Source organism: Ammospiza nelsoni, chromosome 4 (assembly GCF_027579445.1).
Source record: "Ammospiza nelsoni isolate bAmmNel1 chromosome 4, bAmmNel1.pri, whole genome shotgun sequence".
NCBI lineage: Eukaryota > Metazoa > Chordata > Aves > Passeriformes > Passerellidae > Ammospiza > Ammospiza nelsoni.
This window is the reverse complement of record NC_080636.1, coordinates 30,074,997-30,300,251: the sequence shown is the minus strand read 5'-3', so window position 1 is coordinate 30,300,251 and position 225,255 is coordinate 30,074,997. Positions and strand designations below refer to the sequence as shown.

Sequence of the window (225,255 nt, the reverse complement as noted above, 5' to 3'; positions counted from 1 at the left end):
TAATAAAAAATAAGGGAAAAATATTTAGGTTAACTTTGTCCTTAACTATTTTTTTAAATAATACATGAGTACCTGAGGTTACCTCAATGGTAGAAATTCAAGGCATCTAAAATTCACTTGAGGTACAGCTCATTTACGTAGGTAAATTGTGGTTTTGGTTTTTTTTCCTAAGTCTCCCATTACAACAGTAGTTTGTGTCTTCTGAAGAAGCAGAAACAAAACTATGCAATTTCCAAACACTACTTGAACTAACTTATCTGTACTACTGCATTCCTGCTGTGATTCTTCTACTGCTCTTCCCTGTTGGGATATCTTCCATTTTTCACATCTCAACTACTAGGAAATTCAAGGCAACTTCCCTGTAGTGAGGCCCATCTTTATATCATAACACAAATAATACAGCATTTGAATGTTTCTTGTGATCAAGAAACTGAGATTATGTGAATGCTTGTGGCACAAGCAGGATGAAGTGCTTGGGCCATACTGAATTCACTGCAGGGAGAACAGGAATCCATCTCCTGCCAAAATGCCATAGACCCATCTGGGAAAAATACTTCCTTACAGAAATCAGTGGGTTATTCATGTACTCAGAAAAAATAAAATTCATGTTGCATGTCACTGCTAGATGTCTTGCAAGTCCTATTCTGTAGGGTAGTATTTAAGTTAGAATTGTTAATGCTTGCAAGACATGCAGTCACATTGCCTTGTGATAAAAGGGTTTTTAATGATTGCAATGTATCTCTTTTCAAAAAAATTTTCTAATAACTTTGAGTATTTGATTTTAAATATATCATTGAAATTTTTGAAATAAGGCTATTTCAAATTGTTCCAGTTCTCTGTCACTGAATCCTACCTCTGTTACACATCAAGCTTAATGAAAGATCAAGAAGAGGTCTCATCTATTTCTCTAACTTTTCCTAACAAGGGGTTAAGTATCTTATGAATTGATTTCACTAACCCTCTGACTCAATAGAGGAGAAAAAGAAAACAGAAAAATCATACCCATCTGGAAGAACAAAAGCCTCTCAAGCTAAAATTTCTAAGCAAAAAGCTCTTGGATACTGAAGGAAGGGAAGGGCCTCCTTCTTATGTTTACACAACCTGAATAAAACAAGTCATTAATAATACAACTTGGAAAAAATAGTCATTAAATATTTGCAATCCATGATAATAACTTAAAGTCTTTCTATTTCCCTTTAATATTCCCAACTTCCCAAAGCATTTGAGCTACTAAATCTGACATTAAAGTTTCATACATAAGAAAATAACTGGACACCTTTCCTGCTGTGCTTTTTTCTCTCCCCAAAAGAATTAAGAAAATTAATCTCATGCAAATCAATAGTGTCCAGTAAAGTTACTGTGGGGATTAATTATGTATGTCATCTGTTTCTCAAGCAGCTCATTTCTATTGTATCTCAAAGAAAACACAGCTTTAAAAACAGACCTTTTCTGTTATTCTACTTTCTCATTAAAAAGACATCAACCACATTCATTATTTAGTATTCTAGAGTGAGTGTAGCCCTGTTAGTCTGGATGTGCTCTGTAATTCATCATATACTAATGACCAACCATCTTCTCTCATGTTACTGGAAAAATAAAAATATTTATGTATGTCCAGCAAGAGCTGGGAAAAGCTCCAACCAAGAAGACAAGAAAGAAATGGCCCAAAACATCTCAGGTGTACATGTTGATGCATGTGAGAAGAGGCTATATATTCTCTAGAGAGGTCACATGGTGTCTTTGTAATTTGTACACTAATTAACCCTCAACCCCAAAATTCAAGTGAAATTAAGACATCCTGCAGCTTTTCAAAGAACACCATCAGGAAAGACGAGCGATGAGGCTCATCCAACATAGGAAAAATTTCTGACACAAATAAGAAAGAGTGTTATGAAATTCACCGTTGAGATATTCTGGTACATCAAACAGTGACTGTACAGACTTCCTTAGAAAATAGCACCACCATAATGATTTCAGCAGATGAAATTTAATTTAAATGAGTATTTACTTTTGGTTCTTACTTAATGGGCATCTTCTTCATATAAGACAGCTTTAAAGAAAATACTCAACTCTGTATCCTAGACGTCTCTCATGAAAAGCTCTTATGAGAAAATACAAAAGACTACCTGTTTCACAAGGACAGATGCCACATTATGGTTCTGTACAATATCAGTGAGGACACTGATATTTTTTAAGTACATAGTGGAAGCTGATGTCTGGCAGCTGCCTTGTCTCTCTTGTCTCTGTTATTCACCTCCATTTTTTTAACAGGATCTCCTTTCAGTTGAATAGCATTGGAACCCAAAGTGTAAAATGAGACTTGGGAGAAGTCAGCTGCTAATAAAAGGTTCCACTGTCCTTTCTTGCTGACCCAATAATTTAAATGCAAGCAAGTCTGATGTGATATCAGAGAAAGCCTTAATTGAGGGGTACTTATGCTTACTCATTATAAACAAGTAAGTTTCAGCAGACTGCTTTCTTGGAAATGCTGTAATATAACATCCTCAGATACAAATGTGTTTCTTACATTATTTTAAGCAAAGCCTGGATTCTTCTCTGAAAGAAAAAAGTACTGCAGTAGTGTTTATTTCACTGCCTATTTTACCATCCAATCATTGTGTTAAGAAAACAAGTGACCAAAATGAAAATCCCTTCTTTGGGACACAGAGATTTTGAGATCAAGAAAAATCTGGAACCTTCTGACTCATGGATCTCATTTTATAAATATAAAGAATAAGCACCAAATATATATTTTTTCAGTTTAAGAAGTGAAACCTAGAATTTGAAGATGTGAAAGTAACAGTAACATTTTTCCCCATGACTTATATTCTCTGAATCATGTAGCAAGTAACTGAATTTTTTCATACTACCCTCATGTATGGGAAATATAATTTAAACCTTTTACAGAGCATACTGAAACCTCTTTAGAAAACATGCAATTCAATAATGATATTTTATTCTATTACTAGCCTAGCCTGATAGTTCTGACTGATCCTCGTCTATAAGCAAAAATCTTCAGGTTATTCACTAGAATAAAACCTTATTAACAGCAGTTCCTAAAATAAACCCCAGATAAGAAGAGAGGTTAAGGCTTTTGTGTACCCTTTGCATACAGGTTTATGTTAGGAGAACAGTTCCTTTTCAGAAGCATTCTACACAATGATTAATTCAGTCCCTGGGAGGGAGGTACTTTGAAAGTGTTCCAGAGTACATTTAAAATGCCCACCATTCTCCCTGAAAGATTATCTGTGCTAGCTTGCATCTAAGCTGTGTATGTAAAAGAAAGAAGTGCTGACTATACCAAAAAGCTCCACTATACTTAGCCTTTATTGTCTTCAGTTTCTGGGCTGGCAGGATTAATTAAGGAATTCTGAAGTTTTGACTTCCACAGAGAGAGAGTGCTGAGGAGGAAGAAGTAATCAGCTCTATTATACCAATCATCCATTATACCAATACTCACAGAGACAGGATCAGTAACTCTTAATGAAAGCACTGCCTGTTACACCCTTTTTAAACACTGCAAGCTGCTCATAGTAAATGGCAAATAAAACCCAGAAGTACAAGTTAGTGTGCACAGTATGATATTGCAGTCAATTTTCTATGATACATACAAAGTAGGGGAAATACAGGGATTCCTTGGGGAATTCTAGCCATTCTAGGTTTAGAAAATTCTATCTGTTACCACAGTTTCCATATCAGACCATGGAAAATTATAAAAACTGAAAAATGCCCATGGATAGGAGGTTCAGGAAGAAATTGTGGTTAAGGAGGGCGCCATGTGGGACAGCACAGATGAGTTATTCTTCCGCTGCACATTCCAGCTCTGACTCAGAAGCTCATCACAACAGAAAACATGTTTTTTTATAATTCCTTGTGCAAACTAACTGACATCTGCCTTCAAAACACTCCAACACTGCACCTTGGTGGCATATCTGTGTGCTAGTCTTAATTTCAGCTATAAGAAAGCAAGGAGCTAGTCACAAAAAACCAAGTATGTTTGTCTGTCTACCAATTTAACTTTTCTTTGCATTGTCCAGGACTACTGACCTATCAGAAAAAGGAACTGAGGTTAAATCAACAAAAGAAATACATTGCACAGACACTGCTAATGCTAATAATTTTTTAACTTTGTATGCCTGGCTTTTCCTTTTTTCTTACAATTCATTATACTTCAAATTAACACTTAAGACTGCACAATAACCAAAATAAGACATCTAAAATAGTAATTCAACATTTATCTATTTTATTAATAACTATATTTACATTGCCATTACAGTATGAAATATCAACAACACATAATTTCACAGATAAATCATATTGAATCCCAGGTTAAGAGTGCTGTAGACACATAATACATATCTGATCTGTCTCATTCACCTGTAATTCTCCAATAAAATAATGCTGTTCTTATTTCAGATATACCAGGTTCAACAGTAATCTTGTCCAGTTTGTAAAGGTGAGTAGCCTGAACCCTTGACAGGGATAAATTTTCCTCTGTAAGGTCTGTCCAACCATTAATACTATGCCAAGAACAACAGACTTAGGATTTTTTCCCTAGCAAAGCTTCCTTGATAAGTTACAAGTATAGGGGGAAAGAAAATTAATACATCAGGCCTGTTTTAAGGAAGATAAGGACTGGCTCAGAAATGAGTTCATGTTAAGATCTCTAAATTATCTAGGCTGCTATAGTTTCTTATTTGCACCTGATGTGTTTTAGCCCATGTTTTGGCAAAAACACATCAGGTGCAAATAAGAAACTTTTTTCCCTCCCATGGGATTATTTTCACTCTGAATTCCATCTGTATTTCCTAATCTTCTTCCTTGTGGTATGGTTTACCACCCAGAAGGGAAAAAAAATATGACATTAATTTTCTCGCTCCCAGTGGATTAATAACATTTCTTGAAAATGGCAGCCAGAAAAGACTTGTGCTTCCTTGCTTTTCCCTGACATCTTACTGTCCATTCAGTAACCTTTCATGCACAGAGAACATAATTCAATTTGAACCACCAAATCAAAAGCACATGCTATCCTCGCATTAATGTTTGAATTCATTTTTCTGTGTTAGAGGGGATGGGAAAGAGAAGGGGAAGGGGTTTAATTTCCCAGTTACCTGACTTAGAGCAATGAGGGGTAACTTCTCTCATAGGCTGCTGCAGTACAGCTTCCCCCACAGTATTTTGTTCTGTCCTTTCTCAGGAAGGCTCAGGAGGGGACATCTTGTTGCCACAGAGAACTGGTTCAAGCTTTTCTTCTCTGTTTTGTTGATGCAAGCTTCTGTTTAATACACCTGTATAACAATTACTCCCATTTTTCTGTTGTTTCTGTCCCCTTACATTTACCACAGTTAGTTCTGATTACTCCAGCCAGTGTGAACAATGGCATAATTTGCAATATTAAGGTTACTGAGTGTCCAATGAAAGACACATTCACATACACTGAGATTTGATAGCTATAGCAGTCATTACTGATAGAACAGGATCTAAGCAAAAGTAGTGTGGTACACAACATTACATCATCTTGTGAGCTCAGGAGCACCATCAAGTTAGCACCTATTAACAACTTACTGTGCATCAGCTGGTCTGCAGAAATTGTCAGTATATATTACTTTGCATTTGCTGTTGGAAAACCTTGTGCAAGTGTGCTCAGTCTCCTCTCCTGTCAGAAGGAGTCACATCACCACGTATTTGCTGCTGGCTAAGAGCCTATTCATCCCCACATCCACATTTACCACGTGCAAATGATACTTGCTAAATCCTGCTGACTTAATCTCACATCCAAGCTTCGCACTGGGAAGATGCTGCAATAGCAATATTATTTATGTGTTCTGTAATCATAGAAAAGTGACAAAAGCAAGTAATATTCAGCACCATTTAAGCAGCTGACCTGCTACAGATAAGAATGAAATTGCTTTGACTTCAGCAATTTATTTTTTTTAAGACATTAGGTCTATAGGGAGCTAGTGATGAAAGCACTGAAAAACAGGAAAAGAAACTGGCTGTATGATCTTCTCCTTCTATTAATTTCCCTTAAATAAATCTTAGTGCTAATCATTCTTCAGCAGCCCCCAGTTAACCACTCAGCTGAAGGCTTGGAGCTGTTGCAGACACAGCTCCTAAAGGCTCAGAACCATTTGTTTTCTGGCAAGACACTTTCAGATAGGTCTATGCAAATAGTCACTTGGAATTATATCTTCACCTTCATTTCTCTGCCACAGATGGTTCCTTTAACAGAAAGATCTTAAGGAGGACTTTTAGGAAAAAAGGTTATTTTTAATTAAAACAAAAAACACCCAACCCAAACAAAACCAAACCAAACTAACAAAAACCAAACCAAAAAAATCCACCCAAACCTGAAAACAAAACAAGGCAAGAATGTGTTGTGCTGTGTCTAACAGCTAGATTATCTCCCAGATCTCCAGCTTTCTGATTCAGATGCCAGCATCTTGCTTGAAGAAACCCTCTACTGTCGCCTCTTATTTGTTATCAGGTGCCAGAGAAATTTATTGTCAACCATTGTCTCTTTATCACATCAAATAACCCCATCAGCTAGCATCTCTTGGCACTTTTTTACAGGTCTCTTCCTCTCTCTCCTTGGACCAAATCTCTCATCACATTAGTGTTCTTTTGGTTATTTAAGTATCAGCTCCAGTTCAGCATGACTGAAAACCGGGATTCTAAATGTTCTTTCTGGTCAGTCATTTCTTGACATCTACAAAGAACACCACTACTCTGTTAGGAAGTGGGCAGGTTTGACTGGAAATATTGACACTGTGGCAATACATGACTCTCTCAAACATCTTCCCATGATCTGTGATTAAACCTTTCCTAGCAGCCATCCTCCCTGCCAGTACACTTCTGCAAGGTTTACCCATGTTCCTTGCTGTAATATCCCTTCCCCATGGACTTGACAAAGGCAATTAAATTCTTGACTGAAGCTATTGCATTACTGATAACTCTGCTGGTTCATCATGTTCACTATGCAACCTTCCCCCCTTTCTGCTCAGAATAACAAATAAGCATATTTGGGATTTTTTTAAAATAAATCTGCTTCTGTGAAAGTGTGTTTGCTTAGGAAACAGCATATGTGGAAAATTCCAAGGTGTAACAATTGGCACAGAACAGTACAGTTGTCATTCTGCATATGGCTATGTAAACTCATTGAAATGACACTAAAGAAAGGCGGAAGAAATTAGCCCATTTTTTATCTAACCACAAAAAAAGTAATTAAAGTCCTCTAGAAGAATATTTTCATATTTTCAATCCCTTATATCAGAAAAAAACCTTATATTGATTACTTGACATATTAATTAGGAATAAAGCAGTAAAGAGGTATTTTAACTCCACAGAAGATGAAAATTATGTTATTTGCCATAAGAAAATGCTTCCTAAAATTACTGAATAGATTTGTTCTTATGAACTGTGCTACAAACCATGAGCCATTTCTTAAATGTCCCTTTAAGAATAATGGAAGGAATAAATAATGAATAACACATGCAATGTAGAGGTTATCCCACAAATAATGGCCTGTGAAGGAAAGAGTTTATTGCATTAGGGAATCAAGTAAACTACAATTAGTCTAATTGTTAAAGCATTCAGAGTATTTTCTAGTTCTTCACCAGAGCTGCCTGTAAGTGGGTCTGAACCTTGCTTTACTGGAAAGCATATGGAAGAAAAATGACATATGTAACTAATTTAGCCGAGAGATGTGTGATCTGTACACCAGTACTTTTTGTGAGGATATACACAGTCTGATTGTTTTTTGAACTGTGGAGGAAAAATACAAGAATCCTTAGAATTATGTTACTTTTAGCTATTACAGGGAAAATCAGCAGCAGAATTTTAAGATCAAACCTAAATTACTATCCAAAGACATTTTCAACATTTTCAGCAGCCCCATTCAATGATTTTCTCTGGCATACCTCACCAATATGTTGTCAAGGCAGTAAGTACACAATTTAATTCAAATAAGTCATATGAATGTGAAGTTTGTGGTAAAAAAAATTTAAAGAATAGTCATTAGTAATTGAGCATCAGAAGATAATGAAGACTTTGAACTGTGGTGATATACTTTTCTGAAACCAAAATTGGCACTGGCCAGCAGAAAGGTTTGTTTTGTATTAATGCAGTACTTAAATAGTACTATTTAGGTAGTCTGCATAAGCAAAGGGGAACAGTACTCATCACTTGCTAAAGAATTTGAATGCAGTTATCAACAGTCATTACTGGCCCTCTCTCCGCCTCAAAAAACAAAAACAAACCCAAAAATCCAATGGAAAAAAAAGGCCCTAAAAAATCCCAACAAAAAAACCAAACCAACCATCACAACAGAGTGCTTTAACCTCCAGCCTGCAGGAATTTCATCTGACAGCAGTCAGCCTCCTGATGCCAGAGAATCACTCATAAACACTCTGCTGTGTAACATAAACAAATCCACAACATGGTGTTTTCCCAAATACAGCCAGAGTAAGACTTATCACAGACAATGAATCCACCACAGCCAAGCTGTTTTGAGTGTTGAGAGCTGCAGCCCCCAAGTTCTGGCACCATTTGGCTACCCAGGAGCCACAGCCCTGGGCCATGTGCCCCATTCCCCACCACAGCAGAAGCAGCAGTATCTTGGACCACAGTCTCCAATAAGGAGCGTCAGCAGCATTCGAGTTGACAATTTCTGACATTCCAACTACAGCTTTCTTGTCATCTAAAGCATATAATTCTTGAGTTAGGCTTCAGTGGGGTCTGCACCTAGATTTTGGCATTTTTCAAAAACATGACAGGAGGAAGGAGAGGTCTCTCAGCAGCTAAACAGGCAGATGTAAGACGTGGGGGGTCATAAGGACAACAGTCCAATCTGACAAAGTCAGAAGTCCTATCTGATAATTCCCAGGAAATTCCCTTCATCACCAGGCCAGAGGCTAGCTGGGAGGAATGTCTTTCATTGTGCCTGCTGAAAGTCTGTTATTCTGAACAAACTAATCCACATGCATTGGACAAGGGAAGCAAGGCATCACTTTGCAATGTAACAATTAAGGTCCCTAGCTGGGAGTAGGGAAATTTAAATTACAATCCCTATTACAACACTGCTTCTCTAGGCAATTACCATATAATATTAAAGCACACAAGCAACCATTAAGAGTCAGGAACAGAAACTGAGTTCCCTAATAACCTATTCAAAACCATCCATTACCCTGGATACCAGCAGGACACAGACTGGGCTGTCCTGTGCTGCTGCATTTTTACTGTTATTGATACTCAAGTTACCTGGTACTATTTCAAATTATTTATACCTGCTGCAATCATATCTATTATTAAAGACAGACATACATTCATCTTGGAGTATGAATGCATCTAAAAGTATCTTTCAGAGCCATTTGTGGAGCCTGCTCCTGACTACTCCCACTGACAAAAACAGGGAAATAATATAAAAAAGACGTGTTAGTTCATTTATTCCCTTTCCCATCTATTGTGATATTCACCTCTTGCTTTGGTGTCTCCAATTCTTTCCCATGCTTTATTCTTCTTGGGGCTCCAGGCTACTTGCAACCTCATCACCCTTTGTCATTCATTTATCTTCCTTGTTTAAGTGATTTTGTCTTCTCTCTTTTTCCTCATTTCCTTCCCTTCAATTTCAATGTTCAGTGACAGGATCCTGCAGTATTCCTCTTACATTTATGTAAACTCAAAAATGCATGGACCAGAAAGAAGTAAGAAAGAAAAAAAAGGCAGAGAAGCAAAAGTCATTATCTCATTATCTCTTTTTAAAAAAATCTAAGTATCTGGTTTTCAATTTGATTTTTCTCCTTGATTACTGCTGTATGAAAGGCCTAGACAAACAACAAAACCAGGAAAAATTAAAGAGCCATCAGAGTGGAATGGCTGCAGCAAATGCTGAATGAACTGTGATCTTAGGCAGGATAAAGATCAACACCACAAGCTTTCAGCTGCAGCAATCAGTCGATACTTTCCAGACCATCCCCACGGTGACAAAGACAGAGGCATTTTTAAGTTGTAATTGAGATTAGCCTTGATACATACAGTTGGAGACATGCCTGTGAACTTTGCTAAAAGGCTGGCTATGTAAACTATCTATCACTCAGTTTCACATGAGCAGTAACCTAATGACACCACAAAAATCTCACTATGTCCCTTGCCCCACACGTTCAGCCACAGCAGCAGACTCATGCCAGGGTGCTTCAGCTGTGCTACTGAAGTGTTTGCCTCCCAAGGTCTGGAGCACTATATAGACTATCCTGGGGTGCTCAAGTTTTGTACAATGCTCAGCATTGTAGCCCAAAAGCACTCTTGCTCTGATCCAGCTTACTAGATTTGCAGTCACGTGCTAACTGAAAACCCATACATAATAGTACTGACTCCAGCACACTATGGATGAAGCCCATAAAGACACACAAGATTGCTTTTCATGGATGGGAATAAAATATTTTGTTTGTTAGTACTAAGCCAACCACAATAAATAGTTTCCTTTCATGTGGTGATGAAACAAAGCAATCATGCTGTATTCCTCTTCTAATTATTAGGTTGAAAGAAGCAGTGTCTTCCTGGCATGTTTAATTCTGAATCATATTCATCACATATATAAATAGCCAGCAACTGTATCTAGTAGAGGAGGGCAGAGAGGAAGGTCAGGGAACTAGCTTGATGTCATGAAAGCATTTCCTGTGGAGTCACCAAATCTGTCCTGGATACAGACTCCTATGTTGGCACACAGGGAGCCTAAAGGCAGCTGTGCTCTCACGCACCAGACATGCCAGGTAAGCGTCTCCAACCTTGCTGGCATTTGGAAGCTTCTCTTCCCCAGAAATCACATAGGCATAATTTACTTCTTAGGGCTTTGCAAGGATGAGTAAAAGATTTTTCCTCTCTGCTTCACGTTACAGTAGTGCCACCACTGTGAAGACACAACTTCAGTGCCAAATCCCCAGCAGCTACTCCACTGGGTCAGGGAGACTACTACAATATGAACTTTCTCCACTGAAATCCAAGTGGACAAAGCCTGGAGGGAAGTGCTGGCTCTTCTACCACAGAAATCCAGGATGTCGAGCCCTAAGAAGTGGCAGCAAATAATACCATGGACAGAATGCTAAAAAGAATTATGGCAGAGTTTAAAGTTGTGGCCAGTCAGTAAACTCACACACTTTCTGTCTGGTTTGTGTTTATAAACCACTCTGCATAAACACACACTTAGCCTAAGACTATCATTGCACAGTTTAGGCCATCAAGAAAATTACGCCTGAACCTCCTGAGACATCTTGTTGTAACCTAGACATTGCCCTAGTGTTGCTACACACTGTTTCACTAAGGTAGCTCTCAGCTGATTTCAGAGAATCCTCGAAGTTGGAAGAGACCTTTAAGATCATCAAGTCCAACTGTCAACCCAGCACTGCCATTGCAACCAGTAAACTCGATCACCAGGCACCGGATCCAGATGCCTCTTAAGCATCTCCAGGAGCGACGACTCCACCACTTGCCTGGGCATCGCAATATGTCGCAGGAACTTCTCAGGAACAGGCTTGTTATCCAGGCTGCCTCATTCGGGCCGGCAGCAGCGGGCACGGGAGCGATCCGGCCGGCTCCCGCCGCAGCCCGGGCAGGGATGGCAGCGCGGCGCGGCGGGGGCAGGGCCCTGCCGGGGGAATGCGGCCCGGCCGGCCCCGGCGCTGCCCCGGGCGGGTGATTTAGCCCGGCTCTCCCGCACCGGGGCATCCCACGGCCTCTCGCTCCGCGCGCCGGCCGCGAAGCCACACGCGGTTTAGGAACTGAAACGAGACCAGGCAGGTTTTGTCGCCGTCGGTTGTGAGTTTGAAGCAGCGCACTTTGCCCGGCTGGAGCAAGGTCACTGCCTGCCCCGGCTCGGCCAGGGCCCACCATCCACCGAGACCCGCGCCAGCCCGGTCCCGCCGGCTGCCCTCAGGAGGAGCGGCCGCCCCCCCGGTTGCCGTAGCCGGATCCTCCTCCATCCCGTGCGGTATTTTTAGCCGCTGACCCAGTTCCCCCGCTCGGCTACCTGCGCCTCTCTCACCGCCCGGCCGGGCGCCCCCGCCGACAAACGCACCGCCCAGGGCCGGGCCGGGCCGGCCAGGTGAGGGGGGCTGCTGCGGGGCAGGTGCGCCCGGAGCACGGCGGCGCCGTCTCGCACGGGACGGCCGGAGGGGGCGCGGGGCTGCTGAAGGGGCGCAGCCCGGGGCGGGACAGCCACGAACGCCGAGCCGGCGGCGCTGGCGAGGAGCGGGCGGGCTGGTGCGGGCGCGGCGCTGCCGGGGCCTCCGCGGGGGCGGAGGGGAGGCGGTGCCGGCGGCGAGAGCGGCCGCGGCGCAGTTTTCTGCAGCGGCGCCGATCTACAAGTGAGGGGTACTGTGTGCGTGCCGCCGTAAGTGCTGACTTGCTGTCTTTTACAGAAGTGTGAGTACTCCCCTTTCTTCCCTTCCTTTTCTTTCTCTCCTCGCTCTCTCAGCGAGCGCTCCCCAGGGTGGCCGGATAACGGGGCACGGGAGCGGAGCGCGGCTGCGGCTGCCCGGGGGAAGCGGTCACTGCCGCCGCTCCGTCCTGCTCCAGCCTTCTCTCCTCCTGTGCTCTTGGGCGACTGCCGCCCGCCGCGTTCCCGCGGCCCCGGCGAGGTGAGGCTGAGCCGCGGCCTCGGGGCGCAGCGCAGGTGCGGCGGCAGCGGGGCCCGCCCCGAGGGGCCTTTCCCCTGCGCTGAGGGGTCACAGCCTCGGCGGGCCCGAGTTGGGTGTTCGGAGTTTTCCATATTGAGAGATACGGAAATTGTATATTGCAGTATGTCGCAGTTGTTTGGTTTTTCTTTTTTTTTTTCCTTTTCTATCTGGATGAACAGTGACACTGTGTTTGATATGTGTAAAATGTGCTACAGCTCGCTCTCGTGCACCCGGAGTGCTTTCGTCCTGCACTATGAGACCGAACTCTCCTGAGATTTTTAAAGGAGTATTTTTAATGCTCGCTCCTCTGCTTGCTGCTATTTATACCACGCAAGGTTGGCAAGGAGAGGAGAGCTAGAGTTCGGAAAGGACATTGAGCTTTAACTTGATACCATTGTTCCAAGGCGAGAAAGTGCAGGTATTTAAAATAAAGCAAAACAAAGAAATGCCCTGAAAACAACCCCGTGAAAACACCCTACCTCTCTGTTTTTCTACTGCATTATTCAAGCAGAGAACTGAGCATCCCTTTCTGGTTAGGGTATGTAGGTGATGTTCTGCCACGGGGTCTAAGCCTGGACTTCGGTTTTATTATTTGTTTGCATTTTGCTTGTCATGTGATGGACAGTCCAGCTGGTTAAACCCCACACCGGGGGATTATCTGAAAGATGAAGTCTCACACTGGCAGATGTATGACTTTCACTTAGGTAAGAGAAATCATTACTGGTCACTGTCTATGCATTGTAAGATAGAGTAGCTATAATGTAAAATATTGTTAACACTAAGTCTGAAAAATTGGATGATACATATGCTGTTGAATATATATTAATGGGTAAACAATTTCTTTCTTCTTTTTCTGAATTAATTCTGTACACAGCAACACCTCTCTCTAAAGTCAGGAGAGATAGAAGTTTTTCATACAGTGAAACTTTAATTTCGGGAATAGAAAAGCTTTAACCATCATCGTTTATATCACTAAGATTTTCTGAGTGGATAGTGATAACTAATATGGATTGCTAAATGAGATTGGTATTAAGAATTGTGTATTCCTCGTGACATGCACCGTGCTCTGGTGGAACTGCAGAGCAGCATTGCAGCGGCTGGCTCGCGTGACTGCACACCAGCCACTGGGGCTGGCTTAGTTCTCCTAGTGCTAATTATCCTGGGTGAGCAATGGATTGCATTTGACTGTGTTTTTATGGAGTAATTGCATGTGTGGTAACAAGGCTCTGCTAAAAATTCATATAGTCCCTTTTAAAATATTGCAAAGCTTTGACTTCTGGCTGAGATCAGTCTGCTTCGGAACTGTGGCTGAAACAGTGATCATGATCTGGTAAATCTGATACTAAAACTTCACTTTATCTGATTTCCTGTTCAGAGTTAGCATGATTCTGTCAAGATGCCATAAGTTGAAAATATTTGAACAAATGTTTAATTTTTAGTAGCTAACCCCTTAATTTGGTTTCATGATATTTTTGAGCAGTTGTGATCCATAAATAGGAAACCTTCCTGCCAGATGCATAATTGTTCCTTATTCTCATGTGTTTTACTTACACCTGAAATCAGTATCTGAGTACTGACTAACTGCAACAGTGCAGTGTCAAGGCCTTCAAAAGTCAAGATTTGACAGAGTAATGACACTCTAAATGCATTTGGTGCTTCTAACTCTTGCATTTTGTGGTTTCAAACTTTTGTCTGTAGGCATGTATGTTAGAAGTGGTCTTTTTTTTTTAGGCAGAGCCAAGGTTCTTGTACAAAAATGTCAACTCTAAGGAGGCTTTTTTTTAATCTTTTAGGATTTACTATTGAGTTGAGATTTAACATGTCGGGTAGCTAATGGTCTCAACAATCTAGCAAAATAATTGCTAAGATTTGTAATAGGAACTGTGGAATGCAGATTAACTAGCTGATAGTGCAGGACTGATTTTTTTTTTTTTATCTGCGGAAATAAAGATGCACTTACATTTTTATACATATATATGTGCACTGTACATGTTTAAATGTATATGTTTTGTGTAGAAATACAGCATATTACATATTCATATAAGATGTGACAGTGCACCACTGCTGTAATTTGATTGTTTGATGATGAGAGATCAGATTATGTGGTCAGAAGTGCCACATGTGGTATGTATGATTCAACAGAAGCTGCTGAAGTGATTGCCTGTCCTAAGTCCCTATTTCTCTTCAAGTCATTGTGTTCTATTCGTTCAGTTTCATGAAGTATCCTGATTTACTCTTTTATTGGGAAAATCAAGCATTTTTAGTTGCCTTTATCCCTTTAATATGGAAGATTACCTGGTGAGTTTGTGAAATGCTCATTCTATGGAGTAGTTTGGAGTTAAAGCTGGGAAAGTTAATGCTCTTTATTCTGCTTGTTGGCAAGGATCAGTGCTTCTTCAGTGTTTGTGCTGTGGAACTGGCTGTTGTACAGTTTGCTCTATGCAAACACTGAAGTGAGAATGATAACAGCCTACTTCTTTTTAAGGGAGTGCTTGCACTGTGGAGTTTTTTGCTTTTCCTGATGTACGTATGAAGATGATTTTAGACTCAATAGTTGCTCTCATGGAGGCACGGGAAGAATTGTTTTCTACTTTCCTATTTTCTCTGTTGTTGCAGTTGATTCCACAGAGTATGCTATGCATAGGTATGCTTTATTATCTGACAAGAAAGTTAGTTCTAGTTGATAATTTTGTGTCTTTCAAGTAAAAAAATAATATTAAGAGTCGTAATTTTCTACATGAGTGGACTTTTTCAGTGCCAAAAAGTTATGTCAGTGGGAAATTTCCTTTTTCCCATCTCTAGCACCTAAATTAATTTCAGTTTTATTTCATGGACTTCTCCTTCCCTTGCATGAATTGCATTAATCCTTTTACACTAAGTTACTGCTACACTCAAACTGCTTTAGTTACTACTCCGTTTAGTTTTTTCATCAGGAAAACCTGCAGCTGCTCTTAATGGATGACTTTGATGTGACCTGTGAATTGCCCACTTGTATTGACTCCCCATTGTCTGTTGTCATTCTCTTTAGATGGTTCTCTTAATGTCTGTCATTTTGTTTGGCTTTGCCATAGAATTTATTTGAGCCCCTCGAACTTGGCTAAGTTGCCAGTGTGCTCTCAGCAATGTTCAAATACTTAAAAATGTCACAATTTTTTTTCTTTTGCAGTCTTAGATAACTATGTTAAAAAATTAAAACTAGCTTATTTTTGCATTTAATATAAATGTGGATTTAAAGATTGTAATATGGTAATTATGCAGGAAAACGAAACTAGTGCACTTAAGGCACTGGGAGTTGAGATATTGTAAGCCACACTGGGGTTTGATGAACTAGTTCTAGTGCAGACCCCTGTGAGTGTGCACACAGAGGCTGTCTGTGTGCTCAGAGTGACATTGGGCATCAGCTGTACAGCAGAATCCCTGAGGTGGGGTACAACAGTTGGCATGTGTGTGTACCAGCACTTCATTCTAGTGGCTGGTGTTCCTAGTATCACTAATATCTTTTACTCCGTACTCTCTGTACTGTGTCTAGCAGGACGAAATAGGACAAGCTTTCTTCCCGAGTCAGTTTCCTCTGTGTTTGCTCCATTCATGTCAGTGAAGAAATGGACAAGCCTTCTTCAAGCAAAACCAGAGTATTGAAGCAGGAATTGCTATTACTATAAAAAATATGGTTGTAGATATATTATATGTTTTTATTTCCCCTGATCTCCTGTCAATGTATAAGATCCATGTAGTGTATTCTGGGCTTGTTAGTTTAGTGTGATAGCATTAGCTGACACCAGTGAGGTCTGGGTGGAGTGATTTGTGAAACGGTGTTCCTTTTCTCTTTCTGAGATCACTGTAAACCTATGGGACTGGCCAAAAAAGAAATTATTAACATCTCTGGGCTCCTGAAAGAGTGTGATTGTACTCTTGGATGAGTGTGAGTAGTTGGTGCTGCAAGTGTTAGAGGCTGCTTTTTTCCTCCATTCATCCCCTGTTGGAGTTGTAGCTGAGGCTGCTGTCTTGTCATGACTCTGGTGTTGAATTGCAGCAGACTGAATAATCTTGATTGAAGAATTTAAAAAGTAGGAGAATTTTGCTGCACCATCATTTCAGGAGGGTTTGGGAACTAAGGATCTGTATGCCATTGGGCAGTCTGAGTGCATTGTGGTAAAGATTATGGGCTGATGAATAAACTACTGTTAAACAAGAAAGACCATGACTTGTCCATTAAATATGGTTTGTGTGCCCATTCTCCTAATTAACGTGGATCTGCCTTTCCTGTTTTACTTGGTGCTTTACCTGTATGCTTCTAGTGAGTCAAATATGATTACTCTTACCTGAGGATGCTAAAGGTAAGATCCTTGGACTGATTCAAGACCATGGTGTGAGACCATTTTTTAATTGGAGATATAAATGGAAGATGCTGCTGGCTTATGCACAGCACACATCCTGTTAATGCACAGTCTACAAGAATCATCAGTTCTTGGACAGTCTGAGTTACTTGCTCTTAGTGTCTGATTCAAATGTTCTCGTGACAGCAAATTTTTTTTTTTTTTTGCTATGATTATTAGAGGTATTTGAAATACCAGTGATGTGACTTTAAAAAGGAAGTCGGGAAGTACTTTCATAATATTTTCCTCAGGTTTGTATTTTTCTTTAAAAAATGCTTTAATTTACAGAATTACAGTTTGCCTGAGAAGTGCCTTTTTCTAACCTTCGCACTGAAGTAGGACTACAGCTTGAGCTAGATCAGGTCAGACATGGCAGGGTGCAGCTGAGTCTTGCAAATCTGTAGCTGGAGGTTCTGTGACCTGTTTTGGGTAATCTAGCAAATAACATCATTTAAGCAAAGAAATAACTTGAACTAGGATGGTTGGTGAGCCATTTACAGGATTATAGGCAAGTGTTGTTATAGAAGTTAGTTGGCAATTGTACCTGCTTTTGGTACTGAACTCTTTCAGATGAAACACTGAGACCTTCAAGGAAATTGATGTAAGGTGAGCTGTTGGTGGCCCTTTCCTCTGAAATTACATTGATCAGGTGATTAATCCTGTCCCTGAGCAGGACCATAGCTCTTTATTGCAGCTCTGAGTTGCAAGAAGATTATAGTGCTGCAGTTTTCTGAATGCTGCCTCTTGCTGTAAGAAATTCTCATATGCTCCTCTGTGAGCCTGTCATTTCACCCAGTTCTATGAAGTTTTGATGTGTCAGATGTCCTTAGCATTTCTTTTAGTTTGAAGGCGGAAAAAGTCTCCAAGTTTTCTGGGTGAAATTAGCATGAAATTTGACTATTTTTAGTGGTTTATTGGTAAATGCTGCATAATTGGAAGACTGCTTAATGGATAGAAATAATAGCTTGATAAAAATTATTCTATAGAAAAGTGACTATATGCAGTGTGGAAAACTGGAAGTCTGTCTTTGCAAGCTTTATTTAAAAGTTTTGGAGTTCTGGTAACGTGTGCTCTGCAATGGTCAGTACAACTTCCACTCTGTGCAACAAAAGCAACAATACACAGCTGTTACTTTCAAACTGGATGTCCAGTTTTAAAGATGTATCAAGGATTGTTTGATTGGAAATTGTCAAAATTGAATCTGCTTTTCAGTCTGAGTTGCTTTTGTTATTTTCTTCTCCTGCTTATCTTACTGCTTTTGATGTCTTGAATTCTGTGTTATTTAATGTCACTTCTCTGTAGTGGCTGTGTTTCATGTGGGTAGTTTTCTATCTTGGCCTTTAAGTTGCTCAGTTAAAAAGACAGTTTGTGGCAAAGTCATTCACCATGAACATTTGGAAGTAACCTGAGTAGGTGTTTATTTTGGGAGATACTGATTGATACAGAAAACAAATATGCAACATGCATCCCAATATTAGGATTATTTTTATCAATCTTAATTCACCATTTAACTTACAAAGAAACATAAAGCTTTAATAGTGTCAGAATGCTGTCCTCTTGAATCTTTGTGATGTTCTTTTGGGAAAGAAACTGAAGAATAGCTTGAAATTTCGTTTGAAAGGCTTTTAACACTCCTCTCTGACACAGGTAGTGCTTTTTGGACTGTCATGTCATCTGCAATGATGTCACCTGGAGATTAAACTCTTCTGGTATTCCGTTGATGGAGTTTTACCACTTGCAAAGCATGAACTCCCCTAACATCTTGATTACTAGGCTTTATTTAAACATTTGTTAAACCTTCTGCAGATTTGCATTGGTTTGGTCCATACTTAAATTGTGCTCTTTGAGGTTAGGAAACTTAAATGTCATAGTTTTCAGAGAATTCATTAAATCAGTGTATGACTTTCCCAGAAACTGGTGAACTCAATGTAATAAAAAATGAACTGTTGCACCTTGATTTGCTGCCCACATTTGTCTGAAAGCTGATGTGTGTTGTTGAAGGAGCTGACAACTAAACATGTTAAAGCTTAAACCCAAAACCCAGCAGAGTGAAAGGATGGGTTATTTGAAGAACTAATTCTTTTAGCAAGGTGCATGCAGTATTAGAGTTGTCACTTTGTGGAATGTAAAAATTAACTTCTGTTAGTGATCATCTGTCTTAATTCCTGGGAGGATACATTTTGCTCAACATTTTGGACTGAAGGAGTAGCTTGTTTAGCTCCTCTCTGAGATTAGCATTGAAACTGTCTTCTCATACTGGTTTTTAGCACAGACATATACCCTGGCTCATTAGAAAATTTTCTGTGGAGACTGGACAACTCTGCTTAGTGTACTTGAGAAAGCCTCCTCTGTTGTCTTTGATGCCATGTTCAGGTTCTCCATGTAAGGCTCAGTGCAGGTTGCTACAGGTGATCCTGTCCTGCTTTTTTGTTGTTTTGGTTTGAGTTTTTTCTGTAAAAGTGGTGGTTGAAACTAGACGGTGCTTTGTCCATCATTGCATGTGGACTTTGTGATTTCCTCTAAGAGGATTGACATCTTTTGGTTTTGCAAATGTGCTCTTGTTCAAACCATTACTGAATTATTGTATGTCTCTTTTTGACTCCCCACTTCTTTCTGGTTATTCATTTGAGGAGGAAAAAAAAGAAGAAAAGGAATGCTTATATTGAACTGTTCCTTTCCACTTTTTGGACATTAATCTTTCAGTTCTGTTGTGTACAGGATTATTTCTGACTCCTGGCTGAAGCTCTTAATGGTCATGTGGCTTCTTTGTTGATGCTGTCTAAGCGTGTGAAGCACTGGTGCTGCCTCCCCTGTGCCTGTGTTGAGTTGCAGGACAGCTCACCTTCGATGCTGCTGGTTGCTGGCTGTGTGATGCAGACCATTTCTGATGTACTGGCCTAGCAGTTCCTGGCACTGTAAGCAGGCTCTGTCTCTTGCAGTGTGCTCTCATCTGATGTGTGATGGTTATTGCTTTGCTCCCATCAGTCATCAAGGATCTTAAAACCATTACTCTGTGGCTGGCTGCTATCTAATCTTGGGAAGCCTATTGATTGCTGTTCCACTGTTGCAATCTTACCTAATTGCATGGCTTGTCTGCCAGTTTCACCTCTGCCAGACACCCTCAGTGCTGACTTGACCATTTCATTACATTGTAGATACCTAGAAGGTGCCTACAAAAATTTGCAGAAGCTTGGTGTTTCTTTATGTTAGTTCTATTTCAACAACTCCCTGTTTCAGGTGTGCTCTCTACCAGATGCTTTTAAGTGGGCAGCCTGTGTGGTGATGTATCATCTCAGTAATACTTCAGGTGTAAGTTTGCAGGAGCTGAAGTCTGCTGCAGACTTCCACCAAGGAGAATGTTATTTTGTATGCTTTATTTGCTCCTCATTTAGTGTTCCCAGCCAAACTTATGGAACTTTATTCTTACTCTTACTTATTCTTACTCTTACTTATTCTTATTCTTACTTCTTTCAAGAAGTGTGGAAGGAACATGAACTGTTTTTATTGTCTGTGAAATTTCAGCCTTTTCAGGTCTCTGTTAGCAGCAGCTGCTATCAGCACCCTGAAGGTGCTGGGATAAAATCTGTTGGTATGATTTGTAGTTCATATGTATTATAGCATATGACTTGATTTAATGAATTTGTTGCCAGAATTGTCTGAGAATTATTTTTGTATCACATAGTAGATTACTTACTTACTGTGTATTTTATTTGATGCTTCTTTTGAATTTGAGTGAGTAATTTTATTTGTTCCTGAGTTTCAGGTAATTAAATTTTTGTATCTACAGGTAGATTGCTGGAGTTGTTCCTTTGCAAGCTTTCCTGAAATGAAAGGAATTCCTTGGATATTTTGCTGTTTGAATCCTTACTTGTGTCTCAGTATAGAAGCATCTCAGAGCTACGGATGTTCCCTACAGTGCATCTGTGTTTCCTCTGCTTTGTTCCAATGTCATAAACAATTCATAGGACCTGTTGAGGAATTGTTATAGTTGAGTGTTATGAAACTGAACTGTCTGGGTGTTGTCTCTTGACACATTATTATATTCAGCCAGAACCTTGATGCCAGGAGATAATGAAGGCTGGTTCTGCAGTCAGCATAGGTTGGTGGCCTTGGGCAGTTGGATGCCTTTAGGTGTTTGCACTCTCAGTATCTGCCTGCAAGGACAGCAGAGGCTTGCCAAGCAGCTGGGAAGGTCACCTACTTTAGTGTGTAGTAACAGAATGAATATTCTTGCTCTGCTCTCGTGTAATGGATAGCTTCTGGTTTGGAGTTGTGCAGACCACTGCTTCACCTAAGGATTCTTTGTGCTCTGTAGATCCTTGATATTCTAATAGCAGATAATACAAACCTTGTGAGCTTGGCAGTTTTCTCAGGAGATTGGACATGCTTTTGGACATCCACTTGATTATGTATACTGCTTGTGGTAAAAGCTTGCTTCTACTTTATTGCACAAGCGCACAGATCAAGATATCTGAGCAGTTTCTGTATGTGGTTAGGATTCATCTTTACCTTTCTTTTCTTGCCCTGAGCTTGTTTTTGTGTTTGGGTTTGTGTGCCAAATATTTTGTGTAATAAAGTGTCCCACTGCTCAGCAAGTGGGCTCCCAAGTCAAATACCATAAAGTCAATCTTCTGTGTTATACATTTCTTATAGGTTTCATAATAGCTCTGTTTGGTGTAACTAGTATTTATTCATGCTTCTCTGTTTTAATCAAGCTGCATCTCAATGCTGAAGAAGTTAGTAAGTCTGGCTCCAAATTTCAGCCAGCTTGAGCTGGTAGTTCATTTAGTACCCTAATTGCAAGGTGATAATTGAATAGGAGTTGTCTTCAGTTCCCTACATGCAGAGGCTGTATCATTAGACCTTCTGAAGTCTTGCTAAAAGCTGCCTCTACTGAAAGATGTATTGCAGCTTCAGCTATTACTTGAACAAGAAAAGCATTGAGCATGTTTTTTGTTGTTGTTGTATTGGACCAGTGGCTTCCCTGCTTGCCCAGATGACTATTGGCCAAGTGCTTCAAGCAGAGCTGGTGGTGCATGCCCTGTTAATTGGGGTCTCTGGGTGTTTTTCAGCATTCAGCTTTTTCCACTTGTCCCAGCCTAGTGGCAATCAGGACTGTAATTCTTCCCCTTGGTTCCCAGCTATCTTTATTGCAGTAAGCTGAATTGCTATGCTCACACAGGTCCCAGCACTGTTGTGCTGGTGTGTAAGCCTTACTCTACAACAACATTTAGTCACAAGCACACACATGTGTTAAAAATGCACTTTTTAAGACAAAATAAGATCTGTGGAGCCTTGAAAGAAGCGACTGTAATGTACTCAGAACTGAGAAGAGTGAAGGTGAGAAACCGCAGTGGGAGAGCAGCTCTCCCAGCAGAACATTTGACACTTCAGTGGTGTAGCTTGGCATGTGGGCATGCATCCAGCCTTTACTCTCCTAGGGGTTACCCTCTTGGTAAGGTGGCACCTAAATATAGTAAGCCTGTGTGCTGGGGGTGGTTTTTTGCCCCTGCAATGGGCTATTTTCAGTGTAAAATAAGCAGGAGAGCTTTGTGTTCTACAAGGTTACTCCATCACAAGCTTTCAGATGTTTCTAGTTGTTTAGTTTTCTTATTGAAGGCCATGTAGAAAACGTGTGGAAAACTTTGAGATCAATATTTCTGTTCTCTAATCTGTAATGGGTGCATATCATTGATAAAAGATGTCTGGTTCTGTAGAGGTCATTCCATAGTATTTACGTAAGTTATATTTAGTGCATGTTTTTATCTGATTGGTGTCAGAATAAAGCTGCTGTTACAAACTGCTTACTTATTTATAAACACAGAGAATGCAAGCTTCCCTAGAGGGGCAGCTTAGAATGTTGTTCTTAAAAAAAATGTGAGGGAAGTGGTTTCTAGGAAAAAAAAAATCAGTTGCAGTGTGTTCTTGATGGCTGGTTGGTGGTGGTTTTGTTTTGCCAACCAGTGGCTTCATGTAAAAGTATGTTTGTGGTTGTCAAATGTGAATACAGTTAGATGCTGTAAAGAATTAAGTTTCTCAATCTCCAGGACTAATCATAATCAGCAGGTAGCAGAAGGTGGCTTACAACACAGTTGGAAAGTGGTGGACTGGCTCCTTCCCTGAACTTCCTGCAATGACAGTCTTCCCCTCTGTCCCCCCAACCCCCCCCCCCCCCCAAAAAAAACCCCAGCAAAAACCCACAAAAAACCCCTAAACCCAAAAACATGTAGAAATGCACTATTCATGTACATCCCATCTCTACTTATGAGTGAACACTTGGAACAGTGTACAGCCGGGCAGGTCCTTGAATCTCTAAACTTAATAGCCTTTCAGTGTATGTCTTTTGGTTTCTGTTTTTGTTATAGAGAAGTCTTGGATGGCAAATTCATCTTACTTTGTGCCTCAAAGTAACATTGAATAACTGGATAACCCTACTATATAAAACTATTAAGTGTAACTGTAGCAACCCTGTATTTTTCCATTGGGCAAAAAAGTAGCATTTTTAAACACAGAAGATGAATCTGTAGTATTGAAAAGGGAAAATGTCAAATAACGGGCCCCTGTCCACTCTTCGGAAGAAGTCTGTCATTGAAGTGATTATGAATGCTGTAGTATCTTTTCCATTCTCTTCAGCTCTTCCAGAAATTGCTTTCAGAAAGAGGCAAATGGCCTTTGTACTCAGTGATAATGCCTAGAGAAAAATTTAATCCCTCTGGACTAACGTCTGCCTTTCTACAAACCAGTGACTTTGAGGTTAATGTTTAAATATTTAAATGGATTTGGCATGTTGCCATTTAAGTGGAACAGAATGTGCTTAACCTGAAACTCAAACAGTTCCCTGGGTAGCCAAAAAAATAAATAAATTGCTCAATAGTGCAGCGATCTGATAAATTGAAAGATTATAGTTTAACCCTAACCCTGAACAGGGTTATCCCAAAGGAGGAATATCTGTCTTATTTTTTCTATTTAGTTGAGGGCAATTTTTACGGATGTTATTGGAACTTTTTACAGAAGTTCTTACGCTAAGTGGTAGCACTTATCTGTGGATCAAAGTCCAGTATAAACCAGTTCTAGTGTAAGTTACTGATCTGCATGAAATAATTTTAAACTTGTTGAAATACTGAGTAACTTGCTTAATTTAGATAATTTTATTTTTAGTTCTGTCTTTGGGGTGGAACATAGGGGTTAAACCAAGGTTTGATGAGTATAAAGCTTAGTTTGAGAGTCTTGATACTTACAGATTGAAATGGAAGAAGTTAAAGAAGAAAGGCAAGAGCAAGTGCACCTGGCATTCTTCACATCTCTAGGTCTACCTTAATCCGAAGGGTTACCAGTGCCTGGAAGAGAGGTGGGAGCTTTGGCCTTGAGACTGCATCTCTAATCCAGTCAGATTCTGACCTTAAGTTTACCAAGAACTTTGCTAAAACCATCCCACTCAGGGGAACTTTTCCTGCCTCTTGTGCCAGATGATGCAAACCCAGGTTTTCTGCCAAGTATCCCAAAGATTTTCTCATTTTCTTCACATTCTGCACTGGTGACTGCATGCTGTCTGTAGTTGAGAGAATGAAGCAGTGTTCAAGGCCTGCTAAGGTAAACTGGGCTGGGTGGGGGAGACAATTTTCTTTCCTCATTGTGCTTTCTTGTACAAATCTCATATTCAAGTTAAACAAGTATGTGAATTTTTCATGTATAGATGTGAAACCTCACACTTTGGAACTCTTAATGAAAATAATTATAAATCCCATAACTCCAAGCCTATTAAAGAAGTATTTGAGTTTGAGTTGCAGCAACTTCCCAGACAAACTGGTGTTTTGTTTATCTCTTGATTGTGTGGTATTTGTACTACAGCAGAGAAGTGAAATTGTCTGGGCCAGTGTTAGGTGTTTGCTTGAGCTCATTTTTGCATCCTAGAGAAAGGAATGTTACTGCAAATGTCCAGCACAGAATTTCTACATCGCATACTGTGATGTGATTGATGTGAACCAAAGGGAGGTCCCCTCATAAATGGTTAGGAAATCTGCACAGTACCAAAAAGCATCCTCCACATGAGTGTTACAACTCTAAAACTGGTATGAACTATTTATTCTTCTACATCAGCTATGTCAGTAGTTGGAGACAATTCTATCACAGTTTAATGTATTTGGTCATTTCCTTATAAAGGAAAAAGAAATTTCTACTTAAACGACTGTTTCATCAGCCATTTCAGGAAGGGAGGACAGACAGACTGCTTTTCATAGACCAGCCTCTTCCTGCTGGTGGTTCAGAGGTAAAGGGAAGATCAAGACAAAGAAAAGTTTACTTTTGAGTGTTTTATAGATGGATGTAAAAAAGACAATCTGTGTTTCATTCAAGAAATAACACATTAAATACCTCAGCTAGAAAACTTGCAGTAGGAGCTTTTAATATGAAATTTTCAAATCTTACTTCTGAAGAAAGTGCTCTTTTTTACTCCTTGCGTGTTAAATGAGATGGAGGAGAACAATATGTTCAAATTTTCAGCTTAACTCTTAAAAGACTACAGTGATCTGTGCCTGGTGCTGCCATGTGTAGTCAGCTTGCTCCTGCAGCACTCTTTAGCATCCTTAGTCTAGGAAAATTTTTCATTTAGGAAAAGAATCTAGCAGTCAAAAGTGGTAGGCAAGAAATCGGAAAAGCCTGTTCAGGAAAGCACTCAGATTTCAGATTTCATCAGCTGCAAAATATGAATGTATGGGCCAAAGAGAAGATAATTTGGATCTGTTCTGAAGGGGAGAGAAGAAGGGCAGATGGTTGGTGATCACTTTTTTTACAGGGAGATATTTGCGCTGTATTTAAATAGATTGAAAGTATGTTAATCTCCACGAGAGAGACTATTATGGGCAAAATGGGGAGTAATGAAGTAGAAACTTAAGTCCAGAGCTCAGTATTGACTAACCTTAAAGAGCAGCTTTTAAGAAGTCCTTAAAGGCATAATCAAGCCATAACAAGTTCAACTAGGGACCGAGGAAAGCCAGGTAATGATGAGATGAGGCAGGCCTGGCACAGCAGGGGAGGAAGAGCCTGTGTGTGCAAGCTTCCGCTGGTGTTTCTTTTATTTTGGGGCTGGTGTTTGCACGTGGCTGTTAGATGGCTGTGGTTAACATACCCTGCCTTGTCCTTTGTGCCAGCTGAGCAGCAGCAGGATTCACCACCCAGTGATTCTGAATGCAGAATGCTTGTGGTGCTGAGGGTGAGGTTCTTCAGCCTGAGTATCCTCCCAGCCAATAGCTATATACTTACTGCTTTAGTTCCTTCTGATTTCTGCATCTTTGTGTGTTGTTTTGGTTTTTCTCTCAGAGGTCACAGAATCATGGAATGGCCTGGGTTGTAAGGGGCCTAAAGATCATCCACTTCTAACCTCCTTGGCATGAGCAGGGATGTGTTTGATTAGATCAGGTTGCTCAAAGCCTCACCTCAACCTGGCCTTAAACACTTCCAGGGATGAGGCATCCACAACGTCTATGTTCAACCTTTCCAGTGCATCACCACCCTCACAGTAAATAATTTCTTGCTAATGTCTAATCTGAACCTACTGTCTTTCAGTTTGTAACCATTCCCCCTTAGCCTGTCACTACATGCTCTTGTAAATAGTTTCCATATTTCTGGTAGGCTCCATTCAGGTAATGGCAAGCTGCAATTAGGTCACCCTGAAGTGTCTTTTTCAGGCTGAATAATCCCAGTTCTCTCAGCCTTGATGATTATAGCCTGGAGACAACTATTCCTATTCTGCAGGTGGTCAACTCTCTACTTTTCTATTAAATTTCTGACATGGTGTTTTTCTGATGGTTGGTGCAATGAACTGGTAGTCAGTATTTGAGGCTGGGAGGTGGGATCTCAATGACAAGCTGTGTAGTGCTGAAATCTTGGCTCTTCCAGTATCATATTCTTCCATTGGTAATGCTATGGGGCTGTAGTGTGCTGTGTGTTGTTAGATGGGAGAACGAAGCTTGTTGCCCTCCACTTCAGTTTTGCAAAGCAGAAAAAAACTTGGATTTGTCAAATTAGTTTGACTCCTTGAAGAACTTAAATGCTAAAAAGCTCATTTTTATAGAGAGGTTGTCATCCAAGAACATGGGATAGCTGAAAGAGTTTTCTTCTTCAAAGAGCAATCATTTTATTCATTTAGCATTTATTGCTTAAAGGATGTCTTAGTAATGTAACAGTTGTCACCTATTTCTCTAAAGGCAAAAGAGTGAGTTGATGCTCTGTGCCTTCTTCCATAATGATGCATTATCAATTCTCACTTATAATTAAAGATAACTGCATGATTTCTTGTAATACTTCTGTATCATCAACTAGATGCACATTATCCACTAGATACCTAAGATTCATAACTTTGTTTCTGAAATATTGGGGGTTGTTGCTTTAAAAAGTGTTTAATTCTGTGATCTTCTAAGAGATTTCAATTGACTCTATTCCTTATATCTTGAAAACTCAGACACTGAACTGAATAAATTAAATGAATGCAGAGAAGGTTCTCATTGGAAAACAAAAATTCCTCTGAAATGTTTAACTCTTCAACTCTAAATCTGTGTACCCAAAAGTAGTGGTTTGTCTGTGTTTAGAAGTGTCAATGAGCACATACCACTCAAATGGCGCAATTTAAATTTGGGATGTGTTGGAGTGAAGTTTAATATAACTATGATAATTCCACATTTAAATTGACTTTCTTAAAATGAAGTTATTTGTTTTTATTACAACTCCTTTGTACCCTGAGGAAAGAAATTTTTTCAGAGAGTGAAAGTAAGTTTAACACTGTTTCACATAACTAATGTATTCTAGTTTTCTTTTTTTTCTCTTTCCACATTTCCTGCAATGGTGAATTAATTTAGAAACCTCGAGTAAATAGGTTTAGGAGCAAGTTATACACTTCCAGATTAATTCTATGATGTGGTTACATTAATTTAGTAAAGGAAACTCTTCAGTTTTTTGGAAGCACCATTTTCACCTTTACTTGCCTGTAGCAGACAGGAGTTAAGAGACTGCAGTTTATGTCACTTATAAAAGGTGAGGGAGAACTGTTAGTTCCATAATGCAAAAGTGAATAATTGTTTATGTGTTGCAATATGACTTTTCCAAACAACTGTTCTTTTCTCAGGCTTTCTGAAGGTAGGCTAAGATTACATTTATCCAAGCTTCTCTGCAGGCTTTGCAGTTTAAAATTCTCTTCCAGGGAACTGTATGTGGTAATTTGTCATGCACAGGAGAAGGACAGTGACAGTGGGGGAAACACCTGCTTGTGTGTGTTTCTCTGTGACCTGGAGCACAGGGTCAATGTTTTGCCATGGCCCCACATGTGTGCTCTCAGCACCCAGCGCCTTGCGGAGCCTTGTGCTGACAGCACTAATGGCACTGGGCTGCAGGAACTCCTGGGTGCAGCAATTGCTCTGAAGTGACTTTGTAGCCTGACTGTATTTGAGTTGTGGTAGCCCACAGCTTTACAAAAACAGTAGTTTGTGGTTTTAAAGGCTTCTAAGTTCCTCAGCTGCAAAAAAAAGTGAGCTGAGTAAGTCCGTCCTCCTCCTACTTCAGACCTGGCCAGGCAAAGGTGTGCTTATTTTGTTAGCTACAGGTTTTGTCCCTCAGTGGGAACAGGATCCAAAGTGTTACAGAAAAGACCTCTCTACAAATAGCATTTGTCAAATTTGTGAAGCCCTTGTCAGACCTGCTGAATGTGTTAGTAGCATGCAGGAAGTTTTTGGTGCAGTGCTGGCAGAGCGTCTAAGGAAAATTCCTTAGCCTGAGTCTTTTATTGCTGCCTGGCTGAACTGAACTTTGAAAGTTGAAATCTTATGAGAGGACTCTCTAATCTGGATTAAATGGTTTTGTTTCAGTTCTTCTTCCCTTACTCTCACTGATTTCTTGTACTCTGCTGTGTGCCACTGGGGAGAGCTTTTGATGAGTAATCAAACTCAGCCTCGACTTGTCTCTTTTGAAAGGCTTGTGCTTTGACTGACTAAGTACTTTGTGGGGTATGTTTCTTTCTACTGTGCCCTAGTGTAAGTTGCTGTTATACACCAAATAACTTTCCAGATTTATTACTTGAAGTTGTCTGTTCCATAAACATAGAAACATGCTTTTATATGTGACACTTCCAGTTTATTCTTTACTGCTTAGAGGTTGAAAAGATTATTAGCATTTTCTCAAGCTGTTTGCTTAAAAGTGGTTCAAAGTAAATATTTTTGTTGTAAAAATTACATAGAATGTAGTAGTACTTGTGATTGAGGTTTGGTGGCTTGTACTGAATGATAAACATGTACTTGCATTGATATCATGTTCCCTGTTTTAAATTTTACAGCTAAGACAGAACTGTTAGTGGCTTCCACAGTTAAGGCTAAAGACATACCAGGCTGAGACAAATGCCAAAAACTCCCTTCACGTAGTTTCCATATGTTGCTGACACACTATTTCCTGGAAGGCTGGTTGATGTGTTGGCAAAACTACTGTAATATGCTATTTTCTATTAGAAATTTAGAAAGGACTGTCAAGTTCCAGCTCTTAAAATGGAGAGTTGGGGATGATAAAGGGCCTCTACTTAGTGGGTGTTTTTCCTATTCTCATTATTTGAAGTGGTCTTTAATTATTGATCTTTGCATGCTGAGGTACTGCTTTTCTGTGTCTAATCTTTTCTGATCCTCATATCTTTAGCTAAGCTAAAATACTGAAACAGGATCTGCCAGTATTTGATTACAAAATTAAAAGGAAATATCAACCGGACCTTTAAAGGTGATAAAGGAAGTGTAATTTGTTTTTCTTTATAGAAGAGGGGAAGACCTAAAACTAGAATGGGAAAAAAAAAAGAGGAAATTACTATTGCAAAATATATTCAAGCAAATTTGAATGTATTATTGAGTTGTGATAAATACTCTGTAGGCAGGACTAATTTGACCTTCAAAAAAGCACAATCCCATGCTCAAGCACAGAGTTCAACACCAGGGGCAAGCAAATCAGTGACTTTGTAAAAATTCATAATTTGAGTGATAGTGGCCCAGCTGCCTCTTGCTGCCTCAATCTTTTTGTGATTCAGGGTTTTTTCTAAACAAGAAAGTAGCCACAGCTTCACCTTAACTTTTACCTTCACTGTGGTTGTTTCAGGAAGAAAGGTAAAATACACCAAACTCTGTAGGAGGAAATGCTGGATGCAGCAGTCTGCATATGGGTCTCTGTTAGCTGAAAGTAGTAATTATTTCTAAAGAAATCCTGGAAGTAGCTTTTGAAGGATTGTACCACAGTGACAATAGCTTAAATTTAAGATTCTCTTTTTTAGGTTATTTGCGAATCTTTTGCGAATAGTATCCGTTTTCAGCATTCTCCCATTCTAACATTCTAATCCTGAAATGGTAGAGAAGGAATAAGTTGTGTGCCTACATTTCTATACCTCACATCTTCACCTGTGGCTTTCTGTTTTCATCGAGTACAACTGGTAGCAATGTTTTTTCCAAAAAGCTCAAGATTTTTCTTAATAAAATGTCTTTATCTTATTGATGCTGATAGGTGAAGAGTGCTTGCAAAATAATGTATGCATGTGAGGAACAGTGTCTTAAACACTTAAGCATTCAAATTGGAAGCTGGTGCTTGGTATCAAGGTGTCCTTCACAGCCAGGCAGATTTCACCTGTAGCACAGTGGGTTAACGTCTCCTGCCAAAAGATCTGGAAAAGTGCATTAAGTTGAATCTGCTTAAATGTTTAACAAAACCACTGTGGACTCTGACCTGTATCCCATTCTGTCTGTAAGCACAGATATGTTTTTCAAACTGAGAAAGGGAAACCATTGTCACAGTTCACTAACATGCAGCTTTTAATTTCTCTCCAAAACTGATCATTTCCTCAGCAGATGGAGTGAAGGGGAGGGCAGGCTGTGGAGACAGTGGTGGGGTCCATGAACTTTGTTGCCCTTACTGTGATCTGAGGGTATTGCACAGTACCAATTCTTGGCCAGAACTGTATGATTCTTGTACGTCCTGTCCTGTTCCTGGTCACTCCGCTGTAGATGAGGCTGTGACAACTCATTCATGTGCTTATAAAGCAGATGTGCCCACCTGCCTTGTAAGTGAAGCCTCTTGACTTCCAGCTTTCACCTTGACTCTTGATTTACCCATGAGGCTTTAGTTAGTGAAAGCAGGTGATTTGTATTTGTGTAAGTATAGTGGCTGAATTTGTTCTGTGTAAGAAATACACTATTGCTATTAGAACACTTAACCAATACCTGAAAGTCTGCAAGTACCTTCTGTCAGAAGCAGCTAGTGCCTGGTATTTCTCTGTATATATTCTAAGTAAGCATGGCAGTACTGGCATCTTTCTTCTTTCTGAATATGGTAGATTATTAAGCAAAATGTGTTCTTGTGACTCTGACTCACCTCTAACTCTTCCCCCCCTCCACCCAAGGCGGTAGTCTGAAAGCCAAGCTTTGCCATTCTGGTCTGAGTGGAGACTTATTCAGACAACCTTTTCCAAAGGGGGTCTTTACTTTCCTTCCTACTTTGACTAGCACTTTTCTTTTTTTTTACCCAGGCATCTGGAGTGTGTGAACTTGTTGGAGTTTATTCTGACTGTGGGGAAGATGCAGCAGCTTACAGTCGGGAGAGTCTGGTATTGGGGTGTCCCGCTGTCCTGATGATACCCTTTGTAGTTGTTACTCTTCAAGTGGGAGTGCAGTTGTGATTGCTGCAGCTGCATCTGCTTGGTTGTTAAATGTGCCTTGGTGGTTCTGCTTGTGTTGGAGAAGCTTTCAGCTTTCCTGGACCTCAGCTGGCTCTGTGCATCTTGGCAAAGAGGTGGGATGTCATGCCAGGGCTGTCAGACTCGTGTAGTTCGTGTAATACGAGAGACATGAAATTTGGCAGCCTCAATTTGAAAGAAGTCTGGTGGTGAGACCACAGGAATGTTCTCTAAGTTGATACTTGGTTTCTCCTTCCATAGTTAGTGCTTTGAATGTGGTGACCTTCTAGGTACAGGCAAGATGGATCTGCCTAGGCCATGGGGGGAGCCTATGTAAATGCCAACTTCTGCTCGTGGTTCTGGTGCTGTAATTTCAGTTAGCAGAGCCTGAATTTGGCTTTATTACATAGTTTGGGTTCAGAATAGAATCAATTCATCTGTGGTTGGTTTGGAATCCAAATTATTTGCTGATCTAACCGTTGGTTTAAATATGTATTTGATGTTGAAAATTTAACAGGGATCTTAGTAAATATATTTTGTATTGTGAGTGAGCATTTTATAGTTAAATCCTAGAATTGTATTTTGTCCTTTTACACTATAAAGAAGTTACTCTTTATATCAAAGTATAAGGTAGAGATAGGCATTTGATTCGTCAAGTTAACCTAGCTGCAAGTTCCAGTGTATTATTGCGCTGAATCAGTGTTTGTGATGACTTGTGATTGCGTTGTCAAATAGGTTTTAAAATGTATTTTTACATTGGCCATATAAAGAAACATACAGGTACTGACATACAAAAAATGAGACTACTGAGGTTTATTTCATTTTATTTCTGCATGTGGAATCTAATGCTGAGCAAGCTTATTGAAGTAAGCACAGTGTAATAGTGGTGTTTCTTGTGTTCTGTCCATTCTGTGCAAAATAACTGAACCATGTGAGAGGATGAAGATGTAAAAATTGGCTGCTAGGCTGGAGCACAGAACGGAACAAGAGAAGGCACTGATGGCAGCAGTGTTCTTGTGTTTGTAAAGATTACTCTGCTTAAACCACAATATTCTCTCTGGCTTGTTGGTGTATGAATGCCAGTTTATTCTCTCTGTGTAAGGCTCTTTGAGTGAAGTCTGTGGGAATCCCTCAAGTATATTGGATATAAAAAGCATTCTCATAGAGTTTCCAGCATCTCTGCTATAGCATGTGATTGGCTTGGATTTAGTTTGTATTACCACCTGCTACATGAAATTACAGTTTCTTTATAGTTCATGGAATTGCAGATTTGAATACCTAAATATTTTTTAGGAATGAACATAGCTTGTCTGCAGCATTTAAATTTGTTAGTAGCTAACTCTTAATTTGAAATGTACATGAGAATAATTTGAAACCCAAATTTGTCAATCTTGTTATGCAAACTTGGAATTCAAGGATGTGATGGGGAGAAACACACACCAGTTTTGGTGTGACTTAGAGGCAGGTGGTAAATTGGTAGGACTTAAAACTTGTAGAAACTGGAAGTTTAAGCTGAAAGTTGCTCTCGTTTCTGCCTTGGATGGGGAGAGGAAGATTTTGTGAAACAGTTCAGAAGAGTTTAGTGTAGTTTGCTATTATGAAAACAGTTGCTTTTGCTACCTTTCACGCTTGCCATTCTCTGTATTGCAATGATTTGTGAAGAAAACAGTCAAAGGACTCAGTCTATCAACTACTGCCATGGAAGACTTGACTGACAGAACTTGATTTTGAGACCAGTATGTATGCCTTAGTAGAAGTTGTTTACCTGTCATAGGATCATTTAAGAATACACATTTTTCTCCTTTTTAATTAAAAAAAAATCTTATTTTTCTTAAACTCTTATCAGTGGTCAGAAATTAAGTACTCAGTGCATGAGTCAAGCTGTCATGAAGAGCAGGACTAACTTGAGCACTTAGTACTTGCTCACAGATTGAACCTTGGCCTCTCCTGCATGATAATCATTCCAGTTCCTGCGTGCTGTCCTTCCTTCTCACTTCTGGCATACCTCATTTTGATTAGGAACTTCCTTGTAGATGGGAAAAATTCAGTCCAAGGAACTTTATTGTCACCATCCTCTTCGTAGAACTATTTTGCAGACTACTGTTTCTTGTTACTTCTTTCAGCAAACTTATGAACAGTTTGAAATCTAACCACCAAATATTGCTTTGCAATCCTGAAGGCTTTTCTGTAGCTCGACTTTTCAGAGGATGGAATCAAGTGGTTTCCAGGTGCCGATCCTTTCCACCCCTGGTTCTTGTGAGGCAATTTCTTCTGAAGAAAGTTCCTAATGCAGGATTAATGACTTGTAGTTGAGGTTTGTGAGCAGTATACTACCCAAATGGCTTGTGAAAACACCTCTGGTATGTTTAATTTGGCACAGAGAGAGCAAAACCCCAGTGGTGGATTTGAAGGAAAAGCATCAAGGTAGAAACAGCTTCCTCTTCCAGGAATATCCTACAATACCTGATGAAGGAGGGAGAAAGTACTCTTAAATAGTATCTAAAATTAGAGAAACAGAAATGAGAGATCCAGTGGATCTCTGTTCAGCTCAACCTTTTCTTCCTCAGCTTTTGGCAGTTAGGGTTATGTATTTTCCTAGCAGGAAAAGCTTAATGACTTTTCCCCCTATTTATTTTCTAAGATTACTCAGCACTGGGTGTGTGTTGTGGTTTGGGTTTTTTTATTTTGTTGGGTTTTTTTTCTTTCCCCCTGCGCAACCCTTCTATATTCAGCCTGCTCCAGCATTCTGGGATTTCATTTACCAGAGTTGTATCAACAAGCTGTGCATGCAGAGTCCTGGTTGAGCAGGACATGAGGGTCCTTGTTTGTACCCTGTGAATTGGTGAATTTCTGGATGAAAATTTAGAAACTGCAGCATTGTTGACAAACTTTGTTGAACTTGTTGCTGGTAGAGGAAGTAATTCTGTCATGCAAACTTAAATGAACTGAGATTGCTTTCAAAAGGAAGTTGGTTACCCTTCACAGGACAGCATTTGGTGGTGTGCAAGGTTAACTTTTACTAGGTACCTGAGTTTTTTTGTTTATTTTTTCCTAAGTTTTTCTTCCTCGTTCCCTAATGCCCCCCCCCCCCCCCCCCCCCGTGCAATGTGCAGCCCAAATACATGGCTATGTGTGAGAATTGTTTTCTTCCTTCTTTAAGCTGAAATGCAGGAGTTCCTTATCTGAGTTCCAAACTAATGTCAGCTGTATGAAGTGACTCAAGTATGCTCTGTGTTTAGCCCTTTATAGGAGCTTTCCACCTGCATTGCAGGGTGGTGAAATACTTGCCTTATCAGTGTTTCTGACTTGCCTTTGATATGGATGGTATGGATGGTAGTTCCATAGATTTCTGTACTGTTAAGTGACTGTTTGACCCAGAAGCTGCCTTTTGGTGCTGGTACTTAGCAGAACTAAATAATGAAGACCTGTTACCCACGTAAATCCAAGAAGTAACATTCTGTCTCAGTTAATGATGGATATGTATTATGTCCTTGGATGAACAGCCTGCACGGCACAGCTTATGCACAGTGATGCTTTAAACTCTGGTGCTCTCTACAGTTTTGAGGTGGAGAAGCTTTGAATTTTGAGTGTACGAATATAAAGATATCATTTAAATAGGATCTCTGCCTGTCCCTGTGCAGAGTCTATAGAAGCTGCAGTAATTTTTTTCCTCCTAAGAAATTTTTTGGATAGTGCTGGTGAGAAGTTCCTTTATCTGTGTTCTTCCAGTTATTTACTGCTGCAGATTTGCGTGTCTTAAATGTGTTTTACCCCAATAAATGGTATTGTGTAGGTTGCTGCTAAGAAGACTGAATGTCTGGTTGTAGAATGACTGTTTGGAAGTGTACTGGATCAGAGTGATGACTTCTAAATCATCATGCTGCTGTCACTGCCTGTATGCAATTTCACTCCATCAAGCTTATAAAGTGAAAGCCAAAAGGGTTAAATGTGGGGTGAGCAAGTCCTAAAGACTGCAGAGAACCATGTCAATTGCCTGACTGAGGGTACTTTATGGCATAAGTTAATGTGTGATTAGTCCTTCCAAAAAAGACAAAGCTGACTTTGAAAAAACCAGCCAGAGCAAGAGAAAGGCAGTTCTTGCATGTTAATCATGAGACTCAATTAGTTTGTCATTTATTCAAGGGTTATGATCTAATTTATTGTAAAATCAGAGGGTTGCCTTTTCACTTGTTAGCACAGAGACAGTGCCAGAGCATGCAATGTTCTCTAGCTGTGCATATCTCTTATCTAATGGAAGTTTGTACAGAAGCTGAAACTCACTGGGGAATATCAAGGATATGGCACTGGGTGCGTAACACTTCTGTCAGTGCCTGTGGCATTTATTTTAGTCAGTTTTGAGTTGAAATCAAAGCTAATGTTCCCATATAACTGTAGTTCCAGGGTATCTGCAATGATGTATATACACTTCATTCTTGTAGGACGTTGTCAAGTCAGCTATTAGTTGAATGGGGAGGACTTTTTCAGGAGTTTACATTTGAAGTTATTCAGCTCTCTGAAGAAAGTTTTGGAAGAGGCTTGGCTATAGGATAAAACAATATGTAGTCTATAACAAGCACCATTTGGATTTTATGCTTGACTTCAAGCAAATTGATTAAAGGAAAAATATTTAAAAACTAATTTGTATCACTTGAGTTTCAAGGAAGAAATTTATAATTATTTGCTAATCTACAGCATTCTTGTGGGATCTCAGATGGGGTGACAGGATGATTTCTGTACAGAAGCTGAGTCTTGCTGTTGCCCTGCAGATGCACTCCCTGTCTGCGAGTACTTGCTCAGGGCTCAAATGGAGCCCTATCCCAAGAGCCAAGGAGAAACTGCAGGGCACAGCCAGTGAGCCTGCATGTCTGCATCCTTCTCAGGGGGTCCCTTGGGTAACCTTGCCCTGGCAGCCTTTCAAGCAACATGTGCCCAGCTTGCCCTTCTCTCCAATCCTTCACCCTCCAGGTCCTGGTGGAATTTCAGCCCTGGTGAAGCTGAGAGCAGCCTGTCATCAGCTGTGTGAAGCAGCACAGTGAGCTCATGCTTTCCAGAGAGCATTGACTGCAGCCTGCTACCCAATAGCACTGCATAAATCAAGCTGTTGCCTTTTTTTTAAACCAGCTCTGCAAAACTGCCACAGCATATTTTTTGCCATTTGTCTGTTTCAGAGGTGCAGTGCTGTGTGTAGCTTTTGCAGAGCTGATCCCTCTTGGATTTGGGGACTTTTATCTCCTGGGTCCAAAGGAAAACAACCAAAAAATGTAGAAGGTATACAACTCTTGTATCAGGACCGATCTCACAGTGAGAAACAGTTTCCTTTGAAGGAAAAATAACAAGATTTTCTTTTGAATGTAAACCAAGTGTGTTTTATTTGGGTTATTTTTCCCTGAGACTACAACATTTGAAACAATGGTTGTGAATTGCCCCCTTGCTCCAGATCCCAGTTGTGCAACACTGAAGGTGAAATATTGGGGAAACTGTTGGTATTTAAACAACTCTCCAGCAATACTTACTGAAAATCCTCAAATGCCTTTAGGACTTCTAATCATCGGGTTGATGCTGCTTCCTATTTGGATACCAAAATATTATTTCCTGTAACTAGTTTATTGCAGTTTGTTAAGTTTTTTTCCACTATGTAGAATCAATAGCCTATATAGTTTTTTAAGTCTAAAAACAGTTTTTTAATTGGCAAATGCAGCATCTTCAGAATTAAATTCTGCTGTGATGATGTTGCTGTGCAAAAGTGCAGTCCTAACTCAGTGGTAGAACTTCTTGATGTGTCAGTGGAAACTGTTCTTGGCTGGCTGTAGTCTTTACTGAGTAAATGACCACTTCTGCACAGCAAATAACTTTTGAGTCTGCAAAAACAGCAAGCTGGTGAAATTTCTGACTTGGTTAATGTGAGAAATCCTAAGTACATTGATTAATTCTTCAATTTCATGGCAAAGGTGCTACTCTTTCAGTCATTAGTTATCGTTTTGGTCTGCTTTTTCATAGAAATTTATCAAGTTATAGATGCATTGCACAGAATACTCCACTAGAAGTAAATAATCCTGCTGTACTTACTGTCTTCACTACAGGTTGAGAGTACTCCAAATGCTCTGTAAACTAGTTCATATCATATGTCTCTGTTAAATATAGCCAAATGCTGAAAGGCTTCTCAGTTGTAGGTGAAGATCTGAAGGACATGCAATGCATGGGAGCAGCTGAATCTTTCTATGTCTTTAACAGTCTGATTCCATTGATAAGAGTCCATGCAGAGAGTGCTGCTAATGTCAGCTCCAAGTTGGAGCACTCACACGAGGGCTGTGGGCACTGATGCTTTGTAAAAAGTTTGGGGCATGAAAAGCTTCAAGTTAGCACATAACCTTAAGAACTCTGTGTATGCTGCCTGGCACATTGTAGTAATGGTTAAAGCCATTTCTACTCTCACCTGCCAAGTTGTGGCTCATTTTTAGAAAACAACAACCTTTTTTTTTTTTCTTCCTCCAAAGTTTACAGCTGGCATTTTAGCCACTACTCTTGCAATGTTGTGCTGCTTCTGCAGAGTATTTCTGCTTTTTTGAAAGCTTTGTATTTGTCAGACAAGAGATTAACAGCAGACAGTCTTCACTTAAATATCATTAAATAATCAGGATATTTAAAACCTAAATGTTAAAAATCACATGCAAACAAAGAAAAAAACCAGCCAAAACCAAACCACCATAAAGCCAGCAGCAAAAACACTTTGCCATTTGTCTTAAGAATCCAAGGTGTTATGCCTATTACTACTTCCCTGTGTACCTGCTTCTCTACTAGGTTTGACTTAGCTAGGATGAGAACAGAAGAACATGGGGCAGCTTAAGAGGATTGACAGGTCTGCAAAAGAAGAGAAACAATGCAGGATAGAAAGGCTGGTGGAAGGAATGACCTGTTAGTTTGGAACAGCTTCTGTTTGAAGTTGATTTAAAGGAAAATGGGCAGCAAGGGTGCTGATGGATGGAATTTTGTCAGAGAATGAGAAATTATGATCAAGAATGTATGATGAGAGGTGTCAGGAAAATTGCTGGATGTCTGAAGACTAGCTTGAAACTTGAGAGCACTCTTGAAGAGCACAAACCTTATTTGGTCTGTGAGCAGATAGCGGACCTAGCAGGAGTTGACAAAGTATTTTTGTTCTGCATAATACATTACTGCCTTTCTTCCCATACTGATAGTATTTCCATCAGTAGGGATTAATATTTCAATCTGAGGGGAAATTTCTGTGAATAATCCTGGCTCACTGTTTCATAGCTCCGAAAGACCAAAATGTATGAATGTACCCTTTAAATGGTAGCAGTGGACAAAACCAGTTTAGCAGAATTCCAGGAAACAGAGAAGGTGATCTGATTTGTAATCCCTATCTAGTCAAATAGCTTGAAGACTGATGAGGATTGTTGAACACTGAGCTCTGACAGTCTCAGGCTTGTTTGTGTTTACCTATTCAATCAAATCTTTCAAAAAGAAGTACCTGAACCTTGACCTTGCAAGGAAGTGCCATAATAAATGTACTGTTTGTTTTTTTCAAGTTCCAGCTCCTTATTTTCATTTTGACCTGAAAGCTTATCTCTCCTTGTATAATAACATATGCTCTTGCTAAATATTTTAGTTGTGATAAAATAGCAAAAAAAAAAAAAATCGCCAAAGTCTCTTTCTGAAATGGTAATGTCTAATTTACCATTAAGAAAGAACCTAATGGCATTCTTGCAAGTTCCTAAAGAGGAACAGACATTGATCTCATGGAAAACCATGCACAGGCTTTGTTCATAGTGGCAATGGATAGATAAACAATTTATAACTAAGTGTATAACTGACCATGTTGAAAACCTTGTGAGTAGTCTGACACTTTTAGCAAAGAATGCTGTCTTAATGAAGCTGCAAACGAGTCTGATTTACTTATGAGAGTGTGCTGGACTATTCAGGTGAGGGACTTATTGCTCTTCCACATGGAGATAGATACCTTTGGTTTTGTTTGATCATGCACCTAATCTCAGATAATAAAGTACACTTCCTTTCTTGCAGTGTGTTAGTAGCTGCTGTTTGCTTAGCTCTAACTTATGTGAGTTTCATCCTGGCAGTTGCTGTAAAACAGAGTGGGGGAAAAGACATTTGCATTTGCAGAGCACTCTGGTCTAGGAGGTTGCATGTGCTCCGAATCACTAGAATACTGGATGACATTTCTAGACAATGTTACTAAGTATCTTGGTTATCTAAGTAAAAGATGGGCTTTATTCTTTTAAAAAAATTACTGGACTAGTGTTCCACTACTGAATACAGAGATCTCCTAAAACTTACCTAACAATAAAATTCAAAAATTGTCAATTATTAAAGGAAGAACGGTGTTATCAAGACACTGTATAAATCTGTTGAAGTATCTCTGTGTTATGTGCTTACAAATAGTCTGAAATTGAAGGTGGAGAGAACAGTACAATATTCTAAAAACCAGGACAACAAGGATGGCCAGAGTTTATAAGTAATTAAGTAGATAAGGACTTTTCATCTTAGCAAAGTGGAACTGCTTTTCTACTTTACTTCTTCCATATCTTAGAGCCAAGATGGAACTGATTAAAATTGATGCTCCTTGATTACTGTAACTTTTATATTATGCTGCTGCTTCACTCTTGAAACAGACTAGCAAATAGCCCAGTAGAAGGCCAGACTTGATGGTTTATGCCTTTGGAAGTGATAGAACTTCTTCAATCAAAAGTGCCTGCATGATTGCTTGCAAACATAGCTTGTGCATTATTTCTACTTACTGTATCAAGTGTCTAACATGGTTTCTAAAATGTTGTTTACTGAAGTGTACAGATATTGCTTAGCTACCCTGTGGGGTGGGTTTGTCTTTGGTTTGATAGTTTGTTGGGGTTTTTTGTTCTTTTATAAACATCTTCTCAGTAAACTCACTGACAATATTGTGTATTCTGAAGCAAGCAATGCCATGAGTATATGAGAACTTAATGTAATCCACTTTTAGGAGTAGATTGTACTTGTAATGTTATAAATGTTTGTGTGAAGTTGTTATAGGAGCTTAACTTAATCCTCTCTAGAATAGTTTGAATTAGCTTGGCAATAGGCTAGTTTACATTAGAATGTGACATTACTGAGGCAGCAGAGAGAGCTCTGAAATTTGCAATTCTGTGTAAATGCAACATTGCCTGAACCATTTTGTGTTTTCCTAGTGCTTTCTTATGGGGCATATTCAAGCAACACTGAATAGCACGTTGGGAGGGATGCCTGGTTGCTGTGGGTGATGCCATCTCTGCCTTCAGGGGTATGTGCTGAAAAAGTCATACTTGTGTTTTTGTGTTGTGTTCCAGGACATGGGCAAGTAAGCTGTGTAATGCATAGTGTAATGCATATTAAATGCTCTGTATGCTTTTTAATTTCAGGTAGTCATGACCACATAATATGGTTTTGTGAGGTAATGCTGATGCTGCATTTTGCCTGGTATCAAAGCATGTTCAGTTAATTAGAGCACTCTGGGCAGCCTCCCTGCATGTCTGGGCATGCCCTCTCCTTTCAGATTTATTCCCCACCCCATTTCCCCCCTTCATGCAGGCTTCACAAACAGCTGATGGGTTTGAGTAAATGCTCTGTGATGATTTGCTTGAAAGAATCAAGTTCCAGATGGAGTACCAGGAAAAGTGAAAAATTATTAACGTCTGCATTGTGACACTAACACAAACTAACTTGAGTTCTTGTAGTAATTTGTCAACCTGTGAGTTGAATTATGTATTGTAATTATCTGGTTTTGATTCCTGTTTACCTCACCCTGAACAAGTGACTATCCCCCTGCCCTTTAACAGCACACCCCTGGATGCCTTTTGTTGGTTAGTAGAAGTGACAAGATCTTGCTCTGAGCCCAGTTCTGTATGTTGTGGTGTATTTAGTGTATTTCTCCTGGATCTGGGGCAGTTGGCAGCCAATCCCTCCTCTTTTTAGGAGAGCCTACGTGCCAAGCTTTTTTTGTTGTGGTTTTGTTTTTGTTGTTTTTGTTTGGTTTTGTTTTGTTTTGTTTTGGGTTTTTTGGTTTTGTTTTCCAAGTGGTCCTGCTGTTACCCCAAGCTCTTATTTCAGTAGAGGAATGGGAAAACTTAGAGCTCAGGTACTGAAGACTTTTTTCTGCTGTGTGTAAGCATGGGAGGTACACAACTGAAGTTTGGTAAGCTGAGCTTTACTGAAGGCAAAACCAGACTGAGCTGTTTTGCACTGCACTGGAGCGTGTTGTGGAGGCCAGGCATTCATGATGCTTGATGTAAGACCAAGTCAAAGCAAATTTATTAGTATTTAGTTTAGAGAATTCCTCCAGTGACTAGTTGCCAGGAACAGTGTGTTCTCAGCAAGGGCAACTTGTTATGTCTGTGTTTCTGCTACTGACTCCCCCCACCATGGAGGAGATGCTGGGCTGAGGGTAATTTTTCATTCAGCCTTATATGGCATATCTAAAACTAATGAATTTCTTTGTTATATGAAAGTTACAGAATGTCAATTCTTTAAGGAGTAATGTTCATCAGATTTTTAAATACCATAGCTGATCCTTAGGAATGCCTCTCTTTTTACGCAGGATGCTTTCAGGACTCTAAATGTGAATGTGAAGCCGGTCTACTTGTTCATGAAAGTATTGATTAATATAGTGAAGGCTTGCTTTAAAAATAGTTTAATTAGTAATTGATTTCTACTGGTGCTCTGGCTATGTGAAAGTCGAGAGCACTGAGTAACAGACCTACGTGTGTATATGTCCACCTTGGTATGTGCAACTTTTTTGTGCTTCCTCATTTCTCTACTCAGTATCAAATCTGCTTTTATTTTTTTGGAGTTTCTTCAGCATCAGTTGAATCAAGCTTTACTCAGCTACCTGTGTTGTTTCAAATTTTGGCATTATTAGCTACATATACTGTGAAGTAATGCAACGTTCTTTAAATTCTTGGGATTTTATTCTTGCTAAGTCTTGAAATTGCCTGTTTTCTTCAGAATGAAAACTCTTGAAAGAGGTGAGACTTCTGGTTTGATCTGAGCTACTGCTGAAACAAAATGGAATCTTAACTTTTGTTGCATGACTAGGTGAGCAAGCTGAGTTAAGGGCTAGTATCCAGACGAGCAGAAACAAGTTTCAATGTGTCAAAACAACAGTGAAAGCAAAGTTTGCAAATATTTTTTCAGCAGTTGATTCTGTGATTGACTTAAACTAATGGAAAATTATTCAGAACAGATTCTTGCCCTGCCTTCAGGGAAGACTTTTTTAAGAACTCTTCAATCTGCCTTAAGTTTCCTAATTAAAGGTGAAAGTGAGGGTACTGCAGTTGTTTATGTTTCTTTAGGGATTGTATAATAGTCAGTAAGCAAAAGATCTAGATCAGCCTAGAAGCAGGAGATGTTTTAACTAGACAAGTCTTTTCATCTTGGGGATGGGAGGGGGGGCAGAGGAAGGTGTGCTGCCTGATCTCAGTAACTTTTTATTTTTTCTTGTTTCATGGTCTTTTTTTCTTCAATCTGAGTCAGATGTTCAAAGTACCATGTAAAGAAGATGGGTTATTGACCAGAATTCACTCTGTGTTTGGTTCATAGTGAGCTGACAAATTCTTGAAGTTCTGTAGTAGTCTCACTTTGGATGTTGCTGTTTTGTTCTCAAAACTATTTATGGGCCCTGCAGCTTTATACTTCTCATTAGTGTGATGAAGGCTTTATTTTGAATGTAGTCACTCAAGCTGTGTTTCCAGCTGAACAAAGAAAGTTTTAAAGAAAAATTTTTTGCAAGAATTTAAAAAAAAAATTCTTGCATTTTGAATAATGCAAGAAATCACTTACCTTTCCCTACTTAGTGTGCTGGCTTCATTTTACACTTTCCAAAGTATTTGTGCATGAGAGTTTGTTTTCTTTCCCTTGCTGTGGTTTCCAGGATGGCTTATATGGTTTCTCTGAGGATTCAAACTTACTTGTTAGAGAACAAATCAAGAGTTGCTTCTCAGAACAAACTTGTTTCCCAAAGAAGTCTTTGATTCCTCTACAAAAATATGATTACAGAATTATTCTTCAATGTTCCTAATCAACATTGCTATACCAGAAGTCTAATATTAGTATTATCAGTATTATTACAATATTTTCTGACTTTTTTGCAACCATCTTGTATTGCATCCAGTATTGTCACCATAGTTGAAACAGTGAAATAATTTTGGACTTTAATATAATTCTTATGTGAATTATGAGTTATTCTGCCCACCGTCCATACTTAATCCTGATGTACATGTAGTGCTGCACCAAATTTCAACTATGTCATTAGATCAGTGTCCTTGTTTGAGGACACCACACTCTGATAATCAGTCTGCATTTTTGTTTAAACACCAGAGACCTGTTTGCTCATTGTTTTTGATGACGAGTGTCCTCCTTCCTGCTCTTTGGTTGGAGAGTATAGTCTGTCAATGCAGATAGGTGAAGGTGTTCAAGGTGTTCATTTTCTTCAGTTGGGAAGCTGACCTTTGTCCATGAATGCATCTTCAGCCAGATTGCCTTCTCAGATCCATTGAACGTCTTCCCGCCCATTCAGGTTTTAATTGCTCCAAAAGCCTCCTTCTGGCAGAGTCCCCATCCCCTGCAACCATATGTTGTTATAAATCTGAGGTTCTTCCTGCCTCTGGTCTCATTTCTGGTACTAGGAGCCTTTCATATGGAGTGCTACAGAGGTCATCCAGCTGCTTTGGACAGTTTGATCTTCTCTCTCATTCATATCTTTGTCGTTTTGGTACTTAGGTGCAGTCTTAGTGCTTGTTAGGAGCTTGTCACTGTATGTTGCAAGGGCTCTGTGCTGTTTTTTGTTTGTGAATCTCCACTCCCTGTGTGGTCAGTTGTTCCCCATCATCTGTCCATGTCAGTCCCACCCCTTTACCTTTCCATTGGGTTTTGGGTGAGGTTATATGGCTCTGCTCTGCTGGAGAGGACATTGGAATTGTTTTGTCATTTGGCTAATCTCGGCTCATCTTTATAGAAGATGGAGGCAGGTAACTGATATGGAATTGCTTTCCAGTGACTCTGAAGGGGTCCCACGTGGGTCTGCAGTTGGCTGCCCCACCAGCATGGGGCAGTGTACTGCTGGAGCCCCAGAGCTGATCACAAACCTCCCTCTCCTCTCTGTTTCAACTCAAATGTCTTAAGTAACTCTTCCAAAATCTTCAGCTGCCTCTGCTATGCATTCCTGCCTTGAAGGGTGGGAAAAAGGCCTTCAGTGCAGAGCACAGTCTCTAGGTGCTCTGCATCAAGGGGTGAAGACTGAAGTTTTTCTTTGCTGGGGTTCTGAATGTTGCTTCTATGTTGCTGCTCTGATGTTTGAAGACTAGGAACTTGGAATGCTTACTGTCTTAAAATCCTGGTTTGGCTAACTTTTAAAAATTTCTTTTTAATTCCAGAACATTTGAATCTTCTTGGGAAACATGAAAACAAAGAACTGCTTTTTAGATATCTTTCAGGACAATTGACACATTCCAGGGAAAAGAAGTTGTTTTTTTTCCTGCAAAGTTCAGAAGAATCTGCATTCTCTGAGATTTTAAAGAATTCTAAAATGAAAACGGTTTAAAATTTATCTTTCAAAATGAATGTTGGGAAGTCTGATGACAAAGCAAAGAATGGGTTGAAGTCTTCCTTACTTATAAGGGATGAAAATGGAAATAGCTATGCATGTGACAGAGGTACACCTTCGTTAGAGAATTGTGCCACCAAGATACATGGTAATTCAGCTGCCCAAAATATAGGGGCTGAGCATGAGTGTGATACCATTTTTGAAAATAAGGGCGACTTCAGAAGTCTTTTAGAACAGCAGTGTATTGAAGTACTTGATCTGCAGAACACACCTGCTAAATACAGCTGCACAGGAGCTCCATCGGGAGATACAGATGCTGCACACAAGTCTTCTGGGACTGAGCAGACTTGTATGTGTTCTTTGAAATGTGGCTTGGAAGCAACAACAAGCTTAGTGAAAGGTGATTTTGCTATGGCAAAAATGCAAAATCAGAGTATCAAACACTCAGTGCCTTACAGTCAGACTGACTCTAAGTCTGTACTAACTCTTCCTGCTTCAGAGGAGAACATGCAGTCCCTGGAAAATGACAGGGCATGCTGCCAGCTGAACACATGGGATGTTACTAATGTTACAGGTGAAAATCCGAGAACTGATCAAAAAGATGACATGCATCTGGGGGAAACATTGGTCTCTTCTGAAGTATCTATCTCAGAGAAATTTGGTACAACCACCTCAGAAAGAACACCTAATTTCACCTCTGCAGGTCTTGAGCACTATCAAAAAAACCCTATCAAGAATGATAATGAATCACAGGAAACAGAAGCACAGGCTGTAGAACTACCTGCTGGACGTATAGATCCTTATAAGCTAGATGCATTATCACCATGCATTAATATCAATGAGGACGACCAAGTGAAATCCTTGCAGATTTCTCCTTTCCATGAAAAAAATGGGAATTCCAGTGCTGAAACATGCATGGATATTGTTGTAAATAGTGTGCACCTTCTCCCGGTAGATCAAATAGATGGAGAACAAGTATCAAACAAAACTAGTGAACCTTTAACCAAAGAACAAAGTATCTCTGGAAATGCTGCTCTTCAGAATATGCACAGCATTCCTTCTGTATCTTGCAGTGTTCCAAAATTAAAGAAGACGGTTATGCCTGAGCTGAAATGCGAAGCAACTTTTTTAGTCTTCAGTCCAACAGCTGATAAAAGCAATTCATCTCTATGTACTTCAACTCCTAAAGAACAATCAAAAAATAGGACTTTTTCTGTTTCAGCTTTGGAAGAACTTGGACACAAGTCTTCTAGACTAAGACAAAGTGAAGCATTTGTAGGAGGGCGTAGCAGGCCTGGGCTTAAAGCTAGTTCAGATCAAACTGCAAGAAAATCAATGGGCAGGTCTCCTATTGCATCAGCAATAACCAAAGCAAGGAAATCAGAGATAGTTAGTTTTCCCAAACCTAATTTTAAAAATGTTAAGCCAAAGGTTGTGTCTAGACCTGTGCCACAGCCAAGAGACAGTGCAGCATTAAAACAGTCTCCCCAGTCCCGTCAACTATCATCTGTCTCCTCACCCTCAAGGGTTGGTTCCCCAAGGCAATTGTCCTCCTCTATAAAAGTGCTGAAAAAAACAGTAGATCCAGCTAAAGATACTAAGGTGGAATTGCCTGTAAATAAGCCCCATAAGCTACATGTTAACAAACACCTTTTCACTAGCCAAGTCGATCATGCCACAGCACATCCCAGAAACGCTTCCCATAAGGTTTCAAAAACACCTGCATTAAAGTTAAGTCTGCAAGACATTGACAAAGCAAGTGCTACCCATCCGGTGTGCTCCTTGGCTTCTCCTGCGCTTCCAGCATCTAGAGAGAGCTCAAAAGAGATGTTAATTGATAAAATGGAAAGTTTAAGCTCCTTAATGACAACTTGTTCTCAAAACATTGACCTGACCAAAGGGGAAGAAGAACAAAGCAGCAACATGGGGGTGCTTCTGGAAGACCCATTGGTAAAAGATACAGCAAACAAAACATTTGAAGTGCACTCTGTTCCTTTGGTAAGTTTTTTTGCTTTCATGCTTACTTGTATGTTTTGTACATTTGCAGAAAAGGAAATTGATTATTGCACAGTGTGAAAATGATGGAATAGGTCTGGTGTGTGCAAATGTAGCTGTAGTGTTGATTTCTACATGAAGTCTCTCCCTAGTAAAGGCACTGAAGAAGTATTGTTTTACAGATTAGTTGCAGTTGGCTTCAACTGCAATTTAGTGTCTCCACCTTCATCTTGTTCCGTAACACAATTTTTTTAGTAGAGTCCTTTTTTAAGGTTTGTAAGAAATCTAATAAAAGCAAACAAGTCTTAGGTTAGTCAATCTTGTAAAATTGCCTAGCATAACTTGGTGATGTTTTCTAAATACAGCTTTTAATGTACATTTCTTCAAGATTATTCTAGTGATGCTGTAACTTCAAATAGACGTTAGAGATAAAGTGCTGGTTTGGGAATTTTCTTTCAAAACGTGCTTTAGAACTAAAGTAGACTTTTAAAAATTAGTTGTGTAAATGTTGTGCTTATATGAACAGTAACATTAAGTCACACAAAACCCAGAGACCAAAAAGTTGGTGAAACATTTTATTTTTAACAACTTAATTTCACTGTCTCCTTTTTATAATTTAGGAGTTTATTTGTTTTAAGTAGAGCTGGGACTCATTGGAGTAGTTGGGAGTAGTCAGGAAATATTTCTCATGCAGAGGGCATATACCTGGTTTTAGGCAGTCAGCCAGCTGGAAGGTGCAAACTTCCTGGCCGGGAGGTATGCATGTGCTGGTTGGTTGGGAAATACTTTGGGATGAGTCAGCTACCTGTCAGGAGAAACATGCTGCTTTCAAATGCACTGGAAGAAGGTTAAAAGACAAGGAGAAGGGGAAAGAAGGGAAGAGCGTCAGAATTGGGTTGATGAGGATTTCAGGAGGTGTAGTAGGAACACAGTCTTGGTGCTTTTTGGAGTCTCTCTTGTTACTGGCTTGTGGATTCAATAACTTATGTTAAATTGGTGAAATGGAGGCAGCAATTATTACTGGTAAAACTGTTGTCTGAATTTTTGACAGGCCTTACTAATTTGCCAGAAAAATTTCAGTGAAGCTCAGTATATGGCAAAGCTGCTTAGAACATTTTTGAAACATTGCACAAGAAAGTAGAAAAGTACTATTATTTGGCTAATAATTTAACTTGAAAACCTAAGTAAGCATGAAAGCAAGAATGGTCTATTTTAATTCTACAGTCTTTAAGAGTTTGCATTCTTTGTCAGTCCTTACTTTTGGTATGAAGAGTTGAGAGAGTGCTTTTAATTCATTCCCTTGCCAAAAAGGAAAACTTTGTGATTTTAATTGTTCTGCTTGTACATGGAGAAGCAATAGAGAAATTTCTGTAAAATGCACAGTAGACATATCAGCTGGATTGAATTTAAGAATGGTCTTCTTAAGTGGAAAAGTACAAATTAACATCTGAAAATGAACATGAGGATTGTCATTGAAAATTAAAAATTTGGTACTCTGACCGAACTGCTGCAGTCAGCTTGAGTCACAGAAAAGCACAGGAAGAGCTGAACTGTCAAGTGTGTCTTTATAGGCTTGACAGGAGTGGCTGTGAACTAAAGGTTGCATAAACTGGAGCAAGAATTCTGTGTGAAACATATATAAACCAGTTTCACAAATATAAACCAGTTATTTTATACTGTCCTGGATCTACTCCTGCACTTACGTTTTGTCTATGGCACCTCAATGTGAAGGATTTTAAGCTGTTGTGACATAAGACCTAGATCAGGAAGCTAATTACAAGGACTGTGACATTTCCGGTAGTACAGAACAACTAAATTTTCAGGGCCGTGAACATGTGTAGTTCATTGGTTAAGGTCTTGGGAGTGGGTGTAGTCATGTAATTGAGTGGCTTAATTAGAGTTTGGGGAGGAAGAAATTCTGATGACCTCTGTAACCTCTTTTTAGTGTGTTGGTCATTACTAGTGATTAGCTTCAAACTAATAGGTTTGCATTGCTGGAGGCCATTCAGGAGATTGTTCTTGAGGTTCTGAGCTGCAGATGTTGACAGTGGCATAAAGACTAAGCATGTTTCCTACTTGGGTGGTCAGTATTTCATTGCAGATGCAGCAGAGGGAGATCTTTAGTTTCTCACAGTGGTGGTGTGTGGGTTGAATTGTCGTTGGCTTTTTGCTTTCTGTTTTTTTCTTAAAACAGATGCCTTCTGTGAAAGATGGAACAGCACAAGGGAAAAACATACCAAAGAAAGATCAAATCACACTACGAAGTGTATTAACTCCCAAGGTTAAAATGGTGCCATCTGTGTCGACCTTGAAGAAAGGATGTGAAAATAAAACTATCAGCACTATTAAAACACCTTCTCACAAAGAAGCTCTTATGTCATCAAACTCTGGTAAGAGAATTTTTCACTGGAATATTACCACTTAACTAGTTTCTTAAAATTAAGGTATCATACTTAAGGTACTTTCTGACACAACTTTTAGGGTAGTACAGAGCTATATGTCAGTGTTAAATACAATGCTGTCTGAATTGTCAGTTGCTAATACAGGATGTGGTGCTATTATGAAAATCAATATTAAATATTATTTATTTTTGGTTCTATTATAGGATTTTGTGAAATTACAACTAAAATTACTTGAAAGAGGGAAAAATAGAGTGCTCAGGTACAATGCTCTTGTGATAAGCAGCTGCATGCTACCCCAATGGGAATGAGTCCTTATTTCAGGACATAACATATTTTGTTCAACCTAATTTTAGCACAACTCTGTAGTTTCTAGAAAGGAGAGAACATAATTGAAGGTGAGACTACTGCTTGAGCTGCTAATTAAACTCAGACTGATTAGTAGCAAGGGCAGGGATGAATCTCTCATCTAGTCTGTAGGCTGCTGCTCAAATCTCATGACTAGAAACTACATTCTGTAACTGTATTATAGGGATTCAGAAGTGCTCTGGTAGATTATGTGCTGGGTTTTTTTAACCAAGTGTGGCAATCTAACTAGCTGCAAAGGTAGCCTGTCTATGAATGACTACACTACAATGCACTGTAATTTGGAGAGTACACACCCAGCTATACCCAGTAAAACCTGTTCTTTTTTTTATTTTTTAACCCACTCAATCTAAGATTATAAAACAGTAAAAAAAAAGTCCTCTTAATTATATACAGGTGGTGAAGTGTGATAAAATCTGTGTATGTATGTATGTATGTATGCCTTTATGGGATGAGTCCCTCAAAGAAAGTGAATATAGACTATTCTCCCACTTGAGGCTTGCTCATGTGAGGCATTTGCCCAGTGAAGCAGGCACCAGCCTGTAGGCTGCCAGTTTCTTGGAGAACTCACCACCCCTCTAAATACCAGCCCAAACCTTTCCTGTCTGTAATTATGGCCTTAGAAGAGGAGAGATGGATATAGATAGAGTTTTCCTTTAGGTTATTAATCCAGATAGGATTTATGATACTGTCACTAGAAACAAATATAAGCACAGGTGAGTTATAGGACTAAGTTCTTCCCTTCAGAAAAAAAAAAATTGCTTTCAGAAGAAACACAAATAATTTGCTGTTGAAATAAAAACATTTACTCCCCAGACTGGTTTTTTAAAATAAACCTGTCACTCCTTAGCCAATTGATGTGCATTGAAATGATGGTAGTCAGTAGAATATTTTCCAAATTTTTCCTACTGGAAAAAGGCTGCTTAAACTAAAAGCAAAAAGTAGCACTTCAACATTTCAAACTTGTGGTATGATCTGGTAAGACTGGAACTTTAATGCTGCACATGAGAAGAAATTTTTTTTCTCCATGCCCTTTCTCCAGTTCCGTGTTCCTGGTTTAATGGTCCTAGCACATATTACCCTTCATCTTCCTTGTGCAGTGTTTTTGTGCTACAAAGTAGGGTTTGATGCATTCAGCTGTATCAGATTAACTTCCCCATCCCTTACAAAGGGAGTTTATAAAAATGTGTCCTTGCTCCTTGCAAACCTTGTACTGATGCAAATCATAGGATAGGATAGGATTATGGGGTGGGATTTGGGGCAAAGTAGGAGTTATTTGGAATTGCTGCCAAACCCCCACAGTATTATGTGACCACACCTTTCAGGTAAAACCATACTTACTGCTGCTTACCCCTTCTGTTTTTAACATTTTTGAAGTAAAACTGTACATACACTTTCTGTGACAAAGTGGCAGTTTGTAAACCAAACCCAGTTACTTCTTTAGGCTAAAGCATTCCTGAAGTGGGATAGCTGTTTTTTCCAGTGGAGTCATTTGAACACTTACGTATTAAACTTCAGCCCCCAGATAAATCATTCAGTAGCTGTACAGTTGTTTGCTGTCAGGATTTTGTCAGACTACAGACAGACCAGCTAAATCCAGAAAGGAAAGGACTTCTGAAGGTCGCCTAGTCCAGCCCCTGCTGCCTGTAACTGGGTCATTGCTGAATTCAGACTAGGTTGTTCAGTTGTTTGTCAAGTTGAGTTTTAAAAATGTCCAAATCCTAATGAACTTGTTTCTTTCTGAGGTACTAACATATGTGCAGCTATTTCTTACCCAGTTACTGATAGTATTTGGATCGTTGGGCAGAAAGAGAAGTTTATGTAGTTGAATTAATTAAATACTCTGAACAAGACAAGTAATAGTATAGCTTTATGTCAACTCTCACATGTGTGTGGTGAGGGACAGAAGTGGTGCATCTGTCCAAAATGTATTAGTGTGTGTATTATTCCTAGAATAATCAAGAGCTTGTGAGGGCTGTCTTCATATAATGGCTGTTCAAGAAATGAAAGAAAAAAATGCCATATATAAAACACCAGTTGCAAGATCCTTGGAACTTGTCAGGACTTAAGATTTTGGTAATTTTTTTACCACTTGGAAAACTTAAGTACTCAGAGGTAACATACCAACCCAATAGAAAGAATTTCTTCTCAGGAAATTTCCTAATTCTCACCTGAACAGCAGGAGAGAACTCATATCCCAAACACTGTATTTTTGTGAGGTTATTTGCAGAGCATATTAGGCTAGAAATAACTGGGTTTATTTATTTCAAAATGGTTGCTGAGCATTGTTCACCAGTATTGGTGTATTTTAGCTGGAACTTGAAGTTTTTGCTGAATTAGAAATAGGTTCTCAAAAAGACAAGCCCACCTTGATCCAGTGTACCAAAGTGATTTGGGAAATGATGAAGCCCCATTTCTGCAACTGTGATCAGATTTGCTGCAAGCTAGATGCTTCAAAAATATTTCTGTAACCGTTTATTTCTTTTCTTCATAAGAGGGGATGACACACGCACTCGAAGACAAAAATCTGAATTCTCTACACATAACTTTTCCATGGGGTGGTGTGTAGGTTTCTGTAGTACTGGATGGCAGGCTATATGTCATTTACTATGTTTGTTTTCTGTCAATGAAAACAGTTATTAGAATTTAAAACACAGAATAACATTTTTGACTTACCCATTTTTACTGGAAGGGATATATAATTTTGGAGCCCTGGTAGACGACTTTGAACTAGTTTCAAAATCAAAGCAACTGTTGTTTCTGTTCCCATGAAATACACAGAGCCTTCTGATTTGGATGTGTCATAGCCAGTGTGGAGGAGTAATAGTCTGATAATAGTTGAGGTGTTATGGTATGGGAAGAGTCGTGTCTTTGCCTCACCTAAAGGGAGGAGTTGAAGGGGATTGGAGAAGCCAAGGAGCTTTGGTTTTCCCATGGAACATCACTCCATGATTTTCTGCTATCATACCTGCCCCAGCAACTGTATATTACCTGTGCAGTTGAACAAAAGCACTGTGACAGTTTGAGCCACAGGAAATTATTTAAACAGCATCAAATAGGAAACTAAATGATTTACAGTAAATCTAAAAATGTATATGCCCACCAATGCCTTTTTTACCATCTTTTGTGGACTAGCAAGGACTAGGACAAACTACCTGAAATTATGTAAAGGAGAGGAGCTTTACCTGCAAGACTTCCGATATGCTATAACTTCAGTTCTGCCTTAAAATTACACTATTAGTTTAAATTATTTCTCATTGTAAGAAACTTCACATTCTTTTGGATGTCAGCTCTTTAAAGATGCTTTCTCTGTAATTGAAACTCTTTGGGAATCTGAAAGTATCAGTAATATTATTCCTCTGCTTACTGTTAAAAGACTCACAGAAATAAATGGAAACCACATAAATCATCTGTGTAACAAAAAGATCTCTTACTGTCTGGTGGGGTTTTTTTTGACATTTCAGCTACCCTTTTGTCTCTGATTTAAGTCACTGATATTCCTTCAACAGTAATAGCAGCTCTGTGCTTTACTTCTAATTTCCATTAATCTAGTCTAGTGGTCACTCCCTTTTTCTCTTGAGGGTATTTTTATAGCATTTAACAAGACCACTGAAAGCTTGGATACAGAGAAGCTTTAAAGTGTGAATTCTGTGTTTCCTTAAAGATATTTTTTGAACAAGTGAGTCCTTTTCCTGATGACAAGTTGATCATACTGAAGGACTTTTCCTGTGTTCTGTGACTACCAGAAGCATGGGAAAAATAATTCCCCAAATGGTATAGAAAATGAGTATGCAGGATTAGCGATACTTTGAAATACTGATTTTCTTTGTAGTCCATAATTGCTAAATTCCTGCAGCTGAATTTTGGCTTGATCATACATTTAATGTCTGATTGAGAGAAGCTTCCATGGTTAAACAGGCAGTGACAGATTAAGACTCAGTTTGTTACTGAGTGTTATTGCTTTTTATTGCACAAAGAAAGGCTTCTCAGATGGAAAATTCAAACCAGATGGATTCAGTCAGTTTTCATACAGCTGGAGACATATAAACTTGATAATTCAGGACTTCTTGGTACAGCCTTTCACAATACTAGTGAAGCAGGACCAAAACAGTTTAGTTCCACTAAGCATTCTCACAGTCCTTGAGTCTTTGTTCTGACACTGATCTAGGAGCCAACCCAAATGTAGTTACTGAAAACAGTTTTTCAGCTTGTATCATTCCTTTTATCTACCATGTGCCTCTTTAAAGCTGGATTGTCATGCTGCCAAGAGGAAACAAATATTTAAAAAGACAAATATAACTTCCAGGTTCTCTGGATTGAAACAGTCATGACTTTACTCAAAATCCTAGAATAGGCAGTCACTTGTAAAGGTGTTCATATATTTTCTCACAAATAAGTCTGGAATGCACCAGGGTCTAAAAATAAGGCTTAAAATTTCATTGTTATGCTTTTCTTTTACAGAGCAGCCGGTTTCTTTATGGATCCTAAAAGCAGGTTCTTCATAAACTAGCTCACCCAGCATGATTATTTGTCTTTCTTAGTCCAGATTAGTGAGTCTCTGTCTCATTTTCTTTAATATATCTGTACTAATTAAAGCCTGTGTTAAAAGTGAACTTAAAACTTGCATGTTTACCTTCAGAGCTATAGGAAGGAGGAAGCTAAAACATGACACAAAGCTTGTGTCATACTCCTTCTTTGGTTGTCATAATCCAGACATCTCCTCTGCATAGTGATTCTGTATCTCGTAACCAGTTCTCTAAACTGGGGAAGAATTACACTGTGTATCCAGAAGGACTTTTGTCCAGTTGATGAGTTTGTGAGAGTTCAGAAAACAGTGTTAATTGTGAGGGCCTGAGTGCCTTGCTGTTCACTGTTTCTCCAGTCAGTTGAGTTGGACTTGCCTGGTAATGTTTCCAGTCTACTTCGCCCTTACTTCCTGGACACCCTCAACAGGAATGGTTGACTGGAAGCTGCCTGGAGCAATATAATTACTTGTGCCATGTACTGACTGTTAAATACCTGCCCCAGGTGTTGATCATTCAGCTACAAAATGGTCAATTCACAATTTGAAGGCAGAAAGGAGCTATAAAATGATGTAATCTGAACTGAAGCTTTGTCAATTTGCTTTTGGCCTTGACTACATACACTATCAGAAAAGCTTACCCTAATTTTGACACCTATTTTCTTTTGTTACTTTTCATTAACAAGGAACTCTTCCTGTGGGATATGTTCAGCTTGTGTTTTTGCAAGCCTTTCATAGGGTTCTTCAAAAAACGTATTTTGGAATAAAATACTTCCTATTTAGCTTTGGAAGTCAAGTTGACAATGAAAAACAAGTAAAAGTGAAAGGGTTTTGTTTGTGAGGTAGTATGGGATCTGTTGCTGTGAATGACTTCAAAGTAAACTGGGTTATTTATCTCTGTATAATTTGGTTGGGGTTATCTGAGTTTTGAGGGGATGGGAGAGAAGAGGCGGAGGGAGTTGGAAATATTTGAGTTTACGGATAATTCAGATAATGTGGCTTTCAAAAGGGGGCATTTCATTCTATCAGTGTTGCTTAAGGTGCCATCAGTGACCATAGTTCAGGAAATAAATTTTTCCCATATGTTCCCAGACTTTTTACAGGCAATTTTGTGACTAGCCCCATTGAAGTTTTAGTATGTTGTACCTGTACCAGGAAGCGTGATCGTACTTGCAGAGACTGATTCTAACAGTCAGCATATTGACGCTGTCAGAAGTGTGAATGTATCTATAAGAATATTCTCCTTTAGGAGAGAGGTGTGCACTACTTCCCTGCAGGGGAATTTCTTGGTGCCTAGTCATTTACTTGCTAGGGCATGCTGGTGTGTCTTCAATAACTCTTTACCTGTACTGCTTAGTTCTGAATTCTCTCAGGGTAGGTGTAAAGGAGGAGGGAAGTACGCATAATTGTCTTCCAGGAGAAATTTGTATTTGTTTGGCTGCAGAGAGCTTCCTCTTTGATTCAAGAAACACATGAAGTCCCGCAACAGAGAACTTAAGATTTGTAGATAATGTGAGTTTTAAAGCTGCAATCTAAGTCAAACAAAATTCAGTACCAGACATAAAGGCTGTGTGGTATGGAGAGTTGTACAATAATGAAAAGCATGATTGGATGAACTCCATCCACCAACCTGGTGGTTTGCTTCTGCCTCAGCTTACCTTGCAGTACATTGATTTGACTTCTTGTGCCCAGTACTCCTAAACAGACTGAGCTTTACCACAGCTGTGTTAAAGCTAGTGGTTGGGATTGGATTGTTCAAGTCAGCATGCAGCCTACGAGACTCTCCTGGCAAAACCGGAGGGGGCAAGCTTTGTGAGCACTACTGTGCCTGGGAAGCTGGTGTAAAACTGTCTGCTGTCCAGAGATGGGCTTTGCTTGGGCTCATAGGAGGTTGGTAGCATGACTGTGCAGACTGCATGGTCCCTCATGGGGCTGCTCTAGTTCAGTCTTCAAAAGGAAAAACTTAAGATGGACTAAATCCAGCAGGCATCATTGTGGGCAGACAGGAGGTGAGAGAGCAGGTGTGAGCTCAAACTTGAGGCCAGGGTAGAAAAGCGCTGTTTCTAGGTGCTGGAGAGGTTATAATGCAAGGGGTTGAAAGGAAGATGAGGAAGGGAGAAGTCTCTGATTGTGGAAGGGTTTAACCGGGAGGATGTCTGCCATATTTCAAAACTGGACCCAGGAAGGGGCAAAAGTGAAATTGAACAGTAGGCATACGTGAGACACTACTCTTCCTCTCTCTTCCTCTAACTGGAAGGAGGAAGTCACCCCAGTCACTCTTCTGATGGTAGGATCATTTGAGGGAAGAAAAAGGGTTGTTTTGGTTGTTGGTAACTGCTTATAAATGCTCTGTAGTAGTGATGATCCATTCTCCAGTTTTAGTCCAAGAATGTTTAGCTGAGAGGGGAAGAACATGTGAACACCTACCTGCATGGCTGCTGACACCCTAGTTAGACTTTTGGCACTAGCTTACTGCTGGTTCCTTGCTACCTGTCTGAGGGTTGTAGGGGAAAGGGAAGAATGCTGTCCAAGTCTGTAGCAATGGAGAATTGCATCTTGCCATAGTATATAAACTGTTCTCTGACCAGCTGTTACCTGCTGAACTAGTAAATGTCTTCTATAAATATTTCAAGAGCCAGGGATAACTTGAAATTCCCTGGTTTTGTCCATGTTAATGTTGAACATTTGAGCATTCACAGCAACATAATGTAACTGTGTCCTGCCTTTTTGATAATTTTGGTAGTAATTTGAGGCTTTAAAAGGGAGACATAATTAGAAAGACATTACCTCAGAGTTACAAAACATACTGTAACCAGTCTTCCTTCCTTGAAGGATCACTGATATATGTATAGCATAATGGATAGTATAGTTAATAATGCTGAGTGGCTAATCAGGCAAACTGGGGAGCTTGCAGCCATCAGAAAACTGTTGGTATTGCTGCTGCTTCACACTGTTTAAAATGGCAACCATAGGCACTCTTACATGTATGTCAAGATCGATCTGCTGGAAATAATACCAAAGTCCAGTTTGTTTTTCCATTATTTACTTGCACTTTTCAGTAGATGCCAAAAAAGAGCTTGTTTTCTTGGAGGTTTACTCCATCGTGCTTTATCAAGACCTTGTACTGTAGGCTTAGACAGGACTTTTTGCCAGCTAAGAAGTTGAACATTTTTAAAACAGAGCCCTTTGAATTTTTAAACTCACAGAGAAAATCAGAAATGCATTAAGCAAAAATCCAAAATTCAACATTTTCAAGAGGTTAGGCATTGAAGGGCCGAAACAACTGTTAGTGTTAGCTTTAGGTTTAAACAAAAGCAGCAACAACAAACAGTATCCTTCAAAAAACTCCTTTTGCACTTAGTGTGCTCAAAATTTGTGTTTGGAAAAGGCTTCCAACCACTCATTTCCAGATGCCATGTAGCTCAGTGAATTCCAGTTGCTCAGTGTTCAGCTCTAGATGTAAAATGTGTTGATGTGTTTTAAAATAGTGGACATGAAATTTCAGAATTTGTGAATATGTATTTGGCTTTACAGTCTGCCTCATGTCAACATTCTGTCATTATGTGGTTTTTTAGGCTCCAGCGCTGTTTAAAGGAAGCCTTAACTTTTTCTTGACAATGACCAACTATGATGGATTGATATGAAAGGATGATTATTTGAGTAAGGATATGAAAGCTGACTTCAGAGCTTCTTGAAGAATGAGCTTTGTTCTTTGATTATTTCCATTCCAATACAAGACAGACTTTAACATAGTTCAAGTAACATGGTGTTGCATGGAGAGTTTTTTCTAAAGAATTGCCAACTCATTAGTTCACTGTAGAGGAATGCAGTATTGCTGGTATCCCACTTCAGTGACTAGATTAAATAACTGATGAAAGCCTGTTACTTTGATGCTACTGCTTGTTTTGTTTATAATAATGGTTGTCTAAATATCCTGCTTTTATGCTCATTTCCAATACTTTTGTTTGTGTTCCATATCTTCCTGCTTCTGTCTTCAAAACCTTTGCATTTCATTCTGTGTAGCTCCTTTCTTAGGGAATGGTATTTATTTAAAAACTTCTAAAACCATTAGTTGAAGTAATACCTAGAGTAGTTTCTTAATCATCTTTTGTCATTACTTAAATTCTCCCTCGAGCTGGGCTTTTGAAAAATGCATTTGAGTGCTTGAGTAATTACTTTAATAGAAGCATTATAGGAAAGTACCAAGCAGCAGAAAAACTAAGAGAAAAGGTGATCTGCTTAGGAAAGGTTTGACATGCTTTTGAAACTGGACATGCTAGATTGCTGTGCTCACTGGATGGGTTTGAGTTCAGAGCACTGCCACACTGCAGCCTCTGCAGAGAGGTTGGGCTTGCTGCAGATCATGTATAGAGAACATGCTGTACTAGAAAAGACTCAGATTTTCACATGCTTACTTTGATCCTTCTTGAGTGAAAATCACTGAAGGAAACAGGATTTTGTTCCGGTATGTTTTGGAACAGATGAATGAGTCCAGCACAATAGAAATCAAACATATTACCTTCACCTTTAAGTACCAAATACAGCTGATCAAATGCATTTGTTCCTCTAGCTCCCTTTTGTAATGTAGAACATTAACTCACTAAGTCATACAAACTTTAAACACAGTGTTTGCACAGTGACACTTCTTTCTGTTTGTTTTTTGGGGGAGTTGTTTGGGTTTGTACCTTGTTTTGCTGGGAGGGTATTTACAAAAGGAATTCTGACTGGTTTGGATTAGTTATTTTCCTGGTATGTTGACTCATTAATGAAAAATAATTTTAAAAAGCATTGTGGGAAGCTTTATAAAGCTGTCAGGTTTGTTCTATGACATGCAAATGGGACGAACTTTTTTGGTCAAACACATAAATTTGTTTCTGTTATGTTGTCTGGAGTGCTGTTTCAGAGGTGTTTTTAAAAAGTGTGAATTTATGGTGTTCTCGTAGCACAACAAAACTTGTGTGCTCTTTAGCATGTTCCATATATTCAATTGTCCCTTTCAATAACTTTCAAAAAATTCTAAAATATGGCTGATAATTTTGTCTCAGAGGTTTAATACCAGGCTACAGTAAAGCTATGTACAGAATCAGAGTTCTGCATGATTAGTGACAGGCAGTAAGTGTTCCTGTGAAGAGACATCTGATGCAGAGCTTGTTTAATTGCTCATTGAAGTTTGTGTGTTATATTCTGTGACCAGTAGTATGTAATAGGCTAATGCAGGTTTAGTATCTATTATGAGGCTTCTCTTTTGTTTCTGAATTGATCTGAACTGAGGGAAGTAGCTTGGACATACCTTAATTTACCAATCCTGTTCCTGGTTTTGTCTACTTGATACAGGATGTTTTGAGGCAAGTTACCTAATCCTGTCACACCACCTACTGTTGAAAGACAGACATGGGCATGTTTTTATTTTCTAAAATTTAATGCAATCCCCTTAATGTCATGATTTCCTGGGTTTGGTGCAAATTGCAGGTTTCTTGGTCATTAGTATTTAGGAGTAGAAATCGTGTAGTAGAACTAGTGTTGCTTAAAGTGAAATTACTAGCTAATTTTGTCATATGACAGAAGACTGTCAGCAGTCTTCTAGCTTAAGCAAAGTTGAAATGTTGTTTATTGGCAAGAATTAATGAAGGGTATTCCCTTTAAATAGAAATTTGATTGTTCTATGTAAATTCTTAGACACTGTAGTTGCTTCTTTTCCTTTAAGATAAACTATCAGCTTTGAAAATGGCAGTGGCATAAGAAATCAAGGTATTTTAGATATATTTTTTAGAAAATATTTTGTTATAAGAAAAACTAAGTCTGTCTTCTCTGTTTTTGCACAAAAATGGAAACCTCTTATCCATATTCAGAAAGCTGATACTAAGATCTTGGTATTGGGGGCTGAGAGGAATAAACTCAGAGCTGGCAAGAGAAGTCTGTGTGTGTATATCTTCCCTGGGCCATTGAAATTTTATTCTGGGTGCCCACTTCTCAAGAAATAAACTAAAAGCTTAATTTGTCTAAATTCAGATTTTCTTGTGGAAAGTGTATTTGCTTTGTTAGTAATGCAAGAATGAGCTCCTACACCTATCTCTTGTGTAGGTGCTTTTCCTGTTTGATTAACTTAGCTGTTGGGTGCTGGTGTTCAACAAACTCAAATGAAAGCTGGACTTAATGCAAAAATGTTTCTGCACCAACTGGCATTAAGAACTTGTTTTTGGAAGTGCTGTTAAACTAGTTCTGTAGAACTACTCAGTTTTCAGGATATGTATTATATGAGTACAAAGCAATTTGATACTCTCATGCTGTCTAATTCCTTGAAAGGATACTATCTTTTAGAGTGTTCTGGCCAAGGGGAATGGGGTTGTGGATCTATTTTGGGGAGGAACAAACAGAAGAATCCTTTCTTAGATTGTCTTTGAAATGGAAGTTATATTTTTGTGGGATTGCCAGTACAGCGAACCATAATGTGAGGTGGGAAAATACAAAGAAGTCTTTTTTAATATGTGCACGTGTCTGCACTGAAGGCAAATCTATTAAGCTCTTGACTTGTTTCTAAGGCTTTAAGTCCTTGGAACTGTTTTTATGCATTTACAGCACTTTTTACCGTGTCAATAGGAAGTAGATTAAGCCATTTTATATGGATTTTTACTGTGTAAATATTTTTATTTGTAGGCATACACTTAAAAGAAGCAATCATTTAAGTTTCTTTCTTACTTCTTTTGTTCTTATTTCTCCCTCCTCTTTCCCCCCTAATTGACAGGTGTAGGATCTTTGCCAGGAGAGAGGCATGCCTCAGTGAAAAATTCCCTTGCCAAATCCAAAGTGCCTGTCAAAAGATCAATGCTTGAGAGAACACCTAGCCTCTCATCAGTCAGCAGCGCTCAGAGTGAGCAAAGTCTTTTCAGCACTAATTGTAAGTATATGTGAGGGTTATGGGTTTTAACTGATTGATAACCAACATCAACTGTTTGTTGGAAAAAATCCTCTTGGAAGGGAGTCCTGTCTGACAAGTACCTGAGTTAATTCTGATTGTACTACTTATTAGTTCTAGGTCTTACTCTTTTTGCCTCTTTACTTAAAACTTTCCTTTTTGAGACATACTGTCGGAAAGAGCTTTGAGCCCTGGATTTTGGGTTGATGAGTAGAGATTGTAGTACAACTTCTCTTCCATCCTGAAACACTACTTAATCAGCATGTCTTTTTAAGCTCCTAGTGTTTACATGTAGTATAATATGTCTGAACAGAATGGTTTACTTGTCAAAATACTTGGAACAGTGTGTTACAGGTTTTCTTGAACCAGTTTATATCTGCTTTCAGCATTTTAGGACAAAATATGTAGATCAAATTTCAGGCACAGAAGTGAAACTTTTTGGAAGATGAATCTTTGTATGGCTAGACTTCTGTAATTTCTAAGATAGCTGTAAACATTGGTGTATGACCTAACCAAATCAATCTTGATTAAAATTAGTGAGAATAATACCAGGATTTGCTTTGATTTGAAGTTCTGCAGCACTTCTTAGGAGTTCTGAGGGGGAAAAATATTAAGAAACTAACATACAACTGACTATCAGACATATTAGTATTCCCAGCTATGCATATTTAAATAAATACATTCAAATATTCTGCTACTATTGTATCACCTGTTATATCTTGAAGACTAGACAAAGACCTTTTATTTGTGCCAGATGTCATTTAAATCTGTCTTCAATTGACTGAAAAAGAGAGCTGTGGTTTAACACACGTCTGTGGTTTATATATGCGCATATGCATGCACACATAACAACATTTTCTCCTATTCTTCTCCCCCCTCCCCCCCCACCTCATACTGCCTTCATTAAACTAAACCTCACATATTCCTCTAATGAATAAGAATATGTGTAATAAAATATGCATGTGCATCTTGCTCTGTAATGGGATCAGTTCTGATACTGTGACAGCCATGTTGACTTTTGCTGTTCAGGTTTAGAACTGTATCTGGAGTTGCGAAGCAGCTTTGTCCTCTCTTAGTTTTGTTCCCTCATGTAACAAAGGAAGGGGTCAGCGCTTCATAACAAAGGAGTGTATTCAGATTAAGTATCCAAACAGATGACTCCTTATTTAGCCTGATTTGCTGGCTGCTGTAATCTGTTTTGTCCACTGCCTTCAAGCTTACAATTTTTTCCACTCCGATTCACGAAGACCAAGCAAGAGCAATGTGAGAGGCTGAACATGGCTGCAGTCTTGTAGACTTTAAGCTCGCTTAGATCTTTTTTAAATGACTATACCAGGAGGACTCCGCAGTTGCACAGAAACTAATTTTTCTCCTGTTATTTTCTTCAATTCTACACTAACACCACCGACTGACTCAGGAAGCCACTATGATATTACCTTACTGACACTGCTGGTAGTGGGGTCTTACAGCTTTTGTATTGTTCCTTTGTTAGCCACGTTTACTGGGAAGAGAAGTAGGTTGTATTCCTTTTATTTCTATTCTAAAGCATGTATTTTGTTTGGGTAAATATATGCAATGTTTTGATATGCTGATTTCTGTGATATTATTTTTCTTTAGGGAATCTTTTACACTTGATGAGAATTATTTGTATCTAATAGTAAGGTTTTGTGAGTATAATAACTTAAGATTACGTGTAATTCATATGTTAATGAAATTTGAATCAAATTGGAAAGAGCTAAGGAATTTTCGTTGTATTCTAATGCTAAGTACAGGGCTGTTTTTGTTTTTTATTCCTGCATTTAGTCTACTATGTAACAATTTCAGAAAAAAATTTTGAAGCTTAAGTGTTTTTATTAGATTGGTGGGACACACAAAGATCAGAATGGGAGGTTTATGCTGTGTGTTTCATGAAATGTATGACAATCTACTGCGGTCCTGTCAACAATATTAAATCAAAAACATGCTTGGCTTGTTTGGAGTTTGTCTTCTGTTAGCAGAGAAAAAAATGGCAAGCTGCTGCTTTGTCAGCTCAGCCCTTTGTTATGGGATGTCCTTGGATTGGTAATTCTGTGTGGCAGCATTAGCCTTGTTTTTTTTTTGTGTAATGAGCACTTGAACTTTATGCTTCTTTTCTCTTAAATGACTTCTTATTTGAGAAGCTCAAAAATCACATGGTTTGAAATCCTGTTGTTAATAAAAGCATAATTTGTATTCAGTCAGTTTGAGCATTAAAAACCAGACTTTTTTTAACAGTAATTTTAGTTTAGTGCTGAGCTGAAAATGCTATCCTTTGAACAGACAAAATATTTAACTCTGAGGTTAAGAAAAAAGATTGCAGATTTTAATTGCATTAGAATAATTGTATATATAGTAAATAGTGTTTCAAAAGTTAAAAAGCTGATCCTAGCAGTTGACCTGCATCTGCATTTTTGTGCAGCCAATACATCATTAAAGTTCTTTTAATGAGTTGAGTTTTCAGATCTTTACTGGGCTGAGATAATTTCATACCTGTCCATCTTTATTCAGGATTGCAATAGCTGCTCCAAATTTGAATCCAAAAGTGATCAAATTCTGTAAACCTGGGAGGTTTTCGTGGGGTCGTTTTGGTTTTTTTTTAAATTTCTGCACACAGCCTGGTTGGCTGACTCTGGAGCTTTAATAGGACAGAACAGTCCCCTAACAGTACTGCACCAGAAGGCTGCTCACACACCCAAAGCATTACTACCATGGTGTGCTGCTGATTTAGGAGAGGAAGTAGCTCACTAGTTTGCAGGCAGTTGCTAACTGTTTGCAGTGAACTCTGAGCAAACATCCTTAATTTAGTGATTCACAAAAAATATTAAGGACTGCTTCACGCCTGGTGCTTTACTAAAACAGATTTGGTTTAATTATATAATGTTGATCAGGGTCAGATTCCCACACAATAACTGTGTTGCTGATGTGTTATGCAAATTGCTCCTCATGTATAGATTTTTTGGCAAATATTTAGCTTTTGTGTTTTTAGAGAGGCTCCAACTTCCTTTTTTTAAAAAAAGATGATGGCTTCAGTTGCATGTGTTTGTTAAAAGGAAATCCTCTTTCTGTGGTAGAAAATATTTAGTGGCCAAAAGCATCTTTTTGAAGTAGTTAACTTACATGGTTAATACTAGTCTGTTTAAAGCCAATAAAATAATCTCAAGATTGTATGCTCCATCTTTTGATGAACAATATTAGACATGTAGTTCACATTGCCTTTAAAAAAACCCAGTCTCCTTAAAACACTTCTCCGAGGCAAACCTGGTAATATATGATAAAAGCTTTCCCCCTCCCCCACCCTTTTGTTTTTCAGTGGCTAGAGAGAAAAGCATTGCTGTGACAAACAATTCCACAGTGACTTAATTTTTTCTTGTCTCTAGTAAATGCCATGTGAATTCTTACTCTTTAACATGTTAATATACATAATTTTTTAGTGTCCAAACCAAAGTCTACTCAATCTGTACTTACTTTATAAATATTTTCTTTATTTTTTCTGACAACAGAAACAATGTTTCCCAAAATTTCAGTTTTTTGTTTTTCAAGGAAAAATTTTTCTTGTGACCATTAACTCAAACCTCTTTCAAGGTTGTTTAGTCTCTGGTAAAACTGACTTGTCTTATGATTTAATTTTCTATAAACTATAAATGCCTAGAGCAAATTCCTTTGTGATTCTGTTTTGCAGCTGCAAGTGCCACAGTCATCAGGAATGGAGAATGGCCTTCAAAACCAGCCTGCCAGAATGGCACTTCAGGGTCTGTCCCTTTGAAAGCACTACCAAGACCTAGATTGCACTCGTTGAGGTCAACTCCAAAAGGTATATGAGTCTGTTTGTACACAGAGGAGGTAAAATCACATCAGGGGTGCTTCAAGTGTTGTATCACTTCACGGGAAGGCCGAAACATTCTTTGTATTGCCATAATTGATGGAAGTATTTCAGGGAAATGAAGAGGTCTACGCTGTGGTGCAGCTCAGGTTTGCACGGTGCAGGGACTAAATGCACCTTGCTATATGGCAAGTGTCATTGCGTGGGGTTTGTGTTGTTTTAGAGTTTACTCTTTACCACTGCTGGTAATCTGCAGAACAGACATACCTGAATTTATACTGAGTGTGTGGTTGTTCTTATCTTTATGCAGACTTTGTATTATCTTCACCCTTTTCAGGACCGGCAGGGTCTTGGAGAATGGGGATATATTTTTGAATAAGATATTGTTAAAATGTATCTTCTTCTGTAGATCAGTGACACTGTCCCATCTTTCCAAGGGAAGAGTCACAGACTTAGATGTTAATGTTGCTTTTTCTTGATATTCTTGGGCTGAATTAGAAGATTTAATGGAGACGAGACAATTAATTGTGCATTATCACCTTGTGCTAAAAGAAACATTCAATGTACTTCCTGACTTTGTATTAGGCATTGTCCAGGTTCCTATTTTGGTTTGAGCTAGGAACTCTTGATTGGCCAACAGTGCAACTTCCACTCAAGCCACAAACAGCAGCTGACAAGTCATTCTCTGACCAAAATTAAAGACATAATGGGAGCGGATAAATAAGCTTGCTGTGTGTCTTTCCTAAGTCCTAACTGTAATCAGCTTGTTTCTGACCATCTTTATGGTGAACTCGTTATTGTAATTGGATAAAACCTAATTAAATGCTGCACTTCTGCATTAGACTTAAATTTTAAGCTGGTATCTGACATTAATGGAGAATAAATAAGAGATGCCTGCCAAATGTCTCGCTGTAATGACATGCTTTAAAAGAGTAAACAGGCCACAAATTCTAAGTCACTTTGAAGCAAACCCAAATCATATGGCTTTCTGACAGGCTGATGCTTTCTGTTGGGGTCCAGCACATGCAGCCCAGCTATGCATAGCTCATCTCTTCAGTGACCTGGCAGTGTGCCTTGAGCACCTGCAGGAGCAGTGTGGCCAAAGGAAGCTGGCTTTCCCCTTCAGATCTGGATCTGGTGTTGTGTTTTGGGATCTTTCCAGACCCAGTGGAGGCTTAAGAAGATGGGTGGGGTTTCTGTCCAGTGAGAAGAGGTTGAGGGAGTTGAGCCTGTGCAGTCAGTAACTTGAAAAGGACAGATATAAAAGTCATGCTACCAAACTCTTCTCAGTAGCACCAGGTCATGCAGCAATCAGAAATGCTTGCAAATTGTGGAGTGGGAGATGCATCCTTGCCCAGTGCTGCCATAGAACCACCCTTCCTGGAGGTTTGCAGGGCCCATCTAGACAAAAGCATGATCAGCTGCTCTCGTCCTAATCGTGACCCTGCTCTGCATGGGAGTGCTGCTATCTGCCCTCTGGGGGTCTCTTGCAGCCAATGTTTCCTTAGCTGCATTGTATTTGCTGCTGTTTTGAGACTTCAGTAACTTGATCTTAGTGCTAAAAGGAAATCCTTACTAATATTTTCTCCTGCTTAGAAGGCTTTTTAAATTATCTTTTTATTTCTTCCAAGGTGAGTTCTGGCAAAGCAGAGCTAAGTTTTAATACAGCTTAAACATTCTAGGTTTCTCTTTTTGTGTTTGAATAGATTTGTGGATCTTGTACTTAAATGTGAAAATGTAAGATATGTCTTTAATTACTTTAAAACTTTAAATAGTTCTACTTTAAAGTTAATCTAAGCTTTTACTTTTAGGAGCCAAGACCAGGTCTGCTTCGCTGAACCAGTGCACACCAAAATCATCTGGGCCTCTACACTTAGCAAGGAAAGTTGGTGAGACTAGAGGTAATCAGCTGTTGGGTAGTCAATTTTTCACTTTTTCTTGGATCTCTCTGGCTTGAGAAGGAGCAGCTGTGTTTTATGATTTCAGAATAATTGGGATAGTTGACTCATTTTCTTTGCAGTTCACCAGACTGGACACTGGCTCTGCAAGGTTCTGTTCCTTACCTATTTGCTTTAGGGATATTTATTGTCTACTACTGTCTGCTTGAAATTTGCATCCCATAAGGACTAAAAATTCAGCATAATTAATCTCTCTGTTTAATGATGTTCTGTCACCTGATTATGAGGTTGCATGCTAACAAGACACAGTGTAGGCTGGATTTTGCCAAGTTTGTGTTTAATTTAAACAAGATTCTTGTGAGAGCATGCTGATCAGCCCTGTCTGCTGAGGATGTTTACTCCACTTAATGTTTCTGTATCAGATTTTTTTTTACCTTTAACTTTGAATTAAAATTAGTTATTTCTCCTAGAGTGAATCAAAAGAACAGACACAAACCTTAGGACAAGGTTTGTAAGACCAAATTTTCAGTTTGGGAGCAAAGCTCTATTTGAAAGGCTGAGGTGGGGGGAAACAAGTACAGTGGTGGTACAAAGCAGCTTGTCGGTCAATTTTCACGTAACTTTTAAGGAATACAATAAGGGTGGGGTAACTTTCTCAGTGCTGTCATTTATATCTAACTTGATTGTTAGCACATTTGAGAATGTTGGTAATTTATTGCTACTCTATTCAAATAACATAACTGTAGCATACAGAAAGAGAAAAAAATGCTATAATACCAGTATAGATGATAGTTTTTCGTTTTCTGTGGTCCTCTTTGAATGAGTAAAGTGAAACAGTGCTACCTGACTTAAATGAAATATAGTAATTGTAATGATACAATTGTAATTGGGAATGCATCCTGCATTTCCCAAAGAGTTTCATATAATGCCAGATCTTGCTGTAGATCATGCCATCAGAAGAAAGAAGCTGAAATTGGAAAGCTGGAGGAGCTTATGTGGAAAGAATCTTGAATCTTAAAAAAAGGCAGCCCTCCTGCCCCTTACTGGCTTGAAATATAATTTTTTGTTTGTTTGTTTCCTTTCTGAAGGTACTCCTGGAAGAAATGTACACCAAAGCCTATCTTGTTTGGGTCCTGGTGAGTTTTCTGAGTGCATTTTATATTTTCTGTGGTGCAACCCAAATTAAGTTTATATATTATATTAGTGTGTTGGTTCTTTTCTGGAAAGAACATATGCATAATAGATAATTCTGTAAACTATCACCGACTCTAATGTCAAGGAATATGGAAAAAGCCTATTTTCCTAGGTTTTGTCTACTTCCTGGTTTCTGGCTACCCAGCTTAGGCTACACAGTCTGTTCTCTTCTTCTGCTTCCAGTGAAACCTAAGGAGGTTTAAACGGTATGCAAAAAAAAAAAAAAAGGAAATTGAATTTGGATGTATTTTTCACTTTTTAGCCAAAGTAAGTAATGAATGAACTTGTGTGTTGCAGCATTAAAAAATACCCCAAAACCAAACAAATAGAAGAATCCCACATAACCTTCCTTTTCTCGTACGTTCATGTAGATCACCTGTCAGTGTGAGCTGCCTTTGTGTATCACTGTAGACTATGTTTGTGTAAGAAGTTGAAGTTATCAGAGCATGTTGATGTGAGTGTCTGCTCATGTGGCAGAGGGAGAAATCGCAGCTGATTAAGTGGCAGATGGCGTTTCAGAATCTGGCAGAGTTTTGAGGACTTCACACTGGGTTTGTTTTTGGTGTTTGCGCCAGTCAGGACACCTGGTGCCAATTTCTGTCTGCCAAGAGACTGAAAAGTCTTCAGATGATGCTTCTACTTGCAACAGTTTCCAGGTCTTTTCAAGAGAGTTGGCAGTCTAAGTTAGTTTCCCGAGAATCAGTGTGTGTTTGTTGAATTAAAAGCTACTTGTAATTAATTACTCATTTGAAAGCCCTTTTTGAAAGATACTGAAGATCACCGGAAAGCCCTGTGTCCCCTGAGTGAATAGCAGATGTCTTTCTGAAAGAGGGGCTGTAGCCAAGCAGATGTTGTAAGTTTGAGTCTTGAAATTACTGGGCAAATTAGTTCTGACCTGTAACTCTGGAACTGTGGCAGTATTTTTTACATTTCCTGTAGTCATAACATGCATTTAATTCTTTTGTCTTTTCCTCTCTTGGGTGTCAAATATATTTGTATTAATTGTGGCTGAGTACTTCGATATCTTCTGTTAAGAGTCAGGGCTTCTGTCAGACTTTGCCCAAAGTTGGCTCTGTTTGTTGCTTTTAATGATACTGGACTGAACTAATGTTAGTTTAGGTAAAGCCTGACACTGAGTTTCAAGAGCTCAAATGCTCAAACCTAGTCTATTGTATAAGCATGTAGGGCATGATTCAGCTAGCAACATTGATCAGTTCAATTGAGGAAACTCCTAATAAGCAATAAAATCCATGTCTGGACTAGAAACTAGAAAAGTAAATTTCTCTTGCTTACCGTAGTCTCAAAATATAACTTTATTCCCTCAAAATTCAGTTTGTACTTTCTCTCTACTTTCCAGAAAGTGTTATCTCCCCTTTTTACTGCTTTAATAGACTTTTGCTTATGATTCATCTTTTCTGACCTAAAGAAAAGTGTAGCTACATAACTTTGAAGTGTTGGATTTGAAAAACACAGCCAAACTCGAAATTGACTGTAATATTTAGCAATATTTTTATAAATGCTCTTTACTCATACTTATGACTGTAAAATGGCTATATTTCAGTTTGTTTTAACAAACCTGAACTGCTTACTATACTGAGTCAGTTTCCAAAACTGGAGATGTTAGACATTCAACTTAATACATTTCTAAGAGAGAATTAGTATAATATCCCATTTATGAATGCAGAGCTGTCTGGTGGAGTATTTTGCACTTTTAAGAAGCTTTTTTCCATCCTTACAGTTGCAGATAGTTCTTACAGAATAAAAATACTGTGTGACTGCTTGGATATTCTGCAGTACAATGTCTTACATTTTAAGAAAAGACAAATGGTCTTTTTTGAAATTAACTGAAATAATGCCAGCCAGTACCATGTAGAATGAGGCCCAGTATCTTCTTTTTTTTTTTTTCTTTTGGCTTTGATATTACAGTGAAGCTTTGTTCTAATGACTACAGCTAGTATAAAGCTTTTGTTCTTTTATTTCAGTGCTGTAGTTAAGTCTACAGTTTTTAGCCTTATCCAGTCAGAAGTTCCAACCTCACTTCTCTTTCCCATCCATGTGCCCAGGACTAATTTGTTACAGCAGAACTCTGGTAATTTATTAACTCTTAACTAGGAGTTAATATTTTAACTCTTAATATCAGAATTCTGATATTAAGGTATAACTAAGTGTCTAGCTCAGTTGTTCATGCTGCCTTTCAATTTCTTCAAGGATGAGAAAATGGCAGGTTTTTCTGGGTACACTTCTGTTCCCTTAATGTTAGTGCTGTTTCTCCATTTTCCATTCATTTACAGCAATGATGCACAGCCAGAATCTGCTTGATGAAGCAAGCCACAACATACTTTTAGTGTGCCTGTAAAACTGGACAGACTTGCCTGTTTGCAGCAGTTTGTTTCTTGTTTTCATTAAAACATTCACAAGGCTTCTTTTTCTGAATTCTGTATTTTTCATGGGTGGTGTTCAGTGCATTAGATCAATTCTACAAGTTCTATAGTGTATTTCTTCATCACTGGCTTTAAAGCTTAGGCAAAATTAAGTTCTTGGGAATGTTTTAGTACACTTCTTAACTTTCTAACTTCAAGTAATGATGTTTATGTGCACTTGCTGTAATGTCTTAATGTAAGTATGGATAAAAATGTTGCCTCTTATGAGATGGAATTTTCAACTATATGCAAGACTGCCTCTAAAAATGCATAAAGTAAGTGCTGTTTCCTTTTTACTTCAGCTTCCCTGTAGAAAAAGCTGGCTGTGTCTAATGCCTCTGTAGTATATTGCAGTGCAGTGTGTGTGGAGGCAGTGGGTATTCACATCTCAGGTCTCTGTTACTGGCCAAACATTAAGTTACAGCACAGTAATCTCTGAACCCATGTAAGTCAAGCAAAAGCAAATATCCTATTTGGCAGTTCCAAAGGTAAAGCAATCACTTTGGGAATAAAGCATCTGAATATTTGGCTTATCCTGGTTTTCCATGACCCTGAATGGGATCTGTGGTGTATTATGGATAATAAGTTAGAGTTACATGTACAGCATAAGACCATTGTCAGGATAACAGCAAGGACAACTGATGGATACACCTGTAAAGTGTTATTCAATATGAACAGTGTGATTTATGTTGTATGTTTTAGCACTGGGATAGAGTATGCAGCATAGAATTGGTTACTAAAGGCTGTAGAAGCCATGACAATCAAAGAAGCTTTATCAAAAAAGGGTACATGCTCCACCATGGTGTTCTGTTTTCTTACTATCTTAAAGAAAGGATGTTTGTTTTAGTTCAGCTGTTTGTGAGAAAATATAACACTGAGAGAGGGAAGAAATTATGTCAGGGGGCTTATTGCAGCAGTGAGTAATAGTGCTGATCAAGCTCAAATGGAAGAATAATGTATAAATGTAACAGTCTAAGAAGTTGTCCCTTGGAACAGGTTGTTAAAGGTGGGGTCTGACTCTTCACTCAAACCCTTTTACTGGGATAAGATGGTTTTGCTAACAAAATACTCTTCTTCAGACAAAAGTTGGAGGCATACTTTAAGGTTCAGTTTACACCCCTTTCTTTCATGCTCTTAGTCATCCCTGTTGAAACTTGAGAGAAAGCAGTTCTTATGTTGTGGATTCTTTGATAGAATAGGTTGCTCTCAAAATACTTGCACTTTCCAGGTCTGAAAAACAAGGATTGATGTTTATCACACTCTGATTGTGCTTTGTCAACAACAAACAAGACTTAATATTTTAAAATTACATGTTATACTGTGTCAAAATGTGTATTTTTCTTAAAAATTGGGAAGAATATTCTGAGATGTGATGCACATTTTTTTGAGTGCCAAATACTTAGGTCTCCATTTGACTGGCATTCAGCAATGTATGGCAAATTACCCCACATGATGAGGAATATCTGCTCAAGTAACTCATTAGGGCTCTGTTTCTCCTTTTCTATCTGATTAGAAAATAGGGGCTTGTTATTGATTGTAGAGTGGTGTGTATTTGCTTGTTAGAGTTTTTGCAAGTGTAGAAGAATCTGTGCAGGCAGTGGTGTTGCTTGGAGACTTGAAAAGGCCTTGATAAGTATGTGAACATGCATGCCCTGACAGCCAAGAGGTGCAGGTCTTACACATTGCAGAAATGGGACTTCTGACTAGCTCTAACTGGGAATTTCAATATAGATGCATTGGATAGACTGGATTCTCAGTCTCTGGTGTTAAGAGCTTTAGCATTTGTAAATAAGTTGGGTTCATCAGTTTTTCTGTCTCTGTCCCTATCTCCACAAGAAAAGCCAGGAAATCCTGAAGAAGAACTTGGAACAGTTTTGTATGTTTTGGGGTGATTCTGTATTCATTTAAAACAGGTAATGTTTTATACACTGGAAATTCTGGGAGTTGAACAATGCAAATTAATATTTTCCCTTTATCCCTTGAAAAGCAATGGACATCAGGCTTAAACCTCTTTTTGCAGATTTTTTACGGTGGCTGGACAATTTTGTTGCCTTTCTAGCTGCAATATAAAGCTGGCTATAGTCTTTTTTTAGATTTTTTTTCATTCATGTGAACTATGAGGACTATCTGAATGACTCAATTGTCTCGTGATCTAACCTTAGAATACCTTCAGGCTAATGCTCTTATAAACAGACAGCAAAGCTAAGTAGAGTAGCTACTGCATGTGAACTAGCTATGAAGGCTGGCATTTGTTTTGCCATTTCTATATAAATAAATACATATAATCTACGTGTATGAATTGGAGTTTCTTAATGATTGTATTCATTGGGGACATATAATTATATTTATTTTGAAGAGTTAAAGGAATGTCTGTAAACCTGAAATAATATTTGAAACACAATAGCTGTTGCCTTCTTGGCCAGATTTTTTCACTGTTACTAAATATAGTACAACAACTGGGTCTAAGGATTTAATTTCTTGGGTGAGAACCAGAATGCTCCAGAAGTTTTCAAAGTGGAATGGCTGGTTTTGATAATCAGAGAATGCCACTCTAAACTCTGAAGTAATCTGTTTTGAGTGGGGTTTTTGGTTTGATTGTTTATATTTAAACAAATGGTGTTTTTGTGATATAGTGTGTTTGTTACAATAGGCAATAGGATGCAAAAAAGACAGAGGTACATGACAACAGTATATTAACATGTACTAGATTTGGTCCCTTCAGCTAAGTCTATCAGTGTATTTGCATTTATGTTCCTTGTGTTCTTCTCAAACTTGATCTTCTGAAAGTTAGCCATTTGGGAAGTTTGTCTGTTGTTGGGCGCTAATAGCACTGTTCCCTGTGCCTTCAACAGATATTTTTACAAAAAACCAAGGAATTCCAAAACCTCAAGGTTTGCTATGGAGTAACATATGAGCCATCTAATTTAAGTGGTAGTAGTATTGTGTGGGCAGTTTGTCAGATTGATGGACTGAAAATGTTTATGAATGATTATATTTAAAATTCCAGCAATGAGGACTTGGTAGGGATTTTACCAGTTTTGCTATCATGACAGATGATCATTCATTAAGGCCTTTTGTAGCCCAGCCAAAATGGTTTTCACACTACCAGGTCTTTTTCTTCTGTTAATGCTTTTAAGTAAGGACCTGTTTTGTGGATTACAGGTTAGATATTTCAGAGTTCTTTGTTATTATTTAGTTCCAGACTTCTGTGAGAACCTTGCTCTCCAGCTCCACACATCCATAGTCCAAACAAGTGGTGGTGCAGAGGTATGCAGGCTTTCTACAGCAGGAATGTTTGTAGTTTATTTCTGTGGTATTTATTCTCTTGTGGGGAGGAATGTCTGTGGTTCTATTCCCTGGTATTTATTTTGATGTTTCACAATAGCAAGCCACACAGGAGAGCAGCACAGAGCTTTGGTTTTCTCACACTTGTCTAAATATTGGGTAGGCCAGCTTCTGTGAGTGGAGAGGGCAGCTGAAAGGGATATCTACAGACTGCATCAGCTCAGTCCAAGTGATAGATAGAGAAAATTCCAATGTTGGGAACTGGAATTCGTTGGACCCTGTTAGGGGCTTAAGTGAACATAATACTTGAGAGATTATTGAACTGTCACAGAAGTGTGAAACTCATGGCCTTGTGTCAAAGATGATTGAACAACTTGTACATCTGCCTTTTTTTCTGCATGTCTGCAGTGAGGGAGGGTGTGCAAAGCCCACACAGGTAGGCAAAAGTCAGTGAGTTATCTTGAATGTCTTTTGTGCTGTCCAGATAAACCACTGTCATGTCATAGGGCATAAACTTGCCAAATTGACTTTGTTTACAATACTGCTCTTTCTTAGAGGCTCTCTGGGTATTGTTGTGAGGCCATGGATGAAATACATGTGCATGGGGAATGTAAATCAGTATTTTGTAAATAAATAATTAATTTAGGCTGTGGGTCTAGTTAAAGCATTTTTTTTTTCCTTTGTTGCATGAGGTTTGAGCTCACAAGAACTTAAGCATACACCTACCCTGTTTCTGAATGGCAGCAAAGAGGTGGTTGTGAGTCTTTTTCACATCTGGCCAGATCATTGAAGGGCATTTTATTTCAAATTTTAGTGCATTTTACTCTAGCATTATTGATATTGTACAGTGTTGTAGAGTAGTAGCTCTGTAGGATTTTGACTGAGGAAGTCTTACCAAAATGCCGTTTTGAAAGGGACATCCTGCAAATGCACTTCCCTTATATCAGAAGTTAAAAATGAAATTATTCTTGTAGTGTTTTGTGGCTATTCTCACTTATAAAAGAGTGAAGATAATGTAAATACCACTGTTGCATGTGGGAGACACAGATCAGCCTGATTCCTGTTTCAGTTTGCCCGGGAATCCACTGCAGCATCACCTTCAGTTTGACAGGCTGCTGAATTTATAATGATTAAAAGCTTCTGTGTACAGAAAGAAGAAACATAAATTATTTAGGATATTAGTTCCTGCTCTGAGGAAGGGAGATGTTTCCTTTTTTTTTCAGGAGAGGATTTGAGCTTAAAATTAGTCTTGAAGCTGCAGTTTGCATTCATTGTGGCAGCAAGTACGGTTGCCTACAGGACGATTAACTTTTCAAAGTGGAGCACTGGCTAGAGCAAGCAGATCACAGGAGAGTGGAGTGGGAGCAGTCATTTCCCAGAAATAAAAATGAGGACACAGATGACCCTTTGGCTCTTAGCAGGTTCCTGCTTTTTGCATCTCTCTTTGCATAAGCAATTACCCTTCAGTTCTTCCTGAAGTAAAGCATGCCAGTAAAATCCATCTGCTCTGCACTGCTCTTGCTGTCTTGTGACATGGAGCCAAGTGTCCTTTACATGCACTTCTTGGATCTAAATATCTAGCTCCTGATTTAGACCTTTATACAGTGAGACGCTTAACTGTGTTCCAATGGCATTTTTAGAGATTGTTGGGTGAGGAGAGAGGGAAAGGGACAGCAGAAACGCAGACACTGTGGATTAGGCCTTGTGAGGCTGAATTGAGAGCCTATACATGCCAGTGTGCTTTGCTTCTTTTTTTTTCATATTGCTAATGTTCCCAGGAATGGCAGATTTAGTATATCTACTGAGGTTAAAATAGGTGTGGCCCCTCCATCAATCTGATGGTGTCATCGGGTACTGATGCATTTAGCAACTCAGACTGAATTACGTGGTCATAACAGGACAGAGCCCCTTTTTCCATGTTAATCACAAGTTCTGGCTTTGGAGTCAGAGAGAAGCCAGCAGTAAGATGCTAGTAAATAAAATCTGTCTTGTCCTTTTGTCCTTTGTATATTGCTTCCTATTTTATTCTGCTCTTTTCTGGTGCTCTTTTCTGTCATCCTTCTCTAATGTCAAGAAAGAGAAAGACCTGTCTGTGATCCTCATGTTGTGCATGAAATGCAGACAGTGCATGCTCCTGGCGTGCTCTGTTAAGATCCCGTGGATTACGCCCTGGCTTTGTAGTCTGGCAGCACGAGGCCCTAGATGACTATCGTGGGAGTGCAGACAGGAGTGGAAGGTGCTGTTTTCCTGAGCCAAGGAAACCATGCTGGCACGTGCATGGCCACCACAGTGAAGCTGTGCTGTGGTGTGACACTGAGCTCTAGAAGGATTATTGGAGGAGCCTCTCTGCAAGTGGAATCTTGCCTGGGAGCTGTTCAGACTGGTGTGGGCAGTGCTCTTGCTGGCTGCTGTCAGAGCACTGGGTACTAGATGGCACTACATGAGACATGCATCCATTGCTCTTTATTTGTGCTGTCAGGTCTGCTTCTGAATAACACAGACTTGTTTCAAGTTTCTGGGGTTTAATAGAATTAAAACTCTAGAGGCTGGAAAGGCATTTTTGTCAGACTAGAATGTATTTTACAAATAATATGATGTATCTGTTTCTTCATGGCCTATTTTCACCCAAACAAAGAGCAGGAAAGAAGAGGCAGTAAAAGTATTATTTGTGTATCTTGGTAGAAGCAGTTTTGGTCTTTCCTAAAAGGATTTTGATGTTCATATAGAGCTTTGGTCTGCTCATATTTTGTATGGTGATTCATTCCTTCTGCAGTTTCCAAACTGGTTCATTACATCATGTTTTTCCTGTAGAGATTCTTTGTTCTAGCTCCGATTCCTAGGAGGTTTCAACGGGGTGTTCCATCTTCTCTGGTTTTACAGCCAATGAGGAGTTCTTTACCTTCCTCCTAAGCACTGATGCAAGGATGGGGAGAAGTGGTGGGTTGTTTTTTTTGGATGTGTTTTGTTGGTTTGCAGTGGTTTGGGTGGTTTTTTTTAGCCTGATTGGATTGTTTCCACCTTTGAGAGCATCAGATTGGGAAGGTGAGAAAATATTTACTACATAGGGCAGCTTCTCCCTTGGAGGAATGTGGGAATAGGAGGGAAATAAAAGGGAGTTCTTCTGGGGATGCCCTGGCAAAAGGGTAAAACTTGATGCAGCTGGGTGCTAAATGATGTCTGAAGACTGGCTGTATGCCCAGCAAAAATCTCAAAATGCCTTAATTAAGAAAGGATTTAACAATAACAATCTAATATTTGATGAGATGTGCTAATGAAACTGTGCATGTGTGAATGCACAAGTCTGCTGAACTGTGCTGTAACAAGCCTTCTGGTTTACTGCTCAGTGTGGTTTTCAAGCATCACAGTAATGCAGCCCAGAAAGGGGCAATGTCTTTGATAATAGTATTGGATTGGGAAAGAGTCTGGAACTGCAGGCTGTTGGAAAGATAGATGAACACACATTGCTGTGCCAAAGCTCTTCAGACTAGAAGGAATAGATGAGGTTTTATAGCAGTAATGACATGCATGCCCTGCTGTGTGCAGAGGCTGCCCTGGGAACCTAACAAAAAAACCTAATTTACTGTCTTTGTACTTATTTTGAATGGTTTTGTGTGGACTGAAGATGTATTATAGTACTTCAGAGTTGGTGTTTCATCAGTGTGCCAGGAAATAAATATTTTGGTACCTGCTTTGAAAACATGCTGGTGCATTCTCACACAGTCTGCTGTGGAGGTTGCCTTGGTGGGTCTGTCTGGGTGCTGTGCTGCAGCTCTTCTGCTCTACATACAGTGAGCATCTGCTTCACTGTCACTGCACCGGGCTCTGCGTGATCTCAGAGATATCCAGATACAGCAGCAACATGCTATTTTTAGTTCTAGCTCATGTGGAAAATAAGCCGTATAAATTTAAAGTGCATCTTGAGCAAGTAAGACATGCTATTAAAATATGAAAGTTAGATTTGTAAGGTAAGGAGGTAAAGAGAGGGCAGGTAAGGCACTGCTGAAATGAGAGCTGTCACTGTGATATTTAATTTGGCTTATACCTGCTTCAGACTAAGCTGAGCTAATTGTTTCTGAATTTGGAAAAACTGTTCAAAGGTATAGATGTTAGAGAAAATTGGCTGGGGTTTGCTGAAAGGGTAGAAGTGCAGAATCAATGGAAAAGTACCTAATTTTGTTGTCTCTAAAGAGTGACAAAGTCTGTGGAGGCCAGCTCTTCAAACAACGCCAAAGAAGTGTGAGGTGCCACTGTCTTGTCTCCAGCACTGGCTGAGAGTACTTGGGTGGTCTCTGCTGCAGTGGCTGCCTGGTAAGGCAGCTGCTGACCTCAGAAAAAGTAGTGAAATGTTTCTTTTTGCACAGGAACATGGCCAGTGCATATATGTCTAGTCATGGTCACGGGTAAAAAATATGACATTTTCTAATATGTAAAACAGTTACTCCTTTATTTTATAATTTTTTTTTAATTTAATTTTTGCTAATGGCAGTGGACTTCAACAAAGTATATGCAAAACTTTTCAGCTTGTTAAATAGTAAGAGGAAACTCTTTATATGAGGGCTACTCAAATATGGGGAGTACATCTATGCTGTAAGAATTCCTCCAACACTGCTTATTTGCCTAAGTGTTTGGGTGCCTTCAAAACCCAGCTGGCAGAGAACTGTTTTAATGTGAATTAATGCCCGAGTCCTTCTCCTCTGATGCTAAATAGAAGCATCTGCAGTGTTGAGCTGCCAAGCTAAGCAGAATTTCCCTTAAGCAGCTCTCAAATAGTGAATTGTTCTTAGAGAATAGATGTGTCTTTGGATTTGTTAGTACTTTAAATGTGGACGTAATATTTGATTGAAAGAAACAGTTTTAAAAAGTGCACCCTGAGAAGATTTTTGGAGAGCAAAGCTGAACTATGCCTCCAGGAATATTCAAATAATGTTCCTTACAGTTTCCAAAGAAAAATTACATGGACTGTGACATTGCCAGATGATATATTCAGCTGGTGAGACCACCCACTTCCTCCTCCTCCCTCCTCATCCTCCTCCTCCCATTTCTCCTTTTCCAGTTCCCAGCTCACGGAGTCCCGTAGCAGATTGAGCATCGGTACTGTGATGCAATTCAGAGGCTGCTGGTTTGCGAAACCACTAAGTCGGTTTTATTCTGAGGACAAGCTTTGTTTCCAGAACATCTGGTGAGGAGAAGCTGCCAGCAGCATTTACATTGTGGATATCTGCTTTTACTGATTTTTTTGTTTGTCTGTGCATAAGGAGTGGAGCAGCAAAGGAATGGAGACCTGATTACTTCTTCAAGCCTGTTTTCTTTAGCAAGAATTGCTCATTTCTGCCAGTAGTGATTTAAAAACATAGTATGTGACAGTACATGGAGGCTGTTTCTTGCTTGTTTGTCTTCCAACTGCACTGAAGACATGTTATGGTCCCCGAAATTTTCCTTATCCAACATGCGCATAAGGCTGACAGCAAAGGGATTGCTCCGAAACATCCGTCTGCCTTCTGGCTACAAGAAAAGCACTGTTATATTTCATACAGGTTTGTGTATTTTTAATATGATGATTAGATCATGCACTGAGTATCTTGTTTACTTTAACAGCATCTTATTTTTAGCAAGTAAGAATTGTACTGGGCATGAAAGTTTTTGAATTTCAGACAGAAGTCTGACTTTCAAGCAGTTTCATATTCTAAGCCTCTACATGTGTGCTGAGCTGCTTGTTTGGAAGATAGTTATTCTGTTTGTGAAATGCAAATTGGGATTTGTTCTTTCCTTGCACAAATCCAAAAATAGTATCAGGAAGTCTGTGCTATTAAATATTTATCTAATCATTTAAATGGTTATCTGCTGGGAGCACTGTCTTTTCTGTATCTTATTTGGGTGCAAGAGGGGAAGAAGGGAGGGAAGTGGAATGAATACAGGCTGTCATGGTGTGGCTTTCTGTCTGTGGGAAATATTTGAATACTTACCTGTAGGTAGCTGTTATCACAGTTGTGCTAAATACATCTTACTTGCAAGTGGAACAAAGAAACTTTTGTGCCTGTTCTTTCAAGAGAAACGTAAAAGGTACAACGTTTTAGACACTGGAGACAAGTGTGTGTGTTTAATTCAACACACACAGAGAACACAACAAACAAAAAAAAAATTACAAAATTCTCAGCTGCATCTGACCTGATTTTTATTTTCAGTGTCAGGTGAAGCAAATAAAGCACGTTTATGGAAGGTGGGCTTTATTCCAGGATATACATGTGTCATTTTGGGGGTGAGGGGTGGAAGTTGTTTTTTTGTTTGAGCTGAGCTATGTGACATCTAGAGATACCCGAGAGCATCTTATATAAGTATTGTTCTCCACTGTACTATTTAAAATTTTTTTCCTTTTACTTAGAGGGAGGAAGCAGCTACATAAGCTACTTTTGCAGAAGTTCTTCAAGAATTTCCTCTCTCACTGGAATACCACCCTTTCTGCTTTTATTTTCTTGGAGTTGAGTGCTACCAGTCAGCTTTCCTTACTGTGCTGTCTTTTCACATAGCAGCTTAAACCATTTGCCTTGTCATTTCTTATCCTTGCCAAAGTAAATCCAGCTTCAAAATTCTTCTGTGATGATAAATGCATTTATGAACATAATACAGGCCAACTGTACAATATAGGCTTCTGTTTGCAGGCTGCTTGTGTTGGCTTTAAACTAGGATTTAAATACCTTGATGCCAAAAACTCTTATGTAAAGGGTGCCTTTGTGCATATAACTGTATAAATAATGTGAAATTTCTACATAACACATACTCCAGGATCAAAAATCCTAAAGAAGATGATAAGGGGAGATAATGTTCAGTCTTCCAAATGTTCATTAAGTGCTACTGAAATTTGTGTAATTTTGGAAAGATAAATGTCAGTGCATGTATTAAGAGAATTTTGCAATTATAAGAATCAGCTTTTGGTTTCATTTATTTTGAGTGGATGTGAAAGCAAAGCCTGCCTGAAGGTGTCTGTGAAATACAACATGTAAAATAGATTGCAAGCCCTGTGTTCTAGTTGAGCAGCGCTACATTAAATAAGAAGTGCTGAACAGACCTTTTGTGTGTTTTCTCTATGTACAGTATGTACAGACTAATAGCACAGTACTGAAGCCTCAGAGGTTTTTTGCCTGCTTTCCCCCTTCTGCTTTGCTGTCCTTGTGTCTTGTTAGTTAGGAAGTTAGTATGTTAGCAGAAAGATGACCAGTGGTTAGCTAGAGCTGAGTATACCAAAAAAGTAGGGCATGTGAAAACCAGGTCATAGTCTGTAGTGGAGAATGCAAGTATGTATAGATAATACTGCGGGTTAGGAAACAGCAGAATGCATCGAAGCTTGTTAGTGATTATTTCAGGCTCATAAAACTCAGCAACAGTACATGGGGCAATGATTGTGTATATTACAAGCCTAAAAATTTTCTGTTGTTGTTAAATGCCAGGAGGAGCCATATTTAGTTTTGCAGCACCAATATGACTGTCTTTTCTTGTAGTGGTTTAATTTGTTTAAAATGACGTGTGGCTTCTTTCCAAGGTCACATGAGCGGTAGGCACAATAAACAGTATAGAGTGTGTCAATAAATAAGGGAAGGGGTAAATGCCAGATGGAATTTCAGGGTCCATCTAGGAACATGAATATGTATGAGTATTATGTAAACAACACTGAGTTCCAGTTTTGATGTAGATTGCACTTGTAAGAAGCTTTATCATGAATTTCATTCTTTGCTCTCTTTGACCATAGCATAGATCTTGACTGCCTTTATTACTATAGACCACCCTTAAGATACTTGGAGAAATTGTTGAAGTGTAGAATTTTGAAGTTGTCTAGAGCACAGGTCAGGTTGGATTGTTCTGTTGTCATATTGTGCTTGACAATTGCAGTGCAGTGACTTGGTGAGGTTAGGATGTAAGCACTTTCGGGAGGAAGAGGATGGAACTTGTTCTTGGGTTTTCGGTATGAGCTGAGGGTAGTTTGCAGCAGCCTGATGAAGTTTCTTCACATAGAGCATGGGGGGACACAGAGTTGTTTACACAGGTTTAGGTTATTCTACGTTAGTCATTGCACTTTAGCATTAAATGGATCCTTGGGCTGGATATCTTTGCACTACTTGTATTGTCATTCAAGTGGAGGTGTCCGAGTACCTAGAGTAATTCAGATATGTTGCAGCATAACCATGCAGTCTGTTCAGGGGAAGCCAAATAAAATCAGATGTTTTTCCCATAGGAAGGGAATAAATCCAGGTGAAATTTAATGTAATATTTAACATGTTTTTAAAGTATTTCAGCTTCTTGCCTTGTGTCTAACTTCCATGACTGTGCTTTGCACTGCTTCAAGGTCAAGATATCCAGAATTTTCTTCTCTCTCCTTAAATGCAGGCAGACATCAAAGTATCATTTTTCTCAGCAACTGGAAGTATACTGCACCTGCATTGTTAGCTGTATATAATGAGTGCCCTCTTCAGCAAAATAGAATCCTGATATCTTAAGGAAATAATTTATTTTCACATCCTGTGACTTATAAAACTTACTTGTAGCAACTGCAAAAATCTAAACACTTCAGAACTGCATAAACATGGCAGAGGAGAGTGGGAACCACTGTCTTTCAGTGATGAAATATTGTATTTGCTTCCTTTATTGAGCCATTTAGGATTTTTACCAGAGTGACTAAAGTGCTCTTATGTTCTTCAGGCTTCAGTGGTGTGACAGAGTAAATCATCATCTCTGTGTAGATCATGAGTTCTGAATAAACTGTGAGAGAAAGACATTCTCTTATGAATGATTCAGAATACTAGTTTGGAATTGCTTATGTTTTCTCTTATATAAAGATGAAAGTCCAGACAAGAAACTAGCTTTGCAAATGGAGCTCAAAGCTCTTGTGCTTTTTGTTGAGAATTTGTCAATGTTTCTATATTGTTTTGTCGTAAATGTTTTCATCCAGCCCCTCTTGCTGCTTTTCCCCTTTCTTTCCCTCCCTTAAGCAAACTGTACTTGTGCTCTTGTCTTGCTGGTGATTTCCATTGCTTATTAAACATGTCTTTTCAGTAATACCAGTTTTAGAAGCTCTCTGGCTAATAACAAGCAAACATCATAAATGTGTTTACTTGGGCAGCTGACATCCTTTTTCAATGACTTCTTCCCAAAGTTTTTCTTTGATCACATTGGGAGCTATAAAATTACTTCTGTGTGTTGCAAAGCAGGGCTCTTAAAAAAGGATTCTAAAAGCCTGAGATGTTATGGGTTGCTTATCTGTTCATATCACTTTTTTCCCATCCCCCTGAAGGATAAGTGAAGTACTGATTAAATGTCTGACACTGCAGTTTAATACAGCACCACAGAAAGATACCCAACACACTGAATCCTACTAAATATTCTAAATCCAGAAGTCTGCTGGAGAAATTTTATACAGGACAAGTATGTTAAGTGTTTGTGTCACCCACCAAGGAGAAAAATAGTTCAGAAGTAAAGCCTGCTTATCTGTTCTGAGCAAGAGAAGTTGAATAGCTGGAAACCATTCGTCATGGGGGATTTTAAATTTAATCATGTTCCTGTTTAAGTCAATAACATTCTGCTCCTGACTTAATCTATTCAAGACTGGGTACTAAATGACCTGCCTGATGTGCCTGATTTCAGTCTTAGTAGGTCATAGCTTCAGTAGGCATGTACATGAAAACTGAATGGAGATTCTTATTTCCAGGTGTTTCTGGGTTTGAAAGTACAATTTGTACTCTATGCAACTCTCATCCAATGGATGTGTTTACAATAGCTATAAAATAAAGGTAGCACTAGGAATTTCAAAGGTAGTCTCAGTAGCAGAAAGGATCTTCCAAGCTCATCCAAAACCCTGCCCCCCAAACAACAAAAGAAACTCCCAACCCAACAAAAAACATGCCAGAGTCAAAACAGGGTAACTTATATGTGATGTTAACATTTAACCTGTGCATATATTTAATAAAGTATGAAAAAGAATTGAAATGGGGAGCTTTGCCCCCAGAAATTGGAAAAAGAATAACTGGGGTGCTACTGAAAAACAGGTGCATAGCAACTTGTGTTCTACTCCACTGTAGCAAGTGATGCTGGATTTTGTTATTCCTTCACTTAAATAGATAATTATATGTGAAGGATGCCCCAAGTATTTGCCAGTAGGAAGTAAATAGAATTGTTGCTTCAAGCTCAACCTCATAAAAGAAAATTGGAGAGTAAATTGGTGGAGTAAGTTGGAGAGTAAATATAAAAGTCATAACAAATAATCTCTACTAGTACCACTGCATATTCTTAAGTGTGCATTTTTCCCACTTGGCATATCTAATAGGTGAAAAGGGTCTGGCTGCAAGTTCTATTGCTGTGAAGTAGGTTAGTGTTTGAAAATGACAGGCAGCTACACTTACACTTAAAAACTTGAATAGCTTTTAAATTACTTCAGGGTGTTTCCAGTGTGGTAAAGCAAGGCTTATACTTCTAAATCTGCCTCTCCCAGTTTTGCAGTTTGTGCAGATGAATCTGTTACCATAGTAGAAATGGCTTGCAGCATTCAGACAAATGAAGTATTACTTCTTATTCAGCCCTTCTAATCTGAACTTCCTGAAACACACAGCAATAGCCTTCTTTTGTGGAACATACCATGACATTTCAGTGGGAGAATGCAATGTTTTGAGTGTCAGCCAACTGTCTCACTGTCTTGTGCTACCCTTCTTTCTTTGCTGGCACTGAAAACTGGTTTGTGAAGGAGAATAGAGTTTCTTCCATTTCTGGTTAATTTCATTTTATGTTTAGTAATATGTAGATTGGGACCACAGTTACCACTCTTACTGCCACAAATGTCAAGAAATGATGATTTCTGTTTATAGATATTTGCTATTAATTTAGTATCATGTAGTGAAGCAGCATTGCTAAGGTTTTTCTTATTTAAAAAAATTGTAATCTCTCAGTATTGCAATGCATAGAAATAACCTGGATCCAAAGGTGATGGATTTGATGTGTTCAGGGAAGTTATGTTGTTCCAAACAGCTCTTGACTGTTTTGCCCAATATCATGCCAAAACATAACTTATTTGAAAAACTATTTGCAAGCAGACCCTATCTCTCCTGGCTTGTCTTTTAGAAAAAAAATCTGTGAAGGCTGCACTGGTCAAGCAGTCTAGCTGGAATAGTGTTGTTACAGTTAAACAGTAACAAGTTAAAAGCTGTTGCTGTAACAACTAAAAACGTTAGCACTATCACCAGCACCTTTCTAACCATGTCCACCAACAGGTCAGGGAGTATTGTTTCTGTTCTTTTTCCTACAGGGACAACAAAATAGCATTTGATCTGGTGAAAAATGAATGTATTGGCAGTGTTACTTATGTCTTAAAATAGTGTAAAAAAGCCCCCCAAAAACAACATCCCATTTAATTTTTCTGTCCATATACTCAAACGTGAAAATAACTCACCTTAAATAACCTGAGTTGTATCTGCACATGATGTTGCTTTACAGTTGCTATTTACAAACCTTTCATTGGTATCATCTTTACTGATGTGTAGTAATTGTAGCTAGGGCATTAAATAACCTGGAGTCCTGTGTTGAACTCCTGGTTAAATTTATATTTGCTACTTCTTGTCATGATAGTGTGCTGCTTGTACACTTATAGTAAGTAAAAGATCTTCCTCAGGATCCTTGTGTAAACAGTTTGTATGTGATGTTATGGAAATACTTCTAGTTAGGGGCAGGAAATAGAACGGCTGGGAACATCTGGGGTGAAATTCTTTTAATGAAAGCTCATCCTTTTCTCGAAGAGAACTAGCAGTCCTTCAGTAGAAAAGTCACAGTATTACAAATGATACTCATTTATTGCATAACTTCTGTAAGAATAATTTTACACTTTCAGATATTCCTTATATGAGAAGCATCTAAGTTATTTAAAATATTCTGTTTGTATTTATTACATGAATAGACTTTATGCTTAAGCCTTGTCAGCTACTTTAAGTCATAAAACAGGATTATTGGAAATGTTTTCTTCAAAAGAATAAGTGAACTTTCTTAGAAAGCCAGTTGCAATTATTCTACTCCAAATAAAACAGAAGACTAGAAAAAAAAATTGCTTTTCTTAGCCTTAAACATGGCTATGTTGTGTAACAAATATAATAAGGCTTGCTTTATTTCCACAAATATTACTGTACAATCTGCCACCTGCTTAACTCACTTATCAAGTTAAGACATTTTGCCAGTTAAAAAGATTAAAGGTCCTGATATGAAATGAGTAGCATAACCCTATTAAACCTGTATTTCACCACGGACCTCAATTAGGATTTAATGTAAAGGAAAGCAAGATGTGTATGTAATGTGCAGTGAATATTTATCTTGCTGCCTTTGTTAGTGGCACAAGTAAAGGTGCTCATATTTGGAGATTTTTCTTGAGGATTGACCTCACACATGGATTTGGGTCCTTGTGATATGTTATGGGTATGCCCCAGTGAACACCACACTTACCTCATGTGTCAGCTCGTCAAGAAGATTTCTGTTGTCTTCTTTCTCTTCCTCCCTCCCAGCCCACCACCCAGTTAAGCCAAAAATCTGTCTGCCATCTTTGTAGTTTGTTAGCTTGAACAGAAGAGACTCAGGGGCGCATAAAGTGCAAGGAATGATATGTTGAATGTTTTAAACCTTGTCCATGGGAAGTGCTTGGTCTCCACAGTAAGCATGGCAAGCAGTCCCTCCTTGATGGAAGCACTGGTAGCTGTCAGGCAACATTTGCCAAAATGGTCTTCAGTTGTGCAGCTTGGTTAGGAGTGGCTGGAAAGAGAAGTCCCTTAACTGCTCAGCAAGCAGCAGAAGGACTTTGTGCCTCTCAAAGGGTGGAGACATATTTTTAGCTGATGAAAATGGTGGATGCTGCCCTGTTCTCTGTTTTGTTTTCAGCTTGGCAAGATGTTTTCAAATAGACTCCGAAATGTTACACTAAGGGCGTTCCTGAAACAGTGGTGTGCAATGTCCCAGGCACGTCCCTGGGGGGATATCTTTGCTGTTTAATTGAAGGAAACCTGCTTACCATGACAGGAAAGACACAAATAGGTCCTTGATGTGTGACTGCCAAGATCTATATAAGCACATTTTGTGTGTCTTTTGAAAATGTGGATTTCCAGCAGTGCTTAGAGCTGGTATGAGGCACTTGAGATGTGATATTTTCTGTATTGAACTTGCAGTGAAGCATGGAAGATTGAGTTCACATGAATGATTTTAACCAGCAGCAACTGAAGTGCTTCTATTAAGATGCTGTTCTATTCTGTTGACCAGCAAATGGTTTTTCAGTGCTAGGGTAGCTTTAAAGTTTCAAGTTTAGCATTTCAAGTTTAGTTTTAGACACATGTTCATCTACCTTGGTATTCCTTAAAACATGCTATGCTCCTGTCTCCTTAAATACATTTTCCTAAAGTTGTGAGTTTAATTTTGATAGTTTAAATTTTCTTTTATTCTTCAGGGACTTAATGTTAATTGTTCTGAGATATGTAATCAAAAGTATGAAAAGCACAAGTGCTTAAATTTCAGATTAGAAAAACAACTTTCACTTGTGTGAACCAGCCCAGTGGAGGTGATCATGTGCAAGAAATATTTTTAGTGCTTTAGAAAATCAGTACTGATCTAGAGTAACTCAGAGGCTTAACTGAGCTGTGAAACAATGTAGAAGTAGGTAATCCTTTACTTAGACACAGAAAAGTTTATTGCAACTTCCCTTATGTGATCTTGCCATGGTAGTCATCTGCCAAGAGGGTAATGGTATGTCTCTGCCCTGTTGTGTGGAAATGACAGTACAAATCAACACTTCTTGTAGAGTAATTTTTTGGTTATTTTTTGGTCATGGGAAAACACTAAATCTGGGACTGATCCTGAACTTGTCAAACAAAGTCAGTGCAGCTGGGGAAGAGCAGCCTGCTGGGTTACCATTTTGGGCTGTGATTAAATCCAATCGATAATGATTGGGGCCAAGTCACTGATTGATGCCATAGTCAACAATGTTGAAACCACTGCATCAGTGTTTTATGCATAGCCCCTAAGAGTGCTAGGACTGATTCTTGAAGGGATTTGGGAATTTGATCAGTTATTGTCAACTTTACTTTTCTTAATTTCCAGCCTATAAGCTTAGTCATGCCTATATCATCACTGAATTATTATTTTTTTTAATCCTTGGAAAAAATTCACGTACTAGCTTTGTCTCTGAATTGGGTTGTACTCTATTTTATACTCAGAAATTTGTGACTTCTCTTACAAAGTGAATCTTTATGTACCAAAAAAGAGAATTTGGATGCTAACTGTTAGTTTTGTAATTTGGTATCGCAATCTGTGACGAGCAATTTTTTGAGGAAAGTGTTACAATTTAACTTCTTAGTGATCTTTTGGTAGATAAAATATGATTATATTGGATAACTTAGCCCTGATTATAGTGCTTCCTACATGCTTAGAAATGCTGTCGCCTTCCTTTTTAAAGAACATTTTTAAAAGCAAATTCAGATTAAAAATCAAATTTGCATTATCAGCAGATTTGATTTTTAATCTGAATTTGCTTTTAAATGGTTATAGAATTTCATGAAGACAATAAGATGTGTTTCAGCTTCAGAAACACTTTTTGTACAAAGGCAATAATGCAGGCAAGGCTTTGGAGTCTCTCTAAATTCCCACTGTCTGCCCTACTTTTTCTTCCATAATATCCTTTAGGCAGGATTTCAGTGCCATAGTTAAGTCAGTGACATTTGTTAGAGTCATATAACATCAGCTCACACTAGTATGATTAGATAAATAGCTTCTGAGTTCAAACTAAAAGCCATTCTGTCCTCACTATTCAAGATAGCTGCAGATACTGCACAAGGAAAACTGCTACATATTAATGTACTAGTCTTGTGGTCAAAAATGTATTTTTCAAGTATCTTCTTTGTACAGTTGTTTTCAAGGGAAGATTATGATTCTTTGCAAATTACTAAGCCTTACATATGCTCTTCTCTGAAGGACTTCGAATTGCTGAGGAAAAAAAAATCAAGTTCTTGAATCTAACATTAGTCTGAGCTAATATATGTTCTGACTGTCAGCTAATGTGTTAGTTGTGAAGAAAGAGTTACCATATTGAATTAGAAGCAGGCACAATTGACAAAATGAAGTTTAGTGATTCAGTCAAAATTCCAAATTCGTTCCGATTTGATTGGTTTGTTGGTTTTCTTTGCTTTTACTGCAACAAAGTAGACCTCTATAGCACATCAGCAGAAAGCAGTTTGCAAATTTAAAATATTAGTTGTATATGCTATCAGAGCCCTGTTTGGAGTTCTTCCGAGTCCTTTCTTGGCTTCTTGAAGCCAAGTTTTGTATGTAGATATAGATGTAATTTATGATGCAAAAAATTAAGTCTGTTTTCTTCTCTTACTTGGATTTGTAAGTAACAGTGTCTCTCCCAGTCACTTTATGTTTATCCCTAGCATAAATTATAATGTTTGCCAGCTCTTTCAGAAGGAAGCATGTTAAATAGTTGAAAAACAATTAAGCTGTTTTCACATCTGACTTTCCAGAACATAGGAGACTGCTCTGCATGGTGAGAGCAGAAGAGAAAACTCAGCTAGCCTTTTAGTATCTGTGTGAAATGTGGCATGAAGAAAAAACTCACGTCAGTGATTTCATCTGTGTGAAATCAGGTTGGGTTTCATATGGAAGAAAACATACAATGAACAAAATGCAGCAAGTCTTACCTTTTTATGATAACATTTGAGGTAAAACTTCTGAGCAGTAAAAAACTTTTTGAGGTAAAACAATAGAGCAGTCTCGTGAAATACCTTTTGTGTCTAGGTAGTTTTTACCTTGCTTCAGCAAGGAGTGATGTAAATGGTTTCAGGAGGCTTTTTCCAGCCCTGTATTCTTGATATTGAGCAAGGTGGTGTGGACTGTAGTATTAAAGAAGGAATACATTCAAATGTTGCAGTTTAAATGGCTTCCTCCTTTCTGGCTGTGTTTCAGCCATTTCACCCATGGTAACATGTGAGGGCTGGGATTTCACAAAGGCTTGAACAGGAAGAGCCTGTATTGGCATCATTCTGCTCTCGGGTCTTGTGTGAGGGTTTTCTACACATGCCTGTAACACACATACTCTGAGTGTATCCAGGGAGGATATGGAGAAACAAAGGGATCAGGATTTGTACTGGGGGGGACAGTTCATTTGATCTGGGAAGGTTTGCCAACATTATGAACTAATCATGGTGAGACCCCTGTCCCCAATGACTCTGGGTTCTAGTTTTGTGGACAGAGGCTGCAGAATGAAGGGCAAAAATGTGCCATATCCTGTACTTGCAATGAAGCAGTAGAGGGCACCAGACAGTAAGGAGCAACTTTTTGTACAGGAGTTAGGGAAAGAACAGACTGAGGAAATAGGAGCAGAAAGGAGAGACACCAGTCTTCAACATGTCTCCATGCTTGGGCTTGGTTTTTTGGGAAGTTGTGTACTTTATGGATGACAAGGCAGAGCTGCAACTATAAGAAAAAGGAGAACTGGTTCACATATTTCTTTGCTTAATCAGAGAAATACCTGAACTAGAAACTTACTGAAACACAAACCCCTTATGTAAAATAAGTATAGCTTCCAGTATATTGTATATCTTAAAGCTACGAGATTCAAAGATTTAAGGTTGCCTGTAATGTATATGATGAACTGCTGTAGCAGAGTTCAGATAGCTAAACTGAGGATACTACATTGAGATGTAGTTTAGTCTTTAATTCAGTCCTCACTGGCCAAAGAATCAACACACTGTAATAACCTCATGCAATTACTTTCCATCTTGTTGTCATGTTTTTCATTAAAAATGGAAGACAGTGGGGTTTTTTTAAGGTGGATGAAGTAGTTTTATTAATGTAGATGTGGTCAATCCCTCTCATATCAAAATACCCATGCTCTAAGCTTTCTAGTACAATAAACTAATTCTGCCATCTTCCTTCCCCCCCCCCCCCCCCCCCGCCCCCCCAAGACAGTGGTATGTAGCACTAACATGTGTTAGGCTTTGTCCTAGTTCAGAACAAGCTAAAAAATATAAAAAAAAAATCAAGCATCAATATCACCCTTGGTTGTTTGGAAAATAACCAGGATAACCCTGATGCACTGGTAGCCTATCTGGTGAATGTTGGAGTTGTTTTCTGTGAATTGCTTTGCATTCCAAATTTGTTTGTTTGTGGTCATCTCTGCATGTATGATGAGCTTATTAATGTTTTTTTCTTTGTAGTAGACATGTGCCTCATATTCATGCTTGCTATTTACTAGCTAGATCACACACAATCATGCAAAATATTCTCAGGTGGAAAGGACCCACAAGAGTCAGTGAGTGCAGCTCCTAAGTGAATGGCCTTAGAGGGATTGAACCCACAACCCTATCATGCTCTAACCAGCTGGGCTATGAAGACTTAATTCAGTTCTACATATTACAGTTCCTGTTAACTTGACAAAATACACTGTGAATGCAGAGGCAAAATCACTTTGTATAGTAGATGTTCAAAGCCCAACTGGTGTTTCTGTAAAACACACCTATGGTACATAAAGTAAAAGATGTGATGGGAACCATAGTGAGATTTTAGAATAACGTAAATACTTCTGAGATTTCCCTTTTCATTATTGTGTGTATAAAGATAATATTGAGTTCTGGCTGAAAATGAGGAATGAAAAGGGATGGATTTAAAATGTTGCACTGAGGCTACAAGTCAGTGCTGTAATAAAGTCAGTAGGTGAGGATAGACAGAGACTTCAGGAAAAGTACTTCAAACTGAATGCCTGGAATAATATGTGATGACTCTGCACTCCCCCTCCAGGCTGTACCGCATTTAAAAAATACATGCTGAAAGAACCTTTGTACCCCTGAAAAAAAACAATGCAGAGAGATTTCTGCTGTGTGTATTAGTCCTGCTGAGTCAGTTGAAGCATCTAGGTCAAGTTTCCCTACCTGCCGTTAAATTTTGTTCAGTTCTTGCATCTTTCTTAAAAGCCTCTGTGGTGGTTGATTGGTTTCTTCAGAACAGCTTGGAACAGATTTGATGACAGCTGAAATAAGCTGGTGTTCCTGGACATGGGCTAGTACTAGACATTAAAGAAGGGAAACTCAAGAGGTTACAGTAAGAGTAGAGGAAAGGGAGAGCTGCCGTACTGCTTTAGGAGGCATTTAGTTGTCTTCTTGGGCTTCACACCATGTTGATGCAGGGCAGATGCAAGATGAGAAGTGCTGTTTCTTGTCACCCATTTGCTTTGAGCTAAGACCACAGATAAAGAAGCTTCTGAGGTACATACAGCATCTAAAGTGTTTCAGTTGAGCAGATGATCCAGGTACAACTCTGAAGAATGAAGTTTCTTGCTGCAAACTAGAACTGGCTCCTGACTGGCATGCTTGAAGTGTGAACAGAGCAAGTTGGGACTGTCTGCACCAGCTTACACAGACAGGCCTGAGGCAGAGCTTAGAAACAAAACATCACTTCTTCAAGAGTCTGTGTTTGTACAATCACCAGCCAGGACTGTGAGAGGCACAGGAGGAAGGTGTATTCACCACTTGCCAAGATGGATGCGGGCAAAAATTACAGTTGACGAAGCTGTGGAAGGCCTGGGGGGATTTGAAGACTTCCATCCAAGTCCAGCCTTGCCAGGCTGTCTGCAGACACCATTAATTTAGTTTTGTGACTGCTATCCCTGTGTGTTTCTCCAACCTGGCTTATATTATAGCCCAGAGCAGGAGTTTTGGAAGAATTTAAGGTGGTAATTTACAGCTAGCTGAATTTCCAGGTCCTCTCAAAGAGTGTATGTACTGCTGCAGACTAAACCCAGCAGCTTCCTTATTTGCATGGGTGTTCTTAAGGTGTCCTCTCCTAATGGGCATAGCTTGTCACAAGGCAAGCTTTAAAATTACAGCCATGAGATTAAGTGGCAAATCAGTCTTCCTGTTGCATTGCTCAAATAACTTCTACACCTTGTAATGGGGGGAAGGCATAATTAGAGCTGTAGAAGTAGGGGTGCTTTGTGTTTGCTGGTTGGCAATTGTCTAGAAGATTTTTGTGTCTCTGTAATGCAAAAGAAATACCTTAAAAACAAAACAAAAGACACCCACAAAAAAACCTCAAACATATCTCACACAAAATAGACCAGATTTTATTTAAGTAAAATAAGTCCTTTTTTGTTCTGCCCTAATTCTTAATGTATAATTGAGAGGAAGTCTTCAACAGTGGTTGATCCATATTACTCTATAAAATCAGGAGTTGTTTTCCTAAACAGGAAAAACTGTTAACACACTTGAGATGCATCAAGGATAGAGACATCTCAGCTGGAGCAGAAGCTGATGTGCTACAGGTGAAATGAGTAATTCTGAGACAATGAATTCTAGGTTCTGAAACTTGTGCATTGATGGAATGTTCTCCACCTGTTGTTGGCTGTCAAGTATTCCAGTTGAGAGACATGTTGTAAAATTCAGAGTAGCAGCAGCTTCTGTGGACATAAAATTTGTTTTGTAATATTAACCTATAAATTTAATTTTAGGTAAGGTTTTAAAGAGTGTCTTTCAGAGTGGGGAAAAGTAAAGGAAACCTGTCTGAAATCTATGTCAAGAAGGTGGTCTTTACAATTTGACAAGATTCCTTATGGTCAATCAGCCCATCTTAGTTTGAGTGAGGAGGGTACCAAACACATTGACTGCATTCTGGATGGAATTAATGTACTCATATAGAGCAAGAGTCCAGCTTCCAAGGACAGGTTTTCTTCAGTGTATAACATTATAGCAGAGAACTCTTGGCAATTAGGGTGGGTGCTCACATTTGTAGAAAGGAGGCTGCAGCTTTTGGATTTGGTGATGCTGGACAGGAAGGACAACTCCAGTACCTAATTTAGTCACCTGAGCTTTGTCAGCCAGGCTTTCAATGTAGCTTATGTAGAGAAAGGCTTCCTTCAAGCACTTATTGATGTTATAGTTAGAATTCTGCTCTAAGTCAGTATCTGCACGAACCTGTTCCACTGCAGAGGGACTAAGGGGTATCAAATGGAGACTTTTTTTTGTCCCCAAACATTTTTAATGGTGCAGGTATTTTGATTTGGTTTTGATCTTTTGGTTTTGTTTTTTTGTTAACTCAGCTGAAATCAGTGCTTCATGGAATCACTCTTTGTGTAACCATACCTTTAAAATCATCAGAAAGTGAAATTATGGAGGATGGCACTTGAGCTATTTATCTTACTATAAACACAGGATTCATGTTAGTTGCCTAAAGTTTCTAGGAAGATTTAAATCTTGGAGGTTACATTCATGAGTCTGGAAATACCCTCCCTTTCACCTGTTTTCCAGCTTTATCACAACAGAAACAGTGGAATGAATTTCAGATGGATTTTGCTTCTGACAAGGTCTTCGCATATGGTTCACCAAGTGAGATTTTTAGTAACCACTAAGGTATGGTCAAGAGTGGAATGAAAATTTACACTGATCAGCTGAATTACTGCAACTGATGGTCAAGGGATGCAGAAGTAGTGCTGCTGCTCTTACCTGGCTCTCTTCACCTACCTAAATCTTCTGTCAAACATGTTACCTGCATTCAGACTTCAGTTTGGCCTTCTGCAACCCATGTGCTAGTCTTTAGTGGTGACTGTGTGAATAATAATGCTTAGGAGCTCTTGGGGTAGCTAGGAATGGTGCAAGGAGCCAAAAGGGGAGGAATCTATGTCTGTGGCCTCTGCTGGGAAATCGCATCAGAAAATCCATGTCTGGCCTTCTGACAGGTGATGTAGTGACTTGGAAAAAACCTCCAGCATTGACTTTGTGTTTATCAGGGGCTGTGATAGCAAAAGAGTTGGGGAATACCTGCAAGCCATGAGGTGCTCTCTGTGGAGGGCACATCTCTGAAACCTTCCTGGTCCCATTAGTCTGGACTAGTGTAGGAGGAGCACTGGCAAACCAGCAGTAAACTTTCACTGAAGACAAGAGTCCCCAGATTGGACTTTTGGCCAGCAGCACTGTGGTGATGTGGAAATCCTGAAATCTTGCATGCATGGGCTATTGGCATTCCTAGTGATGCTTCCCAGCCCAAAACAATGCTGAGGGGAGTTACTGCAGTTATTGATGGATAGCATGGGGTTTTGCTCTGGGATCATCACTGCCTCTTAAAGCATCCTGGAGTCAGGACAGGGCCAAAGGTGTGGTGTGTAAGTTCTCCTGAGTTCCAGGTTGTGTGGTCTGAGTCCTTGTTCTGCTGGGTGTCATGCTGAGTATGTGCTCAGCTCTTTGAAAGGAGAGACTGACACCTTCTGTAGACCAAGATCAACATGGTATTGGTAATTTTTTTTCAAATTGAATCCAGTGACTGTGTAATTAAACTGCTGTATAACACAACAGCCAACAGCCCGGTGCCGTTAATCCATCTGTTTTCATATGGAGCCTAGACCTTTTAAGAGTTTTGTGCTTAAAAATAAGAAGCCTTAGCTTTTCCAGAGAAAAGTTAACACTCAGACCTTGTAGCTAAAAGGCTTGGCCTCCTTAACATGGCAAAAATATCTCATTAGTAATTTTCCCCATATTGCTGTGATAAGCCTGTATTGTTTGTGGATTAGAGGGTTTCCTCAGGAACTGTGTTCTTCCAGAGATTGCCAGAAGGGTGTTGCTTGCTGTGTGAATAAGGAGAGCACTCAGTGAGAGTGGGGCATTATCAAACGTGTCCACAGATGTACACCTGAACCTCACATTAGCAGGACAGGTGAATAATCACCTTGTTGAATATACAATTGAAATAACTACATGCTGTTGAACTGTTTGGCTTTCAGCTCCTGCAGGCAATTCAGGCTTCCTTTGAGCCTTTGTGTCGTACAGGAAGGGGCAGTGTGTTCTCGCAGAGTGTTTGGCTGCGTTGCAACAAACCTGGTTACTGATGCCCAGGCATATTTTGATTGATGCACAGATCAAGTGACTGTTGGGAGTGGCTTTTGGGGTGACGTCCCATGTACAGTGATGTCAGCAAAAGATTTTAAAAAATTCAGGTGTGGCATAATCAGCCAATTAAAATGATTAGTGCTCTGGCTGAGTCCTGAGAAGGAGCTCTGACTACAGCCCTGCCTGTTGAAGTCTTTCATGTAGTGCCTTTGGCTCGCCTTGTACGAGACTTTTACTGAGTGCCTTCACTGCTGGGTGCTGCAGATTGTGGCAGGATACCATCCCAAGGCTGTGTGCTAGCTGGCTTGCCATCAGGGGAAATCTGATACCGGCTCACAGATGTTCCTGCCTGTGTGGAAGCTGTGACACTGGAAGAGGTCCTGAAACTCCTGTGGGATTGGGATGGAGTGCATCGCTGCTCTGTTGGCAGAAGTGAAAGCTAGCCAGGAGGCAATGCAGGCTGGGCAGAAGGCACTAAAGCATGATGTGGAAACATCACAGAAGGAAATCAGAACGGTGTTAGCACTGCAGAGGAGCCAGCAACAGGTGAAAGAAGATCTCAAAGCAGAGGTGAAGTCCAGTCACTTGGATATAAGAACTGTGCTTGAGGAAATCCAGAGAGTAAGAGAAGAAATGGAAGCTCGATTAAATACTCAGGCTGATCTGGTGCTACTGATCAAAGAAGTGAGCACCAATTTAACATGTGTAGACAAGGCTTTCCAGAAAATGGAGGAGAGGCAGAAAGTTTTTACCAGCCTGCATCTTCCCATGAGAGAAAATGTTGAGCAAGAATTTTTCTTTGAAAAATGCTTACACCCGACGCACGTGGGTTTTGAAAGACCTGTGGAAGCTAACAGTTTCGATGAGGAATGTGAAAAGACTGTGCTTGGGGGTAAGACAGTTGTGACTGTAGGTGTGGGGAGAGAAGTGAAGTTGTTTCTATTTGTGCTTGTTGAGAAACTTGTTTAGTCTATTTTGAATGCTTTTTAAAAATTTAATTGTTTGTAGAAATTGAATCTCTCGCCTAAAATAATTTGTAGTTAGTGTAGATACTACTACACATACCTTCCTAGTACATGATATGCAAAGGAAGGCTTTGATTTGGCTCTTCAATCCAAAAAACGTGTGTTAGAGATATTTCTGGTAATCCAACAACAATGCACAAGATAGGGAGGCTTAGGAAACCAGTAGGACAATGGAAGCTCTGAGGTAGCCCGCCAGACAAATACTGTGTCAAGCGCTGGGCAGAGCCCCAGCACCTAAATGTGACTTTGTGGAACACACCCTGTGTACTGACAGTTGTGTATTTCTTGCCTCTGAACAGCTGTGCATGAGAAACAGTTTGCTTCACAGAGAAGCTTGGAGTGGGTCTAATGCTCTCCCCAGTGAACTGGAGACTGCTATGCCATCCGTATAATGGCTGTGGGGGGAGTGAGAGGATTTGTGAACCTTTTCCAAGATTCAAATCAAATCTTCTGTGAATGATTCAATCATCAAAAGGCTTAGTCTTTGCAAAATCACTGCTATTTTTCTTCTTTACTGGTGTGAAGGATAGGATGGTGGATCTGTCCAGTTACTGTACTACATGCAGTACTAGAAAATCTGATTTTCTGTCTTCCAACTTACCCAGCTTTCCACCTTACCAAGTTTTCTATTGGGTAAAGGGGTTTTGAGCCTGCTGGAGAGGAATCTAGAACTTGATTTAAATGTGGAAATTGTTCTGTGTTACAAGTCTGACTGTATAGAGGTGTCAGGTGAACCGGCCCAAGTGAGAAGGGCTTGGGCTGTTAACCAATACCATCTTTGAATTAGTCTCTGTCATTGATGTGGTGGTATCATTAATCAGACTCATGATGCTTTTGTCTTAATGAAAGCATGGCTTTTGTTTTGACACCACAGCATGCCTTCTATACAAATCTGGAAACGATCTGTCATTGCCCAGAGGTACGTAGGCCATAAATAAACATCCTAGTGTCAGTGGTGTTAATCTGTAGAGGCAGTTCATGCTACAGAGGGCTCATGCTTTTCAGCATTTGAAGTGGCTGTGTATAGTATGTCTATGATAAAATTGCCAACAGGAATGTCACCGAGTTTCACTTCATGCATGTTTTTTGTTCAGTTTTTTTTAGTATAGTATCAAGGGCTGGCTTGGTTGGATGCTTGAATGAGCTTCTTGGAAAATACTTGGTGGTCTGGCCAGCAGGATAAAAGCAGTGGCATGAAACTAAAAAATGATAAGGACTGGCTGAACTACAGAAACAATGAGTATTTGGAGCCTTTTGTCATTTGTCGTTTTCTATTGTATCACTGTATTTAAATGAAACTTTTTCATTAGGTAATTAACTATGTGATGTAATTTTTCCCCAGCGTAAAAATTGTCTGCAATTGTTCAGGTTTAACACAGCTCTGTCAGCATGGTGGTTGTAAAACTAATTTCAAATATTTAATTAAATTATGAAACTAGCATCTGTATCAGTGAATTTACCCAATACTCCTACATCAAGAATAAAGCTCTTGTTCTCTATTTGTCATAAGTGGAGCATTCAGGAAGGGAGGTGGAATATATGAGAGAGTAGGAGTATGTAAGGCAGTAGGGAAAGGAAGAACTGACTCTACATGTTTATTCTCTAATCCTTTTTCTTCCCCCACCCCCTCCTTCTCGATTATTATTTGTTGTGATTTTTGAAGGAGCTTCAGAAGGTAACCAGTAGTTTCCTTCATACAGTATTGTCCATAAGATTGCTGGAAATTTGGCACGGTTGCTCTCAGATGTGAACTGGCATTTGTGTAAAAGTGTCTACTTGAAAGATGTTGTTACACAGTGAGAGAAGAAGTGGTCATGTTAGTTAAATAGTGGTAAAAATAGCTAGAAGTGGCAGCCAACCTTGATGCTTTTGTCCTACACATTTGTATTTTGATTTGGGTTGATACACCTTTTAATAGGTCTAATATTAAGCTGCACAATGCAGCCTTTAACAGTCTGCATCTCTGAGCAGAAGTCTAGGGAGATCTCCAAGAATACAGGGGCATTTGAACATTATAAAGCACGATATGATGACAATTCTCCAACTAGCAGAAATTCTTGCCCAGAGCAGATTTATCTAGAAAATTAATAGGCTCAGGAGGCATTTTATGCCAGGCTCAGTAAGGAAGGCGTAGAGGACGTTAGTATTTTGAACAGGAAAACTATTTTCAAAGACTAAAAAAAATGCAGGCTGTGGTAGACTGATGTATTAACACAATGCTGATGTGTTAGTCAGACTAACATTAACTGAAAATTAAAGCTTTTGTTCTTAATACTTTCTCCAGTTGTGAGATTGAACCTTACACTGCTGGGATGATTGTAGGGTCATTTGACAACCTTCAAACCAGGTGCTTGGGATTCAGAAAAGATTGACTCTTGTTGCTTAGTTTGTCCCCTGGTTTTTTTTTTTTGATTGTTCCTATCTTTCTTTTATCCAGATCTCACCTCTCAGGTTTTTTCACTCTATCATGAAGAAATCTTGTTAAGTTGAAACTGTACAAAGTAATCTGCTTAGATGTCTTCATTAAATTGCCAAGGGATATTTGTCTATTGCATCAGCCTTTTATTGCAAAATTGTTTGCTCATTCCCTTTGTGATCAAGGGGGGAAGACTGGCCCTATCTGCACAGCAGTTCTGTACTCCCTTTCCAGTCTGAAGGCAGCAGAGAAACCTGAAAATACAGTGTTTGAGTCAAGTGCTGATTTATGTCATCTGGTTTCCTCTGACATGAGATGATTGTGTACTGTGAAAGCATTGAGGTTGCCACAAAACTAAGAGTATTAAATCAATAATCTAATTTCAGGACTGTGAAAATATATTGAAATATATTACATTTTAGAGCTTTCCTAAAGTCTTGTCCTTGTGACTGAAAACTGCTACCTTTAAGAAATGCTGCAAGACCTCTAGTTAATAAAGCTCAGGCCTCAGCTACAGAGAGGGGAGTTTTTACAATTAAAATTTTGAAAGGAAGAAAAATAACAAAGGAAATGTAGAGAAAATGGTTTTGTATTCAGCAGTACTTTAGAGTGCAGGAAATATGAATTCTGTGTTGCACACAAAAGAGGACAACTCTTATTTTAGAAATAAGTTACTGAACAGATAGGAGGAAAGATATCTTGCATTTTATGAAAGTATTTTTGCAAAGCCCACTGTGAAGAGTATGCTGAAAAGTATGCCACAGAAGACATGATGGTGAGGATGAAGTACAGAACATAGTATCCAAGGTTATGGTGTTAGGAATTAACAAATTTGTAGTACCTGCTCTGCAATGCTACTGAAATAACCCTTTCTCCTAGTTAGTGTTTCAGCAAGTGTTTGTAGGAATTTATAACTGCTTTCTTTTGCACCTGTCTTTACATTGTGGTGAGATTTCAGCATGAAATGCATGTTGATTCGTTGTTGTTGTTGTTTCTTAGTTGACAAGGGCAAGCAGCGGAGTGCCAAGAGCTCATGCATACGGACTCAGGCTTCCACAGATGCACGTTCACCTGGCACTAAAGCAGCCGAGTTGACACAGTACAAAACAAAATGTGAGACCCAAAGTGGAATCATCCTGCAGCTGAAAAAATTCCTGACGTCCAGTAACCAAAAGTTTGAAGCATTAACAGTTGTCATCCAGCACCTGCAGTCTGAGGTAAAAACTCACAGCTCATCAATTTTGGCTTTAATTATTTGAACAATTAAACAATTGTTCTCTTCTCAGCAAGGGCTTCAGAAAATATTAATATACCGATAATAAATTTTGTGTTTCTATTCCAGTGGTTTCTGTTTTCCTGTGGAGGTTATACTTCTAGCATTAGTTAGCTAGAAAAAGAATCAAACCCACGACACTGGGCTTTGTGGCCTCTGCATGCTTCATGTGCTCTTTAAAAGAGTTTTTAAATGTTTGTAGTCAGAGAGTCCTTCAGGGCTGAGTAGCTTTCCAAGCATGTCCTTCAAGTTCTGCCCTTGTAGGAAAGACTAGTTTCAACAGATAATCTACATGCCCTTGCTTTGTTATCTGACATTGTATGGAAGAGTATTTAAGGGGTGGATATGTTTTTGAGCGACTCAGAATAAAGTCTGAGTTGTTACAGTTTTATTTATTGAATCCTGCATTGTTGATGGCGGTCTTAAAATTAGTAATAAAAATACAGAACTGCATCTGGAATTATAGAGTGGAACGAATCAGATGTGGCTTAATTTTTCTGATCTGTTTGAAATATGTAATGACTTAATAGTTTGATACTACACTAGGAACTGTTGGTCTGCTTTGAAAACTTTTGAGAAAAGGAAAATGTGAAGTCAAGGAAATTATAACAGTTATGTATTTATACTGCACAGCTGATGCAGTCTTGAATAGCCATTACTCTTGCATTTATAACTAATGTTCTAAGATTGGTATCAATTTCATTTCAACTCTTCTGCTACATGGTGATTTTAGAGTCTGTTTACAAAAAAGCACTGAATTGTCTTTGTTACATTTTTGCCAGAATACTTTCTCATGGGATAATATCTGCTTGCTTTCATTTAATCTAAAAATACTGCATTTATCTGCAGTATTTAGTCTGCTTCAACTCTAAGAGCAGTGGCTCTTAGCCAGTTTTCTGGGATTGATTTGGTTGGGTTTTTTTAAACTCTTGGTTGAAACACCTTTCTCTGCCTAAGGAACTAGTTTGAGATCTTCAAAGCAATTTGATACAGGATTTTTGGATGCCTGTCATTAACATGATATTGTGAAACTTTAAGTTAAATTCTCCCTGCTAAACTTCTCCGCAGTCTTCTAATTACAGTAGAAGAAGTACAATGATTTTTTCAGTAACTCTTTACAATTAAATGTCTTGGCCTAGTTTCTTCTCTCCATTATTTTTATTGCAACATTTTAAAACTCACAAATACTTTATAAATGTCCTGTTTAGTAAGAAGAAGGCCATCATACTAATTTGCTTTTTCTAGGCTATTTTACAGGTTGCTCTAGCCTAAATGTGTGTTTTTTTTTAAAGAATATTCAGGGGTATAAGGAAAAAGTGATTTTGAAGGAGGGAAGAGAGAACTGCATAGAAGAAGCTAGTGATTTTTCTCCTTATTCCTCTTTGTTAGTCTTTTGCAGGTGGAAAGAAAAAATATCTCCATCAAATTATATAAAATTAGTAATCTTGGACAGTTTAGTTTGAGCACATGAAATTGAGCTAGATATTATAATAATACACTGATGTATTTTCATACCAGTTATTGATTTTGAGATTGCTCTCTCCTTTCCTGGGGTAGGACAAATACTCATTGCCCTACTCTTGTGGAAGTACCACAGGGATGAGAAGGACCCTTCTGCCATGGTGCTGTAAGGAATACTTAAGCACCATTTTTTAGTTAGCTGGGGCAAACATCCTGAAGGATTTCACTGTTCAAGGGAACACTGTGAAGAGTAGTGTTAATTTTGTTTGCTTGTTTGAGTTTTTTCCTTTATGGTGAGGGGTGGAGTCTGGTATAGCTAAGAGTCTTAGCTGCCCATATGATTATTTGTCTGAAGTATCACGTGGGGAACTCTTTGATGTAGTTTTCGAACTCTGGATAAACTGAGGGAAAAACTTAAGTTAGGCTTTAACTCATGAGGTAGGTTTTCATAGGTTAACTACTGCATAGCCAACTGAAAGTAGCCTCAGCTTCTCTGTCTTAAAAAAAACAAAACAAGACAAACACACTTAGCTGATTACACTAGGAACAAAGCTATGCTTCCATTCTTCCCACTGGAGCAAGTGTGGAGTGACATGGTGCACCCCAAGAAACAGCTTGCTGGAAGCAGAGAGAGACATGCTCTGGACTCCTCTGGTGCTGCTGTGTCCCTGCAGAAAGCCAGTTCAGCCTACCACTACCAGAAAGCTAAACCAGCCAAGGAGCATTTCTCTGCCAGGTGCTGACGTGGATTGTCAGAGCCAGTGTGAGTGAGGGTGAGATGGGGTGAAGGACAGGCTGCCTGGCCAATGGAGTAAAGCACTGCCCTGAGCACTTGGGTCACTTCAAGGCTGAGCAGCCCAGCCTGAGCCTCTTGGCAAAATCTGCTGCAGCCTCCACTGCTTGATCTCCAAAGCTGAGGCAACTGGGATACGATTTGCTGTTAGATTTGTTTGGTTTTACTGTCGTGTGTTTTTTTTCTTTTTGTCCCCAAGAGTTCCCAATATATTTCTGCACAAAAGATTAAAGTTATTTCTTATGAGTTCATTTGAAGTGGAATATAGCTGAGAACAAAATCAGGACTTGCTGGCAATGGTTTCTGCCAAAACTGCAACTAGCCCATTGGAGTGAGATTGAGAGGCTGCTGTCAAAGGGTTAAATGGGATTGAGCAATGCTGCTCTGATGTTTCTAGCTGAGCAGGAATCTCTCAAAAAAACCTGAGCTCAAACCTGTTTGTTGCAAGAGTTACCTTGGAGCTGTCAATAGTAACAGCTGCTTCTGATAAAACCTTCCCACTTGATCTGTTGGTGTTTCTTTAGGGAGGGTGGGGAGGGTGTCTATGCTCAGCTACCTTTACCAAGACTCTTCCAAGTTAAAAAATCCTAAAAGTCTGATTTCTACCTCACAGGAACTATTGTTGCACTGAGTTAATGCTGGATGGAAAACCTCTTGGCATCCAGAATATTTGATGGCAATGAGCAGTGGGGCTGATGAGAACACGGAGTTTTTCCATTGTTGGACAGCTGTGTGTGTGCTGGCAGTGATAGGAGCACATGTTAAACTGCACACTGATCACAAAAGCAAGCTGAGACTTTCTAGAGTACTGTGCTTCCCCTGATCCCCTGGTAATTCCTGTTACTTCATGACTACTTTCCTGTTTTTTAAGTGACAGAAAAGTGGCAGTACAGAGGAAATGGCAAAATTGGCCATTTACAATGAGTGCATGAAGTGCCAAGGAAAGCAGTTTTCCATTAACTTTCAACTGCACTGAGTTCTGAAATTTGCACTACTGCATTTGAGTTGATCTTTTAACTTCCACTAGTATTAATTTTGAATTTATTGTCCCTTCAGTAAGAGATATGTTCGCAGATGCTTTAAATACGTGGTTAGCATGTCTGTAATAAGTCAGGTTGGGGATGCCACTCTTGCAGCTCTCTCCTCTCTTCCCTAGCCCTTGTGTATGCTTGGGCTTCTTTGGAAAGCCAGTAAAAAAATTACTATGGGTCTAGTTTTACAGGTCTGTCCGTGTTGAAAGTGTTTTGGGTATGTCCCCATGCAGTGGTTCACAGTGGGAAGGAGAGGAAGTGAAGAACTGCCAGTGCTGGGGTGGGGTGGGAATGTGTTCCTGAGAGGTCTGCAGCTGTGGCTGGGAGCCAGCTGCTCCCTTGGGAAGCAAAAAACCCCCAGTACATCGCCAGCTGCTGAGGCTGGGGCTGTGGCAGCTCCTGCCTGAGCCTCTGCTTCCTGCCTCCTGAGAGGGTTCAGCCCCCTCCCCTGCCTCAGGGCTGTCCCCGAGGCTGTGTGAGCCCTGCAGCTGGGCTGTTCTAACCTCCAGCTCACTGCTGGGTATAACCTCTTACATCTTTGGGAGTGCAGGGTGATTGTTTTAGCAGTTTGGTATAGCTTGGTTTTAAATCTAGTTTCAAATTTGTCTGTCTAAGACAGATTTAGCTGTCTTAGAGGAAAGATAATGTGTAATTACAATGGCTTTGTAACTGTTCAAAGTGTGAATTGATAGATATTTCATCTTCTCATTTTAGTGCATAAGCTGCTCCATTCAGAACTACTACATAAGCTGTTTAAAAAAAATTAGATGGTAAAATGTTTAGTTATGAATATCCATTTTTATTTTTCTAGTTTAATAAATTAATCCAAATTAAGCATCTCAGTAATTCTGTACAGATTCTGATATGGAAATGGGCTTCAAATTTGTATCTGTGAAACAGGGTACTATAGAGATGAAAAGAAGCTCAGTTATACTGTTGTGCTTTTCTTGGTGTGGTCATGGGAGTGCTGCTATTTACTGGTCACTTTACGTGGGAATGTTGTGGTGCCATCTTTAATAAGTTTCCTTAGTAGAGGAAAAGGCCATTTGAGAGGGTATAGAGCCTTGGCAGTGGGTAACACTAATTGTGGATGTGACACAGGAAGCAACATGAGGAATATGCTAGAAATGGTGTGACTGAGCAGGCTTCAGCATTTCTAGGTGGAAATAGAAATTAACCATTAGTGTATGATCTGTTGTAACTGGCATTTCCTGACATGTGCATGAGTATAAGAGTCAAGATGCTAGTTTCCTTGGGAGCTTAGCAGTTTAAAATGGGGTTTTTTCCATTTCAGAATACATGAGCACATCTCTTAGAAATGTTTGTCCTGGCCTTTGTGGAAGTTGAGCAGAAAATGTTTATATTTATCAAATGAGAAGTGCATATCTAGGTTAAGGGGCAGAAGTACACATTGCATCTCTAGACCCCAAGAGTTTTGGAACAGTCACATCTTTTGACCTACATGTCCTGTTGTTTAGAGCAGCTGTCTCTGAGGAAAACGTTTAGTTTTGATTTTCTAGAACTTTACATCAAACTTGGCCAGTTTTCTTTAGAATTTTCATACCAGGTGTATCTGGCTTCCCAAAACATGGACATAACTTTTTACGAGAGAGAATAAGGATATGTAATTGAGATAAATTTTGTGCTTACTTAAAAAAAAAAAAGAAAAGTCAGTTAGAAGTCAAAATATAATATCCTGATTTTGAGGCATGCAAATATTTTCTGTTTTGTAACAGAGAGTATTTGAGTAATACAGTAGTTTCCCCCTGCAGAGAAGACCTAGGCTCTGGAAGCCTGTGTCTGATGAGTAGCAGTTGGAAAGCAAGGAAGTTTCAGGTAATTCTCAATGTCTCTATAAAACTAGTATGAATGAACAAGAATGTTTTGGCAACAGATTGAAAATTTGTGAGCTCTAACATCCAGAAAAACATTTTAATCCATTAATTACTCTGAAACTAGGCTCTGTTGGAAATAACCTTTTAGAAGATGCATCAGTTAAGCAAATTAAATGGTACACCTGAGTGTTCAGAATGGATTACAGCTGAAAGGAATTGGGACTCCTGTCCTATAGCTACTCCTTGACTGAGACAAACTTGATGTTTCAGGCAACCAGTGCTGCTTTCCACAAAGATCCTGATTTTCATTACTACCTTGTTATTTCTTGTAATTATTTTTTTTTCAAGAAGCTGAAAAATTAATGACAGCAGCAAAATAGAGGTATCTATTGCAAAATTTAAGGGAGCAGTTAGTAGAAGAAAGCAAGCAACTTGTTTCAATCTTGTTTCCTTCTTGATTTGTACTACCTTTTCACATGAAATTCTAAACAGTCTTAAAAATGAAATTAATAGTGCATATTATGCTCCAGCATAGGCTCTTATTACAACATTTTTATAACTTTATAATGGTAATAGTAGTTTTATAGATGTGAGAAAAATAGTGACAGTATAACTCTCAGAGTTATAAAGTATCTGATGGCTACTGTGTCATTCAGATGAGTTGGACTGAGACAAAAAGCTTTAACAAAATAGTGAGAAATAAGTGATCACGTAGATGAGGTAAACTTAGTTTTTATGAGATTGGAGTTTCTACAGGGAAGGAAGGAGTCGTTCTGTGTGAGAAGTAAGAACTAATGTTAGCATTGAGAGACTGTAAAGTAGCTGTAAAGTAGCAAACAGGCTGTTATAGAGAAGTAAAATTAAATAGCCCATATTATTACATCTGGACCTATCTTTGCAAGGCTATTGCTATTGCAGGTGGGCACCACATCTAAATTGGAAAACAAAGATCCCTGCAAGCCTAAGAGCCTGTGTAAAGCTTGCAAAAGCATAAAGAGCCTGCAAGTAAATGTGTTAAATACATGGTGACTCATAGGAATCCTGCTTGGCTGGTTCTCTGCTTTAGTGTTTCATACTCTAAACATCAGGGAAAAAAACCATCTGATTCTCCATAGATGCACCTAGTAGATAAAAGAAGTAAAATATTAGAAATTGCAGTAAATCTCTCTCTATCAGCTAATCATGTAAATGCTGTATTCTGAGTCGTAATTCTGCTTGAAGTACGTCAAGGTGAAAACTGATGGCATATTTCATGGGGTAAGAAGGCAGTGCCTAACACAAATGAAGCCAAGAGTAAATGAGAAGTATTCATTTCACTGTATATTTATTGATTTGAGAGGGTTAATGACATTTATATTTTATCACAGTAATAGTCTGCTCCTTTCAAAAATGTGCATGGAGCAGAGAGTGTAAATCCTGTTTGTTGTGCTGCTTCCTGGGCTCATGTCTTTAGCTTGCTTTTGCATTGGGTGATGCAGAGGAACTGACACTGCAAGGGGGTGTTAAATGAGGTATGGAGTAGGGGAGTTTTTAAGAAATCAATTTCTAAAACAGATAATATCTAATGAGAAGTCTTAGAGGACTGGATTTTGCTAGGAAAGAAGGAACAGGGACAGATAGAAATACTGTGGTGTAAGGACCAAAATCCTCAAGTCAAATATCATACTGCAAAGCAGATATGAATGGCCCTTTTGTTGTCCCTTCCTAATTACCTCTAGGCTGTAGCTGATGACACATGAGTGACTGGAGTTTATGCAAAGATGTGACTCAATTTCTACACTACAGCCAATGATGGTGATCATGTTTTTATTACTGGAGCAGCACAAGAATGGAGTAGACATAAATTTCTAATGCTTCATACCCAAGAGGAATATCTCCTTAGATGAGAAAGACATCCTGTTGACAACTTAGACTGTACCAGTATTAAAAAATATTTAAATTATGATGGTTTTTTCCATACAACCTCAGCACATCTCCAGTAGGGTGTAACCATACACGTTACAGAAGTGCTTGCAAATTTACTAATTTATTAAGTTTTTTAAATGCTCAGCATTTCTCTCTAAGTTTAATTTTAGGAGTAAGTGCTTGTGGTTTGGTTTGACAGTAAATTGCTTACAAAAGCCAGACTCTTCTTTCCAAGAATAGAATTAATTTGGCCCTGTGTATGATAGTAAAACATATTTAAGTGCTTCCGTTCTTTGCATTGATGAATTTGCTTTATGCACTCTGAACAAATTTTATTTAGTCTGTTATAATAAAATGCTTTTTGAAAAGAGCATTGTGATGCTTTTATATTTAACACTTAATTTTCTACTCCTTTAAGTTCTGATTCTTGAAATTAGTTGTTTGTGAAGTGTATTGCTGATGGAAACCAGAAGGCTGATTACAGCCTGGGCAGTCAGAGGTGTTCCCACCTGCCAGTTACACCAGTGAGAGGTTGAGTTGCTGCAGTTTTCCTGAGACCTGGATCTGCCTGTCCTGTCTGCTCACTGCAGGAGGCTTGGTACTGGCATTGTCAGAGCCCTTCTCCACCTTCCCTGGGCAGGGACCACCTTGCATCCCAGCACTGAGATGAACATTCCAGGGTGGCTGCTCCATTTGTGCCATGGGAAAATTGTCACAACACAGCCTGATTCCCTGGGGTATTTCATGGCCTCAAAGTGAGTTGTGTCTCTTTCTTCACAATGTACCAGTGCTTTGCAGTTTTTGGTTGCAGTGATCTATAATGCTTCTTCTGAATCTGTTACTGGGGTAGACTAGGCAACTGTGGCAGGTGCCTTATCACAAGATATCAGTGTGATATAGCTGCTTGAAGTTGAAAAAGCAACAATTACTGTGTTTTGGTATGCAAATGGAAGCTTTTCATTATTGGTTCTTGTGAATTTTTCTTTCTTTAATACAGCTCCAAAAGAGCTCCAAACATATTTTGTTTCCCAAAGGATTGTGCTAGTTTAAAATGTGAACTGTGATGTTTGGATAATTACTACCAGATTGGGCAATGTTAGCTTATTTGGACACACATACTCGAAACCTGGTTTCTGTTGTGATTTGCTTTTTTATATTGAGTAACTGTTGATGGATTTGCAGCTCTTAACATGGAGGAAAAACTTAGAAAAGGTGATTAGGACTTTTTGACTAGGCGCAGCCTATCTGTGGCTCTCAAAGCCTTGATTTGCAGGCAGATCATGGGGCCCCCACGCCAGCATCACCCCACCTGGCCAGGAACAGGAGTGTGCTGGGAAACCTGGAATGGTTACTCTGGCTAGTTGCACATTCTCTCAAGGAAATAGAAAGTTTCCAGTTTGCTGTAAAACTTCATGGTCTTATATTTGTGGTCTGCAAAGTTGCTGTGGCATACTTGAGGAATGCCCGCCTATTCTAGCTTGAGAACTGCTCAGAACCTGATGTCTTGGAGATAACTTGGGTGAAGATTTGGTATGGGTATGTAGGCAGGAAGGCTGTTTGTGTGCTTGGTACAAATATCCCTCTTGCTCATTCTGGAATGTGGACTTTTGTAGAGCTTCCTGCTTTCAAAGCAGAGCAATGGAAACTGTTCAGACAGCGATATGTCCTCACCCTTGTTTGTATCTAAAATGACCCTAGGCTGGTCTGTTTGAATCTCAAGCTGTAGCAAAACCAGCTAGTTGCCAGGAAAAATACTCCTAAGCCTGTAATTGGGCTGCATAACTGCCAACAAAACAAACATGAATGACAAACTTCATAATTTATTCCATTCCTGACTTGGTAGTTTTTGCCATCTTGAAGCTGTGGTGTTCTTTAACCTTCTATCTTGGGCCTCACCTTCTCAAGTGTCTTTGCTGTGGGGCATATGTCTACCTGAACTTGTCAAATTTTTAAAATGTGAAGGATTTTTTAACTGGCTAGTTTTCCTCACAGCAAGAAGTGTCCAGGTCTCCCTCGTTATGCTGGGAACTTTTTTGTAGCATTCAGTGGCAGAGGTGCACTGCTCTAGTATTGCCTGTGGCAAATCTTTTATCCCTAAACTCTGTTCTTGTTCTTTTCTGAAGCTTCCATGTTTATGGCTGGAGAATATTTTGTTTTAAGTGTAACCTACAATAGGTTATTTGTAAAAAAGAAAAAAATAGGTCCCAAATAATCTACCTGATCTTTATATAAATTCATAAATTGTACCAGAAGAAATTGTAAAGGGGTATGAAGATCCTTCATGAGTCTCTGACAGCCAAATGAGGATGATCCTTATTGCTGGATTTATCTGGATAACAATGCCAAAAGTGCTCGATCCTGTATGCTCCAGCTTGGTTCTGCTCTCCCAATTTCTGGTACTGATTTTACAACTAGAATCTTGTTAAGCATAAACAAGAAGGTTGCTGGATATTCCAGCCCAAAGCATATGCATACCTGTCTTTGAATACTGAAGAGAAGCTCTTTCTAGATTATACAAGTGCTTTTGGTATTTTGCTGCATATAGATTTCAGATTCATTTTCTTGGGGAAGCCCCCATACCTGCAGCTTCAGTTCTCTCAGAACTTAGATAAAAGTGTACTAAGTTCTGCTAGTCAGTCTGACTACTTTAGGTGGCTGCTTATCCATATGAGCAACTTGGTCTTCTTGTTTTATGCTGGCAGGTTTTTTCTGAAGGTGTTCGTGAGCAGGAGGTGATGATACAAATCCATCTGGATTACTTGGATCTGTTAAACTATGAATGGGCAAGCTGGACTGAGGCAACAGGTTAAACAACACCAGTAAAAAGCAACAGGGCTTAGGAGCAGCAAGAACCATGAAGATTACACAGGCAGTGTTATTTGATTTTTTTTTTTGATTTTTAGGCTTAGCCTCTCATTAGTCCTTAGCATATGCTGATTGTAAATGCCCTTGTTGCATCAAATTTCTTTAACTGAAAACAAATACAAAATGCGTAGACCACAAAGAAGCTCATTTGGAAACACTAAACAAAAAGGTTAGCATGTCCAAAGGGTCTGGAGCATGGTAGAGCCACCAGGGAGAATTTGAGATCTTTTACTGACAAAGTGGGCTGGAAAAAAGCAGGTTGTGTCCCAGTGTGCAAGGATGCAGCTCAAATAACTCACTGTAGCATTCCCATTTTCATCATCAGATGCTGTGTCCATAGTGGGAGCACTCGTGCTGAACTGGAGTGAGATGACTCATCTCCCTTCTGAGCAGAGGAAGCAGGGAAGAGCAGGGCAAGTCCTTTCAATAACTGAGCTCTCTGCTCTCCTGAGAATTTATTGTGGAGGTGAGGCGTGGTTGTCAATCTTAGCCCACTGACACTGTAAAAAGCCTCTAAGTGCTTAATATAAAACTGCAACACAGCTGCTTAATAGCCCTACCAAAGTCTAAAGTGTCCAAAGAATTGTTAAGACTGCTTAAATTGAGTCATTAAAGGGGAATATTTCTCATACAATGTCAAAAATACAAATATTTCTAGTAAAGGGCTGGCAGTTTCTTCTAACCAGCCTTTACAGCTGCATAATAATTTCCTAAAACTTGCAAATGAGTGCATAGCATAAAAATTACTCATTTTAATTAGTCTTGTGTCAGACCTTAATACATGACTGGGTTTTGGGTGCTTATTCTTTCTAGTTTTTCTTAAGAACGGAGTATTTTACTGCTTTATTTGTTCTGCAGGCATGCAGTGAGTATTCCCTCCTCCAGGACGGGGTGTGAGAGTGACCGAGGGCAAAGGGGAGTTTGCTGTAAAGATGAGGTTTTCCCTGGGGAGAACCAGCTGTAGGTGTGGCTCGACCAGTCTGCAAATTCATCTACTGTGCTCTGTTGTGGACAAGTGTGAGGATTTTTGGGCCAGTGCTTTTTTTTCCCTTTTCTCTCATGTATCCTCGCTAAAGGAAAAGCATGCGAAATTTAAAGCTATTTGCATGCATCGGGACTATTGAACATAAGCCTGGGCATTGACAGCAGCAAAGCTGCTGTGTCTGTGGCTCTCCCATTCAGTTTAGGCCTCCTATGGTTTATTTTTGCATCAACAAATTAGGTGTGAAAGCAGCGTACAACAAGCCCGAAACAGCTAAAAATAAGCTCGGTTATGTGCAGAGAAGGGCAGCGTTCCCTCGGTGATCCCGGCTGCCGTCGGAGCAAGTGGAGATCGATCGATCTAATGTCTGGGCTCGCCTTGCATAAAAGAAGGGCTGTGGCTTTAAGTAATCGCTGGCTGCTTGTGCCAATTGCAGGAGCTGCAGTATCTGCCGCTGTCGGAGCGCTGGGCGCGGACGCAGGATAACCTGCGGAGGCAAGGTCCAGCCTTGCCGCCCGGCCCCGGCCGGACCTGCCCGCCTCGCTGGTGCCGCCGCCGCCCGCGCGTCGCCGATGAGGGCCGGAGGGCCGAGCGGGGGGCTGCCGGCGCTGGAAGATGGGCTGCTCTAGCAGCAAGCTGTGCCTCTATTCTCAGTGCGCTGCAGCAAGGGTAATGAGTGCTTGTTTCGCAGGGAGCCGCCGGTGGAGCGCCCTGCCAGGCGGGCGTGCGGACCTTGGCCCCCCGCGCGTGGCGTGGGGCGGTGACCGCGGGCCGCGGAGCGGCTGTGCCCGGCCGTGCCTGCGCCGCCCCCGGGCTGCGGGTCCGCGGCACAGGGCCTGGCCTCCTGGCCGGGGCACAGCTCCGGGGAAAGCAGGGAGGTGATGGGGGCTTCTGCTGTGCTATGGTCTGGTCACACGTGCTGCGTGATTGTCTCCCTATGAGAAACACCATCTATCTTAGCGTTAGGAGCTGTGAGCGGCAGGGTGGGTTGTATTCAACTTTGAACAGGGCTGTGCCTTTTCTTCATGGAAGACTAAGCATTTAGCAAAGTTGATGGTTTTCTGTTTGAGTAAGCTTAAGATAAATATTTAATGCATGCCTCTTTCACACATACACTATACTTCTGTGCCCTTGACATCTACCAGTTGATTTGTTCTGGAGGCTTATGTTGCTACACCCACCATGAAATATATAATTAATTGCTGCAAAGTAGGATTTTAATTGCAGAGATGTCCTGGAAAAAGCTGTTCTTTGTTTTAAAGTATAACTTCCTTAACAACAGAAGAACATCTGTGTATATTGTAACAGCTGAACTGTTATCCTAAATGAGTCATACCTTGGCTTCTTGCTCTTGTTTTTCCTACAGAACACATGGAAGTTAATTACTGGAAGGTACCCTGCTCAGACCACTAGTAACCAAACATTTGGGGTTTTTTGTTCTTTTCTCTGCAGAGGGAAGAAGCACTGAAGCAGCGGAAAGCGTTATCTCAAGAGCTACTTAACCTTCGAGGAGAACTAAGTAAGAATTTATTTTTGCATTCATCATGAAGCAGAAATGCAGCAGATCTGCAGAAGGCAGATGCCCTGGTACTGTAATGGCAGTCATTTAATTCCCTGACTGGATTCCCTTTAGATGCTTTCAGTGCTGCGCAGCCCTGACAGCGTGACCCCAGGTTCACCGAATTCCTGGCACTGATCTCACTGTGCCTTGCAGGGCCTCCTTGCAAAACATGTGTCTGATGACCACAGCACTCACTTCTAAAAAATGGGAGGATGGCTGACAGCATATATACTTCTGTTTGATCCCTAACTCATTTGTATGCTGTCTTCTAGAGATTTGCTAGCAAAAAATTCATAAACCTGTGAAACATACTGTGCAAAATCTGCATTTTTGCCTTAGTGACCTGTAGGTGAATGAGCATGAAATTAACAGAAGGAAATGCATTTAGGCTGATGAGATTAAATCTTTGAACTCATCCTAGTGGATGGCTATAACATGAAATTGAGCTCTGATGTGCAGGGGCTGGTTTTGCCAACTTTGAAGCTTGATTTAAATGCATTAAGAGGTAGCTCCATGTAACGTATTTGAACTTAGCAGATGTTACAGGCCAGTCTTAGTAGGGGCTGGCTTTGAAAGAGCCTGGCCTTCCCCTGCCTTTGCATCCCTCTGTTCTCCTTGTGGCAGCATTGCTGCAGGGACAGCCATGTCCCCACCAATGCAGTGAGCTGCCTGGGGACCTAAGGCAGCTGAGACTATTGCCTGGTAGTGCTGTTTTGCCAAAGCTGCCTGCCCTGACTTCAGTATGTGACTGAAGGAATGCTGGGACTGGAGCAGAGGAAAGGGAAGGAGTACCAGGGTGCAGGGTTGTGTTCCCCGTCAGCTGCAACTGATGTTTCTATTAGCCTAAAGTGACAACAGGACTAGGGTTTTAATGTGGAAAAGGTCTTCTTGGATCACTAAAAAGTTGTGTTATAAACTTTATAAACCAGATTTCTTTCTATTTATGTACTTGATGTGATTCTCTGAGCAACCCTATTTGTTTACCTCAAGGAAATGACTTCAGAAGGATTGCTATCAGAGTAAAAAAGTCTCTTTTGTTCTCTAGGCTTGCATCTTCAACATTATTTTTCCTTTATCAACCTAGGTACTATGTTTATCACTTACCTAGAAAGGGAAAATTCTGCTTAGATGGGTAGACCAAAAAGCTGGCCAACACTTTTGCCATTACCACATTTGAGGGTTTTGGTGGAGTTCAGGTTTTTTTTGAATGCTTAGCTCTTTGTAAGGATGCCTCGTGCTTAAATGAGCTTCCCATAAACTTGTTATCTTCCTGCTTTGATCAGCAGTTTGATGAGCTCATAAATGAGACTCCCATTGCAAGCATGTGCCATTCAGTAGGTTGATAACTGGAAAAAACTTCAAATGCAGCTGTGCCTGATGGATCTGTGACACCCGAGTGCCCAGAGCTCTCAGACAGGGATGCTGGCTGATGTGCTGCTGGATGCCATTGTCAGCTGTTCCCCTCACAGAGCTGACCTTCCTGGGTCAGTTCTGCAGGAGCATCTGAATGGCAGCCTGGGGCTCGCTTCCTTTGTAATGTTTCCAGACCATGGTTTCATGAAGCATTTATTTATCTTCATGCAGTTCCTTTGTCTTAACCACGTCACATGTCTAGCCTGTCTGTACTGCTCTCCTCAGCATGTAAAGGGAGTGGATTTCATTATAGAAATGAAAAACTATCCAGGTCTTCAATTCTGTCTACCTTTACAAATAACTTGGTTTGGGGTTTTTTTTGAAGTTAAATTAATAATTTGTTGACAAGGTGTGAGAAAGGCATTCTTAAAACAGTAGCTTTAGCTGAAAATAATCTGCTTAAATACATACCTGCTAATCAGCTTTCTATTGACACTGTTAAATGGATTCAGCTGAATTTAAGATTTCCATAGACTGTTTTGACGTAAGTACTGTGGATTTTCATTCACAGAACAATCTAAGCATACATTTTCTGGGAAAGATAAGTGCTGTTTGAGTCTTAGTTTGGCCATGTAGATGTTTTGTGGAGTTCCAGTTGCCATGTTTCTAATGACTGTTGGTTTGCAGTCTGGGGACAGACATTCTTGAGAAGAGGAACCGGGTGTGCACAGCCCAGTGGAACCTGTTCTCTGCATGCTGCTGAGTTTGAGGGTATCCTGAAGCTTGTGGAGTTTAGACTTCTCAGTTTCTTACTTTGAAGTTTAACTGTGCATGTTCCCAAGCTCCTTGATTTACCTTGCAAGACCAAATTTACTTGCTGTCAAATGGTCTGTTTTGCTGGGTTATTGTGTATGACCATTTCTACCAAAATACCTTTTTGTTAAATGGTTTAAATAGGCATTCCTGTCCCAGAATGTGACTGTGCCAGCCAGGTGATGGTTACCAGACAATGTTTTCTGCTCTCAGTAGCTGGAAACATGTGCAAGGATTAGCAGTGATAGGTGTTTGGGGATGGGCTTTTCCAAAGGGAGTTCAAAATCAGTAACAGTTGGGTTCTGAACTTGGACTTCATTAAAATCTCCAGCTACTGGTTTACTGATATTGGCTTCAATGAAAGCAGAGTAGTTCTGGGAGCCTGGAGCAGCTAAGGATGTGCTGCTTGTTAACTGTTTCTCTTAAGATGCAAGCTAGTGTGTAAACTTCTAGTTACTCGTTTAATTATGTAGGTAGAAATTGCAAGGGCTGCATATTTCTTGAGAGGTATGAAACTGTTCCTCTAAATCAATTGCACTCCACGTTGTTTCAGAGCCTCCTTGCAGCCATGCTGGATGTGATCCAGCTGAGTCCTGCTACAAGATAGCAGGTGCAAAGTTGACTCAGCTGGCGGCAACCTTGGCCCTCTGAACATTTCCATTGGTGAGCCTTTCTGCGTGGCCTGGAGAGGCCTGTGTGTACCCTGCACACACAGCCAAATGCCAAACCCCTCTCTCTCGCCTCCAGCTGCTGCATGGCAATTGCTAAATGTATTTCCTTCAGAATACCTTCGTGTTCTTTTTTATTACTAAATTATCTTCAAGATGCTTTGGAAGTTCAAATAGAAGAGACCGTTGTGTTTTACAGTGAATGTGATTCGGTTTTCAGGTTACGGTGATCATTAAAAATATTAAATAATAGGCAGATGCTTCTTTCACTTACTTGAGACAGGGCCTGACTTGCCACACTTCACAGACTTGCCTGTTTGCCTGCTTGAACATTCTGTCACTTGTAGTGTTTGCAGCACATGGGATGTGAATTTACTTCCCAGCAGAGAATTGAGTGCTTCATGTTATTTATTCAATCATATCTGCTTAAATGTTGCTTAAAGCAGGCTTCTTTGGCTACCTGCCTTGTCTAACTTGCCCAAGAACAAAAATATGCAATGTGGTTTAATGTCCTCTATAATTAGTCTCATTATGGAAGTAACACCAGAAAGAGAACGAAGAGAAATCTGGTCATAAACTTGAAAGCATTTTTGGGAAGAAGAATTTTCAATATTGAGAATCTGCCAATACCATAAATTAATTACTATGTAGATATAAATATATATATTGTAAAGAGAAGGAAATGAGCCTGTCTATAGCAGATTTACTGGTCAAGAGAACATACAGCTTGCAGTGTGAAATAAAAGGTCTGAGCAATTAAATGTTAGTGCAGTGTACTATCACATAGTACTAAATACTTGGGCTTTTTTTGTGGTAATTATCCCCATTTCACATCCCCCACATCTATTAAAATGCTGACAGTTTACTGTCCTGGTGAACTGTGGTTTAGAATTTCAGACAGTCTAATGCCTTTTCATAAATCATAACTAGGCCAGTAAGTGACTTGGACAATTTTATGAAGATAACTATTGTTTACAAACCATTTAATTCAGGGTTAAAAAAATCCATTGTATTTTATCTTAGATCTATGGTTATGGTAGCTTTAGGGGAATGTAAATTGAAACATGTTTAAGCTAAGCAGTTTAGCCATAAGGGCTGTATTGGATGATGGTTTTATAATTAGAGCAAGGAAAAAAAGTGAAAGGAGATGTACACTTGTAAGGTCTTATCTCTTGGCTACTTTTAGTGAAAATACAAAATAGCTCTCTTGGAGATACAAAGACAATTTTTGTAGTTCTCTCCTTCAGCTGCAGCCACTGTTGCTGTGGTTTGGATGTGCTTGCACTATGCAGGGAGTTGCCATGTGCCTGATTCTCCATGCTGCTCTTGCAAGCATTTGTTTTATGATTTTGGCATTTAAAAAGCTTTGTAGTGAAATACCCAAGATACAAGTGGCTGATGTTAACTACTACAAATAAAGGGTTGTTTTATATGTCAAAACCAGCATTTCTGAAGATTTGCTGTTAGCAAATCTCAGAAACTTTTCATGATTTCTAAAGGTCACAGTTGAATGGAAAAGAATGAGGCTCTTCATTTATAATTAGAGGTGTTAAGAAGCCTAAAACCACAGATTAATCTTGCTCCCTGCTGTACTGATACAGGGAGAGAAAGTTGTATGATTGGGAAGAGAGGGTGGGACAACCAAGTAGAGGAAAAATATTAATATTTGGAGGGGGAAAATGAATTAATGGCTGTGCTATATGAATAAAGAAGTGAAAAGATTGCTTCTGGCTGCCAAGTATAGCATTCCATATACACTGTCCTTAAAACTGTTTAGTGTTGCAGGTAAAATGGAGCAAACCTCACAGACAAACAAATAGTGCATGTGTTCATCTCTCTGGCATGATTTTTCCCTGAAATGCTGTTGGACCATTTGTTTCCTGTTGTTTTTTTTTCTTTTTTTGCTCAAGTTTTGTGTTCTAAAGATGTGGAATTGTGGAGAAAAGCACTTCAAGAAGGGAAAGGAAACACAGTAGTACTGTACAAAAACTATGAAGTATGCACTTCAGGTATCTCTGAAGTGGACGAGAAGTTGAAATAGATTTGTGTGTTTGCTACTGGAAAAACACATGTTCCAGTTACCAATTTTTCTTCCAAGTTTAGCATGAGTTCAGTGAGATTACTCTTCAGTTGAGCAGCAATCAGCTTTGGTTAGCCAGTGGCTAAATGGCCAAATTAAGGAATTTGGGACAAATCATGAAAAAGGCAACTTTCTTTAAAAAAAGTAGAGCAGTTGTAAAATACATGATTCAGTCTGCAGAGGGACAGGACTGTGCAAAATACTTGCTGCACCCATTTCAATCTCAAGTATTTAGATAAGCTTTGGTTTATGGGACATCTCATAATTTCAAATTAACAATTCTTTAGTTGGTGTTTTTCCTGAAGTCAGGAAAAACCACGGTCAGTTTCTTGCGCCACCATGATACTGGGAGCTCCCTGGTTGTGTAGGAGTTCTGCTTCTTGTTTGGATGGCAGGGATATAAGTCAGGCTTGTGATGTGCAAGGAAGCGTTGCAGCCTCCAGCTTTGTGGAGGCCAAGTTACCTTTATGGTAACAACTTTGAACTGCTAGTGCAAGTTTCAAAAGTCTTTTGTTTGCCTTTGTAACATTAGTCCTCTCATAAATCTGAATTGCAAACTGCCTGAAGGGGAACTGATGTGTCTGTTTTCTTTGACAAAGGCGTGGTTTGCTATTTGCTTTTTTTCTGAAGTGCTTTGCATCATCTGAAGCTCTGCGTGCTGACATTTAAAGATAAGGCAATGATAGGCAGCAAATTCCTCTGGCTAACTGGAGGCAAATGAATAGCTCTGGCCTTGCAAATAAGGAATTTGATGCTTCTTCCTCTGTTGGTTATAAATGAAGTGGGTCATTTGAAGCATTTTGCTGCAGTTACCCCAACTGAGCCATGCAAGTTGCCTGCCTCTCAGCTATGCCCTTACTCTGCTGTAGAAGGTCAGCTCCATCTGCACGTGGTTGGCTGTGTAACACCTCCGTTTGGCTCGCTGCCTGGTTCTTGGCATTGTCATACAGTGTCCCCTAACAATGGTGTTACCTCTTCAAAAATGTGACAATGCAGAGTGTATATATATATTCAATAACTTTGTGCCACTGCAATATAGTAGTGTGAAAGCTATTTTATTTTTTTTCCCTTTCCCTAAGGGAGCACTTGTAAGAGAAGTTTCTGAAACAAATAAAGATAGGGGAGCAAAAATTTATTTTGGTGCTGCTGCAGAAAGTAGCAAAAACTGTGAAATCTGCTTGGGTTGCAGAGAATGTTGTGGTAGGTTTCAGTTGAGCCTCTGCTGCATCGTTGCCAGTCAGAGAATGAAGAGCTTGGCCTAAATCTGTCCAGATCAGCACATCCTTTGCACAGATCCAGCATAGCTAAGCTTGCTGCTAAGCCTAATTCAGGTAGGCACACATGTAGATTGATTTCCATGCAGTACAGCTCACTCTCTTAACACTTTCTAGTTCCACTGCAGGTTCCAAGTGATGGTGGCAGGGCCAAGATTATTTTCAGTTCCCTTAAAAGAATATAATCCATCAAGTTACTCACATGCTTTTAATGAGCTGTAGCAAAAAAGAGTAAGACACGTGTAACTTGAGGCACTCTGCTGGGGCAGGGTGCTTTCCCTTCAGCTGACCCATTACTACTTTGGGAATCAGTCCCTGAGGATACTGTAATTTATTTATCTTAAGGTTCAAACACTCTTGTGATGAGAATTTCCTGTATGCCTGTACAGAAATCCTTGCCTCTTCCCATGCTTTTACATAGAGTTTATATTTACACTCTTTGGGCAGCGTGCCAGTCTGCTGTGAAGTGCATGCATGCACGATTTCTGCCTTTGAGGATCAAGTTAACATTTTAGTTGATTTTTCTCCTAAACAGCCACTCATCTGACTAATTTATTTTAAACCATAGCACTATAGAGTCTGTATAGAACCAGTTTTGCACAAGGTCAGTGACCACACACTTGGGTTAGAGATGCTGTTTCACCTTGCTTCCAGGCTTTGGGTGCAGCTGGAACTGCATCAGGCATTTGCTGCAGTCATATTAACAGCAGGAGGATGACTCCTCCCATTCAGGCCTGGCTGGCTGGACTTGGGCATCTATATTTCAAACTCAAAAATGCAAGTTGCTAACTTCTGTTTTGCCTTTCAAGCAGCTGCAAATATGGGGAGACAAACTTAGGCAGCCTTCTTAGCAGACCTGTGTTAATGCAGACGTAAAGAGAGTTGCAGAGCATTTATCTTTTCTTAATACTCTGCACTTTTTGCCTAAAACCATTTTCTGTCTTGCATATTTAAATATCTCATGCATAAACACATGAGGGTACCTTTCAGATTGGCAGATCTGTATCAGGTCCATGTCAAGCTAGAATTGCTTCTTTGCTGTATGTCTGAGTATGGGTGTCATTAAACATACAGTTTTCAGGAAATTAGGACTTTCAAATTTAGCTAAGTGGTTTCTATGTCAAAAAGTGAAGTACTCTGACAGATATTCTACTGAATGGGATCAAATAAGGTAAAGTAGCAAATACAATTAATTTTTTTATTGGAGCTCTTCAGTGTCCCTCATGAGACATTCCTCCTTCCATGTCGTGTCAATCTGTCCCCCTTGTGCTTTTTATGTGGGCTCCTGGCTTAGCTGGGTTCAATTCATTCTCAGCCTAAGAAAGATGGAATTTGATAGTTTTGTGAAGATCTGTTCATGTGTCCTTGGAGGCACACATTTAATGGATAAATCATATTTGTCTTTGTATATAACCATGTTGCTGTGTAATGTGTTCACTGTTTTTAATACCTGTAAATGAAGATGTGACTTTTGTATTGAACTTGATCCAATTCTTTTCTTTTTCTTTTCTTTTTTTTCTTTTGACATCTTCAGTAACCACTTCTGCAGCTTGTGAGAAATTGGAAAGAGACAGGAATGAACTGCAAATTGCTTATGAAGGGTATTTGCAGAAGTTAAACCAGAAACATAATGATGACTTAGCTGAGGTGGAGGAGAAGCTTAAACAGTTTTACACTGCAGAATGTGAGAAACTCCGAAGTATCTGCATTGAGGAAGCTGAAAAGTATAAAGCCCAACTCCAGGAGCAGGTTTGTAACACTCAAAGTAGAAAAGTTCTCTAGCAACTGCTTTCTGCTACAAATGAGCCTTCAGAGAATCCTGGGTTTTGCTAATAACAGTTATTTAATGTGAAATTCCACTTCATTGCAGCAATAAAAAATACTACCACACTAAGCTATACAGATCTTGGGCTTATGTTTAAATGTGGTGGAGATTGGTTGTGTTCTGCCAGCTTAAGTTATTTCTAGAGATCCATGGGCTATTTGGGTCAGTTTGAGTTTTAAGATTTCTAGAAAAAGACCTGCCCTCTGACCTTGCTTTGCAACTCTGTGCTTGTGAGAGATGCACGTGTTTTACTCTGGTAGTGGTAAACTGTAAGGCATCATTCTCATTTATTAAGCCTTGTACATGGCTTAGCTTCTTTTGACCATTTTAAATATACTTGACATAGTACATGAAGCCATTGAAACAATGCTTTAAACAAGGGTTAAGTTGATACATGTAAGGGGAGAAAAATCATGTTGTCATATTGCAGGTGGACAATTTAAATACCACACATGAAAGCTTTAAGCTGGAACTGGAAAACAGGCACTCAGAAAAAGTAGAGGAGCTGAAAAAGGAGTATGAATTCTCTTTTTCAGGCAAGTATTTTGTATTTAAGTACATATGCTACAGTACTGCTAGTCACAAACAAAAGTATTCAGGTGTTTTGATCATTGTGTCCCCTTTGCTGTTCTCTGTGTAATGTTTAAAAACATTGGCTGAACTCCTTCCGTCGGAACTGACAAGTCTTATTTTACATACAGCAAAAACCATGATCCAAGTGTAGCTGAATGAAACTTTGTAAATAGTTTGAGTGAAAGTGACTTTTTCTTGCAGTAAAAGACACCTGAACTGCCCTCAAAATCTCAAGTGATGGAATAATTCCTCCCACCCCCTGATTCTGTAAGGAGCACCTCAGAACTGAAAATGAGGATGAGTAGGGTTGTGTGCTTTCCATAATGACATGGATATATTAAGAAATATCCTACACTGTGTACTGTACACTGTGGCAGAGGTGTTTTTCAGGGAGGAGATGGTGACATGCTCAGGTTTAAATGATATTGTGTCTCATTGATTTAAGGGATGATGATTTCCATACTCCTTCCACTCCACTTGAGAGCTAAGTTTTCAGTGATACGTTTTTGTCTTGAAGACTGGTCATGTTTTTATTGCTTTCAAAGAGCAAACTCCTCTGCATAGCATCCAAAGTAGGAAAATAAATGTTTTTTTAGAAGTTTCAATTTCAACAATTTCAATTTTTGCTTTGTTTCCTTCCATAAACTCAACTTGTGTCAGATGTGACCTGTGCTTAGTAAACCCATTTGTTGCATGCAGATGAATGTTCCCAAAACTGACAGGCTGTTTGCTAATGAAATGGATATGTGAGGGGACAATCAGCAAATCTGAAGTGGGAATAAATCTGATCCTTCATAAATGCTTTCCATCAGTTAATGATAAATGTTCTGTGTTGCCATCAGCTGTATGTATGCATATATTTGTAGGCTGGCTCTTCAAGCTGTTTACTTTCAAAAAGAATTTTCATGTCTTATGTGGTATTAAAAATCTGCAAAAATAATTTGTTTTAGAGCTCAAGAGTACCCATGAATCTGAAAGGAAGTCGCTTGAAGATTCCTTTAAAAAGAAGCAGGAGTTGCTGGAGGTTTGTTAAGGGCTGGGTTCATTGCAACAGTTTAAAACTTGAAAAGCAGTTTGGATATATGCACTGAATTCTTGGCCTAATGATACAATATATTTACATTTCAGAAAAAAATCGATGAACTAAAAAGTGAAAACAACTCTCTGAGTGAGAAGCTGAAATTAGAAGAACAAAAACAAATAGCCAAAGAAAAAGCCAATCTCGTAAGTCTTGATCTTCCACAGTAATGTGGATGAACAGATCTTGCCTGGGTTTATTTTATTGCATATTTGCAATGAAGCCTGACAGGGGTCCCATACTTAGCCATTTACAAAAAAATATTACTCATCAGCCAGACGTTTTTCACAAGCACTGTGATGCTGTGTATTAACTTTACCATTATAATTCTATAAAGCTGTTGAGTATCTAAGTCAGAGGTGTAACTAATAGCCTACCTAAGCTGAACTGAAGACCCATGTGTGTACAGGAGTTGTACCCACAGCATTTTTGTGCACAGTCAGTAACTGTTGTACCAGTGCTATGATCAATGTGGGCTTGAATCACTACTGCAAAGGTCATTTCTAATGCATTTATTCAAATATTGATTCTTACTTTTTGCTGATTTATCCTTCAAAGAAACTTTTATTTTGTCCTGCCTTTCCTCCCAAGGCTGTTGCCTCTGATGCTTCTGGGAGAGAAATGTGTTCTGAGAGTTTTTTTATGCACTGGGTGGTGGGGCTTAGACACAAACATGCTTATCTTTCTGGTTACTCAGAAGTAAATGGAATACCAGTGGTATTGTTTATTCCACAAAGAAATTCCATGTGAATTCCAGGCCTCACTTAGGATGCCTCTAGTGGAAGTTGCCCTAGTTTTCCTGGAATTTGTTCTGTATTGTTTTCTCTTATTGCTTATTCTAGTGGCAGGACAGAGCTGCCACAAGAAGAATCTGCAACCACAATGTGTTGCTGTGGCAGCAGGAGTTTGAGCTGTAATTCTACAGGCACACTCAGATGTTGCTTAAATTAAAGGAGCAATAGTCAAGTGCCTTTACATAGCTGCAAATGTGCTTTGTGCTTTCCTGGCAGCATAAGATGCATGATAAGCTTGAGACTTGTCTTTGGAAAAGCACCAGTTTGACTCAGCATACTCTTCTGTACTAAGCACAAATTCTGCAGTATTGGAACTCCCAATAGCCCTTTGAAGAGAGAGATGAATTTCCACCTCTCTGGTATCATGTAGGTAGTGTCACTTGGTATTCCCAGGTTTTTGCTAAAAGAGGTAGGCCTTTCAGTCTTTTTATTTGCCTGTGTGTTCTCCTCTGAGTAGCTGATGTGGGGGCTCAGAATTGACTTTAAAAACACATTTTAAGACCCCTGGACTTGAGAGAAAGAAAATAAAGTGAATATTGAACATACTGTAACATTTCAACTTTTCAGGATTGCTTTCCTTGTTAGCTGCTAGATTTCATGTTAAAGTCACAAAACAGGAACAGATTGTCTGCTGCCTTCACTGAGGCAGCACAGCATGCTTCACCCTCACACTGACTTATCAAAAGCTAAACAAGAACCACTACTGCAGCAGGCCTTAAAAACAAGCAGGAGAATGACCTAGGTGTTGGAGCCCCTATTACTTGTGACATGTGCTGGCCCTGTGCTTGTGGGCCCACACCCCACAAGGCTGCAGGCATTGCCCTCCTGTCCGAGGTTTGTGGTGTGGCAGTGAAGCTGTTACTCAGTGCAGTGCACCTGTGTTCTTACCCAAATGCACTGAAACAAGTTTTGTTTGATTTTGAAGATAAACTTAGTTACACAACATGCTTAATCATTGATTGAGTTCAGCTCATGTTCCATTCTCACTATCTGGAAGTGGACTCAGACTTGCTCTATTTTCCCTTTTTTTGGCTGTAACTGCCTTGAAATGCAATCTGTTTAACTCTGCAGTGTTTGAATGGTTTCTTACTCTGGAAAACAGGTCCTTGAGGCAGCCACATCTTACCCTGCTGCGGCCTCCTCCTGATCTCCCTTCCACCTCCCAGAACACAACACAAAAAGGAAAAATAAAAAAGTCCTAACTTGCTATATTGTAGATAAGTTATGGATGTGTACCAGGGCAAAATTTTTACGTATAGTTGCATTTTCAGGCTTCAGAAGAAGATAAAGCTGAAAACTTTCAATTTCTGCTTATGGGCCAGCTACTTTCAGACTCAAACCAGGGAACATAAGCTACAGTCAAGTTCAGAACTTAAACTTCTGGTGCTTTTTTTAAGTATTCCAGTGCCTGAAAACTCTTCAAATGTTTACTCTAATTATCTCTTGGGATGGGTTATGAGTAATATGAAATAAATTTTGGAACTCCTAGCCTTAAGGCCTTTGGGCACTCCTGTGAAACAAGTTTTGCTGTGACAGCATTCATGCCTTCCTTTGATTCACAAGGGTTTTTCATGTCTGTGCATTAAGTGTTTTCTGAACAACTTCTGATGAAGCAACTGCAACTGTCCACCTACCCTGAAGGACAAACAAAAAACAAGAGGAAAGTGATATCAGATCTTGTTATTTATTCTAGTGTTTGACTTGATTTCACTTAGAACAAATAACTCGTTACTGTAATTATTTCCTTGTTTTTTCAGAATAGCAGAGAAACATCTAAATTATTCCTGAAATTCAGGGTACTAAGCAAACTCTCTGGCAATCTTTCAGAAAAACCCACAGATTATGTACCTGGAACAGGAGCTGGAAAGTTTGAAAGCAGTGTTGGAAATCAAGAATGAGAAACTCCATCAGCAGGACATAAAGCTAATGAAGATGGAAAAGCTGGTGAGCATTCCTTGGGTCTGGCATGCTGGGGCTGTGTCTCTGACTTGTGTTCCTATAATGAACTTGGCTGGACAGACTTACATGCAAGAATTAATAGTTTTTGTTTAAAAGGAAACAGAAATTCCTGATGGGACATGCTCACATTGCAGGTACAGTGTTGGGATATATATCAAGAGGCAAAAAAAAAAAGACCCGATGCTCTAAATGACCTTTTAACGTCTTAAGACAACTGCTGGTTTGCATAACTATTGCTGTTAGTACAGTTATCTGGGAGCCTCTTCCCCTAAAGAACAGAATCCTTACCTGCTACATTGCTCAAGTGGTATGGAAGATAGATTGCATTGTCAGGAATACATTAGGAAGGAAATGATCCTAATTTAACAAGAAGGGATCAGATATGAAGTGGAGTAAGTCTTGATTAGCTTAGGCCAGTCATTTTACCTGTTAAGCTGTTTGTTTAGCTGTGTGACTGTCTCTTTGACCTGTGTGTAATTCCACATGAAAATTCAATTTCAGAGGCAGGACTTGTAATCCCTTAGCATGCTGTTATTTGTGACAGGACAGGGTCCTCCTCCTGGGTGGGGCCTTTGAACACTGTTGTAATATTTGCTTAAGCAAGACTTTAATGAGGAAGTATAGAAAGAGGTTTGGACACAAAGGAACACATTGATGTCAGTTGTTCAGTATTGTGCAGCAGTGTATGTTACTCTAGTCTGCAATTACTGGCAAATTGCTAGCAAACCTTCATCTTTTCCAACAGACATTGGCCTCAGTGTAAAAGGCCTTGGACCATGCAACCACTTAATCAGTTTTTCCTTTTATTTTTATAATGTCCTCCAGCAGTGATGTGGAATCAGAAGAGCAATAGGAAAGCTGTTTATCAGGGGAACTCTTGAATTTGTCATGTTATTTCTAGACAGTCTTCTGTCTAGTAAGGTACTACAGTGTCTAAAACTGCCCATCACTGGCAGAAATTACTGGAATGTGCTGGTTAACAGCAATCCTCCTTGTTGGCATCTCATCAGCACAAGTGGCCAAGTGCCAGTGTTATGCAGGGATAAGCTAAGTAGGATGTTTTTGTGTGTACTGTAACAAGCTCTGCAAACTCCAGATTGCCAACATCTCTGATAGCTCAGTCAGAAGCTTGAAGAGTGCACGTATGGGTTTTATTTCAAATTGTGACCTTCTTTCCAAGGTGGAGAACAACACCATCTTAATGGATAAATTAAAGAAGGTTCAGCAAGAAAATGAAGAATTAAAAGCTCGGATGGACAAACACATGGAGCTTTCAAGGTGAAAATATCTGCGAACATTTAGATGCCTTTAATCAGGGGGAAGGGGTTCCTGTGACAAGAAAGAAAATTCTCTTGAAGTATTGGTGAATGCAATTTTTTAGTACTCTGTGAAAGAACACATCCATTTTTTCCCCACTTGTATCTCTACAAATGTGCATTCCTTTGTACAGTTAACAAGCAGGAACATTTTGAAAGGGAATAAATGTTTAGTATGTTCTTAGTACTCCAGTATTTTAGGGAAGAAAAAGCAACTCAGAAATACCATCATACAAAGATTGACCTTTTTAAGTACTACTGGCTTGTAAGCTAGACTTAGGTCATACTTATAACCACTTCAGTGAGTGATTTGTCCCCAGTTTCGATCAGTGTGGTTTATTTAGCAGTAACAGTAATATTTAACATGAATAAAACAGGTCTGAGCTCCTCCTAGCGGTTGCTTAAATGGATGGCCAGACTCTTCTGGTGTAAAGAAACCTGTAGCTTCCATGTTGAGCTGAGCCTGCAACAAGACCCAAAGGCTCCAGCACAGGTGTTTAAAAGCACATGTTGTTTTAAGCCTTACTTTTCTGATGCTTTTTCTGGTCCTTGGGGATGTTTCTTACTGGGACTTTCTCCTGCTTTCTGTAAGCTACCAGTTTAAATATAGCTAGAATGAGAACATGGTCAGTCCTCCAATTAAAGCTGGAATTCAGTTGTGAGCCAAGCAAAGGCTTATGCACTTTCAAACCTTTCTTTAAGTTTTAATACTGCAGCCTCCAAGTTGGGTTATGTGTTCTGATGTAAATCTTCCATTTGCAGGCAACTTTCTACAGAGCAAGCTGTTTTACAGGAGTCACTAGAGAAAGAATCAAAAGTAAACAAACGTCTGTCAATGGAAAATGAAGAACTTTTGTGGAAGTTGCACAATGGTGATCTATGCAGCCCAAGAAAACTGTCTCCCAGTTCTTCATCTGTGCCTCTTCAATCCCCACGAAATTCTGGTAACTTCTCTAGTCCTGCAGTGTCACCAAGATGACATCTCTTGAGAGAAAGAGGGGCCTGCATTTCATTTCTGATCTGCAGAACCTTTCCTAACTTTAATCACAGGAGCAAGAGCTATATTAGCCGCCTATGACAACTGAACATAACTGGAAACTATGTGTTGCAAAAACAGCGATAGGAGACTGTGAATATGGGAGTAAGACATTCACTCCTCCCAAAAATTGACTTGTGACCTCTATGGACATCGTTGCACAAAGCACTTATAGAGCAAGGAAAGACTTGTTTGTTGCCTTTTCACCTAACCATAAGAAGAAGCTCAGGGGCTTAGAGATAAAGATCACAACCTTTATAATATGTTCCTTATCACCGACACTTTTTTAAGGCTGTCTGTGTGCGTGTGCGTGTGCTGTGGATGGAGTGGGTGTAACACACTGTGCGTGTGTCTAATGCTGCCTTCTTTGCTGTGTACGTAATAAAGGATAAAAGCTGAAGCCTATACATTGACATGTACTTCCTTGGTACTGCTCTCAGTATGCATGCTTAACAGAGTACACTTGCCTGGGAATGAGGAAAAACTGCCACTAGTACTGCAAGGTAATTTCCTTCATCATTCTGGCTGGTAAAAAAATGCCATGAAGACCTCTGTCAACTGACTTTATTAGAGTCTTGGCCAACCGAGTATGCAACTTTGAATTCATTTTAAAACCAAATTGAATTGCAGCCATATTTTGCATGGGTTCTTGGTTTCATGTCCGTGCACAACTCTGCCATTTATGAGGACTTTTTTTGCGGAGTGCAATGGATTTTGGATTTCAAGTCAACAGGGTTGTAGTCAGAACCACAGTAGCCCCTAAAGGTCAGAAGTTCTTAGCTGAGTGGCAAGTTTAGAAGTCTAGACCTGGCATCTTACCTGCTGAAAAGGAGGCACTGATTTCCCCAAAATAGCATGTCTGTTCCTGAGGATAAACAAGATGTAGATTTGAAAGCCAGAGAAATGTAGTAATTGTAACTAGGTGCACTCTTAATTCAGTTCTCAAGAAGATTAAGTAATTTGTGAATTCCAATGTAGCTGGTGACACACCTTGCCTTTTTAAGCATTAGCATTTGTATTAACTTTCCTCAGGGTTGGCTAAATTCACCTGAGGATGAGGTGGGATCTGTGTAGTTTACCTTGCTAATTCTGCCATACTTTCCCTCTTAGACTGCAGGATATTGGTGTTTTGACAGTTCATCAGGTGAAAAATCCTGTTCAAGACATTCTGTAGAGTAGGGGAAAAAGTTGTCCTGGCTGCTGGAACTGGAGGATGAGAGTGCCAGCATTTCTGGAAATACCACATGCTGAGTTTCGGCTTCAGCAGGGTAATTGGATAGCCTTGCTCCACCCTTGATCAGACCTGTTTAAGATGACTGCTCTGTACCTACTAAAACAGGTTCAGCTTCAGATTAGTCTTAGAAAATACTACTGATTCTTAGAGTAGCTTGGGCTTCACAGCAGGGCCACGACATTGTTACACGGCTGGTTAGCTAATGCTGGTAGCTGGCTGAGTTTCCCTGACTTTTTCAGTAGCTTGGGGACAAGAATCCAAGGGCATGGGAAAGCATTTAGGGAACTCAACTGGAGAACCACTTCAAAGTATTTTACCTAAGACTTGCAAAATCTTGGCTAATAATGAGGAACACAGACATAGAAACAACACTGTTAACAGTGCTCATACAGGAAGTAAATTTGTAATATATTTAAACTTGTGATTGACTCTTTCACCATTAAATTTACTTAAACCTCTCATAATGTACAAGTTAAGTGTGCCATTTCTAGGGAACATTATGCTTTCTGTTAAGCCTTTCTAGGGCACTGTACATACCACTCATTAGTGGTGTCAGTACTTAAAATGTTTACTAGGAGGTTCAAATTTGACTATGAAAATCCTATGTTAGCTACAACTTGGCTTTAAGTATGTCTCAGAACATTCTTACTTTCTACGGTCAAAGAGATTTGATTGCATGTATTTGAGCTGAATGCTTTACAATAAATATTTTCTACCAACTGAAGGATTTTTCTTCTGCTTATGTTAGTCAAAGGATCTTTAATCTAAGGAGGAGCATTTTTCCATTTACTAAGAACTCTTGGTATCTGCTCTGCACAGCAAAACCACAATGGTGAAGCTTCATGGCACAAATTATTCAGCTATCCTTAAAGAATTTCCCCTTGTTCCTCCACTTAGATGTATGGGTAGAAGATACATGGGTAGGGTAGGTACCTGCCTAGCTGTGGGTAGGTAGGAGATCTATGGAGGCTGCTTGTGATTCTTCAGAACATTCTGTGGGTGAGAAAAGCCCCAGTTAGAGGTCAGCAGTGTAACAGGTCCTGTCACAAGGACACTTACCTAGCCACCAGTAAGAACTTTATTACTTCAGTTGCAGTGTAATGCCTCAAATAAAACATGCAAGCAGAGTGCACACAGATGTTTGAAGGTTAAATATGGCATAGCCTTTTCTGTACCAAGAGCAGGGAAAGCTTTTCCAGGCTGCCCTACAAGAAAAGTAAGTATGGTATAGTGGATAATACAAAGACTGTTAATTTGTTGATAATTTACCTCCACAGGTGACTCTTCATGTCTAAACTGATTGCAAGTAGACTCTTTAATGCTTTTATGAAGAAATGAAGGCTGCTTATGTGTAGAAATCAGATTACAGAAATACCTGTTTAGCATTTGTCCTGTTGGTGTCAAAGAATTAAATAATTCTGCTAATCTGTAAATACCGTTTCAATGTTTTTCTCTGTTTGAGTATTAGTATTTCAAGCTTTAACTTAAGTACCATGTGTTAGTAATGACTTTGTTCAATCCGGTAACTTTTACATATTTGGGGTTTTTTTTCTTTAGCATAAGGTTTCTTCAGGAAAAGTTAGAAACCTGCTCATCATCATAAGCCAAAGGTCAAGCAATTGAACAAGTGATTTTCTTCAGATATCCAACTTTACTCTCCAACTTCACAGTTCCAACTCTAATGATGGGTTTCAGAGGAAGCTATGGTGACATTTAACAGCTGTACCACATAATTTGTTACCATTCATAGTATTCATAGTATGGTTCACCTTCAATGCTTTTCTCTAAAGGTAATTGTATGAGTTGTACTGTATTTTTTATAAAAGTTGATGTGAATCATTTCCTTGAGCTAAGTAAAGTCTTGATGTTTCTCATTGCTAACACCAAAGACACTTCCATGTAAACTGGTGTCATGCAATTCATGCATGAAATTCCTTCTGACAGTAACCAACCACTGATCTTGTCTGACAGCCAGGAAATCATTTAGGGCTGAGCTGCAGCTAAAAAGGTCATTATAAAGTTGGGATAACCACTGAACCCTGAAGAAAAAAATACCTTCTGACCACTGCTGCTGCCTTGCCTTAGAAGAGCAGTGACACAGGTATGGAAATGGAAATAACAGCACTAGCAGCTTTAGGCATGTAACTTTGACAAGTCACATTTTATTTTCCAGGCCTCATTCCTTTCCCCTGTCACTGTTCATTTAGGTGGAAATGTGCAATAAACTGATCAATGTAACATCAGCTCTGCCCAAGAGGCTTTTGGTAAAATAAAAACTGTGTAAAATACATAGTAAAAGAATTCTCATAGTTTTCAATTACAAGAATTATTCTCATTCTTGGTGGGAGGACAAGGACAGAAATGATGTAACACCCACCAAAACTCTTCCTTAGAGGCTCTACTTCTGTATCAGTCTTGAGACCTGCACATGATGGTTAGGCATAACCATTACACCCCAGGGCACCACTCAAGCAATGGAATTCCACCATCTTCTCCTGCCCAAACTGTCACCAAGGAAGTGATGCCTCCACTGTGCTGTTGAACAAGGGTGGGCAGGTGACATGATCTCCCACTTCCCAGATACTTTGAGAAGGAAATAAATTGTTGAATTACAGGCTCAAATGCACTTTGAAATTCAAAAAGCTGGCACAACTCCTTTAGTTCAAAGGGACAGATATTGTTCTGAGGAGTGAAAATGCTAAAAAGGAATTAACACATTGCACAGCCTCATCTAGAAGGTCAAAGATTGTTAATTTGGTCAGAATAAAAAAAAAACACATGATACAAGGACACTTTTCCCTAAAAAAAATAGTACAAGACCCTTTATAGGTATTACTATGAAATTGTATAACCTACTTAGTCCTTTGGATTACAGTGTAATGTTGTTGACACATTTTAACAGATTAACCTCACCTCTTACACCTTCAAAGTCAGTTCTATTGCATGCTGTTTTAATTTTTTTTTTAGCTATTTTCAGAGGCCAGAGATAAAAAAAAGTTCCTGGGGAATGTTCCCCATGTAGGCTATTACACGAGACCTGCATGGAACCATTTCAGCCTTTACCATGGGGGTATTTCTCTTATCAGTTAAACTGGTTTAGGTTCCTGCATGCTGAAGAAAAGGCATTCAGCAAACTTGCCTAATGTTTTCATTAGCTACTCTACTAATCAGATCATTGATTTTATTGGGAAGCTGCCATTTCTACATTAGCACTTAGAGCTGCCACTATTCCAAACAGTGCTGCACACATCTGCTCAAAGGTCTGAATTAGCTGGAGCACAGGGCTACCTCAGGCCTTCAGCAGAAGAAAGTTTCAGGAATTCCAAACCCAGGCTGAAACAGAGGGAAGTGTGTGACCAAGGGACCAGCTCCTGCTTTGCTTCCTTGTCTGTTCAGAATAAGCTGGTTTTCACTTGCCTTGTAAGTAACATGGCTTGCATTAAATGTTTTTTGTCATTTCACTACTAAGGAGTGGATTTGTATTTAAAGTTCTAGCCCACATAAAGATGGTGCTTGAGACTAAGAAAAAAACCAAACGTTGCCAAAATGTCCAACAATGTTGTTATCAAGTTCTTCTCCTCTGGCAAGCTCTTTCTTTGTACTGGTAACTGAACCCAGGGTGAGAAAAACAGTGGCTTATTTATCCAGGTATAGTTCTGTGTAAATGAAAATATCTTTCCTTTTCTCCTAAGTAAATTAATACAATGAAGTTGAACTTGTTATTAACCTAAGAGGAAATTCTCCTGTAAAACTGAACATTATTCTAATGTTTGCTTTTTTTGCCTTTTTTTTTTTTGTTCGGTAAATGCTAATATATAAATAAATGCAAGTTTTACCTTTAGCAACCATAATTTGCTACCTAATTTGCTAAACATAACACCAGACATCTAAAGAGGAGTGAACTATTAAGTAAGCTACATGTTGTAGGGGTGTAAGAATGCAGCAACATAAGGAAAATCGAGCATACCCAACTACTTACAAGTCTCTGGAGATACTAAATATATATTAAGGTCCTAGAGGGTATTCATCTTCACCTGGAGAGAAAATTTTGTGTTGTCTTTACACACCTATGAAAATGAGCACACACACATTTATGTTTTCATAATGTTCAGAAATTTAATTATTCTTGCAAAATAAACAACTGCTATTGGCTAACTTTGTTACAAGGCTTTTTTAGTTTGCTTTTTTGTTGTTGTTGTTTTAAACGTGTACAGTACTCTTAATGTTAAAATTGCACATTCCACACAGTGGGCTGACCTCCTGCAAGAGTCTGAGGGAAAGGCCATATGCAAAGGAAAGCCCAAAGAGCACCTGTTTGCAAACATGCACACACCCTAGGCATGTTCAGACTTACACTTTACTGCTTCACTGTAGTTTCATTAGCTCACTACTCACTACTGCTGGACAGAGTCAACTCTGTCGTGGCCTGTCAAGCTAGTCAACATGAAATGCACTGACATATAAAACAAACAGTGAGAGAGAGGTTACATTTAAACATTAATAAAGAAAATTAATGGCTATAATGTCAAATAACATACAGGTCAGTCCACAATCAGAAGTCTTTTCTATCACTTCAGTTCAACTTTGGTAGCTACTGTTGTTTCTCCTTGTAGGTTCTGAGCTATACAAACATAGTTTCCCACATCTGTGTCTTCAAAATCCTCCACAAGAAGAACACTCTTTGAGATTCTTGTAGTATGGCCAATTCCTCTGTTTATCAATCTCCAGAAGTTTTGAATAATCACAGGCCTCCCGGACTGTTAACAAAACAAAACAAAAACAACCCACCCACATAAAACAGGTGATTTCACAAAGTGTATTTAGTGACACCACCCCAGCACCTCAAAGCAGGAGGCTGGAGAGTACGAGCCTATATTCAAAAGTCAGCCCTAAGTGAGGGAATTGAAGGTGTCTGCCAGTGGCAGCAACATTGCTGCATTAAATATTGATTAAATAAGCTATGCCAAATGAGAATAATGCAATGGCTCTCCCACTCCAAGCACAGGAACTGGGCCTGCCAAAGCTCTGCCTGCAGCCTGTGCATGAGCTCAGTTTTAGGCCACTTAACTAAAGTTGCATTTAGGTACCTGATCAAATAGGTGGGGTGTCCTGGGGAGGTGTCAAGATAGATGTGTGAGCTCATTTTCAGACTTCAGGCATGTCTCAAAAAGAAGGCAGCAGTGGCATGAGGTAGGAATGAGCTTTCATTCTCTTTTAGCACAGTGAATAGCTGTAGGTCACATGTTGAAAACTAATTCCTCCTCTAGTTTTAGAAAACACTACATCAGATAACATAGAAACAAACAGTAATAAGTCTCAAATACTTCTGAGTTAATCTTCACATTCTGCTTTCCAAAATGTATATGTAACTTCAAAGCCAAAAGTACAACCCCTGCCCCCCCCAGCCCCTTTATATAAAATAACGCCTTTTCATGGTTGGTGTTGTTTTGGTTTTTTGGGTTTTTTTGGTTTTGTTTTGGTTTGGATTTTTTTTGTTATTAAATAAGAGGTGCTTTTTTTTCAAATTCTATAAGGGAGTTCTCTAATGGACTGGTTATGAGGTCACACTGCCTGGCACCTCAGGAGGTCACAAAATGCTGGATAAGAGAAATTGGCCCAATGATAGACTGAGGCAGTCTCTTTTCTTCCAAAATCCAGCAGCTGCTAGTCAGCAGCTTTAAGCACACTGGCTTCTGCTATACCAACAGCTGGGATAAAAATGCAAGAGAGATTTCTGTGTGGAAACCATCCTCCCTTGCTTCATGACATAGATGGATTAACCACTTACCAACATGAATGCTACAAGGCTTAAGCTAGATGTAGCAATAGGTTAAGTTAGACACTTAAGCAGAGTCAAAGCTACAATCTCACACTTGCAAAATGACCAGTACAAAGGCAGCTCTCAGTCTTCCTGAAACTTAGGGATGAGTCACTTTGCAGTCAGTGAATGCCTAGGAAGTGGCAGGCATTACCAGCTTCAGAAAAAAAATCCCATAAAAACTCTTGGCAGTTGTAAATATAATAAAAATTCTTAAACCTTTAAAGTAATTAAGCTACTTAGCAAAGGTCTGCCTCCTGCTCCAAGCCTGAAAACTAAGTGTTATCTACTATCAAGTAATACTGCACACTTAATTCAAGTCTAAGTTACTTCTTAAATATAGCAAGTGGAACTTCCTTGACCCTGCTGAAAGTGAAGGTAAAGACTATACAAAGTGGACCCTGTTTGCCTGGTTAGGCTCTTGCTAGTCCATTTTTCCTCAAACTAACTGCCTGCTTTGAAGCCTGTTGCATGGAATCAGATTAAGGGTGGATCTGTATGCATTCACAGCAATTGTCAGGGAGTGGCAAAGTGGGGACAAGAGAAAAAAAAACCACTGAGTGGAGAAAAACCAGGAGAGGTTACTGACTACAGAGGTAAAAGGAGGGTCTCCACAATGCACCATACCTAGGGACAAGCAGGGATTGATGTGCTGGTTCTGCTCAGGAATCAGGCAGTAGGTGAGAGCCCAGCTGCTGGATGGTGTGGGCTGGGACAAAACCACTCCTGAGCTCCCAGCACTGAAAGCAGCAGCATCAATGGACACATCCAGTGAATCTTAGAACAATGTCAGTCCTTTTTCTTGTATAAAAGGTCTACATGACCAGCATCACTGATGGTCCTGTCTCTTCTCCTTCCACCTCACCTTTTTTCTTTGCAGTATGTGAACACTCTCAATAAATGTTAAGTCTTCAACAAGTATGCAGTGCTTCTACTCTGACATTTACTTGATCCTTTTGTTGGGGCAGAAACCCCAACACAACTCTCCCCTCCCTATCCCCAGGCATAGCTGGAGCTGGGATACGTTACCCTAGTGGATAAGCACTGAGGCAGGCCAGAGGCCAAAGCCTCTCTCACCCCGTAGGTGGGAGCAGTGGGAGGGTGTAGTCCTCTGTTGACAGCCCATGTGCCCTGCACTGCAGCTCTGGTATCCACAGCAAACAAGGGAGATAACCTGCATGCTTTAGCTGTTTATGTTCTATCAGTGCTAGAGAGGTGTAAACATGCACATGCCAGCATGCATCAGGTGCAGTAAAACCACTGGGAACAGCTGGGCCAGTAACAGTCAGCAAACCAGCCTGGGAAAGATGCAAAACTAGGGTGGACACTAATGAGATACAGAGTTTTGGAAGGCCAAGCTGGGTCTAGAGTGATTAAGAAATGAGCTCCTGCTATAACAGGTGAGGGTGGTTAGAGGGAAAAGTGAAGGGACTTTCAGTAATACTAGTCAGATACATCTTACTTTGTGCAAGAAAACAGACCACAGATTCACATTGTGTTTCCTGTGGATTCTTTCAGGTGAGGCTGGGCAGAAGCAGATTCAGCTTCAGGATATTGGCAAGCTTAAAAATTCTGTGCTGGGATAATTCATGCACCCAAGCCATGGAGAAAGAAGGGATATCAAACACAGAGGCAGCGGTGGACGTTGTGCCTTGCCTCCTGATGCTGCTTGGCTTTGACCCTGTCTGAGGAAATCCTGCCAGAGGAAAAGTATCTTTGGAATGGAAATCTGACAGAGGAGTGAGCTGTGCTGAATTTGATTTTTACTAAGAGGGCTCTCCAGCTTCATCCCTGTGTGACTTCTCAGGGAGACTCTCAGGGAAAGATAGGCTGAAGTTGAAAGGGGATATGCTGCCTCCTCCTGCCAGCATGCCTGAACTGGCAAAAGCATTCAAAATGCTGCCTTTGTGAAGAACAAACCCTTTCAGGCAGGGCATACACCTCTCACCTCTTGCCCTGGATACTGCCACCTGAAGCTCACATCCACATCTGGCTCCCCAAGGACGGTGCAGACAACACGAACTCCGGCTCTACCCGATGACACCGCGATGGTGGTTGAGGGTGGGCCCTTGGGAACTGAGACAGTGTTCAGAAACAAAAAATTAGCTGCTAAAGTTAAATACACTGATAAAATTGAGAGTCAGTTTTGAACTCAGTCTGCTTAATGCAACAGGTGTTTTATACCTGCAACTTTTCCCTTTAAACTGGGAAACTTGCTGGAATTTAAACTTGATAAATGTTTTATCACATATGCTTTTGATCAAGATTTTAAAACTCTCATTATATTACTTATTTTACTTTCTAAAAATTATTTTATTAGTATCGGCAGAAGAGTCAATTTAAGCACAGAGAAAACTGCACTTTACCTTCCACATATAGTAGGTGATATTTGATGGAAATCTGAGGTGCTCCCTGTGACTCTGCTTTGCAGTAGACAATACCTTTATGATCAGAAGTAGGGTGCTGGAAGACAAAACCCTTCTTTGCATCATAAAAAATATCAGTTCCATCTGTTTCAATTTCTTCTGCTGGAAATTCCCTGTGAAGAGTCACTTTTGCTGAAGGAGTAGTAACACGGCACGGGATGACTGCAGGTTTGTCTGGGTTCAGGTAGACAACCTCAAAATAACTGGGAGTAGGTACAAAAAGCTCCTCTTTGTCTGTGCAGAAGAGATAAGATAATTACAGAAATAATTACATCTTGGTTAAACAGAAAGAAAAGTACATTTGACAAGAGAAAATAGCTGTGAGCAACATTTAAAACAAAAAGCTTTGGCCTAATTTTAATATGCACCCACAAAAGAAAAAAGAGCATTGCTTGCATTAAAGAAACATTAAATTGAAAATAAAAATGAAGTATTTTTCTAATCTTAAGAAAATCTTTGGAATGTCTTCTAGTAAGCTTCCAAGTACTTATCTGGATCCCATCACCACTGGTAAGATAAGGACTATTAGAAAAACATACTTTTTGAAGCTACAACTTTTTATACCTATGCTTTTAGTCAAAATGTTTGATTTACTGTACTAAGTAGAAGAAATATTTAGTGCCCTCAGAATCACAGCTAAGGAGTATTTCTGTAATTGGCATGCTTCTTGGAAACCTAAATCTGAAATTCCTCTTTCTAGCACAAGCATTTATATAATAATTTGACTGAAAAGTTTATTCCAGCCTTTCTAAGGAATGTATCCTAAAAACATTAAGCTCTTCTTTCTCATGGTCCAATTTAACTCCAAAATGTATTGCAAACAATCCTATCTTAACATTTTGTATTAGAACATTTTCTAGCCATGAATACTTTAGCTCTAATGAGCCATCAAATGTTGTTTTACTATTCGGAACGCTTTCCAGAAGAAAAAATGAACCATTTGATTTCAGCTCTGTTGTACCAAGCAGCTGCAAACTGTGCACAGGCTCTGGGGGACATCACGAGCACTTGAAGAGTGTTTTGCCTCTCAACATGCTATAAGGACTCCTCAGAGAAATTGTGGCCTTACTGAGTTTTTTAAGGCACTGCAAGTAACTGGAATGAAGTGACAGTGGGAGAGAGTCCATGGGGTCATCTGAATGCCATGACAAAATTAATCTTCTGCACAGATTTATTTTCTTTATCAAGACACATTTTCAAGAATTATAACATTTTTTACTAGTTTTGTAGAAAATCCTCAGAAAGTCTGTTATAAAGTATGTGCTTTTCATTGCATTATCCTTTACTTTGGATATTTTGCATAATCTGAGGGAAAATGGACTCAAAAAAAAAAAATCACACTAAGCAAGTAATTTTCTGCCCACCAACAGAATCTTCCTTAACATCCACTAAAAATAGATGAAAACTGTGGCAGTAAAATCTTGACAATGAAATCACTGATATAGCATTATTCCTGCCTTACCAGTAAATATATTTCCACTAATAATCCCCCAGTGAGTTAATTACCTGTGAAAAAGATGTATGTTGACCCTGTTTTAGTCTCATCCTTCCTGCATTTGTTACCATTGCACAGCTGAAGCCAGCAGCTGTATTCACCTGTGTCTGCTGCAGTGGAGTTTGCAAGGATCAGCTGACTGTGCCTGTCAAGCTGCTTTATGCTGTGGAAAAATAAAAACAAAAGGCAAAGACAAGCACAAATGTATTTCCTTGTATATTTCTGTCAGCTCATTTCCACTTTTGATTTTTTTATTCCTTCTCTGCAAGTGACCACTTTTTACTTTCAGAGCTCTGTTGCCACTTCCCCTTTTGCTCCAGCAGAGATTGTTTACATGAGCACTTTTATTGATTTTAACTACATACAAGAACTTGTAAAAGTCTTGTACAGTTCATTTTTGGATTCCTTCAAGTCTCCACTTTGAAAATGGGCTGTGACTGTTCTAGGCCATATGTCCATCTATGTTTTGGCCTAGTTTGTCCATGTATAGCCTGTTCCTTCATTCTACACATCAACCCACATGCACCTCAGTCCTTTTTCAATACTGTAACACTGCTTCAAGAAAATCTAACAAAGATAATTGACAAGTAGTTAGTAGCAGGTATTCTACTGAGAGTTTAATAATTTCTGCCTGCTTTCAGTGTGAATGTTTTTCCATATTTTAACATACCAGTCCAAGTTTCCACTTGCAAAGAGCTGCTACCTCAGCCTGGATTTGTCCTGCAAATATAGTCATTTTGCAAGACGTACACCTGTGGTCTAAGCCACCTCACTGGAGTTTCCTCCACATCCCTTGGCTGTTTTAGAGCATGACCCTGAGAACTGCTGGAAGTGAACTGGCAGTGCCATCACGTAACTACACAAAATTCAGCCTGTGTGATTATTTCAGACTTGATTTGCCTTTTTTTTTCCTTCTCCTGAATTTCCCAGGCACATCTCTCAGTGGACTGACATTTGTAAATGTGCAAATATTTATAAATATGTAGACATTTACATAGATACTCACAATTATTCTAAAAGGCAAAGGTCCTGTATTATGAAATACAGCAGCTACAGTCTCACCTTGTTAGTTTTTAATATATTTTAAAGTTTACCTTCCTGGCTCTTTCTGGCAGACAGATGGTGGTGTGCTTGGCAGTCTACTGGGTTGACTTTTGATGGATTGCAAAAGCAATGGCCCAAAAGTACCAGTTCTCAGGGAATGCTGTCAGCACAGCCACGTGGCAGTACTAATGCACTCTGCTGCTGCTCCAACCCTTAAAAATATTATTTTCAACCAGCTGCCTCTCATGGTAGTGGATCTAGGTAATGAAGGGTTCCCTCTTTACTTTGCAAGACATTGAGTTACAAGGTAATTTCTTTCTAATCAAGTCAGGAATGATTTTTTCTAATCTAGGTATTTGATAATGAACTTCTTTTTACTGTTTTAAAAGGGATTTGGACAAATATACACCTTGCATTAAGTCTGAAAAGCTCTCATACTCATTCAACTGTGGGTTTTTTTGAATATTTATTGCCCTCCTAATCCTTACTATTGTGGTAGTTTTTCTGTAAGGCAGATACCTGACTGAATAATTTCTTTCCAGGATTAGCATCTTTGAAGAAAATGTTATTCTTTTTTAAGAGTTTTGTTTAACTGTCCCCTGCAGGCAGAATAACTGTTTAAACAGGCCACCACTTCAGCTGCATGTGCTTCCCAGGAGTTCTGGCTCCCCAGGTGCTCTGCCAGCAGTTTGCACAATTAGCAGCAATCACAAGCAGCAGTTCACATAACCCAAATCTCAGCCTTCAGCCAGGCCAGCAGCTCAGAGATTAAAATACACACCTCAAACACAGATAACTGAGAGCTGCCTTTTCCAGTAAGCCCTCAGACACCATTAGACCCACACCAACATAGACACACATGGATCCACCACAGGGCAGTTTTGAGGCCTGCCTCAATAAACAGGCAAATCACAATTCCTATCCACTAAAGCACTTGCTCTACCCAACCATGTCTGATTCCATTTTTTAGAATCATTTTACTATGGTGCATTAGCCTTTCCATTTTTAATATATGCACTACCTCACATTACAAACTATCTTCTGTTTTTGGATAACTTTTGAAAGATTCCTATCTGCAAGAGAACATGCTGTGTATCATACCCAAATGGAAGAAAAGATAAACCCAAAACATGTCCTAGTCTGTATTATTACTGTTTAGTTTCACAGTTCACATTTCACAGGCTATATGACAACCTTAGAATAAAATGTTCTCCAAAGATCAAGTAATAAATGTCTACAATACAGAGCAACCATTATGCCAGAACTCTTCTGCCTCCAATCATTAATGCAGACACTGAGCTATAGCTTGAAATCCCAACAGATAGCAAAATAAGGTCAGAGTTAATTAATTATTGTACAGTGTGTTCTTCTTAACTGTGAACAAGCTATTCAGTAACAACCTAGCAAGGCAGTCATCCACAAACATGCAATAACAAAACCTGGCATCTGAGAGTGCAGGTGTTGAAACTTGAGACATGACCATATTAAGCAGACAAAACAAGCCATATAAAATAAAGTATAAATGGTAAATCCTGCAGCTAACCAATATTTCCAGGGAAATGTATAATTTCATTAGTATTTTATTAGTATTTTAGATACTGGGAAATCTGACCCAGAAGCCAAAACCTTGCTGCATTGTAGATGTCACAAAGCAAAAATGTTGTATATACAAACATGCATGTATATACAAACATTACCAGACTGTTTAAAGAAACTAGAAACATAGCCCAAAATCTTATTCCATACATTCATCGTATTAAACTTTAAATAAAATTCAGAAGACTTTTTGTGAGAAAACTATGCCACATTTAGAAGCTAAAAAATATATTTATATAAAAAATCCCTACAAAGACAGTACATAGCATCACTCAAAGAGCATCTACCCAGCTACTCTCAAGTAGTTGCATTCATACTGACAAAAGAGAGCTTATGTCAAATACACACTCATTAGGACAGGAACATAACATCTTGCTGTTTTACACAAGAAAAAATCCTTAGCTTTAAAACTTCAAAGCACAAGCAGCAAAATCAAATTCAGTTATACACATGAGCACAAGTGACATCCCACTAAGCCTGTGAGATGCATTCAGTGAAAGCAGTCTAATTTCAGTCTAATTCTGGGCCCCACCACACCCAGTTTCCTCAATATTTGTGGGAGTGCTCCTGTGCAGACATCTCCTCTCACAGGAATGTACATGTGATGCACGTCCAGCTGTTTGCTCCAGCTTCTTCCATCAGAGCAGCTCCATTTTGTGTCAGTTTACTTATCAGACAAAGTCAAAAGCAGCTTGCCTTCAGCAGAGGAGACCCAGGCTCCAGCCAGGCAGCACAGAGACTGTGTGAAGTCAGAGCAGCTTTCTGCTATAAAGCTTTAGTAAAGGGAAAATCCTCCTGCCCTTATTTTTATCCCTCTCTTATGTTGTAGATCCAGTTTCTGGGTGAGCCTCCAGTTATTGTTATTCACAGTCTTACAAAACAGCATTCCAGCCTTTCCATACTAGGGGTGCAAGAGCAGCCTCTGACTGTTAACACCACCAATGTTTTTGGCCCGTTCTGCTAGCACCCAAAGTTTTCAGACAAAAAGTATTTAAGTGCTGCACAAAGCAAGAGAGCATTACAGATAATGCTGAAGTTCTGCAGCAAGCTTATGTGTGTCCTTAAGCGGGGAACCATATCTGCATGATTCAAGCTTTCTCTCAAGAGTTGTATGGCACACTACAGTCTCTAAAGCTGAGTAAATTGTCTCAGTGTGTACTGTGGTGTACTTCAGTTAGAGCAGTGGAAAGGCTGAATTTCTGCTCAATCTCAGCAAGAAGCAGCCAAAGAGTCCTCCTCCTCCTTTTCACTCAGCATCTCTCACTCCCTCAGATATGGTAATTATAGCGCATGTAACAGCTCCAGACCCATTAAAAACCGAGACTCTGTAGTACAGCAAGTAAAATATTTCATTTACCACGTTGCAGAGTACGCCTACAAGGACAAGTTCAATGAAAGCATAGCCACTAATACTACAGAAATGGCTTTTCTAACAAAAATCTTCCTCTTTAGAAAAGGCATATCGCTCCCCAGATTGCTGTACTCTCCTTACCATATGGGTGACTTTAAAATGTGGTAACCATAGAATGGAGGCAAAACATCTGGGTTTTATCCCTACTTCTTTTTGCAACCACCCATAGAAAACACATTACATTTATGCTAAATTTAACTAGTTGCAAGCTAAAATGCCAGAGTAGTTGACTTTGTACATACCTTCTATTATTTAAGGGGAAAGTAGTGACTGGATGCCTAAGCATCTGTTGCTATGAACAGAAGAACTGTAGTCATTAGTCCCCAGCAACTGCAGGGATCTCATCAGCAGTGTTTCTCCTCCTTTTCACTTTTCCTCTGGCACACCAACCCACTCCTTCTTCATTTTCCATTACCTCCTTTTGGCCCCACCACATCCCCCTGCTGCTGCCATCAATTCTGGTTTGCACCAGTGCCCCAAGTCCAGCAAGACCTACATGGAAATCTGAGGTAAAAAAGGCCAAGCCCAGTTAATTAGCTTGGGTTTTGCCCCACACCTCACTATCTGGTAATGAAGGGATTATCTTATACTTGATCTTTAAGTACTCAAAAATGTTAGAAGATACTGGACATACATCTACCTAGAAGATTAAACAATTTCTGCTGCAGGTTATTACTTGCTAATAAGTTTTCTGAATCTCCCCCCTCTGCCCTATATTCATCAGTTTGTTTTAAAATAATGAAAGTAACATATTAATAAAACTTTTTAAATTGCCTGTTGCATTTGATGCTTGGTGCATGGTGTGCATATTCCATGAGGAAGATCTGAGCTCCTCTGGAAAGGTCATAGCTATGCTGACCTTTTCTATTGCCAGCTCACTCACAAACACTGCCAGCTGAGCTGAGTAACATGGTACCTTTATGGTACTTCCAGTTAAAATCCATCAAACCTTTCTGAAACCACAGGACACAAATTTCTAATTTCACATTCTGTAGAGCAGACTTTGTTTCACAGGCACCTATTACTGCAAAGACCTTGAGATAATTAGCAAAGCCATGCTAAAAACGTGATCAAAATGTAACAATGGAGACATTGCACAGGATTCTGTTGTCAATGTCTCCATAAATTATTACTATTCTGTGACTCTGAAATCTGCTTCTAATCTATGTTTTCAGTTTTTCTAGTTAATTTTAGGATCTTCTGCTTGTATTCAAAAGTGATTATTTAGTCAAACACAGCCTTACTGCTTTAACAGCTTATTTCAAAAGCAATGACCATTATATTTCAATACAGATCCTTAAGTATATGCCTTACATAGTTCTAAAAGAAAAGAAATGTTTAGGCAAGTTACATCTCCCCAGTCAAAATGTTTTACAGCACTTATTTTATGTGGCGCAACCACCTTTTGTTGTATGGTTAAACTACCACTGTTAACTTGACTGAGTACAAAAATGTAAATTGCTGAAGGATCCCAAACTACTTCAAACTGGAAACCAGAAAATTACATAGTCATGAAATAAATATATTTTTTCTGTTTTCCCAAACTATCTCAATTTATTGGAACTTAATTTTGCATGAGAAGAATACACAATCAAATAACTAATTAGGAAGCATTCAGATTCCTCTCCAAAAACCCTGAATACTCACCCTGCCTTCTTCAATGCCAGATTCTGACACACAGATGGCATGGCCTGGAGGTCTACAGGACCAAACCACACCAGCAACCTATTTGCAAATGCACAAAACATTATGAACAACACCACCACCACTACACGCACACTCCCTGCTGGCGTGCTCATCCAGCCCTGCTTGCTGGAGGGCAGGCCGGTGCTGCAGCTAATAAACGCCACCTGCTGAAAGAAACCGGGATAGAACAGCATTCCTTGCAAAAGAACAACCAGCAGCAGGTTAAAGAGGCCTTTGGACAGATACTGCTGTGATAAGCCCACAGCAGGAACCAGCCTGCTGCTGTAACTTACTGTGGCAGAAACCTTGCACTCAGCCAGGGCAGTCCTTGAGCACCTCAGCCAGCAAGGGACATGCAAACAATGGCACAGAGAACTGGCTCATGAATTACAGGAGGATGTGCTAGGTAATTGCCATTCATCAACACTCCCCTTGGGAAACAGAAGTGGAAAGAAGAAGTATATATCTGAAAAACTAATTAACTGGGAGTGATTTTAAGGTAACATCACACCTGTAAATAATGTACTAGTAATGAACACTGAGATTCAGATAACCTGAGTGACTTAGTGAAAGCACACTCACTTGGACTTCATTTAGGAACAACAGGACAAGAGCTGACATCTTGACTCGTACCTCTGTGTCCCTCTCACCTCATAATCCAAGAAAAGCTCCTAACTGTTCTTTCTTTGGGTATCACTCACAGTGCTTCACAGTCTCCATAAAGCAGCCACTGAAAACAAATACTTCTCAGAGCAATAAAATGCCTGTGCAAGACATCCTTAAGCTCCTTATATGCCCCTCCTCTTTCTAATACAGAACTAAATTACTACATTTAATCTACATTTATCTATGTGTACTACCCTGAAAAAAACAGGAAGGTAATGTATGGAGAGTCTCAGAAAAGATATTCAGAGCAACAGGACACTCAGATGGTGGGGCAGTCAGTTCCTCTTCCTGCTCTAACAAATCTTTCTGCGGTTTTCATTAAGATGTCACAAGATGAAAGAAAAAGCTTTCCTCACTTTAAAGTAATAACCCTCAGCATTAAACCCGGATGCAACACAAGCCCTGCAATTTCATTGCAAAGGCAACTCTGACTGAACCACTACTCTCACGTGCTCCTTAGCATGAAGGCTGGTGTATTTTTTGCTAGTTAAGAGATGTGGGTTTGAGTCTCTTCAGGAAATTAACCTTACAACCTTACCTGGTAGCCACATTAGCAACCAGTACAGCCCAACACAGAGCAGGTCTCTGCAGAGCAACAGAGTTGGTAGTGAGCACCTGACATCCACACACACATTTTGAGAGTTTTACTTTGGACCAGCCCTAACATGGTTCCCTGTTTGTGGCTGGAGCAAATGGTGAACAACATCTTAATTTTAGATTCATCTGAAGGAAACAGAGTTCACATGCTGTAAGACTATCTCACAGTGCAAATGGTGATGACTAAAAATTGCTCATCCTTTTTGCGGACACTAAAAATGATTAAATAGAACATCGCGACTGTAAAAATGTAGATGAACACACAAACAAACTACCACACCAGTGGTGCTGAACACAGTAAGAGAAAAAATGTTCTGCATTTTTCCTGCAAAAAATGAAAAATAGCTTACCTGAGTCTGGAGTCTTTAAAGGTGTCTAAGTAAGAAGGATAGCTCCACGTAACATTACTCCCCTTACATCGCAGCTCTATGCTTTGTCCTGCAGCCAGGCTTATGGTGGCAGCTAGTTTCTGGAAATGACCTTTATCCATCACCTGTGTCAGTATGGACTGAGACTTCAAAGAGGAGTCCACAGACTCTCTCTCCTTCATTTTGGCATTCTTGGGTTTTACTTTCTTGTTAACAGGCCTAATTTTGTTTTCTCCGGGTTCTTTGGGACGCTTACTCTTCGCAGGCTGTCCAATGACTGGTAAAATAAAGAAAAGTAGGCAATGTTACTGATTAGAAAAAAGTGTATATAGTCCTTTGGGGAAAAAAAAAAAATCGTCTTTATTATCCCAGAGAACAACTGAACTTTTGTTCTTCCTAGAAAAGATGCATAGAACTTAGTAAGAGTTAATTTCCTTAAGTTTTTAAAGTCTGCCATGACCCATTTTCCTGGGGAGAAAGGAAAAAAAAGAAGAGAGCTTTCAAGAACATGTGAAAAATATACACTTACATAAACAGAGAAATATGAAAGGTATGAAAACTTTACAAATGGTAAGGGAAAGAAATACAGCACTTCTATCTGCAGCCACTTTTGTCATTTCCACCTCCTGGCGTTGCCATGCAGTGCTCAATGCTACACCAGCTCTCCACATTTGTGTCACGTGCCCATCACTTCTGCATGGCCTCTTCACACACCACACTTCCACAAGGGACACATGAAGAACTCACAAGTATAAAACTTCATGGCAATTTATAAAATACTAATACTGATGCAGGTTTCTTAGTTTACAGTAATTACTGAAATGCAAGTGATACTTCAGTCACTTGAAGGTGACTTACTTAAGTTGTCACTTCTCCGTAAGAGCCATTTATTTTGACAGTCCAGATGAAGACAGAATCTTATTTAGAGACAAATAATAAGATATTTTATTACCTCCTAGAGACAAGGATGCCCAGTTGTCTTAACAAACAAAGGAAACAGAAAGAAAAAGTGAGGTGTCTCAAATATTTAAAAATAAAAACAAACAAAAAATTCCAACTTTAACTGACATCAGGAAGCACAGTCCTTCTGTGAGACAAGCCTAAAACTGCTTTTGCCAGACACCAGAAACACCACTAACTGCACCTGACAGCTATTTCTTGTTTTCCACATGGAAACACTGAGGTATTTCATTGTACAAATCAATCAACAGGCTCCCTCTGGAATGAAAAACTCAGCACACTCCTATAGTCAGCATAATTACAACTGGTACAGGCTGCCAGTATGAACAGCGGGACTTCCAGACTGCGGCCACTGATGGCTCCTGTGACACTCCTCAAACCCCAGCTGGACACCTTGCAGTGAGTGAGCTTTGACTTCTCCAAGTCCAGGCTGATGCACAACACATTTCTTTTAAACAACACAGGGCCTTGTGAGCACAAATGTAAAAACCAGGAGTTTGTAGCATTTTTTCTTTGTATTACATTAGAAAGGCTACAGTGGGTCAGGCCAAAATGATTTGCACTGATACCACCTAGTGTCAGATGCCAATCAGGGAACAGGGCAACCACTCTGCTCCTTTGATACTGCTCTCCTGAGCTTCCAACAACCTTTAGCTCAAGGGGTCTGTGAACCACAGCTGTCATCATTTTATTGTGCTTGGCTGGTTTGGGGGGTTTTCTTGTATTTTTTTTTATATTGTCCTTGGATGTTTTCCTTCATTGATTTGTCTGGTCAATTTTGAAAATTACACAAATTACACATAAATACCAGATGCCTTCTAGTTTTTGTATTAAATAAATAAATATTCATGTTTCTCCAATAACATTCTCTCCAACACAAATACTTTTACAGAACTTCAAGGTTTTTGACTGATTTTCTTTCCAGACTGACAAGTCCTACTCCAGTTGTTCCTGTAAAGAAAATGCATCTTACAACAGTTCAGTTTCACCACATTTGGCTGATGGCAAGAACACAAAAGCAGACTGTACACCGGGTTCAAGGTATGCTCAGATCTAGTTGTACATATCAATGATGTCTTCTTTCCTGTCTAAACAGCTCATTACTTTTCAAGATAGCAATATTAGGAACTGACTTTTTTAAAAATAATCAAGTGTAATTCCAAGACCACTTTCCTACGTAGGAAGTATTGGTTAAAAATTCATAAGTAGAAACCCATCAAGGCATACATGAAGTTAGAACAGTTTGTGTTATTTAGCATCCACCAACATGAAATGTGAAGTCCTATTTTCCCTGCCCAGTTCTTCAAAACTGAGAGATCATTCTACAACTCTTTACTGACAGTTTTCTTTTCTTTTAACAGGTACTTAAACATGCTGAAAAGCATGTGCCTTACAAGATCCCTGTTAAATTCAGCTGGATAAAAGCAATTCTATCTATATGGCAAAAAGACTAATTCCTAATCTTTATTTCCTATTAGTTATTATTCCATGAGAAGTCTTCCCTTGTCTCACAGCCCATTGGTTCCCAAGGAATCTTTTACAACAGGCTTAAAATAAAAGCTTTTGGGAATCCAACTACATCAACCAACTCATCCATGGCCACACTCTTACAAAAAGTCCTTACAGAACCTCAGCAGATCCAAAGAACAAAACTTCTAAATGAAAAAACCCCAAAAAAACAAACAAAAAGACCCCAAAAACAAACAAACCAAAAAAAAAAAAAAAGAAAGAAAAAGGCAGTCATGCCAAAGCCATACTGACTTTACAGTAATTCATTAGTTCAATTTACAGAATACAGACATCTGGCTTTGTGCCTCTACCTCCTCCAAATATTGTAAAATACTGGGATATTCCACTTCACTGGAAAGCTATAGTTCTTTGATGTGATATAGTGATATGCAGTGATGACACAATCACTTCATTTGGAAAAGACCTCCGAGATCATCGAGCCCAACCTCTGATCAAAACTCACAATGTCAATTAGGCCATGGCACTCAGTGCCATCCAGTCTTTCCTTAAACACCTTCAGGGACAGTGATTCTACCACCTCCACTGGCAGCTCATCCCAATGTCTAATCACGCCTACTGTGAAGAAATTCCTCCTAATGTCCAACCCAAACCTCCCTTGGCCCAGCCTGAGGCTCTGTACTCTCATCCTGTCATTTGCTGCCTGGGAGAGCAGGCCAAACCCCACCTTGCCACCACCTTCTTTCAGGTAGCTGTACAGAGTTATAAAGTCATCACTGAGCCTCCTTTTTTCCAGGCTAAGCAACTCCAGCTCCCTCAGCCTCTCCTCACAGAACTTACCCTCTAGACCCTCCAGCTTCACTGCCCTTCTCTGGAAAAAGACAAGTAATGACAAGTATCTGGGCTAAGGCTTCACCAATTTCAGATTCAAATTTCTTTTGCAACTCAGGTGTATATCATAATATCTTGGCACTTAAACAGTTTATGTTTCTAATTTTCTCTATCACTGATTCTTCTGCCATGTTAATGAGATATGCTCTAATGATTCTCCCCATAGAGAAAAATTATATTTCAGAACCTGCTCTTACAGTGCTTCATAGGATACTGCACTCTAAGTTTCTTCTATGTTTACCATGTCACCATTTGCCATTAAAACCTCTCCAAGCACCTCCATAGGGAACATGGGTGTACACAGATAAATTTTTAAATTTCACTTTCTATAGATGCTCTTTCTTATCCCCCATTCCTACCAGTCATAAAAATTCTGCAGCCATGTCTCCCTGCCCCATCATGGTACATCAGAAGAAGAAAAAGTATTTATGGCTGATTTTATCCTTTTGTAAGCTATTTCTCAAGCTCTTTTGGTCTGCTTTATTCTGGTTTTTATATTTAACCCACATGTGAGTTAAGGAGCCTCCTCCTCTTATGTAATTCCCCCTTCCAAAATTAAACACATCAGTGGTTTCTTTGTCTTTTATTATTCCTGAAAGAATACTAGAACTACAGTCAGGCCTTTCCACAACAACATCTGAATCCAATTACTTGAGTACTGCTCCAGAGCAAGTCAAGAATTGCTGCTCTTCTGAGGGGCTCTCTGAATAGCTGCTCTAAGTCATTATTTGTGGCCATCTAAACAATTGCATTCTGCACCACACCTCGACGTGTGTGACCCAGCCCACGTGAGGGGAAGTTATGCATCCTTTTGCTTTTCTATCCTGCTGCCCATCTGGTTTTCCTTAGCAGAGCAGTCACTACACATTGGGTGGTCAGTTACCAGGATGGTTCCTCTCCACAGGGCTGGCATTTCAGCCCCGGTGACTTTTACCACCAGGAAACAGATTTAACACAAAAGTTTTCTTCAACACATACTGCCACTTCTTCCTGGGGTAAGCTATTCCATCTTAGTGGAATTCCATCCCACTACTGTGCATTAGTACTGGGAGGTTCCACTGACAGGCCCCACAAGCCTTTTGAATAAGCATTCCCATTTCAAACTGGCCATTCCACTTCCTTGTTGAACTCTCCAGATGACTCTGTAGCAGCACACAAGCTTTGGTTCAGCCATCCCTTTTCTTTTCCCCCCCTATCAAACCCTACTGAAATTTGTTCCAACTACTCTTTGACATTTCCACTGCTTTTTGCCAACCTTGATCCTGACATTATTTCTAAGGCACATGGACCCTGCAACCTCATCCCTAGGAAATGCTTCATCCCATACTGTGTGCTCTGCCACACCTGAGACTCTGCCTTTAAGAAACTGTTAAAGACTCCCCTATGAAAGCTTTCCAATTTTAAGTGCCAGAAACCTGGTTTTGATTTTCTCAAGATTAAGTTTTCCTCTCCACACAAGCTCCCTCTGTTTCATGTTTCTGCAGTTCAGCGAGTTCACAGTTTCCTCCTACACCACACTCCCAGCCGCTCAGTGAGAGCCTTGTCTGCCTGACCTTGTCCTTCCCTGCAGGTGACAGCAGGGGCATTTCAGGAAACACATCCGATGAGCTCTTACCTTCCTACACAGAAAACCTGGTTCTGCCTCTGTTGCACCTCCCAAAGGGGTGAGCTCCAAGCAAGCTGTGGCCATGCTCCTCCCCGACACTCCCTTGGCTTTCCAGATATCTACTGACCACTTCTAGCACCACTACTAGCACCTCTTTTGCACCTCACAATCCGGTCTTCTGTCTTACCTGAATTAAGTCTTTTTATGCCAGGTAACAAAATTAACTGCTACAGTATCACCCAAGGTAAAGAGGATACACAATAAAATCCCTCCAGGAACACAGAAACCATCACCAAGAATCCTCCAATTCCTTATGCAATCTGCAAGATTTTCCCAAGAAAGGGAACAAAGTCAACCAGCCCATTTATGCAAGCACATGAATATGTCACGTTTGGGATATTTCACTCTTTCACCAGAGGTATGCACTGAGCCCTCACTGTTTCAATAACATTGCACTGCCTAATGTTGCACTGCTTTAGTGCAACAGCATTCCTTATTATATAATAAAATATAATAAAATTAAGAATTAGAAAAAATATTAATTGAGAAAATGCCTCATCTCTACCACTGATCAGCTCCTGCAGTTGGTTCTAAAGAGGCACTGTACTAATTTTCAGCTACAACAGTACATTCCCTAATAACTCATCATGCCAAAGTAGGAGACTATGCATCCATATGCCACAGAAATGTATCACGCAGCACCTTTGCTCCTGGTTGACAGTATTTGTCTTACCCTATTCTTTAATGTCTGCCCCTCGTTCTCACAAATGTTACCCACACAACAATATCAAAATAGGTGTTAGTTATATAAGTGAGCCTGGTCTCCTACAAGTACAAGGGAGTCACCTTCACTGTCCACCAGACATACCCACCCCACAAGGCAGGTCCCATGCCACATCTTGGCACCATCAGAGACTGAGAACTCTCTCAACTTATACTGATTAATTCTTCCTTGAGGGGAAAATAAATTAATTGTGAGTTTACCATACATTTTAAAAATAAATTTTAAAATATAAATAAAAAATAAATTGTGAGATTACCATGAAGTATAATTAACCAGCAGGATTACTATACGAGGAAAGAGTCTTTGTGATTACAAGTAATGTAACAGAACAAGCTGGACACATCTCATCATTTGTGATACTTCAAACAAGAAGTTAATCATCCAAACACAGTGCCAATCTGGAGGGGCATGTTTCATTAGTTCATAAATCAATATAATATAAATTAGGAAGACTATTCTGAAATTGCAATTCCTACATTAGGACTTCTACATTTAGCTTTAGACGAGAAATTCTTATTAAATATACTTGGTTACTTTCTTCCATTGCTAAGCTTCTGGATAGCAGAGCGGGGAGCACCCAGTCACACTACAGCATAAACATAAGAAATTGACAAGAACAGCGTCTTGGGAAATCTTTCTGAAACCCAAGTTACAATTTATTCTGTTTTTATTGTCTATTTCTCAAATAGAAACCACTTTTCTTGATGTGGTATACACAGACCAGATCTTTCAGCAGAAATCCTCTCCTGCATCAATCTGATCCACAGTGCAATTCCTCTGCATGTAGTCATGAGAAAAACTAGGCTGGAAAAGGCTTCTGGAATTCCCTTCCCATCTCTGCTCAGCTGCTCTGAGCAATGCCCAGTTGAGCTCTGACTTTCCCAGAGGCTGGAGACTCTACAGCCTCCTCTGACAAATTCTCTCTATGTTTATCTTAGGGTGGAGGATTTTTTATGTTCTTATAAGAATGTTTTCCTTATGACCTACTAAAGTATTTGTGGTAATTGCCTTTCACCACGCACCCAAGAGCCTGCCTCCTATTTCTCTGCAAACCCTTCCATGCGTTATGCAGGCCTTGATCCCCAAGCCCTTCCACAGTGAAAAACCATGGAATAACTTTTTTGTTGTTTCTTCCCAATAAGTATTGATAAGTTCATTTACATTTTGCAAGGGGGAAAGAGTCTTCCTTATGTTAATTAAAGTCTACCTAAATCAAAAATTAGTTACGGATGTCCCTTCCCCACCAAGACTTTTCACAGCCTGAAGCGGCTGTGAGAATAAAGTTATGAGAACTTTTCTCAAAATACTCAAGTTATGAGTGAAGTTCGATGCTCTCAATCGAACAACGATGCAGAAAGCCAAAATTTTTTGGTTGTTTTTTAAATCCAAGCATCACACCCAACACTGTCCCACGTCCAGCCGTGTCCCCTCCTCAGGCGCCACAGGGACTGGACGCGGACTGAAACGTTCTACCCCAAAGACAGCGGGCGGCAGGAGCAGCCGGGGCTGCTGCCAACGCCTCTCCCCATTCCCAAACCCACATTTTCGCCTGAAGGCTTCGGCGACCTGCTGGCCTCACACGACGCGAGCAACCCGCCTTCCCTCCGCCTCTGCCCAGCGGGACGGGAGCCCCGCCGCCCCCCCTCCCGTGATGGCTCCCGCTCCCGGTCCCCGGGACGGTCGGGCCAGCGGGTACGGCTGGAGAAAGGGAAGCCGGTGGCGCCTCGCAAAGCGGGGGGACCCGTCGGGCGGCGGCTCACCGTGTGGCAGCGCTCCCTGCAGCAGCAGCAGCACGCCGAGGAGCACCCAGAGCCGCATGGCGGGAGCGGCCCGGGCGCGGCGGCGGCGGGGCGGGCGCGGCGCAGGGCGGCCCCGGGGCGCCTCGGCGGGGAGGGGCCGGGGCCGGGCCGCTCCCACCGCCACACTCCATTCCTCGCTGGAAACCCGGTGTGCGGAGCGGGGCTGCAGCCGCAGGACGTTCGGGGACACCGGGGGAGGGCTGTTCTGGAGGCAGCTCCTCGGTGCCAGCTGCCCCTCGCCATACGAAGCTCTGCACAGGTCCGGCTGTTTGCGGCTGCCCTGGGGCCCATAGCCGGGCGGGCAGAGCGGAGCACGGGCGGTACCGCAGGTGACCCCGGGGCTGCACTGGGGCACTGAACGGTGCTGGCCTGAGACAGCAAAAACATATTTTTACGTCAGACTGTTGCACTTGTACCAGCCTGCCACACCGAAAGTTACCTCGCTGTGGAAAAGAGAGGCGGTCTCTCTCTAGTCTCAGGTGAAGCACATTGGGAAGGCGCAGGTCTCTCTATGCTGTTAGCAAAGGGATGAAAATGGTAAACTTGATGTCTGCCGTGTGTGTGGTTCTGCTCACAATGAGCTGTAAAAAGCCATTCCTTGGAATTTGAGGGTTTCCTTGGAGGAGAAGGGAGAGGAAAATATGACTGGAGGGGCCACAAAGGCAGATGCAAGGCAAGGTTGGACTTGAATGGGGTGGGGGGAAATAATGACTGTCAGAGATCAAAGGCAAACCCCGTAGTAGACACAACCACAGTCCAAGATGAATAAAAATAAATACAAATTCAAATTGTGTCCCTGACCACAGCTCCAGGGTCACAGCAGATGTTAGAGCAGAGTATTTACAGATTACTTAAAGGTTTACTTCATCTGTATCCACACAAAAAAAAGTTAGAAGGTCCATGCATAATGTTCCCCCACCCTCATAAACAGAAACACATGCAGAGTTTGGAGACTTGCTTGCCGAACCCTGCTCTGATACTTCACCCTGGGGCACCTGGTTAGTATAAGGAAACCAGTAGGGCCCAAGAGTGGAGTAGGTTGATGAAATTTCATGATCACCTTTTCATTCTGCTATCATAAACATGTCATCCATTAGCTGTAACAAATTAAGAAAAAAAAATTGTTGCTACAGTATTTCCCCCTTGAAACAATTAGAATAACAAGTGGGGTTTTTTTTTCCCTGTCATCTGCAAAACTGGTTACAATCCTTATTTGCCTTCCTAAGTGAAATTTCCCTTTTGCTTTCACACACAGGGTAGGTCAATGATCTTATGCTGTCTGAGCAGCAAGTATTAGTGTACTGTGGAAAACATGGTAATAGCACATGGAAATTACACTCAGACTGCATTAAAACATATTTAAACTGGCATATTCTTTTTTCCTATGAAAATGTGTATAATGAAGAAGGTTATTTCATGGATTTTACATGTCCTACTTTACAAAGGGTATGCATGAATTTTCATTTATAGCCATCAGAAAAACGAATGTAAACCATTATGTGAGGACCCTAGTCCTCCACATGAGTAAGCTGATAGATTAAATACATTTTCCAAGTAATACTTTAAATGTGATGAGATGCTTGCAGATGACTTGCCCTCCTTTAAATCAGTGGCCCTATTCCACTGCTTCATGGGACCAAGATTTTCAAGACCAGTCTTAGTACATCCGTATGTACAGTAAGGTGATTATTAATAATTTGAATACTATTATATAATTCTTTATAAAGAATATACCTCAGAAAAAAATACTCTCATAGCCACTTTTAAGTCTGTGAACAAAGATCAGTACTCAAATGTCTTTGAAAACAGTGCCAGATGATAATCTTGCTCTGTCAGTAGGGTTCTGTATCCAGACTATTGTCATCCATTGCTTAGATACATGCTTTTATTCTCTTGCTATACTCACAGTACTATTAAAATTGAGGAAGGTTTTGGGGTTGGTTTGTTTGGGGTCTTTTTGGGTTTTGGAGGGGTTTTTTTAGGATTGGGATTTGGGTGGGGTTGTTGTTAGTGTTGTGTTTAGTTGATTTGGTTTGGGTTTTTTTGACAAATAGGGAACAAGGAAACAACAAGTTATTCATCCAACTTTGTAGTTGGGTGAATACCAGGACAAGGCTTGGTGCTTCAGAAAGTTGAGCATGAAGCTGAGGGCCACTCACCCCCTCTGGAAATCAAACCTAACATCATCTCTGGTTTGGCAGGGTAACACAAAATGCCCAAATCAAAGGCTGTTATTCTCTGTTCCCTCTATGCAGTCCATACAATGTTATCATGTTATTTCTTTTAAATGTACTATGATTTGTGCAATGTCATGACATTAGATATCTGGCATGCTCATGATGTTAAGTTACTATATTATTTTAGTGTTCACTAAAACTATAGTAGTAGTTAAAGATACAGCTGCTGTATGAAGGACATACAAGTGATATTCAACTTTATTTAAAAATATGGAACATATGCAGTATTGTTATCCCACAAAGCATGTTTTACAGTAAATGAGAAGCAGTGTAATTTCCATTAAAATCTGGAACTAAGGTATCTAAAAATGTCACTGGTAACAATTCTGTTGTAAAGTGGGGGGAAAAGCACCATATTCTTAAATACAAGCAAATTTACATTCAGAAAAATTCAAGACTTTTCATTCTGGTAGAGCACTGCAAAGAAATACAAATCTGTGGTTTAAATTGCTTCATAATCATATTATCTACACTTTGAATGCTCAGCAGCATACAATACAGAAATAATGACTGAAATGTACAAACAAACAAAAAGATGGATATGAATGCTAATTTTTTTTAAATGATTCACACATAATTGATTTTAAAGATATGTAACACATATTTCATGCTTTGCTTTCTGGTACCATGAAAGAAAAAAGCTCTCCTAAATATTCAAATCCTCATATTCTGACTCCAACTAAACTTGGTGAAGCTGGAGTTGACCTCATACAAGGCTCATGAAAACATAGAAAAACAACAGAATTTGTCCAACTGACAATAAAAAATATATATATATACACATACAGTTCTTTTTAATGCATGTCTATGCACAGAAATCCTTCAACTCATGTAAGGAGTTTGATTTCTAAGATCAAACAGAAAATAGATCAGCACCGGGTAAAGGCATCATATTTAGTTTTGAAAAGGTTCAACTATTAAAAATGCAGAGGTCCTCAAAACATGCCAGAAAGAAATACTAAAGGTACAGGAAATTAAAAACAAACACAAAGATCCTATACTATATGAAATACCACCTGTTCTTTCTGTAAAATTTGTATTTGCTTAACACTGAGTAACCTCAGTGCCTTCAGTGAACACCCAGCGATTCGTACCGACTTCCCAGCGTTGTCCAGGAAGAATTAGGGCCTAAGAGCATTAAAAAGGTGGTTTCATTTTCTCTTTATGCACTCAAGTAAGGCACACCAGACTTCTTATGAATTAAATTCCTACTGTAAAAAATGTGTCTCAGTGTCAAAGGCCTCATACCCAACTGCACAGTCCCACACAGGTTTCCTGCACTGTCACCCCCTCAGGATGCTAATGGCACATTGATATTGGCACTTATTAAAAATTCTGTACCTTATACACTGTACCTTATATTTCTTAAATATATCTCTTTTTCCATAAATTTTAGGGGAAAGGTGACTAGACTTGTAAATTTATCATGTAATAAAATACAGAATATATATTTAAGCTTTACCAAGCTTTGCCTCTAAATTTATTCTATCATTCTAAGTTTCTGGATGACACAATTCCTGCTTAAGTAGCTCTGTATCACTACAACTGACATTTATTGCTGCTAATTCTCCAACAGCAGGAAATAAAAATGGCTTTAACACTTGGCAACACAAGCACAATATGATAGATTTCAGGAATCTGACCAGCATTTGTTGTGCAGGAAAAAGCGTACCATTAACAGAATATTTTATCCATGATAACAGACAATGAAATCTAGGTTACCTCATAAAAATCCCATTGCAGAATGAGGACTGGAATACCACAGGAAGACCACTTCAGTTAACATGAAATATTCAGAAATGCTTTATAACTTCTTAACATCAGAACAAAAAGATTTATTTCTTCTCTGTTAAATATGCTTTGGATTACTTTTTTAAAGCCAACTAGGGAAGAATAATTTATCTAATGGCATATCCTGAATGTACCAAAAAAAAAGCTTAGATGAACTTTTTTTCTACAAAGGAAATAAAAACCCAATAAGCTACCTTCAAAAGTAGATATTTTGTATAATATGTACTGTTATTACTTGCACAGAACAATTTACAATACCAACAACTGTGTTAAAAATAACAATTACTTAATTGCAATGGACTTGTGCTTTCAGCTGATCTTTCAGCAAGTGCAGAGATACAGCAAATGTGAGAAAGGATCAGGATCTCTTGCATCCATCACTTCTGTGTAGGACTAGCATGGCACGTCCTTTGCTTCTGCAGAGTCCTGCTAAAGCATCTGGAATTTTAAGACTGCATATACAAATGTACATCAAATTGACCATAAATATCTTACCTCTGGCTTGCCTATTTTCACTCAGCCACTGACTCAAAATTACTATACACATATAAATAAGCTTTGTGCAGTTGAAGCAACTAAGAGTACCCAGTGCCTTTCCTTTAATTTCATTTTGTATCTCATTAGTTATGTGGATAGCTCTGGTGCTGCAGCTCCTCCCATCTGTCTTAGCAACACTTGTACAGGCACATCCTATTATTTTAAAATAATTAATTTTGCTAACAAGTGGAGAGAAATATTCATACAAGTGAAAGAGGAATTTGTCAATACACAAAGTGCTAACACATCCATCAGGTAAATAAGCTAGAAAATTTACTTCCCTTAGTTCTCTCCAGAGGCCTTAGCTAGCACTTGCTTTAGTCAGAAGCTAATTGTATGGGCAGCATCCTTGAAAAGAAAAGTCAAGTGCAATACAGAAATTATTTTAACCAGTACATCAAATTTGCTATGGGCTAATTTCAGACATGCAAATGCATGGACAGGTGTGCACATATACATTCTGTAGGATGTCCTTGGGAGGGAATGGAGTCTTCCTTGCACAGCACAGAACAGCAGCAGTTTGTGCCTTGGGAGCCTGGCTGGCCTGCTCTGTGGCATCAACAACCACAGCAAAAAGTAAGTCTGTGCTTCCCACATGCTGAGATGTGGAAGGAATTTTAAGAGTTCTGTTTCACTGTAGGCTTGTAAAGAGATCACGCAAAATCTTCACATGGGCATGGCTGACTTGCTCCCACGGCAATGGTTTTCTTTGAAGCTGAGGATTTAAGACTACTGGGAAAGAAGTCATTTTCAGATTAAAAAGAGCAACTTATTGCTCTGAAAAAGGAGAGCGACAGAAGCAGCCTAACTAGTTTGGTTTTTTTTTCCTTTCTTTCTTTCTTTCCTTTTTTCATAAAATTCCAGCTCTTATAAAAAGTAAGGTGCTCTTCACTGTCAACCAACATAGCTCTCATGGCATCAAAAGTTCTTATACCTAACAATGGAGATTAATACCAATGGTTGGTACCAGCAACAGATTGCAACTCTCCATGACAAAGTCCCAGACAGTTCTTACTTTAGGGAAGGACTTTTTGTCAATATATTCTTGCAAAATTACTTCATATTGTGGAATCCTTCATGGGACTTGAACCGACTCCTTGCTGAGAAAAAGTGTTAAAATATCTGTGTGCCTTTGACAGATAACATGACTTATGTTGAAAGAAGAACATTTTCTGGTTTTAGCAGCATTAAAATAATTGTTTACCCAGCGCTGCCACACCAGTTTGGTTCTTTACATAAATTAGCATTTAGACATCGTACCCACATGAATGGATTTGTGGATGTAGGCTTGGCTCACAAGAAGTCCTATGCTAACATAAATTTTAGGACTTAATGAAGCAATTAAATACTGTTTTGATAAGGTTTTTTTTCCAAAATCCAGACCTCTGGTTTTTTTAGCCTTCCCTACCATCTGAAAAGAAAACTGGGATTTTGTGCATTGATTTTGTTTTAGGAGAAGCGATGTGTAACACTAATCTAGCAATATCAATTCTGGGACATGTATTAAAGAGAAAATATAGGGGGAGAAGTGAGTAGTAAGGAGGAAAACTGCTGAAGGTAAGTACCAGATTATGTAAATACCAGATTAAGTACCAGTCGGATGAAATTCTGGCCCTTCTGAAGTCAAAAGCATAAAATTTGCTAAATCACATCTGACTGTCACTGTCAATACTGTAACCAACAGATTACTTCCCTGATGATTTTGCAGAAAACAAAAGAGCTTCTGTTGTGAGAAGCATCCTTCAAAGAAAAGGCATGCACTTAAGTAGAAATCTTGAATGCTACTTAGAGGGACTAAAAACCTCTTAAGTATCTTCACTGCTTAAGTTCTCCATGACCACAGATTAATAGTCATGATTAGCAAAGATAAGCAATTACTTTTTTAAACATAAATAAACGCTCCTCTAATTTTTACCAAGTATCTAATCCATACAACTACCATTCATTTTGCAAATACTTTCCAGGCCTGTAAGAATGAAATTTATCTCCCATGAGTTACTTCAACAGAAAGAAGACAATTTAGATTGTTACCAAAACACATAACAAAGATAAGGAAAAGGTATGAAAGGCACTTATGTTCACAGTAGATTGTCAAATACTCAGAACTTCTTGCAGACAGTTCTAAAAGTCTTCATATCTGATGACTGCCAGTGATTTTGGATGACACTTCAAACAATGTCTCCAAATTTTTGCTTGCTAAAGGGTACTTTTAAAAAAAATTTAAATAATTATCTCCATGCTGTCAGTTCTGAAATGATGAAGATGGATTAGCAGCTTGTCCAAAATATCAGTTAGGCCTTGTAGTAAACACTTTCAAGAGGCACATGTTGGCAGAAAGCTTCTGAAATTTCAGTCTGCAAGTAAAATACCAATTGAAGGTTTAAAAGATTTGTGTGTTTGCAGAGTTTAACATTCACTTGTCCTTTCAGGTGGAAGAAATTGATCCCTTTCATTTGCATTTTCAGGGTCATCCACTGGGTTCTTTTCTTGCATCCCGCTATTTTCTGAACAAGAATCATCATCTCCATTGCCATGATGACCTTCAACACTGTGTCTGATGCCATAAGCAAAGTAAATGAGGAAGCCTTCCAAAAGGAAAAAAAAAAAAATTCATGGGGTTTTCAGGCAAGTACTGCATTAAAAAGTACATATTTTTCTCTGGCTGAACAGATTTTTGCTAAAGACTGTTCTTCAGATATCTGAATCAGAGCTCATGTTTCAAGTCTTCCCTGTTTCTACAGGAAACTCCAGTGCATCGTTTTTGCATAATTAAATGCTCTAATAAGTTATGGAAAGTATTATCTGTAATTCATGTCTAGATGGAATTAATACCATTTTCTAGATCTAAAAGAGGACAGACTGATATACTGGGAAGAAACCTGTTATAAGCAGGTTTCTACATAATTTTGGCTATACTTACTAGGCTTATTGGAAATCTTCCTATTACCTAAAGACTATATTTGTAATTTTGACTGCATATAGATACTTCTGAAGCATGCTCTTCCTTTTTATCAGAAATATTAGCTGATTTTTATTAAATCACAGAGATTTTTTTCAAATATTTGAAGGAAAAGAATGTTTTAGGATGGGAATCATGAGCTATAGTGTATGAAGTGACTGAAATGAACAGAAGTACATACCAAGTAACATCCAGAAGCTAAATCTCATCCAAGTCTCTCCACTTAATTGTACCATCAAGTAAATATTTACCAGTATACTGAATGATGGCAAAAATGGCAATAGTGGAACCTAAAAGGAAATATTTAATATGTTTCTATTAAACATAATTTTTTTGCATGTCACATTTCAGGTATGTAACTCAAACTAGAGGTACAGTGTAATCAGTAATAAAGAATTGAAACTTTTTTTGGTGTTGTAAGGTAGTGAAATTTTTACTGTGTTTAACCAACAGTCTCTATAGATCTTAAACTTTTAAAATACATTATGTTTAATATATATTCTCTAAGGCTATAAAAAACTTTCCAGTTTGTGTGGAACATATACTAGTGAATTTCTGTACTTACAGCTGAAAAATAGTATATCTATCTCTCTTATTCTGAAATGCTCCCCCACCTCCACCAGATTCCTTGACCTTCATCACTACACTTCATGATTTCCATTAAATAACTGATCTTAGAACATAAGTGAAAGTGCAAAATGAAAGGATTTATACTGTGTATGGAGTCCAAAGGATTGTAGATTACACAGACAAGTGATTGTACACTCATCAACTTCTGATGAAGTTGTTTTCCAGCTTTAAGTTCTCTCTCCCACTCCTTAGAATCCATCCAAAGCTGTCATCAGAGAATAACATAGAGAATAAGTTATTCACCATAAAGGCTACTTTCTGCTGGTTCTGAGGCTGCCTTTGGATGAGGAGAATGGTAACTATGAAGGATATCACCAATAAAGCAAGAAGGCCAATACTCCAGGGCTCCAAGTTAGCAATGAAATGAATCCCGTATGTAATGAGGACACTGAAGCCACAAATCAAGCAAGCTGTATGAAAAACAAAATTACAGAAATAGGTCACTTAATCTCAGTGTTGAAGAGGAAGTGACTTTTAAGTAGAGTGATAGCAGAGCTTCAACATGAACTGTTGTTATGAATATGTTTAATTAAATGAAAATGACCACAGATTAGATTGATTCATGAATGATAAAAGCATAGAATGACACATGTATGACTGAAAGAGGGAATGTTATCAGTGGACTTTTAATTCTGACTTTAATAAAATCCCACTGCAAATGTTAATGCATACATGAGTTTGGACAGCCAAATACTTACCTAAGAGGCTCACTAAGTAGTTAACTATAGTTGCAGTCCGCTCAGTTGGTAAACTGGATGGATTAATCAAAGCCTGAAGACGGAAGTGATTTTCCTCTATCATGTTTATCTGTGACTCACTTACTGCAGATGCTCTTTCAGCTGCAGCCAAAGCTGCCTTTTCTGGAGAGTATTTTGGTTCCTCATAGGTGGGTTGGTACCTATGCATAAAACAGAGTAATAACCATAAAGCACACTTCTAAATTTGAAGCAATATGAATCTAGGAAAGTTCTGAAGCACTAAATTATTTTCAGCAGACCTTTGGAATTTCCCAAGTTATAACTGCATTGCAACAGCATTACTAGTCAGTGTCATATATAAAAATACTATGGCAATTCACTTTTTGGATTGGTTTGTTTGGAGATTGGGGGTTTTTTTTTTGCAGTTTTTTAAGCTACCTGAATGTACCAATAGCTCAGATAAATGAACAGTCCCATACAGAAAGAAACGACAGGGTCTGGTAGTCAACAGCAAGGAAAGAGTAAGGGATCTTGTTTCTGACTTGCTTTCCATACTCTAAGAGGCTTCTAACTGGCACTAACTGAAAACTGGCATCTGCTTTGTTAGCTTTTAAATGTATTTTAAAAAAATACTTACCATGAGCTCTTTTTAAATAGAATAGGCTTCTCTTTTAAAGTGTAAATTATTGCACAATGAATTTGAGCTGAATTTAAGCTGTTATACTTTTCAAAGTTAATTATTTAGACTTAAGTAATAAAGGCTGACTTCTTAAAATCAGAAGAGCAATACATAATAAAGTGATCTGTAGTTAGGAATATATAATTCTGTAGCTTTACAAATATGACAAATACCAGAGTTTTTCTGAGAAAAAATTATCATCTCACATATAATTGCACTCTCTTCTAGGGCCACCACATCTTAAAACACTTGTCTGGTCATATATTTCTGATTAGGATAATACAAAGCAACTATTAGAGCTTGTACATCCTGCGAACCACCTGGAACGTCAACCCCTTTCACATATGGTCTCCAAAATGCAATATGCCTGATGTACAGTGTAGATTGCATTCATATACAAGTATCAGTCACTGTACTCAGGCTTATATTTAGTACCTTTGGGGCTAATGTTTGGACCAGTACTATTTCTGGAAAATAAAAGGTGTCTTGATTTCACCAGAAGCTTTAACCCGACTCACTGCTATACTTATGTAATATACCATTGTTTACTTAGAGGAGTCACTGCTTATTAGAAACCATTTATATGCTTACAGCTACTGGCTATCTAACAAAAAACATGTCTTGTAAATACGACTTCTATTTTTTTATTGACAAACCCAAAAAACCCCCACAGTAGAATACAAAGGATATTTTTAGCTCACCTAAGAATGAGGACACAGGTTGCCACAAGTGAATAAGCAAGAAGTGTGCCAATAGACATCATGTCCACTAAAGCCTTTAGGTCAAATAGAAATGCCATTACAGCTAAAAAGAAAAGAAATGGAAAAAAATTCCAGGAGACTGACATAGAATTGTAGCATCATCTACACTGGGAAAGAAATTTAAGATCATCAAGTCTAAGCATAAGTGCCAAGATTAATATTAAAAATATATTAAGCTAAGATTTTAAAATCTGTCTGCAACCTAACTTATTGTTTTACTGACAGCAATATGAGTGAAATCATGATAATCCTTAAAACCACATCTTTTAAGCTACTGGTATCATTTCAAACCTGATTCCCTACAGCTGGGAATCTCATTCATATAGACAGGCCCTGATGAGTCCTACAGTCATGCTGCATAGTCAAATGCTTATGTCAGACTTATTTGGATGTAAGTATTTGCACACATATTGTTGAATTTGGGCCATATTAAAAATACATTTTTCCAGAATGAAGTTCAGATCCTGCAGTAGAATCTCACCAAAGCTGAAAGGATGGATCCCACTGCCAAACTGAGGAAAAATCACTGAGATGTAAAATTTCTGCTGAGCTGGTAAAGAGCTCTGTGTGAAGAGGACTTTCAGGAGTTGTCTCAAATAAAATAGTTTTGTGGGGGTTTTTTGAATGGTTATCCTACTAAAAATAGTTTTCACTTCACCTTCAGGAACGACCAGTAACATCTCTCAGGAATTAATACTGTTATGACCACTGAATTCAGAGGCAGAAACTTCCATGGCAGTGGAAGTTATTCTAGAAATTCTATTCTAAAAGCTAATGCCATATTGATTTGGAGATTCTGGAATATTGTTTTTGTCCATGCTGTTGCACACAGAAGCACATTATTTATAAAGAAATTAGGAGAAGCTATCAGTAAATGAAAGGCTAATTCCAATTGATTTGAAATACATGTGTTCAAAGAGCCTCTTAAAGTATTTGTATTTTATTAATATTTTTGAGATGCAGATTTTTTGAATCATCAGTAATCTCAACATCAACAGAAACTATTGAATGTAGTCTTTATACACTGTATGTATATGCACACCCAAATTATTCTATATTCAAAATATTTGTATTTAATATTTATGGTATGCATTTGTTAATGTATTTGTAGACAACTGCATGAGTGCACAAACACATGGACACATACTCCCATTATTTATCCTAAAGGAGGAAGCAAAATGTGATTTTCTGAAAACAAGACTGCTGGATTTCATAACTTTTATATAATCTGGGAGTCCCTTTTTCCAATTGAGACCATTCTTATTTCTTTAATGAGAGTGGATGTTCCTAAATCCAAAAAGTAATTTGCAGTGTAGATTTTTGAATACCTCTAAGCTTTTCATGCTCTAAAGAGCAAAGCTGAGGAAGAACAGAACCTACTAAAACCTCATGAACAGTAGCTATATTTAATTTTTAATCCCAGCTTCAAAAGGCTGCTCTGTAGCCTAGATGTTCTTTAACTTTAGAAACAAGGTGAAAAATGCCTGCAAGTTTCTTCTTAGTAATTCTTCTATACCAAGAGAAAAAAAGGCAGAGTATCTCTTTTCCACCTCTCTTAGTTCTACTCCAAGAGACAACAGTAGGTACACTAATGGTGAAACTGGACTGACACCAAAACATTTTGCCATGTGCAGAGGTCTGCCATGGTGATTACCACCTGTAAAAAGGTCAGTCATGTAGTAACACGTGACAGCTGCCTCAGCTGTAGTCTTGACTTGATAACTTTAATTAGGCACCTCATCTTAACATTTCTTACAGCTGTAAAATTATTCATGCTACAAATGCATAGCAAAGTCAGATAACATAAGCAGTCACATACATCCACAACTATTCTGTCAAAACTATTTATGACCACAAATTACCAAATACAGATTAAAAAAAAATAGAAGAAGAAATGCTGCTCCAGCAGTAGAGAAAGTTGTTTTTCCAGTGAGCTGCTGATGCACCAAATTCCTAAAGAATTTGGTCTAGAAGTCCAATGTGAGCTGCTGCAGAGCTACAGGCAGGGCAGTGTAACTATACCAATCACTACCAGCCGGGTAATAGACTATTCTTTCTTCTCATCATTCCTGTAATTTCACATAAAGATCTTGATTTCATCCCACAAAGGTGCACTTTCAAATTCTTATAGGAGAATATGTCAATAAGATAAATTCAAATAAAATAAAGTTGAAATAATAAAAGTAATGCTATGCCATCTATTTGTACTCTGACCAAAGAAAGGGACCTGATAATAATGCTTCATGTGGGAACTATCTGGACAATGACTGTGCCTTTCTGCATTATTGTCAAGTATGCAGTTTGAACAGTTCCAGTCTTGTGGCATCTGAGGATGACTCTGACTATAAATAAAAATATTTTTGTCTCATTCCTGAACTTCTTATTTAAGATAAATTTTAGCCAAAGTTGTAAAAGTTCTAAAAGTATGTATCTGATATTTGAATTACTTAAAAAACTTATTTATTTTCCTTTGAGCTAAATACTTCTAAAGCTTCCAGTTTTCCCGGGTGATTAGACATCCCACTAAAATGATGATGAAATTTGGGCAAAGCTATATGTACCTCTGCAAGAAGTATGAATCTAAGTGAAAGAGTTGTATGTTAAGAATTTATCTTAGGAGTTGGCAATGGCTCCCAAAATACTGTTTTGGTAAAATATATGTAGGCACATATGTGTATACATATATGTGCAGACACATAAGCTCCCAACACACACATGCCTCTCAACCACAACCTGGTAAGCCTATACAATAATTTTCTTTGGAAGACAATTGAAAAAATCCTTGTAGTTGACAAAAAAGTTGATCCTGCTGCAAATGCAATTTTTTTCTTATACCTCATTTGAGAAAAAAGTGAGTTATTTTCCCCCCACTACAGATAGGATAAATATATTAGGTCTACATCAGACAAGGAAGCCCCGTCAGTAGAGCATCAGCCTAAGGGACTCAGATTAAGTAACAAGCTTATTCACCATATGGGGGTTAATATTAAAAAAAAAATTGAATTCTGTGGCATTAAGGCCATCACCACCACCATGATTGGCTTGATCTGGAGTTCTTACACCCGTTGATTACTCAGTAATTTTTTCCCATTGTACATGCAAGGGAAGTTAACAAGTAGCCCTTTTCAAAAATATGAAGTACCATGCACGTGCATAGAGGGTTTAAATCTCAGTTTGAAGTAAAACGGCCTTTGAGAGCTTACCAGAGATGACCCCTGCTGTCAAGGTGGCAGAAACTGGTGCCTGCCTCTTATTCACTTTGGCAAGAAAACTAAAGAGTAAACCATCACGTGCCATGGCAAACAGAATTCGGGGCAAAGGGAACATAGAGCCGAGAAGACTAGAACAGAAAAATGTATAGTTCAAGTACAGGTTATTCAAAGCACAATGCTTTCCTGGTAAACTCAACTACACAAAAAGAAAGTTTGGAGGAGTTAATGGGTTTAGGTATAGTTTTGCTTAGGCTCTGTGTTGCTGCTCTTAGGATTTAGTTTGGTCGACTGATGTTCTTGGTTTTGGGTTACTGTTTATTTTGACCCTAGGCTTTGAAAGCACTTGAATAAACCAACAAGTGAAAATCTGAGGCAGAAAAAATTTTACTGGTAGACTACTTTACCTAGCAACAAGCAGATTTGATCATTTCAGTCCAAAGCAAGTCAAAGCTGCACAACAGTGGTTTATTTCCATATATTCAATGTGTTTAGCAGTGCACCTTTCTTTACAAGGATCAGCTCTTAGTCTCACCTGCTACTGCACCAGACGATAGAGTAGCAACTAGTGGGGTCTTCGTTTTGGAATTGATTTGAGCTAGACATTTGAAAAGCAACCCATCCTTCGCCATAGCATAGATTACACGTGGTATTGGGAAAATGGATCCAAGAAGACTGAGTAAAAAGCAAACACATGCAACATGGCAAACACAATTCATGCAGAGTTGTATTCATGGATAAGATAAAAAAATGTTAATTAATGGCATGTATAGAAACAAAATGTATGGTTGTAAGACAAAACCAGAAAGCCCCATAGCCCAAGGTATTACAGATCAGACACAAATAGGTTTTTTTAACTGCAAAGTTGATTTATTATAATATTAATTTAGGTAATAAAATTGCTTCATCAGACAGAATCCAGATTAGCAAGATAACTCTCTTCCCATCACCATAGTTCTGGGGTATTAATGGACCAGGAACATGTTCCAGATCACATTAACTATGCAATTAAGCTTGGGTATTCCTGGAGAAAGTCTGTCAGTCAGCAGCAGCAAAAAAATAAGCATAAGCAGCATCCCTTACACTCTATATTTCCACGTAAGCCTGCTGATTAAAGTAATTCAAAGTGAGCACCATACAAGAGTACTTGGGCAGATTAATTCATTCGATTAAAGCACCTCTAGGCAAGCTGCATTAAGACTTTCTTTTGGAAGAAGTAAAGCTAATTAATTTAGATGTTATTAGAACACATAAAGCTTTTAAACTATTGATAACTTGAAGCTCTTAAACATACTTCTTAAATTAGGTGGTTTCTTTCCCTCAAAGAGAAATACTTTTAATTAAGAAAAAAAGAGGCAAAATCATAGCCAGTATAACCTCTGCAGGAAGCACACAAGTTTTTGACCAGGTGAAGGGTTTGCTTTCTTACTTTAGAGAAGCAACTATATCACTTAAAGAAGGCACAGCTCTTACATGCCACAGGTGCTAGGTACATCCAGTAATCCTTGTGGGACATAAGTATTAAGGGTGGACAGGAGAGAAGTTTTATTGCAAATGAACTGATTTTGATGTATAACTGTACCTTCCACAAAAAAGGTACATTCCAAAAAATTCCAGAAGTTTTTTGTTGTTTCAGCTTTGTAAGGTTCATTTATCCTACCCTTCTTTATGTACATTTGCATACATAATGGCAGTATTAACAAACATCTTTACCTGGCAAACAAGTTCATGACATAGCACAGTAACAGGAAAACAAAAGTAATTCATCCCAATGTCTTTTCTTCATTGTACCCCTAAACTGAGGAGCATGAAATACAGTTTCTTTTGTTTTGTTCTAGACTAACATCAGTCAACAGATTGAAAGATTAATCTCTCCACAGGAGTACATATAATTCTTCAGAATACATTGGAAAAAGAGACAGTTCAAATTTCTAAAAATTTCTTACCATCTCAGTTCACTTTGTTTTCCAGTATTAATTTCTTTATTCTGTTTTTTTGTATATAACTTCTACTATTTATCAATGTAAAGAAAAAAAAAATCAATGAAACCCTCCAACCTGAGGGGACCATGACAAATATATAGAAAATAACAAAAATAATCCCAGGATGAACTGTGTAACTGTGACATTCCTCAGTCAGTCCTACATTTCTTTTAGTGTCCTTCTGGAACTACTTCATATTTCTTATTCTCTCCTGCATCTAAATGTTCCTTTTCCTTAAACCAATGCCCACAGTTGACAAACTCATATTCAGGCTAATGCCTGCAGGATTATGTTGGAGTGCTTTTACGGTTGGTGCTTCCACAGGAAACTTGTTTTCCTTCGTGGAAAGGCAGCCAGTGCTCTTACCATTGAAGGTCATGGAAATTACTCCTTTCCTACATAAATTCAGGTAAAAGATTGGCATCAGCATTTTTCTATCCCTAAATTCAAGTATCAAGCAATTTTCTATTTTATTAAAGTGTTTGTATCATATTAAAATTGGGGTGTAATATATTTGAACACATACTAATATATATTGTGCCTTCCCTGATATGTTTAATCAAAATAATATGTTAAGGTACATTCACAATTTCACAAAGGGGATTAAATTATAATATTTTCACAGCTATAGTCTACATCTCAAATACCCACACAGAAACCACAGGAAGGGATGATGTCAGAAGACAGACTGGCTGTTGGAGGAAAACAGAGACAGGCAATGAAGATGAGGAGTGGAGCTAGTTAATCATGTCTTCAATTTTGCCTGCAAATACACAGAGCCCATAAAGTTGCTGAGTCACTGGGAATGGACAGCAAAAAAAGGAAAAATGGGGGAGATTTACTTTGTCAGTTAATAAAGATAACTTGCAGGTCATATGTTTGAAAATACTTATACATTAAAAAAAAAAGAGGTGTAATAAGCTTCTACCAAAGAGGTAGAGTTCAATAACAGTACAGTTTAGAAAAAAAGGAGCCCAAATTAACACAGCTACTGTCAACTAGACCTGCTTAAGTTTAATATTTGCTTATAATACTTATTGTTAATTCTTTGCATGGACTGAGCCTTCAAAGTGAACACACGAACATACATACAAATGTAACATACTATTAATCAACTTTTCCCAACAGAATTACTATTTCAATGTCTTTACCTTGTAGACAAAGCACAGAGGGATCCCACTGCTACAACGTATTTAGCAGGACCCCATCCAACATATTCAAATGCTACTGGCAGAGGACTTTTCTCATCTAGGAGATAGTATGGCATCATAAGTGTCAGTGCAGCTGAAACCAAGCAATAGGCCATGAAGCAGACGAGAAGGGACACCACAATTCCTATGGGTATGGCTTTCTGAGGATTCCTGACCTCTTCTCCTGAAAAAAGGAAAAGAAAATGCCCCACCAAAAATTTGTATTATTTTTCCCCTTCAGCTTTTAGAGACAACATCAAAGACAAATCACTTGTTAATCTAAGTCATGGGAATCAGATCTGTAATAGAAGTTTTAAAAACCTGAGTAAAATAAACTGAGACATACAGAACAGAACTCAGTGTTTTGTTGTCAGAAATAGCGTTAAAATAGTGGTAAATTAAAGGCCATAAAATACATTTTATATGCAGAGTATTCCAAGCCCATAATTTTTAGTTATTTACCTACACTTTCAATGTACTCAATATACTCATTCCCTATCATGCATTGGGAAAGACACCTTTCTTTTATCAGAGAACTGTAAAAGTGAGCAGGTGATTAACATTATTTGAGCAGAAAAATATACTAAGCACTTTTCAGACTTAGAAAGCAGCAATCATTTCTTTAGAACAGGAATGAAATAAAATGAAGCTCCTCCTTCTTACCAGAAAGACAGCCACGTTCAGGAAAGAACTTAGACTCAATCTACATTGACTGAAAGAGCTTTGGAAGAAAGTAAAGTAAGAAGAGTAGACTGAGTATTATATTTTTTGTGGTTCTTTGGTTGGTTTTTTTTGCAAAAATATCCCCACGTTAAACATATATACACACACATATAAATACTATACCAGTTGTTGCAATGCAGTCAAATCCAACAAAAGCATAAAAACAGGTTGCAGCACCAGCCAATGTTCCCGTGAAACCATAAGGCATAAAGCCACCACTCCCATATATACTTGTCACATTTTCATAGGATGAGCGGTTCCTATAAAGGACAAAAATACAGCAGAAAGATAATTTTTCCCCCCCTCATTATTGGTAGGATAAATACATGCACCCTCCTACCCTAGAACTCTAAAAAAAAAGTTTAAATGTTCTCATCATAACAGAGGTCTGCTTTACAAAACTGCATGAGATAACATTTTTATGTCCAAGCTTGTAAGAAAGAGAAGAATAACAGCAAGAGGAAAAATGTCTGAATCAAGTAACTATCATCTTACTTACTTGAAGTTTGTGATAAAACATATTCAAACACTAATAGTGTTTATTATAATAAAGCATGTGTAAGACGAAACTGCTTGGAATATGAGAAAGTAAATAGATTTTTAAAAATTACTCTGTTACTGCAGTAAAGTTTCTGAGATATTCTTCACTTTTCTTCCAGTTGTCAACTTCACCTTTCACAAAACCAGAAATAATAACGAAGACCAAGACCAAGATGTTAATAGCAGTGAAAATTCTATTCACCCATGCAGATTCTTTTACTCCAAAAGATAAAAGACCTGTAAAATAAAAATATTTTGTAGATGTGAATGGCCCATTAAACTAATAAAATGGCATTTAAAGAAGGGATACATGTGAAAGAAGTGTGTGCATGTGTGTGCTCGTGTATATGTATATGCAAGTACTGTGGATAATACTAAAAAAAATCACGCACCAGATTTTAAAAAAAGCATTATCACAAACTTGCTAGACTCTTTAACAGCATGGAAATAGGCAAAAATATTGGAAACCACAAAAGAGAAAGCTTCTTCTTTAAGTATTTAAAAGTATTTTTAGCAATGGCTACTTTTAACTTCTCCGAGATGCCAATCCATATCTCTGTTTTATGCCATGGAGTAAAAGTAGCTACAAGAATACTATACTTTGTAAAAACAGATTGGTAGAATATATTCCTTTCAGAAGAATTATCTGTTAGATTAAGAAAAGAAGCAGAATTATTAAATTAACAATATGACTGATTGACTCTACATTTTTCAGGGCACACCCATCAGAGTGTGCTTCCTAGTTCATTAATAGCAGCTTTAAAAGAATTGTACACCTCATGTTTGTAACACTGATGCACAGAGATTCTAGGAAAGAGTCAGATACAACATACACATAGCTTTAGATTACAGAGTAGGACATTTAAACAATCTGAAAGTTATTCCATCAGGATTCTACTTTATCATTAGATTTCAAACAATTTTAAGTGCTAGAGTGTTAGCAATTTAATGGAAAAGGCAGTAAGCAGATCAGGAAAAATTAAATACAATTGGAAAGTTTCCACAGATCCTTTGCACTCTAAGCATTTCCACTAATATCACATACATACTTTCCCTCATTATTTAGAGATTAAGTCTGAAAATTTTAAGCCTCTCAAAATAATGTCTAAAAGGTTTCTGACTCCTTTAATGAGATATTTGCTATCTTATCAGAACACAGAAATTATGACCTGCTCAGGTTTTCTTCATCAATGACATTTTTATTGAAATAGATGTATGCTTTCTTCAGCTCAGTTTTTCCCCAAAAGGCAGTGTCTCAATCAGCCTAATGCAGTGTGAATCATAGTTTGTGCATTTTTATAGTCCTTGCATTATCAAAAAAGCCAAACCAAAATAGAACAAAAAAACCCAAACTCCACACAAAAAATAAACCCCAAACCCTCCAAAATTAAACAAAACCAAAAAAAAACACACAAAAAACCCAAACAAAACCAAAAAACCCAAACCCCAGAGATTTCTGTGTACTCTTCCTCATGCTTAGCACATAACCTTTCCTGTAAAACATCACCTGCTACTCCTATGACTCAGCTTTACACAGCTCACAATCCAATTACTGTATCATGCTCAGCCTACACAGTCCTGAGCCATCCCCACTTCCCTCCTTTCAGCAGTGGGGAATTCCACCCAGTTCAGTCACTGAGGGTTTGGCTTCTGATCACAGACACCTGGAGAGGCAATTTGCAGCAAAAATAGGAAAGGAGTGAAGAAAGAATGATGGTAGGGATGAAAAGACAGGATGCAAATGAAAACTCAGTAGCAGTGATGAACACCAGGGGAAACATTTCTCCTTTTTTCAAGAACCTCTAATTCTTATGTTCTGAAGCAGCAATGGCAATGGAGAAAACATGAAAGATGTCAGCATCTAAACTAGGACTGTATAGTTTGGTTTGTGAGTTTCAGTGCTCTGCTTTTCAGGGTGTTAATTTTTGTCTCCTTTATTTGGAAGAGGTAGAACTGAAAGGTCTGCTCCAGTTGTATTTCACATTCATTCCCAACCCTCCTGAGGACATAAGGGTCTGAATTGGTCCTACAGGCAATTCTTAGCCACAAATGTGGCAGGATGCTGGACTAAACCAAGTCAACTCCCAGATCTTCCTAAGTACAGGAAGCTATTCTTTTATGTACAGAGACCTAATAAATCTTCACATGCACTGGTCATTCATTCTAGCAGCAGGTAGAACAGAAATGTTTCCCTGTGTCAGAAAATCCCACTCAGAACAAGAGAACAGGTTATATACATATAACTTATTTTCACTTTCCAGAGAAGAAAAGCTTCTGCTTTGGCTTAATCCAAAGAGAGACGGAACATGACAAGTATATGAGATATGGGTAAGACCTCTACTGAATACTGAAGTGCTTCTAGTATTGCCTGAAAACAAACTGCACACTTTAGAATACACTTCCTGCTTCCTTCACTCCCAGAGCCAGTAGGAACATTTCTATATGGTAAAAAATTGCTAAACACAAACATGGAAATAAGTTGCAGTATTTTTGAGCTTTCTGATCCCTCAAATAGGAGGTAGCTAATGTCAGGGTTTGTGATTTAAAAGCATGATACATGAGTAAAGACAAAAATAGCACTTAGAAGAGTAGACAGGAGAGGTTTACTCAGGTTTCAAACTGGTCTGTAGGTCCATATAAGTACCTCAGGGTGCCCTTTAGATCAACAATCTCTAGGATAAACAACTGGACACTTAAAAAGGGCAACTTTATTTTATACCAAAAAAGTGAACAATTTAGGTTGAAAAACCCCCTTACCAATGCTCACTACATGCACAATATATAATTTAAGGAGACCACATCACCAAACTACAGAGCTTAACCTCCAGGCCACTCCAGAGGCATTTACTGGTGACAGAGCCATGAAAATACTGAGAACTCTGTAATTTTCCTGTTACCATAAACCTCTAGAATGGGTTTCATTGAAAAAAGTACGAACAAGTGATTAGTTCATACCTCAGTTTCAAGACAAGAGGGTGCATGTGAAAATTTGGTTATATACATGTAATTCACAGAGCCATTGTGCCAGTACAAAATGTGGCACTGAACTTCCTTAAGGTATTTCCGGTGCAAAACCCTACAATTTAGCACTTTTAACTGTAAAATATCACAACCAACATAAATTAAGCCATATATTTTCTTACCTGATAAAAGTAATATAAGGAGTACAGCAAAGAAGTCAGGATACTCTGCTAGCCCAGAGTAATTCATTTTGAAGTAGGCACTGAAGAAATGACCAATCCGTTTTCCAAGAAGTTCATCAAAGGTGCCACTCCAGGCTCTTGCTACACTTGATGTACCTTCATAAAACATATGCATGTTTAGGCTTTTTCATTGGGATACAGCTACTTCTACTGAAAAGGAAACAAAACTAAGAAACTAAGTCTCTTGCTACTTTTATTTTAAAAAGCAGAGCCTGTGATGTTTGTTTTGCTGAAGAATTTGAATGTTTAAGAATTTTGCTTGTTAAATGGTAAAAAGTTTTCCTAGAACCAAAATATACAAATTTTTTTTGCCTTGTTTATTCCCAAATATTGATAAAATGACAGAAATTATTTCTTTGTCATTTATGCCTGATCCTGGATGAAGCTTATTTCAAGCTATTTCTAATTTCCATGACATATGTTAAATAATAAAAAGTAACATAAGAAAGCACTTTAAGAAAGAACATAAAGGAAAGTTTGCCCACCTGTAAGTAAAGCAAAAACAATTAACTAGCAAGACATATGGCACTAGAGTCTGTATTTAAAATTAAACACTCCTGTGGCAAAGAGTGCACGGCCAAATACAATCTTATTTGTATAACTCTCCTCTCAGGAAATACATTTTAATACAATACTGGAGAACATCAGTTTTGTTATGATTTGAACAACCATCCTGTAGGTACACATCTAAAGCTAGTTCAGTTCATACACAATATAATGGAACTTCAGAACACATTTCTCCAGAAGAAATAATTCTGAAAGCCAAAAATGTTATCTCTGCTGAAGCACTGAAATAGCTGTTTGACTATCTGCCACATAAGTATTTATTTTATTCAACTCTCGTCAACTTTGTGTTTTATGGGATTACCTGATAGGACAGCAATTAATTAGCACAATGTAACAAGTTAGTACTTTAACATCATGAATTTCCTGTAAGATACTATAGTGGAGTCCCTGTAAATGTCCTTGCTGTATATACTTTAAAAAAAAAGTTTATTGGTTTTACTGAAATTATTTTTGCTGACCAAAGATGGCAAATAAATCTTGTGCATCATCACAGCATTGTCTGACACAATCTTCATACAAAGTATGTGCTTCATACGTCACACTGTTACAAAAATATCTTGCAAAAAACCTGCCTGCAATGGTGATGCACAGAAGAAAATAACCTGATCAAATATTTTGGTTATTTCATCTCAACAAGACTAAAAAGAAAAAGCAACTAAGTGTAGAGACAGAAAAGAAAAAGAGCCCTAAGTCTGTATCTTTTATCTGCTGTCTCAGAAACCCCTGGGAGCGGTGTTTGCTGTTTAGCTTACCTATGATGTAGGATAAAACGAGGTTCCAGCCAGTGATAAAGGCCCACAGTTCACCTACTGTAACATAAGTGTACAAATATGCAGAACCAGTCTTGGGGACACGAGCGCCAAACTCGGCGTAGCAGAGACCTGCCATCACAGACGCAACGGCAGCAATGAGGAAAGAAACAATGATGCTAGGTCCAGAATCAGATTTGGCCACTTCTCCAGCAAGCACATAAACACCAGCACCAAGGGTACTCCCTACTCCCAGGGCTATCAGGTCCAGCGTTGATAAGCATCGGCACAGCTTGGTGTCCTCGAGACTTTCACCACCGATGTTCTTCTTGCGCACCAGACACCGAATAAAGGACAGAGCCGTTCCACAGGGCAACATGGTGGATGTAGAGCTCTGAAATAAAGGAAATTATTCCAGAATGCAAAAGGTAGTGCAGACTCTGGTGAAAAACAGTGGGAAAAAGTATTTGCATGAAGAACATTAATCACATCTACTAACTAATATATTCACACTGTTTTGTGACATTAGATAAGACGGCAGGTGCTTTTTCCCCCAAAAACAAATTAGGGATACACTTTTCCTAATTTTATATGTAACACTTATGTCCCCTGGGAAAGAGATCCATTATTCTTAGGTTTATTACATTGCTGTAAAAAAGAACAAATTGTTTATAATTACCTGCTAATGGCCACTCCGAAAACAGACACAGACTATTATCTCATATATCATAGAGCCTTTTATGATAAGGATCAACAACATAAATAAGGGGTTTGAGGATCTAAAACTAAGACTATAAACAGTGAAAGTTTAAAACACATTATTCTGAGAGCACCAATTCAATACCCTTTTGTCTTCAAATACATAGCTTTTGCCTTTAGAATTGCCTCAGTAAGAACTGCTTGAAAGCAGATTAAAATAGTGTTTCTACTCTCTCACATACCAGCAAAGTTTCTCAGATCTAATTATCCTTACAAGAAATCTTCCACACCTCTGCCTAATAATCATCTAACAAAACCTGATGGGCTAACCATTCATCCCATGCCAGCTGCAGTTCTTCAATATTCTCAGTGCCCGTCACAGTGGGGGATGTGATCAGCTCTAGCACACAAGCTGGAATTCTGTGACCAACCCGGTCCTGGAGGCCAGCAGGTGGGCAGTGCCTCTCTGCTTGTGACATGGGTGCCTGCTAGGAGCAGCAGTAATCCAGCTTCCCAGCTAAAACAAATGGTCACTGAGGGTCCAAAGCATTTGCTTGGGAGGGATGCCATGGGCATCCCATAGAAAATAATATTTTAAAGAGGCAATACTAATGTACAAGTTCTATCTTCATGTATTTGTTTGAATTGTATCATTGATGGCTAAGAGTTTGGTATGACCATCTGTCATCTTCCTAAACCAATGTTTGTCTTTGCAATTCATACCATAAATATCTATACTCTGCTCTTGATTTGTTATGTGGAACCCTCCTGGGAACTGAAAATCTATTTAATTTAGACAAATATATTCTGCTGGTTTATTTCTTCCTGGTCTGTATCAGTTTCCTAGAACACTAAAGGGCATTTTTACTCACACTAGCTCAATCCACTAACAGCGAGGACTCCATATGAAGATGGATAGCTCAATTAACAGTGCTTGATCCTAAAACAGAGAGTCAGAAGCAGAGAATACCAGGAACTCTGCCATCTCTATATAAGATTGCTTGGGGAAAAAAAATCACCAGAGAAGAAAAAGAACATTTTCACCCTATATATGTAATAGCTCCCCAAGAACACTCAAACATGCCACTTCTGCCTTCAAAGAGCACCCTTAAGAAAAAAGGTCTTGATTCCCTTTTAAGTAAAGGGAATTTGACAAAGGGTAGTGAATGGAATTGAATAGCTGTGGATAGTGATGCTTAATCCCCTTAGAAAAGTGATAGGTGGCCCAGGACAGTGGGAGGAGGCAGACAGGCAAGTTTCCAAAGCTCTGCTGCAATTAGGCAGTCCTTTCAGCACACCAGAGACAAGAATCTGCCCATGGTACGCAGACTCACCCACTATGAAAACCTCACCAGTTACAAAACTCAATGATATTCATGTCAGCCTACATCCACATCTTCTAAAGGAATTAGCATTGAACTGTTCAGGCAAAATTCCCTGCTGTGTCTCCCGAGCTCTTCAGGGAGAGCAGCCTTTCTTTGGGCCTGAGACTGAGGCACTTCTCTCCTAAACATAGCCAGGTTTACTTTTCCTGGGCTGTACTTGAACAAATATTTTGAGGCCACTTTTTTTCCCTCTACAGTTCTGAAGCTGTAGCAACCACTTAGGATGTTATATTAATATGCTTACTAGTCTGCAGCCCATGTGAGAGGCAGCAACGCTCTTGTGACTACATGCCCTTCACCTTAGCAATTTCAATGTTGCAGAAACACAGCATTTTTTAAGGAATTATTTCTCCCTCCCCACCAGATAATATTTAATTTCATAAGTCATTAACATGAAAAAATATTCTGGCAGACCTTGTTCTCAGACTACTAAGGAATTTGTTGTTATTCAAATGACATTTCAGCTTGTTTTGCTTCTCTGCCTTTGGGACAAGAAGTCCTGAAAACTGTACAGCCATTTACTGCAGTGGCCAGTAAGTAATATTATATAATGGTTATCTCTGCTATTATATGCTAATACCTCTGGATATTATGCTTTTCTCTGCTGAGAAGGAATCTCTATGGCAAAATAGGAGGAGTTTTTCTGCTTCTGATTTCTGCTTCCTGGGGAGAGGAAGGAGGCTAGTTCTTGCTAGTCACAAGCCAGTAAAGACACTTCTTCTGACAGAAACTCAGCCTTTCTTCTTCAGCCTTTAGAAACTGGAGCACAAACAAAGACAAAGTTCAGTATACAAACTTTGTGTCAGTAGACGAAAAAATAACACCTTGTGCATGGCAAACTTCTCTAAGTATATCCATCCTAACATGGACTTGACAAACACATGTCCTTTTACAATAACCAGTGGAATCCAGCGCATCTTCCAGTTTCCTACACTTAGTATGCCTAAATTCATAGCAAAAAATGCCTGAACCCTGCTTCACAACTTCTGTTGCTGTGTGCCAAGTCCAGCACTGTACCTCAGGCATGGCCCCCTTTCAGATTTGGCTGACACATTTCAAGACTTCATACTTGATAAGACAGTGCAGCAGGAAGAATATCTTACAAAGATATTTGGCTTCACACAAGACCAAATGACATAGCTACAAGGTGACAAGTGCCCTCAGAAATAACTGACAAGTGTAATGTTTTTCTGAGGTGTCTCTTGTAAAGCAGATCCTTTAATGCATTACCCCTGCAAGAGAACAGCCTGGGCAATGGCTCACTGCTGATGTGTGCTCACAAGCAGTTTATTAGAACACTGAGGCAGAGACATCTCATGCTAAAATACAAACCTACAGGAGCAAAGAAGGTAACAGCTGGGTGTGCCTTTTGGTGGCAGCATTGTCCTAGACAAGCTTATACTGACTGCCACCACACACTCTTCTTATATGGGGTCTTATTCCTGCAGACCTACAGATCTTTCTGAGTTGGACAAATAGCAGTTTTCTTCTCTGCTGATCTTTATGGCAGAGAGAAAAATGAAGTAGGGCAAATGAGCATATTAAAAATTATCTCTCCTACTTTTTGACTAGCAGGTTTCAGTGTTTTCCTATCTGCTCCTTTATTCTTCCTCCTTTCCCTGCTGCAGCCTCACTGTGCCTCATCCTAGCACACGACTGTGGGCTCTGTTTCATCTTGGCCTCCACTGCTGTGAGCTCTGCCAGTGCTGGCCTGGGCCTCTGCTAAATGTGCTGCACATTCAGAGCACCGGCTCTGCTCTGAGCCTTCCTGGGAAGGCATATGTGACTGCTTGGGAAAGGGGGTTTTGATAACTACACTGGGTAATCAGTCAAGGAGGAAGTGAGTGCTTCTGAGGCATCTCTTGCACACCTGTCCTACATTTCCTGGAGCAGAGTTGGATACCTGCCTGCCTTTGAACAGCAATGTTAGGCATGTAGGCTGCAAGGACCACCAGTTAGGGTGGGCTGTGCTGTTCATGCAGTTTGAATAGAAAAAATATTGAATCCTTACCTTACAGAAAGTTTAAAAATAGGCAATGAGTGATAAGAAACCACAAAGGAAAATCCCTTGAACTCACCAACAGTATGCAGTTATTTCTAATTAAAGTGTGGAGACAGCCTGATTAGTGTCTCATGCAAGCCAGACTGTGCTAGGCTCCTCTTTGAAGTCTGCTTTACAGAGAGCGCAGCGCCACAAGCACAGCAAGTTTCGCTTTGTTTCACCTCACAAAGCTGTGAAGTCTGTTCCTGACGCTGGCACGCTCCTGCTGCTGCACACAGCCGAGGTGGCAGCTCTCTGGCTCCCATCTGCTGGCTCACCAGCTCCTGAAGGCTCTTTGGACCAAGTTTTAATTTAGCTACAGGTTACGCTGTAAACACCGAATACACCTCCAACAGCCCTTCAAAAAAGGCAAGGCTCAGTTCAACTGCCTTAGCCTTGAGGACCAATGACCGGCCTTTATGGAAACTCCTCCTTCCTTGAAGGAATTCCTAGAGAGAACTGCTAAGCTATCCACACTACTGGTGAGTTTGACCCCTTCAATCACCCTCAGCAAAGATACAGCAAGGAGGAGAGTAGGACATAATTTAGACAGGAAAGGAACTCGATAGATTTATCTAACAGGGAGAGGATAAAACAAAACAAAACTTTCTTATGTCTAGTTGACATCCATAGTATTTGTCAGAGTACCTGAATAAATAACCACGTATTTCTCCAAACCCTTTTGCTCTTTATTGTCTTGGTTATTTTTTTCTCTACAGCATCTGCTGATAAAATCATCTTAATTTCAGCCTCTCCTGGTCAATTGTAAATCAGGCAATTTTAATGCTTGTCTGCTACACATCTGAATTCCAGTCCAAGAAGATAAGTTCAGCCTTACAATTCATATCAGCTCTTTGTTCAGGTGGATGATCAGGAACATTTAATCATCATCTGTTGTCAGCCCTCTTCTGTCAGGAAATATTTGGTGTCAAAAAATGTGTAACTAAAAACATGAGGGACAAAGTCTCTACCTGAAAAGATTGTATTAATATTTAAACCTGCTTTGACTGCTCCAAAGTCATACAAAATTTAACATTTCTGCAAAGTATTTTTCATGTTAAAAAAAATCCAATCTAACCTCCTATTCCACACAAAAATTAAAAAATATGTGGATATTGGAGCAAAAAAAGGTAACTTCCATCATGTGCCAGTAATTTTATTTCCATTAAAATAAAATTTTAATTTGATTGTCTCATACATGGTTTAAGTTAGTACACATTAAACCCCAGCTACATATGGGAAAATCCAAAGTTTTGCTGCAGTTGCCATTCAACTTTTCCCATAAATTTTTCCATTAAAATTTTTAATAAAAAACCAAAAAAATTGCATATGGAAAGCAAATGTTATAAAGCAATACGAAACCTCCGAAAGTTTTAGTACTGTTGAGATTTATGTTTAATGATTTTTGAAGCCAAAATAAAATAAAGATATTTTATTCAAAACTATTCTGTTGAGCTAGTATTATATAATATACTACTAATTTTAGATGCAGTAGTTAAACATGTTAAACAGCATACTAATTAATGATAAAATACTCCAATAAGTTTGTAACATATAGAAAATGGGAAAATATAAATATATACTGGTTAATACAGATAAATTTAGCATATTTTTTCAGTCCCATTTTTCCTAAAGAACCTGTAAAAGTTTATGCATTTTTTCCTATTAAGTACATGTAGCATTATTCAAAATTGCAGTACTACATTTATTAGGTCTTGTGCAATAATAGATGCAAGCAAGGTCTTGTGAAATAACGCAAGTAAAATAACACAGAGATGAAGCAAAACTAGGTATAATCTATGATTTGTGTGTGTACACACATGCACAGGCAATACATTATGTTACTGCAAGTGTCCTGAAAATTTATGTGGTGCTCAAGACTTTGATAAAACTCCTAACAGCTTGAAATATTTAAAGTATCATATTTCAATAATAAACCATAAAATTGGAAAGCAGCACCTGTAACAGAAGTATAAGATGCATGAAAGGTAAAAGCAAAGCAAATTTTATCATTCAAAAAGCAGAAACACCTTCTGGCAGACTGGGAAGGAAAATATAACTGCATCTTCTATATATTAACACAGAGTTTTTACCAAAGACAGAATAATGCTGTAATGTAAACAAACTGCATACCACAGCTCTTGCTACTCAAACAGCACATATGTTAAAGGCAAGGTTTTCTAAGATAACCTAGGCTGCTTTCAGGTTACTTCTTTCAGCAGTAAACGTCATTACTAACCTGATTCAGAGATCTTCTGCTGGGCAAACTTCTGCTCCTCTTAGTCCCGAACTCCTGCCGTCATAAACAGAAGAGTAATGACTTAAAGTGATTTTATTAAAAGACTTGCTTTGAAAGCCAGCTGCGGACGGTGTGGGAGCCCTGAGCCCTGAGGGGTGGGGAGGCTTGGCTGCCCAGGTGATTGGAGGGCTGCAAGCTGGCCAGCTATTTGCCCAGCCAAGAGGCAGGGAGGGAAGGAGGGAATCTCACTGGTGTTCAGATAAATCCTATCCACTCGTCATGTTTTCAGTGCACAAAACCCAACTAGAATGCCATTCCCTGCATTTAAAATGCCTATGTCAGGGAAACTAGTCACACATCCTGAAGGAAATGCATGGGGAAATCCCACTATGACACCCTTCCATTGCCCTTGTGAAAAGCAAACTGGTTTTGAAGCATATTGAAGGATGATTTGCAATGTTTTGAGACCTGAGTAAATTTTAGAAGAATATATGTAATTTCGAAAGCATTGCTGTGGCTAGAAGGAACACAGAAGGCAATATATTTACAGGGATGGGTTAGAGCCCATTCTGTTGAACTGGGGTAGATGTACCATAGATGATCTTCTCCTTTATATAGCTTGAAATTAAAAATGCTGAAGACTGGACTTAGAACAAGTCAAACATTGGTTGTGACACAACCAATAAATAAATCTGAATTTCTTAAAAATTAGCTTCCACAATAAACCAAACCCCAATATGTAATTTACAGCTCTATTTTTATTACTTCCAATGGCAGACAACCACAATCTAAACATGTAGTAGTATTTCCAGCCAGTATTGTTCACATCATATTGTTTCCTTCTAAACACTCATATTTCAATCACTTCATTTTTGTTCAGCTAACATAACATAAACCTTGCAGAGAAAAGTGCTATGCTTCTCATCATTAAAGGTCTTTCCTAGGTCTTTCCTAGGAAAATAGGTAGAAAAAGACATTGTGTAGCAGCCAGCTGCAACTTTCTCTCAGCTTTTACTTTTCCCTTAGTGTAAGTCTGCCAATGCTCCAGAAGCAGAGCATTTCTTGCTTCATGAATAGCCCTACTTCCTGCAGCGACACACAAGGGAAGAATACAAGCATTCCTCAACTCTCCAAAATCCAAGGAGAAATGCATCCAAGAAGGTTTGCTTCACAAGGATGGGCTCTGTTTCAAGACCAGGAGTCCAACTTATGTTACCCAAGCCAATTATCTTCCGACAGGCAAAAACAAATTAAGAGAAAAGGTCTTTTTTGCTGAAGGTCTGCTGATGACCATGCTAATGCTTCTCCTCATGTTGGCCTCATCCTTGTTAAAGATGAACTTTATCTCTTTCACAGCTAATACACAGTCAGAAGATAGAACAAGAAGTTATGCTACAGATTAGGTTTCTTGCGCAGAAATGCATGACAATCACTTTTAAGGAACATTTCTCTGACCTGTGACAATATCTAGGCAATATCTTTTTATTTATCAAACTAGCTCTCTCTAACAAGTCCATGAGTGACTCAGGAATTACTCAGATGGTTCTTGAATGTCTCCAGTGAAGAAGACTCTGAATCTCTCTGAGCAATCTCTGACAATGCTCTAGTCACCTGCACAGTAAAGAACTTCTTCCTCATATTTAGCTAGAACTTCCTGTGCATCGTTTTTTGCCCTTTGCCTCCTATCTCTTATCTTTGCCTCTTATATTTTTGCCCTTTGCTGCTTATCTCCTATCTGTGATAACAATTCATCCCTGGTAGCACCACTACACTTATGGATCATTACAATGACAGGACTGGGCTGCTTTAGTTTATCTAACTTTCTAAAACTTAATCCTGAGAACAGCAGCACACAGAAGCTAAAGGCACTCAAACCTAGGTGCCTCCTGACTCGCAGTCAAGAGGCAGAGAGCACTCTGGCTGTGAAATAAAGGGGTTTACTTTATTTCTGGTTTACTTTTTTATCCTCTTTCTGAAATAAAGTGGTTTGCTTTATTTCTGGTTTACTTTTTTTATCTGTGCCACCTCGACCTAGAGCACTGGGGGTAGATCAGTACATCCCCATTACGCAGTGTTTGGACCAAAGGTCCCATGGACAGACACTCAGGCATAGTTTTGGGTGTGTTTTCAGTAACACATGCTTAAAACTAACATGTTGCCACCCGGGAAAGGTCATTTTTGTAGATTCAGCTGAGAGGTGTATCTGTGTGGCAGAGGGTGTGTGACAAAGCAGCATGAGAGAGATGATCATAAAGGGCTGGGTCTAGTGGGGGATCAGTGAAGGATGCTCAGCAGACGTGCTGCTCTTTGGGCAAGACTGAGCAGACAGTGCTGTCTGGAGGCAGCTTCCTGTGTAGCATACCCAGCTTCTCTGTCACAGGACATTGCTGTTTCTCTCCAGAAAAGAGCTGTGGTAGATCCACTTTGTGGCTGCCAGCTTCCTTCCAGTTACAAATCCAGCTGTGTTTGGACCAACAACATTAAGTTCTGACTTTTCTGCTCAGAAACTACATCCCTTGGATGAATCTAAACAGCCTCATCCAAGAGGTCTCTGCTTTACATACCCCAAGGACTTTTGTAGCACATTCTTGGCATTAAAAAGTTGATCAGGAGTTCTCTTCTTGCCAGGAAGCAGTTGGCCACATTAGAGGAAATTATCTGAAGGACAAAACTATTTTATTTTATTTTCCTATGAAAGTCTCCTTTTAAGACTTTCCCTTAGAGTATATTTATATACAGTTACACAGAAATTCACACTTGGGGGATTTTAATTTTACAAAAAAACCCCAAACAAATATTTTTGAAAGTCTTGCGCAAACTGAAACAGAGTTCTCAGATGCCCAAGTGACAGAGTGATTAAAAGCTGCTCTGTTGTTGATTCTGACTCGTCTCACAGGCACAGCCTCACAGCTAGGGGCCGTGGAGTTTTACATAACCAGAAGTGCTAACTGTGCACACGCACATCCATGTGCTTGCCCATGTCACTCACCAAAGTTAAACATGAACAAAAGTGCTTGCAGGCCCAGGCCTTAGTGAACCATGGCAATCTCTCCACTTTGCAACCAACTGTAACAAACTCAACTTTAGTCATGCACAATGAAAAAGAAACACAACATGTTTTGTACACTTTGTGCAGCTCTGATGGGTTATGAGAAGATGTACTGGTATGTATAAGAGGATTCATCAAGTAGCCAGAAAGAATCTTTTCAAGATAAAGTAATTACATTTTAGTGGTTCTGACTTGTGGTTCTGAAAATAAAAATCCAGTGCAATCTGCGTGCTAATCTACACAAGATGATCATAAACGTTCAAGAGAGAAAAAATATTTATAAAGCTCAACAGTGCTGTAGGCTGTCTCTATAACATTATGTGAGGATCATTTCTAAAGAGAATAAATTACAATTCAACACTTTTTAAAGGACTTCCTATTTATTAAAATAAAAATATTTTTATTTTAGATTGCTTCTCATGGTTTAAGCAGATTACTGAATCTAGTTCCTACAAAATATTGTATAGATTAAAATAAAATTATCACTTAGCAAGTCCCTCAACTTTTCTTTAATAATTCTTTTTTCAGTTTGTACTTAGGAAAATACATCAAATCCTGAATTTCTGTAAAAGAAATTTATAAAAAAGAAAACACATACTAGTAGACTAATCCAGGTAGGAAGAATAAACCTGAAATTGTGCATCATTTCATATGTAGCAGGAAGAAGGGCTACATTAGCACAAATTGCAGTTATTTTTAATCCAGGAATGAGTAATTTAACCTAATATTAAGCATGTCCCGAACAGCTACTAGCTGCCATTTACTGAATTGCAAATATTCCCAGGGGTCTAAAGGAAATTTTTGTAGTGTTGACTCACAGTGCTGTCCCTTAAGTCTAAAATCAGATTTTTCGAGAAGGAAAGTATCTATTTAAAGCCATACTTTCTAAAAAAAAAAATCCACACACCCTTTTTTGACCTTGAATGCAGGATAAATATAGATAGGAAATTTAGATTTAAAAGTTTGTAATATATACAAAGAAAAACCAAGAAAATCAAATTTAGAACTAAGACTTGATCTGTAATTGAAAATAAACTATGATGCCACGTCTTGCCAAAACTGAAATGATTTTGTTTGCATCTCCCTGGACACCTGGGAAAGGTGTGTCAGATGCAGCTCCACATTGCAGCTTGGGCAGGAGCAGGAGAAGGCACCCCCAGCCAGCTGAAGCATGAGGACACTTCTCCCTCAGAGGCAGGAGGTTACAAAGGGGCTTTCAATAAGAGCAAGGACAAAGATCTAACAGAAAACAAACTATTAAGGCACGGTTGATTTTTTGCAGTGTAAGCTATTGGGTAACATCTTACTCTGCTTTTTTTTTTTATAAGCCTATTAGAAATTACAACATATTGGACTGAAGCAAACGTTAAAAGAAAAAAAGTATTCAGTTTCTGACAACATCCATGTTTGAGCCAAACGTGGGATTGCACATCTAAAGGCCACTTAGGTTGGTAACCAGGCACATTTCATAGAAATCATCCCAGCCTATGGAAATTCAACTGACATTTAAAAGTAGTACTTAATGTCAAAAAATACAAAATAGAAAACTTTTTTACCCAAATAATGAGGCTCTGGCTTATTAATTATTAAAAGTTGTATTATCATGTACAGAGATAATTTTTCAGTTGTTTTGAATGTGCTTCATTTGTGCTTTTCAAGATCACCCTGTTCTAGTTATCACTTTCATCACGACCTGAATTAACCAATCCTTCTGTAATATAGGACTTCCTCTGACTTACTGTTTCTCACCCCAGCCAATCAATCTCTTTCCTCAGTTTACTTGGATGTTCTGTTGCTGGAATGTCGGTGAGGGCTTTTGGTTGTTTGTTTGTTTTATCAGGAGGTTTTTTTGTTGTTGTTGTTGGTTTGTTTGGTGTTTTTTTCTGGTTTTGTTTTTACTTTTCTTTAAAAATTTTTCAACTGGAAAGGCTAAAAATTATCATTTTCCCTGTATCAAAAAGGGAAATCTTTCCAGTTACTATCTTAAATGAACATTTTTTTCCTATTAAAAAACAGTTTCATCCAGAAAATTTCTATTAACTCCATTCCTACTTAACAATCACTTTCCCTTCTGGAAAATGACATGAAGGTTGCTTTTTTCACTTACTCTTTTTAATCAGTAACAGAACTTTACCTTTCACCCCATGGTTACCAAGTTTTCAGTAACAGCCTCTTGTGTAAGACACAAGCAAAAGCCTCTCAGAAAGTTAAATAAGATCAATTCCCTCTATTCTGTTCTACTGAAAACCTGACAGAATCAAAAAAATAAAACTCTGAAAAATTAGTTGAGATATATTTACAAATATAGTCCTGGAATATTTTTTTCAGTGATGTTAGGAAAGATACACAATGACTGCAGGATCCAATTTAAGTCCCAAACATTTCCGTGATGAAAATTTTACTGATTTGCACAAAAGCTGGTGATTCTTTAAAGGGACTTAGACACTGGTTTTAAAGTAGAAATAGTGAGAATACTTTCAGTTGCATGAAGTCCTGAGGTGGCTTCTGGAATGTCTATAGAATCTGTATTTTTAAATGGCTTTGCCTGTGTGCTCCTGGGCACTTCCAGAGGGGAGTTAAAAAGCCCAAAAAACAGCCTAATTTCATGGTGCAAGAGTGGAAATTAAGCAAAGAACTCATGATTCAGCTCATTTCTCTCTCCTCCCTTCCCAACCTCAGCTGGCTGGTTTGATGGCTTAGGCAGCACCAGCTCCAGGGGTTCCTACTCAGCTGGGGTTGTCCACTCCCATCCCTCTCAGCCCATCTGACCATACACTAATGGCTTCCAATGGGTCTTTCTGTTTTAAAAGGCAGTGCAATTAATATTCTGTGCTGAGTTACTGAAAACCCTTTAAAGTAACTCAATTTCATATGTATTAAAAAGTGGCCTTTCTCCTTATTTTCTGTGGGGGCCAAGAAAGGAACAAGAGCGAGTGGAGGAGAAAGAAAAGCTGAATATATATAATTTAAGACTAAAAGAAATCACAGAAATAGCCTCACTTACAAAAATATCATGGAGCAGAGGAAAGAAGGGAATTCCTATTACACATCTTGTTTCTATATAAGTTTTTAAGGCACATGGAAAAGATGCCATCTCAAATAGTTTAAAAACCCAAGAAAAATCTAGGTCTAATCAAGGTGGCACAACTTTCTCATAATGCAGTCTAAAATGAAGCATGTATTATTATTATTATTATTATTATTATTAGCCAAGAGTTCAAAAATAAGAGTTTCAAAAACTCTAAGTTTGCTTTCTTTTGCTTATAGAAATCCAAGAATTAGATGCACATTATTTATATTCCATATTTCTTTTATCTTAAGCCAAAGGCAGTAAGAATTAATTTAGGAGATTCTTGCATAAAACTTTTGAAAAATCTCCTTTGAAACCAAATATTACTATGAAATAACGGCTAAGTATTTAAATTAGGATTCTTCACCGGATCTGTACTGGACTTTAAATATTAAATCAGAGTTTGCTTCCATTCTGTGTGAAAATGGAACTGCGATATGCCCAGCACCACTACCACACATCAGACATAACATGTCTGCTAAGTGCACTGCTGTGATTTATTTGAGGTTTATACATCAGAACAATACAAAACAACATAAACATAAAGGGTTACTTCACATGATATAAATAAACCGCATCTGCAATGCTTAATCCCAGAAGCATTAAACAGCTTCAGACCACAGGGATTCTGTGGTCTGAAGTTACTACTGTTAAAACCATCCCCGGATTCCTCGCAAGTACTTTCTGCACCCCGCAAAATCAAACACCAGTTACTTCAAATATGAAATCTCCAGAACAATGAGTCCCTGCAAAGTCACTAGAAAAACCCTGTTACAAAGCACTACCCTTTGACATTAAATGTGGCTGCTCTAGACAGACATTCTCAATATATACTCTACATATAAAGATCACATAAATCCAAATATCTATCATGATTTATAACTGAGATAACTAATGCCAGAGCATTCCCTTTTCATTCTTGGCTTTAAATAGCACCACTACATTTAATGCCTCAGGAACAGAGTTGGAAGAACATTACAACCTTCAACTGGGTAATATTTTGGAAAGATTTTCAAATTTCTCAGTATTTTTTAAGTAAGTCAATAGACAGCTTGACTGCATGTAACATCTCACAAGTAGAACATGACTAACACTTCAAAACACAGCAAAAGCCGGTACTGACCTCGACAGGTGCCCACTGAGATCGTGCTGACAGATTTCCAGGGCTGTTTAGCAATAGGTACACCAAGTGACCCTAACCAGGCTTTCCAGAGAGCCTGAACAGGCTGCAGAGCTCCATGATGCAACATAACAGAGCATACCCTCAATCAACATCTTCTGAGGGTACATCAAAAACCCTCTGTGAACTTCCATTAGGAAAAAAGTATCTATTGTATTTTGATCAAATTACAGCTATGCATGACACGCATAATTGTGATGAAGACCTGCTTTTAGATCCATGCAGATTTTACGTAACCTAGGAAGACAGAGACATTGGCAAGTCTGCCTGAAGAAACCAGACCTCTTGGAATAAATCCAGGTTCAGCAATAACAGGAGAATCATTTCAGCAGAGCATTGAGGAAGCACAACCACTGGTTCATAAAGCAATGGGTGTTATGTAAATAATAAACAACATACAGAATAGCACAAACATTTGAGAGAAAATCCAACTCAGGTGTTCATGTGTGTTTCTGTACTCCCAGCCAGCCAGCACAATAGTTCTTTACTTGCAACCTTATCTTCAATACAAATCATCTGGAGGTATTGAAAAAGCAAACAGTTTAGCAGTTTCACAGTTTTATCAGGAGGCAGTTCTACTCACAAAAATCAAAAGTCATTTGAGCATTAAATTGCATTTACTCTACCTATGAAGTTACTTCACTGACTACCAAAGAGCCCAGAGGAACAAACCACATGAATGTTGCCCACAGTAATATAAGTATACAGTACTAACTGATGATGAACTGGTAAAATACTAGAAAATGTGCTTTCAGGGTAATTTGTGTCACGTAGCAAATAGGAACTTGTTGGGACAGCCATTACTTCTCCCACATGAAGATCAGGTGAAATACAGTTTTCCAGTTTTATTCTGTTGAGGCAACAGAAGATCCCATAAATGCATAACTTTTTATTCTATCTTCAGCAAACAAAAAGCACCTCAATAAACATTCTATACCACCTCCTCTGCTCAGTAACTTTCTTCCCTTGCCACATCCAATGATCCTGAGTAGCATGACCAACGTCGGACTGAAAAGGTCAGGGGAAACCACACAGATCATTCCCTCAAACATCTTCTTTTAACTGAGATGTACTGAACATAAGCAATACTGAACATCAAGCCCATTTAGTAACCAACTTGTAACTCATATTTGCTCTTCAATTCTATGTTCATATATTTCTTCTTTTCTTATCTTTTACTTATTTCTAAATCAATACAAAAATTAACCTCATCCTCAGCCACCCTGTGAATAAATCATAGGGAAAATCCCATAGAGTGCTAGATCCTAATACAGCCAAATATATTTGGTTTAAAAAAACCACTCCAAGTGCACAAGTCAGGCCCTCAAAAGTCCAGACACTGCAATAAGTAGAATAGCTGTCATCAAGGAGATATCCTTCCACACTTGTTGTGTATATGTGGCTTTGTGTGTATTCATGAGTGCAGACTACATGTAGAACTACTAGTAGTTATTAATATGCAAAAAGATACTTTTATTATGGCTGGATCACAATTTTGGAGTAAAAGTATTCTGCTTGCTCACTTCTCATGAGCTCTGGAAGCAACAACAGCAAATTCAGTTCTGGCTACCTGTGTGAGCAGGGGTCTGGCCACAGCCCATTCCTTACCTGCCCCAGGAGAAAAAGGAGGCCAGGACAGAGCCACTGCCTCAAGGGCCAAACCCAGAGAACAAGCTGCCAGTTGAAATGCAATGGTCTAGGAAATCACAGGCAGGAAAGATCTGACATCTTATTTTACCAGCTGCTTGCAAGAAGCTGTGGACATCAGGTATCTTGTTTCATAGATAAATTAGAATACAACCCCAAAGGGGTAAAATACTGAATGGAAAATGTCATAGGAATTACTTCTGATTTCAAAATGCCACCAGTTCCCTTACTAGTACTAGATGGAATATTTAAGCAATCTACTGATTTTTATTGAACCTGATCACTGGTTAGTACCACCTGTAAATGACACATATTTTCATAGTGGGAAGAAAAAAATTGGCATGAAGTGTAAGTACATATTCCTCATGGAAATTATAAAACCATGAATCTTTAATTTTTATACACCAGAAACAGATATTCAGAAATTAATTCTGTTTCATACAATTATTATAATCAATGTCAAATCCTTCATGCCTAATCTAAAAAAATTTCTTAGCTAGTTTCAATGATAATCAATGGAGAACACCTTGGCTAAGACCCTTTCTCACCTATGCATTTCTTTATTGGCCTTCAGAAAATGCCCCTTTGGCATGTATTTGTCCAACTATTGGTCCTTATTTCTGTCCCTAGAAACATAGCCAGCAATGCACATGCATATCTCATGCATCTCAATTTCCAGCAGCTGAAGAGGCTTAAGAAGAACCAAATGTTCCCTGTGATCAGACTCTCATAACTTCCAGCTACTTTCTTTTATTTCCCTGCATTTTTGACCTTTTTCCACATTTCACATACATACTAGGTTCAATTTTTCATTACTTTCTGCCTACTTCAATCATGATTCATCAGATAGGAAAATACTAAGTTACAGTAATTGCTCCACTATGAAAATATTCTTGAAAATGTTTCAAATTGCTTCTAGTTATATGGTAAGAATTGTTTGTTTTGGCTCAAAAAGAGCCCCTAACATAATTCTAGTGCTTAGAAGAAAAACAATTTAGAAATACTTTGATGATAACAGAAGGAAAATCACTGCTGCTGTTCAGCATTTTTCCACTGAAATCTAAAAATAATAAGCTGAAAGACCAAAATACCTCCAGTTTTGCAAATGTTATGTAGCCTTCTCAAACAAACCATCTAGAGTTCAGCATCTGTTACTGAACTACCGAAAACATTATCTATCAATGTTTTGGTAAAGAGGGGGGAAAAAAGAACAAAAATGCAGGAATTACTAGTCCGTGCATCATCCATTTGTAACAACATGATTCTTTCAGGTTATTTGGTCTGTGATAATAATTTTGAAAAAAAATGTCCTTGTTAAATGCTATCAATCTGGTATAAAGACAAATAACAAGCTCTAATTGAAGTAACAAAATAGGATGGAAATTTGGAAATTCAAGGCAGGAAGTCTGGGTCTAGATAAAAGGATTTGAAGGACAAAAAGCTCCTTGCAATTTTGTGCATTAAGAGGAGCTGTGTACTTCCTAGCAAAGTTTCAGTGGTGCACAAATTGGACATGTTTTTTTGTGCTAGCCAAATATAGTTTTAGAAATCTATCATTATATACACAGCAGAATTTCTGGCTAGAACAAAAGGTAAAAAAAAAAACAACCTTGAAGATAATCCAGGTGATTTACCTGGAATTAATTGCCATCTTCTGATTTAGGCAGGGATTTATTCCCTGAAGTCTAAGTTCCTCTCTATTTCCAAACTCTGCAAAAAACTGTAAAAAAGAAGACAAAAATCAGTGAAATCTGATGCTCTGCTTCAGCACTGCAGATACTTAAGGAAGCTGGCATAGCAGCCTGCCTGTTGTGTACAAAACATCTGCAATTACTTTGCCTCTGAATGACAGAAGATGTTCTCCCCCCTCATGTGTAACTCTCCAGTAGCACAAGCAGTTGTCCGACCTCACCATGGTTATCCCTAAAGATGGGCTGGATGATGACACTCTACAGTCTCTTGCTGACATAATGTAGAGAGAAATTTTTGAAAATTGAGAGTACAAGTCTGAAAAAGAAAAATGCTCCTCTGCTAACCATGCACCATAAACAGGTATTTCTTCTGAAATTTTCAAGACAACTCATTTTACATGTGAACTATTAGCTAGGTACTGTCCTGAGCAGGAAAGCTAAGACTTCACAAGGGTACAGATGGACACATTTCATTTACTCTGCAATTCTCAACAGCTGCAAAGAGATATGAAAAAAAACCCCAAAACAAACTCCAAATCATTAAAACCGATCAATTATCTTCAAAAGAGGCCTTAAAAGAGTGGGGTTTTTTCTGATGGGAATTGCAAAACGCACCACAAACAGCAGACAACTGTGTGATGGCCAGGCATACTTCTGAAAGGGTGCTCAGGGCAGGCCAACAGCAAATGGATGAATTGTCCAGAGCAGAAAAAATAGGTTTACTCTTGAAAGATATTGGTGGACTCTGCACTGGACTGCAATGATTCATATGAAACTGGTGACAGCTATTAGGCCAAAATATGAGAAAATGAGAGAAAGGCAGTAGAGCTACTGAGCCCAGAGATCAAACAGATCAAAGACAACTACTCCTTCAGAAAAGATGACTCTTTCTAAATTTTATTTACAACTTTGCCCTCTGATCATAGTTGTATGAGTGTGTGACATTAGAAATTTTGTCATGATCCAGACATAAATTATCCAAAAGAGCAGCAAATTCATCTGAGAAAGCAGATTCTTTACCATTTCATGCCTATCACTATAAAATATACACTGGGATAAATGATGTGCTGACATGCCATGACTTTTTCAGAATTAAAGTAATTTCATGTTTCCTTTCATTCTACTTGTTCCTAATTCTATAATGCCAACTCTGAAAAAACCAAACCTCTCAGAAAGCAATTTCATATGATTAAAGTTATGTTTTGCTAACAGGTTCTCTTCAAAGACAACACATAAACAGAGCATGAAAATACCATTCAGCTGAGGAAATTGTTAAAACTATGCATCTGGCTCTTCCTAAACTAAGCTTAACTCAATTTATTCACATTGCTTCTTTTCTTCTCCCCTTCCTTCCAGAAAAGACAAAAGACTAAACAAAATAATGTTCACAGTTTTAACTGCTTGGAAGTAAAACAAAGCACATTTGTTAGAGCTTGTGTAAAAGCAGGGAGATGGATTCTAAGTGAATGCAAGTTGTGTCCAGAGTACTTCTATGTTCAAAATTTATCAGACTGAGTATATGGAACACAAAGAAAGCACAAGTAAGAAGCACATGCTGGATCAGAGGCTATTTGAAAAGCGCAATCAAAACCAGGTGAGAAGTCATGGATAAGGAGGAGTTAATTTGTGGCACTGGTATGAATTTCAGAACAGTATAAAAGATCAAAAAGAAGATACTGACCATAAAGATTATGACATCACCACTTCCTCAGAATGAACATCTCTCTACAAATGAACTGGGTATTACACAGACTTCTACTCTTAGGTTGGCCATCAGATGTTAGCCACAAATTATTCCCTATGACATCTGTGCTTAATACAATTCAGCAATGCCCAGAGACAGCCAAATGTATATCCAACAGAATGCCCACCCTGATGGGAAATATTTTTAAGACTTAGATTAACAGAAAATCTCTAAATAAAAGAAAAAAAAAGAAAAACTGAGAAAGAAGAACAAAGAAGAAAGGCGAAAGGAGAAAGAAGAAAGAAGAAAGAAGAAAGAAGAAAGAAGAAAGAAGAAAGAAGAAAGAAGAAAGAAGAAAGAAGAAAGAAGAGCAATTTTCTGTCAGCTTTACAGATTTTAAGCAGTTTTGAGAGTTTTGTATTATTACTAACAGTAAAATGACTTGGTGACCCCATTTATTTGTATAATTCTTGAGGTTTATGTGACTCAAATTCATGGAACTAATTTGTCTGGATAACAGCTTTACAGAGGTTCTGAAGAGTCTAGACATTTTTCACTGTGGGAAAAAAAATGCACAATCCATTTTATGCAAACTTTACAAGTAATATCCTGCAGTCATCCTGTCATATTACAAATTGTACTTCTAAAGTCAACAGCAGATAAACTAAAACATGTAAAAGTAGCTGTGTTTGTGCAACAGTGGAAAGCATCAAGGGAAATGGAAATGGCCTTTGCTTCAACTATTTTGCAAGAAATGATGCAGCAAAGAAAATGTCAGTTATCTGCAGTGCTGTGGACTCCATACAACTAAATTTTTAAGGCATGTGAAATTTTACCTAATGATAATATATATGATGTGATAAGATTATGATATGATATGATATGACATGACATGACATGACATGACATGACATGACATGACATGTATGATATGATATGATGATATGAAAAATAAGCTACTTTTCAAAGAACTATTTAACTATGTTATTTCCTGTCTACACTGATTGAGGCTCAGGCAGAAGAAATGTAGGATCCATGAGAAGTTTGAGTACTGTTTCAAGCAGTCTAGCACAGCTTGACTAATTGGAGAAAGAAGAAAAAGGAGGTGAGGAAAGACAAATACTTTTTTTTTTGAGTTGCACATCACTCTCTCCCACTATAGCTGCAATTTTAGCTTACAATTAGGTTCAAAACTTACCTTGTACATACTTTGGCTTTACTCCATTCTAGCCTGCCAAACTATTTTCCAAAACTGGTTTAACTAGAACTCTTTCAAACACTGCTGCCAAGATATTTAAGCTCCAAAACAGGAGGAAAAGGAAGAGTTGGGGTTTATTTCTTTTAAAAAGTAAAAGAAAATACTTAATCCTTTATGCTTTATCCAGAAATTAAAATTTATGCATAACCAAAAAAGACTGAAATCCCTTCAAAATTAGGGCTTTGTCATAAAAGCACTTGAATTTACTACAGATTGTAGCCACATGGCACAATTCTCTCTATAAATATACTTTGAACCCCAGTTAGTGAAACAAAAAACTTTCAACTGTGCTAAGATAAAAAATATCTCTGCATTGATTCATACTGCAGTAATACTCAGCTCAGAATCAAGGCCTTAGACCTTAATCTAAAAAAAATTGATAACATGAGAAAAGTAGAGTTAAGCAGTGAAATGTGCATGTGTTGGCAGGTTCATCTGTTTTCCTACAGATGCACAATGAATATGCTTGACTGTCAAAATACCAAGAAACTCCTGTGTAGCTTCTGCTGGTCAAACAAGACCAAACAAGAATAAGGATGGAAACAGTCAGTACAGCTCATCTGCCAAACACACAGCCAGGTTTCTTTCATTGGCGCTTTTTAGACTATTCAGATTCAACATTTTCCTTTACACAGCAAATGCAACACGTTCAAGCACTGTCTTCACACTTCCCTCTTTTTGGCAAAGCTTCATGGAGGTGGATACTCCCTTTCTACGTGGAGTCACATGGCAAAGACAAGGGTAAGCAATAAAATTTGTTCTTGGGGAGATTTCCCCAGGAAAATCTTCCACTTCCCCAGGGAAATGGTGGATTCTCAGGTGTTGGGTACTTTTAGGATTCAGCTGCATGGGATGTTGGGCCATCTTTTCTAGACCATGCTTTTGCTGTGAAAGATTGGACCAGATGATCCTTGATGTCTCTTCCAAACTGGTTTTCTATGATTCTATGTTTCCATCAGCGGAAGATCCACAGTCAGTCTGGAATAAGAAATTCCCTTCTTTGGGTACTAAATTTTATGAAAACACATGTGCACACCATGAACAGTCCAACCAAAACCCTTTCATTTTATTTGAATTTCATGTTGTCATACGTAGCTCAATTTGCATAGAATACTGCCAAGGTAGATAGAGATGGGTGATAAAAAGTGCTGGAAAATATCTCTTTTTCTGACCATTACCACCAACAAAGAGTGAATGAATGCATCAGTCTCAGAGCTTGGAGATCAAAGCGGGACCAGCTGCTGAACTGTCAGCAAAATAAGTTTTGAACTGGAATCAGAAAGAAGGGGAGAGTTACGCACAACAACAGAAACCCCACTGATACCACAGAGCAACTGTCTGACTGCAGCATCTACAGGCAGAGCCAAGTTACCCTTGCTAAGTTTACACTGGCATTTTTTGCTCAGATGAATATTTTCAAAGATGTTTTCCCTGTCATCCAGACAAATCACTGTGCCTTGGTTCACTCCATGGAACAATCCTGAGGCATCCTTCTGTATGAAAGGGAATTTGGATATGTATTCCAGAACAGCAACCAAGTACACTCCAAGTGGTAATGGAAATTCAACCTGTGGCACCAGACAAAAACTAACCTGACATCCTCCCAACTGTCCCTACACATAGCAAAACGTAAGTGGTGTGGTCAGTGAATCCACAGCATCAGAAGTTTTCCTCTGCAGCTCCATTCCTGTAGAGCTGCACCAGGTGCTGAAATAGACACTGCCACTGCAGACAGATAATACTGAATGCTCAGGTGCAAAAGCTGCAGGCTGGTCTGCAACCCACTTGAATACAAAGGTGCTATTAGACTGTTAAGCTCTGTGCTGCCATTGCTTCATCAGCAGCCATAGCACAGCTGGAACTAAAACCTCAAGCCAGCGTTTCCACCAAAACACGTGGTGTACCCTAACCAGATACTCGCTCCTGTATTCTTCCCTTGGGCCAACATAAACATTTCTGTGGCACAAAAAGTGAATTAAACTGGGGAATGGAGACACACTGCGCAGGCACTAAGTCAATTTTGAACCAGATTGGTCTCCTGATACAATTTACTACAGAGCTGCACAAGTTCTTGTAGCAACACTACTGCAGGGTACACATGGAGAAGGATTGACTACTGTAGGCAAGACTTAAATATTTCATCTCTTTTTGGTGCAGCCTTAACTCAAAGTAAGGACAAGATTATTCTCAAGAAAGGCCACAACAGTCTGAATGGCAAGATTAAAGTCTGGAACATAACACTGCAGCAGTGTTGATGATGAATGACTCATAACAATGTGTAAAATCTGACTCCATCACTGGTAGGAACACATGCAAAAGACAAATCCATTTTAAGTAAACTTGGACAATTCAGTTGTTCAGTACACAGCATTACTGGTACATCTTAAGGGAATAGAGATATTTATAATGTAACAGTTACAAAAGTTACTTTAAGTCTTATTCCATTCCAAATTCTGTGAAATTAATTGAATTCTGACACCACACCCTGCACCCTGATGTGGCATTCACTCATGGAAGGCCAAATGAAACTGACTACAAGTTACTTGATCTGAAATACAAAAAGCACATTAAGGATACTACAGAAATAATACAGACATTATTAGTTCTGCTTTATTTCTAAGAAAACACAGCCTAGGTTCTATTTCAGCATGTCTTATTTTCAGTGTGCATACTCATTTCACTCCAAACTGCAGGAAAAAAGCAGCTAAGAAAGACAAGGACAGCAACCTACAGAGACTGCATTTGTATAGAAGGGGTTTATTTACTTTCTTATTTCAGTTTCTGTTTCCACAGTTTCTGGAGAAGACCATTATGAAAGCTCATCCCCACCACATGCTGAGATGGTGTTAATACATGAACTTGGAATTAAAGTAGGAAGTATTGCTCATATATCTAACTCCATACAAAGCAGACTTCATCCCCTTCCTTTCGTTATAAATTTCTTACTGATGACTGTCCACCTGCTTCACAGGGCCTTATACCTTTTTAGTACACAGTGTATGCCTCAGTATTACAAAAGGGCTGCAGCAGGCATGTGGGCAGTACCTTCTTCCCACCACCCAAAGGCAAGCTGGTGCACTGTACAAGCCTGAGGACACACACAAACAACCACTCCTCCCAGTGCAGCCTGCTGTGGGAGCATATTCTGAAACATTAGTTTGAACAGCACTGTTTCACATTTTGCAATCTTGGGAGCGGGATTTTAACTCTATTGTTTCTCTCTTCTTGGTGTGAAGCATATCCCACTTCTCCATTTCTTGAAGGCCACTACAATATCAAGTATCACCTCTTCAGGCAAAAAACTATATTTCTTTTAATGTCTTCTACCTCAGAGTCTGTTCTCAGAACCTTATCTTTCTTTTCTGCCCAGTGATTTACCCAATTTATCAGCAAAACTGAACCAAGCTAAATACGTTTCAGCAGAACTGTATCAGTCACAAAAAATAGTAATGTCAAGGACTGCAGTATTTCTGATGGGGCAATCCAGACTTTCCCTTCCTGGGCCTCCAGAGTAGAAATCCATGTTAAATATTCAGCCTTATGCGAGTTCCCTGTCTGACTAAGTTTCATATCGAGGGAAACAACTTCTATAGCCTATCCAATTCACATATTTATTTCCCAGGTTAGTTTTGGGGAGACTTATTTGTTGTGGTTCCTGAAACCCTGCTTTCTAAGTTTGCTAAGAGAAATGCAGAAGTATTCCACACTGAAGCCAGCAGCCATGCTAGCTGTTCAGGAGAACATGACAGAAGTAGCACTGTGAATAAAGTTGCTTCATACTACCATTTCAGGTCTTCCTTCAGCCTTTGGATCTGTTTTCCAAGGGGGTGTTTACTATCAAAGAAGATTCTACATATAGCACTTGGAAGTGTCTCCAACTGCTCTGACTTTCCCTTTCAACTCAGATGATGTTTTCCAGAGTTTGTAGTCTCCTCCAGCAAGGTGGTGAAATCCAAAGTCACATATTTCACATGCCCTGCTGTGTGTTTGCAGAGTCCTGTTTCCCTCAACACAGAAGGAATCAAAGTACCAGCAGAGCTTCTTCCCTTACAGTTCCAGGTTTCTTTACAGCCACCCCTCCAGGGAACACTATGAGCAACATTCACATCATGCTGTTCTTTTGCTGCCTTTCTGCTATTTGCAAACAGCCATGATTAGCCAACTCGCTGTCTCTGTGCTATCGGCAATGCTTGTTATCAAATCCTTAGAAAGCAGATGGAACACTGAAACTCACACTTCTATTAGCTAGGTTCCAGCCAAGCTAAAATACTGTATTTCACTGTTCTTTTATGAAGATTATAGGAAGATACTTATCAAACTCACCATCCTCTACAGAAGTCACTTGTACCAGTCATCACATAGCTGTCTGGACAAATATGTCTCTGTTCATGAAAAAGCACAAGAAAATAATTTTGAAGAAAATAATACTCTAGAAAATTATAGTCTACTAATAAATGCAAATGAGAGTTGAGAGAGTGCTTGGGAAGGGGAGGGAAGAGGAAAGATATTTGCCACTTTGGTAATTTCACTGGTTCCTATGAAAATATTCTCTATATCTTCAGACAAAGAGATCAGAAACACGTCAAATATGCACTACAGGAGCTACAGTTAGATGTGACAGGTTACAAGTAAGAACTATCCAAAATTCTTCATTCAGAACCATTTCACATACAAGTCATTCACCAAGGCAGTCTAGAAGAGTATCACCAAAAGTGCACTTGGTAAGTATCATCTTGTTTGAAAAGTTACAGTTCCTTTATTTCGAGTCCAAGGAACAAAACTATGGAACTGAATTCTAAAAGACTTCATTTGTTGCAGGAAAAGAATGATTCTAAATGCCAAAACTTCTAAAGTTTGAGGGATACCACTGTCATGGTCAAAGTTTTTCAACTACTGAAAACTTTGTCACTTCAGTGACAAAGATGCTCTAAAAGGAAGTGAAGACAAAAATCAGAGGATGTAAGAGAAATTACAGTGTGTTTTACAGCTATGTGGAGCATGATAAATAGTTTTTTCCAATGGCTGTACAATTGAAGCAGCTCCACTGCTCAGTCTGTTCTCTCCTCTGTGTCTGTTCCTGAGCTGTGGCTGCAGAGCCATGTGTGTGGCCATTCCAATTGGAATAGGGAACTGATCTTCAAACAAAAGTATCCCAAGAAAAGAGATTAATGTTTCCTAATCCAGTTCATTGCACAGAACAACAAGCAGCTGTGCAGGCACAGAGGGATGGTTATAGGAGCATGAACAAGAGATAGCAGGCTGGAGCAAAACATAAGAGTTCCTTATGCTGACATTGCTTCAGTAAGAAATGCACAAATTGTACCTATGAGCCCATGCAGGCTCAGAAAACTGCTTATTTCACAGAGCATAGTGGATACATTTTAATTAATTTCGATGAAAGAGTGTAAACATTCACTTTACATAATCAGGAAGCTGACTTAATTTATTGTGTGTGAATAAAAATGCAACATAAACAGTATTTAACTGCAAATTCTGCTCATTTTGCATCTGGTTCATTGAACTAAGTGCAACCCATCTGTTACCATATAGGACAGAAAAGCTGTCAAATAGGGAAAAAAAACCCTCTTATTTAATACAACTCTAAAATTATTTGCTTAGACAGCTAATGAAGTGGAGTATATAGGCAATTAAACTCCACAGAAGACTTTGCAGAGTACTGTAAAATTGAATAAAGGTTTATAAATGTTTGTAAGTGAGACAATTAGAAATACAAAATGGGGTTATTAAGTCTGATGTTGAAACTAATTATTTCAAAATAAGACACATGCATAAATTAAAAAAATAAATTGAAACAGTCTAATAAATTATTTCTAAGAGCTGTACATTGCATGGGAGACTGCAAAACATTTTGGACCAGATACTCAGAAGCACTATTCCACTAGGGAATAAATGTTGAGACAATTAGAACAGATTTCCTTCACTTAGAGAAAGTACATTACAGGGCTGATTTTTCCCTCTCAGTTTCTTCTCTCCCTACCATGCAAAATCCACACAATGATTCCCTCATTGCTCTAAGACATTCATTCTAGCAGAACACCTCATGGCAAATGATAAATTACTACCACATGGTATTTTTCAGCATCAGGCTCTACCACGATGATGAAAGTTGCATTTTCATGGGACAAATGGGATTTCTCCAAATGATGCACAAACATCTACTTTTTAACTCCTGAAAACTTATAGTAATTGCCTCAAAAATCTAAAGGTGCCTAAGCAATAGCTGGTTGACATAATCCCGAGAAAAAGTTATACAGTTTCAGAGGTTGGGCATTCAAAAGAGAGCAGGAAAAACTAAGCAAATGTGGAGAAACGAACAAAAAGCAAGACTGGTAGGAAAGTCATATATTAATATCATATTGTAATTGGCAAGCCTACAATAAAAATAAGCTGTAAAATCTGAATGTATGATTTTTGGGAGTACGTGTGTTTGGGCAGGGCAGTGGAAGATCACTGATTAGTCTGCATGATGATCTTGGCCTAGAGCATCCATGAACTCAAGTTCTGGCGTGACTGTCAAGCACTTCAGCAAAATAAAACAGTTATTGTTCCTAATTAGGCAAGCAGTTTTTAACTGTGTATTGTTTTTAGATAATAAAATATACTTAATAAAGGAAGAAACAGAGAACACATCAATTGTGAAGTCACAACACTTTCCATATAAAACTTACTTATGAACATGTCATTCCTGCAAGTATTTAAATACTTTCAGCATCCAAAGTATGCAGTTAAATAATTTTGGTGTCCATTGTCGGATTGTTCTAACTATTTATTTTTTTGTCAGGTCAGCAAGAGTCAAACCAAAGACCACAAAGTAAGATCTTCCTTCTAGTGTTCTGTAAGCAAGTCAGCACTGAACGTTCTACTTATAATACATTCAATTTTCCTGCCTTTTTCTAGACACCTGATATGACTTATAATGTTCCATGCAGCACAAAAATTTATGCAGAATGTGAATGAAAACCTAAAGCTCTCAGATAATCTGGATCTACCACAGGTCTGAACAAACCTGTTCAAACTCTCAGGAGCACACACCACATGACTCACCATTGCTTCTCTATGCAGCATCTCATCTTCAGCTACAAACTACCACAGGCAACCTCACAGTGCTCTTTTTTCTCATGTTACTGGCATAATGCAAATTTGCCACTGCTCCATCTCCACACATTGCTCATTATTTTCCTAGATGTTGATGAAAAACCCTGGGAAAACCTCTGGAAAAACCCCTGGGAAAAATTCTATAAAGCCCAGGAAATAAAAGGAAAAGTCCTGGAAAAGCCTCTGGAAAAAACCCTGGAAAAATCCATGGAAAAACCCCTGGAAAAACCATGTATTTCCTGGAGCAGAAAACCATGAAGTTATTCCGTACAAACTGATGTAAACACAAAGTATTTACTGCACTGAAAAAAAGGAGCTGGGAAACAGCAAAAACAGCCCTCTGAGACTATGAGGAACAGCAACTCACATTTGAGGCTTCCTTGGGAGATATTTTAATCTTTTTAGTAGCAACTATTCTGACCAATTTGGGTTTGGGGCACTGAATAAAACTAAGAGAAATGATAAAATACTTGTCAAAGGATGGCAAGGACAGGTACATAGGCTACCTTAAAACAATGAAAACCTCAAAGCAGGTCTATTATATACAATAGGAAGTCTCCCCATGGATGGTGTTTTAAGAAGCACTGATTTCTATTGCTCTGGACTTCTCCATCTCACAGTGAATACTATAATTGCAAATTTCATAGTGTTTCTAACCAAGCACCAGGTACTTCTTGGTAATTCATACATTTGAATTTTTAATATTTAATCTTTTTTACTGATCTAGTTTAAGATAAGCGCAATTTTTCTCTTATTAGTTTGCTGGCATAGCAATTTACCTAGTGCATACTCATGCCTTCTTGAAAAATATGTTTTTTAAAAAAGCCAAATTCATAGATGTAGAAGGTGCCTTCTACAAACAGGCCTGAAAGATGCCTTCAGCTCAGGACTTCCCTCTTCACTCAGGATGAGACCTTGTCCTGCCTGTAGAACAGCCCCTCTTTATCAAAAAGTGCCCAGGGCCCCGCCTTGAGTCTTCATAAAGAAAGAGGGTGAGCACAGGTTGGTAAACAGTGTAGAGAGATAAGGCATCAAGATTTTCTAAGAACATATTGCTGAGGAAAAACAACAACCACAGAACATGTAAATTACTAGGTACATATTATTGCACATAACAAACCTGATGTTTCATGATACTTCTTCAGTACTACCCTAAAAAGTTCTCCTTGTCTTCAAATCCTTGCAGCAAGAACAGGGCAACTAAATTCTGAAACTGATTGTACTCAAAGACTTACCAATACTTTAAAGTTAGACTGTCATTACAAGGATCAAAAATACTGCCTACTCATCTAAACTAATGGCTCCAAAAAGCACACCGAAGCACTATACCTTTGAAAAGAATCACACATGCATGCTAATTCTATATATCCACAAGACTTTCATCTAATTCACAGTGCTGAAAGTTATTTCCTGGCAAGTCACATCCCATCATTTTCTCTCGACTACATGATAGTCCAAAATCATTTGAGGGCAAAATAAAATCAATATCAGACCAAATAATTCATAAACAGTGTACTCAGAGGAATTAATTTAGTCCCTCACAGGAGTAATCATATACCTGTACAGTATCCAAATGTTTCAATTTCCTTAAATAATATGGAGACATTTCTCAGTCTAAGGAGACTGAAAAAAGGACAATAACAATCCCTTCCAAATTCTGTTTCAATGATTATTTATTCCATAACCACAATGTGCATGGTACTGCACAAACAAAATAAAATAAGCACAATTGCTTTCCCATGTTGTCAAGCAGCTACAACTCCAGGCAAAGAATAACCAACCTCCAACAAAGTGAGCAAGGAGCAGAGATCAGCTACACGAATTCACAGAGCTACAGAACAACTTATGCACATCATTCACTGTGACTACAATAAAGGAAATGAAGATTATATTGCACTGAATCCAACTCCCTCTCCCTAAAAAAGTCACTTAAAGCATAATGTTCTTTAAAGCAACAATAAATTTATTCCATGCATTTCTCAAAGAAAAATATTCTGGAAAGAAAAAGCACAGGTGGAGTAAATTTGTACATTAAATACGAACGATGGAAGAAAAATCTGGCAAACTCACTTGGTACAATTTGCCTTTTTCTCATTCCAGTCCCAACTGGCAAATGTTCCCTAGTTAAGCTAGCTCCCTGCAGAAGATTATTTTGCATTTTGCCAGTTGACACCTTTCTATGTTTTGTTACCTTGCTACAACAGACAAATACACAAAAAATCTAGTAACCAATTAATTGGATTAATGCAATCATCCCTTTCTAGTAGTACATCTGACATCATAATTTTCAGAAATGAGGTCATTTAGTGAGAACAGCAATGCAAGAAAACTGATGTTACCATCACAGAGGCAAAACTACCCTGCTATTAGCAATAGAGGGAACTGCAGCACAACACTGATCACCAACACTGACTCTGCCTGTTTTGACTGCTTATCAGAAACAGCAGATGCTGTGTGCACTCCACTGCACAGGGAACAGAGAGCACCAGAACCCACCTCCCCCCAGCAACTGCATGGAGGTCTTTTGGGTCACCTTCATTAACTACTGGTTGTGGAAGGAAAAGTTAACTCCAAAAGTGAAAGGGAAGAACCAGATCCAGCGAGCAATCATGATGATAACATGATGTATGATTGCTTCCTCCTCTGTGGCTGGTTTACTGCTACTTGTCAGACACATGCAACCAGTCAGACACAATGAGAGACTATACTCTTCCAAAGTAAGTGTTGTAGAAGTCATCCTATGGCCCGAATTTTAATGTAAATAAGCTTTAGATAGTGTTTCTAGAAGCCATAACCCAAACTAGAGCAGACAGTTGTCATCAGAGCTCTGATGCTACTATTCCATACCATTCAAAAGTTCATTGCTGTCTGGGCAAAATTTTGAGAGGCTCCATCTGTCTTAGAGATTCTATAAACTTTACAATATGTGAATGGAGATATATTTCATTTGTAAGGACTTCTGTTATTAAGTTGAACCATAAAATGTTCTACTTCATTTTTTTGCTTAATTCTTCATAACAGATGTTGGGGGGCTGCTTACATATATTCACAACCATCACACATATACTTGGGAGTCCATGTGCTCTAGGACAGAATCTTTACAGCTACAGTAAAGAAAGGATAGCTATGGCAATTGTCTATGTATGCTATGCCAGTAGCACCTCTCCACCCTCAATAAACACAGGCTCAACATCAGACATTCAACTATCAATGTTTTAGACTGTCACAACCTGCCCACCCTATTTTTTACAGGGGTTCAGTTCATAGTGAAGTGAGAAGGAGGGATATTCATGTATGCAACTGCTGTAGATCATGTATTGTCATTAAAAGACCTGGAACAATCATCTTGCAATCAGAATGCTTTATTTGAGGTAATTTCTTCTCCAGTTGTGTGTAGAACAAGATGTCCTGAAATCATCCTGTGGTCAGTCACATTTCCCATCAGTGTCGTTCATCCATTCAGAAATCTCTCATTCCACACACATGCAATCTGATGCAGGAACTCGTGAAAACAAGGACAATCTAAATGATCTTTTCCTTGGAGTATGTCCACTTGGATAAATAAGAATTTTGAGATCAGGCAAGACAATACTGTGATCTTGGATGATTTTCAGCAATGACTAAGCTTAGGAGTCCCAGAAGCCACTTTACTAGTAACCTTTAAAACTCTCACTGGAGTTGTAGTGGCAGATCACTTATACAAATGCTTTTCCCAGCAGAAAGGAGGACACATTTGTCTTTTTCTGAAAGTTCAACTGTTTGCTTCCAAGAGCCCTGTCAGTTGAGTTACCAATATTAAATTTCTCAGCTACTAAACCAGTGGGATGAAGTTCTCCCCAACTGCAGAGCAAACAAAAGGATGAAGAATTGAGAAGCCTGAGGATCAGAATTGTATCATGATGCTGAAGAATCAAGGGCCATGTGCTAAATGGTATTATGAAGATGGACACTTTCAGACACATGAAAATCTACAGACACAGAAACATGGTTCCAAGCACTTTTTACGATAGTGTATAATTTTGAATAATTTCAGCAACATATAAAATGATTTTTAATATCTTAGTATGGAAAAAGCTAATATGAATGCATGAAGTTCTGCTTTGAAGCCACAAATATGCATTGAAATGGCATTGCTAGCTTTCTACACCTTTGGCTATATGGCATTAATAGATCCCTAACTAAAATATGCTAAGTGCATTAATTTATTAACACAATTCTCTCGGGCACATGGTGTGATTTTTCAGGCTGTCCTGTGCAGGCCAGGTATTGAACTTCAATGACCCTTGTGGGTTCCTCCCAACACAGGATATTCTGTGATTCCATGGTTATTAAGAAAATTGAAACTCATTTTGATTTAATCTGTGTGTACAAAACTAGAAACAGCTACCTTGTCATTTATCTAAGCAAGTACACTTTTGTGAGATCAGGAACCTTGGTCAGGAACATTTATGCACGTACACAGTAACCAACATACTGAGCTTCAGGATCAAAACTTCATTGCATTTAAACTTGACAAAGTGCCAGGTTTCATCCACATCTGAAGAAACAAACTGCATTTTAGTAACATCACTTAGAAGACTACTCCATGCATGAATAATGACTATCACAACATGTGGCAAAAGAGTAAAAATGCATGTCATTCATACAAAAAATCACTGCATTTTTCATAAGATACCAATATGGCTACTTATGTCTTTGTGGGGCTGTTTTATTTCTGTGCCAATTTGTATCAGAACCCAATGGACTGGGGTTTAGAAGAATTGTGTGGTCAGGGGAAGAGTAAAATGAAATCAATTGCAGACATGAAGATCTTACAGGAACAGGGCAGGCAGGCACCATTTCTTTTTCAGTCTGGGCATGTAGTACATCATAGATGTCAATGAAAACAAACTTTTGTGTAGGCATGATGCCTATTTTTACTGTTGATGTTTTAATGCCATTAGGTAATGCAAACCAGAACTCAAAACATTTTCCACAGAGTTCCAGGACCCACTGTGTACTGAGTCTGCTCAGTGTCTACAGGAACTTTGATAGAATGTGTTTTGTCTTTCTAGCACAAACAAACCACCATCAGCTTGTTTCAATATATACAAGTTCTCTATGCCGTGATCCCTTGTTTTACCTTCTCCGTCTCTGAAACATCCAGATGCCTCACAATAGATTTGTTTTTATTTTAACTGGAAGAATATAAAGAAAGAAGTTTGAAAGCTTGTCAAATAATGTTGGGTATTAATATACTTGAAGTAGAGGGTAGGCTTGAAGAAAGTCCTTTCACACCTTAGGTCAAACTTCAGGAAACTTCTGTTCCTTTCCTAGGTAAGTTGCTGGAATGATATATTAAGCACTAGCATAAAAATCAGCAGAAACTACATGTGCTGTGATGCTGTCAGAACTGAAGTGGTGTGAGACCCTCCCCTTCCCCAAACCTAATGTAATTCAGCCAAATTAATGGAGTTCACCCAGAGCCTGCATCCAATTGATAATGCTCTATCATCCAAACAGTATAACAAATCTCAACTGATACCAAATATTTTAAAGTGGAAGGATTATGTTCTGCAGCTTCTGATACCTTAGATTTTAAACTTATTTAAGTTTAAAATCTAAGGTATCAGAAGCTGCAGATCTTATTTTACTTATTTTACTGAACTCGTTTTCTCCAGCTGTCAGTAGCATTATATGTAGGGTCATATATTCTTCAAACACATCTCTAGATTTAAACATGCAAAGTTGGCAGAAAGGAACATTTCGTAAACTTTTTCCCCACAGTTAGGGATCTGTACTTACTTCAGGCTCTCCACAGAAGTGTGACATCCCCAACTACCCAAAACACATGAAGAGCTGGGGCTGCAGAGCTGGGGTCGCACTGTGTGCTTTGGGTCAGTCACACCTGCACGGACCACACCTCCAGGTGCGGCAGTGCCTTCAGCGAGCTCGTCAGAAATGCAAGGAGGGGCGTTTCACCCATCGACGCCCCCAGCCCTTTACAGTAGGAGCAAATGCCACCCCAGGACCAGCAAGCAAGGTGCCACACGTGCCCAGGAGCCCTCAGGAGCCTTTCCCTTGTGCCACATGCAGCCCCGCGCCCCCCGGCTGCCGCAGCCCGGCGCCGGAGCGGCGGCCCCCAGGGCCAGCGCCCTTCTTCCCACCGCGGACTTTAAAAGGCAGCAGCGAACTCCTGTGCGTCCCTGCCCGCGCAAGCCGCCCAGCTCAAGTTACCGAGTTTTTCCTGGGAGCGAGGCGGGAATCAGCGCCCCTCCGGCCGCACAAGCCGGGCTGGAGCTGGGACTGAGGATCCCTCCCCACCGCGTCCAAGCCGCCGAGCGGCCCCGACGGCGGCGTTCCCCCAGCCCCTCGCCCACGCGGTCCCGAGGAAGGAAGGAAGGCGGAGAGGGGAGCCACTTACGCGGCCCAGGCACGGCTCCCGGCGGCTGAGCGGCGCTGCCAGCGGCGGGGCTCTCTGGGCGGCCAAAGCCGGGGCGCTCCTCCCCTCAGGGAGCCCCCATGCCCGGCCTTCCCACACGTGCGGCGGGCAAACCCCACCCTGCCGACCCCCTGCCCGCCCTTCCCTCTCCTCCTCCCCTCCGTGGCCGGGGCAGTGCGCTCCGCTAAGCGGCGCGGGGGCGCAGCGGGGATGGGAGAATTCCCTGAAGGGTCGGACCGCGTTCCCCCCCATGTACACCAGGGGAGGGAGGCCGGCCCGCCGCGGCACCGCGGTCTCGGAGCCTGTGCGGACACCCCCGCTGCCCCCGCCCTCACGGCGCCTCCGCGGGAGCGACCATTGGGGTCCCACCCGCGACGCTCTCCCACTCCTCAGTCGCAGCAACCACGGGCTTCCCTAGCCTTGCTTTGCCCCGAGTGTTTAATGTTCCGCTCGCGAATAGCCCTGGCGGGGGCTTCGTGAGTGATACGCCCTCGGAAACAATTTCCCCGCAGCATCATAGGGGGGAGCCTGTGGGCATTTGCCTGCCCTGACTTTGTGCGGGAGGCAGGAGGAGGGGCTGCTCCAGGGCCGACCTTTGCCGCTTGCGGATCTATTTTCCGAGGCACCTTTCAGAAGCCGGTGATGGGATTTTGTAAGGAAGCTCCAGGCAGTGGTGACAACGAAGGTAGAAGTGCCGCTCTGTCAGTCCTAGCAGATAACACTTTCTATACTTGTTTTGGGAAACATCATAGGCAACATTTGCCTGATGACAGCAGAGAGTGCCATTGGATGGGTAGAAGTACAATGCAGCTTCTTTTCATTCTAGTGTTGTCAAGCACTGCCTTTTCCTGCAAGCCTTGTCATATTTGTTCAAGATAACTGGAATGGCAGCTCTATCTATCCACAGATTGGAGAGTGTTAAATGCTTCCCTCTTTTTCAGCCTAAATAATTCAAATAATTTCTCTCGGCCAGATATCTTTAAAAACTCATTTTAAGGCTAAGAATAGCTACTGCTAAGATCAACGTTGAGAATATCCAGAAGTCATCATCTTTTTCTCTCTGCATATATTCTACTTACATAGGTCCTTTCCTTTTAACACTATAATCTGAATTGCCCAGCTGATTCAGGGTGATGATTATCCCACTCTGCTCTGTGCTGCTGCAACCTCACATAGAATATTGTGTGCAATCTTGGGCTCCAGAATACAAGAAGACTATAAAGCTATTTGAGAGTGTTCAAAGGAGGCCTACAAAGATAGTGAAGGGTCAAGAGGGGAAGGCATTTGAGGAGAGGCTGAGGTCACTTGGTCTGTTGGACCTGGAGCCTGGAGGAGACTGAGGAGATGTCATAGCAATATTCAACATCCTCATGTGGGATAGCGGAGGCACAGGTACTGACCTGTTCTTTCTGGTGACCCAACAGGACCTGATAGAATGGCCTGAAGTTGTGTCAAGGAAGGTTTAGGTTAGATGTTTGGAAAAAAATTTCACCCAGGAGGTGGCTGGGCACTGGAACAGGCTCCCCAGGGAAGTGGTCACTGCACAAAGCTGTCTGAGCTCAAGATGCATTTGGAAAACGCTCTCAGGCACATGGTGTGACTCTTGGGGCTGTCTTGTGCAGAACTGGACTGTGATGATCCTAGTGGGTCCCTTCCAACTCAGAGTACTCTGTGTGATTCTATGAATACATAAAATCCTTGGACACAACTTTACAAATTTTGGCTATGGATCTGCTTGTCTCATTTTTATGATATTCTCTCACTAGCTATGAGATGGATGTGTGTACGTATATGTGTAAATATGTACATTACATATTCATATACCCACACACATGCATCCCTACTGTCAGGAACTGCCTTTTAAAAAATTCCATCTTTAACCTGGCTAGGTTTTGCCTTTCTCCTTCTACAGGGAAAACTCCTTCAGAACTGTGTATCTGAAAGAAGTCAGACATCTATAACTCTGGTTGAGTTCTCATTCCGTGAGTCTCTTTCTTCTCACAGAAGATCATATAGAGGGCCAATCTGACAAGACAGGAAGAGGAGAAACATATTTGAGGGGGTGACTTTTTAGTGAATTAGCACTTCATAAGTGAATTTATGGCTATAAATTAAATTGTGCTTTGTTTGCAGAAAAATAATCATGGACCATTCTGTTAAACATTTATGTTGTGTTCCCTTGTAGTTGGACTCCTTTTACATTGAAATTCTCATTAGAATTTTCCACCTTTCCTTTCCTGAACATTTCAAGTACAGTGTCATCAGCCTACTAAGAAATAGCTACATCAGTGAAGTAAGCCATGCAGTGAAGATTTTTATCAGAATACACATCGGTTATTGGGAGGAATCATGTGAATAAGGGGCAGCCTATTCAACCAAAACATTAGCAATCAGAAAGTTATTTGTCTTTGCCCTTCCATGTGTGCAGAACAACAGTTTTGACTAAATATTCCAATCCATATCAGGAAATTATGTATGTGATACATAAAATCTTCTGAATACTACTGAAGAGTAATTTTTGAGTAATTGAATTTGTAAACACAAATGTCTCACTAAATGCTCTGTATATCACATTACATGTGAGAAGTCAGATGTAAAAATAATTAAGCTCAACAGAATAAATTAGTCTCACCAAATCTGTGATACAAAATTATTTTTGTGAAGTTTCCAGCATATTCTTGCTGTACTGTATGTGCTTTTATTGCATGAATATTAAATGATCATTCTCCACCACATTCTTTAGCTGATAAATGCAAGGAAATTTTTATCATATACAAAACAAAATGAAAAAACTACTCATCCTCTTTCTTTCCCTCACTCTTCATTTACCTGAGTGAAGCAATTGAAACCTAAGACTGTGTTCTCATTTTGAAAATTCTAGTATTATCCTCTGTTGATGTGTTCCTTTCACTTTCCTGTTTTCACTGTGGTTTTGTATGTAATTGTTTCTGTTCTGAGTCTATATTATCCTGTGTGTCCTGTTGACAGGAGGAAATGTTGAAGAGATAGTACTAATATACTTAATGAACCTATAGTAAACTTAATCTCTTGAAGTTTAAACTTGTGAGCTGTGCTGGCTGATGACCTGGGGGGAGTTGGCTAAGCTCTAGCCTCCTCCCTCTTCACCACCTAGCTCATGGCAAAGTTATTCATAGACAGTGGTCCTTTGAGGAATGTAAATGCTGTAAAAATGAAGGCAATCTTCCTTGCAAACAGGTTAATGCTGATATGGCCATGACAGAATTCTGTAGCAGAGCAGAAGGTTCATGTTTTGGCTGCCTGGACTACATTTACTCATTAGATAACTAAGAACTTTTATTATGCAGGATAGATTTTCCTTTAAACTTCTAAAATACAAACACAGAGGGGAAAAAGGTTTGTAAAGGAAAAAAAGAAAAGCCAAAAAGTATTTTTAATCTCTGTAAGTAATTAATTACCCATTTTTAGGGAAAAAAGAAGTATGAGGATTTTAAATATTTATATGAATACTGAATGACAATTTTTAATAGTTGGGGATTGATTTTCTTTAGAAAACTTGTCCGTGTAGCGCCAAAAATGAATTATTGCTTTTCCCCAGTAGGAAAAAAGTTCTAGCAGGGCTTGATCCTCAGCTGCCAAAAGCAGGCTTGCCATTTGAGACTTCCAGGGGGTGTGCCGAGGGGAGTGTAAGGGGGAGTGGCAGGAGAGCTGCAATCATCTCCTGTTTCCAGAGAACGGCACTGAGGTAACTAATAACTACCTCCAGCCACCCATGGCAAGTCTCAGGCATTGAGCAACTGAGGCCATGTCAATGAAACTTCTAAAAGGAGAAGGAGCATGCCAAGAAACTTGGCCAGACTAGTCAGCAAAGAAAACATACTTTTTGTTTCAGTTTTCAGCAGGTTGCTGATGTATTAACCACTGCTTAGCAATCTGTGTTCACAGGCTCAACACAGTCTCTTCTGGGATCAGAATTTGCTTAAGTCCTTAGGGTTTGATTAGCCATAATGAATCACATGAGTGGCCTCAGTAAGATAGTATTAGGTGAACTGCTGAGGCTGAACCAGCAGCATGAATTTGGCCCATTTAGGGAAAAAAATGTATCTTATGGGATTGTGAGGGTTGGCTTCTTTTCATCTCTTCTACTTTTCCACATGACCTGTGCATCGACTTGACACCTTAATTTGTCTGAGAGAAGTTAAGGAGGTAATCTCTTAAATTAAGTTGGGGTACTGATATTGGTTTTCTACTTTTTCTAAGGCATGAAATAGCTGCAAGTTTTTAAATCTCATCTATGTGGAGCTGCTAGTTAAATTCAGAAATTGTATGCACTACTTATGCATTTATGCATCACATGCATTACTAAGTGGAGTTCTGCACAAAATTAGCATCTGCCAATGCAGGCTTGTCTGGCAAGGGGAGCAGCAGAAAGAGAGCTACAACGTGTTGCAGCAGAATTTAAATGCAAAAGCTTAAACGTGGTCCTGTAGAAGTGGTGCTGTCGAGTACTGTTACTGTCATCAGTTCTGCAAGCTCAGAATAGCTTCTGAACCAGAATCTTTTCTTCTTTCTCAGCATCAACAGAACCCATAGACTGTATGATTTCATGTCCTCAGACACTCAGCTGTTTTGAAGCATCCAGATTTTCAGTTTAGAGGGAAGAAAGTACCTTGCCTGAGATTTATAAAGAAAGCTTGAATAACCAGATACAAATGCCATCTCATTGGGCTTCTGGGATTCCTGGAAAAAAAGTTCACACTTGAGAACAAACTGTTCTGTGTAAAAGTTTGTATGTTTCTGTGCAAAGGATGCCAAGGTTATCTTTTAACAAGTTTTTGATTCTGGATTCTGGTAACTATTTATATAGAGCTTTGTGTCTCTGCTGTTACATTTTTCCTGACATGTGAACTTGGTTCTCCATGAGTCTGGAGGCACTTTAACACTCCATGTCAATTGTGTACTGTAGACAGATGATGAGAAACATGAGCTGCTCTACACATTTCAGTCAGACAGTTAATTTTAATGCCAAAGGCAATTCTACATCAAGGGCACTGGTCTTTAATTAATTAACAGTCTATTACTTTGATGTTCACCATACATTTTAGTTTCAGTTCAGCAGTTTTACACTGTATCCTTGATCTCCTTCTTATCACAACCTCCAGCTCTCCTAAATCAGTTTCTGTGGTTCAGCATGTCTCTTCTGCTCAGAAAACTGACCAAAAATTTTTAAAATTCACTTTTGAGAATAAAGTAATACTTTTAATCAGCTTTCCCAGGAAGATTTCATTGACCTTTGGGTTGCTGTGCAGTCCCTCAAACAGCTATTCTTCCCCTTCTCTGTGGCCGAAGATGTGAGAGAACTTCCCACAGTAAAAGGGTGGGAGAGAGCAGCCAGATGTGAAAGACTTAAACAGCCCTTCTGCCCTTGCAAAAGAAAGAGCAGAAATATTCCCCAAGGAAAATAATGTTTACAACTGGGGCTTGTAATTGACTACAGAGATGTCACAAATTCTATGACTACATACATTGCATATGTCTTTGCTCATCAGTGTTCCAATGTGTATGCTTTATAACTGAGTATACATTATGCATATATGTGCTCTGAAGTTGATTAAAATGACATGTTTGCAGCTTTTTGATGAGATGAAGCTAAATTTTTAAGTGGTAAGGAAGATTTTGGATATTGCACAGAATTTTTCTTCATGATTTAGAATGTTTGCTCTTCAAGTTTTTTCTTCAAAGAAAAATATCACATAGATAATTTCCTTCAACTGCCACTGGCACCCACAAAATGGTGGTATTGTTCCACTCCTGCAGTTCCTATTCATCAGGAACAGATGATATCACCATTGACAATGTATCCTGCAAAATTTTATGAACCCACCAAAGGATTCTAAGGTATTAAATCTAGGGTATTATTCATATGATGGATTTGTACCCACCACCTTTCTGTACACTGCTATTTGTTTTCTTGAATAAAAGTATGAGTCATGCAATATTATTGTTTTCTTCTTTTGATATTTGAATTGTTCTGAGCTTAACTGAGCAACAAGTGATAGAAGGCTTTATTTTTCTCATGTCATCAATAATTATATTTTTTCCCCTCTAGCCACCCACATATGTACTTGAGTCCTGCCTGTGGCCACTCATGCAGGAGGAGTAAACAATCTACTGCATAGAAAGCAGTGAATCACGACTTCAAATGTGAATGAGTATTGGCATAATACATTTCTATATATCTGTTTGCATTATCATTTCTTATTCTTTGGCTGATCTTTACATTTGTTAAAATGCTGATGCGCAAGACACCATATAGTAAGATTACTAAATACATAGAAACTGCAAAGAAAATCTTGTCAAAGAACTGCCAGCTGTCACAAGACAATTGGCCTCATCAAATCCTGCTTCAAGATGTATATATATTATACTGAAATCTGCAGTGCAAATCTTCCAAAAAGAAGGTTTTTATCACAGCAAATAGAAGACTGGTAGGAGATATGGTTGCAGCATATATTTGAAAGGCTAAGTTTTGGGAAGAGAGACGAATTGTTTATGTTGGCAAAAGAAGATATTGGCACAAGAAGCCCATGAATATATTTGGCTGAGATGTATGAGTCAATATCTAAATTTTTGTAGTAGTGATATATGTGGAGAGGAGAAATAATGTAACTGGTCTCAAAATGGAGCGGTCTGATTTGTGAAGATCATATAGGGAAGTAGTTCACAATAGCTTCATGATTTCCAGAAGATCCCCTTCAGTCCTTTGTCTTTCTGAAAGGGTGGATGTATTTTAATTACAAAAGTAGTTTTGGGGAGAACTATCTATGTTAGTTACATTGCCCAGGAAAGATTAGGCCTAAGCACAATGATTTAGAGACAACTTGTTTTTTTATTTTCGATGTACACTTTTTATAAGAATGAGCACTCATGGACTTGATTTATTTCCCACAATTAAAAAGAGTCCAGGAAAAAGAGTGTGTTAGTATGACCCAAACACGCAAGATATCCCACACAGAGCTGAACTCAACTTGTTACAACAACACTGAGGATTAACAGGCTGGCTCTAAATGCTTTATAAGACATAGAAATTAACACCCTGCAAGTGCCTGTTGGACACAGACTGTACTGGTTTAAAAGCAGTTCTTTGCAGGGTAATTTTTTCATCACCACCAGAAGTAATATAGAGCATGACCTATTAATCCTGGTATTGAAGACCTTCCAGCCCCAAGTTTAGTGGTATTCATTTTGCTTAAAAATAGCAGATTTCTCGTGCTAAAGCTAATGGTAACAGCTATGGTGCAGTGTCTAATCTTGCAACTACTACCGTTTACATAGTAAATGCCTGTGAATATAAAAGTCAGAAAAGGTGCAGCTCTCTCTCTGTAACTTTTGACTTGGTCTTTTCCTAAGAAATCCTGTGTTATGCAAATTTCACAAAACTGAGAATCTGTGTTCAAGATAGATGCTTCAGGCTACATGTTGAAACAGAATGACTCATCATAACCAGAATCATATAAGCAGCTTTTTGGTCACTGAAGTACAAAAGCTCCAAGTTGTCTCTCTAAAAGGGAATATCAGAGCCTCACTGCTCTGTTGTTAAGAGATATTCCTGTTTCATCCTCAGGTGAATCCATAGACAATTTATATTTTTATTCTTTCCTAGAGTATCAGTAATATCCTCTAGTTGGAATGACCTTCCCTCACCCTTTTCTTCTCAGATATGTTTTCAGGAAGTTACCCTATTCTCGCTCTGATTTTATTTTGCAGGTTCAATAAGAAAAAATCTTTCAGTCTTCTCTTGTGCAGTAAATTCTTCATATCCCTAATCAAGCTAATTGCCTTTTCTTACACTCATTCAAAGTTAGTACCTTTTTCTTGAATATGGATGAAAAGATTTGTAGACTCTTTCATATAGGAGCTTTCCAGGTCCTCTACACTGGCTACAGGACACTAGTACTTCCTGTATTTCTATACAGCATTCAAACCAGGATTGTGTTGGCTTTTATTGTGTCTGAACTACAGCTTCAAGAAGTTGATTTATTCTTTTTACGTGCCATTTCAGATTTGTAGAAAATGTTTTATGTATTTTAAACACCTGGCTCATGGAAGTATGAAAAATGGAAGGTGATTAAGTCTTTTATTCAAGTAGGAGAACCTTAAGACAAGGGGATAATTCAGACAAGATTACTTTGAAGAAGAAATTGGGAGTCCATGCTAGAATAATCAGAGTCAAACTGCTAATACTGAAACTTCAATCTGACAGAACTTCAGGGATTTAGTAAGAAAACGTTACAGAAAGCCCGAGTAGAGGAAAGTGAAAAAGAAACAGGATTTCATAGCAAAGGCATTAAGTTTGAAGTCTGCCACCACACAAGTGAAAGGGAAGCTAGCCTCAGTAGAAAGAAAGAAAATGCATATTGCTTGGTTTACTAAATTCAAGAAGAGGGATCTTGGATTTCTCCCACCCTCTTGTGTCAGATTCCCTGGTCTCTAGTAGAGGTTGTGCTGACATTGCAGCATGCAGCATGTTGTTTAGGTGAGACTCTCACTTTCTTTTCACAGCAGCCAAAAACTTCCCAAAATTCTCTCTCTCTCTCTCTCTCTTCACTCCATCCATTGCCATTAATCCCATTGCCATATTCACTGCCTTGAGATGTTAGTAAGGAAAACTGACTGCCTTTAAAAGTCGGACAAGGTACAGTTCCTGACTATTACACTTTTTATAAACTCTCCACTTTTGCGGGAAAAATAAGCCGAGTACATAGAAATTTGCCATAAAATCAAGAATGCTGGAAAATTGAATAGAATAAAAAAAACTAACAAAAAACTCAGGCTTTCTGTATTGCTAGGCACATTTCCAACATCAGTCTATGCAGTGTGGACTTTCCCATGCCCAGTATGGAAGCCAGAAGTGTTACTGCACATTAATAGTAAGCCTCTAGAAGCTATGTCAGTGTTTTTGTCCACAGGGACGGATCACATATGGAAATGGGGGTGGATCTGGCAGTGCAATGTGGGAGCCAGCTCCCCTCAGAGAAATCAAAGTGGTGAAGGTCATCCAAAAGTGGCTCAGAGTATCGTTGTCACTTCAGCTTGCATGAGCAGCTTCCCACTGAATTTGATGCTGTCTTGCCCAGCTTGTTATCAGGAATACAGCACTGATTCAGCAGTGTCAGAGAGCTGGATTGATGTTACTCCTCTCACATTGCACATAACATTCATGCTATAGAGCTACACGATCCTAACTTAGCTAGTTTTCCTCTCTTGTCTCTTTCAGAGCAGCAGTGTAGTGTAGATGCACTGAATGGTTCCCTCCAGCCCGCACTGAGTACCTGTGGAGTTTTCCAAATCAGCTCCTGAAGTTCTGTGCCTAAAGTGGGTTTGTGTGAACTATGACATGGATGGATTTGCTGCAAGTTACTTGTTTTTCCTCTCCTTTTCAAAAAGGACAGAGCATTGTAGTGACAACAGGAACAAAAGAGTTTTGCTGATCCCTTCACCCCCTTACATAATAAGGATACAATGAGTTGTTCCAACTCAAGTCATGCAAAGACTAAAGAATGAGGTTCAGATGCTGAGCACTTGCTGGCATTTATGTTAAACCTGATAGTAAAAAGATGACGAAGACTGTATGTATTGCAGTACTGAAGGTGCCAACCCAGAAATTCTCATTCATTGAACAGATGTGCTAACTGGAAGCCTGTTCAAAGGCAAAAGAAGAAATGCCTTTTATTCAGTTTTTAATTTTGCAAGGTGTTGCACAGTTCCTGGGAAGATTTTTGGGATGTCCTGTGCAGGGTCAGGAATTGGATTTGATGATCCTTTTAGGTCCCTTCCAACTCAACATATTCTATGATTCTGTGATTCTCTAATGACTTTAATCCTCCCAATTAAAGCCCCTGGAGTTTGGGTGAGCTCAGTGTATTGCAGAATTAGATTCCTAATGAAGAAACAAAATCCTCCATTAAAAAGGAAAGAGTAGTTCAAGGGGAAGGAGGATGGGGATTGCTCAGAGAAATGAAGACTTGCAGCTGTCCTACACAATGTGTCATCCACCAGCAATAACAGAAACATATTTTCTATTCTTAACTGCTACTTATGTGGGCTTTTTGGTGTTTGGGGTTTTTTGTTGTTGTTTTTAGGTTTTGTTGGGGTTTTTTTGTTTGTTGTGGGGTTGGTTTTTTTTTTAATTCAGCTTGAAAGAGACTTTGGTCTACTTCCTCCCAACAATACTCTGATACATTTGTTGTGACTGCTTCTGCTGAATAGGAACTTTCACGCTGTTCTCATTTACACCCTCCAAATAAGGCTAATTTTAGCAAGATGCTTTTAAAAAGTGGCCTCAAACTTGCCACTATTGATTTCTGTCAAAGGTTACATTCAAGAGAAAAGACAGTGCCATAAAAAACTCTGAAAAATAGCTATTGTTTACCAGCTTTCATTATAATAACTAGGAATGTCTGAGTTTCTACAGATCAGAAAATCATACAGAGAAAAAGTAGTTACCTCACATTCTATTGCCAGTAAGAACAAGCACATGACAATTCCTTTGACTTAATGAGCCTTGTTAAATGCAAATTAAAAATAAAAACAACAACAATAAAAAACCAAAAAGAAAACCAAAAGAAAAACCTCAGAGTATTATGTACAAAATATACAAAATTATGAAATAATACACAGTTTTTTATTTCTTTCAATACTAACTGGTTCTGTCTGCCTATTGCGTTTTCCATCCTCTGAGTAATATGACAGCTCTAAATTTTCAGGGAAAATATCACAATAGGTACCAGGCTCCAACAAATACCTAACATTGAAATCTGTTGAAAAACCTATGAGTAGAAATCCTGATTTAATTCAATGTTGTGAAATCATCTTCTGGAATGAAATTCTGGACCAGGTCAACTTGCTGGGAGTTTCATAGCAAGAGGATATACTGCCATTTTCTTTATGGTATTTAAAATATCTGCTCCAAGATCTACAGTTACCAAGGTGATGCAAAACCTTAGTGTGCTTTTAAGAAGACAGCTATGGATGAAATAATGAGAAGCACTGTCTGCTATTCACATCCTGGAGTAGAAGAGCTGTTTTCCTCCTTGCTTAGTTTTGGTCTAACCTGTGGAATAATGGAGTTTGTTAGTTGGCTTTTGTGCAGTAATTTTTGGAGCAAGGCTTGGCACTGGGCAGTATGATTTGCATATATCTATGTGGACATTTTATTGCTGGCAATGCTACTTCAGTGTATCTGTTCCTGAAGACTTCTGGTGCTCGTGCATTTGCTGCCTATAAGTTATTGCAACTTGGCTCCTCTCTTCACCTGGTGAAGAGGGAGCTGTCATACTTTTTAAGTGCAGAGGGTTGCTGGATAAGAAACCAGTTAATTCTGTGATTTGTTTTTAGTTAATAATACAAAAATCATTTAGGAAATGAAGAATCTGACTGTACAACTTCTGAGTACCCATTAAGGTGTCCAGATGCCAGCCAGAATTCCTAATCCCTTCAATATGTACTAACAAAGAGTATAACAAAGAGAAGCACCCACAAAAGCATTTCTCAAAGACGTGAAAATACCCAGCGTTCTAGCTTGTAATTCATATTGCAATTTACTTTCGCATATTAAAAGTAATGTATTGCATTGTATGGCTAATAGACTCAATTGATGAATCGCTAATGTAATGAATGCTGGAAAAATGAGTTTATGATGGAGTTAGTATAGACTGTGAAATTTGATTTCCTTGAATTGATGTGGCATGGAGTTTATTATGATTTATGCCTACAGTTACTGCCATATCAAAATCTAACTAAGGTCACTGCTGTGAAGGAAACCACGTGTGATTTACTGATGGGAAAATTACACAAGGTTCTAAATTACACAGACCTTGGGTTTCTACTCTACTAAATCCACATTACATATTTCTATTTAAATAAGCCCTCAAGGGCTTTGTTTGACTGATTTTTTATTTAACTGGTAAACATACCAATGTAATATATTTACCAATATCGAATACAGAAAGAGATTCAGGCAATAAAAATTAAGACTATGTAGTTTCACTTTGTCATCTGCTTTTCATATCCTCCATTTATCTTCCCTGTCAAGTACCAAAAATTAAGTTTTGATGATCACATTGAAGAAAAAAATCACAGTGGCATATTATACTTTAAGATAACAACGTACTTGGGTGTTAATAAGTGATAGACTAGTAAAAACATCATATCTTCCACCAAAAATGTGCATTTCTGCACTGTTGAATCAACTCAAGTCTCAGACAAACCTTATCTTTCTTACTTTACAAATTTTTTAGTCATGCTAAAAATGTTCACTTGTGAAGACAGACCTTTGGTATTTTTAAAGGTTCGCTTCAAATAAATGTTTAACCATAGGATATCTGGGTTTATTTTTTAGAAGTAAATTTTTGAGGTTTGTGTCTTTTATAAGTTCCATGTACAAGAAATATATCTAACTGTCTCTATGTTTCTCTCATGTAGGCCATATTTCTTTTGCCCATTTCTGCATTATAATGAGAATATAAACAAAAGCCAAACAAATAAAATAACTATATTTTTCAACAAATGCTGATTTAAAGACAAACATTTAAAAATTCACTGAAATATGAAACAAATTAATTGACTCCTTTGATTTTGGAAATATTCCAATAAAGGGCTTGTCCAACAAATAGTAGGAACCTTGACAAGGAAAAATAACATCAAAAGCCAAAGCATCTGAAAGAAATAAAATTATCTTGAATCCCAGTATTTTCTGGAATGATTCTCCAAATGCTGAACTTTCCCTCTTGCAAAACACAGCAGAAAGATTAAGACTTCAAATAATTCAATTAAGATAAACACTTTCTAAGATAATAGAGTTAATAGTACAGAAGCTAGGCTTAGACGCTTGGAAATTTAGAGAATTTGTTCTCTGAAATTTATTTTCCAGCTACCAATATGCAATAAATACTACAGACGGACACTTCTGAAGTGCAACTTTTGCAAAACATAAAAGGCAGGGAATCTGTTCCTCGAATACCAGTCCACAAGTACTTGTACCTTGTCAATCTGGCAAATTTTTTTTCTCTTTCTTCCTCTCTCTTATTTTGCCCACAGATATAGTCAGAGACAGTGAAGCTAGATCCAACCCGGACTTACTTGGAACTGCTGGGAGAAAAACTTTGTAGTTGAGCACTCCTTGACAGTGTAGAAACAGGAATTGCCAAGTGCAATTCTCTCTCTCCCTCTGAAAAAATCCAAAATTTTCCAAGATGCCCTGAGATGCCCTCAATCCTTTTAAGTACCACCAAACAATGTGCTAATAAACTTAAGTTCTACATGCCAGAGAGCAGCCACTTGAGGATTTGGCCCTAATCTTTACTGTCCTGTTCATCTCAGCAAGAAAGGAGATGCCTATGGAACACAGGTCTCATTCCTGGCTTTATAGAGACAAACTATTTTCTGCCTCTGAGGACACCACAGGGGACTCCAACCAAAGCCCAGGCTCTTCTGTAGGACTAGAAAGGCCAAGAGTGAGAAGCATTGGTGTTACCTAACCCAGTGATGTTTAAGGTGCACAAGGCAGGTGGCTGGTGGGCACAGAGGTGAGAGCCCTGTGTGCCCTGTATGGGCACCAAGACATGGAACAGCTTGAGACATTAGGATGTGAATGGTTCCCCCTGATACTAGTACAGATGTTGATCAGCAGCATTAGACATGTAGGCTGGCAATAACAACCCAGTTCAGTGGCTCATGTTGTGGCACGCAGCAAAAAACACGGTGTAGACATGTGCTGGATGAGTTGACCATTGCCATTAAGTCAGATTAATGTTAACTTTTAACTCATTGGCTTTTATAACTGTTGACTCAAAGTGGGCAGTTTTGTAAAACCACATCCAAAACCATCTGAAGTTAATAGTACATCTCATCTCACAGATATTTTTTCCTAGAGATTGCATCCTTTCCACTCAGATGAGGACCATTCAACCATAATAATTCATGCACCCTGTGACCAATGAGCAAAAGTGTTTTTTAGCAATACTCTGGACATTCCTCTCTGGGAACAGATTACATCAATTGCTGTCCTCTCATGAAAATAATTGACAGAGATAAAGAACAGAAATGTAATACTACACAGGGTGAGAAAATGTCAAGAGTTAGAGAAATTTCCTGAGCTTCAGAGCTTTCAGCCCAGAAATGCCAGAACTTTCTTCAGAACCCACTCAAAATTTAAACTTTTTCCCTAAGCCCAAGCAGCAGTAATGGAACCTGAAAAGTACTGACCAGGTGAAACAAAGTGAATTCAAGTATAAAAATGGGCAAGTTTTGTCAAAGTGCATGTGAATTTATTCATAACACATTTTCAGTCTGAACACTGAGGTTTCTATGACCCTTGCTTAATCAGCTATTTCTCAAAAACTAAATTGCTTGTCAGTAGCTTAAAGATTACCACATACTCTGAGCCCCTTTACCACAGAGGTTTAGTGATACTTCACTGGCAGCTTCCACAGTGTCAGCTTATTTCCATAATCCTGTGGTAGATAAGGGGCCAAGGCAATCACCTGAAATTCAGAAGGATTTCAAGAAGCACAAGGCAGCCAAAACTGATTCTGGCCACTTATTGTGATGGCTGTTTGTCAGTCAGGTGGTAGGAATCACATCAGTTGCAGTTCTTCTGCAGAGAGATTTGAAGAACTCTGTTTGGCTTCAGCACCTTATTAAAAAAAAAAAAAAAAAAAAAAAAAAAAAGCCTAATATTGGGGTTTTTTTTTTAGAGGCAGAAAGAAACATATTATCTCAAAAATGTACTTTCATATGGTGTGAATTTGGAGTATAAAACAGCATTTTAGTAAGGGTTTTATTATATATTTTTGGGAAAAAACTGTCCTTTTTTTAAAATTTCACTTCATACAGCATTTTCTGTAAAATTTGGAGAGTAATCAAAATTAATTTGCAATTATCACACCCTCATGCATAAGCACAATTATAAAAGACAATTCCTTCACTGAATTCTGATCACCATAGGTCAATGGGGAGCTTCAAGATAATCTCTTCAGTATTTTAAACATAGCTTTAACTAGTTCTTATACAAAGACCAGGGAATAAATTTCCTTTGTTATCCACTTTTTCTTTCTTCTCTAGTCTTCTTTCCCTAAACCCAAATACACCATGTCCATATCTTTTTCTTCATGTTGGGAAGAATGCTCTAGGCAGACCATTAATATGGTCCTATAAGTTAAGAAAATGTTCTTTGTGAATGTGTTGGAAGCTGCCTTGCTATCATGTTATTTTTCATTGAGCAATACTGCTTCAGACTACACACAGTTGCAGTCTGCTTTTAACTCTACATCTTTGTTTTCATCTCCTGAGTCATTGCTGAGCCTCTGACTGAATGTTTAAATGGAAATAGTTAAGATAAAGGTGTTTTTAACAATATATACCTTCTTTTAAAAGTTATTTTTATTTTCTAATATCACTTAGGGGAGTACTTCCTGTCTGAGATTTGGGACAAGCTAGTGTAAAGGTGATCAGCACATGACAGATGCTACAGTTCAGAGGCAAATCTCTAAGCAGTATTTCACAACTTCAGG

At 39.1% G+C, this 225,255-nt stretch overlaps 3 protein-coding genes across 6 annotated transcripts; 1 reads left to right on the top strand and 2 right to left on the bottom strand.

The window, feature by feature from the left end:
• The first annotated feature begins 12,309 nt into the window (after positions 1 to 12,309).
• On the top strand, positions 12,310 to 132,467 carry MTUS1 (microtubule associated scaffold protein 1). 4 transcript variants are annotated; one of them, XM_059471455.1, is made up of 16 exons: positions 12,310 to 12,414; positions 45,137 to 47,304; positions 49,496 to 49,691; positions 61,331 to 61,483; positions 65,199 to 65,330; positions 67,151 to 67,240; positions 68,326 to 68,373; positions 100,446 to 100,663; positions 113,044 to 113,110; positions 120,875 to 121,089; positions 121,596 to 121,701; positions 122,689 to 122,762; positions 122,867 to 122,962; positions 125,438 to 125,554; positions 126,750 to 126,847; positions 127,648 to 132,467. In XM_059471455.1, the coding sequence occupies exons 2-16, from the start codon at positions 45,319 to 45,321 to the stop codon at positions 127,862 to 127,864; spliced, it is 3,813 nt and encodes a 1,270-aa protein (XP_059327438.1). In that variant the 5' UTR covers positions 12,310 to 12,414; positions 45,137 to 45,318; the 3' UTR covers positions 127,865 to 132,467. The 4 variants fall into 4 exon arrangements, with proteins under 4 accessions (XP_059327438.1, XP_059327441.1, XP_059327439.1 ...); XM_059471458.1 differs by lacking the exons at positions 12,310 to 12,414; positions 45,137 to 47,304; positions 49,496 to 49,691; ... (2 more) ...; positions 67,151 to 67,240; positions 68,326 to 68,373 and adding an exon at positions 79,263 to 79,670 and having other exon boundaries at positions 127,648 to 131,043; XM_059471456.1 differs by lacking the exons at positions 12,310 to 12,414; positions 45,137 to 47,304; positions 49,496 to 49,691; ... (2 more) ...; positions 67,151 to 67,240; positions 68,326 to 68,373 and adding an exon at positions 96,176 to 96,897 and having other exon boundaries at positions 127,648 to 131,043.
• Positions 132,468 to 133,268: 801 nt separating this feature from the next.
• On the bottom strand, positions 133,269 to 153,791 carry PDGFRL (platelet derived growth factor receptor like). Its single transcript, XM_059471460.1, has 6 exons — positions 153,731 to 153,791; positions 146,245 to 146,539; positions 138,906 to 139,057; positions 137,340 to 137,633; positions 136,922 to 137,049; positions 133,269 to 133,912 (listed from the first exon to the last, which is right to left on the bottom strand). Exons 1-6 carry the CDS (start codon positions 153,786 to 153,788, stop codon positions 133,724 to 133,726), a joined length of 1,116 nt encoding a protein of 371 aa, XP_059327443.1. The 5' UTR covers positions 153,789 to 153,791; the 3' UTR covers positions 133,269 to 133,723.
• Positions 153,792 to 156,186: 2,395 nt separating this feature from the next.
• Positions 156,187 to 209,695, bottom strand: SLC7A2 (solute carrier family 7 member 2). The gene is made up of 13 exons (XM_059469896.1): positions 209,687 to 209,695; positions 182,589 to 182,642; positions 176,228 to 176,618; positions 174,849 to 175,004; positions 171,777 to 171,942; positions 171,289 to 171,425; positions 170,404 to 170,626; positions 167,265 to 167,401; positions 164,002 to 164,104; positions 162,622 to 162,821; positions 162,167 to 162,333; positions 161,475 to 161,583; positions 156,187 to 160,919 (listed from the first exon to the last, which is right to left on the bottom strand). The coding sequence occupies exons 3-13, from the start codon at positions 176,601 to 176,603 to the stop codon at positions 160,741 to 160,743; spliced, it is 1,953 nt and encodes a 650-aa protein (XP_059325879.1). The 5' UTR covers positions 176,604 to 176,618; positions 182,589 to 182,642; positions 209,687 to 209,695; the 3' UTR covers positions 156,187 to 160,740.
• Between the last annotated feature and the right edge of the window lie 15,560 nt (positions 209,696 to 225,255).

What these genes read in the sequence shown, in the direction of transcription:
- MTUS1 (XM_059471455.1), top strand. Translation starts at nt 45,319, where the DNA reads ATGAATGTTGGGAAGTCTGATGACAAAGCAAAGAATGGGTTGAAGTCT. An exon ending in TCTTATGTCATCAAACTCTG is followed by an intron (nt 49,692 to 61,330) that starts GTAAGAGAATTT and finishes CCTAATTGACAG; the next exon opens with GTGTAGGATCTTTGCCAGGA. An exon ending in CCAAAGAAAAAGCCAATCTC is followed by an intron (nt 122,963 to 125,437) that starts GTAAGTCTTGAT and finishes GCAATCTTTCAG; the next exon opens with AAAAACCCACAGATTATGTA.
- SLC7A2 (XM_059469896.1), bottom strand. Translation starts at nt 176,603, where the DNA reads ATGTTGCCCTGTGGAACGGCTCTGTCCTTTATTCGGTGTCTGGTGCGC. An exon ending in AGCAGAAAGTAGCCTTTATG is followed by an intron (nt 161,584 to 162,166) that starts GTGAATAACTTA and finishes ATTTCCTTTTAG; the next exon opens with GTTCCACTATTGCCATTTTT. An exon ending in TAGCTTCTGGATGTTACTTG is followed by an intron (nt 160,920 to 161,474) that starts GTATGTACTTCT and finishes TCCTTTTGGAAG; the next exon opens with GCTTCCTCATTTACTTTGCT.
- PDGFRL (XM_059471460.1), bottom strand. Translation starts at nt 153,788, where the DNA reads ATGCGGCTCTGGGTGCTCCTCGGCGTGCTGCTGCTGCTGCAGGGAGCG. An exon ending in GCAGGGAGCGCTGCCACACG is followed by an intron (nt 146,540 to 153,730) that starts GTGAGCCGCCGC and finishes TTATTTTACCAG; the next exon opens with TCATTGGACAGCCTGCGAAG. An exon ending in TCACCTACTATATGTGGAAG is followed by an intron (nt 137,050 to 137,339) that starts GTAAAGTGCAGT and finishes ACACTGTCTCAG; the next exon opens with TTCCCAAGGGCCCACCCTCA.